The sequence below is a fragment of the Struthio camelus genome, chromosome 15 (genome assembly GCF_040807025.1).
Source record: "Struthio camelus isolate bStrCam1 chromosome 15, bStrCam1.hap1, whole genome shotgun sequence".
In the NCBI taxonomy this organism is placed as follows: domain Eukaryota; kingdom Metazoa; phylum Chordata; class Aves; order Struthioniformes; family Struthionidae; genus Struthio; species Struthio camelus.
In genome coordinates, this window is record NC_090956.1 from 13678394 (window position 1) to 13966751 (window position 288358).

General features: G+C 39.2%; 1 protein-coding gene across 5 annotated transcripts; it reads left to right on the forward strand.

Moving 5' to 3' along the window:
• Window positions 1-28964: 28964 nt before the first annotated feature.
• On the forward strand, window positions 28965-228670 carry GRIN2A (glutamate ionotropic receptor NMDA type subunit 2A). 5 transcript variants are annotated; one of them, XM_068908623.1, is made up of 16 exons: window positions 28965-29296; window positions 30069-30336; window positions 31062-31205; window positions 31843-32265; window positions 137900-138492; window positions 152099-152213; window positions 168916-169121; window positions 171089-171257; window positions 171377-171530; window positions 176425-176550; window positions 179828-180057; window positions 186750-186910; window positions 203050-203237; window positions 214344-214582; window positions 216168-217825; window positions 221795-228670. In XM_068908623.1, the coding sequence occupies exons 3-16, from the start codon at window positions 31116-31118 to the stop codon at window positions 221808-221810; spliced, it is 4368 nt and encodes a 1455-aa protein (XP_068764724.1). In that variant the 5' UTR covers window positions 28965-29296; window positions 30069-30336; window positions 31062-31115; the 3' UTR covers window positions 221811-228670. The 5 variants fall into 5 exon arrangements, with proteins under 5 accessions (XP_068764724.1, XP_068764725.1, XP_068764721.1 ...); XM_068908624.1 differs by having other exon boundaries at window positions 216168-217768; XM_068908620.1 differs by having other exon boundaries at window positions 216168-228670.
• The last annotated feature ends 59688 nt before the right edge of the window (window positions 228671-288358 follow it).

A 288358-nucleotide genomic window follows, 5' to 3' on the forward strand; every position in this document is an offset into this window, starting at 1 on the left:
TTGGAGTAATTTTTCACCTTGTGAGACAGTTTGTTCAGCAGCTATACAGTAAAGAGTTATGCAAAGCTCCTTTGACAGTGATTCAGTTTTATGGGCTGGTCTAGTTGTACAGAAGCATATGATTTTGCAGCAAGACAGATCTCAGCCTTTGCCAAATACTATTATTTTGCAAAAAGCTTATCATATTCGTTTTTGCTTTATCTTGTTAGAACAACTACCCTTGATACTGCATCCAGTTTCCTCCCCTGCATTTAGAGTATATCCATTCACTGAAGAAGTGTGACAATTTAAAGTTAAAAGCTTAATGAAACACTTTTGCAATTGAATAAGATATGTTGAATGTCTTATTTTTATTACTTCTAATTTACACAAGGCAGTAAAGACTTCCATACCTAGAACAGCTTTTTCTGCCTTTTTTATTTTATTTTTTATTTTTTGTGCAAATAATACACCATGCAAACTGTCCTATTAACCAGCCCGCGTAAAGCAAAGGTAAACGGTAGCACAATAGTGAAAGCATCAGCCATGATGCTGGTCTTCTGCTGGGTATGCGAGCTCTGCTTTGCCAGTTCTCTGTTTAGGAGATGAAGACAGCGCATGGGAGGATAAATACAATCACTAATAATACCTGTTCTTAAGCATTTGTTTTATACGCAGCAGTTGGCTAACCTGCCTTCACTAGTTAGTGTTTCTGACGTTGCAAGTACTAGTATGTCAGATATCACTTCTGCATCTCAGCTACTGAGCTACAAAGCAAGCTATTGTGTGCATCCTAATGGTAGTTTTATCCTAAATCTAAATCTGGCGGTTCATTTTGCCCATCTGTCATTTTCGGAGGTACTGTGCATGCTCCAGATATGTTACAAATGCATTGCAGAGAGAAGCAGTTACTTATTTCTTGGCTTTAGCTGTGTGGTTGCTCCTGAAACTGCATATTTCCCTGAAAGGTAAGGGAGGGTGGCTCTCTAGGCATTTCAGTTCTCTGATGGTGAATGTCAGAAAGTGAATTGACGCCATAAAGGACTCCCGGTTGTGTGCTGGATTGGTAGGTACTTTAAAAAAATAAGCCAGTCTACCCAGAATAGGGTGTAGTTCATTGTTTCTTACTTGTGCAAATGCAACAAGCACTACCATTTTCCAAACTCTTCTTTGCTCAGTTTATTGACCAAATAATAAGTCATACACATGCATATTTACCAACCTCTATTGCAGTGGGTGAAAAGGTGGTAGAACATTAACAAAGGCATCAGCTATAACAGAAGAAAATGCCTTATGCAAGTTAGATTTAGCTGGAAGTGACTGTTATATCTGGACAAATGGCATGATGGGTAAAAATTACTTTATCAAAAATCAAAGCCACAGCTTAAAAAAAAAATAAAGTAATTGTTCCACTACCAGAAAACATTGGCCCCTTGCCAAAGGGATGGCTCCATGCTTAGGGTTCCTACGGGAAGTAATATTGAAGATACTGTTGTGACTGGACTTTTGGACTGTCAATCTACAAAAAGAAAATCAGGGCCAGATTGATATACCATATGTTATTCCCAGCTGATCTTAGTATTTCTTCTGGGATTGCCATCCCAGGGTGGGACTCCTGAGTTCAGGCTGGCTTTCCTTATCTGCACTTTAGGGGAGTGAAGTAATCTGTAAAATCATTCTTAGACTTCCGGTGTGTCTTTCCTTTTTTCATTGCCTTTACTCAAGCACAGTTATTTCTTGAACCGTTGGTTTAACAGTGGAGAGTGTGAGTAAATTTGCAGGTTTGCTCTTTTGTGCTACTGAGGAACAGGGAGCCTTCTGAGTTGCCCTTTACCCTTCTGCAACATCGGATGTCTCCGGGTCATGGTATTTCATGGGTACTTACTACATGAATATCTTTTTACAATATAATCCTTTTTTCATATGACAGAAAATGGCAAGCCACATACAGCACTACACTAAATACGAAAATTTCAGTCAAACTCTGGAATAAACAGATTCTGAAGAAGAGCACCATATTATAAAGGCCTGTCTTCTCAAAACCGCGTCCTTTGATCCGTTTGAATGGAAAAATAACTATATTGAGATTATTGTAAAATTGACCACCTCTTTCTCCACAAGATGCAACATAGGAAAGCACTGAAAACCAGATTCTAATTTTACTGAAGTGTCAAAACATTGATAATGGATATCTTAAAAACCTGAAGTGTCAATTCATTACATATCAGCTGCTGATAAATGAATGCTACTTCAGATGTGATTGCATGGATGCAGTGACTTGACACTGAATAGGCGGCTGATTATAGCTTCTCTAAAATACTTGAATTAACTTGTTCATGAATTATTGAAAACATATGATAGCCAAACAGATCTTGCAGTAATGTTTTTAATGTTCTTTCCTCCCCTCATCAATCACGCCACCTTCTTACTGTGACTGGGCTATATGGAGCAAGGGAATAAGTCAATTTTGTTATTTTCTTGTAGATCTCAAAGGATGAAGTATTCTGTTATCACAACAGCTGGTCCTTGCTGTCCCTGATGAAGGGATATTTCTCCTCCACCTACCATGGTTCCCAGGTATGTGTTGCTTCCTCTTCTAGCTCTGTGCTGTCAGACCCCTTGCTGAGCTGCATGCTCAAGAGAAGTGAAGGGTTTTGCTGGGGTAGGGAGTTGTATCACCTTAGTGAAGAGTCTCAGGAGCAGAAATGGGAGGAGCTAGGACCTCATGCTTTTGATAGTGATGAGGATAATGTCACCTTAAATCAACAGTGTCCAGAGACTTCAAATGATTTGCTGTTGTGTGGAATATCTGGCTGGTTTGCTTTTGTTGACTATTACTTTTAGTAGTTTTAATCAGACCTGGTATTGTATAACTTGGAGTCAGAATTGAAAAGTATGGGGGCTGGCACCCTCAAAGGCAGTGAGCCAAATTGTATTTTATGTTCAAAGTAGGGATTTTTTTTTTCTTGCTGAATCCTGAAACCAGCATGAGCCAAGAGCTCTCCACTTATACCGTGGCAAGATGCTGCATTGCTGATCAGCTTGTGGGCAGTATCTTCCCTGTAAGAGACAGTGGCTGCCAGTCCCTGAATACTGTGAAATCTGGAGCAGGAAGCAAGAAGCAGCTGGCCTTGAAACGATGTGGCTTCCAACTTCTGGCTGCATTTCAGGGGAGCTGTCCTCTGTTCTGTCCCTTTCCCCAAGTTTTACCAGCCATGGATTTGGTATTTCTCCCATTCCTGCGCTTGTTAATCGTTCTCCAGTACTGTTCTTTCTGACCTTTTTTTCCTACTAACAGTTGCTTTCTTTTATTGTTCTTCCCTTTTTACTTACTGTTCCTGTACCCAAAGCTTTGATTGCAGAAGAACATTGTATATAAGTTGCTGTCATGTAACTAAAAATACAGTTTGCCTCTCCTGCTTAATGACTATAGCTTTTGGAGAATGTACAGTGTTTTCCAGAGATTCAAGTGACACTCAGTAGTTATTCTGTGAACTGCAAATTATAATGAAGTTTAATAGACCTTTTACTACTGCACCTTACGTGGTTTAGCAGATGGAAAATATATTTGTAGACACCAAGGCAGGTTTTTGGCTCTGCTAGTCAGGTGGGCTTTGTTTATGATAACAGTTAAAATAAAAAGATGTAATAAAATCCCATTAATATGAATTTGTTACAGCCTTCCTTTCCTTGACTATCAAAGGCAGCACAGAGTAATCTAGCTCTTTATGTAAATAATGCAGTTGTCTCCAGCAGACATTTGTGAATGCCTCTGTGATATGCAACATACGTGACTGGCATAGCACTTCTTCTCTCAAAATAGTTCAGCCTGTCTTAAATCTGGATTTAATGGCTGTGGGGGAAGAGGACGGAGCCCTCCTTCCTTTAGCGATACCTCAGGCTGTGTGGCAGCTCCTGCATCATGAGACAGAACTCTGCAGTCCCTCGTTCGTGTTGGGGCTGCATTTGCACTTGTTTGCTGTGTCTTTCATAGAGATAAATTTGAATGTTAATCAGTGCCAGGGTAAATTTGAAGGTAATTGTCTTCTCATCCTACTCTCAGATGCTTAGAGTTATATATATTGATTGTTCTAGGCAAAAAATGTATTTCCAAGTGGAACACTTTCAAAGCTAGGAGGTGTGTCATAACGTTCCTGGGGCTTCAAGGTTTGTGGTATTTTTTTTTTCCTTCCCAATTTCTAGTAAGATAACTAATAACATCACAACAAAGTGAACATTCCAAGTGTTTGTTCAAATATATTAACGGTGCTACCTTTCCTGTGGTTTCCCTCCCCCAGGTGCTTATGGTCTATGCTGCAATAGCATCAAAACAATAAAATCCTTCTGTACTTATAAGATTTACTCTTTCATTTCAGAATCTGTTTCTAGACTTAATGAAGAGTTAAAGGATAAGATCCCTTGAAGTATAGTTGGACTCAATATCTTGCATGGACGCTATCATATCTGCAGGCAATGAAGTTGGGAACAAGGAATGTGGCAGTTGAGTGAAGAATTCAGTAAGGAGAAATAAGTATTAGGATTAATCTCTGGGAGAAAGAAACATTTTGGACACTGGTTAGTAGAATCTCTGCTGTTTAGGGCCTAAGTTAACAGTGATATTTAAGTATCGGTTCAATTCAGAGTTTAAAAAAAAAAAACAGATGGAATATAACTTGAACTTTCTTTATATTTCTTTTCTGCCATCCTCTGTGTTTTCTCCCTCCCCCTTACCTATTGATCAAATCTTGGACAGCAGGGAAAGGTTTCTGGAGGAAAAATCACTGAATTGCAGAACCCTTGAATCTTGATCTGAAAGTAGGTAGGTTAAGGAATCTTTAGCATCTCTGATTAGGAAAGCTTAACTAGAGGCTTCCTACTGTAGACTATCCAAGCATATTCTGTTCTGTGGTTTGCAGTATTGGAGGAGGTTCGGGATGTCTTAAGATTTTGCAGAATTCTGATATACTCTTGAAATCTCTGATCAAAAGGTGAAATAGCCAAGAGTAGATTGGCCAATAGATGTGTAAACTGATCTGAAGTCAGGCTTTAACAGTAGTGTTAGAGGGCAGGTAAAGCAGGAGTTCAGTTGTTACTCCCTCTTCAATTATTTTATGTGGGAAAGAGAATTCAGTAAGGAAATGTATATAAATAACCAAACCTTAACATCAGATATAGGTCTTTTCTCAAAATTTTATTGCCCTTTTTGGTAAGGGAAAATTCAGTGGGAAAAATATTAATATTTTGTACTTAGCTTTATGTAAACTACAGTGCTGAGTATTAGAGATTTGTTACAGCCATCCTGTTCTACTATCCAAATTTTTAAATCTCAGTAATTTTTGGGTAGGTAGTATCTCAACTCTGCCAGCAGTTTCTATGACCTGCATGTTATCCTCTTTGCATATAACAGTGGTTACTGTTTTAGTTAAATAAGTAGAGTGTTATTGCCTGTTTTTATTCTGCTATGATCTTGTTGATCTCTACAGTAACCGATGCTTGTTCCGGAGAAATTTAAAGGCCACATTGCATACAACATGCCCCACTTATGCTTAAGATGTACAGAAGCTTCAGCTTTGTGGACAGCAGGGGTACATGGCAAGGAAAATACCAGATAATTAGTGAGTTCATATTAGTTGCAGTGAAACCACTGGAGTTGAACTTCCAGCCAAATTGATAATAAACTTAATTTTTTGTGTGAAGGTTGTGCTTTTAAAAACACCTGAATTTCAGAAGTGGGTACTGAAATTGAATTAAATTGAATATTTCACAAGATTTCATTTCTGATTAAGTGGTTTCCAACTTTTTAGTAACTAGACCCACATTCTATGGGTAACTAGGTCCTGCTCTGCATGGGGTATGCTCTTAAAGGGGAAAAAGAGCACAACACAAGTGTTCATCACAGATGTGTGTATGTGTAGAGAGGCATGTATCAGCAAATACAGTTTATAGTATTACTGTTTTAAAACCTGCAGACTTAAGTGCCTTTCTTAAGTTTGTCTCCTTGTATGTGTGACTACCATATTTTTGTTTATGCTTCCTTCATTGAAATATATGCAGAAAAACTATGTAGTGCCCAGGTAGTAAATATGCTACTTTCAAGTCTTTTCTAAATTGCCATAGAGCTAATTAAAGCACTGATTTTACAGTGTATGCGTTATCTTGTCCTACTGCATGTGCTCTCTGCACATCTTAGAGCGTCTTGACCTCTGGAGTTACTATCCATGGTGCAGCATTATTTGAGTGGACAGGATGGTTAAGTAGTTGAGTATCCCAAATAAACAGAAACTATGGGCTGCTTGAAAAAATTTTCCTGTAGGAAGAAATGGATGCGTCTGTGAAAACAGAAGCCCAGTAGCTCTATTGGTATGCACCAAAAGACAAACAAACAGATCCCCAAAGCTGATAACTATTTTCAGTAATCTCTGTGTTATTCATGTAGCGTGTGTTACTAATTGAATATCCTAAAGTAAATACAAAATTGTGGCTTATCGTTCTTGTATTACATTTTTGTATTCACTAATGCTCGTGTCAGCACAGACGCATGTGTATACTAACCACTTAACTATTATTTCTCAAATAGTAGGCACACCTACTCAGAGATAGAAGACTTAGAACAATTTTGCTAGGTATTTCCACAAAGATCTAATGTGTTGTTTCAAGGATGGTGTTTGTAGTTACTCAGACTTCAGACATGCTATATAAATCATTGGTTTTCTGAGAATTTTTTGTGAGGATAAGAAAATGAGGAGACTTTTATGTGAGTATCTCCGAAATAAATTATAGAGAAATGGCTAGGGAAGTAAATTAGCATTTTTTTAATAAGTGTTTATACTGCCTAGTTGGTATTAAACTTTCCTATTTCACTTAGAGATAAAGAAATGCTATGATTCAGTTTAATTTTGGCAATAATGAGCAGTTTATACATATATATAGTTATATATATGTATATGTATATTTATAAATACATATAGTTGTGTACACACACAGTGTATTTTACATATCTTGGATGCTTGTTTTTTTTCTTGTTATTCCTGGTTCTACCCAGCTTGTAAAGGTGCTTTAATTTAGTGACCAGTAGTTGACTATTTGTGAGTTGTATGTAGCTTGGGACTTCCGTTACCATCCTGTTCCTGCACTTTTGAGCTCTTTGCTGTCATCCTGTGCCTGAAGTACTCTACACTACATTGTTATTTCAGGGTCATAACTAGCAGTTATTTTGTGTAGAATGAACTATTTATTACTCCCCATTAATTGCAAACATATTTCATAATTACTACAGCAATAGGTCTAATACACCATACAATTGCAGAGTGAAGCTAAAACTAAAACAAGGTAAGTAGTAGTCACCTGTTTGTTCTCCAGATAGACCAAGACAAGACCAAAGCCTTGACAGTTCCTGAGTATTGCATTCCTTGCAATTGCGAGGATGAGTTAAAACAAAGCCTATGACTAGCGATGGCAGCAATGTGCTGCTTTTGCTACAGGGCTCTGCAATCTTGCTGAATATTGATTTGGCTCCAGGCAAGCCTGTAGCTGGGTAGGAGAAGCGCTCCCTTGAGCGGTGGGAGGCGCAGGCTTCCTCCTCCCAGCTCCTATCTGTCAGCTGCCTGTGCTGCCATGGTGGTTTTCATTACCTGTCTGGGGTTGCTTGAAGAAGGAAGCCCTTTAGAATTAAGAAGCACTTTAGAATTAAAAAGATTTTTTTTTGTTGTTTTGTATTTGTCAATTATTGAGTGTCAATAACTGAGACTCAGTTGAGGGTGTGCAGGGGACAGTTGCATCCTCCAGTGTGAGATGCACGTGATAGTCGCAGTACCTTTTCCCTCATATTCTGCAGGGAAGAGACAGTCAGTAAATGATTTTCACATCTCTTTCTCCTGCTTTCAATTTACCTGACCCCTCCAATCTCTTATTTCCGTTTATTTAATTTGGACACGTCTGGAGATTTTTGAAAGGCAAGTTGTGACTCTTCATTTTGAAGAGATGCGTTACAAGGGATCCAAATTTTAGGAAAAAACCCACATATTTTATTTTTGGCATCTCAAGTTAGTCATTCAAAATGCTAATCACTTCTGAAGGTGTTAGTTTTAACAGTAATATTGATTACATTCCTGTTTTAATATACTATGAGAAGTGAGCAGTAGTTTGATGTCAATATAAAAAATGTAGATACTATCTGAAAACCAGGAATGTGTCAGTTTTCTGAAGTTGTTTCCAAAGCTTGCTGTTTGTTGGTAGGTTATTATAATAAAAGTTAAACTTCTTTATAGGATTTAAAGCTGTAATTAGTAAGTGTGCTGTTGAGGATTGGGTCAACTAAATTAGCAAAGTGAGTATTAAAATTTCGGTTGTGCTTGTGTGCCAGGGAGAAACTGAATGCCTGCCAACCTCCTTGACTCATCTTAATGCCTCATAATTAGCATAAAGCAGTTCATTTATAGATTAACTTGCTGCTCAAAGATTTGAGGCTAAGGATGAAGTGACCGATGGGAGATTAGACTGAGGCTTTGTGGCATAAATGGAGAATTGTCATTTCTCAGGAATAACGAATTCCTATTTCTGTATTTCTAGAAGAAAACAGTGACTGCTTGTACTTAAGTGTGCTTCAGATGGGTTTGGCTGCTATAATATACATCAGAGTATGGAAATGATAGAGATGATTTTATTAATAGTTTCCTCAGTAGTTTTCTCCCATCCATTTTCCTCTTTAGACAGAGGTCTTCCAAAGCATGCAGATATAATTCTTTAGGCTCCTTAACGCTTTTTCTACTGCTCTATGCTTTGCTTTAGTTCTGATGTAGTTATAAAGATGTAAAAGTTACTAGCAGTGGTTATGGAATTTCAGTGTATGATTGAAGTGCTCTTGAAGACATGAACATTGATACTTTTTATGTTCCATTGCTAGCAATGGTTTTGTGGAGGGTCCTCTATATCACGTTCCTAATGTTACTGCCACTTGTCACGTGGATGCCGCTGAGGCTTTCTAACTGGCTACATTATGCAGCGTCAGCTGTTGGAAGCTCACTAAGTACCAAGGAAATCTAATCTTCAAAATCTGTGCAGTGCAAATTTTCCCCAGGCAAGAGAGCTAGCTGCTTTTATAGCATTTACACAAGACTCCAAACAGTTCCTTGAAATCTTGGGTTTGTGGGCTCATGGACAAGAGGAAGAGGTTGTTGAAGGATTGCAGTTTTAAGCCTTTAATAGAGGCAACTGTATTTTGGGGCAATTTAATTAAATACTTAGGTTTTCATGTGTCATAAATTATGTCCCTTTTCATACTAATATCAGATATAAAGCATTTAGTTAGCTGTAACAGACAGAAATCCATTACTTTTACATCTTATGTAAATCTCATCTCATGAATGCTTCAGATAGGCACTTGTTTCTGACATGCTCCTTAAAGGTCTCTAGATACAGTCCTTGAAAGAACGTCAATTTATAATTAATACTTAAATGCTGAAAATCTCTAAGCTATTACTTAAGAACAGAGTGAAGCGTGTGAAACAAAAGTTATATACATGAGAATGACGCAAATTACTAAATTTAGATCAGCTCTCAAATTTGAGGACCTAACTGTAAATATTATTTCTTACTTTCTTAACTTTACAAGAGTATATAATCAGGGTCTCTTGAACATCAGACTTTTTAACTGATCATGAATTTAAGTTTTGTTACTGCATTTGAGTATACAGTGGTTAGAATCTGCCCTGTTGCCTTTATTGGAATAGGTGAAGGTCCAAAATCCAAACCAAGGCAATCCCTGCCAGCTCTCAGCGCTCTCCCCCCACCCCCCCCCCGCCACAAGTGTTCACAAATGTATTCACAGGTCAAGTATACAGAAGAATCTCATCTATTTAAAATACATTTTTCCCCATAAAGAATGGTATAGAAATGTTGAGGTGTCACACTTCAGTTGTTATTTCTTCAGGTGAAATTTATCGTAAGTTGGTTAGAAAAGATACTTTGATTTGAAATATTGACTTCTACTATCTCAAATTGTACACAACAAAATATACCTGCTCTTTTAAGTGCAGTTCCTAATATATTATCTGGATAACTATGGTGCTCAGATGTGTAAGTCGGGTGGTTCTTGCTTTATCAGTTACCCCACAGCTGCTACTCTGTGGAAGTGACTTCTGCAAAAGTGACGTAAAATTCATTATGCTCTTTCACTGAGACTTCTACGCTGGTACCTCTCCATATAGGTAACCATATCCAAGAGAGAGGGAGAGTTAGCTAGTGAGCAAAATCCTTCTGCAGTGCAAATTCATTGCTTTTGCTTTATTACTTGTCCTGCAAATAAAATAGAGAAACTGTCCATAGTCAGTGGCAGTTTACTATGCTGGTCCCTGGCATCTCAAGGAAAAAATGTATAAATTAAACTGGAGAATGGTTTGAATCATGCACCACTGCTGTGCTCAGCACCATTGTTCATTGATGGTCATAATCCACCCGTTACTGAAAAAACATTTTGACTATGAATGTGAGGACAGGATGTTTAACACAGGTAGGAAGTTATCTTTTAAATGAATTTAGAAAAGCTAAAGAAACTGTTAAAAAGGAACTCCATAAAGCACTTTCAGATGTTTATTTTTACTGGTAGCAATGAGCATGTGTATGGTTCACTGTATACTTGTTTCACAGCTGCTTTAGTGGTAAGAAAGAGTTTTCTAATGGTGCTGAACGAGTACCTGATCAGGAATGTTTAAAATAATTACAGTTATCTAAACTGACTTCTAACTATGACATTAATACTCTGCAGTTCTGAAGATGTGAGCATTTAATTTTTTGGCATCGTAACTAATCAAAGCAAAGAGACAAGATGATTTCTTCCCCCACCCCCAACAGAGATGATTTCTTCAACAGAGATTTCTTTCTTCTATTTTTTTTTTTTATTTCCAGTATGAAGCTGTTGAGGGTAAAATCTTTTTGCTCAAACAATTAAACAGAAAATCAAGTTAGCGTTTTGCAATATGATGTGTTATTATTGATCTCGGATGAAGATTAAGCCAGAACTTCTTGTTTGTTGAAGGGCGTTAGGCTGTGACTCTTGAATTTATTGATCTAATGCATTGGTGGTGTGAATGAATGTGTGCTGGCTATTTTTAAAACTTAGTCTGTCTTAAAGGGGTTCAGTTGCATGTTATTTAATTTTGCATAGAATTGGGCTGACAGGCCAATGATGACAGAAATGGCTTGGTTCCAAGTTTCAGACAAACACGTCTGAGGGTAGCTACTGGTGCAAAATGCTGGAAAGGGAAAACAAATGTGGAAAATGGGGTCTGCAGTTTGTTTTATTTATAATATACAATCATATTTATTTATATGTTACCTCTACAGATGTATATTAGAAGGTAAGATAATTTTCTAACCAGGAAAACTCAAACAATACATGTAGAACAGATAGATAAAGTACGTAGAACAGTAGGAGAACAAAGTAAGCAAGAGTAGGATTATAGGGAAACTCACACGACTGATTAGTGAAGATTTTATTCTTCCTTGTTATATTGGTCATGAGCAATTGGGATTTTGATTTGTTGTTGTTGTCCTCCTACGTTCTCCTTTTATCTTTTCTTTTTGAATCATAGTTATCTGTTAGTTTAGCTAGAAAGGAAGCTTTTCTCTTTTATGTAATTTTTCAGACTTTGCTCTTTTCCTGTTCTACACGGAAATAAGTCAACTTCTTCCAAAGTTGCTGAGCTGGGAGCCCATCTCATCAGCGCTTTGTAAACTGAGACTTTGAGCCAGGGTATCCTATATGCTGGGTTAGTGTCAGTTTTCTTTTCTGGGCCAATTTCTGTTTCTGACTAGAAATTCCCCAATGTGTGGTTTTAACTTATGTATTTGAGTTGGTACTCTGTGTGGAAATATTTGTTTTCTAGAGAGGGATCTTGCTGGGAAATTTCTGGTATGTGCTTCTGGTTAGGAAGTGGGAGTGGTAGATACTGAGAATACCTGTGAGCAGCAGAGAAACTGGAAGGGAAATGAACTCGTGTTTAGCTCAAAACGAAAACAACAGGAGGAAAGTAGCGTTAGGGAGTTTAAAAGAAATGCATCTGAGAACAACATAGCAAAAAGAAGACCTTTGGGAGGCAGATAATATATTCAAAGAACCTGGTCTGATGGGTTATACAGTTGTAAATATTGAGAGGGAGGAGTTATTTCATCTGGATCTACTGCAGAGGAGTTGAAAGTGGCTGGAATAAAAGAAATGCAGAAACACAGAAAGGGCTCATGGGAAATGATATTATTTCACAATGCAGAAAACAAGGCAGCACACTCTCTGGCATCTTGTTTTTGGGCAGTGTGACTGTGGGACCTGTACAGCTGAAATAGCTTCTTCTTTAATCCCATCTCTGTTCTGTGGCAGAAATCTCTTCCTCTGCTCTGCCTGTGCTCAAAGGATCTCAGGTGCTTTTTTATTTAACATTCATAAATTTCACAAAGGCATGAGTGACTTGGTTGGAACTGAATACATGATGAAGTCCTAATAACTCCTGAGAGAGCAGGCGGTGTTACCAGCTTGCTTGTGTCTGCAACAGAAGGCCCCAGGCTTCTTTGTTGGCAGCGCCACTAGATATTGTCTCTTACCCTACAGGATGGCCCCTATGGATTTTTGTTGAGAAGGAGTAAACAAATTGGTCAAAATCACTCTCAGGTTCACTCTCCAATTTTTTTGCAGCGTAACATTATCTGACTTGAACAGATTTATAAAGCAAAATGAGTAAGTTTTACTAAAAGTTATGCATACTTGAATGGTAAGTAATAGTGTAGTGATTTTTTTTTCTTGCAAATCCCAGAATGAGAATCTGTAAAATAAAAAGAGAAACACAGATTTCGTCAGTATGTTCAACTGGGGAGATGGAGAGTAGTTTTCAGTCAAGTGAATGGATGGTACCTGCTCTTTACTAGTCATGCTGGGGCTGCAGTGGCAGAATATGCATTGTCTTGGCAAGGGAAGAGTTTTTTTGTTTTATTCAGTTTTATCCTCATCCATAATGAACGGGCTGAAAGTAAAAGAAGAGAGGCATTTCTATAGTGTGACCAAGAAGCAGGTGTCCCTACTCAGCTATTTATAGAGCAGAAGAATGTGTATCATGGAAATGGGCTGTGAATGGCCAGTTGCCCATCTGTCTTATCTGCTGGGTATCATAACCGATTGTGTGGAAAGTGACTCTGTGAGATGAGGGAAATTGGGGTTCTGAACAAACTCTTATATGCATGGCTTTTTGTTTTTACAGTCCTGTTAACCCTGGAAATTGGTTGTACTTTGTTTCAGGTTTTGAAAACAAAAATAGACTCTTGTTGTAGTGCTGTTCTCATTCCTGCTGAGCAGAGAGATCTTTTTTCTATCTGGAATAGAGTGCAACATTCTAGATTTTAGCTATTTAATATGACTGATCTACTAGCTAATTTGTCCTGTTTCTGCATTATGGGTCCAGTGGGGTGTGTGTGCATGCACACACGTGTCATTTTCAGTTCCAGATATCTAGCAGAAAAAAATGTTGAGGCCCGCTTTCCGACTTTTCTTCCTCCCCACCCCCTGCATTAATCTGTGCTTATGTCCCAGAATTGTGGCTGTCACTGAGAATATGTAAGCTCTGAACTCTAGCTTGGAAATATCCAGTTCCTTAAGATCTAGGTCAGAAGCTGATACAAACGTAATAATTTATAATAATGAAACTAGGGCAAAACAAAAAACAAACGCAGCTTTTCAAGTATGGAGAGAGGGGAATAATCCACTACAAACAAAATAGCCAGCATGTTGTGAATTGAGATAGCAAATTACTGCTCTTTACCACAGGAGGCTGTGCTGACCCACTCAAGCAGCTTGCTTTAGTGACCGTTGTTCAGTTCCTTATTGTTTTGTCTTTCCTTTTCAGTTTGTGCAGGATGGTGACATCTACAAATATTACAGTAGCTTCCAAAGAGCAGAAATAAATTTAGCAAAGAGAAGCTATCAAACCTTCTTTAATGCACAATGATCTATGGTATAAACAGTGAAAATCTGCTAAACAGTAGTTAGTTTCCTGTGATTGTGCATTTAAAAATGGTTAAACATTTTTTTTCTATGTGTTCCTAATATCCATAATAATGTTACAAGTCAGTCAGTCCTGTGCCCCCTCTGTTCTGTTGAGATTATTGCATCTTGGAGTTGCTAATATTATCATGTCTGTATTTAAACTATAGCTATTATAGAGTACAACAAAATATTGAAGGATTTCTTTTCACTTTGTACACTTGTTTGAAATTCTCACTTGTAACAGTGATGTTACAAGACCTTCTCTTCCATTGAAATTTTGTACATAGGATGCGCTCCCTCCTCCCTGAAGACATGGGATCCGTCAAATTAATTTGAACTAACTTTATTTGAGAATATTTATATTTAAGATATTAGCGTTAGTTTCTTCTAGAACTAGTATGTTTCTATGTGCAAGTGCTTGTTCATCCTCTGCAGGGTGTCTGAGGCAGTGTTCTTAGTGTATTATATGGGTTAATGTTCCCAAAAATGCTCTGGTAAAGAAAGACCTATTAAGTAGTCATTGCATGAAAAAGTTGTCCTCCCAGGGAGTTAGGCCATAAGGTAGATACTATGGCATACTTCTGGTGATCGACAGCAATTAATCCTTTCTGTGATCTGCTGAAAAGCCTTCAAGGAAAAGGCAGGGCAGTGCATAAGCTTCACTGGATGCATTGGGATCCTACAGGACTAGCATTTCTATGGAAGAGTAGGGACAGATAGGAGGAGGTAAACAAAGTGAGAGGCCAGAGCTGTCAGAAGCTGATTTTTCTGATGTGTTCTGTTTGCCTGTAGAACTGGGCCATGTTTTCTTGGCCACTTATTTATTCACTAGAAGGCACAAGAGATTTGGGTCAGCCAAAGGTATGATATTGCTGTATACTCCTATTGAATTTGTCCAGTTGTTATAGAAATAATTTTGACCTGATGTTTTTGAAACAATTCCATCTTGCTTAGAAATCCATTAAAAAGGTTAATATCCCAGCATCTTCCACCAAATAAAAAGTTTTGATTTAAAGCAAACAAAATTGTTTTGCTCTCTTGGATTAACCAGTGAACTGAAAATATCCTTCACACAGCAATATTTGTGATGCCTTTATTGGAGGAAGCTACAGACAATCCAAAGCTTCAAAGTAAATCTGCTTTAATGTGTTTAAGAAACATGCAAGACATTTCTTGATGAGAAACAGAGCATTTTATAATATTATATAAAGAAACCAAGGAATAAAGAGGCTAAATGACTCATCATCAAGAAAGCTGATGGCAAAACATTTGCCCCTTTTCTCCATTCCAGCAGTCTTGTGGATAAGCGTATTAAAAGATAGTGAGATGCTGAAATATAACAACAAAGTGGGGGGTGTATCTGTAGTTAGAAAATTCCTCACACTGCATTTTTCTCTTCTGTCTTGGCTTCTTCAGACTTTACTTAGCTACTTGCAGATGTAATTTTTAAGGGTTTTTTTTGTTTGGTTGTTTGTTTTTCAGAAGCAATACAGATTCAGTTCACAATGATTACAGACAAACTGAATTGCTAGTGTGGTGGGAAGAGAAGGATGTGGCATTCGGATCTACAGGCAAGCTAAATTCCTAGCGATGCTGCAACGTGCCCTTCCCTTCCACTTTGTGCCTTTTCACCTACTTAAAGTGGTGGTAATAGTTGGGACCGAGGTACAAACTCAGACCCGTTAGTATGATGCTATGGTCCCAGTGCTGAAGCAGTGGGGGAAATCCTGGGCGAAATGTGGCAAAACCGTTCTCCCACCTGCCCTGGCATACAACGAGGAGAGTTGGTTCTTCATCAGTGGTGGTACTGACACCTCACAAAAGATTGTGAAATAGTTTAAGCCTTCAGTGAGATTTGGTTTGCATTGGTTACATCCTAGTCTCCCTTTCAAGTCTTCCTTCAAATTCTTGTAAAATCAGAACACCTGAACTTATTTAGTGGAATGAAATTACAAGCTCAGATGTGACTTGGCAATGACAGCTAAGACCTGAATAATCTGATCCAAACTCTGTGTGTGTATGGAGAAGGAGGGGAAAGCAGTACAGAAAGAGTGGCCTCTGCCTTCTGACCTTTGTTTTTTTCCCCTCAGTCACTTCCAGGCAGACTATGGCAGGGATGTAACTGTGAGCTTTAAAGAAAAGAAGTTACGGTTCCGCTTATGAACATAGCATGCCCTTAAGTAGATGACCAAAGTTGGAGTATATGCCCACATCCTTTATAAACTGATGAGATGAGCACCATGAGAAATGAAGCAATCTGACAAAGCGAAGAATATCATATCACCAGGCAATGAACTGAAAAGGTTTTGACTGTCAGCTTTCACCAAGGTCAGGGAGCAAGGAAAGCATCATCTGTAATTTGCCTTGCTTGTGCATATACTCCAGAGTATTTGAAGGCACTTTGCATGCACACATGCTGTGACTGCATGCTTGTTATATTCTATAAATGTTTCCCTGACCCAAGCAGTTTAGTCTGAAGACCTACATAAAGGGATTTCTTCAATGCCAGCTACGCTCTGGCTAATTTACGCATGCTTTTGTTACTTGTTTTGATTGTCTCTGAAGAGTTAAATGTACTATTCTTAGCTCTGTTCCTTTGCTTGCTTGTTCCACCCCTGATGCAGTGCAGTGCTGCAACTGCAACACATTGTCAGTTTATATCACGTTACACCAGTAACCATTTTTAAATCAACACGAGGTTACATGATTTGTTTTCCTTTCCTGTGGTTAGATGCCTATTCAGTAATCAGAGATGCATGCTAACGACTCGAGAGTAGTTACAGATCATACCTTGACAGAGTAATTTGATGTGGACAGTATGTGGATAGCTTCTCAAACAGTTTTGGTGTAAACAATATAAATATAGCTGTGAACTGAAAATCTTCAGCCCAGTTTTGAATGTAGTTTCCGTGCAGAAACACACTAAAATAACTCACTTATGCAGAACATCAAGGTTGGGTTATTCGCTTCATGCGGGATAGGTTTTATTTTGCAAAACAATGCAGTTGATTAAAATCAGCTGTTTACATGCTGATCTGTGCAACTGATACCCTGCAAATGTTAGTTCAGACTTGAGAAATTTTTCCTTTTAGTGGCTAGATTTTTATTGTGGGAGCAAATATGCCCCTGTCATACATTTGGTAACGTTCTGCATGTGACTTTTTGGCCAACTGGACAGAAACACAGAGAATTTTTTCTTTAGCTCACACAAAGGGAACTATAATGAAATGTGCAGCCAGGAAGCTCTATGGACTAGCGATTTCTGTATTCAAATAAGAAAGGTGATGGTACTGTACAGTTGCAGGCCTGGATTTTAAACCTAGCCTCAGACAGTGTTAAGCATTTGGTCTGAGCACAAAGTAAGTTTTCAGTGCATCATTTCACTGTTACCTGAAAAAGTGTAAGAGGCTGGAAGACTGGCATTCACACCACACAAGAACAGACGAGTTCTCCCTAGGTGGAATTAGTACCAGTGACTCCTCTATATGTAGTCCGTACAGTACACAGTCTTAGCAAGCTTAGTCATTCTTCTGCTGCAGTTGGAAGGCATGGTAACTGCTGAAATAGCTGTTTTCATATTCTGAGATTACCTTTTGTATGGAACAACATAAAGCATGCAGTTGCTTTGTGCTTATGCAAGACTGCTGTGCTCTAGTGCCATACAGCATTTGTTAGGTAATTGCCAGCCACAGCAATGTATGCAGTTGCTTTTTATCCCCTTGAGTAGTTCTACCGTCCTTTGACTTTTAGACCATCTTTCCATCCACTTCAGAGAGTAGATTATTTCCTGCTGTTCCCTCTCCTTTTCTCAGAGGGAGGTCAAATACTGGGATGCTGTTCAGCTCGATAAGAGTAGTCATAGTGGAACTTTGTGATTTAGCCAGAGCTTTAACTATTCAGAAGCCTTGTGAATGAAGTAGATTATTCTGAGCATGTGACACTTCAAGAGGAACATTTTATACAGTGACATACTTTATACTAAAAATGTACATGACTTCATGTACTTAGATTAACAGTCTCATACTCCAAAGGCAATAAATATGCAATGTTTCAGTCTGCATGTGCTTCTGTAAGATGAAATGTAGTTGGCTCTTAGCATTCTCTGTAGTTGCTAAATGCGTCTCTGTGTGATGCTTGTTAGTGTGTGTGTTTGGCTACAATAGGGCATGATTTGTTGAGATATGGCTGTACAGATGGAACCTGGAGAGTCGGATAAGTGAGCAACAGTCAGGTTTGACCTTATTTTTAAATGATACTTCAGATAATTTTGGCCATAATTTTGGCCTCTTGCAGCAACACAGAAAAATAATTTGAATATAGGAAATATAAAAGGAAACAATACCATCCTGCAGCAAACTTTCTGGTGCAATTTCTCAGTAAAATACCTACTGGATTCATATAGGATTAATCACTAGCCCTTTGGAGAGGAAATTATTACTTTTTTAGCCTAGTTTTTTTCCAGAGACAGAGTACTTCATACTATAATGTTTCTATGTTTCTAAGTTCAGTTAGAATTTTGACTTAATGTTCTTAATGTGAGTATCTTGTATGGATCCATAAATAAAATCCAAGATCCTGGATCTGTGTAGTTTTGTCAATTCAAGTGTGTATTGCTTATACTTCTAAAACTAACTTATTTGAAAAACAGTCTGAATGTTAAAATGCTATTCACGCATCCCTAGAAGCTGAGCTTTAGTCCTGCCCATGCTTTTCTCTCTCAGCAGTCTAAGTGCCTTAATTGATCATCTTGAGGTGTAACTCAGCAGTTAATTGAACTTCGGGGAGTGAAACACTTTGTTTTGTTTTTGTGTTTACAAAAGTGCTATTATACCGCTGAAGATATTGGGCCTGCCACTGCTCCACAGAAGTGAGTTAACAATTCACAAACAAAATATATACGATTAAGTCAAGACAAGAAACAAATTATCTCAAAGCTCACCAGAAGAAACAATTTTAAAAGGATGTTACTGTGCATAGAAAGTACCAAGTCTTCCTGAATCTGTTACGATCAGTTGGAGATAAGAAAAATTGTCGAAGTCATTCAGCAATCTTCTCTGGCATGGTATGACCTATTTACAATACATACATTGTAATGTGTGCATAAAAAGATTTATTTTAAAATAATAAGATATAGCAGTTTTATATATAGGCAAGGCAAATAATGCACTACCAGGGCAGTATCTGGATTCTTTAGGTGGTCTCTTGAGGAACCAAACATTTCTGTCATTTTAACAAGACAGCTGAGTGGGTTTTTTGTGTGTGTATATTTTGTGGTTTTTTTTTTTCCTTCAGATTATGCTCTGCTAAGACTCTTGGAGGACATCTGTTTTGGATCCAAATTCTACCTCATTCTTGATTTTTTTTTTTTTTTAAATTATTTTTTTTTTTACTACCTTATTTAGTTGTGTGCTAGTTGTTGTTCTGTATTGCCATATATGCCAGTCTGCATTTGGTGATTTTCAAACTGACCCTGGACTATAAAAAATTATCTGAGCTAAATAGGAGTTGTGTGAATTACTAAAGGAACTATTAATGAAAATTAGTGAGTTTGGTGACAAGCTCTATTTCCTAAACAAGCTGCTGCAGTGTATGTAGTGATCATTCTCTTACTGTAAGTCCTTTTCATTTGACTCATACTGTACAAAAGTAACACAGAGCCCCAAGCTATTTTTTAACCTCTAAGTACTTTCTATAGCTTTTAGGTGTGTGCACCACCAGCGCATTGTAAACTTTAAACTGTCTGGTTTCTGAAAAGCACAACTCCTAACATTTGATTTTTCTATGTACTTATCACAAAAGCAAAGTTATCAGTGAGTTTTTACTGCTGAATTTGAAATGGAAGCTTACTGCCTGGGAGGTGTAATAGAGGGCAACTCTATCTCTTACCTTCTTCTGGGAAGGTGGCTTCTTATTGCTTGCAGAGGGATTAGTGTGGTTAGATAGTCTTTAGGTCTTTATTACTTCTCTTAACTAAAACACTAACGAGAGTGCTGTGAGGGAATGAACAGAGGGCTGGCCTTTTAAAAAACTGAGATAACATTTGGTTATGTTTCTACAGATTTGCAAAGACAATGTTAACTTTGTAGAGTAGTTAGGATAATCCTCCAAAGGAGGGGGGGGAAAAAAAAAGAGACAATCCAGGCTTGATGCCCCACATCAGTTAGGAAGTGTGAGTGGTAGGAACTTACAGTGCAGGATGTTAGAATGTTTTTGGCTTTTGTGTATTTGATCGGTATAACCTCATTAAATTGAACTTGAGAGTGAGGCACCTGTTGATCGAGGGAAGGGTGAAAATATCATTTGGAGCAGGGGAAGGTAAAAGGCAAAGGAGCGTTTTGAAACAGTGTCCTCCCTCCTACCTATGTTAAACTTGTATTTATAATGCTAATAGTAAAAATTTTATTATGGAAAGTCCCTCCATCCTGTTCTATTATCTTCAATAGCACTGCTCTTCTAAGTACTAACTTTGAGTGCTTGTCTAATTGACCGTGGTGAAATTGTAATGATCCTAAATCTAAGGGAACTGGCTGGCCCTACATCAAAACTCTCAGGATGGTCAGCGTCAGGGAATGATGTCAATTATAAACATGTTCAGATGCCCTAATGTTAGTGGGGTAAAGCAATTCACGTGAGGGAAACCAATGTTCTTAATGTGAGTGCTGACAGTAGAACTAAGATCAACATCCCAGCATCCTTTCCTGTGCCTGTACACATGCTGATGGCTGGTGGAGCTGATAAAGAAGGTTTGAAGAAGGGAAGAGATACCAAACACACACTTGTAAAGGATGGTAAGACATTCCCCTAATAATGAAGGGTTACTATGGGAATATAGTGTTTAAAAAGAGCCCACTCATTGGCTCCTACTTAAAAACTAAGCCAACTTGTATATCATAGCATTCAGCTATTTCACCCCAGAATGGGGATTTTGAGGAAAAAATTCCACCTTACCAACATTATATTTCACTTCTGGAGTAAACTGCCAATCTAACAACTAGTATTATTTAAAAGTTCATTTTTTTCTACTAGGGAGAATTGAAGGATGCAAAATCTGCAAAGACTAAGCAGAGAGTCTGTCTTTCATTTTGTTTTTGAACCTTGAAGTGTCTGTCTGGGATGAACAGCTCTGTTACACCTGTGTTCGAGAATGAATGTCGATAACCAGAGAAGGTAAAAAGCCAATTGGTAAAAATTTAAAGTTCTTCAGCCTTGCCTCAAGGAGAATTTTGGCTCATACGATAAATGTCTGTGGTGGTCTAGGACAACAATGAGATCAAGTAGTTGTTTTTACTTCAATACCTGCATAGGACTAGATATGAAAACCAATATGTCTTAAAATTGCTTAAAGAATATATTCACTTTACAGTAAATATCCTTATTTGGGATAGTGCATGAGCACCTGCCATTCTTCCCTCAAATGCGTTTCCGTCAATTTTGTTATAGGAGTATAATTAACTATTTAATGATAGAAGCTATCTACACAATGCAAAGTAAATACAGATTCATGGCTCCTAAACCCTTGCACTGTGTTCAGTACCTTGGGAGACCACATTGCTCACTGCCTTGCAAGAAGGTCCGAAAAGAATCTTATCTTGTTGGTTATCAACTTCCAGCATTTTGGCTTTCTGGCTAGACTCAGAAAAACAGGTTATCTGTCTCATTGTTGCAAACAAAAGATAAGACCTGGCAGGCTTAAACTAGAAAAGTATTCTTGTTCATACACATATTAGTTATTTCAAAATCTATAGAGTAGAAAGGATTGGTGGGAACAGAAGTAGTTGTGTGAAAGTAGTTAGCGTACAACCCTCTGCTGCAGGAGACTGCAGTTAACTGGCTTATAAAAATTAAGCAATTTACATATTAATTCTGGAAATTGAATCTGGGGCCAGATTTTTCAAGAGTTTGGTGAAGTACCTTAAGATATTTGTGTGTGTACATGAGTCTTTGTATGTAATAGTCACTAAAAAAATCCCAACACTACATATGTTTTTGTCATTGAATGTGCACATAGTGTATAGGCGGGTAGATAAAACAAAACTGAAGATACTTGCAATTTGAAATACATACTTGAGTCTATCATAGGTTAAAAAAGAGATTTGATACTTGTGTTGATATCAGTTATTGTTTAGCAGATGCTATTTCAAAGAGTAGTTGAGCTCAATTTAAATGATGTCAGTGTTGTAAAAAAAATTCTCTCCATATCCACTAAAGTTGCTGTAATGAGGTCATGATCATGAACCCATTCCCATAAGTTATAGAAGGATGCTTATTTGGAAGAAAATTGCTCATGGTTTGCGGCCAGTTTCTGAATTTCTTAATGGCCTTCATAATAAAATCAATTAGGAAAATGCACCTGTGTGTTTAAATAGAAAGTAATTGACCAAAATATATGTGGGCATCTACATATATCATATGTTCAAATATCTATGAACATATCTTTGAACATATCGGTATTCAAATATTAAAAATCTTTGTGCAAATGATTTACATCATTTAATATGAACATACTGCATCTTGAACCCTGAAGCACCTTGGAACAATCAGGTTGTAGCACTGTTGCTGCGAAGTCTGCATTAGCAGTATTCTCTGTGGTGCAACTGAAGCTCCCAAGTATAGGATTCACATAAATCTGTGTCTGAACTTGATTTTCTTTTCAAAGCACCACAGAACTGTATTGTGTGACACCTGGAGAACTAGGCACTTTCCATCTCCAGTCAAGTGTTTAAAGCAACAGTGTGACCTTTGAGGTTTAGAAGTAATGATGTATAAAAGTTAGAAATGAGCCTGTGTAGTCCTTGAGCTCTCAGTGCGAATTCATACAGGAATGAATTATTTTCTTTTGCACCCTTAGGGCAGGAAAGGAGGAAAGGATAGGACTGTCAATGGTAACTTTTCTGGGAAAAAGTGTGTATGCAAGCCTGTGACTTTAGACAGTATTGCAAAGGACTTACAGAAACTACCACAAGCAAAAGTCATGTCTACTTCTAAGGGTTAATTCAGTATGAGTTAATTAGCAGGTAGGCAAGAAAGCAAAGAATTTCTATATTTCCTGAAGAAATTGCTTCTTCCCTCTATCCAGCCTGTCCTCCCCAGCCCCCGCCATAAGAGGCAGAAGCCAGTCCTTTCAGGCTTAGGAGATACTGTCAGTTGGCCAAAAGCTTGGAGGTAGCTGAAATAGCATGTGCTTTTCTTGGGGAGCGGGGGGAGACTTTAGAACTATAGGAATGATTGATTTGGACATCAATTCCTAGAAATGGGGTCATCCAGATAAGCTATGCCTGCAGCATGTAGAGGAGATGAATGTGTTTTAATATGTTATTTTATTTCAAGCCCCTTTGTCTTATTCTTTGTTCCCACCAGTGAGACTAAGCCATGTAAGGTTTAAAAAGGCAATAGAATGAAACTAATTATATCACCTACTAATGGCAGTTGGCGTGGAGAAGTACTGTAGCCTAAAATTCCCTCCTAGGGCAGGGAGAAGCAAGAGGCTTGTTCCCTATCGGAAATAAGGAGTAGGGGTACTTTAACTGGAGCAAGAGTGGAGTAAACCTAGAAGAACCTATAAGAACTGTGACAATTGCCCTTTAAAAAATAAAAACAAATATGCAAGTGGCTAAGTAGCATTCCTGTATATGAACAAAAGCCATGTAACATGTGTGGCAGAAATAGGTAACAGAAGGCTCTGACTCATCATGTGGAACTGTAATTTAAGTTGAAGGAGGACTTTTCTATCTTGGATCTATTCCTACTGGCTCAGATGTCTAATAAACCTTTAGCACCTAGTTTTAATAGAGCTAGTGCCTGCAATTGAGAAATGGGTTGGATGCAAGAAGCAAAATACTATCTCATCTTAAAAATAGAGCTGAGGTAACTTTGTGCTGATAAGGAGCTTCCATCGACCTTTACTATACTTGATTTTCTGGATTTAGAAAAAAAAAATCTCAACTCCCTAGCAAAAACTTGCTTAGTGAAGCACTCAGAAGCAGATGCAGTGTAGGCATCTTGGTGCTTCCCACTCAGTATAGCTTAGTCTTAGCAAGCAAGTACCACTAATGAACAATGTGTGAAAGGTCCCTTGTGTCTCCGTATCAGTCATAAGTACTTCTCTTACAAGTAATGGTAGTTTTCTTATGCATTGAATCATATTCTGAGTGAAATAACCTCAGAATTTTTCATGAAATTTTTTTACAAGTAAGATTAATAGAACTGTGATAGCTTACCAGACTTTCAGATTCATAATGTTTTTTCTGATTAGTACTTTCAAACCTAATCAGTCTGTCCAGCTCCTTGAATAAATACACATATATTCAAACAATAATAAATACATATGTATTACTACATAATACGTATGTATTTAATGTATTACTACATAATACATATGTATTTATTCAAGGAGCTGGACTTTAGAACTAAGATTGTTTCCTCAAAAGAACAGAATGATAGTAATCTCTGACTTATTAAAACACAAGATTGCTGAGAACATACATCAGATATATGCAGAGGGCCTTTTTTTAGGTAAACGTTATACATTTATACAGACAGATTTTTATCTCAAATGTGGAGACATAAAGGCTGTTCCATGTGAAGCAGGAGGAAAACTATTCCTGTCTTCATGCACAGAGAATCTGAGCATCCTTTAGATAGACTGAAATGAGCTAGTAACTACTGGACTAGGAGACTGTCAACAAATAGATACACGCAGATTGATTTATATGGTTCAGAGGTGAGTGGGGGAAAAAAAAGAAGATTTAAAAATAATACTTAAAAAAAAAAATTCTGATTCATGAAAGTCTGATCATTGTTACAAAAATTAGTGAGGAGGAAGAGATCATGTTTTGGCCCTAAATAAATAATGGCAATTGTTTACTTGTTCCTCTGCTGTTCTGGGCATGAATGAACAAGCCATACTGTTCATGCAATAGTCAGGTGTTTTCCTGAGTGCTTCCTAGAATATGTTATTAGAAATGCATTGATATTTCACAGTTTCAGGGGGAGGGGAGGGAGGGAAGCTGTCTTTAAGTATTGACACCTAACTTAGTTCCCTGAAGTCCAGTCCTTGTGCAAGCAGTTGGATGTGTAATGGGATGGTTACTGACACAGCCTTCACAAGACTGCATTACTGTGACACAGATTTCTTTGTAAATAGAGCAACTTTAATTAAAAAGTACAGCGTTCACAATGAAATTCTGGCTTGACTCTCAGAGTGAGATTTGACTAATTTAGTGATTTCCCAGAGAAACAGAATTCCTATTGAGAGCTGTATAGCACAGTTGGGAAATAAAGCTAGATTGACTGGATATGGGAAAATGGTTACAAAAGGCACAAAGGCACAGTTCTGATGAACCTCACATAGCTCCCTCGATGCATCCCTGGTGAATCTCAAATAACTCCCTGCTAACTGGAGGTGAAGGTGGGAAGTAGTAAGAGGCGAGGGTCCTGGAGGTATCTGCTGGAAGGGGAGGTCCCAATGGGCATTGTTTGCAGAGAAGCTGCAGTGCTGTGACAGCCCCTAGCTCCCTTTAGTGATGTTGCTTCCTTTTTCCGTGGCAGGGAGCTCATGTCCTTTGCAGAACTGAGAGTAGCTTAAGGCTGTCATTTCATGCATGGCTTGGTAAATTGTGCAAGAAAGGACACTGCCAAATGAGGAGCTAAGCCAGTTTTCAATAAGAGGGCCATCTGTGACCAAATGCTTTAATAAGTTTGAAAACAATCGAGTTTTTTTCCTCCATTTTTATTTTTACAGTTTGTTCAGTATGTACATAACTTTGCAGCTCCCAAAGAGTGAATTTATGTTATTGTATGCTTGTTTGCTATGCAGTAAGTTTTTGTTGAGTCAAGTGGTTTCATCTGAGGTTTGATCCTGTGCGGTACTGGAAAATGACTTCACATCAATGTCACTTTCAGTTCGTGCTGCGTAAGTTTTCTTGAGGTAGAGGGAATTCAGGTATTTGTAGCAGAAAAGATGCATGTAAACATATTGTTACAGGTTATAGCAGTATTCCCTAAATGTAAGAGGAGTCTATTGCTGGAACTAAGGGTTTTTTTTAGTGCTGGAATGAATTCTGACTAAGTCTCTCTGCCTTAACCTGGCCGGTTACTTGTAGTATCTCTTCTCTACTTTGTTTCACAAAGCTGAAGAAGTCTTATGATGCTTCTATGATGCTTAGTAAGCAAGGCTTACTAAGTGGATCTGCAGTTTGTTTCTAAGATCTCTCAAATCATAGCTTAAACTTTTGCAGCAGTGGCTACCTCTCTTTTGAAGATAAAATGGCAATATTTGGATATCTGATGTGTTGAAGAAATATTTTTCTCAGATGACTTTGATATCATTATACAAGAACAAATCCTTTTAGAGAAGAATGGTCATAATCACTCTGCTTACATTGCTCTTTCCAAGAGCAAGAGGCAAGATGACAGAATTATTTTCCTGAATCTCTGGGTTAAATTTGGCTTTTAATTGAGCTGCATAATGTCTGAGGTGAGCATTTTACAGATGGTAAAGTAAAGCAAATGGAGAGAAAGTAGCATACACAGTGTCACTAATGAGTCAGCAACAGAGATAGAAGACCTTTTTGTGCTAGCCCATTAGACTCCATGCCTCTCTTGCCTCCTTTGGAAATATTTCTTTTACCTGATAATTTGTCTGCTTGTTTCTGTCAGCAAAGGTACTCTGAAACAGGTAATTTTCAGAAAAGGGAAACCCTTTTGTAATTTAAAGTTGCTTTGGAAAGGATGTAGTTTAAAAAAAAGAAATCTGACCCTTAGATATGGATTTTTGTACTGGGCAGGAGGTAGGGAAATCCCAGCTGGTAAATATTCTCGAAGCGTGGGATTCCAAACTTCTTGAAGTTATGTTGTAGCTTCTTTTAGATAAGTGCACAGCTGTTTGTGGCAATCACTTATGTATCAATCCATCTGCCTTTCAGAATAAATGTTCTCCAAGAAACTAAATTTGTAACTTAAATCTCCCATGTGCAGGGATGTCAGTGTGTGTTAGAGTGCTTTTGAAATAAGAGTTCCCTTTTTACGCATAAATTACAAGACACTTAAATGTAAATTGTGTTTTCTTGTTTCTGCTGAATGAAGCTGATTTCTTACCATGTTTGCAGCTACTCCCTGTAATCTTAAATTAATTTGCGAAAATGCCTAGAAATGGACTATGGATATATATTAAAATATCAGGCAGCATTTACTCAACTTAGTAAACAGTAATGTAGTGGAATTCAATGAGGCTACTCTTGGGAAGACTGTTTATGTACTGTGAAGACTGGGCCCTATATGCTTGAGCAAACTTTCAGTCTTTTTTTTAAATTTTAATTCTAATTTGTAAATTACTTTGGACTGAGTTTTAATGTGATAGTTCAGTTATTGAATTTTAAAGGTTTTTATAAGAATAATTGAGGAAGAAATATTTGAAATAATGCTGAAGTATGTCTTCAGATTCATGAAAAGCACTCTGCCCTGTTAAAGTTAGAAAACTTGGCTATTTATTGCATCAGTTTTCCAAACCACCACAACTGAGCAATCTACTATACACAGCATATTATATACTAAGTGTTTTCCAAATATACCATATCATTTTTAATATTTGGAAAGTATGCTAGTGTTAGAGCCACAATTATTTTCCCTACTGTGATTTTTCACTTGTATTTGAGCATCTTTAAGATCTTGAATCCCTAGTTCTACTGTTACTTTAAAAATTTGCTGAATGATAACACCTTATACAATGGTGGAGATGCAACTGGAGCTGCAGTTACTGTGATAAGCATTGCTGTAATATTTACTGGTGAAAAGTGTGCATCAAAGGTGAAGTGTGCAGATACATGAAAACATCCAACTTTTAAAAATGGCACAGTTATAGCTGCTTAATTGCTTTGCTTAGAAAGACTAATGCAATGTCTAAGGAAGTCATCCCTAAGTAAGTTAGGAGACCTTCTTTCAAAAAAGCAAAGCACAGAGCTACTGGGGAATTTTATGACGAGGCCATTGGGAGCAGTAAAACTGATGCATTGGTAGATGCCCAAGGAACAAAGTTTTGCATTTTTTGTGTCTCAATGTGGTGCGAAGCAAACTTTAAGTGGCAACTTGGCTTTATTCAGCTGGAACCCGAAGGCTCCTCCAAGATAGGAGGGAAGTTGTTGTGTGGCTCTCTCCAGATGCGTTGCTTGGCCTTACTCTGAACTGTTTACCTGATCCATGCACGTGACTGGTAAGGATGGTGAGAGCGAAAGACAGCATCCCCTGTGTGGTAGTTAGCTGATGTACTCATTCGTGCAAAACTGCACGAGCTGGGGCAGCTGGAGCAAGCTGCAGGGAAGGGGCGAGCAGCAGGGCACAGAGGAGGGAGGTGCTGCAGGGAGGGAGGCAGCGCTGGCGAGGTGGCGCCCACGTAGGGCAGGGCAGGGCAGGGGTATGGGAGCTGGGGACGGGCCGTGATGAGCGCGGCCAAAGGGTGAGCTTGAATTGGACTAGAGCAGAGGGACTCCACAGGCGGAGCCGTCTCTTCTGGAGCGTTTTTGCCCTGTTTAGCTGCAGTCTGGAGCTTTTGGGGCTGCTGTTACTGTGGAGGCAGGTGCCCGCCTGCATGGCCCTGAGCCCGTGGGAGAGTTCCTGGTCCGCAGCCCCTGCCTCAAGAGACAGGGGAGCACCCGGGGTTTCCCTGGCTGCAGCCTTACCCCGTGGCTGCTAACACGGGGGGAGCCCTCCGCCCCCAGCCGCTCCCGCCCGACCCGACACCCCCTCGCCCGGCTGCCGGCTCTGACTCATCCGTCGCTGCCGGGGGAGCGGAGCGGAGCGGGGCGGGGAGCCTCCGGAGCGGCCGCGGTCTGCCTCGGGCTGCCAAGGCGGCTGCGAGCTGCCCCCTCCCAGGGGCCGGGCCGGGCGCTGGGGCTGGCGGCCCCCGGCAGCGGGGCCGCCGGCGCCCTCCGCCCCCAGCCGCGGGCAGCGGCGCTGGGGCTCCGAGCCCGCCGGCCCGGGCAGCGGCTGCGGCAGCCTTGCAACTGCCCTTTAAAAGAGGGAGGAGGGGAAAAAAAGAGGAAAAAAAGAAAGATGAAGACGCCTGAATGTCTGCTGCCAAAAGTACAGAGCACATTTCGGTTGCGGCGGCTCTGCTAAACTTGATCAAGGGGTATTTCAAGCGACAGCGAGCTGCCGGGCTTACATTTGCTGCGGTGGGAACAAGTTGCAGGATGAAATCCAGGGATTAAAGGACCTATTCTCCACTTCGTTGTTTGCAGGGGAATCTACTGAAATGACTTTGAGGATCTTAAAGCTGGAACTATGTGGAGGGAGAATGCAGTAAGTATTTCTCTTTCTGGCTAGGACTAATTTGCTCTTGGGAGTTGGGAATGGGCTCTGAGCTGCTGAATGACACGCGTGTAAATGTTGCAGTCTCTCCCTATTAAATTCTTGGGTCTCAGCTTCTAGTCAGCATTCGTGAACCGTTAAGAAACGCTGGTTTTCCTTGCCGAACATACTATCAACCTAAATTTAAATGTGGTTCCTTTAAGAGATATCTTTAAAATATACATATTTGCTGGGAAAAATGAAAAATCAAAGCACTCTTAGCTTTTCAGGGAGTGTTTTGCTAGTGTGTGTCTCCCTGGGTTTTTTATGATAAACTCATACTGAATCTGTTCTGTTACAAGATCAAAAAAAGCTTTATCTCATACTGATTTAGCTGTTTTCTAGATTATGCTTGTTTTGAACTGTCAAGAAAACTCCTGCCCTTGATCATGTGAATTAGTTTGCTCCGAGCTATTCATTCCAGGTTGGATGTCTCTTCCCCTTAGAGCCCAAACCCGTACGTTTCTGTTGGAAGCAGGCAAACAGCAGTGTGAGCGCAGTATTTCCCTGACCGGGATAGGATGGGGGCAGATCTCCAGGAAGGCTGGCTTCTCAGTCACTTCTGTTAGAAAAGAGCTTAAAATTATTTTTTGATACCTCCCCCGCTAACTTTGAGTCTAGTCACTTTATTTTGTTTCACGCGCCACATGAGACTGGATTTTTGTTGCTTCCCCGTTAAATCCTCGACCTGGCTAACGGCTTCTCCCCGTCTCCCCTTGTGCAGACCCCCTCCGCCCGTCTCGCCGTGCCTGTAGCCGCGCTCCCGGGACGCCATGGGGCTCGCAGCCCGCGGCGCGCATCACGCGTGTGGCGAGCGGCGCGGAGGCCGCCCCTGAGCCCGGGCACCGAGGGGCGCGACATGCCCGAGGCCGCGGCATGCCCGGCACCAGCAGCAGCAGCACCGGCCCCGGCACCAGCAGCAGCAGCACCGGCCGCGGCCCCGGCAGCCGCCGCGGCCCCGGCAGCCGCCGCTCCGTCTCCTGAGGCGCTGGGTACGTGCGGGGGCGCGGCCGCCAGGGGGCGCCGTCGCGCCGCGGCCGCCGAGCCGCGCGGGCTCCCCGGCGCGGTGCACTTTGTTAGAGAAATAAAACTGTTCCAAATGCGGGGAAAGGGGTGGTTGGTCCCCCCTCCACCTTTTTTCTTTCTTCCCCCCCCCCCCCCTTCTAGGGTCTAGAGGAAGCTGAAGCAGCTTCATGTCTGCGGGGATTTAGGTTTATCTATTTATACCACTTGCTTTGCTACCTTGGCTGCTGCAGGAGCGAGGATCTGGCACGCAGTGCAGTGACTTAGGAAGCACAGTGCAATTGATTTGCAATTAGATGGTCTCTTAAGTGCTCATCTCCTTGTCTGCTCTGAAAGGAGGTGATGATACTGCAAGCGCTTGTCTTGGTGTGTGTTTCAGCAGCAGATGAGTTACTGATGGAGATGTGCTTGGCAGGATCAGAGGGGAGATCTGAAAAATGCCACCCCTGATTGGACAGCCTTGCTAGTGTTTTCTGCAAGATGCTTCGGAACAAGGTTGGCTTATGTGGCATAGGGACTCCCTTCTTGCAGCTAGCAGAGAGCCGTTTATGGGGGTGGAAATCCTCCGGGGCACAGAAGCCGAGGGAGATCTTGCAGAGTCAGACCTGCTCTCCCCCTTCTCCCTCCTCCAGATAGTTCAGATCACTTCTTCCATGGCTCATCTGTCTCCCCGTCCTACTCTCTCTATATTCAGCCCCCTACAGAGATTCAGTGAAGACATGAAGTAAACCAGTAAACCAGTGCAGTGATGCTCATTTATGGAACACCCTCCCCTTCAACACCAGTGACAACTTTGAGTCTGAGATCAGCACTTCTGAGATGCTCAAGTGAATGCCATGTAAGAGAAGGGAGAAGAATTAAGATAGAATATTGTGCTTCTGAACCTGTTCCAGAAATGCAGTAGATTCTGCACAAGCAGCAGCTCTCTAGGAGAGATCTTCAGAATTAAAACAGCATGTTTCTGGGATGCTGTGAGATGTATGGAATATGCGGACTGGGGTTTCCAGCGGACCTCTGGCTCACTTCTGTCGTTTTAAGGGAAAGCACGTCTTCCTGTTAGTCTAAATTTTGAATAGCTGTTCAAGACAAAGGAATCCAGATTTGTGTGTTACCTTTTTTAGGAGGACAAGGTTAAGGAGAAGGATGCCTTTTTTTAATAGTTTCAGTCATTTTAATTTTGTTAGCCATCCAAGAAGCATTTTAATGGGTTTTTCCTCTGAACTTGTGCTACATTTTTTGCCTTGCTTGTGGGAGACCAGTTATAATATTATCTGTCATTATTGGCAAGGCAACTTTTTGAGGGGAGGTAAGAGGCTTAGATTGAAACTAAGGTGAAGAAGGCATTGTGAGAAGCTGCTAAAGTCTGCATTGTATCCAGATGCTTTGTGTTTAAAACTTAATTGGGAATACATTTTTTTCCTCTCCTTTTTTTTTTTTTTTTTCCCCTCTCTCATGCAATGTGATCGCTTTTACAGGGTTCAAAGCTGGCAAAGATGAGGAAAATTGGCTGTGCTCTCCTCGTACTGCAAGCTCTTCTGGCACCTTTGGATCTTGTTCATGGAGCAGAGAAAAGTTATCCCATCCTTAACATTGCAGTGATTCTGGGAAGGACCAAGTATATCACAGAGAGAGATATCAGAGCTCTCTGGACCAGGGAAATGTCAGCAGACCTGACTGTTGATGTCAATGTAGTGACCCTTCTGGTGAACCAGACTGACCCTAAAAGCATCATAACACATGTTTGTGACTTGATGTCAGGCACCAAGATCCATGGAGTGGTTTTTGGAGATGATACTGATCAGGAGGCAGTAGCTCAGATTTTGGATTTTATTTCATCTCAGACTTTTATTCCAATTCTTGGAATTCACGGCGGGGCTTCCATGATAATGGCAGATAAGGTAGGAAAACTTATTCAGAGCTTTTGCTAGTCTAATGTACATCACTCTGTTAATGTCTATAGTGAATAATCACTGCATGCAGTTCAGAAAAAGCTGTCTCTAATGGTCCCCTTTGTACTTTGAAAAAGGAGGAAAATATATGGAGCAGTGTCCTCCTTGGCTACTCATCAAATATTCTGAAATGCTTTGGGGTACATGTCTGAAACTCGGCTTTCTTCCACTGTAAAACTGATCCTAAAGAAATTTTACTCTCCACCAAACTGAATGCTGGTTAGCTTAGAAATCTTGTTAGCAAATATGACATAGCTTTAAAAACAACCACAAAAAAATCAATAAAATGATTATATGGGGAAGAGATAAAATTATAAACAAATACTCTTCTGCAGTGCTCATAAGAGATAATAAGTACCTGAACATATTTGAGAACCATAGTAGTAATAAGACATTCATGTTACACTGGTGGTTTTATGATCCATTGTAGTCCGTAAATGAAGTAGTCTTGCAAACATGAACCACCCCTTATATTCTCAGTATTCATTAAGTTAGAGTTTCACTAACTGGATACTTTTAACTTCATACTATACCTCATGAAAAAATCTACAGTGTGGTTGCTGAACTCTGGAGATAATGACAAATTTGTTTTGTTGGAAAACACTTCTTTATATAAATCTGTTGAAAGGCTGTGGAATGACAGACACAGGTGACTCATCTATCCAGCTCATCTTCCTTAACACTATAACAATTCTTTTAATTCTCTACTGTCACTGCGCGTCTGCTTCGTGAAGTGATCAGTGCTCTGGTTCTGGAAACGGCAGGTGCTTAGCACCTTGCAGGACTGAGCACTGTGGCAGGGGCTGCTGCGTGGCCCCAGGGTCTGCGAGGAGCCCCAGCAGAGCCTGAGGAGCGCTGGCTGCTGACCCAGGGGTGACATGTGGGAAGCTGTTTGTTGGCTTTCCAGCACACCATGTTTCACGATGTTAACCATAACTCATTTCTTGATACTTGTACCTTTTAGGGTTTCTTATTCATTACAGGTGGCTTTTGAATAAGATTTGAAGAGTTCTCTGAATCCATCTGAAAAAGTAGTCCAGATACATTGTTTGCTAAGTTGAGGGAAAAGGCTGCAGGAGAGTTGCAATGATTAGTTACAGTGGAGAATCAATGTTGCACTTTCAAAACTTTTTTCTCTTTATTAACTGGGCTTAAAGTGATCCTCTCTCTTAATATTTTGAACAACCTACCTTTAAACTTATGTCATACAGAGGTCAAAGTAATAAGTGCTGAATTATTGAGGAGAGTCTATTACAGTAGCCTTGATATGTTGATTAATACTGAGAGATCATTACAGTCAGTGCTGCTAACTTAAATGTGAATGCAGTGACCAAGTTACAGCAACAGTTAATTCATATGCTTTTAAATTACTGTACAGATATACCTTTTTAAAGTTCTGTTGTATGTATATTTAGGCATTTTATTTAATACCTAATTTACTTAACATTCTCTGCTGGTATAAAAACATTTGAAACTGAAGATCCTGGCTACTGTGATTGACGGAACATGGGGAAAAATCCTTACAGATTTGACTTCGTGCTCAGTAGCTAATGCAGGATGTTACTGATGCAGGTCTGTTTTACACTTACGCAGGGGCCTCCAGAAAGTGAAATAGGTTGTATTTTTCCTGTCTCAATATGTTAATAATATTTCTATTATACATTAATATTGTCATTATTATACCACTACCTTTGCTTTTAAGGGTTATTGCAGTTTGCTAATAAAATGTTTTCTTGCTGAAACTTGACTTCTAAGATTTCTCTTGGGAAATCAAAATTGATCTGTTGTGTGTTCAGACAATCTAACGGAGCTGTCTCCAGTAACTTGAATTGGCTAAAGGAAGTGTTTGTTCATGTAACTAATATTGCCTTAATTTTTAACTTGGATTTTGTGATGAGCAGTGTGTTTTGCAACTGGATTTGGAACATAATAGCAATGAGGCTTACATCTCTCAATTAACTCTTCATTTGGGAATGAATCCCTGGTAGCTGAAGGTAAAACTTAGTGTTGTCATAAAGGTAGAAGATATGAAATCTGAGGGAGAAGACTAGGACTGCAAATGTAAAAATCTATCTCCCAAGTCAGTGTTGGGATTTCAGTTGAAACATGGATACTTGCTAAATTATAAAGTTGATCAGTGTTTAGAGTCTGCTCTTCTGTCTCATACACTGAAATCCCTGGCTGTGCTTGAAAAATGCTTGATCTCACTGCTGCTTGTGGATATAGCTGAAGCTAGTTTAATCCCCACCTCTGGCTTTCTAACAAGGCCATTTCCTTTATGTCCTCATTGTGTGGCTTTAATAGATGTTTTCCTCCTGTGTGGAGTTATGCTGGTACTGTTATATATGAGTTTTACTTCAAAATATGTGCATATATGTAGGTAGTACCTGCATGTTTGTGGTTTGCCAAGCACTGTGGATGCAAAGGCAACACAACTCTATGCCAGGCAGTCATTATATCATGTTTCTTAACTGTCCTAAATGTGAACCTCACTGGAGATACAGGAGTGAGAATCATCATCTATAATGTTCTATACTTCTGAAGACTTCACAGGAGTGACCCTAAGGAAGTAAGCTTGCCATTTTCTATATTGTTAACAAAATACTGCATCAATGTGAACATCATATGAAGATCCATCTCTTTAATAAATAAAAAAAGTTCTTCTAGGTTCCTAAATATGATGTATACACACATTCAAAGGGTGCAATGGTTATTGCAAGGCACAGTACTTTGAAAGTGCTTAGTCCCCATACAAACATCTGTTCTGAGCACTGTGGATATGCACGGTGCACAGTTTCGAACGCCTCCGCTCTTGTGCACTTGGCTAGTACTCTGCCTCAGTTTGGTAGAAGTTTGGCTGCAAGGAGATATGTTGCTTGATACAGAGCATGAAAATCATGACAGGCATGTGAAGGCAACAAAACTGATGCCACTTCTGAACCTATCTGACCTGTCTGCCTAACAGCCGCTGTCAGGACCCTACCAATAAACCAATGTGACACTTCCAGGATGTATGGGATCTACCTGACACCAACTGTGCTGTTGACATACCCTCTGGACAGTGCCTCCTGCTCTGCCTTCCACTAATTTTATGACCTGCCGTTGTCAGGAGCTCTTCAGCTCTTCAGGAGCTGCTTCTTCTGTCAGTGGACTGCTCCTTGGCTTTGGTCCTCACTTCTCATGGACTCAAAACATGCTCAGGTGCGGGACAGTCTGTTGGAACAAGGTTGTGTCCAGGGTGTCTGTGCCAACTTGCTGTGCATGAGCAGTGCTTTGGAAGATGTCGAAAAGAGACTGGCTGTTCGCTCATTTTGTGTCTTGAAATTCTAGAGATCTCAATCCAAAAACACTGCTTAGGAACTTTCTTGACTTGAGCATTTGATTTTAAACCTAGTTACATTTATTTTGCCCCATGCAATCGTTATAATGGTAGTACTTAGGATACCTTTCTAAAATAGAACATCATAGTTAGTTCATGAAAGGCTGTATGAATTAGTTCCCGTCACAAGTCGGGGGGGGTGGGGGGGACTCCTATATAGCGTAAGCACATTTGGGAATATTTAGCTTCTTTGAACCATACTGCTTTTACCTGTTGCAAAATTGAGTCTTTCTTAGTTTCTCATTAGCAATCTTCCTGAAAGACACAAAAACTTGAAGAAGCATCTTAGTATAATAGAAGTACTGACAGTCATAATGCATAGCTAAATAGCATTAAAGGTGGGGGTAGTTTTCCAGTAGGGCTCAAAGTGATGCTTCTGGAAACATTCAGCAAAACAGATCTTTGCTTTTCCCAAAAATAAGTATTATGTACGGTTAAATTATCGCTATCAAGTATATTCTTTCTGCTAACAGGTTTTTATTCACAATAACGATTTTTTTTAAAGTCTAGTATGAAATCCATTTTATAACTACCACCAACTTCAGATTTCCCTTTTAATCTCCCCCCTTTCCCTCAATAGTAAACAGAGAATCACAGAAGAGTTTAGGTTGGAAGGGATCTCTGGAGGTTATCTAATCTAACCCTGGCTCACAGAGGAGTTGACTTAAGTTGAATTAGACTGTTTGGGGCTGGTCCAGGCAGGGTTTGAGTATCTGCACCGGCTGGATTCCCTGGCTTGCCTGGGGAGTCTGTTCTGGTGCTTAACCCCTCTCGCTGTGGGGAAAGGTGTTCTTATATGTCGTTTGAATTTCCCTCTGTGCTGTGACCTCTGTCTCTTGTCCTTTCGCTGTGAATCCCTGAGAAGGGTCTGACTGTCTCTTGTATAACCATAGGCTGCACACCTGGGCTCGCTTAAGTTTGGCAGCCTCTTGTACTGGGGAACGCAAACCGGACACAGTACTCCAAATGTGGCCCCACGAGTACCAAAGAGAGGGGAATAAGCACTTGCCTTGACCAGCTGGCAGGGCTCTTGCTTATGCAGCCCAGTATATGGTTGGACTCTACCACCGGAAGGGTGCACTGCTCACTCATGTTCAGCTTGTCCTCCAGGCCCCCCTGTCCAATAATACTGCAGGGATGTTTATTAAAACACCTAATGGTGAATAAGTAGCGAGTGAAATTCTTATACTTTTTAGAATCTTTTTTGTATGTGGATATTTTTCAGGTATTTCACTGAAATACATTCAGATATTTGCATTACCTGTCATTTTCATCTCATGAGAGATTTATCTAGGATTGCTTTATTTTTCCTTGTTCCTGAGATACAAAAATCATACAGCGCTGGTATGCCCAGCCTTGTAAATGCGAGTAGTTCACATCCTGACTCCTGACTGAGAATTTACGTTCCCTTATTAGTGTATAAGTTTGTGCTCTGCTCTGAAGGTTCTTCTACATACATGTCTTGCAACTTTTTTGCAATGTGTCTTCATATTGCCATATCCACATCAAAGCAATATTAAAAAAAAAATTCAAAAGCTGCCACACTACTTTGTTTACATGCTTAAGCATGTTTCAGTTCTTATGCTGTAAAAAATTTTGTGGTGAATGGGGGGGGGGGGGAAGTTGAGTTTCTTTTTTATTGCAGAATCTCTGCTGGAGATCATAGCTTAGTGAATGTGCTTGTCTGTTTGTATATCTTCATTGTGAGTTGCAAAGTGTGCTTATGGAAACTTTGTCCAGCTAATTTGGTTGGTTCAGAAAAGATGTCTTGTATTTTTACAGAAAACCTTAAATTTAAATTTTATAGCTTACCCTTACTGATAACTGCCATTAACATGAATATGGTACTACACTCCTGAGCATTATATTAACTTTGGTTTTGGTTGATTCTATAAAAGATTAAAAGATTAAGGTATAGATTAAAAATAGCTATATTCATAATAGCTATGTATTTAATTCATTATTCATGTTTTATTTACATCTAGAAATAATGTCTTGTACTTTCCCCAGCTTGGTTTCATTGTATGTAAGTAATATTTCCAGCTTCTGTCTCTTGTAAAAGGAGCAGCTAAACATGATCTGCTTCCTCTCCTACCTCTCCTATTCTGAGTTTTATTTTGAACTGCGACAGAAATGTTGCATAGACCTCTTCTTGCAAATCTGTATTCACTTGACCATGTCCATAAAAATAGATAGGACTATCCGTATGTATTTTTAAAAAGTTGTCTTGCACATCAGTGAAGATTTTCGTTATCTGCAGTACTATCTTCTGTGGCCATGTACCATAACCATTGTTGTCATTAAATGGTTACAATTATGCTCGAAATCTATGGCTTACTAAGGTGAATGAAGTGTGTTTATGCAATTTCTTCTGCTGTTCTTTAACTGGAGCCAGAGTTCTGTGAGACTGAGCTGGTTATGGTGCAGCACACTGGTTTACATTACTATGCCTAGTTTCAGCACTATAAGAAAGTGAGTTTGGCCAGTGGGAGCTGCAGTGTTTGCTGTAACAAAGCTATGTATTAGAGAACTTGAAGGAACATCATATTCATGGCATGAGCCAAGCTTTCCTGCCTCTTTCTGAAATAATGACGTTTTTCCTCATTCTTGTTGTCTTCACAAAAGTTTCCCTCTTTATTGGGCATGGGAGAACATGGAGGGTTTTCTGGGATGCTGTGAAAGTAGTCTTCAACTGTCACTCTCATGGAGTTGAAGGGAGGCATAATCAGTTTAATTTATCCAAGTGGAAGGAAGATAGTTTTGAAAAGCTTGGGAATTTCTGTAACTGATAAGTAGGGGAAACGGAAATCTTCTGCATGTTTAATTTAGATGTAATGCCATATTCTAGAGTTTACTTAGTTTTTGAAGGAGCTCAGATAGGGGTAAGCTCACAGTTCCTTTTTTTAGCTTGCGCGAGTTGACGCAGTTGCAGCTGAGCCTAGGGTGCAGGAGGTGATCCTATAAACCACGCTTATTTAGGACAGTGGAGCACTTGGCTTCATTAGGATCCCAATCACTTGCAAGAAGACCAGCATATTTTCATCTCAAAGATACCATTTTCTTTCTCTTCAAACTGTTTGTCCTTACAGTTCTTGAAAATAGAAATCCATAAGTGCCTCTGTTTTGAGCAGTAACACATCTGAACCACTAGTAAGTCACTGCTGTGGACCATCCATGCATTCTATCCAGTTATTGCCTGCCTGTAGGTAAGCATAACGCAGCAGACTCCTGAGCTGTAAAAGTAGGACATCAGAAGTTCAGCGTAACTTTCTGCTTGCAAACCTTCTTTGGAAGGTTTTTTTATCTTTTTTTTTTTTTTTTTTCTTTCTTCCCAAGGATATTCTCAGGTATAAAATTCAAGATGATTTCCTTTAAGCTACAAAATAATAATAGGACTAGCATAAAGCAAAGAAGACGTTTCTGACAATCAGAATATATCTAGAGAACATCATACCTGAAAATATTCTTTCTAATAAAAGTATGCAGTGCACAGAACAGAAGGGCATTGATATTATATGTCAAACACATTTTCATTTTACAGTGTCTCATCAATTAATTATTTTTGAGAGTGTGCTTGGATTATTTGAACGGAAAATTTAATAGTGCATTTTCTATTTGCCACCTCTCTGAACTAACAGTTTAATTTTTAAAAATTCTTTTGGATTTATTTCTTTCATTATACAATTTTGGCTTGCTTGGAATATGTCCTAGATAGATCTGACTACATCGATGAGGTACAAAGAGCTTTGTGTAGGTGAAAAGAATATCCTTGTAGTCCCCAACTGTTTTCTTTCTGTTAAAAATTTGTGATCATCTGGGCCAGCTTTGTGTGCATCTTTTTTTCTTTTCTTTCTTTTTTCCCTCCTCCTTCTCTGCCTCCCCTCTTTCTTGGAGCTATGAAGTTGTGCGGATTTTATTGAGGGAGCCCAGCCTGGATTGTCTCCAAACCATCTGTCACATATTGTTTGTTTAAATATTTGGGATATTTTCTTCAGTACTTCACTGAAATAAATAAATAAATAAAAATGGAGTAGCATCATTGGCCATTCATATTAAACTTGGTCTTAATGTCCTTAGGAGAATAACCCTGTGCTCGCAGTGGAGGCGCACAAGCTAGATGCGCGGTTTGTAAAAATGGACGTGGTTTAATTCTCTCAGGCGAGAGTCCCTCTGCTTCTGCCAGCTGCAGATGTCATCATGGGGCTTATGGCCCGGAGAAGCAGTGGCTCTTGTGGACCGCGTCTGGGCCACCCCTTCGACTCCAGGAAAGGGCTTTGCTCGCTTGTGTCAACATACAGCGGCCAGCAAGCCTTTCTCTGAGTATTTGCACTCAAAGAAGCCCTGCTAGAAGGCTCATAGTGATATATTATCCACAGTCTTGAGACTTGATACGCTGGGTCAGAGAAAAGCCAAGACCCCCAGGCTGTGGACGAAAGCCAGGGCTGGAAATAAAATTGGGTAGATGGTGGGGAATATTTCAGAGAGAAATTAAATGAAGGTGTGCGGAAGAAATGTTATATAAAAGCTGAAGAACCACCAGGAAAACTAGCCTGATTCCTGACATGCAAGCGCAATATCCCAAGTTGCGAATGTCAAGTTCTTGGTGTTGAACAGCTGTGTGACTTGTGTGTGCAGTGCAGCTAGTGCCATACCTCTGTTTTCCTCTGTACTTTACATACATGTGAAACCTAAGTGGTCAAAAAAAACCTGAGTGTCCAGAGGGAGAAGGAGATCCCAGAGGTAAAAGTGATTTCTTATTCAGGGAGCTAAATTCCTCTGAAGAAAAGTCTGTAGCTCCTGTGACTCTGGTATCTGGGTCCATTGTTCCCTAGCGAGGTGGGTTGAGAAGCCTTTACGTGGGGTTACCTGACCAGCCTTTGTAACTTCTTGAAAACTTTTGAAAAAACAAGTTTATTTATCTTCTAAATTTGTGACTAACATTTTGTTTGAGTATTGACTATTTAAATGTCACACACAGATTAAATAAATCATTCATAAATGCATATGTCTAGACAACTTAGGCAATCAAAGCTGTTCCTCCTCCGCTAGTCTGCTTAGTAGCCACAGAGGCTGAACTAAAACTGACCTAGAAAACCCAGCAGCATACCTGAAGTCATAAACTTCTAGGACTTGGGCAACAGTGAAACACTGACATTTGATTATATGTTTACAAAACGGAGAACGTTTAGCAGGACTGAGCTATAGCAAAAGTACTGAGCTGCAGTTGTCCCTCTTAATTTTTTTTTTTCCTTCTCTGATTTCAGTCTCTGACTACAATGTGCTAACAAGCATTTTGGATGACTGTAGATGAGATTTGGTTAAAATATGGTAATATTCTGAAAATAACTCCATAATGACTTCTATGTCTTGTTAAAAGTCATTTTCTGTTTCATATTTAAGCACAGTCTGGTTTCAGAAAGCTAATTCTATGGGTGTTTTTTTTTTTTAATTTGAAGTATATATTTTAGTTCTCTTCTGTTCTTTCTTCCTGGTTCGATTCCCTTACCAAAGTCGGGGAGGGAGAATGTGAGAATAAAGTGCTTGCGTTCAGAGAAAAATTTTAAAAGCATGAGGAAGTAAGCTGATTTACTGAAATGTAGGGAACTCTATTTCCTTTTGAAAGCCACAGACGCTCTTTTGGGGGTCTGCTGTGAATGGAAATAATAAGTTCATCCATCACACCAAATTTCGGGGTTTGCTTCTGTTTTGAAGGACTCTGTTCATGCCTGCAATTGCTAACCTTTCTGCAGACTGGCCTGGCTCCTTCAGGGGCAGTATAGAGAAACAGTGGTTCAGCATGTTGCATGGCTGACAGTAGTTTCCCAGTAGGATCCTATATGCTCATCTTTGAGTAGCCCGATAAAGTAGACTTTTCAGATTGAAATTGAGAAGTGAAAGTTGGCTATGAGTGCATAGACTTTTCAACTTTAAAATTGTGTATGCTTTAATGTGGGATTTTAAGAGTAAGCTCCTATGTAGAGCTGTTTCTCTACAAGATGACTCTTGAAGTCAGTGTTTTAGGCTATCTCCATTGTAATTTCGGGGAAATAATTTTATTTTTTGGCTTTTAATGCAGATAGGCTGGGCTATTTCCTTGTCATCAACAGGTCACCCGCTGCGACGCGACTGAGAAGACTGCTGCTGGTCTTACGCCACGGCTGGTGCCCAGTGTGCATGGTTCCTTATAGCCTGCCCTTTGTGAGGCTCGCAGGGCAGGGTATTTCTATAAACATATCTCGTTCAAGGAATTGCTGGGTGGGAAGCTGCTTATCTTTTCATTTTGTTTCCTTTTCTCAACAGTATTTGTTTCTTTTAGCGTCCTAACTTTTGTTTCAGGATTCTCTGCCAGTAATTTTGTTGATGTAAAGTTTTGACCGTTTGTATTTACCAACTTCCCTTTCCATATGACTAAAATCAACAATACAAATGGTTTGTTTTCACAAAATTGATTTTGTGTCTAGTGGAAGTTCATTGCATATGTAAAACCACTATGAAAGAGGAAGGAGCAGGGATTTTATAACCATCTTCCAGCTCAACACAATTTACAATACAATTAGGAAGACAGTTATAATTGGATAAACAGAAAATAGAATTAAGGTAATCTGTTCTAAGCGCACAACATTCCTATAATGAGTTGCTTTTAGGAATTGCAGAAACATATAATTACCAAACAAATTACATGTTATTTTTTTGTATGTGAGGCTAATTAAGAGTTCTGGGTAAATTGTGTTGGCAGAAGCACCAGGGCTATGTGGAGTACCTAACTGGGAAGAGATAAGGCTTATGAATTCATCATAAGAAAATTGATGCGCAAAAAACTCAGGAACTGCCTGCATTCTAGTCGAGTATCATTTAGGATGGTCTGTTTTATTTTCGATAGTCACCATTATCTTTGTAGTAATTAAGCTAACAGTGTCTTTTTTGTTTTGTTTTGACCCATTTGCCATCTCCTTGTCTATCTGTGTGTTTTAACTATTTGTTATCTGCAAAATGGCTGAAATTTCCCATTGTGGAATCTGGTTAATAACAAAAGATGTTGTGGATGGCTGTAATGCTTAGCATGCAAAACACAAAGCTGTTACACTTAACTATATAACAGCAAATTGAATTGGTACAGAAGATGTAAAAAGAAACATTTGCTTAGTTTGCTTGCTCTTGAACTGTTTTTCTTATCCCGTCTGTTCTATATGCAAATCTCCTTCTACCAAACAGCTGCATCCAAACCACCTCCTCTTGTCTTCCTCTTTGTCCCATCTATTTGCTATTCCTACTTTATACTTGGCCTTAGCCTTTAGAGTTACTTCCCCCACTCCAAATATTTTGCGCTGGTGCACTTCTAGCAGAAGCCAGGTTGCCTGGGACAGAACATACCTCTCAGCTTCAACTTATGTATCCCTTAACGTAGGGGTACTGGGACTCTTTCAGAGAATGTTTAGAACAGAGATGATAGTTGTGCTAAAGTAAGACTAATTGGAGCAAATAAGACTTCTCTTGAATCACAAAGAGAAAGTAGGAACTGTTATGGCTTTAAGCCAGGACTATTTATAGTTAATAAGCAGAAAAATAGAGAAAGGTTGAGAAACGAAACCTGACGAGCTAGGGCAAACTTGGTGGAGAACTGAGGTGGTGGTAAAGTAGTAACAGAAATCGCACATCCGTAATGAAAGCGGTCTATTTGTAAAGAAAAAAGTATGAGAAAACTGTAAGGATACAAAAATCCAAACAAAGTTTCTATCTCAATATTTCCTCTGGATTCCTGGCCTTGGGATTCTAGGGAATGCTGTGCCTTTTCCAAGTGATCCCTTGCATGTTCATAGGACCAGCTTTGCATACCCCTGTAGATGGACTTTTTTTGGGCCATGCATTTACCAGTGCAATGTAGGGGGAGACAAGGCTGTAGTTAAGCATCTGGAAGCTGGTGTACTGGAGTCTGCATGTTACTCTACTAATGCCCTTTTAAATTTCCCTACTTAAATTTCCCTTTCTTAGTTTTTCATAGTATAACCTCTGGGACAGGGTCAGTCTAGAGGCCCCTGGATGTAAACCGCCCTCCTCCTCAATTCTGCTGTGCACCCTGCTGGCTAGTGCGTCCAGCATTGATCTACTTCTAGGCAAACCTCCACTTCTATAGAAAATAAAGCTTTTGGGGCAATACTCTGATTTGTAGTTGTGCTAGTGGTACATACTATATATATATGTATATATATATTTTCCCTTTTTATCTGTGGTAATGCTATATATGCTCACTTTGATCGGGTGCTTTAGAGGAGTGCCAGTTACCTTGGATTTTGGGTGCTGGCATTTGAAAATATATTTAAGATTCCCTTCCTCTATAACTGATTCTCAATTCAATTAACCTGAATTTTAGGTTTCCCGTTAGGGGCTTCAGAATGCTTGGGGAGAGGACAGACTGACATTAAAACAGATGAAAATAAATTGCTGTTCATGGTGTTAGGTGGCTTGTTGATTCTGCACTTTCTCTCCTGTACTGTGTATGTAAGCATGTTTTGCAGTTTCTTCAAAATATTATTTCAAGCTGCATGTTTACTGGTACTTAAACTGTGGTTATGTGCACCAAAGCTATGCATCGTGAATTACAGAAATGGTTTAAATGACTTTGGTTATGTCATGAGGTTGAAAACGAGCTACATATTCAGAGAATGAAATGCAGGAAAGTGTCAAATGAAGAGAATTTCATTTTAGCTCCTCTTGCAGGGTAAGCTTACTTGCAAATGGAAAAATAAAAGTTTGTATAATTTTTTTTTCCCCACTTGGCCAAAGTCAACAAATGTTCTTCATAAGATTTGCCAGATGTTATGGCAATTGGTTTTTTTTTTTTTTTCTAGTTATAACAATTTTAAGGTCATGTCTCTCACACTTTACTTTTTGTTGTTTTTAACCTTTTCTGCCCCAGGATATAGGCTTCTGACTACAATATCTTGTGTTTTGCCATTATTATTCTTTACTATCTACCACCATTTTGAAGTATAAGAATTATTGCAATATTTCCAGTGATCAGTGAATAAGTGGAATTATACTAAATAGATGACACAGGACAGATGTAAAGGATAAAAAAACTTCATGCTTAAAATATACTGAACAGTTGTTCAGTAGCATCTCAATATATACAAATATTTTTGCATTCTCCATTAGTGATTAAAAACGCAGGTGTCTGAATTAAACACATGGTCTCTGAATTAAAATTTAAATGAACATGTGGATCATTTATACAGGAGCCAGCTGTTACCTCAGCATGCATGCCCGTAGTGGTGACCAAAAGCCTCACCAGTCTTTTCTACAGTGTGCTTGCTTAAGTTGATTTCTTTTGGTTTGATGAAATGTGGACTAGTCCTCCTTTTCCTTGTACGAGATGACTGACTTGAGTGGAGCTGTTTTCTGATTTATCCTGGTCACAGTAAGAGGTTGAGATCTTAAAACAGTGAGTTATTTCATCCTATAATGAAATGCAGCTCAGTAATCCTTATTCCTGTGTAAGTCCTATTGATTTGTTGAGCTGCAGTGGACACCTTAGTGGACAGTGTCTGCAAATAGTGGAAAATGTAAACTAAAAAGTAGAAATGAACTTTGCTCATTTCGCACCCAGTACTCCTTTCTTTACTGTGACTGGTAAACAAATTATAGGCATGCAAACCTTCTTTCTAATCAGCCCACGGAAACAAATCTATAGGTCAGCAAAGGCATTTCTAAATGCCCAGGAGGACACTTACAGGAGGTCATGTCTGTCCCGGGAAGCATCCACACTCACCAGGTGCCAGGCCATGTCCCAGTTCCACGTGGGAAGCAGCATCCTGCTTGAGGGCTCCCCGCTGCAGGCTCACTGACTTCGCTGTGGAGTAAAGGAGTAGAAGCAGGTGCAGAGTAAGCAAACACTTCAAGCATTTTGTATTTTAATGCCTATTTGAGTACTTTTCCTGAAGATTTGAATGGTGCAACGTAAGGAGAAGACAAGAGTGGTTTTTTTTGGTTTGTTTTGGGTTTTTTTTTGCCCGTCTAATAAGGAGCTCAGTATGTTCTTTGTATAAAGGATGTTAAGATGCAGGCAACATGTCTTAATGTCTGAGGTGGAAAGTCCAAGCAGTTCAAGCAATATATTAGATTTAGGGCATATCCTGTTAGAAGAACAGTCACTAGTTAAAGGAATGGTTCAGTATGTTAAAGGCTGTAATGCCACTTGGGGTGCTGTCTTTCAAATGACTTAACCAACTGTTGGTTAAATTTCTTGCTGACATGCTAACTTGCTTTATATAAGTAAAACCTGATATTCTACTTAACATTTGTTTTGGGTAACTGGATTTTTGTCTTTCTCAGATCGTTTTTAAGGTTTCATTTGATTGGGTTTCAGTTGACCCAATCAAGAATGCTGTGTTACTAAACAGCTCTTCTGTTTTGTCTCCAATGGTGGTATATTTTCCCTCTTAATATGTGTTCTAGTGTTGGATTAAATAAAAAATTCTCACTCCCTTAGCTTCTTTTTAATTCAATATGTACAGCAAGTCTGAGTCCATGTTGAGCTGGTGTAATGCTTTGTTTTTCCACCTGCAGAGTGCCAGTTCCTAAAGTAACTTCAAAGAGCCTTGCCTGAACAAAGCTTCCAGATTTGGAGTAACAAAGGTTACAGAAATATGCTTATGCAATAGTTTGAAATGTCTGGCTATCTTGGCGTGGAGGTTAAAGCTGAATATCTGGTTCTGTTATTTTGGTAGTATAAACCTTAAAAGCTTGTATCTGAAAATTTTTCTGCTGCTTTTACCTCCTGTGGTGATTGTACACAGTGTGCGGTGCCGCTCAGGGAGCAGATGTGCCATTGGTAAGCTCCAGGGGAGCACGGAGATCCTGGCTCTTCAGGTGATCACAGTGATATTTCCTCAGGAAAAACAAGTATAAACTCCAGCCTTGATACAAGGTGTTCAATAAAAGCTTGTATTGGCAAATTCAGGACACTTGTTTTAATTTAAATGTAATCCAGCATGATCTGTGCAGACTTCAATCAAATGTATGAAGAAAGTTCAAGTGAAATAGATCCTGGGGGAGTGATATCTTCCCTTATTTGCTTTTAACAATTTCTGTGCTGGTATTTGTAAACTCTATTTACTAAAAATAAAAAAACCTACCTAATACAGATACAAAATATCTATCTCAGTATATCTGTTTATCTAATATGTACATCATACTTTTGAGTACAGTGACCAATATAAAGTAGTTAAAATTTCCATCAGTTTGTCTGTGAAAATATACTTCATAAGGTTGCAATATAAGAAACTGTATTTCTGTGATCTTCCTAACTGAAGTTAGTCTTCAGTTAGTCATGGCACTCCCATGCAGCAGTCGTCATTGGCATCTGGGATTTGTCCCAGATTAATTTCCTGTGAAGAGAAGGGCTATGAATTTGTTCTCAGTATAATGACCCTTCTGTAATATTTGTCTGCAGAAATGAACTACTTTGATTTTTAAATTAAACTATTTCTGACTGTGGGCAAAATCTTAATTTTTGGCTTAATCGAATCCTTACCACAAGCAAATCTAATTCTGGCATACTACTTCAATTGCACAGACTTTCATTTCTGACTAAGGACTGGAAGGATTAACCCAGATTTTAGCAGTTCTCTTCATAACTAGGTAGATGGGATTAAAATCTCTGTGATGCTGGTTGTAGCTGTTTATTTCAGTTTTAAAGTATTTAAGTTATGTCTGTTGACCATGACTGAAAATTATGAAACTTTTCTGAGGATAAAAGCACAGCTAAAGAGCAGCATATTGAATTCCCTGTGTATGATGTATTTCAGTAGAAAAGTTTTGCCTGTTTACAGGAACATACGTAGAATTTATCATATTCCTGATTAATTTTGCAGTTTTAGTAAATTTACCAGCTAGAAAGCATTGTAAAAAAAAAAAAAAAAAAAAGTGGATATTTTAGAAAAGTCTAGATGAGTAAAGTAAAAATGGGATTAAATTTAACAGTACCAAATTGGAACATCTTGCTAATAACTGGTTGCATGTAATAAACTGTTCTGTGCCAACGAGGTCCAGAAGTAGGCAGGTGTGTTCCTAAAGTTTTTTAGCTAGTGTCTTCATTAGAAATAGAAATAATTTCACTTCATTGTGCAGGAAATGGAGAAACTTCTGGAATAGCGTCTGCGATCCCCCACATCCTGAAAAGCCCTGGCTAATTTTGTCGTAGGTTCAGAAATTCGTTCCTTCAGTGACTGGGCAGTGGAAGACTCACTCACAGGAGGGGAGACTAGGCCAGTTGATTTTGCTTAATCTAGAGAAATAAGCTTGAGGGGAATATGATACCTGGATATATACAGGATGAAGAAAAACTGGCCAACATATATTGGCAGGAGGACTGAAACCAAGAATAGCATCATTTAGGTGGGAAATTAGAGATACAAGTAGTAGTTAGAAGGGAAATAAAGAAGTTCTGGAATGGTAAAAAGCCAACTAGAAAGGAACTGGTAAATGAATGAAGAAGGAAGAGGACTTGAATCACAGAATCACAGAATGGTGTAGGTTGGAAGGGACCTCTGGAGATCATCTAGTCCAACCTCCCTGCTCAAGCAAGGACCTCTAGAGCATATTTCCCAGGATCACATCCAGACGGGTTTTGAATATCTCCAGGGAAGGAGACTCCACTACCTCTCTGGGCAACCTGCTCCAATGCTCTGTCACCCTCACAGTGAAGAAGTTTCTTCTCAGGTTTAGGTGGAACTTCCTGTGGTTCAGTTTCTGCCCGTTGCCTCTTGTCCTGTTGCTGGGCACCACGGAGAAGAGGCTGGCCTCATCCTCTTGACACTCCCCCTTCAGATACTTGTAGACGTTGATGAGATCACTTCTCAGTCTTCTCTTCTCCAGACTGAACAGGCCCAGCTCTTGCAGTCTTTCTTCCTAGGAGAGGTGCTCCAGTCCCCTAATCATCTTTGTAGCCCTCTGCTGGGCTCTCTCCAGTAGTGCCATGTCTCTCTTAAGCATGAGGTTCTTTCCAGTCCTACATTCTTATTTGCATTTTCAAAAACTTTGAGATAACCATGCAAAATCATAATAGAATTCTCTCTAAATCTAGTCAGATTGATATAGATGCCAGATTTGGTCAAAGTGAGGTGTGTTGAGTAGAATCTCAATATACAGTTGATCATATAGTTAAGGACTGTGCTGATGAGCTTTGGAAAGATGGACTGGCCTTGGGATTCTTGTAGGAATATAGCAAACTCCTCCACAAATTTCTAAAACGTCCCTTTTTAGCAATGAGTGTAGTTTTAATTTCCTGGGAAAGTGCTAATTAATTTTTCTCTCTTTTTTTTAAGTAGGAAAAGTTATGAATATTGTTTGGGTACTTCTGCCTTGTAGTTTCCCGCCCCCCCCCCCCCCCCCTCCTCCTTGTTTCTCAGCCAGGCAGCAGAATTCTCAAGAGATGTGATGAAGACATATATCCACTGCTTTAAACACAGTGCTGTTTGACACATGACATCCTGTTTTATCATGGCAAAAGAGAACGTGTTAACAGTTAAGGAGCTGCATAGCTACAGTATTCATAAAGGTGAAAACCTTGTGAGTTTCTGTGGCCTAATCTCACCATAAAGAGGTGTTTCTGAAGATATTTCTGCATCTGCAAATAATAAAGAGTTCTAGAGCAAGCAACAACTGCCTTTGGCACTGAGAACTGACTTCTTGTTAATGCTGACTCATCCAAACGTTTGCCAGTTTGATTTGCAGAATAAAAATCTGATTAGATCTCGTTTGTGCTCTGGAGAAGGGGTTTCCAGTGAATGCCGTGACAAATGTGACCTGTGTAATGTGCCATGAGCTAATATGTACGTAGTGAGTATACAGAGAGGTAATGATAGTATGATTATTGTAAGTGACCAGGTCAAGGAAGTGAAAATTACCATATAAATACAGTGATTTTTTTTGTTTTTAGGGAGGAAAAACTGATGGAATATTGTTTGTGAAAGAGGTATAGAAGAACTGGGCTTCTTCAGATCTAGGAAAGAGTACACTTAAAAAAAAAAAAAAGTTAGATATGTTTACAGAGATGTAGGTTTTTTTCTTGGGATTTTAGGCATTTTATCCAAAAAGTTCTATATTCACTAATTATATCCTGCTTTGGTAAGAACAGTTATTGTCCAGATGGGAACAGAACCACCATGACAAAGTCAGTAGCTGATCCACAAGGGTGGTGAGAGTTGGTGATGGGAATCAAAGGGTCAAGACTCTGGACCCAGGCTAAAAGGCTTGAAATTGTTTGTCTTGAGAGACTGGTAGTGACCTCCCCTTCCTGGGACTGCCTGGCCCGCAGTACCTCGCTGGTATTTCTCACTTCATTTCAGGGTCCTGGTCGCAGTCCTTTGTGTGGCCACGCTTTGTAGATGTTAGTTCAGTCTCCAGTTTGTTCTCTACCTGGAGCAAAGCCTTTCCCCCCGGGTGGAAATCTGAGCGGAAAGAGGGGCTAGCCTGCTGCAGAGCATGCTCGTTGTGGGGGGAAACACTCCTCGCAGGAGGTGTCTTCTCTGGAGACACCACGCAGAGCCCCACAGTCGCTCTGAGGCACAGCCACAAAAGCAATGCTCTGTCCCTACTTCTGTCCCTGCCTGCCTGCAGCTGCGACAAAGAGTTTCAAAGGCTTAGTGTGAAGGAGAGAAAGACAAAGGTGTTTCTAAATATGTTTTATATTTTGAAAATCTCTCTCCCTTGGCCATTTCTCCTAGGTTACAGTGTTTTTCCACATTGCGCTCCCCAGGAGCTGATGATTTTGGTTGTGTGCTCACAAACCTTGCTCCGTCTGCAGCTGTGAAGGGTTCCTCAGGGACAATATATTTCACCTCAGGTCTTGTTGAGCAATTTTAAGTAAGCGTTCCTATCACTGAGAATTTGATATTATTATTGAATAGAGCTTAAAAAAGGCTACAGAAGGTAACACATTTCAAAATCCATAAATGCTGTGCAGATGCAAGCTGGAGCAGAATATATTGTCAGTACCTGCAAGGCTCTGCTCCAAGTGCAGGACATACAATATACAGTGGAACATCAGCAAGGGAAGAATATAAAAATGTTAGTTATGCTGCGTTATTTGTTGACCTTTCTGTGCAGTGGCTGTTTAAATAACTGAAATGGTGTTCTTAGGAAGAATGTTGCATTCCTCTGAAATAGACCTCAATAAAATGGCCTAAATCTTTACTGATGATTTACTGTGGTTGGAGAGCAGGGTTGAAGTGATGTGCTAATGGATGCTACGTGTGGTCTGCAACACATGAGTAGTACTGTTTATAAATAATTTTTTACTTTAGAAACGACTGAACAGCAAATCAGATGAAATTCTCTTTCAAAATGACCATGCCTGTTTCTTCCCTGAAGCAATTCAGGTTTCTTCCAGACTTCATTAATATTGGAGTTAGCATAATCTGTTTGGCTCTTACAACTGTTTCTTTTTCAGGGACCTGCAGAAGCCAATTATTTTGTGATAAAGTGCTTATTAATGAAAATATGCAGCTATGCATAAAGAAAAGGCCCACGCAGGTGTAAAAGTGCTTTGGAAACCCTTTCAGCTCACTCCTAGGTGTGCTTTTGAGAGAGAGAAGTAGACAATTCAAAGCAACTTCTTTGTTTTTAGCACGACTTTGTCACTTGTGTGATGACTCTTGCTTTCTTGCAGTGGGAGTGGAGTAAAAGGAATGGATTGAAGGTGTAAAATGTAGGATGCGTCTCATCTTGAATAGCAAAATTGATTTGTACTTTGTGTGCTTGTACTCATATTGTTAAATAAGGCAATATGAAGAGTTGGAAAATGTTAGTGTAGTTCTGTGAATTCCCTTTCCAGTCACAAATTCATGTTTTTGTTTGTTTGTTTTTTTTAAGGGATATGGCTTAATCTCTGATTTAGCAAAGCCACTATCATTTAGCGTTTCTGTGTTCACTGATTTAGCTAAGATCATGTATCATTTGTTACTGTATATCAAAGCTGGTAAGAGGAGAGAGTGCGCAGAGTCTTGAAACAAACTGAAGCGTCACCAACACAGCCAAAACTCAATGAACCACCTTCCTATGTACCAATGAAGCTAGCGCTTGGAGCACCCTGTGCTGGGTTCTCTTTGACCCTGGCTCTGCACTGCAGTTTGTATCTCCTCCCCACCAAAGCATCAGTTTTGCAAACTTGAGCCCATCCACGTTTTTTCTCATAAATGTAACTCTGACTGCATGGTAGTAATTCTTTCTCCTCGTGTAATGTTATAGTTGCTCTGATTCTTATAAACATGCTATTGGAAATGCCTGCACCATTTTGAATGTTTTGTTCTGATTCTTCTCTCAATTTAGGCTTAAGTTTTTGATTTTGGGGCAATGCCCATCTACTTTTAGTTTTGCATTCTTCGTATTAGGACTTTCTTTTTCCCTTAATTCCCCTCTTTCTCCCCCATGCTACCACTGTTTTTGTGTTCTAGTCTAACTTCAGGATCAGATACATGGAGAGTTTTGGAAAGATATTTTTAAGCTTCAGTTATCTTTTAAATTCCCTTGCTCATAGAAATGCATCTGATTGATTGAATCTGACTGGCAGACAGAAGCCCTCAAGACATCAGCTGACTTAGCCCATGGTCAGCCTATGCTAAAAACAAGTGTCGGCCTGCTGCCTTGGTTTCATTGTACATGCCTTTGAATGGCAGCTCTGCTTTGTGATATGTTTTGGATAGCACAAATTTATAGAATTCACCATGCACTCTTTCTGTAGTGAAGTTCAACATGCTGCCAAGGGAGCAAAACAGTAGGAAACATTTGGCATGTCACCAGATTACTGTCTAGTCTCTACTGTTCAGTGGCATTTTTGAAAAAACTGAGACATTGATAATTTCTATTTTTAGTCAAAAGTGCTCCCAGAATCTGATCCCGATTTTCATACTTGGCTGTTTCAAGGGTAAGCATCAATCTAAGCTTGTAAATACCAAAGTGTAGGTAGCTGAGTAGATACCTGATACCTGAGTAGATGTTCAGGAAAGTCTTTAGTCCTCAAAGTACTTAAGTACAATGCAAATATAGCTACTCGTGTGTAAATAATTATATGTTAGTTGCTCACATACGAACAACTGCTTCATGAATTGCCCTCTGTGATATCTTCTATTGATATATTTTTTTCTTATCTACGAGAACGGTTTAGCCAGTCTTGGTATGTAATAGATTTTCTCAAAAAGTAGTGTTGCTAATGCTGAGGTGTTTATATAAAGCATGAGGAATTTTAAACATTGCAGCCATGCCCTGCAGGAAAGTGTACAACAGGCCAGTTTCCTGAACTCACCTGTGCACCGAGAGCTCTGTAGTGCAGCCTGGCACCTTGTCTGAGGGATAGGAAATATGCTTTCCCAAACTTGATCCATGGTTTGAGAATACTAGAAATGTTAACTTCCTTGTTATTGCAGATGTGGACTGTTGGGTCACGTTGCAGTGTTACCTTCTCCTGTGTACGCTCTGCTAACAGAGGATTTCTGTGCCTCTGTAATATTTTAGGGCTGAAGCAATAGACGATAGCAGGCACGGAAGTTTGGAAGAAATGACTAGCCAAACCATTCTGTCAGAACGTAGCATAGGATGCTATTGTTCTTGCTGTCAGAAAGGCATTTTCTACCAATTGTACTTACTCTTTAGGAAAAAACATCACTAAACTACCAAATTTTCCCACTCTGGCACATACTGTTCTAACTTTTCCTGTCTTGTGCAAGCTAGTCTAGTAAGTATAGTCTGCTACTGACCCCACTAGATATATGGAAAACTGTGTTGTCCTCTGGCATTTATAATATCTGCCATGCTGATTAAGATCCTGCTGATCTATTTCTCTTTGCCTCGCTGAAGTTGAGTGATGAACCAAAAGCTGCCTGCTATTCCAAACAGAGCATCAGGTAACCAAGCTGGAAATCCCAACTGGGAACAGGTGCCCTAATAAGATACTGGATATGAACGTTAATTTTGCCAAGTATGCACAGTAGATACGTAATGCATTAGCTGTTAATAGTCCTAGGTCTTATCAAATAACCTTTCCTGTCTGAGTAAGACATTATTGCAGCACGTACCTATGAAATAATTTGTGGGTAATGAAATGCTTCCCTTCTGTAACATACACGCTTTTATTGTGAAGAACATAACTTTTGGTTCCTAGAGAAGGAACAGAACAAAAAGCCTAACTAAACTACTGTTTAATTCTTAGCTTAACTTTGTACCATTTTCACAGCTGTGTATATAGTTGTGAAGAAACCTAGAAAACCTATTTTTTCCACGGGGACACACCTTACTGGGACAGATAAATCCAATTAGAGGTGTATGCTGAAGCACGTTGAAACGTTATACCAGTAGTGACACTGTAAGCTATTAAGCCAGTGTTACCATGTTCTTCTGTGGAAATACTCGTATGCTGAGGTGAGGCTGAATTATTCCAGCCAGTTAAATTGCAAATGTGTCGTATATTGAAAGCAGAGTAGTACTGGAAATTGTGAATGTTTTCCATACAAAATATTCCTTCCTCTTGTATTGTAAGAGTATTTATCTCTGTGCCCTTGGCTTGTGAAGGAAAAGAAGTAAATCCTGTTCCTGAGCCTAAAGTATTCCTTTTCTTGCATTATGTCTGATGATTTCCTGAATTGTTTGGGGAAAATTCAAAACATCATGTGTGGTGCTAGTTAACAGATTAATTAGAAAACGTCATCAAAAACTCCAATGCATTTACACTACCAGAATAATCAGATTTTGCATTATATTGTTGTATCTCTTTCTATTCTGTACTTTTTGGAGGAGACTAGAGCGCTGTACGGGAGAACCCTGGGCAAAACATAAACTGAGGAAGATCACGATGCTTTGAACTCTGAACCAAAGGAAAGTGCCTTAAGAGAAGGTGTAACAAATGGAAGTCAGCTGATGCAAGAGTGGAGGTGGGCAGAATTGAAAAGCAAGTGCAGCTACTTGTGTGGTGGCCAGCTCCCTCATGGAGAGAGAGAGTTTGTGAAGGGTCTGTGAATATTACCAAAGTATGTATGTAGAAAATAGACAAAGCTGAGAGTTTTCACAGTGTGGCAGAGTGCAAAATAAGTCATACAGCTGGTATGCTTTAAAAATAAATGTTCTTAGTTTGGAAATAGATATCTTCTTGATTCCTTTTATTAGCTATGTTACACTTTTCCTTTAAATTTGCTAGTCATTAATAGTATCCTCAGTTTAGCCTATCAAGTCCAAGTCAGAATAGTTCCACTGACAGGACTAGGGGAAAATGCTTGATTATGGAAAATATAGGTATGTAAAGTGCCACCGTAGAGGGAGAAAAACAACTGACACTGTCATATGCATAAATGCATTTTCTGCTTACCACACAAATGGTGAGTATTATAATTGCTAAGAGATAAGTGTGTTTTATATGGTTCATGCTATGAAATGCGTTATTTAACTTGGCTGCAAGGACTATGCATTTGCATTATAATATAAGCAGTGCTTACCACTTTAAATATATTTATCTCTATGTCATATTAAAAGAAGGTGAAAATGGATTGTATATACATAAAGGAACAACTGTGTACCAAAAGAGGTTCCAAACATAGGACTTAATTAACCCTTCCCATTTATGTATTGGCAAGTAATTTAGTGCTTTACAAAACATCATTCTTGTCCAGAACGCCACTGAAGTGGTAGCTGCAATTAACTGACGCTCTCTTGGAATATGTAATCATTAAATTCTTAAAACAAAGAGGAATACCATTCTGTTTAAAGATAAATGCTTGCTTTCCTCCTTCCAACTGTGAGTAATGTCAAGATCCTCATCTTGGCATGCACTGCTGTACTTTTTTCAGGAAGGTCGGAATAAGAGCTATAAATCCCCTGGCACACCAGGGGTATAATGGGGGTATCTGTTTGTCAGGATTTCAGGAAACCAGTTTGATTTAGTGAGAGGGATTCCCTCTTGGCTTGGCTGTCAGTCAAAATGTAAATAAGAGGGTGAACACCTACTATCTAGCCCTGTTAGCTTCTGGTTAGCAAGTTTCAAGTCCTTGCTGGCCAGAACAGGTGACTCACCAACCTTATCCTGATGTTCTTGGATTTGTAGATTGCCTATTGACAAGCAAGATCAAACACTCTGAAAACTGGACAAATTGTGATCTTTGAGATGGGCAGAATCTCAGATCTGTTGTTGTTCACCATTTGTAACAAGGTATGTGTCAGAGGGAAGCAGCTGAGGTGTGGCTACATCTTTGGAAAGCCTTCCAGAACGATTTATCAAAGATAAGCTTTAGGGAGAGATCTGAAACAATGAACTCTGTTTGGTTTTGGGTTTGCATGGGCATGATAACATGATGATTCATACACTGTATATAAACTGAAAAAAGTAGAAGCACTTGACATTTGTCAGTTTGCACACCCATAGATCATTGCAGGGAACGTAGCAAGTATTAAAATGACAAATGAATAGATGTTTGAATGCTTCCTTGAATAGACATGACTAGGAACTAAATGCAAACTGTCCAGTGGTTGTTTATTGAAGTGGTTTGTGCCGAAGAGTTTGTAGCTCTGTGTAAACATAGCAAAAGTTGCTTCCTTTAACTTTCATTTTTAGTGATTCAAATCAAAGATATTTCAAAAGTGCATGATACAGCTGTATTAATGGTGACAGTTCCTTAGGAGTGAGTGGCTTATTTCAATAGAGAGCATGGACAGGATTTGCCTATTTGGGTCTTGCCTTGGAGGTTACAGCTGTGTGAAGGTGCTTCTTTATACTTTGAATGGATATCCTGAGGTCCAGTAAATTCCATTGCTTTAATTACTTAAAATATAATCCTTACTTTTGTTAGATTAAATTCTTAATTTAACTTGTAAAATACAGTATGTGAGACGCTCCTCCTTCTATTTTGTGTGTGGGAGATAGCTTTTCAGATAGAATGTATAGAGCAAGGCATGAAAATGTGGGATGATTGCTTTTCTTTTTACTTATTCATGTTAGACTGACTTTCCTTTAAATACTTCTTTTTGCATCTCTGGTTGTAGCCTTAGAAGTTTGTTTCCTCTGCAACATGGAGAGCCTCAGGGCTCTGTACTCCAGATTTCTCTGCTGAGGCTCTTCAAAGCTGATGAAATTTCAGATATTATATCCTTGCAGTTAGATTCTGCCTGTATCTCTGACTCCAGTATTTTTGTTTGCCATCAGTCTTGGTTGTGGCCTACCTCCTAGTTGTGTCTGAGGAAGTTATTTGGGTAAGGGATTCCCGTTCATTATCTCATGTTAGCTTTTTGCAACTGACTCTCACAACGTCAGATTTTTACCCTCTTGCTCCCCTCTCCCCGAAGTGCATAATGGCAGCTCTCTTGGGGGCAGATCTTCTGTAGCAACATCTCCCAGATTCCAGCTAATCTTCATGGCTGTGTAAATAACTGGTTAAAACTTCAGGCTCCCAGATCCAGAATATAACATGCTGTTTTGTTCCAGGCAGTTACCCATGGCTTGTTGAATATTTAGCTGATGGCTTGGAGACATGTTTTGTTAAAAAACTTGTGTGTCCTTTCGATCACTGCTAGAGATTACTGAATGAGATAGCTTTACGCATATTATATTCAGGCATCTTACATAATTATAGGAGGGAGGATACACAAGCACCCCAAAAGTAAAACTTTTGGTTGTAGTTTTTTCTGCTTCATATTTCTTGGAAATTTCAAAAATTTTTTTTCCACAACCCTATTTTTGGACAACTTGTCTGTAATATACAGGACAGAATTTATCTGGAACCTCTGCTTTCTGTTAACATACATAAATGAGTTTTCCTTTTTTGTATTCAGCCACCATGAAGATATAAGCCAAAGTCTTTCGGTAGCAGGTACAGTATTTCACTTTTCCTTTTAATATGAATTATATAAAGGTAGGGTTTTTTTCCCCCTTGTCCACACTATACATTTTCCTAGCTATATCAGACTTGAGGTAACAAGCCTGTTTTCCCTACTGTTTTCTGGCCTGTTTGCAAAGTTAAGTGATAGTATAAAGTAAGCAAGTAATCACATGCAGTCAAGGCTGCGTGCGTGAAAGGAGGCTCATTATAAAGTAAGCCAATTCCTTCAAAAAAGGTTCCATGTTTTTGGGGAGTGTGTCAAGGTGTAATAAGGATCTTATTCAGGAGTGTAGAGCAGATTTCTGAACGAAGGTAACCTTCTACAATTTCCTTTGCATTCATAGTTTACCAAACTTGAGTTCAAATGTTTGTATACTGGAGTTGTGTGAAACTAAGGTTTATGTTATAGACTGCCACTTTGAAATGATAAATAGCTTCTTGGGAAACACTGGTGAAGTCTCTTCAGGTGTCAGGGATTAAAACTGAAGCAAAGCCACGCGCTGATGAGCTCTCTGAAGCGCTGGAAGGGTCTGACCATTGCCACCATCTTTTTTGCTTCACATTTATGAAAAGAGCTCAATTTGACCAATTCAGTGTTCATTTAAAACTATATTAACTCATGTATTTAGCATGGTTGTGGAAAATAAATTTAATTTGACCTAATCAGATTTGTATTTATAAATGCTTCACTTCAGAGGAAATATTTCTGATTTCATAAGCATCTTTCTTTTAACAGATTTAACTTAGATGATGTGTAATTGAAATGGAAATTGAGGCTGTGAAAACTAACGTTAAGAAAGGCTAAACATTATGGAGCAATTTTAGATTATTTTAAAATAGGAGCTTTTAAATTGAAAATGGATATGGAAAATGAATGTAACTTTATACTTAATGCCATAACTCTATACCTTATCTCATGCAAGCTATTTTGGTATGAATAAATCCCTTTTATTTGGTGTATTTGATAACTTTGGTTTTTCATTGTGCCATAATTATTTATGTTAATGCATAACTGCACCACTGAGGAAGTAAAAAGTGAAACTGGAGGTTGCAACAGCCATCTGGGAAATGACAAGATGGGGGATAAGCATAATAGGTATGTTTGTTAAAGTGAACGGTAGTGGTTGGAAAGTTACAGTCTAGTTATGAGAATTGCACTTTTTAATGAACCCTCTGAGGTGAACAATTTTTTTGATTTAACTGATCTTCTGAATATTCAGGAAGATATTACTATATCATTTTATAAATGCTTTACTTTATGTTTGGTATATTTAAGGATGTCTTCCTCAGTATGAAGCTAGCCATAAAACTTCCTTTAAAAAAATCAAAATCTGGGACTTGTCTTCAATATTGTGCAGCAGAAAATGAATTTCTTGGACAAAAGAGTTCCTTTAGCACTCTACCTCATTTTCATCCTTTTGTACACTGAAGAGCTCATGGGCCTCTGAACAACGTTGTAGTTATGCAACATCTATGGTTCTTGTTTCTAAAGATGTGTATGTAGCAGTAATCATTGCTCTGCTGAAGCTTTAGGAGTTGCCTGCATGAGGCTTTCAGCTACAAAAATTTCAGGGCCTGGCAAAATTGCTTATCTCATGGGAAGAGGAAAATATGATCTAGTTGGGGCATCTGAATCAATCTAACGAGCTGTTGCTACTGCCGCGGTTGCTGCTGCGTAGTCTCAGCAGCCACTGGGTGCTCTTGATTCTGGCCTAGCTGGTCTGGCATGTGGGTCTCACGCCGCTGTGAGCATCAGGACAGTCATCTCCAGATGTGGGACCCCTTCTGCTACCGGACATAGACACTAGGCTTTGGTGTGGTGTGGACTGGTCCCACCATCATAGTTTTGATAATATCCTAAAAGGTGCGCGTTGCAGGGAGGAATTCCATCCCTGACAAGCGGAGTTGGGAGGCAAATTGATGTTGGTCAGTGTGTACCAACTCTGAGTGTCTCCTGGTCTTTTTGAAGATCATATGACTCACAGGATCCATACCTGCAGGCCTGGGAACTCTCCTGTGTGAGAGTGCATAGGTTAACCCTGGGAGGAATTTCAGGGGCTTCCTAGTCATGTCTGTTGTGAGGACTAGGGTAGGAGAAAGGAGTAGTAATTGTGGTAAGTTATAATCGCTGGTTTTCTGTGTAAGCTATGACCAGGAAGGTTCCCCAGTATCGCAGAGAACAAGTTATGGGTTGTGAAATAAGATACATTCCCCTTGTAGTGTTGGTTGTTCCCTTGTAGTGTTGGCAACATTGATGTGCACTGGATTTCAGCATCTATGACTGTTAATTTGTCAGATCATTAATGTCTGGTTTTAGTTTTTGTTCTTTTAATTGAGTAAACTTGGAGCTTGTGAAAGCTATAGGTTCTGAAACCCTTGGAGACAGAAGCTCAGCAGATGCAGCCTTGTGCCTCACTACTGAAGAAAACTTTCCTTGGCAGAGTGTCATAATTGTATCAAACATTTCTGCTTAGAATTTGTTTCCATGAATGCCCTTTTATCCTAACTAAGATCATAAACGCAGACTGTTATAACATGGAGTTTGTACGTGTGGACATCCTACTTGCAGAACACACTGTAGTGGAGTTACATTAATGAGTGATGGCTGAGGGTACAGTGAGTAGGGATTGTTGCCTAGAGGGGGTTAGATAGCTGATTATGCATCTGTACTAGTTTAGTTGCTGGGATGCTTGCCAGATTAGGTCATGGGTCTAAACAAAACAAAACAAAAAAGTCAGCTGTGTACATCCCAGGATAAGTTGCCAGTACCATGAATCTAAGCTAGAGTCTCTCTCCTTAAGCCTACCAGAGCTGGGGAGTGTTTTTTTGTACTACTTCAGTAACATCTCCTACCACGTGTGCTTGGCTGCATAGTCCCTTCTTAAAGTTCTCTGGCAGCCATGTGAGAAGCATAACTTGGAGCCCAAGAAGATGGGGAACAAGATAACCTGAAGGGAGATGTGGGGGTTTTGGATTGGATTTCTTCTGTGAGCTGTTTTGGTGTGGCCTGACAGCCTGCAGGGAGCCTGCCCCACGTCCTCGTCCTTTCTCTGCCCTGTGTGCTGCTGAGGCTCAGGCAGGGGATGCCCTGTGCAAGCTGCAGTGAGCCAAGCAGGGATGGGGACAGGGAAGAGAAAGCCTTGTTGCAAGGCTTTTGAGATGGTTGCCTGTGACTGGACAATGAAGAGGGATGAAGGAAACATCTGGAAGTTTGGGATGGGAGAGGCAGGAGACGTGCTTAGGATTGCTGTGCATGAGGAGAGCTCTCTGGGACAGATCAGTTAGTGGGGTTATGTTTACATATGTGACGAAGGGAGCGGAATGGGTGAAGAGAGGAGGAATGAAATTTATATGGAAAGAAAGGTCCAGCTGGAAAAATTTACAAACTTCTACACTACTTCACAAATGCTTTTCTTCTCTCTTCCTCCTTCTCTCTTCATTCAGATCCATTGCGGCTCACACCTGGAGTCTTTTTTTCCCAGCTGCAGCAGTGCCCCTTTTCCTGTCAGAGGAAGGTAAGCAGCTTGCTGCTGCAAGAAGAGAGAGCTGTTGTGAATAACTTTGAGTCACGGTCTGTTCTAAAAATCAATACAGTTGGGAGATTTCAACCTGAGGCAGTACTTCTGTTTTCAACCACAGCTCACAAGAAACCTAAAATTTATATGCATATTTCCCACCCAGCTCCCATCTGTCATCTTAGAGCAAGTTTTCATATATATGAATAAACTTAATTTGTAGTTCACATAACAAACAATTGCCTATAGGCTCTGTAGGGATCCCAAGGGTTACCTCCTGCTTTAATGCAGCATTTAAATGATGAAATAAAGACTGTCAGAGAGTTAGTATTAACCTTAAAGAATAAGTCTTGTGATCAAGGATCAGTTTAGATTCAGCATTTCCCATAGGAAGAATGTTTTCGCTTTTCATAGAAAGACAAAAGCTTAGGTTTGCTTGATTTGAATTAAGCCTGTTAAAATGGCTGAAGAAAAGTTACTGGAAAACAAAACTTTTTCTCATTACTTAGTTGATAGTTTAATCCTACATGCAACGTGAATTTTGCGGAAGAAGAAAAACTGTAGCTTTGTGGACAGCTATATCAGAAATAGGATGCACCTTGTTTTGAGTATAAATTATTTGTACCTATAAATTATTTGTACTTAAGTACCTCACTGAAAGCTTCTTTACCCTCATATTTCTGAAACAGAAGGCAAATAGATCAAGTCTGAAACTATTCAAATGAGCTGTTTATGAAATGGGTCACTGGAGAAGTTTTATTTTGAAGCTTAATTTAAGAATAATTCTTTTAAGAACATCTTAGTAACTGTCTGTCTTGGCTGAGAGAATGGAACTGGTGCAAACTCATCTTTCTAATCTAGGACCCTAGCTCTTAAACCTTTCAGCTGCAAAGCAAATGTGCATACACCAATTCCTTGGGTACAGATGTGCTTTCCATGTGTAATTTAGATTGAGGGTTCACAGCTGTAAAGGACTTACTGACCATGCAGTTTTATCATGAATTTTTCAAGTTTTACAAACTCCAAACCAGTATCACTCGTCATGGAGCCAGTGTTTCACAGAACAAAGCAAAGAACCCTTTGCTTTCGATTCTAAGTGCTCTGCCTGCACTCTAATCATGAAATGTTAAAGATGAAGAAACAGCATGGAGAGGAATCAGAAGTGCCTTTATCATGCATAAGAACTTGCCCTGATTCCCTTCAGGTACCGCTTTCTTAATGAAGCTTTCCTGTAGTCTTTAAAAGCCAAGATTGTCACAGTATTTTGTTAAATGTGACCAATAACCAGGGGACTGTTACACTTGCCTGGGATGCAGGAAAGTGAACTGGGGACTAATCCAGTCATTTGCATCCCAGGAAGGGGCATCACCTCCGGGCTTGGCCTGGGGGTAGGTGGGATTGCCTGGCTCACTGTAGAGCTGTTCTGCTTTGTGTAAGTAAGCTGTTCAGCTTGGTATCATTGACTAGAAAGTTGGCGCCTGCTTGGAGAGCAAAAGCCTGAGAAAAGTGAGAAGGCCCATGTCTAAGATCGAGTAGGAACTGAGTCTTGGTAGGATAGAGAAACCATGTCTAATTCCAGGAATTTCACCTAGGCTGAAGAAGCAACAGAAAAAGGCTTCAGTATATCATCTTTTCTGATAAAATGTTTCACTGGGCTATTTTCAGATATATTTTCCCTATCACTTAGTGGTTATTCAGCTGTATCTCTCTGTCTCTTCTGTTCTACTTGCAAGGCTCAAATGAACAGGGAGTGAGAAAATGCAGGCTTCTCTCTGTTACTTGCAATGACAGTAGGTGGTGTTTTTCAAGGGATGTCACGGTAAAGGAAACACCCTGTTTTATACACTGTTCTGTTTGACTCTTCATCTGTGCTTGACAAACCTGTAAATGTATCAGCTATCCCTGGAAATAGTTTAATCTGTGTTAACCTACTCAGGTAATGCCCTAGTTGCTATACTGCAAACACCTGCACCCATCTGAACTGGAGACTTTGTAGCAGTTTTTGCTAAACTACTTTCCAGAAACTAGTTTGTTCTGAAAATTTACCGAAATTGAGAAATAATGACCCATTGTGCATGAGGGAACAAGTAATGGAAATTAATAGGCTGTGATTTTGTCATAAAGCGTTAATAGGGAGAGAAGGAGCTGAAAAATAAGCCTGCAATTAAGCTGGAGTTGATTTAATAAAGTTCACTGTACTATGAGTGAGTTTACAGGCCAAATCTGTTTATGGAAACGAGTAACACAGTAACAAATTACATTGCAAGGAAACATTTCACGTCATAGCCATGAAATTGAGTGATATTCTAAAAGGATATTTAATGATAAAACTCATTAATTTGTGCAAATTGTGGTAACTGGGCTTTATAAAGATGGTTGTTGGCTTTGCAAAGTTTGTTGAGAGCTAACAGAAAAGCAACACAACTAGGATGATGTCCCCTTCTGATAATATCACTGAGCATGTAGAGTCCTCTTATATAATGAATGATCTAGTTAAAACTGCTGACATTCAAATAAATGCACCCAGTGAGAAAATCCCAACAGTTCTTTTATATTACAGAACTGTGAGAGAACTAGTATCTTATACCTTCTTGAACAGATGAGTTTTGAGCTTTTTCATAGTGTTTGCTTTCTTCCATGCGGAAATGTGAAGCAGCCTTCTGTGAAGAAATAGGCCACAGTCACTATAGGGTCTCTTGACACAGTCTTATCTTGTTCTGAATTTTCATGACTCTGCAAGAAGAACTTGCACCTGATGCCTACTTTAACAAGTAAAATCTATACATTTTAACTTGAAGTAATGGTTGTCTGTAGATGAAATATACTGCCAACCTTTAATTTCCTTTTAATTGCTCACTTCTTGAGACAATTAGCAGGACAGAAAATAGCTGCAGATATATGCCATATGTAATTCTTTGATGGAGTTCCTTTAATAGTATGTTTCCATTTTTTCTGAACTGCTACCTAAAAACATATGGGAAAGTGAGCCTCATAATTTTAATCTGAACCCAAATTTCCTATGTTTTGTTTTTCTATGCAGAATTTCAGTATGGTCCTTTGAAGACAGTGTTGGACTACTATATCCATGTAATGATTGAAGAAAAGAAATGCTTATAAGGAATGGCTTAGATGTTTATAGCAAAGGAACTTGTGAAAATCTGTGTACGAAATTGGCCTAGATCTTGCCTGCAAATAGAAGCTGGGTTTTTCGAATGGAGTTTTGTTTGTTGCTGCCTACTGCTCTTTGCTCTTGAGTCAACAATTAATCCACTTCTGCTTCGGAGTTCTGAAGATACAAGAATGGGGGATAATATATAGGTACATGGAAAAGGATTTATATTCCTACTAAATCTGTTGCTAAAAGTAGTTTATGTTATTAGATCAACTGGAGCACCCACAGATTTAGCTCCTATCAACAAACCTCATCAGTGATCCTCAACTGCATCTCTAGGACACAGTTTAGTTAGTGAAGTAGGGAAACTGTCTTCAAACAGAAAGTCTCTGGTTCCTGTATCAAAATGTATGCAGATACAAATATATTTTGGAATGTGGTGGTTAAATCATGTTCATCCTATGTTCCATGTAATTCCAGGGAACCTGGTGTCCAGAGAAACAGAATTGTCCAGCATTTCATTTTGATGCTTAAAATATCAGCCAAGTTTGTGATGAATCCAGTATGAAGGAATGATCGTCTCAGGCTTCTCAGAAGCCTTTCTTTTGCTTCTATCTTACACTGTAGCTACAAGTAGACAGGCTTATAATTTTTTCTAGTTTTTATTCCCTAGACTGGCTTTGTGCTCCCCATTCAGATTTGTGTGCAGGGAAGGGAAGAGATCTTGAAATCGAGTAAGCCTTCACTACTATGAAATGAGTATCTAATTAATATACACCATTCACAGTTCCTCTCGTCATTTTGCTTGTGCTTTAGTTAGGAATTTATGCTCCCCAGGCAGATATTGAAGGCTAGTAGGTAATTTGTTATGCTTAAGTCAGATTTTCTGTAACATCCATGTGGGAAATGTCGCTGCCTAAAGTAGATGCTTAAAATGGCAATGTTAATACCCTTTTTCTTCTTTCAATAGAAAATATGCATATAATTTGAACTTCATATTTTGAATGTGACTTTTAATTCTGTAGCTGCATTTAAATTCAGACTGTTTCATTTCAAATTTTATTCCTTAAGTGATGTTTTTCCTATTCAAATATCATGATAAAATACATTCCCCAGAGGCTTGGTACAGTATGAAAATGTGCAAGTAATGGATGCATGTGCATCGTGCATCTTCCTTCCAGATGGTACCACTCACATTTATATTGTGTTGCATAATCATTTTAGGAGAGGGTGAACTAATTTGAATAATAAAAATTTTTTTCTTATAGGTGTTAAAGGATTGTAAAGCAACGACTGATGTTAATTTTGTCTCCAGCTTTGTCATGGCACTGATGTAGCCCATAGAAACCTGAGTTAAAAAAAAAGTTAGTGATATCCCCTACCATTTAGAGGGCAGTCAGCTTTTGATTGTTGAAAGTCTAAATTAGCTACTGACTTTAGCATATAGGAAAAATAAGTTTTTTTTTTTTTTAACCCATAAAGCTACAATTCTCAAGAGACAATGCACTGTTACCAGGAATAATTCTGCTTGATTATTGTAGGCAAGTTTGGTAAGCTTTTGATTACAGCTTCTCCCCATTCCCCACCCCATTTGTTTCTGTTAGGACACTTATTGAGCGTCAAAGCCATGGCCTTGTTGTAAAACTGCAGCATTTAAACTGCTTGCACTGCATATATTTCCTAGTCTAAGTGTCAGAAATTACTGTGGAAACTGAGTGATTGTTAGCGTTGGCTTAGCAAGCTATCTTAGTCAAGCATAAACTTGTTCAAATATGTTTAACAATTTTATACAAATTCTTGGGTTTCTTAGCATTATGTTAAATGCAAAGAAAAACAATAAAGCTGTTTCAGAAAGGATGCTTGCAAAAGTATACCAGTTGAGTCATTTTGTACTGCTTTGAAACAAGCAGATGTCTTGACTGCTTCAAATCAAAAGACCATTCGTGAAATTTGAATTTTAGAGATGGCAATCATCAGGCTTCTGCCAGAATTTACCTTGGACAGAATTCTACAGGGTGGTCAGTTTATTTGAAAATATATCTGATTTCAGATAAAGGTCAGTTTACTTTGAAGAAATAGGGAAACAAACATGAAAGGTGTAAGGTGAAGGCATTTTTCTCTGCAACTCTATCTGCAAATTATTGCTCTCAACTATTGCTCTCTTCTCATGGAGTAGAACATAAGAGGGTCTTTTTTCATCACCTGTCTCTGTCCAGCTTATAGCTCAGTTTTGGTTTTGCCGGGAAAATGGTTCCTACTTATTTGCCTTGAAATATTGTCTCTGATTGGTAGTTCTTTGCCTCTTGATTGTGTTTCAGGCTATTGTGCCAAGTTTTTCAGTTTCGATCTTATTTTTAGTTTGTCTTGCCTCCTGAACTTATAATTCACTGCAGTTTTGCTTTTCTGTGAGCTCTAATGTCACTGCCACCACTTGTCTGAGATTGAGTCAGAACTGAGCTATTCTATTTAAAATTCAAGGCGAATATTCTAGTATGTAAATATTAGCGTCCATCTGGTTTGAGATCTAAATATGAAAGCACAGAGTGGTGCAAGACTATCTGTCCTGTAACGCTGCCTGCTGCTGAACGTTCAGAGATGCTGCCGGCGTCTTTTTACTTTTCCTCTTCAAACAAGAAAGGAGTATCTTGATTTGTCTGGAAAGCTTTTGCACTATGACCATTGACTTTGGGCCAGCTATGAGCTTGTTTCCAAGTTGGCTGTGACTTACAGTCAAGGAACCTCTCTACAAAGTCAGGTCTTTACACTTTGGCTTTACTAGTTTTTATTAGGAAATTTCACCTTCTGCTCAACTCCATTTGGCTGCAATCTCAAGAACTACATCACAAAATCTCTCTCATAAACTGCTCAAATGTCATGTTAAAGCTTGCTTGCTGCACACTATTTCTTTTAGAAGGCTGACATTTGATAGCCTCTTTCTTTTCAGTTAGACAGCTCTCTCTATTTTTGAACCTAAGTTTATTCAGGGTTACCTCATATGCACTACCATTGTGTAAGCATCATTGTTAAATTCAGACAGCTCTTACGCTTTTCTAATATTCTAATCTTTCCTCCCATTCATGCAGTAGACAAGTGTGTCTCCTTCAGTCTTCAGTTTGCGAGGCTCAGCTGGCTACGTTCTTTTCTTGATTTTTTCCCTATTATTCCCATAACCTTTCTCTACATTTGTCCAGTCTCAGGTATCTTTCCTAAACATGGGTAACTAGAATTGTACAAAATAAGAGCTCAGATGATTCTCACCAGGGCTTTGTAGAATAGTACAAATATTTCCGGAGCTCTGCTGGAAAGATTGTGGCGGAGGCATCCTGAGAGGAACTTTTCTTTTCTAGGGCCGTGTTACAACATGATCAATGATGATATTATTCATACTGGGCTTTACATTTTGTGGATAAAATAGTACACTCTTTCAGTGATTATAAGATATTATGTATCTTTATATTAATATTATTTAACTTGTCTACAAATGTAAACATACCATGTTTATTTCTGTAACAAATGTTATTTACCAAGAGTAGCTTTTTTTACTTCTTAAAAAGGATTGATTTTAAAAGTTAGATAGTGTTAACTTTACAGATCTCCTCTGAATTTAATATACTATACAGGAAAATATTCATAGTAAGAGGCTGTGGTTTCTTTTATTTGTAATGAACAAAATGGGAACTTTGTTCCTTTTTCAAGTTGTCCTCCTTTATGTTAGAGTGTAGTTCCCATCCTTAATTTACAAAAGCCAACATACCGCTTTTCCATATGTTGAGAACAGTATTCTGATGACTCAGTGACAAACAGAAAGGTAGCCTGTCTTCCCCAGTGTAAGTACTGTAACACATCACAGTACCCATCCTGAGTAGCTAGAAAAATATAGACATTTAAGAACACTAAAATGTTTAATAGTAGTGAAAGTTCCTTTTTCTATTTTTTTTTTGGGGAGATTTGTTTCTCATCAGCATTTTTGAGAAATTTCTGGGCATATTATTTTCCTTAGAAGCATATTGGCTTGCTTGTGTGGGACTGGTCAGGACTGTACAATTAGTAGCATTGTTTCTGTCCTCTCTGTGTCTATCCGGAAGATACAGGTAAGTTTGTGTTATTAATGGTCTGTTTTCTGATGCATCCTATCTATAACTATTTTGTTCATTAGGGAAATATCAAACTATTCTGTAGCTGACTGAAAAATCATTTAAACTCTATACCTATCAGTGAACAGATTGTGCACTGAGGTAGAATGTGAAGGATTGAAAGGGAGTTATGCTGACCAGTTTGTCTCTAAAATGCAATGATAATAAATACAGCTGAAAGTAGCAAAACATGAATTTCTTTGAAAGCACAGTGGTGGCAGCACTGATTACAACGGTAACATTGCTAAATTTCCCCATTACTTCTTCAGAACAACTCATTTTATGACTTTTTCAATGGAGCGATTTCTTCTTTTGCAAGATTTCCTGCAGAGCAAAAACTTCTAGAACAATTTAAAGGCTACATGAAAGAAACAATAAAGCATAGAAATAGCTGCTTTAATAAGCTAGCATTCATATTCCAATATTGACAAGCTCTGTGACATTCAACAGTCTTTAACACCAAATTATGCTTTATGTTAGTATCCCGTTTAGTCAAACCCTTCACCACTGGCAATCAGAAAAATACCGATGTCTTTACCAAAAATGGGGCTATCTTAGAAGTTTTGCAAGTGCCAAGATGAGCTTGGGTCTTTTCTGCACACTGCCAGTTGCTTAACAACTGAAATAATACCTGTCATTCAATTTGTCTGTATTTTAGCAGTTGCACAGCTTGCTGAACTTTGTTCTTAATCTGTAAGTAGCTACTTCTGTCAGAAAAATGAGTTACTCTTCTAGTCTGTTCAGGATTTGTAATAGACTAAATTTGGATCTTTCAGGAGCTGGTATGTCTGTCTGTATTTTATCCTCATTTATCAATTTATGGAAGACTGATACTTGCTTTGTACTTCATGGCCCATTTTGATCCTATAAGATTAAATGTAGCCTGCTCTGTGTATCTATTTTATAGATCTAAAATTATGCATTTGTTTTACTAACGGTTAACTTTTAAAAGTTTCAGATGTATTCGTTTCTGTACTTATGGCATATGGACTTGAGACTAAAAGGTTCAGACTTGATTTTATTGAATGTAATAAACCCAGCAATCACTCCATGCAAAGTATAATTGATGTGTTGGCAATGTAGCCAGACTGTCGAGAATATAAAGTGATTTTAGAAAGAATAACAGGACCTTGGGATAGAGAACTATGCTTTAAGTTTTAAGCTTTCAGATGCAAGATTGATTTGTGTTTTTTCTCTCCTCCAGTGCAGAGATAAAAGAATGGTATTTCATTAGTGGAATAACAGGTAATGGATTTAGTTTAGACTGCAGTACCTCTGTATTGCAAAATCTCCTAGCTGAAAAAGAGGCACTGCAGTCTAATCTAGCACAGGTGAAATCATGTGCTAAAGAATTTGACAGTTGCCTGCAGAAAGAATTCACCAGTTTAGTAAGTTGAAGCTGTGCACTGCTTTGACAAGCTCATGTCCACAGGCTGAAGGATGTCTTGAAGTAGTAGAAGGGGCTTGGCACCATCCTGTCTCTTTCTTCCAGACGTTATTTTTACTTCTGTTTATATGGACATGTGATGGTGAGCAGTGATAGTGTTTGGAAGTCCAGCAAGTGTGTCAAAGAGAAGTGGTCAAAGTGTTGAACAAATCCGAACCATTTGGTGCAAGCTGGAGCAAGTCCTGGAGTACTGTGTTTCTTGGTCTGTGATAGACCTGTCATGCAGGTCTACACCTAAACCAGCAGTATCAAAGTGCCAGAGAGATCCAGGAGTAAAGGACTGAAAAAGTGGTCTCACAAAGGCCATAGGCAAAGATATATTTAAAGAGAAGCCCCTAGAACAGTTGTCAGGAAGGGGGGCAGTGAGGGGCTTGAGTGCAAGTTATGCTCCTATAGCACGGTGAGGCTGACGCTTGCAAGGAGCCTCTTTCCTCTTCTGAGACTCATGGATGCTGTCTGCTGGCTCTGAATTTGCTAGGAATGATAGGTGCGCTGTACCCTGTAGCCTGACGGTGAGCCTGCTTGTAAAGCCACTGGGGTGATGGCAGAGGGAAATGTTGCTGCACTGGGGGTATGCGTGGGTTCTCGGTATATGTGTGCATACACACGTACACACAGAAACATGTATCTATACATATCTATGCACATATACACACACACACGTATACACGCACACACACAGAGACACACACATATGCAAGGATAATACGACCTGATGACATGACAACAGGAAACGTAACTGTTTCCTTTGAAACTTCCTGTTATAACTCTGCCAGCTTTACAGAGGGAATATCTAAGTCAACCTGAGGCAGAAAACTGAAGAACAGTGAGTTTCCAGCTCAGTGGAGCTTATTTCACCTCTTTCCCAAGGGGAAATGTAGAATATTTCCTTATAATTCAGGTGTGTAAATGAGGAGTACTCCAGGCACATTACATCAGTCTTATCTCTTGGCTGCAGCTTACTTACAGAGTCCGTTTTTCCAGGTTTGTATTTATTCTATAGTCACTCTTATTATAAAAATAATCTGACTGTTCTGATTAATTAGGAGCTGACTTAAATGACCAATAAGAAATTTAGGTTATGGCATGCACACTTGCATAGCCTCACGCGTTGCAGGAGCCTGAACTTCAGAATGTGTAAGACACTTTCGGAAAAGGTTATCCTGTCTATGAATGCACTAGCTTTTTTATTTAGACTTCTTCACTCTTAAGTTAAATTAATGCAGATATTAATTTATTAGATAACAAAATATTGTTGCTAGTTACATTTATAAAGAGCCATGTAAGGTATATAAAATGTGAGTGTTGATCCAAGTTGAAATGACAGCACTATCCCACACTTTTATTTATTAGATACTTTGAAGAAATAGCCTCTGACATACACACCTCAGAACAAATGTATTTTACCATATTATTGGCAGGCTAGGGGCCCTGTGTAAATCAGTATGTTCTGCAGTTCAGCTGTTAGCCTAATTTGCCCTAGTAACAAGTTGCCTGTGGGCTGCGACTACTGTGCAGAGGACTGATGATTCCTTGCTCTGTTCTCTTATGTGGCTTTCATCAGTCATAGTTTCATTATTTCAATACTGCTGCAGCATTAACCACAGAGCATTTGTGGACATGCGCATGGGTGTTTGAAGGCTTTGCTGGATCAGTAAAACAGTTTCAAACAAAAGTGGAAGAATGTAGGAAGTTGGGTTGTGCTGTCATACCCCTTAAAGTCAATTCAGAATTGGTGTAGGAAAGCTTCCACTACTTCAAGTGATATAAAACATTGCTTGTTTGAGGTCTTAGTCTGATTTTATCTCAGTATTTGGTATTTGATAAGTACAGATGACAACATTTTCCTTAGATTTTAACAAAAGTAGCGAATGTATTTTTATCTTTTCACTAGATTAAGATTACAATATAGGAGTGATCAAGTGCTGCAGTTGTCCTTGTTTTCTTGTCTGAGTTAGTTACTGAGCATTTTCTAGGATGTTGTGCTTTCAGCGAGAGAAAGCAAAACAAAGTGAGGATATGGCGAGTGCTGTAAATCTTTTGACAAAATAGAAAGCTCACTCAGTAGAATGCAATATTAGCCAAGAAGCAAGTCCTCCATGCCTGGAATAAGCATCTGCCTTCAATTGCTCTAGAGCGTGAAACTGAAAAGATTGAAAAAACAAAAATATCCCAAAGATCTGATGTTTTACCAATAACTTAATCTAGGTGTATTTTAAACAGAAAACATACAAGTGCTAGAAAATTCTGGGTTGATGATAGCTTCTCTGTGAAAAATGAAAGTTTTATAACAACTTTCTAAAGGTAACTTGAATGATCAAATTCCACTCAGGTTACCTCAGCCTTCCAGCCATCTATGAAGGATATATCAAATAAAGATGCTTTGCATATGTGAGTATTTGTTAATAGAAATATTAAATGAAATTTTGGCTCCTCTATTTGACTCCATAAAGACCTTTAAAAACTTTTAGGATGGTAAAGAATTGCTGTAATAGTTTCTGGTCATTCCTCCTTTCTTTGTGTCTTCATGTACAATGTGATGTAGAAATCTTTAAATCTTTTCATAGCACAGAGAAAACATGGTTCAATCCACAGCTGTTGGAATAATAATCAGTATGAACATTTGAGTCCTAGACTTTAAACCAAAGGCACATCCATTTTCTTTGTGGATCTCTTTTACCTCATTCACTGTCCATTCTGTAGATTTGTGTGTCCTCTTGGCTGAAAGTACAATAAAGTCCATAGAAAGCCCTTGTTTTAATGTTCTGTCCCTGAACAATCCTTTGCTTAAAAAGGGCCTCCTAGTTCAAGATGTTGAAGCTTTTGTTACTGGAACCAAACTGGAAGTTTTTCAGGTCTGAGGTGAAGCCTGAAAAAAGCTCTGTTGTTTTCAAATCACCTTTAAGCCCTCAAAAAGCAAATTAAAAAAAAAAATTAAGGTTAATGTGAAGGGCTTTTTCTAGCAAAAAAAAAAAATTAAGGTTAATGTGAAGGGCTTTTTCTAGCACTGGCAAAATGGATTTGAATTATCGTATTAGATATAGTGTAGAATTTGTTTTTGTCTCCAGCTGTGGAATTCTAGTTGTTCGTCAAGAAGTTTACAATTCATTATAGAGAATTTATGGAAGTCCACCTCCCAGTGCTCGTATTTCTGTGATTCTGCAGTGTTTGGACTACTCTAGCTATTCTTATTTATTCTTATTCTTCTCATTTAACTTACAAGTCTGCAACCCGTCAAAGACTAATCTATCTGCACCAAAGGTAACAACATCCGTCAATGATTATATTAAAAATTGGCAAAAAAAATCTAAATGTACAGAGGTATTATTTCTGTTACAAAAAGGGCAGCCTTCACAGGTGCACAAGCACGCAAATGTATATGCATGCAGCAGGTTATGAAAGAGCGTAATCCCTCATTATGAGGATGTCATTACCCAAAGCACTTCACAATGCAATTTTGCTTAATCTTTAAGCCATCACCTGGAATTAAAACACCTAACCTCTAAAGCTGTTTCCACGTGAAGCAGTCGTTCACAAATGCTAGTCATTATATTTAGCAATGTCCTTTAAAATGTGGAAATGTGTATGTGGAAGTATATATAGGAAAGGATATGAAGAAGATGCAGCTTTTTTACCATTCTTTTTGTCTGATAGCTCCTCATTTTTCATTTTATGTTTAGATGTTTGTCCTTCTCAAAGATAATTCTGGTAGGAAATATTTTTCTCTTCAGAGTGTATTCGTTGATATTTAATTTTATAAATGGTATCTGTTTTATAGTACCTGGGCAAACCACACCAATTTATGTTCCTTTTCAAATGTGAGTACACTACCTTCTATGTGCTTGCTGTACCTGCCACAGCCTAAAACATGCTGAATGTCCATAATAAGGGGCTGCAGAAAATACTCATCCTAAATTTTAGAGAAATTTCTGACCCTTCCCTGAAAGTTCTTACTGCAATGTCTCTTGACAGAGAAGAGTTTGGGTTCAAGATGTTTGCAGCTTTAAGGAAAAACAGTAATACTTTAATGATAAATGAGGGAAGACTTAAAAATACGAAATATGAAATAGAATCAGTTATAGTTAGTATTTGGGTTGGAAGATCTCTAGCTGGTTTTCTGTTTACAGCACAGAGGAAATGCAGTGAGATAGGCATAATCCAGCATGGAAGATGTCCAGTGTTTTGTCCTGGTTGGATGGGAAGGTCCTTTCTATTGGAGAATGCATCCTTTCAAGTGGGTTGGTAGTTCTTAACAAGCTTGTGTATAAACCCAAGTGATACAATGTATACTCTGCGGTAATTCATGCAAAAACTTTTAGGGCAGAATAGCATTTGCACAACACTTAACTGCTGATGGAGAAAAAGAAACGTAAGCCGTGGAGGGCTTCTGCCTGCTTCTGGCTAATATGACAACCTTACGACGTGTGCTGGACAGTGGCAGAGGTGGCAGAGGTTGTAGGCTCCCTCAGATCCTGCATGAAACGTACGTGTTGCAGCTGTTGCAGCAATGATCTGCTGCACCATACCTCTGTAAAAAACAAATGATGCCTCTATGGTGAAAAGAAGGGAAAGCAGCATCTTTCTTCTTCTTGAGAGTCAGGCAAGACATCAGGCAGCCATCGCTGCCTATAAAGAAGCCTTCCTTAGAAAGCCTTTACTGCTTTCAGCTCTTTTCTTTTATATGGGCACTGCTGCTCCCACCCTTGTCCATCATGCTCTTGAGTCTCCAGTATAATTTGATTTGTAAGTAATCATCCACTGAAGGATTAGCATTTGACTAGCTGAGAAGTAAGAGATGTTTAAGACTGAAGGGTCATGCAGATCTTCAATGTGATTCAGGAATTCAGTGATACACTTCCATGCTTTAAGACTGAACAGTAGGAACAGACATATTACTCTGAATCTGTTGCCTGGCTGGGCAGTAGAGGTGGGTGGTTAAGCCTTACCAGTCGTGCAAGCTTGCGGCACTGTGCCATTCTTTGTTAATACACAGTGCGCCTTCTCTGGGCTAAAATATGACAACGTTTTGATGGTACTTAGGAAACAGGACGTAGCAATAAAATTAGCTTTCCACTGTGGTTTACAGCTGTGTCTTGAGCAGCATATGCTAGTGCTTTGCTTGTCTGCGTTTGCTTCATCACTGCCTGTGCTGCTGGGCAAACAGGTTGTCACAGGTAAATCTGAAGATAGCTTTCTTAGCTTTAATCCAATTTGTTTAATTTGTAGGTTCCTTATGATTTACTGCTTCTCCCCTACCTGTGAGACATATCAATATTAGAGCCATATGAAAACACTCTGCAGCTCATTTGCAACTAAATTACCCCAAGCATGTAATTATAGCTATTAGTGAAGCTCCCTCTGTCTTCAGCATTCTCCAGAAAAGACCCTGGTTAGACAAGTTAGGTAAACAGCCCACAGAGGGTAGCAGCTAGACAGTCATTTAAGAAATCCCTTGAAGTGACCAGGACACAGTTTATCTCAACTAATAAAACAATATCTTAGCTGGGCAGAAGAGCTCTGCAGTACATATAACAGCTAAGATAAACTTACTGTTTTAAGAATTACAATGGTGGTAAAAGCTTGGATCACAACTTGAGAAAAATGATGTCTTCTTTGTCTTACAACTTTTTTACAGTTAGCTCTTTGCAGTGCACTCATCCATTTCAATAGTGGGGAATTTGTAAATACTGTTAGGCAGCAGATGTCACAGAAAATACCTTTGCAGGAGGTAGCCTCATTCCAGTCATGTAGGTACCTTTGTAACTACTTTCATGGTCTGGAACCTAAAGGTTCTTTTCTTTTCCTTTTTTTTTTCTTTTTATTTATTTTGGATTGTATTTAATTTCATACTGCCAAAAGCACAGTGCTTACAAAAATAACATATACGAACTATCGGTTTAAATTTTATAACCAATCAAAGTATTTAAAGCAAAATTTCTTAATTATGACTGATTCCGTAGTATGCTGGCATCCTTCTCTCTGTTCACTTAGTTGACAATCTGCATGGCTGTACCAGAATTCAGCACTATTGTGAATTGGCTTAAAAAATACTTTCTAAGGGAAAAGACCATTCTGTGCCCCAGGAAAAAACTGTCTAGCGCTTTAGAGAAAACTGAGAGTACACCAAAGATGCAGCCATGTAAATGACTGTAGCTTGAGGCATTTATGTTATTTTCAACATTGCTTCCATGATGGCTTGGCTTAACTGGTATATTGCTCTTACCTCCTTTGAAATAAATCTGTTAAGGTGGATCTTGTGAGGTGAACTTGTGACGTGGGTGCTCTCCAGCATACTCCTGGGAAAACCAGAGATTTGAAAGTGTTGCAGGGGTTACAGGAAGCTGGACATAGATACAGAGGAATAGCAAAAGACATAGTGTATTTCATGGGGCCATGTCACCAGCAAATAAACTAGACGGAGAAGTGTGACTTTGTCATGTTTGTACCTACTCCCAAACGATTCCTCCTCTGGAGGAACTGAAGCAGAACGTTATACTGAAACAGATTTCCTGCTAACTCCTATCTTCCCATGTGTCCTATCTTCCCATCTCCTCATGAGATGATAGGGAGTAGGCAATCGTCTTTTGAAGGATTATTTATATAGATACGAGCTCTGCTGCTGCATTATGTTAGTATATATTAGTTCTCCTTTTTCAGATCACCATTCTATGAAAAGAAAATGGCTATTGAAGAGCATAGGCATATTACTAGAATACAAAATGCTCCACAGTATGTATTCACCTACTTAACCAATAAACCATCCACATACGATTCCTCTCTTAGGTGTCAGAGGAATTGTTAATTATTCAATCTAGTCTTTTCTGGTTTTATTTTTTTAATCATATTTGCCTGTAAGTATTTTCAAGGCAGTCACCTCATAGCATCATTTCTCTAGTATATTTAGTATGTCAAGAGGTGTCGATGCCATCTACCAGGTAGTATATCATCCTGTGCATTTGTCCTGGTGTTTGTTTATGAATGCAACCTTTTGAGCTCAAGCTGTAATAGCAAATATGGAGGGAAGGTTCACTTCCCTCTGTGGTAGTACAGGATGGTCATCATAGCACACCAGCTACTCTGGATATGGTATGGAATATGAGCACATGACTTTTTTACAGGAGTTTCTTTATGTAGCTTAAAGAATCAGGAAAAAATATTAAGCAGAAAAGGGATGCCAATGCCTAAGTTAAAAAACCTTTTCTATTTAACAGTTTAAAAAAAAGGTGGCCATACTTTGTCAATGCAAATACCAGTTTTGTGTAAGTAACTTTTAAACCAGACTTGCTAATTTGCAGAATAGTGAAGTTAAGATTACATAAGTGTGGAACAAGCTTTTGCTACAGTACACTTGCTGTACAGTTCTCCAGACATCTTCAGTCTATTCAAAAGTGCATGCCTGAACCTAGGATTTATGTTCATTTAATGGCTTTCATGCATGCTTAACACTAGTCTTCTGAGCATCTTGTATGTATGTACATATGGTTTCTATTCTTCATCGCCTTTGTGTAATTTGACATCCATGGAATCTTTCTGCTGTACAGCAATGCCTGACAGGGCTGTTTGATTGTGACTGCAACTAGATGTTGCTATAATCTGCTCCTAATCCAAGTCCTAATTCCATAAAGAAGTATACAATGTAATCAGTCTCTTCTCCAAAGACTTTGTGGAATCCAAGAAATAATTTCCTTCTGTCAAGACTTTGGTGACAGATTGTGTGCTGATGGCAGGGAGATTTTCAGCTACAGGGGGATACCACTGTCTAGACACTAACAAGGGCCAAGAGCCTGAGCTTAAACGTGGCTCTGAGGCAAAGGGAGGATGTCCTAAGAAGGCAGCTTTCTGTGCTTTTTCACACTACTCTCTTCCCAGCAGCCTGATGCAAGACTGCACGGGCAGACAGGCCCCCAGGAGAAGGGGGAGAGGTTCCAGAGCCTGTTGGTGCATGCAGGGCCCTGACAAGTGGAGGATAAATCAGTACAAATGGTTGAATTAATAATATATTTTGGGAACGTTCTTGCTCTGTTTCTGCTACTGACTAATGAACCTACCATTCCTACAATAGTAAGTTTCTCCCTCTCTTTCTCATCTGTGCCCCTTTCTTCTCCATGGTTTGCAAAGAGAAAAGTCACAGATTTTTTTACTAGTTCCCTCCTGACCTTTCCAGCTCAGCTGTTGAGATACTCCATATTTTGGTGTGCTTATTCAACCATGTTTCTAAGCAGCCTTAAAAGTACACTATCTAATTACATCTAGGTGCCATAGGCTATTGAGGATATTTATTTGGGTGCATAATTGGCCAAAATACTTTTTACAGGCATCCTTCGTCTCCTGTGCAATTCTTGACCAGAACAAGAAAGAGAAGAAAGCTAAATGTCATCAGTGAGTGAATAACTCCCTAAAAAATTCAATTTCTTATGTTTACAGAATAAATAACATAGTTAAGTATGTGCTTTTATAACAAAGCGTGCCTTGTAGAACTGATCGTATTGCGAATACAACCTGTATACAGTTTGTTTGCCACAAAAATATGAACGAAAACTTTCCAAGCTCTTTGGGTTTTTTTCCTCATATAGTGTCAGTCTTGAAGGTGTCTGAATTCTACACAAAATTGAAGTACGCATCCCCAGGTATTAGACGTATTAGAAAACTAGGGGAAAATCACCTTATGTAAACCTTTTCAAAATGTTAAAATAAGGAGCATGACTGAGCTGTAGATAACTAAATCCATCCCATGAATCCGAGAAATATTTTCCTGATGGATAGCAGAGGAGTGATGAACTACCCTGAACAGACTTTTACAGCATCTAAAATGCCAGGTAACACTGAAGCAAGAGCAAGATTAGTTTTCTATGATGTATATTGTAAATCACTTGTTAGGGCAAGGCCACCTCTGAACCCTGCAGATGGAAAGGTAGAGTTGGTATGGAAACATTGCTTGGTTTTAATTCTAGTAAAACCAGATAGATACAGACTGATCTTCAAGGCTACTTCCATGTAGACTACTTATTTGCTTCTTTTACATAGGAAATAGTGTATTTTCACATTTTTCAAAAGCATTGCCTAAGCGTCCTATGAGTGATCAAAGAGCCACATGCAACAATTTCATTAGTAGATGTTTTTAATTTAATTTTTTAAAACATTTGCTTGTGGTACAAAGGGAAGGAACTTGATGATTCAAGGGAAAGGTGAATGTAGGACCATTAATTTCTAAGTCATTGCTTTGGATCCTGCCAAGAACAGTCTCGCCCTGCACTTTGATCCCCTCTGTGGGGTGACTTGTGGTTTCTATCACAGTTCCTAGTCACAGGGGAAAGAGTATCTTGCTGCAATATGGATGGAAGTGAGGTATAGTTTATTTTGTAGCTCTAACAATGGCTTGCACACTCAGAAGACAAAGAAATGGCACAAATACAAGTCTAGAAATTAGACTTTTATTTGTCTGCTGTGTATCTGTGTAGCACAAACCCTGGAGTGGCTGCACTGGTCAGGCTGTGCCAGTTTTGCTTTAGGTTGTCTAACTTTAGTCAAAGCATATGGTTAATGTTTCTGACTGTTCTGCTGAGAAATGGCTTTTTTCATTTGTCTGGGCATGGCCGTTCACCCTGTATGTTTTGCAGCTTCGTTTGCCTGTGGATTGTTTCCCCTGTGCTTCTTGACCTTGAACAAGAATTGTGCTTCTGCTGTCATCGTGGATAGTGTTGAGAGGGAAAGCGCAACCTTTTCATCTGTGTACTTGACCACAGGCAGATGCTTCTTCAGTGCAAACTGTGGTGACCTCACCAGGTCCTTGTCATTTTGAATTCTGTTTAAGGTCATTTTTTATGTTCTCTGTACCAAATTAATAGTAGGCTCAAATTATTCAATGGCTGCAGTGTGCCTGTCTTATACAAATAGATGAGAACTGCCCAAACAGCACTGTACTGTGTAAAATGTTGCACAAATAATACAAATATGAGTATGAGTGTGGTGGGCTCCTTCAGATACCTGTATTTATTCTTAGGTAAAATACAGAGGATGCGAGAACTTAAGTGGAAAATCTCTCTGATGTTATATGCTTATGCTAATATCAGCTATATTGTTGTGGTTCTATGTGATAAACTTTTTGAGAAAAAGGACGATTTGCCCAGGAGCTAGGGTTTGTAGAAAGCTTTCAGAGGTGAGATCAGTGAGTGGGCGCAGCATGGGAAGCAGACTGCACCAGGGAGGTCCCTGTGGAGCACTTCACGGCTGTCACTGCAGTGAAAGAGTCCAGCGCCTGTGCCTGGCCCAGCTCATTACCGAGGGAAACAGGCAGTGTGGGAGCGGAGCATGTGGGCATGAACAAAATCTGCAGCCTAGTATGTAGGAATAATTTTAAAAAGTTGAACAAGAGACTCTTGTGGGGGAAGTCAGATTGCTGCTGTTTCTATTTGGAAAGACTAGTCCAGGGCAGTTGTAAATCCTGAGCTATTGAGGTGTGTCCTCAGTTTTTAAGGTCCTTCAGCAGAGGTCCCAGAGAGCTTACCTTGAGAAGGGAGAACAAAATTGCAGACATCACAATAAGGACTTTATTATAGAAATGGGATCTTAAATTGGTGTCATCTGTTCCAATGAGAATGGTGACTGTCAATTGGTGACAAATAATACTGACTGCAATAATGTCAGTGACTTGCAAAGAAGTAAGAGACTTAATAAATTACTGACTTCTGTGTGAGATTTGGATTGTAATGGGATAAATAGGCTTTACTAAGGAAGAATGCAAGGTAAAATTCAGTAAATTATTCAAGCATATACACTTACGAACAAGGAGCAATTGAAGAGCAAGGTTTATTTTCTTTTTTAACATATGCTAGCTATTTTGAAAGCTTTGTAGATATTAGGTTAAACGGGTCTTAATTGCAGTCTCCCTTACCAGGGAATGAGCCAATCTTATGCACCAAACATAGTTCTAGCTGGTAGTGCCTGCAGTGGGTGCCAACTGCAGACACACAATACTTCTTTAATGGCATTGCAGGTCATACAGTTGTTCACGGTTTCTTTAACAGCAAATTATTTTTTTTTTAATAAAAATAAAAGTACAGAATACATATGATTTCAGTAATAATTTTTCAGTGATCACCATTTAGTGTTATACTGCTGTTTAGGAGCTTTTTCTGGTGAAGGGGGAAAAATGGAGAAAAACTGTTGAGAGTAGCATTGAATATATTAGCACTCCCAAGCGGTGCTCCAGATAAATCTCTTAAGTACTTCATTAAAATACTAGTTATTAATCTGCTGATCTGACCTACAGAACCTACCGAAAAGGTAATGATCCTAGTCTCTTTGGAGTTCTAGTTCAAAGTCTTCATAGTTATTATTTTCTCTTAATATTGAGAGTTAAATTGTATGTAGCTCAAAAGACTTGGATGGTACTGAGCTGACGATACTTTTTTCATGTCAAAGACCTTACAAAAGCATTTCAAAAATAAGAATTTAATAATAACATGAATTAGTTTTTAATGTCATAATCTGCTTTGCTAATTCCAATTGCTTCAATACATTCGTATCAGTGATGGCAAAAAATCATTTTCTTTAAATACAGCATTATCCTACTTCCATGGGTATTAGTAGCCCTGCTAGAACCAGCTTGTGGCAAAATACAGCTAAAAGATTTGATTCAATCAAGGATTCTTTAAGTAGCTGGTCATTTGTACTGGTGCTTTCCTCTTGAGCATGGTTTCTGTTTTGAAATGTAGGTTTCCTTGTAGGGTTACAGTGAAGCTTTCCTGTTAAGGTTAGTGATATGATATATTCCCGGTGGAACTGCTGTTGTAATTTTTTAAATGTTATTTTCTGTTGTCACCTCTGTTAGGAGAAGACCAAGACGAGTCACGCTGCATTTGGTTCACTGCAAACATAGTGACACCATTATAACTGTACAAGTTCTTACTTAACAAAAATGGGTTGTTGTTATGTGCGTGACTGTTTCGTGTTGTGAATCCAGATTTTTAAAATCCTAATGTCTTCAGAGACATCATATCTTGTCTTCAGAGATGTCATGTCTTCAGAGGAGGCGTCACGGTTCGTGCTGAGTGTTGTCATCTAACAGAGGTGAGAGAGGCATCTCATTGATGTATCAGCTTGTGCATTTTGGGAAAAGCAAAGAGGGTGAGGTCAGGGAAGGTAAGGGGAAGACAGAGCATTCACTGACTCTGGAGCAGAGCTTTGCTGGTGGAGGTTTTCTCTGCACATAAACATCAGCAAGTAGTTTTGCTCTTCTGTATAACTGTGCTTATAAGAGTGTAAGTTCTTCTCAGCTTCTGCAGCGGATCATTACTTGCTGGATCTGTTGCTTAGTAGTCGTTCAGAGCCAAGAAGCTGAAAGAACTCTGCTTCATCTAGTGTCTGCTTCTCCCAGATTAATGTTGGAGACTCTGAGCCTCTGTAATACATACCAGTCAGTTCCAGCTAGTTCAGGAGAGCATCCTCGGCCAGGAAGCACTCTTCTTGCTTTAGAAATGGCTTATAAACACAAATGCTGAACATACATAGATTTGTGGATTAGTAACTTTTTGTAGTTTGCCAGCTTTGCGCAGATCACTGATTACCTCTTAGTGTTACTCAAAATTTGGAAACTGGAAGTATGATTCTGATACGAAGCAAAAATACCATGGCCCAACATCAAAATACATTGAAAAAATATAATGAAAGTAGTGGAACAGTAGTTTTATAGTAGAAAGAAGAGTTTTTAACAGCTTCTCTCCCTAAAATCCAAGACACACTTGTACAATGAACTTTTAAATTAGTAGCAGGAAGAAATTCATGATTAGACATTTAGCATTAGTCAAATCTCTGCTTTAACAGAGGCTCTTTAAAATACCCATAATTAGCGCTACTGTGCATACAGGTTTTCAACAAATATGCCTCTTTCAGTCCAGAAATCTTACCTTGCTAGAACTGGAGTATCTTGGACGTTTGCCCAGGCTACCTGGAAATCCTTGGTATATCCACTGAGTTGCGCAGGTGACTTGTTCATATACAGTAAATTCATCATAGTCTGATGTGTTAGATTTCCTTTACAGGTGGGTAACCTGCATAACACATGTACATATTTGTCTGAGACTTTGTAGAAAATAATAAGGGCTCTATATTGAAAAAACACTGTATAAAGTCTACTGAATGTTATGATCTTTTTTGGCAAACTGGGGGAAGAAGAGGTCCCTAGTTTCAAAGCTAGCGTTGTATAGGAGTCATTTTTGCTGCCTGCTTTCAGTTCATTCTCGTCTTCTGGGATACGTTCAAGATCTGTTCAAACAACTGTGCAGATAAAATGCAGAAGAGGTATTATACAAAGGAAATGTGCTATAACTATGCATATTACCATTATGTAGAAAAGGATGCCATGAAATCTTTTATTTTCAACAAATTCACAGAAAGGTGGAATGCCAGAAATTTCTTAAAAATCCAAGGAAAAAATGAGGGTATTTTTCCTTAAGCAAGCAAATACTGGGGAGAGAACCCACTCTTATTAATTAAAAAGCACTTCTAATAACCTTGAAAGCTTCCCCCCCCCCCCCCCCCCCCCGCTCCCCTTATGACAGAAAGACAGAGAACATGGTTATCTCAGAAAAAAGAAATGATTAGACAGGCATGATCAGAGATGAAGAAGCACCCAAGGGACAACTTCACAAGCCTTTGCTCAGTCAACCCTGCAATGAAGTGCAACCTTGCGGAAGTAAAGACACCCGAGAGGCAAAGGAAAGACATGTTTCAAACTTTAAGTCTTCTATAGGTGCAGCTTCATGCTAAAATACTTAAATGTTGCTTTAGGTGCAAACTGTGATTTATTTCTAAACTTGCCAAAGCCTATAAATACTACATAAAATGAAATGAATTTTATTATAGCATAAAGATGCAAATATATACCATTATTAAGACAATTGAGTTTGATAGCTGGCAAATGAAAGTAAACAAAGACTGGTCACTAGTGACAGTCTGAGCTTATGCTAGTTTTAACATTATACAGGGATCACTTTTCAAGGCAAAAAAAAAATTAAAAGCTGCTTATAGATTATGTCACACATTTGATTTGGCTACTTCCTTTAGCTCTTAAAATGAATTCTCACTAATATTTAAGGAATTGCAAACTAGATCAAATAGTCACATTTGTGTTAATGTTTCACATAAAAACTCTCAAACTTTATCTCCTAACTAGAAATCCTGTTAATACCACTTCTGTTTAAATAAATAAAAGGCTAGTGCATTGATACCGTCTCCCTAAGATAAGAAAAATATTTAGTGAAATGTGACTTGCTACTGGCAAATGTATTTTTCTTATTTTTTGGGAAAGCAGGTAACATGAATGTGACAACGACTTGAAGAAATGATAGCTCAGAGATTGCGAGTGGGATCAAATTTTCTAATGCAGATTTTAGTTGATAGGATCCCTAAGGATCCTCAAGGATGCAATGGCTGTTTGCTCACTTGTGAAACAAACAGGTCTGCTTCTTTCTATGTGGGCAGCGATCCTAAAGTGGTTCTCTGCCTGTGTGCCTTTTTGTGTCGGGACCTTAAAACAATATACAAAGGAGCAAGGAGGATGCAGTCATATTGAACTGGTGGGAAGTGATCCTACAGCCAGACGGAGAACAGAGAGATGACCGACTCCACAAAAAAGTTTCAGTGAATATCAGAAGAGAGAGAAGTAAATCACTGCAATGTAGTGATGTTGTTAAAGATATTTGGTTATGCCTGAACAATTATAGAAGTTCTGCACTGGATGTCACACTGAATCCAGCAGTCAGCCTCAACTAGCAGTAAGTAGCCAGCTTCAAATATCCTGCTCAAATGAACAGTCATAATGTTACGCAGGGAACCGCAGCGGCTGCCCTGCACCTGGCATCCCATGCGTGCTGGATGCTCACCTCATTGCGCACTGATGCATTAGCTGTTTCTGTGTAGGCTTCATCTCTGCGGGCAGATGGTAATTCAGCAGCATCAGAGAATTCACTCCTTACTTGCTGATACTTAGCTTCCTATAAAAATGAGCTTTTTAATTTATTTTCATAAAGAGTTACATCCAGGTTTTTGCGAACTGACTAAGATGTAGTAGGCTGTTTGATGCTATATATGTTTCATATGGCTTAGGGATTGTGAAAACATTTAGTGGTACATTTTAATTACATCTGATAAAATCTGTTGGTGGTGGATCCTGAATTGACTAGTACATCCAAAATTGCATTAGAATTAAAGCTAAGGCTCAATAAGTAGATCAAAAGTCATAGTCAGTCTAGATATTGGTATTACATTTTGATTTTCCTTCTGTTCCAGACCTTCTGCCAAAAGATTTACTTAGGCAGTTTCCTTCAGAATTAGAGCCTGATACAGGAATGGAACAAAATAATTTGACATTGTGTTGTAACACTGTTAGTAACTATTTAAATTATTGCATTCAAAGCCTCTTAGAGGTTAAGAAAGATTGCACGTGTACTTGTGCAGAGGAGTTGGTGTTTGCTCTGAGGGACAAACAGCCAAAGGGTAGCCTTTGTAGTAAAAGTGAACACATGAATATGATGAAGGGTTGGCATACTTTTACTAGGTGTTTGTTTAGCGAGATTTATCATTTGCTTGTTCCATCATAGTTGGAGAATACAGGAAAAGAGAACAGTTGCAGCTTATCAGGCAGGATGTGTAAAACAGTGCCTGAATGACTTTCGTTAGACATTCTACTTTCCCTCCTGCAGGGAGGGAAATATATAGGAACACATGGAAAAGTTGAATGAAGGCCAGTAAATGAAGGTGGAGAGAATTTTTACCTGGAGGTTTATTCTAGAAATGACTGTTCGGTATGTAAAAATGTTTGGTTGCACAATTAGCAGCAAACTTTATTATTTGTCATTACTTTTTAAAGCATTTGCCCCTTTCATCCATGGGATGTCTACATGTCCATTGAAAAGCGCTGACAGCTTTTCCTCTTATATCGTATTTTTAGGCAGGTACTTGCTGTCTACAATAACCTGCTGGTGAAAACCTTCTAATTAAAGTGTATCCTCCGCACCTGGTGATTCCAGATCTGGCCTCGCCAGTTTTGCTTTCAACAGACGTTGTATCTTCATTCTTCGGATATGCTGCCTAAATCGTTGGCTTCTAGATAACCAGCTTCTTAAACATAAAACTAAGTAATTGGAAATCATATGAATTTAAACTAGAAGCAACTTTTCTCCAAAATATGATTTGTGCAAAACATATATATAAAATTAAAGCAAACGAAGGCGTGCTTATTTGAACTTGCTTACGTTTTTTTCTACACAGTGACTGATCCATGTGGTGTTGTGTCAAGGGAGAGCATTTCTTGTACTCCTTTACTCCTTTGTGTTGTTGCTGTTCTGAAGCCTCTTCGTGACATGGCGTATCATGAATGCAGTCAGGAGAGTTAGAAGTGGAGGTCAAAAGGGCCTTCATTATCTTTTCACTATTGATTTCTTTCTTTGAGTTTTCTATAAAAGGGGAAGGTTGGTAATTTCTGTTCCAACCCTATTCAATATCACAATAAACGGGAAATACGTCTGCACACGTGAACCGGGAAGCTGGTTATTTGTACCTGCAAGGTGCTCTGTCCTCCCCACAGCCACAGGTATGCAGCGCTACTGGCTAAACAGCAGCAAAAAACACCTGGTGATGTGGTAAGTTTTGGTTTTGCCAGTGAGAAATGGAAGATATTGATATTCAGGGACTCAGGGTATGTGACAGTAGCACTGCATTTTCATGCCTGTGTCTACTTCAGAACTTTGATCTATGCTAAAATCTCACTGATATACAACATGGGCTGGAACATTACTTTCCAGTGGCTGAATTTTGTGAATTAATGAACATGAGCTTTGAAAGTATACATCTATTAAACCCACCACTTTTATTGACAAAGTCTGCTTTGAAATATCATATACTGGAAATCCTCGCCACTGTGCATAGGACGTGAGTGTGCCTGCAAAATCCACTGTGGATATAATGCATCTGTGTGCTGGGATTATTAACGCTCCATGCACATTTTCATAAAAATACGTTTATTTCTAAGATATGTAGGCTCACTGAAGCACCTTGCTGGCTCCTCTCTCAGGATGGGTTGGTGCTTTGCGTGGAAACTTAGGGGCTTTCCCGCTTAGGCAATGAATCCTACAGGTATGCTTACAAGTAAAGATCATTATTAGCTATAGGATTGTCATCTAGTTAAGGTGTCAGCTGAAGAGTTTGGATCTGCTGGAATCTATAAATACAATAGGAGTGAGGAGCAGGCATGATGCACCTCATGAATCTCATACGTAGAAAATGAATCCTTTCTGCGTTCAGTTCACATGTCAGTAATGGACTGGTGAGAGGTTAGAGCAAGGCCAGATCTCCCAGCCAGAGCAAAGAGCATTTCTGGGTCTGTGGCATTACACTGGCCCTGCATTGGCATGCTTAGTAAAGGTTTCGCCCTGGTGGTGCGTGGACAGTGACGATGTGATCTCCTTGGTGGAGTCCGTCGTCTGTGTAAGCAGGCGAGAACGGTCTGAAGGGGGATTTAGCACATCTCGGGCTGAAACATGGTTTTGCGCGGTGAAACCTGCTGTTTACTGAAGAACTGACTGAACACAAGACAAAGAGAAAACTTTACCATAATAGTACCTCTTAGAGGGAGGTTCATCTGTTAAAGCAAGCCGTCCAGGTTTGTAATATGTGTAATTCAAAACACTCTTTTAAATTATATAGGTGAATTGTCTACATTCTCATTGTAAACCAAGCAAAAATGTTATTGTAGAAATCAGTTTATTTACTCTTTGTATTTATATATTCATTTTTGTCATTCTTTTCACTTACCTCTCATATAGAGTTTTTTTTGTTTGTACCTTTTGAAAGTTGGCAATTGTCACATGAAGTAGCTGCAGAGGTAACTGAAACAGGAAAAAAAGTGATATTTTTAGCTAGAATGCATTTGTCAGAATATATTATATATTATATATTTTACTTGCATCTTTATTTACTTATCTATTTTTGTGGAGAAGTAAAGGAAAAGTGAAAATTTCCCTGCGTGAATTTCCCAGTGAAGGCTTTTTTGGTTTTAGCTTAGATGGTTGTGTGCTAGTCTTTCCTTGCTCTTCCTTGACTGTCCCTGTGAGTTGCTGAGGTGAGTGATGCCTTACTGCTGCAGGTTACACTAGCTACCAGTGCAAGTAGATGTGACTCACTGAAATTATTTGGAAATCATTGTTATCCCTTGGCTTTTTCTCCCATTTTTTGCCCTGGAAAAGCTGTGTAGGATATAGGTCTATTGGGGATTGCTACAAGTGGAAACTGGTCTGGTCTGCGTTTGGTTTTCAAGCAGTTTATTATTGGGCAAGGCAAACTCTGAATGTTTTAATTAAAAAAAAAATTTCTTTTGAAATGGAGAAGTGCTCTGTAGGTGGCAGCATTGATGAAGCCTCACTTGCTGTCACTGCCGTATGAAAAGCAGCAGCAGAGTGGTTAACTGAAGGCATTTTCTTTGTAGCTTTTTATACAAACGTAAAAGAAGCACTTGGCATTTTGCTTATGTAATAAATTGGAGTTGCTTCATAGTCCAGTGACTTAAGGTTCATTTCAAAATTATAGCTAGGGTAGGTAGCGTTTTTTGATAATTTGCAACTTTCACTTTTAGGAGGGGCATCTTTTTTCAAACTGTACATGATCATTTTATTTGTGAGACTGGAAACAAGTCAACAAGAAGAGTTATTGGTCACCTTATTTGGTAAGCTCTGTTGTGGAAGATTTTCTGACTTAAACTCTTCAACTAGGTCTACATGCTGTAGGACCACAGGCAGATTTATTGTTCTGTTCACTCCTGCTGAATTCTTTCATACCTAGAATTTTCAGGTATTTACACATCCTATTTTTTCTGAGAAATAGTGAAAGTCATTCTAAGACAAGACTTTCAGGATGCTGTTCCCCTACCTTGATTAAGACATTGTTCTCGGTAAGGATCAAATAAGCTTTATTAGGAGAACCGAGAACGCTCACGACGTAACGTGTCATACTGACTCAGAAAGAGAAATCATGTAGCTGCAGATAATGTGCATCAGAATTATAGGCCCTTGAAATACTCCTAGTTTCCTCAGACCTTGTACGTCTGTGTTGAACTTTAGCTTCCATCTGCATTGGTCTTTAATGAAGGCACCACAGTGTTTTGTAAGGGCACGAGGAAAGTGAGTTTTTAAAGAAAGTGATAGCAGTTATTTAAAATACACAAAGTATTTAAATTAAATAAAATGGTGCATGACATTGAAAAGTGTTTGTTAAAACTTACACTGCTGCTATTTAATTTAGTTTTATGATGTCTATTTTACTCCCTACTGGACTCTATCTACTTTGGCTCATTGATGAAAATCTTAACTCTCCTTTATTGCATAAACATCTCCAGTTTCTGATTACGTACATGCAAGATGCGTTCTTTATATCACTCATTTTTGCCTCTTCATTGGTCTTGAAATTGATACTTGGAACTCCACTTGGCTGTAACGCCAGGAAGGGACCCTCCATTTAGTGATCATGACTGTGATGAACAGCACAGTGAGGTTAGGCAATTTTCCCGTCATCTGTTTCCCCCTATGGGACAGGGAACATAGTGATTAAACACTTGATATCGTTTGGATCATCCGAACACTACAGTGTTTCTAATATTATTTCTGAGCAAGACTTCTAAATGTAGATAACGAAAACTATAGCTATTTATGTTCTTCTATATGCTTACATCTCCAGCAATTTGCATCCTTAAATGTGCACTGGAAAAAATACAAACACTGAAAAGATGAAGCTAATTTTTTGTCCTGAGTTCAAGCTTCAAAATCTGCAACTGCTCATATTCACACGGTTTTATTTTTGAGGGAGAGTCTTAATTATTGTGGTTTGGCAGTTGTACTTGCTCCAGAGTATCCGAGTTGAGAATGCAAATGAAATGAAATAACACTTAAAGGAGTTAGAGGTAGGAAAGCAATCAGAATTTTATGATTAAAAAGGCTGTAATTTGGCTGTAAAATCTTACATGCTTTTGTAATTCATTTGGCTCTATATTTTCCTCAGTTGTGTCTGATTTTGATTGCCTAAATTGAGAAATATAGGTCTCGATACTCGGAAGGGTACACTGCAAATGCAAATCCTAAAACCTGAGCTGGAACAGCAGCGCAGTAAGCACTCCAAGTATTTTGTCACTTCTCCAGCTACGTAGTCTGGATTTGAGGCCACTTTGGCCTGTGACTGCATGTTACTCAATACATCACTTTTCCCTTCTGGAAAACAAAAATACTTCTTACCTTGCAGGTACTGAGAATTAATTAATTCACTTTGGTGAACTGCTTTGAAATCCTAGACAGAAGAGTCAAGACTGAGAAAACTGAAAGGCATTTGTTGTTGTTGCAATATAAGCTTTAATACTTTAATCACTGATGAAAACGCTTAGAGCATGAGACTCCCTGAGAATGAAGTGGGAATGGTCTTAGCTTGCTAGCATATTAACATGCTAAACAGTCTGTTTATACCTTCATTTACAGGTGAGGCAGCCTAGATGTTAACTTGAAATAAGCATAAACTTGTTTTGACAGCTGTTCAAGCAATGAGACCAAATACAGATAGGAAGGTAGAATCAATATAGTAGCAGCTGCTTCTGTCACAGTGCCGCAGAATGGACTGAGTGATAGTGATGTACAGAGATTAAAAATGGAAAACCTGTTCTTCAATTATGAAGAAATCACTACAACAAAAGGTGTTAATGAAGTTGTATTAATAATAAAACAGGACTTACAAGTTTCATCTTAGTACTGCTTTGATGCCTACATGGACTTTCTGACAGTAATTTTGAGGAAAGATGTAATGTATAGTGACTTTTTTTTTTGCCAAATTAGATTTAACATAATTTGGTAAGTCATAATATCTTCCAGTTCAGAGCAGATAGTGGATGGATACTTCATTTGCTGTTCCATTTCTATCAACTGCAATGAAGTCATATTATAGACTCTGCTTAGTTTCTGCTGTTGCTTTCTGCATTATGCAAACTACTAAAAAGCCATATGAATTAGGGAAGAGCCTTTTAAGCACAGCTGAAGTGACACAAATGCACAATCCAAAAATAAATGAACTTCAGTTGCCTATTGTCATGTTAACGTTTTAATTTTTTCATGCGAAGTTCTGAAATATTTTATTAATTTTCATAAGGCTTTTTTTTTGTTAGTCTGTTGTATTCATTTTAGTTTGCACATGCCTTCCTGGCTTGGGGAGCAAAGATTTTGTTGTTGATTGATTGCATATAAGATGGTGCAGTACATTTGCACTCCTGGCCTTTTCCTCTGAGAGTGCACGTTTTCTTGCGAAAGTTTTAGTGCTTATGCTAGGTGCTGGACTTGTCAGCTTAAAAATGATCTACCATCATATGCTCTGCATCCTGAAGTCCTCTGTTGGTTTATATGGCAGATATGGAATAAGTGAAAACAGGCTGTATTTTCCCACCCAACCTGAAGTCTGACCTGCAGGGGCCTGTTCTAAGATTTCTGAGAAAATAGTACCTCTGGGGTCATTCAATCTTAAACTGCATGTCTCCTCACAAGAGTGTTCAGCAGAGGGGTTTTGGTGCTTGGAAGTGCATTGAGACCTCCAGATCTTTCCAGTGGAAAGTTCAATTTTAACTAGATATCAAAAATGTTTTATTTTTCTTCCAGTGGGCTAGTGATTGTCTCTTTCTAAGAGAGGTTTTATAATGTGGCCCCAGTATTTTAGGTATGGTCATAGGATGCAAACAACAAGATTTATGTGTCTTCTGGAGGAGGAGGAAGAGAATCATAGAATATTTGTAGAGATAGCATTGTCCCTGCTCAAGTGCGTGATGCTATCTCTCCACGCCTTGCAGAATTTCTAAGGCAAAAGAAGAATCCCCTAATATTAGCAGAGCTAATGGATTAAATCAGTTCTGGTGGGATTTCTTAAAAAGGCAAATGAATTTCTATGTAGTTAGTGCTAAATCATTTAGGCACAAACAGATTTCTGCCATTGTTTCCTCAGTGCCGTACCAGTATTATGTGTGAAAACCAAAGGCTTCACACTGAGGTGTTGTTTGCACACTGTTAGGTGGCAGGTTTGAAACACCCTTGTTCCCTGGGGCAGTTTAGTTTTCACAGTTTGATAGCACTAGCACCTCTGAAATAGTTTATGCTTTTGCCTCTCCTGAGATGGACTTACATTACTATTTCTTTTCATATTTTCTTTGTAACCTTTGTCCCTGTGCTTTCTGGTCACTTCAGATATTTTGCAGCACAGTGATTTAATGGACTGCAGTAAAGACCAGGACAAAGAGAAAATTAACAGAGCATTAGAATTTCGAACTAGACTTTTAGCTTAAAGCTCAATCTGTTAAGTTACTGCTTCATCTTGAAATATGGCTTAGAAGAGCTATCAAATAGGAAACAAGACAATTACATAGATATTTAAGGCCCTCTGGAGCAATGGAGATGGGGAAAGTGGAAATTGGGGCTCGTTTATGGCATGTCACACAGCGTGATCCATTCCTGTCGAGTAAGTGTTACAGTGAAGGCGTTCTGAGGCTTCAGCGGAGACTAGGTTGTCCTAGTGCATGTGACCACCGTGACAGAAGCAAAGGTTTTGTCCATCTGTTTGTTGCTATCTCTAAAATATGTTAGAAAGTTATGGACTTTTACACTTGGTAGGAAATAAGCATGAGAGAGAAGCTAAATTTTCAGCTGTGCCTCATGTTGCTCTTCGTCATAGCACAGGTGAAAGGACTTTTATGCCAGAAAGCCAGACCCTGCCGTTTCCCAGACTACATAGCTTCTCTCAGTATAAAATGATGTATGAAAATGTTATATCTTGATAATAAACTATGTTTAAAAGTAAAATGTATCCTTGGAGCTCACTTATTATAGCACTCTAGTCTTTTTGTGTAAGATGTCCTTTTGTAAAAGTAAGTGCTAAAACTAAGGTAGCAGCTTTCAAACATAGCTCAGGCTTCCATTGGTGCTTCTGGACCTTCTCTTCTGGAACAATTTTTATTGCGTATTAAGCACTAATTCTGTGGGATAAAAGGGGTGTGGGGTATCTTCACTTTTAAAGTATGTACTTAACACTTAGCGGACTGACTCTTGAGTTGAGAAGGTATTTTGGGTGTAGGAAGTTGTTTTACATCCTGATGAACAGTTATGCTTTGCACAGCCTATTGGTAACTCTGGAAAACAACTGGGTGCTTGCTCTGCTGTTGGAATGCTTAGTTTAAGAAAGCAGGAACAGCCATGTTTATACCACATCAGAATAAGCTGAAGCATTTTGTATGGTTGAGGTAAAGGTCTTGATCTTTCATACGTCTTTTAGAACAAATCCTCAAAAAATCGTACCTGATAGCGAGGAAGGGATGCTTTAATATGATTTAATAAAATGATAATGTGAACATATTTTAAATTATGTCAGTTTTCGTCATGCCTTTCTATTTAGCTGGATAGCAGTAACCAGTGAGAGGTATGCGGTAAGAGGCTGCTGAAGCTCATTAAGTTGAAGTTGTCTCGTTTGTCTTTGGCTGTTGTGGCTGCATCCTCTATATCAACACTCAAGGCAAAGACTATCTAATCAAAACTTAATCTGCCACACTGATCAGGCTCTCACCACTCATAGCAGTGCAGAGAAGTAGGTTAGGGTTTGCATGACCTGAAGAAGGCAAACATAAATTATATCTTCATTAAAACCATTAAACCATTAATAATTTGATGGGTATTGCTCTATAAGGACTGGACAGTTGCATTGCGTTATAGGTATCTTAGACTGCAGATTGCATGACAGAACCTGGGTAGAACAAGGCACATTTGAGTGTTGAAGGAGTTTGAGGTTCAGGGCTTATTCACCCTTCTGGATCCCCCTAATAAGAAAGTGATGTTTTAGTCAACACATGTAGCTTTATGTGCTTGCAACAGCATGTTTGAATAAAGTAATGTGAAGGAAATAGCAACACAGTGTCTATTTTTTCCCTTGCTGGTGACTCTGGACCACTCTCTAGTACACAATTATTCTACAGCTTTCTTGTGGGATTTGAGAGCTTGATAACTGCACACTTCTTGATGTCAGTATTAGCCTTTCACATCAGTGAGTCCTGAAATGATTCTTACTACAAGGCTAGGACTGCTGAATCACTTCCAATTAGAGCTGATGTGATGTTAATTAGCCTGATACTGCTTGGTAAGCTGTTTAGCGCTTTTGTCTCACCTATAATATGTGCTAGGAAATTGTGACTTTTTCCTCTGAGTGAGCCAGTGAGTTTCTGGAAGTTGTAAGACTGCCTGGAGATTTAGTCTGATTGGGTGAGGACTGATTTCACACAGGCAAAATTTCTCCTAATTGGATGCTTTGCTTGCTAAGCTCTTGGATCCATAGCAAAACAGTCCCTTGGTTGAAATCTGAGTGATCTGAATTAAAGAAACACTACTGAAAACCTCCTTAAGAGTGACATCAAATCTACACCTTAGCTTACAAAGCTCTCTCATACTTTGTCATATGATCATTTTCAGAAAGGAAGGTTACAGCAAACTTTGAGATTTTAGGTAAAAAGAGTAACTCTGAGAAATTTCCCATTCCGTTCTCATGATGTTGTCTGCTTACCCTCCCAGTGCACCCTTGACCCCTAGCAATATGTTAAACTATCTTCAGGCTACTTGTGACTTATATCTTAATGCTTTCCATGCAATTTGTGAATCAATTTTTCATGCACAGATTTTGGAAAAGGTGAATCTGTTGAATCCTTAGTTACATGGCTTCCTGCACTAGAGCTGGTGAGCTCAGAGCTCTGAGCGGACGCTGCTTTCTCAGCAGCTGTAAGGACTGCTCCCCAGTGTTTTGTGGTCAGATCCCTTGGTGTTGGTGAGCACAGACTTTCTTTGAGCTTCTGTGCATTCATCTGGCGTCCTTACTGAATACTTCATTTTCTGTCTATGTGGTTTGGATTTGTAATTTCATTCTGTTTTACACCTTAATGCTTGTTTATTAGATTCCTTTTATGGATACCCCCTACCATAATGATGCCAGTCAGATGCCATGCCAGATGCCTGTCAGCTTGGTTGTGTTGTTAATACCCCACTTTTGATTATATTACCTGGGTCCTTTGTTGCTTCAATGTGCTTGTTGTCAGTGATCTCAGGCCAAAGGTTGCAGAAGAGACTGTCTCTGGAGAAACCACCAACATGGCGTTTAGTTTTATCATTGTCATTCATCTGTGCAAGTGAAGGAAGATGAGGTGAGAGGTTTTAGGAAGTGTCAAAGATTATATATCACTCCATAGGATGATCTACCTGGATTTGTCTTCTGTCCCATAAAGATCATAGCTAATGAGTTGCCTTGTCTGTTCACAGCCACCCTCAAGCCTTTCTGAGAGAGCTTACGCTTTCCATTGTATCTCCAGATAATGCTGATTAGCTGAAAGAGGACAATACAAAATACTTTCTCGGTGTGGTTTTTGTGTTACAGATTGATGTGAACTATTATGCTCATCAGCGCTCCATGTAATGCCACCACTTTTGCTTAGTTTTGGCCATCAGAGAAAAGGCAAGCCCCAGGCAGTCCTTTCATATGGACTGAGCATTCTACCAAATGAAGCTTTTTTGAAAGCTGTTTTAAAGGGTGGTCCTCTGCTACCCTTTTAGATACAGAAGTGTTGCATCATCAAACCTTTTTTGATATGACTAAAATGACCACCCATAACTGCTGGTGGAAACGTCACTAGGGAACGTCAATGAGAGCGGGCAGTTTGTGTTCTTTTTTTCACATTGTCTTCTTTGAAATCTCTTATTTGACAGAAATGGGCTAGACTGGGCCTAACAGGAATTTAACTATAGATCCTATCTCCCACTTCTGTTTAATAACTTATTGTTACTGGATCAGCTCAATAGAAGCCAGACAGACAAGGGAACCGATAACCAGTCTCTCCATATAAATCAAACTTAAGCTACACAAACAGAGAAGCAAAAACAATAAAAAATGAACCAGGGAACTGGACACGAGGGAGCTTCTTCAGAAATAAGCTACATATATGTGTGTGTTTGTACCAGAATGAATACACTAGTGTTTAGATGCATAGCAAAATAATCAGCTGAATTGCTTTATGAAGCAATGTAAAAAATAAGTATCAAAATTCCTATTCATTTCCATTTGGATAGCATCACAAGGAACTTGATGTGTTGGTATACTGGATATAGTGGTATCAATGACAATTGATAAGCACAAGCGCAATGTTTACCAGATCCTATCATATAACCTGGCATAGGAGAGTGGGTCAGAAACTTCCATGTTATGTCTGCCCTGCGTTTGCAGGTAGTCTGTTGTAGTGCTACTTTATGCTGTTCTATTTAAAGTTCAGTTAATTTCCATTTTAATGCTAATTTAACAATTGAAATTTCTTTACAAAATTGTTGCTAAACAATAATGTGTTTAATCTAGAAAAAATATAGAACTCAGCATGCAACATAGCTGAATTAAGAAAATGATTACTGCCTTGCTGTTTTCATTCCACATTTCCTGTGCTTTTAACAATGCAAGCTCAATATGGTGTTAATTGTTCTACATACATTTTTCACATATATTCATTCTGTTATAAAGATGGCGGATATCTTACTGTTGGCACTCACACTTAAGATGTTGTTCCCTACTGAAAAAATATGGGAAGTGCCTTAAATATTTATATTATGAGTGCTTAAGTAGCCTCAGTGAAGCTTAAACACTTAAACTCATTGAAATCTTTACATGGTGCAGGGTTTTAAGGCAAATAAATCACTAAGTGCTTATATGGCTGTTCTGTCAACTTTAAAGTACTATTGTTTGGCCTGATCAAAATAAGATTACTGCCGAGCACCTGTCCGTTCATGTATGACCACCTAGAATAAATCTAGGAAAATAATATGCATATCATATTTTGAAAGTCTGCTCTCTGAAATAAAATGATGCATTGAAACACATCCCCTAGCTAAAGAAAAGAAACCAACTTAAATTCTGGCACAAGTATATTCAAAAGCTGAAATAAGCCCTGAATACCCATCTGCAGTGCTGCCCCTCTCAAAGAATGAATATTATTTTTACATTTTCCAGGCTTAATGGCTAACGACTAGTCCATATCTTTAATATGAACGATGTTTTTAGGTTCTTATGCAGGTATTATTAACGGGGCAAGTTCAAAAGTTCACCTGTTCGACTCAACTACCTGGGAACATTCGACAGTATTATCTTCCAAACCACTCAAAATGATGGTGGGGTTTTGCTCAAAAATTCAGATAAACTTATGCGTAGAACAGAAATCATATGTGAAGTATCAGCATTGGAAAGGAGTTTTTATACCTATTTTTAAAAAGGTGTGCATGTGTGAGGAAATGTGGTTTAAATACTGGAAATTGTTTCCGGTCATAAGCTGAATCAGTACTATAGTATTTTTATAGGCATGTGTAAAGATCAAGGAGTAACTGCTGCTTTGTTAATGCAAATGAGTTTGTGAATTTATGTAATTTGAAAAAGTTTGGTAGCAAGTTAATAGAAAAGACTGTTACTAAGCATGAGAGCAGTATCCTCAGCTGAGTGCTGACTATAGTGAATGTGGTGGCTTATATTTAATTAGCTCTAAAATGTCCTTGCCTTAAGGGAGCTGTGTAAGATCCAATAAAAAAACATATCTGATAGATTAATAGAGCTCATGAATTTTGAATGAAAAAACCCAGGTCCTAGCATGCCTTTTTTTCTTCAAAAGCTTATTAAATACACAGTTAAGAATGGTTTTGTAGAAGTGACAAAGTAATTGGTTCTTTTATCCTCTGTAGGTATTTTTATTTGGAATGATGCATCTCTTATTTTAGACTAGTCTATCACAGAATTTCCTGCTGAAAATGAGAAATGACATTTCATGTGACCATGCTGATAACTGTGATTATAATAAACCAAAGATCTCAGCATTGCCGCCCCCTTTTGAGAAAAGAAAGAATAAACAGAGAAACAGTCTAAAAGCCTTAGAGGACTATGCCTTACTATTCAGCAGCTTAGGCTTATAATTTTCATAAACATATGATGCTAGTGATCAAAAAACTTAAGTTGAAGGAATACTGAGGAAAAAGGGGTGGTAATTGTTGCTTGTTGTGATGCCACAGTTTATTCTGAACATTTTAGCCCATGCTTCTGAAAATGCCTAAACAGGATATTTGAATATTACTGGAAAAATTTTTGTTTTGGAAGAACAAAATTGCATGAAATGCCTTTGGTTTTGAGAAAATGGCATGGTCCAGTTTGCTGTGGAGCTGCCAAAACTTCCCCTGCGAAGGTCCCCTGCTGCCAGTCAGCTGCACCCAAAGGGCTTCTAGGTGGAGTTCTCAGCCAGAAAAATTGAGGCAAGTCTGGCTTTTAGAAGTAACTTCTGTAGAAGCTGTTAATGCACATTTATTAATGTGATTGTGTAAGGAAATGGGAGAAGAGGCAGACCGCTGGGTCCCAGGACAGTGCAGCAGTCATTAAAGTACTTTTCTCTTCTAGGCATAAAGCTCTCTTACTTCCTTAGCATTTTGCTCCATTTGTTTGAGATCCTCTCTCTAACTTACATTTCTCCTGGGGTCTGAGCAGGGATATGAGCCGAAAAGCCATGAGCTTAGGAAAAAGAAATCTTAATTTATTGCAAATAATTTAAATATTGCAAAGTGGATGTTTTCTCAAGCAGACAGATCAGTGCACAGAAAATGAGAAATGCTGGGCTCCTGGTACAGTAGTTACTAAGAAATTTTGTAAGTTCATCTTAGTCATTTGTTTTAACCCTCTGTGCTTTGTATTGATGCTTACTTTTCCTGCCTGACTGTTATGATTCATCTTTATTTCCTTTTGTCTTTTATGTACAATGATGAAAGAAATTCTCTGAAGTTCACTTCTTTGCTTCCTTTATTCCATTTTCTGCTGAAAAATGCTGCAAAGTCATTTCATTAAAACAGTCTAAGGGACATTGCTAACGTTTCCATAAAGTGGTTGAATTTCAGAAGCTTGCAGATAAAATAAGTATTATAAATAAAACTTGCAAATGATTGGTGTGGTGACAGCTAAATGTGCTGCACGCCTGGTATACCTGTGTTTAGGATGGACTTTCAAACTCAAAGCTTTAATAAAAGGGAAGCTGGTATAAGAGGGGGATGCTTGCCTCTGCTGTTCGCAGGTTTAGCAGGGACAGCTGTCAGGAGCCGTCCGGAGTCGGGCACTGAATGGTCAACAAATGGGGCTCTTTGGAGAGCCATAACTTTGCAAGCAATCTTTGCAGTTGGCTAGTTGGCTAGAAAGGCTGTTTTTAATAGCAGAGTAGAAAGTGAGATTTGTATAGTATCAAGTTGCATCAAACTCCTTTGCTGACATGAAGTTGGGGAAGCCTCCAACATGACAGGAGTTGGACAAATTTTATCAGGGTCTCCATAGAAACAAACTGGCATTTGCTGGTAGGGAGAGACAAAAAATAATAAGGATAATAAATGCCTAGAAATATTCTTACCAAATTTCTGTGAAGTGAACAATATCGGCTGACTGAAGATGCTCAGTGGCACGGATGAGAACCTATTTTCACAGCCTGCTTTCACCTGGGCGTACCTTGTGAACTTCCTGCTGTTGTATCGGACATCGGAGCGGAGCCCGAAGACTGAGCTTGGTGGCCTGCCTAGCCTGTGCTCAGGTAGCCCCGTAAATTCACCAGTCTCTGCCTCAGCTAGAAGTACAGGGAAGTTGGTGGCTGACAGCTGGGCATGGCTGAGTGCCAACTGGGCACAGTAGGAAAGACAAAATGTAAGATGAACACAAAAGGCCAATTCTGATAATTTGTCAAAGAAACCACGTCTGTTTTTCACCTGTATTTATAAGCAAAGCTTGTGATGTTTTCGAGTGTTGGGCTGGGTATCTTCGTGAGGCCTTGTTAATAGTTTACAAGTTGACTAAACGTATTTTTTTCACTGTTGACTTGAATGAGTTTGCATTTAATTTCTCTTCTCTTTCAGTCCCATTAGTCTGTTTACCAGTTCTCACTTGTATTTCCTTTTGGACTTTCAATTTTTTGAAATTTCTCTTTAAAAGATTTTGTGGCTAGATTATGTGGTGCACAGTGCTTATTCCTTAGAAATTTTCTTCCTCCTTCATTCATTTCCTGATTTTTTTTTTTTTTAAAGGAGCTTCAAAATCAGTGTCTGGTTGCTTGTCTACTGGATACTTGCCACAACATACCAACTTCAGCATCTCCAAGTTTTTTTTTTTTTTAAACTAATTCAGTAACACTTTCAGATTTCTTCTGTTAGAGCATGCAGCCAACTTTTTTGTGAAGAAATTGCTATCTATCTTTCTGGAGACAATTAAATGTGTAATTAGCAGAGCTTGGCTTGCAGGCTACAATACAAGGACTGCGCATTACTTTACACTGATGTGACTTGTTAGGATTAGGGCTTTTGGCCTATTTTCTTTGTTAGAATGAAAAAAATGCTATTTTATTTTGGGAAATTTTGGCTACAATTGAGTAGCAGTAGCTGAAGGCAGAAAACCCAAAACAACAAGACAGAGGTTTATATTCTTGATGTACCACACGGTGTTGGAACAGCGTGAATCCTCAGTTCATATCTAAATGAACCGCACTTGTAACTCCTGGAATCATAAAAAATTAAACACTTTATGTACTGTATAAAGGTTGTAAGGACAGTAGGAAAAGAAACACAGCATTGAAATTCAAGGCACTTTCTGAAGAAGTGGGAAACTTCCTGCTCTGAATAAAGCACTGCTCAAAAATAAATTAAGATCTATTCAAGTGAAATAAAATAGGTATGTGCTTTTTGCTGTAATCAGTGCTTCAGAGGAAATTGTCCCTCTTAAAGATGAGGAGAAATCAGCAGCAAACAAAGTATGGCAGGTACAGATAGAGACTATGAAAACCCATGTAAAAGAGAGAAGTGATAGCAACTTCTGCCCTCCTTCCATCTGCCAAGAATTGAGACAGAAAAAGGCAAAGTCGTTGCTCTGTAAAGTTGGTGTGGAAATACTAGAAAGCATATTAATGGAAAGTTCTTTTTTTCAACAGCTTTCCTTAGACAGTTATTTTTGAAAGTTTCAGAATTATTCAGATATACCATTCTTACGCTTTCTGCAAAAAGATTTTTCAGTTAAATAACTTGTGTAAATAATAGTTATTTTATAGAAAAATGTAAAAATGAAGCATGTTAAAATGATGAAAATAGAACAATTTTTGTTTAAACACTTTAATTTTTAGATTGTGATGCAGAATTCTGAGATTACTTTTTCATCTCAATTTAAATTAGGATTTTTCTTCCCCTCAAATTTTGTTTGGGTAGGAAAACTGTGTCCTACTAATCGGTCTTCAGCATCTATTTTATTTGTCATAGGACCAGCCACTGTTTTCCTTGAGCCTGGGCATGTCTGCACAGCGCAACGCTGTACCGTGACGAGATGCTCAAACAAATGTGGGTGTCAGATAGGTAAACTGACTTGAAAAACTTTTTGATAAGTTGATAATATCTTTAAGGAAGGGACTCTGACTGTATTCCGCCTGCCTTCAGTAGCTGGTTTTGGTTTACCTTAGAATTACTGCAGTAATTGACGTTAAGTAGGAGGTACTGAATATTTGTAGACTCATTTATCTTTGGCTGTCAAATACACACAGTTTTTGAGAACTGTTTATTCTCTTAGTGGCCGCTTATAATTTACATCTATTTTGCAGAATATAGATGAAAAATTTAAAGCAGATGCTTTCCTGGTGCAACATTGTGGTCAATCAGTCAACAGAGAATAAAAAGCACCACATGTAAATAACGCATTTTATGCTTGAGGGCTCAAAATAGTTAAATAAGGACATGAAACTTCATAACTGAAAAGCTTTTTCACTATCTCAATCTACCAGAGGTTCAGTTATATATAACTAGCAGCTGAAGCAAAGTGGAACACTGAAAACTTCTTGCCATATGATAGTCCGAAAATCCTGTGCCATATTCACCTAAGCACAGCCTTACTGCTCTGCAGTGAAGTTGTTTACATAGGAAGTAGGAACACAGCAATAAGAATGCTGATATTGTATATAAAGTACATCTAAGTTTTATGCATGGTATGTTGTGAAAATGCCCAGTTTTTCTTTTGACCAATACACGTATTGACTGCAATCAATTTCTTCTGGATAAAAGAGAGAACTCGGTGGCCTTTGCTCCCGAGATACTCGTTTGTATTTCATCCCACTTCAGGTCTTTAAACACTTTACAGAAGTCTAAAGAAAAGCACAAAACTTTAGATTAAGGAGCAAGTCATTGGTATTGAACCTTCTATTTGAGCTGATGCCTTTGTAGATTTTGTTGTTTGTATTATTTTAGCTTCTAATTGTGGGCAGCATGGATAAGTAGGATGTATTTCTTTGTTCTTCTGCAGCAGATTTTTTTCTCTCTTCTAGTCAGCAGCCTGGATATCAGTAATAAGCAGTTTTAAGCAGTTGCTGATTACCATTATATTTACCATTATATTTATATATACCTGAGAGGAAACGAACTCTGTCAGCAATATGTTTTGGTGCTGGGAAAATCCACAGCAAAGACTTTACAGCTAAGCTGTTCCCTGAGGTGCTTCTGTACCCTGTCAACTGTGGCATGTTGACAGGAAGATAGATGCTTTTCCACAGCTTTTTTCCATAGAAATTGCATCTGAGAAGATTATATGTTGTGGTTAGCCCTGCATTTTGAGTAGCTGCACAAAAGACTGATAAAAATGCATCTGTTACCTAAATCAATCTCAGGAGAATGGAAATATGCATACAACTGTAGTACTTGTGAGGCATTCTCCTATCTATACCTGGGGACATATAGGCTTAATGAGAAATGGCAGGAGTATTCAGAAAATATTTTTGTTCTAATTCTGAAAAACAGTCAGGTGAACTCATTCATATAAGGACTGTGAAATACTTGTCTTTCCAACAGCTACATAGCCACTGGGAAGATGTTTAAAAATCAGTACCTGCACGTAGCTAACACTCGAGAATGTTATGAGCTGGGCAAGGAGCTCTCTGGCGTGTTAAAGCTGAGTAGTCGTGGGGGTGTTGTGCGGGGCTGTTTTGTTTCGTTTTTTGGTAATAAGTCTTGGAACGCTGAATACGTACCAAAGAGGGCACATGGAGTGCCCTGGGGATTTCTGACCTCCGCCTTGCATCAGTTCCAGGTAAAACAGTGGAATAGCTGATATGAGACTTGATTAATAGAAAATTAGGCAAGTAACATAATTAGTGTCAATTAAAGTGAAAAATAGGCTACTTTTAGTTTGTAATGAGATTCAAAGTAACCATACTGATTAAATATATTTCTGTAAGACCTTTAATTTGGTTATGAATGATATTTTTTGAGAAAAGTTACACAATCTCCGGAAGTCTCGCATTCAGTTGATGAAAACACATTGGTGTCCAGTAGCACTGCAATGCAAAATATAATTCCACATGGAAATCACTGTTCGGTGGATGTACTTCTAGCAGGACAAGGACCAAATATTAAGTTGGACATCTAGAACAAAAATTACAGGCACACTTTCAGAATAGTGACTCTGTTGACTCTAAAGGCAGTTTGAGGTTTGCTGATTATCCACCAGGAGCTCCAGTGTTACAGGTGAAAGAGCAAATACAATGTGTTTGACAGCAGAGGGCTTTTGAGCGGGAACGGGGGAGTTATTCCTGGCCAAGGAACCTGCTCTAACAACTGACTATCCAGCTCTGGTGACTGTAATGAAGATATCTGTTGGGGAAGTGTGTGTATGTGATAGGGATGACCATGAGGAAACTGAACAAAAATTGGAAACGTTGCTTCAGTGGGAGATTCAGAAGTGTTAGTGTATTGATTTAGCAAGATAAAGTGAACTAGTGACTTGACCAGAGCAAGTAATTAAGTGGACAACAGAGCTTTCTCTTCAACTGAATAAGAGAGGTTTGGGAGAAAAGGGATTTGTGCTTAAAGAATGTCACAGAAGACATGGTACAGTTTTTAACTCTGAGAATAATTAATTCTTGGACGATTTTACTGATGTGATAGATGGGCTGAGATGGATACTCCTTTACCAAAAATGTGAAAAGCTAGGTTGTCTTCTCCCAAAACGTATACTGTAGTCCTAGTAGAAATTAATTCAAGGAAGGACTATGACTGCCAGAGAAAGCCTGCTAGGTAACAATGGCCTTTTCTAGTCCTTTCTGTTTATAAAATGAAAATAGCACATTTGTTGGTTCAATCAGAGGTTGCAAGTAACCCTGTTAAGTATCAGTGTTACATAACAGATTTGTAGTTAAATCACTTTTGATGTGCAGTGTTGTCATTTTTTTTAGTACCATGCCTAGGGCAGTGGCTTTCCTCTTGGTTATAATGATAGGAGAGTATTCAGATTCCTGGTTTTTGTTTTGTTTTTGTAGTATAGCTTCTTTCCATTTAAGCTAATATTTGGAGTCTTTTAAATTGTTGTCAGGTTACTACCATTGAACGATAAAGACTTAATTGTAAATGGAAGATGTTAGAGAACTTTAGCTTCCTTATGTCAATAAGGTGTTGTAAATTTCTCTTTTGAAATGACTTCATCTTGGCTTCATTCGTATATTATCTGTATAAGGAGGCTGTGGCTTCATGCTATGTTGTTTTTGGTAGCAATATAACATAAAGCATGCCAGTTTCCTCACCTTCCCCCAGACATCTGTTGTGCCAGCACAATGTTTGTACGGCTATGCCGTGAACTAGATCTCGGAACTGATCTAGCTTTTAAAACAACCTTGTAAAGACTAAATGGTATTTTGGCTTTTTTACAACATGTGAATGAACTTCAAAATGCAATAAATGTGGAAACATGTGCCTGTATTGGTATTTCCTGGACATGACATAAACTTGCTTCATGATGATTATTTTCTTCCTAGAGGTGTTTCAGACATCTGCCTTCACCTACTGGGAATATTGGTTAATGTTGGATGAGGACACAGCTATCACTGAATTCATCTATTGCTTTTACAAGGCAAGGCTAGATGATTTTGAGCAGCAAGGATGATCCCGTCATTTTGAGAAAATCTCTTGGAACATTTCATGCTCACAAAAATAGATAGCTTGTAATGCTACCAAAATCACTGATGTCATGGGGTAGCGCCAGTTACTGAATTATGCCTGTGCAGGAAGTAATTTAATTTTAGACTCCTCTGAATGTCAGTGAGTTTTAATCAAAAAAACCCCAACCACACAAAAAGACGACCCCTCAGCTAATTTCAGATTCTTAGCTGACAACATTACAGACTGAGCAACTGTTGCTGGTTCTTGGTCTGTTTAACTTTGCATGGGATATGGCAAAGTCATAGTTTTTTTTTAACCTTTTTATGTATAGCTAATATGAGAATTGATCATGAACCCAATGTAATACTCTTGTGAATGTAGCCCTTAATTTGTCAGAACATGCTGGAGGCTTTCCTTTACTGTTCTCATCTATTTGATTATGTTTTCACTCTATTTTCCACTGTAATGGATATTTTCTTTATATGAAACATATTAAAGTCCTTAGGTGTCCTCCTACACACCTAAATCTCATTTGGCAGACTGTAAACACCTCGACAGCTGGCTTTTTGGGTCAATTAAAAATAATGCTACTTTGCTAATGGTAATTTTCTCCTTACTGTGCCTGATAGAATCCAAAGATCCTGAGGGAGCTGATGCTTGCGTGCTAGACTTTTGTTTCTACGTAGTGGGTTGATACTGTCACAAGTCGAATTTACTGGGTGTTTCAGCCAGTCTGCATTGTACTTGGTTTAGAAATGCTGTTTTCCTACCACTTCTTTTTCTACCATTGACTCTCCTCAATGCTGATAAACATACTGTTCTCTTGTAGCTTTTTAGCAGAGATTGTCTCCTTCTGTACCCAAAATACTGTTGTTTGGACCCCTAAAATTAGTCAGGCAATGACTGCTTCTTAGTCTAAACTATTCTAGCTCCTTGCTGAAAGGACCATAAAAGCAGCCATTGCAGTCTTGTTTTTAAATGGTTATTTGAGGTTGACCCCAGTCAAAGGAAGAGCCTTTGGCCAGCCTCTTTGCTGCCCAGGTTCATTGCGCTAAAACTGGTGAGTCCTTTTAGTTGGAAGGGGTGAGGCTGGGTTCAGGAATTTATCTCTGAAACATTCACTCATGTGCAAGGTGTGTGGGTAAAATACTGCATGAGAGGATCCTAAGTGCGTCCGGCTTTTCATTTCCTTGATATATGTATGTATGTCTGTGTGTGTATGAATATTGTAAGGAAAAGTAGTTTGTTTTCAACAGAATTGATTTATACTGATACGGTGTATTTGACGGGTATGGAGTCTCCTTGCAGACCAGTGTTTCAGTCCATTTTGCATTCACAACTAAGGAGTTTTTTCTGTTTTCTCTTATGATACCCCTCTCAGGTACAGTAGAATTTTCCTTTGAGTGAATTTTCATTGCATGTTAAGCCATTTATATCATCTGCTGATGAGTGGAATACTGTAGACTCAATACCACTCTCCTATAATTAGAAAGTATATTCTTTATTTCATTGCTGGTACAGTGAAGTTCAGCAACTCTTTTTATTATTATTATTAGACTTTTTAACTCATTCTCCTGATTATACCTCAAAACTGGCTGGGCCAAGGCTAGAAGAATGAAGTGCTTTTGGCTGCTGACCTGGAAGAAGCTTATGACAACAGCAGCATAAAAATTCAAAGCCTTGTCCCCAAGACTCAAACTGTGTTCAGTCTGAATCCAAGTATTTCTGCTTTCTTCTCACTGTTTTTTTTTTTTTTTTGTTGCTACTTAATCAGCACAGTTAACCTGAGAAAAAAGTTTCACTTTGGGGATCTGGGAAGGAAATGAGTTCCTGGAACTGTGCTAGTTGCATAGTAATGGCGTAGAGTCATTCTGCTGTCCCAGTTGTGTGCCTAAGTACTCTCTTGGAGCCTGTTTTTGAACCTCATTTCCCTTTTCCTGAATACCTTAAAAGATAGACTTGTCCTGAGTGGAGGCTTTTGCTCTCTTGCTGACATTATTCCTATTTAAATAAATAATTACATGTTTGCTAAATCATGATGTAGAACCCAGAAGAGGCCTCCAACTTCCCAGAGGTGAGTTCTGACTGCTGAGCATTAAATTGTTCTTACTCTGTGGTGCCTTGACTCAGGGAACACTTAAGTTTTTCAGGAATCTGCAATGACTTCAGCCTCAGGGTATAAGGGACATTCCCCTGAGCATGCCTTTTAGCGTGGTGATCGTTTATGTAGAGGTTGAACGTTACTGTGGAGAGAAGATTTGAACCAGTGTCCTTTCCTAACGTATCCATCCTGTATTTTTCTAATATATAACCTATTACCGAGGAAAAACCTCCCTTTAGCAATGCCTACTCTGTGTTGTTTAGTTGTTGTAGCGTAGGAATCTAGCTATTTTTAAAAAATTCTATTGGTGGAGGTGCAAAAAGTTTCTTTACATTTGTTCATAGATAGAAAAGATATAATTAATATTACCATGCTGTGCTGTACACAGTTTTCATGTTGATTATACAGAATTACTCAAAGAAAAATATTAGGATGAATGAATTTTCACTGTAGCATGGAGATGACAATATTTTTTCAAAAGTCTCACATGGTTTGTGAGCACTGTGTCTTTTGTTCATAAAAACATATTGGAAGATTGAGCAGTAACTGTTTTGGATTTTTAAAAATGTACTGTAGCACTAATGTCTGTAGCAAATAATTTTTGTTGGTTTCTTTTCACTGAACAGCTCTTTTAAGTCTGCCCACTTAGCTCCTCATGGCGTAAGCCCAGCTGCTGTAGGTGTGTGGCCCTGCAAGTGGTGGAGGGACATAGCTATAAAACTTGCAAACTTGCATGAAGAATTCTGATATTTTTGAGCCAAGTAGCTTTAGTCCATAGGGACTAGTCATCTTCGAGACTTCATTCTGTGTTGGCATTCAGATAGTTGTCTGCTTCACAGGGAGATGAGACAGGATCACAGGCCCTGTCATGCGTGACCTCAGTGGTAGGAACTTCCTGTTGTCCTAAGCTTGCATGCTTCTATGCTTATAATTTAAATTTCCGTGTCCTGAAAAGTATTCCACAAATACAAATTGACAAACAGACTCAAGTAATAGGAGTTAGGGATGCTGCATCACTTTTTATAACAAAGGGAGTGTATATCAATAAATAATTTGAAATTCTGCTATGACAGAATGACCACTTAGGAAGTATTTCCCAAGCTGAATATGAACTAACATGTATTTTGCCATCCTCTAAACAGTTCTGTGTGAGCACACTTGGCATTTAGCTAGTCTCTCTTCAAGGAGGTAAATGTAAAACTGCAGAAGGCATCAAACCAGGCAGTATTGTAATGTTTTGAAAGAGAGTCTCAGGATGGCTCAGGATGTTAGGAACTTCTGCAATGGCAAGTAGCGAGGGACACTCATGGTAGCCCTCATATTTCTTGATTTTCTTCTGTTTTCAGAGATTCTGCAAAGGCTTTAAAAGCTACTTACACACTTCTTATTTGCTTTGATTTATGGAACAGGTTTTGGAACTACTGTATCTGAAATAGAGAAATGTGGATGTTGGTCTCTAAGTTTAACAACTTTTGTTGATCATAAAGGTTTCCTTAGTTGTTGAAGAGCTTAATTATATATATTGTAGAATCAAAGAAAAACTGGGATTCAGAAGGACTTCTGGAGGTCATCTGGTCTGGTCAGTTACCCGGAGCAATATTGATTTGGAGATAGGTCAGGTTGCTTGCAGCCTTATGTGGCTTGACTGTTTCATTGGTTCTCTTTCACCTTCTCCATCAAGGTAGCTAGCAGGGCTGTAATTTCCTTTAAAGATTTGATTCCCTGCAATCTGTCTGTAGGTTTGGCTGCAATGAAGTCACAGGTCAGTATTATGACAACACTTTTGCTTCATTCTTTAATAAAAAAAAAAGTCAGGAATGTCAGAGGTTAAACACTGAAAAGTTTATCAGAAAAAGGCAGGATGAACACTTCTGCTCTAAACATCCAGCTATTAGAAAGATGGACATTGAGCAAATGAAATTGCTTTTGTGAAACTTTTATATCAACTTCTTATTCTGCTGCAGAATGGCTTCTTTAAGACCATTTATAATCAGAAATGCTCTGTTTTTGTGCAATTTATCTTACTGAGGATAATTCAGTTGAACGACTTGAAATAGTTGAATAGTTGAAATATATGAAGAATAGAGGGAAAATTTATAACTTGTGTAGTCAGCAAACATTTGGAACCTGCATTAGAGTAAATCAGATGCATCATACTGTTTCTCCTTTTCTGGCAAGCCATGAAGAAACAGGTCAAGAAATGCTGGCAGCAAGCACAGTCTTTTCAGACCTAGGTAGCTGGAAATGTACAGACTTGATTCTTCTGTTATTGCTAGGGAAAAGAAATAAGCTGTATTTGATTTGTACTATTTTGCTTTAAGTTCCTCACTATCTGCTGAGGGTGCAGAATCTCCCTTTGTTCTATATGCTGCAGCCTGGGAACTGCTGCAGCCGCAAAGGTCTAGGAATGTGAGATTTTAACATTTGGTCCTCCTGCAAGTATCGTGAGATGATAACCCCCTTGTGTGCCTACTTGTGAAAATGCAAATTATCTATATAACGTAGCTATACAACCTCAGAACCTGTTTTCAGTACTAATAAAAGTTAGCAAGGAAATGAGGATGTGGTGACTGTGACTGTTAAGTTTGTTCAGGTATTGTTCTTTTGCCATGTGGCTCTTGAGCGTTTTTGCATATAACTATTTTCAGACATATATTATCTCCTGCTTAGGGCAGAAGTCCTTAAGTGGCAGGTTCAAAGTCATTTCCCCCTCAGCCATATGCTATTTTAATGGTGACAAGTGGGAGTTAGGAAATATGCCTCTGTTGCAGTGTGAGAAAATACATTATTTTTGTGTGTTATGGACTCTTGGTCTTTTATTTCACAATGTACTTAAAAAAAGGAATCAGAAAATCCAGGAAATGGTACCTACGGATGATGCACTGTTTGGTATCTCTTTCTTCTTTAAGACTTCAGGGAATTAATTGGACAGAGGTAATAAAAACTTCGAGTTGTTTATATTACTTCCATATAAATTGTTTTGCCTAGCTGGAAAGGGTGACTTTGCTGTCCTAGCTATTTAGACAGAAGTCTATATTTTCTGTATCTTCTAATGAGTCTTTGCACATGCTCAGAAATGCATGTATCCAGTGACCTGATTCACTTTGAATTCGAAGATAACACTGCAATATAGATAACTAATGTCTCAATATCAAATTCTATTTGAGACTATTCCACAACAAACTGAAGTTTTTTCTTGAGAGAGAACTCACTGTTTATTGGAAATAACTTTTGAGTTTAGTAAGAACTCAGCTCAGTTCTTAACATTTTCCTTTGACTTGTCTTATGCAATGGTGTCTTTTATTCCAAAACCTTTTTAGCATAGTGATGAAGAGATTACATACAGTAATATGTTTAGGTTTGTCCCTCTAGTGGCAGTAATGGTGAGGTTCTAGGGCAGCAAGAGCGGCGGATTTTACTGAGGGTAAGAAGTGGAATTTTATGGAGAGTTGAAGCTGCAGCGTGGCAGGTCTGCAGCCTTTCATTTAAATTTCTCATCACTGTTTACTTGCCCACTTCTTGACCAATCTTAATCCAGCTCAAAAACTGCTGGCATCTTGCTGGCTAAGTATGAAGCAATCAGCTGAAAGAACTCAAGAAGAAACAGGATCAGAGCTGTCTTTTCTGTGCTTGCCCTTTTGCACTCACTGTGCCTTTCTGGTTAAGGATCGACATACAGCTCCTGAGCATTGCATTGCACCGGGAGACTTTGACGCGAAGAAAAGCAGAGAAGAATTTTCTATGCATATGTGCGTAATTCAAACCTGAGTAACCCACAGGAATGCTGTAGAAACCTCCATAAGAAGTTGGTGTAGTTACCGATGTAGTTGCATCTGAAGTTACGTAAGAAATTTCTGTTTAAGCGTATTCCAGGTCATCCCTAGGGTTTAGTCAGCACAGAGGGTGGGGGAGGGAGGATGAGGCTATATATATAGGTGTTAAGGACTGGTTGAGACGTGCTGCAAGTGTTAGATCTTGGTACGTGTATAACATTCAGATTTGTGACACCAGTAGCTGAGGAGACCACGCAACTGTTTTCCCAAAGCACGAACTGCTGAGGGTTTAGGAGTCTGTGAATCCTGTTTGTTGGCAAAATTTCAACGTTTTTAAAAGAGTAGGGAGCTGTGGTTTGACTACGGAATTGCATTAAGTGACAGCACATGCTTAAGGTAAACTTAAGATTTAAAGACTTAGTGTTCCTGGTCTCCCTCCTCTCTCTTCCTTTTTTTCCCTCCCCCCCCCCCCCCCACAAACTCCTGTGGGTTTTTTTTTTCATGCATTAATAATTATTTTTCTGTACAGTCTTACAGTGTTCTTTTGAAAGTTGCTTGGTAACTATTAATTCTCATATGTGAGGATTTTGCATACAACAATTCTGGGCTTAAAATTTATGTAGTAATGTCTGAAAAAGAGAAGCTGTGTCCTAGAAAGATACAGAATTCTGACTTCTGGTTCTTAAGACTTATATGCTAGTTATAAAAAATCTTATGTGAGGATTCACCTTAGCACATGATCTAATAACAAAGATAGTTCTTCTAAAGACTAAGACACAATTCCAGCATTAATAGTAATATAAATAAATGAACCTTCTGATTACAATGAACTCAAAGGAGCCGTTGATTGTTCCTTCATTAATGTGGGGCATGTTGGATTTCTGCTTTTTTTTCTCTTCAGTCCTGCAGCACAAGGAAAAGATATGGGTTTGGCCAGTACTACCATGACTCAATCTTTTATTCAGTAGGAGCTTGCTGACTGCTGGGAGGAGGCTATGCCCTGCCTCTGGCTTAATTCCAACCTTCTGCTGAAACATTTCTCCCTGTGAATGGCTCTTATGCTTATTCTGTTCCCATGAGAGCAAGAAATGCTGTTTGCTTTAGTAGTTTTAATATTTTCATTTGTTTTAGTAATGAATTCATTTGAATTTACTCTTTATGTCAGAAGGTCATACCATCAATTTCCTTGATGGAGAGAGGTGGTCTTAGAATACCAATTGTCTCCTATCTTTTACATCCATCCCTCTCTGCATGCAGGTGGTCTGACTTTCAGCCAAGTTGGCAATGATGAACTAAGATGATCTGAGTTTTAATGGTACTTGGAGGTACACTCACATCCCAAGAATGCTGTGTGCTTACCGTACACGTAATAATTACATCATTTTGATTTCTGTAATTCTGAGGCTTGTACTTTCTTATCTTGTAGCCCCATTTTGTCATTATCTACAATTAGCCTGAAAGCTCCTTGCAGTGGTTCCAAAAACACCTGTAATTAATTGCGTCAAGCATCTAGCGTACCTTGGATATAAGTTAAATGGTGATAGAGTGTGTCAGTTGACACTCCTAGGAACTTTATGATCTCTGAAGCTGAACTTATCAGAGGATGAGAGTGAAGAATGAGGGGGACTTTCCAAAGCAAAGTCTAAGGATATTGGCTTTGATCATACTGCCCCATTTCTGGGGGTTTATAAAGAACTTGAGGCTCTGTGGTTGCCATTTAGCATCTTTCACAAATGCTATCTCAACAACAAAGGCAACTATGGGTGGGATTCATCTTCAATCTGTAACCTTTATATGCTTAATTCCCTGCATGCCAGAAGGTACTCCGCGTGCATGCTTTCACCTTTATTGTATTTGTTGGGTCTGTTGAAATGATGCATGTAGGTAAAGTTGGTTGTGTGTTAGTTAGTATTTTTCTCAGAAGAATACTGACACTTAATCATTAAGTGTAGAGTGCTTTGTGAAAATACCATATATGTTAGGAATGTATAAAGACCTGGATCTCAAAGGAATTTGGGCTCCTCTCTCCCTTTGAATTTAACAGAACCGGTCACTGAAATATCTTTGAGAATTTGAGTCTGGTGCCCTTAGGACACTTTATTCCTGCAGTGCGTGTAGCCGTAGGAACACCATTTAGATTTCATAGGAACTACTCTCCTGTAGAATGAATTAAACCAAATAATGTTTTATTCTTGTAAGACACTTTTTTTCCTATAGGAGAAAGAATTTTAAGCCTTCAGCAGTTCAAAGCATAGAGTTAGAAGTATCAAAGGAAAAAGATGAGGATAGATGGTTTTTCTGACAGTTTTGTCTCCCTTCTGTGCCAAGTGACAGCCTATGTCTTTTTTTAGAGGGAAGTTTTCCATACTGGAAGTGGTAGCATGGAAATTCCTTCGTTTGGCCTGATCCAAACCATAGCTGATCCTGGTGATGCTTCATAGTGACGACCATTTAAAATACTGTAGATCCAAAGATAATGGAATTCATTCAATAGCCAAATGACGCTGGGACCAATGTGAGATTTTCTTTAATACTCTTAAATAATGCTTTGAATTATTTACTCGAATGTTAATTAATTTGAATGGTGTTTTGTGAAACAAAAAGTGAACGTGATCTATTTGCTGTTAGCCTGGTTCTGATGGGCAGTTTGGCTCTAACACTGCTCTCTAAAATTTCAAAGCTATTATTCATGGAAAAATTAGATTTAATAATAGGAGAGCACAGCAAAAAACACTCCTAATGAAATTAAATTTCTGGTCTCATCCGGCTGTGTATCTGGAAAAAACTACTACATTCAGCATTTAGTCATGGGAGAGTAAATTATTCTAATTTTATTTATTGATGGGAGCAAAGCTAAGTTAAGCTAGTATCATATTAAATTCTTGCCCTGTTCAGCATGAATGCAGTGTTTTGCAAAAGCACAGATAAATGTGTAGGTGTCTTCTGAAATTCTGGCAGGTCAATTTTTAGACTGTTTTACAGACCTAGCCAAATTAATTTATGCAGTCATTAAAAACAATTGCAGAGGTACTCTTTTTTAAGACTGTCATGGAGGTTACTACCTGTCATGGGCACTTACTACTTGTATTTAAAATTTATCCTTTATCTTTTTTTTTCACTAAGACTGTGTGTAGACAAGATTATGTATGTAATTACAGCATGTCTGCTTTGAGGTTGGCAATTTAGCTGATAGACTATGGTTGAGTACCATGATTGGGATCCTGGGAGCGAAACAGAGAGTATTGCAGGACAGGTGTTTTCCACTTTTCCACATATGAAAATATGGCAAATCAATAGCTCTTCAACTGAGTTTTAAATAGCTTAATTGAATAAAGATTAATCTATAGAAGTTCTCATAATGAAAGTTAAATGAAACCTAATTGTTCTTGTGTGCACATTTCCATGTAATTTTTCAAGCAGAATATAAAGAATCTTGAGTGTTAAATGGAGAGAGCAATTCATTGTTCACCATCTGGAAGAGACGGGTACATTCTTAAAATCATGATTTCCCTGTTCAGCACACATTGCTAAGTGGCAACATTGGCTTATTGATTTGGATAACCTGATGGTGTAGAAATACATGGAAGACTTCAGGGAGGGAAAAAACCCCAAAGCTTTATTTATTTATTTTTTGTACTTACCTATTATCTACTATAATGGAAAATAACAGGGAACTAAGTACTAAAAAGGGCAGTGAACCAAGAATAAAATGCCAGCAAGAGAACAGAACTGCAAAGTTTTCTTAGCAAGGGATAGGATTCCTATTGCTGATCTCGTAGCTTCTTAAATTTAGAGCGTGTGGATTTCTTTTGGCTTGAGGTGTCATCTTGAACTTTGGTTGTGTTGAATTGTTGGGCAGCCAAATCAAAGGTATAATACAGTAACGCTATATTTAAAACTGAGTGCATAGCCAACAAATTGCACTGATTGGTTCTGTTAATTGTAGCTAATCTATAAAAATACAATATTATTAGTTTTTGTTCTATATAATATTACTTATTATTACATTATAGCACTTAAATATATGAGATAATTAGTAATAAATAACTTAAGTAAAATTAATGGTAAGTCAGAAGCAAATCTGACTGATGCTGAAGTTGCTGAGAACTTCTTAAATTTATGTAGCACTTGAGTTGAAACCTGGCTTCTTAATATTTAGATCTTGTAAGGGCTGAGAGTAAATTCTTTCAGTATGTGATTTAGTTTTGCCAACACATTTATTTTTGTGACTTGAAAATGCCAAGAATTGGTGGTGAGCCAAAAGGAGAAGAGAGGCTCTAAATAATCTCTTTGCTTCTCTGGTTTGCATTTTAAAGGAAATAAATCCATCAAACTAGGGCTGCAGTTCTCAGGATTGTCTCTGCTGAAGAAGTACTGAGGCTGGTGCCACACAGAGCAGTGTAGTAGCGAGCAAGATTTGATTATCTGTGAAGGTGGGTGATTATGTGCCATGTCAGTGAGTTGTGCCCTCAAGTCCTGTCAAGAGGGAGAAGCAGGCTGAGAGGCAGCTGCTTGAATCTGGGTGAAGTTCGTACTCTGTCTGGTACCTGCCCTTCAGCCAGGGCGCTTGACTAGATGATCTCTAGACATCTCTTCCTACCTGTACTGCTATATGGTTCTATGTCTTGGCTGCCATGCTTCATGCTATTTAGCTCAGCTGAAAGACTTTCTGAATTGCAGTGAGCTCTGGTCCTTAGAAAGTTTTTTTGCATTTCCTCTATGGCCTGGATGTGTGTACACTCTTGTCTTTGCTTCTCCAAGCTGCTGGCTTTCAGCTCTGTGCTTGACTTTCATTGCTGTGAACCTATGACTTTCTTGTTTTGGCCCTCTGTGGCATCTCAAACTTTTCTCTCCTGTTGTTGCTCAGTTACTTCGCAAAAGAAGATGCGATCTCCTGTCCTTGCTAGATGATTCGTCCTGGCCAACCATTTCTTAGCGGAACATCATAAATAACTGTGGATACACAAAGATGAAACAAACCAAATGGATACTGTCTGTCCTGATAGTCCATGCCCCCGCCAGTCCTCTTAAAGGGCTCAGCAAGCGGAATGAAAAAGTCAGGATGCTTCTATTATAGGGTGTGAAGCATCATCAAATCCCTTACATTGTAAAGCAGTCCCATCATGGTGAACATGACTGTGCTCAGTGTGATCTGTAGCGGCAACTATGGAGTTAGACAGAGAATGAGGGAGATCAAAAAGGAAGAGGTTATAGTTAGTTGATTTTGTGGTTGATCTCATTGCTGAAATACTTGATCCGGTTCTAGTTTGATACAATTATCCACAAATCACTTCTCTAAGACTCCATTACTCTGCTTCGTTTTCCAGAACAGGATAGTTGCAGACAGACACATTTAGGATAAACTCCTCTATGTCTAGGAAGCATTCAAACAATGTAATGCTGTATTTATGGAAAGCCTGTAAATAAGCTTTGAGAACTCCAGAAATCACCACTATGGCTTGGTGCACATGGAATTAAAAAGAAAGTGGTGCCCACAGACACCCAGAACAGGCTGTTCTTGATAGAAAGGAGGTTTTTGTCCCTCTCAGATGAGGACCGGATCCATGCACTATGAGTCATTTGGGAGCTATATCACTCTTCCACTTCTAATTAAAACAACTCATTTAAAAGAGTAGGAATTTAATTTTCTCTTCATTATTTGTAAAAAGCCCAGAAGTGATTTCTATCATAGCCTTTTAATGACAGAAGAAAATGCATCCCGCAAATCAGCAAGATGTGAAAGACACTATTCTTACTAATACAAAGGTAATTTTCCAGGTAACACTGAGTCTGACTAGCTCATTCCTCATCCAAGGAAGCAACACGCCAGGAGATTCTAATGGAGTCCCTCACAGGTCTAGAAATTAAGGAGTCACTTTATTTAAAGTCTTATGAGGAGGTTTGCACCCTTTCTGTCAAAGATAAGAGATGGACACTTGCTTTCCTTCCATTATCAGAAGTGGATGCTTTCTAGTGCTGGTTGTCAACCCGCTAAACACTCAAGTGTTTACTGTGAGGCTGGAAATTTAAATTTAAATTTGGAATCTCAGATTCTTAAAATGTGGATTTGTCATGTTTTGAAAGTGGTGTGTCAAATGAAGATTTTTTTCTTTTTTTATAACTTATTGTTCATATATACCAATCTGCAGGTTTTCATACACATTTATAAAAGCTGACAGAAGTTGGGATGATCTGTAGTTTAATTCAATAAATAAAATAGAATGTAGCAGTATTTGGTCAATAAACTTCAGAATGTATTTGGGTTAGATCTGGAAGTCCCTATGAACATACACTGGCTCTGGGATAGTCCTTCATCTGTTAAACTCTAGTAACATTTCCTCCCCCTGCCCTTTTCTGGTGACAGTGTCTGATCTTTTGGATTGTTTTTCATGAGAAAAGTTTGAATAGGTGAACTTCCTTGAGATGATTAGCAGTGGTGAATGTGACGTATTGGTCATAAGAAAAGGGTGTCTGTATTTTGGAGAAACATGCTCCTAATGTGATAGTAATCCTAATGGGATCTGTCATAGATCTAGAATTTAACAAATCATTTAGATTAAAATCTTCTTATGGAAGGAGGGGGTTTGCTTAACTTATGTAACATTAGAAGATGAGTATTTGCGTTCCTCCTCTTATCAGAAGCGGGTGTTTTATGGTCATGGAAGTTGACCTGTGTTAGAATTGCTTGGGATTTTGGATCAGGCCTTGACTGTTTTAAGAGTTTACTTCTAGAAGGACGCTAGAAATATTATTCTGGAAATTGATGAAATCTTTGATTTCTTAAACAGCACTAAGGGAAAGAGCATCCTTGGAATCTTATGCATGTATTTATATGCTTGCTCTACATGACATGTTATGAAATTTGCTACTTCTTTCTGTAGTATTTCATCAGTTTGCCTATGTGCAAGTGTAGTTAAACTACTCTCAGTACATAGAGCATTACTGACATGAGAGACAGGGATTAAAGCACTGTGGAAGAATTGTAGCCTGAAGAAAATTTCAGCCAGTCCACCTTCATTAATTTTAAATGGCCTTGGCAAGTCTGAGGTGTAATCTGAAAAGAAACTTGGAAGGCAGCAGGACTGTGGAAAGGGAACTGGGATAGGAGGAGGATTTGTGGTCCATGCTGGAGAGGGAATGGATGCTGAACCCAGAACATGAGCTGGGTTCTCAGGAAAAAAAAGCAAAACAAAATGCTTTATCACTGCTACCTTCATCAGAAGTCTTCAAAACATCAGTTTAGATTAGTGTCGTTCTTGTAGTGCTTAATTCAGCTGATAGGTAAATTATACATAATGTTCTTATGGTAGTAAGTGAAATAGAAATCATTATACCTGTCCTCTAGTGGAAAATAACTGAAATAGTTTTGGTATTATAAAACTTTCTTGATTAAAATAAAGTCTGATATTTAAACTTTTAATGACTAGACAAGTAAATGTCTTCGGCTCTGCTGTGGTCTCTTAGCTTCTTCAAATGACTTATCAATTATTAAGGCGTCACTTACTATATTGGAGTCAGTACAGCATGAGGAATATTTTGTTGATGTATGTATATGAGTATATGTATATAAATGTAAGGGCATTTGTGTGTATATATGCACATTTTTTATATTATACATATTACTATTTATATTGTTCATATTCAGTCGTTATTATAAGAAATAAAATCCACAAATCTGTTCTCAAACAGAGCAATTTATTATAGTGTCTCCAGATATTGGATACAACTGTACCTTAATGTGTATAATGATGTCATTTGGAAAAGAGTGAGAGAGTACTACATGAACCTGAACAACTTTATGAACATTTAGAAGGCAGAACTTGGTCAGGGAACTTTAGAGGAGGAGAATTTGGTCAAGGAACAGATTGTTCGAGAGGTTCCTGTACCTATATAGTCTTTACTTTTAGTCCTATAACTCCAGTCAGCTGATGTCACTTATTTATAACTCACATTAATTGGATATTGGTAAACATTTTGTTAGGCAAGAAGGAAATAAGTTAACCATGCCTGATGACCTGTCAGGACTGTATATCACAGCCATAGCCAGTGCTTGTTTGGAAGCTGGTAGGCATTTTGTGATCTGTTTTGGTGGAAGCAGTATTGGTTTATTTTCTTGATATACTAATAAGAGGATGTAGTTCACTGAGCATGTTCGGTTGGTTGCATTGACTCATTAATTGCATCATTAGTCTTTGTTCTTAAAAGTCCAAATTTTCTTTATTTTCTGCACACTTTTTATGTGAGTCTGCATGGCCAAAATTAGAAGTCTCAAAGGGCAATGAAAAAGACCTGTGCTGTCTTCTAGTTCAAAACACTGCTACTCGGACTATCTGCTCAGAATATGAACAGATGATGTCATATCTATACATTGGTCAGGAAAAACAAAATGAAATAATTATTTGTTGATGCCAAGGTGTTACTCAATTAGTGTGTAAAGCAGGATGAGGCTGAACAGATGATATGTAATATATTACCTGCAAAAACTGCATTAAATAAAAATTGAAAGCTTGCATAACTTTTAAGTGTTAACCTACATTCCATATTTCCAAACAGTCCTTTAATTTTACCACTCAGAGATGCAAAATATAAATGCTTAGTATCAATTTATGTAGGAGGACATGTGATTTTGAGATAGTCTGCCTGATTTGATTTTTAGATTGGAATGAGGTAAAATTTGTGCTTTGTATTTAATTTATATTGTTATAAATGCATGCGAGATTCTAAGCACTAGTGTTTTTTAATTTGTGTCATTCCAATCTCTAAGTCTAACCTAAACTTTACGAAAGCTGTAGACTAGTTTAATACATTTTAGTAGTAGGAGACGAGGTCTACAATCAAATAATCATTGCAGAAACAGTTGCTTCACTCCAGCCTGCTTGCCCTGCTCCAATCCCTGCAGTGTTTGATGCTGCCCCTCGTAGGGACTCCTGCCCTGGCAGAGCTGATGATCCTCGAACTCTTCATCTACTCCAGTGCAGGGTTGGCCATTAAAGATGAACAAGGCCCAGAAGCCTGTTTATGCCAGCCTGACTGATTTTGTGCTGAAGCAGCCAAAGAGTGTTCCCATGAATCATTCCGCCAGCTGCACCATGAGGGTGGCAGCTGCCAACACAAGTAACCAACTGGAGGAGAAAGAGAAGAGAGAGAATGGGAAAAATGGGTTAAATAATTTTAAACACAGCTGTTTTTAACACTAACCATCATTCACTGGGCAGAGAAATCAGAGCAAAGTCTACTAAGCTATCTATACTCATGATCTACAGGATTTTCCAGTTTGTAGATTTTGGAGTATAGAACACGTGCAAAGGCAAAATGAGTTAAGCAGGAGGCCTTAGGGAAATGTGCTCTCCCAAACTTTGATTAGCAGCTAACATGTTAGTTCTGAGTTCTAGTGATTGAATCACCCCCCTTGCTGAGAACATAAAGGTAATTCAAATAGTAATGCAAGGACTACCATAATTTGTAGAAAGTTCCATTCAAACGAGGTGTTTCGCAGTTAGCTATAAGTTGGTAATGTTGACTGCTGTGCTTTCCCCCTAGTGGTTATTTGAATGTCATGTGCTGTCCTCCCCCCTCCCCCCCTTCCTTTTTTTTAAAACTAGTGCAGGCTAAATAGAAATTGGTCAACGTGCCCTTGCAAAAATATACCTTAAGATCTTGGCGGATATGAGACCATAATATAAGTCTGTAGAAACAGGGCTCTGAAAAGCAGATGATGAGCATAAAAGAGGTGGAGTTCTCTGATTTGTGTAGTGAAGGGAATAACTGAAACTGGTTTATGAGTATACAGCCAACCGAATCCCATTCTCTAACCAAACTTTTACTTCTTTTCCTCCTTTCTTATGTTGTGTTTACTCTCAAGAATTGCCCATGGAAATTTTTCATACTAGAGTGTGTGAATCTGCATGATCTTTTAGTTTGGATCAGGAGCACTACTTCTGTGGCAGATCTACCTGTTGACTCAACTTACCCGTGCTTTGGGTGGCGTGGCAGAGCAGTCATGGAGTGCTCCAAGTGGATTCATTTTGTAGAAAACTGCCCAGGAGTTTGTGCTCCATGAGCTCGTCTAACAAACTTCAGGCACTGATGAGCACTCAGTCTGCAGCCGTGGACAGGAGTGACCTGTAATGTGGTCCCCTCTGTGGATCCACTCTAGGGCAGCTCAGCTTCTTCATACAGACAACCTGCTTTCTGTTCAGCAGACCTACTTTTTTCTCTTTTGTTTATTTATTTATTTTCCTCCCCTCTCATACATATGCATAGATCAGTATTTCCAGAATGTAGTGTGTTTTGGATCCAGTTCTACTAATTCTTCACATGTGAGGCAGCTGTGACATTTAAAGCATCGTACATATTCACTGCCTGCAGTGCAATCCTAAAGCTGGAAACCGAATATCTGGAGCTTCTCTGGATATTCTGAGGAGTTTTAAGTGCATGGGTCCCATCTTTTTGAACTGGTCGAGAATTAGTCTTAATCGTTCAGCTTTGCAGTAAAGGTACTTGTGTCTTCATAAAAACATCATCTGCAGCTAATGCAGAAGGGTATGTAGGGAGGAAGAGGTGTGTTTTAAAGATATTAGGAAACTGCAAGTGTTTTGGAATAGTTTGGAGACTACCTCACATCCATCAATAGGAATATGCATAAGGGACTCTGTGCGACTAGTTGCAGGCTTCATAATTGCACTGGTGTGTATCTAACTAGCTATCTGAAAGAAAACAAATGGATGACCATGTCTTCTCATGTAGCAATATTAGCAGTCAGGCCCCATTTATCTCTCTTCTGCTTCTTTGCAGAAGAAACTATGATCATTTTTAGCATTCTGTCTCCTCAAATTCTTCTGCTCATTGTATCTTAATTTATATGAATGAGTTAATGAGAATCTTTCTCATGCATCCATTTACTCTCCAAATGCAGCAATATATGTACTAGCATAATTGCTCAGTCGTGCTCTCGTTTTGATTTAGTTGTCTCATTTTTGAGTAATAATTTGAATCCTTTCTGTCAAGTGGACGATACTTTTCCCTTTGTGCTTATTCCTACCATAGCACCAAGCGTCTGTACATTGTTTTAATGATGCTATTTTTATTTATACTTCAGCCTATGCATTATGTTGAATTTTGCTCATGAATGCCCCATAAAATCTGTTCTGTCTTGGAGGTTTAGATGAGGCCACAAGAAAAACAATTCTTAATAGAACAAGCAAATAGAATATTTTAACTAATCACCAGAATTAACTTGATATTTTCATAGCAAGCATGAAAATGCTAGTATAGAGTATTTTGTTTCTAAGGAGTGACTGTATAATAATAAATTTAACTTCTTTATGAGATTGGTTGGGTAAAATCAAAGTAAAATGTGCTTTTAATCTCTTAGAGGGAATATTATTACTTATCTTCATGGGGATGGAAACATTCAGTGTGCAGATTTCTTTCAGTGTGCAGATTTCTTTCAGTGTACAGACTTCTACATGTAATATATTTTACTGATTTGAATTTTTTTTATTAGACTACATTAAAAGTTGCAAATTTTTCAGCTCTGGAAAACCTTTTATAGACAGAGAAAACTTGTTGATCTCATTGCTCTAAATGGACTGGCTTCCAAATCTACCTAATTTTTGTTCCACAATCAGATCATATGTTATTCAGTACACTGAGACAGAATGAGTACAGTCACATGATATATATATGTGAACATGTATAACATATTTTTGTTCATATATAGCAGTAGAACAACTTTTGCACCAGACGCCTGATGCCTTGCAAGAGGGGACTAGAAACTATTTGTGTTCGGATGGTTTGAAGGCATTTCCATTAGGCGTGGTATTCTAGCATGAGCTGTGCTAAATTATTCTACATAATACTGGCGTAAAATAAGTCTTCCAGGAAGGAAGAAGTTCATATTTTACAAGGAAATTAGTTATGCTTGCTTATTCTAAGGCTGTGTTCTTTATCACAAAGGAAACCTATTATATATTTGAAAATTGATAGCTATTGAACAGTAGCTATTGAATGTGTTTTATGAAAACACATTTTTCTAAAACAGTCATTGTGCAAATGCAATCTGAAGCAGTAGAGAGATGATTATTGCTGACTAAGCTACCTTACTAAGAATAATGGTTAATTACTGCTGTAATTTAGTGAGTTAGACTTTTACTGACCCTCGTTGATGCTATTTGAAATCATGTTGCTCTTAGTTTAATAATAAAGATGATTAACTTCCAGAAAATGGGCTTTTGTATAAGGCTTTCCCCTAACTGTTTGTGATTTGTATCTGGTCATCTGTCACGATGTATTACTTCTGCTTACTAGCTGATTCTTTTTTTTTTCGTTCGGTATTTTTTGAAGGTGAATATGAATTCAGTGACACAGGATTTGTTTATGTCTTCAAAGGAAGGGTATTTGGTTTAAAATTGGTAAAAATTTCATATTAATATTTTAAATATGGCTACTGGAACAAGCCCAGTGAAGGGCTACGAATAATGGACTGGAGCATCTCTCCTATGAGGAAAGGTTGAGGGAGCAGGGCCTGTTCAGCCTGCAGAAGGGAAGACTAAAGGGGGAGCTAATCAACGTGCATAAGCATCTGAAGGGGGGGTGTCAAGAGGATGAGGCCAGGCTCTTCTCAGTAGTGTCCAGCGACAGGACAAGAGGCAACGGGCACAGACTGAAAACAGGAAGTTCCATCTGAACCTGAGGAAAAATTTCTTTCCTTTGAGGGTGACAGAGCACTGGCACAGGTTACCCAGAGAGGTTGTGGAGTCTCCATCCTTGAAGATGTTCAAAAGCCCTCTGGACAGGGTCCTGTGCAGTGAGCTCTAGGTGACCCTGTTTGAACAAGGAGGGTTGGATTAGATGATCTCCAGAGGTCCCTTCCAACCTCAGACATTCTGTGATTCGGTGATTTATCAAGAACCACTGAATGTCCACATGTTTATTAATAGTATACAATCCACAAATAGTGAAATAAAATATCTGCTGTCACCCATGAGGGACACTATTTGTTTTTTATTATTCATTTACTTCTAATGATGTCTCCAGCATGCTGAATGTTGTCTCTAGACCCGTGTCAGCTCTGGACAGCAGAACTAATTCAGGATGTGTTAGAAATAGCTGAGCTGTCAGTAGAAATGCCTTTCTGAGGCAGTGTTGTGGAAGACAGTTATACTTGTGGGATGCTTAGCAAGGTGTTTGTAGGTGTTTGTATAGATCAGAAGGTACTTGGACACCCCATTACTCCTCTCATGCAATGCTTTCTGACATCTGTCTTTCTTGACCACCCTCGTGCTGATGAACAGAAATGAACCTGCTCACTTTTCAGTCAATAGCTGTATGCTCCTTTCCCCCATTACTATTTTCTAAGGTCCTTTGCAGTAGCTCAGTGATTTTGAAGTCCTTGCCAGGTTGCCCTGTGCAAGGACGCTGAGAGAATAACCTATGCACGCTATGGGACTCTGTGCCATCCCCTGCAGCGTGTGCTTGGTAATACAAACACGAACACTTGTTCTTTGCATGTCCTGCAGTGAAATTTTTGTTCCCAGTACATGCTCTTGTCCTGATCTTGAGCAACCGAATTTACTCCCATAGAAATCATTGAGGATCAGAATGGAGCTTCCTCTACATGACCTTGTTTCTGTTTATTTCTGAGATTTTTACTGAACTGACATGCTGTTGCAATTGTGGCAACAAATGTCTGTCCACTGAGAAGAATCACAGATCTCACTAACTTTTATCCAGTCAGGTAGCTGTCTCCTAAAGAGCTTTGTGTGGGGAATGATTCTGTTTTGTGGGGAATAGTGTGCATCAAGCTGGTAAGGCATAATTTTTACATGTCACTTTTCTTCTCCTTCCCAGCTTGTCAATACACGGTGCAGAAGGCCACCACATTTAGCAGAGATTTAAAAAATCTGAAACAAGCTGTGTCTGCTCCTGAGTACAGGATGATACTTGTTCCACTGATTCATTTTCTTTGCACAAAAGAGGGAGATCCAGTTCATCTTCATTATTCATCTTCATTTAATTATATGTTAACCTAACATGAAATATCATCATCTGATGAACTTGCAGTCCCATTCTTTTTAAAGAGAGAATTACCATTCATGGAAAGGACTACCAGAACTACCTAGTGGGAGCTAAGAGTGAAACTTTCCTCTGTTCTTCCACATTTCACCTATTTTCCCTGAGTTTTCCTTTGGTGAAGTATCTTGCTAAGATTCATGTTGCTGCTTTACTTTCCCTTCCTTTTTAGTAGTTAAACATGTGACAGTAAGCCATGGCAAGTTTGAGGACGAACCTTGAAGTTTTTGTTTTATTAATATAAGGCATTTAATCATAGTGGGGGAAAGTTATGCAAGTGTGCTATGAATAGCAAGGATTAGACAGAAGGGCCTGGGATGCTGCTTTCAAATCTCAGTGGTTTTTAGACTGTACATGTTGGACTCTAGAAGATCCATGGGCAATTTCTAGAGGATTTGGCAAAGATAAGCGTTCCTGTAGTCTGTAAGCTTAACATTGTTGTACTAGGGTATGGTACCAGGAGACACAAACTGAGACACATCAAGATACATTAGTTTAAGGCAAAGCACACTCCCTTGTGCCTTTTATACTGTCATCTAAGTTGCAATTGCAAGTTTCTTAACAAGCTCTGTTACCTAAGCTACCTGAAATGTAATGAGCCCTCATCTTTTACATATGGAACTGAAGGCACTTAACAATTCATAAGAAGAAGTGTTTTGTTTGTTAGCCACCCTAATATTACGCAAAAAAACAGAATCTGAAGGATTGGTATCTAAATCCCTTTGACATACAGTTCCCTTAATGAAAATGAGCAAGTACCCACACTTTCTATTGATAGGCAATCTATTTCAGTTAACTGAGTATGTAAATACCTTCTTCAGGACTCACACAGTGGTGTAAATAAAACTGGCACTTCCGAACACTGTGACATCTGTGCGGATGCTCTTTTCTGCGTGAGCGTACCCATCTTGTCCTAGGTCTGCAGGCTGCTGAACGCCCTGACTCCCGTTGCCTCTGGATGTGAGGGGATTTACCATTTACTTGCACCACGAGTGTATGAAAAAATCTGTCAACTATTGCAGTCTATACTGAAACTAGTTAAGAAGGTTTCACGTTTCTTACATATTTTAGAACAATTCTAAAGTTTATTATGATTTTTGATATGAATGTATACAAGTCATTGATTTGTATGGTCTTAAAGCTTTTTAGGTAATAGCTGTATGCACAGTGTTGTAAAATGCAAATAAGCACAATTTATGGTATGAAAAAATCAACATGAATAATATATTTTGTTAGTTATTCATAACCAGTACAAGGGTTACTATGCCTTTTACTTCAAAGTATAAAGGTATGGTGCGGGTTCAGAAAGGTGGCTTCCGTCTTCTACTTCCCACTGTATTAAACACCATACAAATTTTTGCTTTTTTACATCTGGAAATGAGATACTCACGTTGCTACAGCAGTGCAGCATTTACTGGGTGTAGTATGACTGCAAAATCTGTAATCACTTCTAGAGAGAATTATGATGCCCTGTAAGGGCCTGAACTTAGCATTTTGAATGTTTCTCTTGAAGTTATGTTTTCCCTCCGATATTTACTATAAATCCAAACCATACTTTAAATTTGCTTTGCTTTTGCTTTGTACTTAACTAAGGAACAGTAACTTGAGCTAGGCTATTTCATAGTTTTACTGCTCATATAAAAAGCTCAGTAACTTGGCTATGTGTAGGTGAAGCTTTTCTGCCCAGAAAATTATTTGCTCGTAGGAATAATGCTTGACAAATCTCTTGATGTGCAATATTCTCATAACTAAGTAAGTTGATTCATCCTTAAGCAAAAAGCCAAACTGAAAATGCAGATTCAGAAACAAATTATGGGGCCATGTGGGGGAGTCAAAAGTAGGTACAACACTTTTTTTTTGTCTGTGTATCTCTATGTTATGTTATGTTGCCTACAAGCCACCACAGAATGCGATATAAAATGCTCATGTCGTTATCTGTTTCACACACTTACATCAGAAAACTGTTGCATCTGCCTACAGCTGAGTTCCACATCCTTCCTCACCGTCCCATGTTCCTCCTGATGTGGCTGTGGTAGCTCTGAGTAGTGGACACTTCCCAGCTACTTTAATGCAAGGTGTGGGGTTTTTTTTGTTTGTTCTTTTAGCAGTTGTGGTTGGGCCATGATTATTCAGATTCCGCAGTGGACGTCAGAGTGAAACATCATCTGTTGCTGGTGTGCTTCTGGTTAGCAGTAAGACTCATTCTAAGAAAAAGAGTTGGTTCCCCTCTTGGCTTGAGCTAGGGTGATGTCTAAGTACTGATACATACGATACATCTCAGGAATTTTGTAACTGAAGTTGCTTCTGACCTGCTCTTACTGCCTGTAAAATGGAAAAGGCTATCCATTGCTAGACTGATAGGCTGATCACTCACTTTCAGAAAATATATGTAGTTTATATTCTATATAACATAACAGAAGAGCGGCTATTCTGTGTCATGCAAAGGAGCTGTCTAATGTGGTATCCTCCAGAAGCCAAAGAAGATGCCTAGGGAGGAGAATATAAAAAGGACAACTATATATGATATTTCCCTTGAGTACCCCCTCTTCTTCAGGTCAGATCATTGCGTGTAAGAGCAGGAGAGCACACTTGACTGTTTTGAAGCACTACCTTCTAGAAGAATTTAAAAGCAGCATACGTGCTTTGGATAAGTTGTGATGCATTTATGACTTTACCTTCCAAAAGCAGGAGAGTCAAGTTCTCACCTCATCTTGTTTAGCACCCAAGCTACTTGGGGAATCAAGATGCTTATCTCTTTTTGAAGGCGCTTATTCTCACACGTCTTACCATCATCTTCCTCTGTTACTTGCAGATCTCCTACAAATCTCTGTTGCCATGGAAAGGTGATCTGAACGCTCCCTGAACTCCATTTATCCTTTCTCTTAAAAGATGTCTTTTCCATGGGAGCAGTCTATCTGTTGGTCCTCCCTTGCTGGCCTCATGCTGCTGGACTCCTCTCTTCAGTGCAGTGCCGCTGGAGTAGAGAAGGTGCACAGAGGTGGCCAATCTATGAGCCAGGGCTCTCAAAGGAAATCACACAGTTACAAGACAATAAAAAGTTAAACTGGCTTTATATTCCTTTTATTTGCTTAATGTTTTATATTCACCATTTGGTGAAAGGGGGTGGTGGGGGAGGTTGTTTGTTGCCTTCCTTTTTACTTGTTAGGTGTAGATGTATGGAAATGTCTTTAATTAATGGTTTTCTGGCATCTCATACCAACACAAGTGAGAAGTATTTTAGCATTCAATTTAGACCAAATGTTTTCAGATAAGGAGATGATGTCTTAAGGCATTGCTATTGATATTTAATGCTGCATATCTTTTTATGTAGTATATGGCATTTGTGCACTCTTCCTGTACACACTGGAAGTAACTGGACTGTTTGGCCTGATTCAGCTGCCACTGACATCAGTGGTAAATTGTTACATATTCTGGATATAATACTGAGTTCTTGGCTGTAGCGTATTTAAATGTGAACGTGGGTCAGTAAAGTTTTGATTCTGTTTATAGGACTAATAAAGTTTGGATGGTGTTGATTTTAAACCTCTAATGGTAGAAAGTGTAAATGTATCAGATTTATGAGCTGAGAGTAAGCAGTATGTTATACAGGATTTTCTTGCACTGTTCTTGTACTAGATGAGATGTAAAATTCAAATAGAGAATTGTACTTGCCTTCAACCATTCTAAACTACTTGTTCAGAATTACTCTTTCTGTAGGCTGGTGGTATCAGATACATATGTAAATCAATCTATTCGATATCACCTTATAGGTCACTGAAATGCGTACTGACTTTGATAGCAAATAGCTAGAAAGAACAATTGTCCCTGGGAATGAATTACTGCAAAACACTGATCGTTAAAGATTTGCATAATCTATTCAAGCAACTTACATTTTTTGATTCCACATCAATAGTCATGTAAATGCATGAAATCTCGCTTAGCTAAGATATTACCATTAAATGGAAAATGGTACCAAATCTACTTATTTGAATTTAGCAGGTACTTAAAATGATGTCAAATGAATTGGATTCTATCCTAGTGAGTTCTGTGCATGGCACATGATATTTTCTGTGCATATGTATAAAGTTATGGATGAGAAGAGCAAGATAGATTTGGGTGACTGATTTTGAAAAAAAAATAATGCTGGTGCTGTGAAAAGCTCTTAATCAGGCAAAATGTGGCCATTGCACTTTTTTAAGACTTACTACATAACCCTTTTGGGCATTAATTTCTATAAGGCTGAGCACTTAGCAAGAATTTGTATGTGTTGAAAATTTAAAAAAATACACATTAGTATGCTTCAATTTTCATTGAAAAGGGAAAATAAAATACTGCTTTTTCATTAGTTTGTGTTTTTGAAGTTCCTTAGAGACTTGGAATCTTTCCTAGTGTCAGAGATGTATCTGTCTATGCTGAAACTTAGCTGTTAGCGTTTCCTTTTGAAACCAGACAGTTAAACCCCATGTACAACATTGCTTCCAGTAAGCGTGCCTTTTAATAGCAGGATTGCTTTAAAGATTTATAATTAGACCTAACAAGCTACTCCAAAAAATAATACAAGTAAACTATTAACTGTAAAATGCTTTTGATTTTATATCTATTACAGTTCCCCAAATTGGCCATGAATCAGTAGCAGCTCACCTCTGATGGCCTTATTGGAGGAGACATGGTTCAAACTAAACGCATGAATTCATTTGATAGATAATTCTTTATTGCTCTTGAGGAATGCTTGAAAATCCACATAGCCCAGCATGTTGTTTTGGTAGTAAAATATGCATTTCTCAATACTAATAAGAAACAATGTAAACAATGGCAAATAATGCCCTAGTATGAATCTGAGAGAGCAGGGTGGTGGAGCTGCATAGGCTATATCCTAAGATTTTTATTTCTCTTCAGAGACCTAGCTGACGCAGTTGCCTGGTATCTTTCATTCATCCTATGTCATTAGGGTGTTCTATTTCTAGGAGGTAAATTATGCGTTCCCAGGAGCCAAGAGTACTAGGAGAGGAAGGTTATCTGGAATGTGCACTTCTTGTGCCTTGCAGTTCTGGAATACCCTTCCCTCAGATGCCTGAATCCGTCCCTGCTGGATTTCCATGTGTCTTGGCCTTCTGCCAGGCTAATTCACAGGCTCACTGAGGTCCTCTCTTAGTGTTTTTAATTTCTGTTCCCAGGTGAAAAGCTTTTTGTGGTTCTGCCAAAATTAGTTTTTGCGTTTCTGGAAAAAAGTTTTGGCTTTTTTTTTTTTTTTTAAGAAAAAAAAGTAGAAGCAGTGTAATTCTGACCTGCCATATTGCCAATTGTAAAAAATCATCAACTGAGCCTGAAAAGTAAAGGGAGTCGAGAGTGAAGTTTTCTGCAGCTGAGTTTGTCACACCCCAGCGCTCTCTGGAGTTATGCTTTGCTTTTTTTCCCTACAACCATGAGAACTAGAAAGTTACTTTTTTTTCTTTTAAAGATTATACTTATGATTCTTATATACTTATGTTTTTTATTTTTCATAATAACGTGACTCCAGAGGGGGCCCTCTAGTCCCCTTCCTGCCCTCCAAAAAATAAACTGGATTGTGATAAATTATAATAGTTGACAACACTTTAAAACTTTCCAGTTTTGGTTTGAGGTTTCTATCTACCTCGTTTTATAGCATCATTTTTTACGAATTATTCTTCTTATCCAGGTGAGTAACCTCTACAGGACAGGTCATCATCAATTTGTTCTAAACTCTCTCCTGTTTCTGTGCTGAGAACAGGGACAGGACCCATTTTCTTCTAATTCTCTCACCACGACTTTGTTGTAATGTACCAAATGTGAATTGTTGGCAGAGTACAGTTTCCATGCAGCAGGAAGCCAGTTACTTTTGCCAGTAGTGCTGGAGTATCTGCATAACTGTTGCCTTCTTGGTCTTTGCAAAGTCAGCAGCTTTCCTGGTTGCTTTCCAGTCATTCATAACAACTGCTTGAAGAGTTTTCAGTGACAGGACAGACCCTCAAGAGCGCTCTGAGTGAAGTCAGGTGTTCCCTGAGGTGTCAGATGTACTGAATGATTAATTTAAAGTCAGTTTCCATGGAAAACTGGCTCTTTCTGGGCTCTTCAGAAGACTATTTACTTGCATCGTTTTACTGCTAACCTAATTACGTAAAAGCAGAAGGACATTGGTTGTACAAACCATGAGAAAATTAGACATTTAAATAGGAATATCGTGGAACGTTTTTTCTGCAGTCGTGACAAAGAACATAAGAACAATAATATTAAGCTATTGTCTATGGCATGAAAATTATCCTTCTTGCTAACTAGTTGATGCACTAGGTCACCTGCATTTTTCAATATTTGCTTTCATGGTGAAATACTTACAGGAAGTGAGAAACTCTTGCAGGAAACTCTCCCTCTCTGTACAGAAAAATATTTTAGGGTAGTGCTAACAGTTTACGCTGATGTTCAGCACCATGTCCTGTGTAGGTTAGGGTGATTGAATTATGTGAACATACAAAGCGAATATTATTTACCTGAAAATCCTTTTTAGTTTTTCCTGTCTTCTCTGCAGGCATCAGTGCTCTGGGGGCTTCTTACATGCCGGGATTCACTTTCAGCCCCCAGGCTGTACAGTAGCCTTTGCTCATCCACATTGTTATGGTGCAGCCAGCTGCAGGCGGCCTTTTCGTAGGCCCGCTTGAGCCAGTTTTGCTCTCCTTCAGTGAGATATTCCCAGTGCTTAGGAGTTGGAGAGGAAATGAGCCAAGCCAGTGTGTAGCACGTTCCAAGCAAAGGCGTTCAACTGATCTGTAACAGCGGAGGCTGAAAATTATCCAGAAAGGACGCATCTTGTGAATAAACCTTTCATTGAATGGCCACGCAAATATCCCTGCTGGGTTTGTGTGAATCTTTGTGTCTTATTTACCAGGTTCAAACACAGGCTTGTTGATGTCATTCCAGTTTTTCAAAGCATTTTTCACTTATATGTCCTGGTTGAACAGGAGCTCAGACTGAGCCTCCAGTTTTCCAGTGTGGAAAACCCAGGTGGTGAGCTCCAGCTCAGGGAATGATTTCATGATCACTATGCAAAACTAGTTTCCTTCCCTAATTGAATTACATTGTTTCAATGTGGTGACACGTTGTGTTACTTTGATTCATTAGGCACGACATTATGTTATTTGAAGAACGTAAAGGATCAAAAACCACTTTTGGTAAGGATAAAACTAATGACAAACTTCAACTGTCATAGCAGGCCAGATGTGCCAAAAGGTGGTATAAAATGAAATATATATATAAAAAAAATCTGTTCACTAGCAAAGTTCTTAGGGCAAAACCATGATCTGAAAGTACAGAAACCGCTACAAAAACAATCCCTATAGGCTCCCTTTAGAAATGGGAGAGAACATGCTTGATTAAGCTACTGCTAACCTTTCAAAATCCTGCTTCTCTGTTGTCTGAAATAATAAAAGGAGACATGTCAGATATTGGAAAGCTGCAATATACTCCCTTCCTGAATACTTCCCTCTTCTAACCTGAGTTTGCCTCAAACTTTGCAAATGTTATTTAAAAAATAAAAAGTTAGTTCTCCCTTCATCCTTTCTGTTTACCTTTAGGCATCTTGTAGGCCCCATGTTTGCACCAGTTAAATTTCAAAGTAAGAAATTTTCCATCTTTCTTTCTAGCTATGTTAGATGGCCTTGATCTTCTCGGTAACAAAGGGTGAAGCACAAAGAGTCTTTAAGGTATATGCGGGCAGATTTGGCGAGCATGACAAAATCTATGCCGTCCCGAAGGACGGTGAGGACTGCCTGCTGCGTTCACAGGCTGCCCGCGCTCGCCTCGGGCCCTGCCCCGCCGCTGGCTCTGCAGCAGCGGCCCCGGCATCGCAGCATGGCTGCGGGGGGCGAGCCGGGGCCCAGCTCCCCCCGGGGAGGCCAGGGAGCCAGTTGGGGTGGCAGGGGACAAGTGGGTGACACCTGCGGGCCGGGGTCTTTTCCCACATGTAGTGCTGGAGAGCTGACAGGTTCTAGAGGAGTAAGTTTCTTCTGGTATTTGGCAATTAGATGAGTAAATTACTCCCGTGCTTGCATGTTGCTCTGCTTTGCCTGAAAGAACATCACTTTGTATAATTTCCCCCCAAATTGCTCCCATGGTGATGACGGGGGAGTGCTCTCCCTGGGCGCCTCTGTGAGATGTTTGCGTTGGGAATAGCATGTTCTATAATGTAAATGAATAGAGGCAGTAATTTAATAACTTAAGAGTTTAGAAATGTGCAGGGTGTCTTGGGAAGAAAGGTTTTCCTTTCAGCTCCTCCACTTCAGTGTTTGCATTTACGGAAGGTTTTCCATGGGTCTGTGTAGTGCCACAACAGAAGAACGATACGCCTGAAGCCTAGATATTGACGACAGCGAAACATGACTTACTCCACTTTTACCTGAGGATCATTACTGTTTACATTTCAAGTAATCCAAGAAAAATGGTACCTAGGGTAACGCTTATACTGTGAGATACATTATTTACTTATATTTGATATTAGTACAAATAATTTTCTTCTGTATTTTTTATGTGATGCTAAATTATTCAGTTTAAACTTATGACTGATCTCTGGTCCTCAGTTTTTCATTCTTCATAAAAATGCCAAATAACTACTGCAATTCACTAGGAACAGGAAATAGTTTGCACTGCAAATACAGACCTACCATCATATGCTTTAAAACTGTTATAAAAATGTAATATCTAAGCTACAGTGGCATAAAATAGGAGAAAAATCACTATTTTTGCAAGATTGCTATGTAAAATAGAGTAAGAAATAATTAAGATAACTTCAAAGTCCTACTTATAGTATCATCATCATAACCTTACTGACTGATTAAAATGATCCTCTGGATTGCTTTTTAAAGCATATTTCATATCGTTTCTTCCCTTCTGCGATAATGTGCTCTTACCATCTAAACAAATGTAGTTGAAAAGTCCACCAAGTGGAAGTCTGATTTCATCTTATATTGATCCCTATCTTTGCATTTTAATTTTTTTAAAAGGTACTGTTTTATATCACGAGTGTTTTTTTCCATAACTAACTATTGTGTTTTTTTCCCCTCTAGTAGGCAACAGCTACTGTCAGGGCTCCCTCAGCTGGTGCCGCAGCTGTGACTATGCCCCGCTGATCTAATGGAAAACTGGAGATAGGAAACTAACATGTCATGAAAATAGCTGAGGATGAGGTTTAAAGATAAATATTTCTACAATTTGTTGGAATTGGGGAAGTGAAACGTGCAGTTCTGACGATAGTGACAGATTTATAGACTGAGTACACTAAATAAAAGGCATTAATCCATGAAATGAAAGCACTAGAGAGAACTGTTTTGTACGTGAGCATGGGAACGCTGAAGTCCTGTTCTCCTGTAATGGCCAAATTTTTCATATACAATATACAAAATTCTTCAAATATATAAAAGTTAAGAATAAGTTTAAACAAGAAGCAAATGAAGGGTTATTCATATATGGCATGAAACGTCTTGGGAAATATTTTGCTATAAACTGTAGGTTCAGGCGCGAGACAAGGAAACAAAAAGTTTTAATTTGTTCTTTCCTCTTTCTTTTCATTGCTTTTTTTGTTATTGTTTAGATGGCTGTGTTAGAATCCATCTAAGAAACTACAACAGAAAAATCAAAACAGTTGGAATATGAGCAGAAAATTATTTCATCATTTCCACATCTACTTCTAACTAGATTTTTTTCTCAGCTCAATGTAATGTCTTGGGATTTGCGTGCTTTGAGACTTTTCTGTGGAATAGAATTTTCTTCGAATAAAAGTTTTTGTATTGGATAAGTGACATAGCTTCCTTACATCCTCAAAAAAAAATGTCAAAAAGTGGGAGCCCTGAGAAAAGAACACATTCTTGACGTGCATTTACACCGCCTCCTGTATGACATCTAGATTCCTAATTCAGCAATGGCTTGGGTAGATAACATGATACCATCTAAATGAAAATAACTGGATAAATCTTTTTTATTACTTCTATTTGCTTTTGAAAGTAGAAAATTAGAACTTAAATTCTGTATGTGTAATAACATTCTAAGCTTTATAAAGTAAAACAATAGTAGTGCTCTTTGGGAAGAGTGTGAAGCTTTAAAAACCCCCAAATGAACAACTTTTTAGAGGTTTAAGGAGCCAGTAGTTGAATTCTTTGAAGTTTTGTTATTTATTTGCTCTTTCTTCACTAAAATTACTTTTGTTGGCTAAATGAAGTGGATACTATGTCCTTGTATCTTTTCCTGATAGACATTTAAATATCTGCTAAAGTTCCTAAGGCTACAATTTGCTTGTAATCTTCCATCTGTTTCAAAATCATTGTAAACACATACAATCAGATCTTGAGCTGTTATAAAAGCATCACATGAAGTCAGTGCAGCTATGGACTTTCTTCAGATGAGAATCTGACTTGTCATATCTGTATCTGAACCCCAAATCATGTTTTCACTATGTAATTGCTATTTTTCATCATTCTGACCACATGTTGATATTAATTGCCTGATTTTGGCTGAAAATCATGTTCACAATTATGTAACAAGGCTGCACGAAATATGGGTGTGAACTTTAAAAAATATTTAATCAAAGCTCTAGTTTTAAGCTACTTCTCTAGCAAAGAGATTACAAAAGGAAAGGCTTTATTTTTAGTGTTTTACTCATCTTGCCAGATTCCTTTAATTTTGACAGAGTCCATTGTATGTGAGACCTTTAGTCATTGCCAAGGAAAAATGTATGACAGGGACTGCTCTAGGTCAAAAATCAGGCCTATAAATAAGTCTTGTGTCGGTACTTACTGATTCGAAAGGTCACGCTTGGTACTGTCTACATGTGTTGTGTTTTGCTTTGAAAGACTGCCTTTTCAGCTGCCTTGTTCATGAAGTTCCCTGTGGTGCCCGCAGGATCGGTGTGTCCAAGGACCATGGTGTGTCCAAGGACCATGGTGTGTCCAAGGACCATGGTGTGTCTTTTCTTTTCTTTTCTTTTTTTTTTTTTTGAAAGAATTGTTCCACTGCATTAGTAGCCATAAATCATACATATAAATGGGGTAGAGTGAAAGGATATGATGGAAATCAATTATTTACTTTATTCTAAAGGATTTTACTTATTTGACTGTTTGTAGCATAATCTGGGTATGTATATCACAGGTATAAGCAAGGATAAGATAAAAGCTGGAGAGGAAAACTGAGGTGTTTAAATTTTACTGTGCTTGGTAGTATTTGTCTGTGGTCAGCTGGGAAGCTAAACCAAAGCTGGACTCATGGTATTGCCTCTTGATATCTACTTTACTTTATGATAGTAAGTTTGTAAATAAACCATTAAACGCTGACTGAGTGGATGTTCTGTGTGCTGGGTTTCTGCAGCTGCAAGTGTCCCTAAAAGAAAGTTGCCTCCCCCCCCCCCCCCCCCCCCCAAGAAGTTGCTCCTAGAAACATTCAGCACTAAAATCTTGCTATTTCAGTTTTCTTCCCAAATATGTTTTATAATATCCATAACTCACCTCTGTAGATTTAACCCAAATACGTTGGAAACCTGGCACTGACATTCAGAGTGCTTTCTTTGATGTGACAAATATGCCAAAGCAGATGATTTCATTAGCACCAGGGCCGTGCACTTTGTTACCTTAGATGTCAGTCTTCATGGTTTGACACCAGTCATAAGACTGGTATCACTGTTAAGCTGTAGAAAATCCTGGGTTCTTAAGGCTCTGAAAGTAATAACACTCCTCACCTTCTTTATGAAAAATATAGAGATGCTCTGAGTTTTCTGTGAGTAGATTTCCGTAGATAAAATACAGAACTTGGAGAGCTGAGTTACTAGTCTCAGTAATAATTGTATGTTTAATACCACCCAGCCATGAACCCCAAGTCAATTAATCTGTTTCTGTTCCCCTCAACTGTAAAATAGGATAGTAGCTCATAACTACATTCATAAAACTCTTTATATTAAGAGCACTTAGGAAAATATTCATTATTCCTGTAAACAATATGTAGGAAATCTTGCGTGATCAGTATCCTGTTTTTAAAATCACAACCTTTTCTTTCAGCAGGAATTTATGCGTTCTGTGCCTGAAGATGATGTGCATAAGTTCTGTTGTCACTACTTGTCAGGAATAAATAGTGAAGTAAAGTGAAAATAAAGAAATATATAGCTGACTGTACATACCTTAATACTTGAAAAATTGTGATGCAAATAAATCTAGACTATAACATTCAAAAATAAATTTAGCTCGTACTGCCACACGGCAAAAATAAACCTATAGAAACCTTCTATTTGTGTCAACAAAATATATTGATGCGTTGCCTATTTTTGATGATTATTAAAATAATAGGCAACCTCATTTATGCTATATGAACTATTAGGAATTTGGTAAAAGCCTAAGACAAATATTAGAAACAAGCCTATGTCCCTCAGGAAGGCAATGTAGCTACCAGTTAAGGAGTTTAAGGCCATTGTTTGAACGTACTTCCACTTACCTCCTTTAATGAGGACACAAGCAGCTTGGTAGTGGTCCCTGGAGTATCATTCTGTTAATTCTAAATTGAGCCTCGATGGACTGTGATCTGAATGTTGCATGAATGGTAGTGAACTCAATGTATGGGTACAATAAATCTGATTTTCCAAAGTCTGACAGCTTCCACTAAAGTCAGATGAACAAGCAGAAGCTAAATACCTCTTTGAAATAAGGTCTGGAATATAGTGCTTCTTATTTATTTATTTATTTATATGCACAGCATGTGCATTTCAATTTATTTTTGTTATGACTTTAAAAATTGCTAGGAATTTACTGGATCACACTAAAGATTTGATGAATATAAAACTACATGCTGGAGATGGGTTGCTTAACAGTGAGCAGCTATCTCTAGGAACTTGTGCTTCATCAATAAGTACTGATTTGACTTATTGCCTTCATCTTTGAGTGACCAAACAGTCAGAAGTTTGCTACATAAATATCTGTCATTTATTTTGCAACTATTTTAATTATCTGCGGTACTTACTGACGGTCAGTGTTGTTTATTCATGATATGAATAAAATGAGGCTAAGAAGGTTCTTTGATGCAATGAAAGTTTGGTAACCATAGTGAACCTAAGAGAGCAGAAGAATTAGAGTATCCTCTTTTCAGACTAGTCCAGAAATAGTAATATTTCACTGTCTTTGATATTCCAGGATGTGATGTCCACGTTCTTCCAGTTTGGGGCTTCCATCCAGCAGGAAGCCATTGTCATGCTGAAGATCATGCAGGATTATGACTGGCACGTGTTTTCTTTGGTGACCACCACCTTCCCTGGGTATCGAGACTTCATCAATTTCATTAAGACCACAGTGGAAAATAGTTTTGTGGGCTGGGACATGCAGAACATCATTGTACTCGATACTGCCTTTGGAGATGCCAAGACCCAAATTCAGCTGAAGAAAATTCATTCATCTGTCATCCTGCTATACTGTTCCAAGGATGAGGCTGTCTACATACTGGACGAGGCTCGTTCGCTGGGCCTTACTGGCTATGATTTCTTTTGGATAGTTCCCAGCCTGGTTAGTGGTAATACCGAAATTATCCCCAAGGAATTTCCTTCAGGACTCATTTCAGCATCTTATGATGAATGGGACTACAGTTTAGAAGCTCGGGTGCGGGATGGCCTTGGAATTATTGCCACAGCTGCATCAGCCATGTTGGAAAAATACTCCTTCATTCCTGAAGCAAAGACTAGCTGCTATGGACAACTGGAGAAAAATGACCGGCCATCTCACACATTGCACAAGTAAGGCTTATGTTGGTGTTTTGTTTTGTTTTTCTCTCCCCTACATAACCTTGGTAGTTTTTCATTTTAGTGCCTCTATATTTTTCCTTGAAGGAGAATAATATTTTTTGTTAATCCCATCATGCTCTTTTAAGCAATGATTTTCAGATGCTCCAAAGGAAGGTGCGATAAGGCTTGTTGCATTGCATGAGTGCATGGAAACGTGTTTATGTTCTGCAGAGAACAAATACGACTTGGTCTGGTGGAGAAGATGGCAGAATTTAGTCCTAGAGGGTATGAAACTGAGTTAATAAAATCATGCCATTGTTTGCCTCAGCTGTGAGGTAAAATTGCCAAAATGCTACAGAGGTCTTGCCTGTGCCTCTGCAGCTCCCACTTGCATCAGGAAGAACCTGGTAATATTTTAGAAGAAAAGAGATGTGCAATGTTTTTTAAAACGTCTCCCTGGAAAGTTTAGAAATATGAGATTAGTTAGGCAGCTTTTATCACCTAATAACTGAAATTTGTCACTTCTGCTTGTGAGGATTTCATTTTTGTCACCTCTACTAGACTAACTATAAAAATTAATCTGCATTAATCCAAGTTGATAGGAATATTTTCTCAAAGTAGTTCATATGAGAGCAACCAAGATTCAAACCAGGATTTTTTGCTCTTTTTTTCTTTTTTTTTGGCTTTTTAAATTATCCCTCTGATGTGGTACTCATTAGTTGTATTTAAAATGTTGCATAATACGTGCTATGCAGTAATATATTTCTTTGTCTGGTTTGTGAGAGGAAGTAAAGGGATGGAATTGGCACAAGAGGAAACTCAGTGCTGATTTCGTATAGGAATACGTGCATACTTACATGAAGAGTTGACTGCTATATGACGTCGTAGAACAGTAATTTTTTCCCATGAAAATGGCATCTTTATGTATCGCATTCTTCATATGCTCTCTTAAATGCCTAGTACTGCTAAGTAAATGGGTTTTAATATTTCACACATGTATTTCATAAACAGTGCGACTAAACTTTTGAGAGGCTTGCAGAGTCCTCCTTGGAGAGAACTTGCCTTAAGTATGCTGTTTCAACTCTATGTTTGTTTGTTTTTGTTTCCCCTTTCTTATTTCTAAGCCTTTGCTTCTGGAGCTGCAGAAAATCACCAGAGAAGCAGCAGAAGACGTGCGCTTCTTGCCTGGCCCGGGCAGCGCGCCGGGCAGCGGCGGGGCTCCGGGCCTCACCTGGCTCCAGGCAAGGTGGTCGCAGGGTCATTTGTGTCAGGGCAGAGCACTCCAGAGGCAGTGCCAGGATCTGCAATGACTATGTGATCCTTAAATAGCTCTTTTTTTCCTCAATGCAAGTGATGAAAATGACAGATAAACAAAAGTGAAAGCAAATGGCCTCCCATTAACTAAAATTCGTGTGGAATCTATGGAAACAGAGAAGTCTAGTATTAATGTTTGAACTCCAGTTTCTGCGAATCCTGAATTGTTTTCTGTTGTCGGTTAGATATGCTTACATTAAAAATACCATGGTTCAGTGGGATGGCCCATAAGCACTCAAAGCTCTTTTGAAAGAGACCCCTACCACTTACTACGGATAATGCACTACTTTCGAGTCAAATTAGGTGTTCAGTAGTCAGCATTAGTTATCTTTCTTCTGTCATTTTTTTTCTCATTACATATGTATGGCTACAAGAATAGGGCTCACGAGCATTAAGGCAGTGAGATTAGACTTCAGCAGGAGATTCTGCGGTGTCCAGTGGATGAGGCGCATGGAAATCATTAATAGGAGAAGCTGTAACATAGTGCATTGCGTTAATAAAACCCCTTCGCCATGCAAGACCCGCGGAGTTGTGAAGTGGGCATACTGTTCCTGTGCTGGAGATTCTTCAAGCTTCTCCAACACCACCAGAACCAGAAACAGGCTGTTTGTAATTTAGAAATGTCAGAATTATAGTAAAATGAATAAACTTTAAATAGTCCTTATATAACTCCCTAGGACTATTCTTGTCACACATTCTGTAAGAAAAGCAAGTATGTGCAAGCATTTAGCACTGCTAAGTAATGTCTGGGAGCTGACCAGCCTCTCCATGCCTAGGTGAATCAGGTAAGTTCATTGTGCTTCCCTTCCCTCACCACTAAAATACGGGTTTCTTTCTTACATGGCAATCCGAATCTCCACTACAAATCAAAGCTAAACTGGGATTTTATACTGAAATGTAATCTTTGCTTTCAGGCCACAGAAACTGTATTAATCAGTGAATTTGAGCAAAGGATTTTGGAGCATGCTTGTAATGAGAAGGGCTAAAACAATGGCAAATAGGTGCTGGGCCTCAGACCTGCTGCAGCGTGCCTTGCTGTCAGGGCTGGGGATCAATGCCAGAGAAGTGGGATTGTATGAAGGACGCTGCATGTGAGCTCAGAAACCGGGAACTTGGTGGAGGGCAATGAACCTCAGAAAGAGACTTTGGATGGTAATGCTTGAGCAAAACCAAGCTCAAGAATGGAGCACAAAAGTAAGAGGATTTTAGGCTCCGTATATTATTATGACAATCTAATTCAGCTTTAACCTGAGAATAGTGTTCTAAGCCTACTGCATAATAGCTAATTTGCTCATAAATGGAGGTAGGTAACATTTTACCTGCTGCTTGCTATACCTAGACAGTGACTCTATTTATGAAAAAATTATTAGTTTTATGAATTCTCAGTTTATGAATTCTGCTATGTAAAGAAAGCTATGAAGTAAAAGCTCTGTGTCCCTCTTTCTAGATCAAATCTTTCAAGTATTGAATTGGCTTGAATATATTATTTTTTGAAGCACACAATTTATCCTTCCCTTGCCACTGCAATTGTAAGATGTGTTTATTGACTTTTTAGACTCAGCAAAAATATGAATTTCTTTTAGTTTATTGGAATGATCTGATCAATCTTCATCTCTGATACACATGGGAAGACTAGTGTGTTTCCTCATGAGTAAAGGATTAAAAGTAAAATCCAGTGTTCGTTTTCAACTTACACACACACACATATATATACATATGTATATGTTCAGATCTAGATTTTTACCTGGCTTAACGTGTAGCTGAGGGGTGCATCGGCAGTCTGCATTTGCTGAGCCCAGTAATTTGCTAGCATCTTCTTTTCCCATCTGTGTAACACCCGGATCCCAAGACAGAAAACTACCGTTGTGCGAAATACTGGCACTAATGCAGCAGAATAGATAGAATTAGCAGTTCATTAATGCAATGTCAGTTGAAGAAGCACATTCTGTCTCTCTCTCAAAAAAGAAAAGCATCTAAGCAAACAAACAGCAAAACAAAATAACCCTGCCAGTCGTCATGGAAAATTCTGTTCCTTCATGAATAAAAATGCTTCTAATTTGTCTAGTTCAGTACTCATGTTATGTATACAAGTCATAACCCTGGGAGAACCATTTCACAAAAACATTTCCAAATTTTCAGCCACATGGATCAGGATGACAAAGCTGTTGTCCTGTTGTCCTTCTCCTGAAAAGCAAAAAGATGCGTCTGTCCGTAGGTTACCTTTAGTTGCATTCGGTTTGCAACTAAAAGGAAATAAGATGCAGGATTTGGATGCTCACGTTACTTTTGGTAGTGAAGCTGTAGGGCAAGGAAGGTCTCCAAAGCATGCTCTTGCTCTGGACAGGCTGTAGTTTCATATTCTTCCCAGCCGTGGGCTCCTTTACTCATCAATAACCTGGGGAGTTGGAAACGTGAAGTCCAAAGCATGAGTGGTTTTTCTTGCACAAAGGAAACTCTCTTGGGTCATGATCCTTTGAGCTCCGGGCCAGATACGACCATATTAGCTGATCCTTCCTGAACCAACCTGCTGTAAGAGTTTCTTTGGGAAGCTGGGCTCAGTGTGAGCTGTGGTTGAAAGGTGCTAACTGCTGTTACTCTCTTTCCGTGGCTGTTTTCTTGTCCTCGCTGTTGTGCTGCTGTTAGCTTGCATCAGGTCTGTGAAACAACCCTTTCCTCTGATGGTGAGGCTATGCTGTCTGTCAAGGCCTGATACTCATTCATCTTCTTCAATATTTTCATTTCAGTTTTTAGCAATGACAGATACATTTTCCTCTTTTTTTTTTGAGTAAGATCAAGTATTACATGGGCACAATGGTTTGATGAATAATCTAGTAAATCTGTTTAATGTTTTCATGCATGCAGATCAACAGCCAATTTAAAGCATCTTTGTTCATTTCATTAAGTCCTGTCAAAGGCTTAGGAAAAACAAGTATCATCTGCTTTATTGTATGATTGAAGAAGATGCATCATTATTTAGCTAATTATATATGAAGCAAAATGCTTTTTCACTAGTAATATGCATGCTGTGCAGAAGAACAAATATTATTTACATTTACCTAACACTCTCCAGTTGTTCTATGTTTATTTCCCATTTTTGGAATTCCACTCTGGTTTTGTGGGATTCATTGAGTATCCATAGGAGTATGTTGCATGTAGGGTGATGGTCTGAGACCGTAACCCTAGTTTTAGAAATCACATACCGTGCTTACATGTTAGGGAGGTAACCAGCTAATTTGATTATATTTTCAATTTAGGACTTTGTTTTTGGTAACTCTAATGCTTGAATGAGTTGCAGTTTTTGAATGCTACTAAATTTCTTTTTCCTTCTTCTTTGCTACTGCATATCCTGCCAAGCTGGACCTTTTGGAAATAGAAATCTAAACAAGGATGACTTACCTAAAAGGTTAAAGGCACGACTAAAGCTGTAGGTCAGCAGTTGAGCACTGAGGATATACGGATGCAGAGAGCAGCAGATTCCCAGGGAGAACAGTATATTGAGGGGAGGGTCTTAAACCGAGGACCAAGCTATTGTTCCTTCCAGGCTGTAATGTTAACAGCTGATTTCAGACATCCTATATGAGAAGGATTTATTATGATCAGCATGAATAAATGAAGAAGATACTCAAGAAAAATCTTTGTCAGTGACAGGAGCCCACTGACTCTAATTTGTTTGTGTGGGGATAACTTCTGATCAGGAGATTCAGTAGAGTATTTTAGTGATTTCATTGGTAGACAATGATATACTAAGGCTAACTTACTGCTGGTGAGCGTATTTTAAACAATAAAAACTAGATATTTGCACTTTTGTTAGTTCATGTGCTGCAATTGCCCTCTTCTGCAGTGTGAGGGTATTTTCTGTATAGTTGCGTTAATCAGCTAGAATTGAATTAATGAAACTGTTGCCACGTTCCTCTGAAAGTAACACTAAACTTCGCCAGTTGCAAAAAAGGAGAATTAGGAAAAAACTCCACCCAAGAGACATGATGCTGATTTAATAATAAAGTAGTTCAAGAAATTATAGAAAATATATATCACAGTTTTCTTCCAGCTTAGGAAGTAGAAGGTACAAAGCAGTTACTGCAGTAAGGTCTCTTAGAACACTTTCCCCTTTTTGTGTTACCAAATAAAAGAAAAGAGCAAACATAGCCTCTTTTCTGGAAGTTGAGCACAGCAGGGCTTTAAGGGTGAAAGCTGGCTTTGAAATTCAAAATATAAAAGCAAACGATCTTGGAGATGGTGTTGCTCCAGATACCTTCAGTCAGGCCTCATAGGGAAGATAGTTCCGAATGTTTCTTAGATGGTGAATCAAAATTTAAAAACATTGGATCTTTTTGTGAAATGTGTTAATAATAGTAATAATAATAACAATAACAACAACAACAACAACAACATCAGCTCACTAAACCTTCTGCTGGTTTGAGTTGTGCTAGTCTGTGGCAGCCTCTCAAGCAGCAGGGCCCTTTCTCATTTTGGCCTCTTTCCCCCTACTTTTTTTTTTTTTTTTTTAAGAATGGCTTCTCAAAGATTTTGTTGCTGAACTGGCAGAATTGGGGCAAAAAGACTTTTCCAGACCCGGTGGCAACTAATGCTCTAAGCAGCAGCTGGCAGGAGGTACAAGTAGTTGGCATGTCATTCCTTTTTCACAGTCACTGAGCATATTGTTCCCAAAATTTTATTCATCCATACTGGCTCAAGGCCTGGGAACGTACAGCTCCAGAAGCAGGGTATCACAGCTGAGTTATAGTCAGGAGGGTGACGGCTGGGGAGAGTGGAGGAGTAGGAGGGGACACGAAGAGGAAGAAGAGGCTCTTTCTTTGCATCACTGGGAAGGATTTGAAGTAAAAAAAAAAAAAATCCTACAAGGTCTAAAATATAAAATTGTGTTTAAACAAAGCTTCACTCTTTGAAAAATGCATCTCTGCCTTGTTTAGTAATGATCTATTTCAAGGTAACGCAAAAAGAATCAGTAAAGAATCAGGTTACAGGATTTTTGTCATATGTGTGCTTACTGCATGTTATATCCTCCACATTCAGAGTTTCTTGAGTTAATCTTAAAGATGTATTTAGGAGGTCTATTTCTTAATGATAAAAGATTTTTTCTAGTATTATGGATAAGTATCTTCCAAATTTCCATGATAGGACCATAGTAAGGAAGTTCAGTAATTCATAGCCTCAACAGGAGAAAGAAAAAACAAATAAAACTTGGATTCGCTCCTGCTTTTTTAGGTACAATGCTGGGTAAATGCCAAGCCCAAACTGGCTGGCTGTCTAGGTTATGAAAATGGTTGGTTCATACTGTTTGGAGAAAAATGAAATATCAGATGATATCTTGGTTGTGAGCTATTATTTCAACTGCTTTAAGTCTTGTTTTGGAAAGCTCTTCTCTGGGAAAAGAGAGGGAGAGTTTCTTTTATGAAACCTCTATTTCCCAAAGTCTTCACTGTTTCTCTGCACTGCCTGCGGCTGTCAGGGGTTCAAACACTGCCTCATGGTGAGGAAGGCACCGAAGAAGAAATGATAGACCCCAGTGATGGCCCCTGAGAAATGCGTCAAGTTCGATGATGTGCTCGGGGCTGCGGGAGAGGCAGCGAGCGGTCTGGGCTTCGGTGAGTGACGAATCGGAAGGGTTTTTCACTCCTTGGAGCGATCAGGTCCTGTGCTTTATTGTACAGGTCTAATAGCTAACCTCTGGTGTTTGGGGGCAGCTTAGGAGTGCTACACTCACATTAATGCCTTCCCTTTCCTGCTCTGTTTTCTCCAGCCAGCGGTCTGTTTGGGAGCTGGGTGCCGGCGAGGCTGCCGCCCAGGCGTGCTTCGGTTTGGTATCTCAGTGGTGGCTCTGCTCCTGAGCCCGGCGAGTCGAAGCCTGAGCTAGCGTTATAAAACGGAAAAGGAACAAACATCAGTTGCAGAGCCGCCAGAAGAGAGGGCCTCTGATTACTGAATGGGACAATTTGCCCTTCCTGTGTCTAAACTTGCTTTTAAAAACACGTGTGTGATGTGTGCATGTATGGACTGGTTTTGTTTTGGAAGGAGCAGCCCCTGTGTCGAGCACAGCCCCTCCATCGCTAGCACCCTGCTGTGGGAGCTGCAGAGGAGCGAAGGCCCGGCGGGGGCCTGGGCTGGCGCGAGCCCGAGCCCCGCGGGCTTCACAGCCCGGAGCCGAGCCGGTGCCTCCTGCAGTCACCACCGGGCCCTACAACAGCGAAGCTGTTAGGTGGCAGCCCTGGGCGTTTGCCCCAGGACGTTTGTCTCCTGTATATTTATTGCCTGTTGCAAGAAGAGATTGGTGAAGAAGGGGCCTTAACACTTAACAGTGGAGAAACAAAAGCATCTTTTTTTGTTGGAAAAGCAGACGCTGTTACTTATCTTGGGCTCAGTTACACTACTTGACTCCAGTACAGATGTTTTTTCATTCGTATGCCAGTTTGGAGGGATGGAAAGAAAATAAGGAAGCATAAAATAGATAAAAATGGAGAAAACATCAGAGCAAACATATGAAAAAGGAAGGGAGAGAAGTATTTTAAATTTTTTTTTTGTGGAACCATTTATCATCATATGAATTATCTTTATGTAAAAAATAACTAAATTGTGTGCATTTATTTTTTTAAGGGATCAAAGAATTAGTTCTTAGTGAGTTCTAATTCCTTGCATTGCTCCAAGGTCTTCTGAAGTTTGTATGTGCGCACGCATGCGCGTGCACACACACACACACACACACACACACACACACACACACACACACACTTGCTAGCTTTTGAAATCCAGGTCTTTTGTGGATGCCCTAAATTATTGTGGCACAACAGCAGTACAAATGTATGTTTACTCATTTGTAAAAGTATTTCCTTACATATGACATCTTTTTAATACTGTGATCCTTGCATCTTTTTAGAGTGGTATTTCAGTTTTATTTCATGCATAAGTAGGCCTGTCTGGCCTCAGCAAGTGCAGAAAACCACTGCCTCAATGCTTAGGCTAGTTTCATCCTGTGTCTACAGCAGCATTTCCTCCTGGCTGTGGAGTACTTTTAAGGGGTGATTCCAGAATGTATTCTGTATTTTTTACTTATTTTCAGTCCTATAGATCCCAGAAATGTCCATCCACCTTGACTTCTGGCCAGGTTTTTCCCTCAGCTTGAATTTCCCTTTGAAAAGCCGGTTGATTCAGCAGCTGGTTGGTATGCTGTTGCCTGGTGAGAAAATTCCTGTGAAAAGGAGAAACGAAAGAATAAGTCTCTTGGTTTGCTTCAGCGCTTAATGAATGACCAGCAGTTAAATTCAGCATGCTCTAAGGGAGAAAGAAATCATGAAAGTGAAATAGTGCTTCAGGATCTTTTGGGACCAAGGTGGATGAACGGGTGCTTGGGGGTGAGCATGTCCATGACGAGAATGGGAGTGTTTGGAGGATGTTGCCTGTCACGGCATCCCAGAAATACAACGTGCGCGGCAGTGCTACTGTGTCATGACTTCCCTGAGCACCATTGCTAGTCAGGGCCCAGAGGACAACACTGAGAAATAATTTGTTTTTTATAGCATTGAACTTCTGTGCAATATTTTGTGCTTCCATTTTGTCACTGCTAGTTTTTTGTTATGATGCTCACATCCCCCAGAGAAGTTTAGGAAGCTGGGCTAGGATTGCTTTCTGCTTTGAAACAAAATGATCTTTATAACTTACAGTTTGTATTTCCTTTTTTTTTTTAAAGGCTTGCCATGGAATCCACTAAACTTTCTTTCTTTTGCTCTCAAATCCTTGCATCTGTTAGGGAAACACCTGTGCAGCGTGCATACAGAAATATATATTAAACATCAAAAGAAATTCTATAGCTTGGAAGCATGTTTTCTATTGTATAACTTAGAAGCAAAAAGTCACAAAGATTCTACTTCAGGAATGTCAGAGCATTTCTGATGTTTTAACTGTTTTCACCCCGTGTAGCAAGTCCTTACCAAACCTCTCTGGGGCCAAGAAGGTCCGTGTCTTCTGTACGGAGGTAAGCCGCAAAGATGCTTGTGTTCCCCATAGTGCCCTACCAGGTGGTCCTCTAAAGACTGAGGTAGTACTCTGATCCCGTGGCTATGTCTTTCCCTCATTTGTTAGTGGAAGATCGTTTCAGTAAAGTTGTAAAATAGCATTTAAAGGATCAGAAAACCCACCTTGTTTAAATATGTTCAGTCTCTCCAGAAGGTTAGAATTTTGACTCAGATAAATATTGCACAGTTTTGGCATTAATCTGGAACTTTATCTGAACTACCTGATCCTTCTGTGTCTATAAAAATTAAGTTGGAAATCTTGAGAGCAGTTTGTAACCTTGGTAGTTCAAAGACATGCTGTAAATACAACAAGGTCAGTGTTCTGCTGTGGCATTTCAATGCTGGGAAAAGTGGCAACCAAAGAAGAATTGTATAAACATTTTAAAATGTTTTTGAAATATATAGCATAGGCTTGGTTCATAGTATGATCAAAACCTGGTTTGACTTCAGTTTTTGAAAATAGCTTAACTTCTGCCAAAACGCCTGTTTTTCATGTTTTTTCAATGCTTATTCAACACAGCAGAGGTTCAACAAAAAGGCCCTGGGGCATGTTACTCTCAAACTCCAGCTTACAAAAGTCAGTTAAGCCTTCAGTGCCATGTTATCACAAGGCCTCCTGCTATCATGCCTGTGCAAAGGTTGCAGCATTAATGAGGTATGAGAGCAGGTTAACTGCTAATCCAAGGTGTGTGCTAAATTCCTCCCTTAAAATAAGGAACTCAAATACTCAAGCACTTCATTAACTTAAGAATAGGAACACGCAGCTCCAAAGCTACCTCAGAAGCATATTTTGACCAATTCGGAAACCAAAGATATATTGCGGAGAATTAGTCTTGGGCAAATTTAAACCTCTCTAAGAGTTACATGTAATATAAATACCTTCTTTTCCTCACTCTTCTTGACCAGGAGTAGGCCATGTGCAAAAGCACACAAGTTTTTCATCGAGGCAGGGATTTTAGGATCTTTACCGGTAAAAATAGGGCAGGACTGAAGTCCTTCTTGGAGGAAAAATGGCAACTGAAAAGTGACTGTGGATTTTAGGCATTGGTTGCTGTGTTCCTGGTCTTAAGAACACAGGCTGTTGATGAATTTCATACAGAAGAGAGTACTTGGAAAAAAAAAGAATCTCTTTGGTGTTCTTTTTTATTGCTGCAATTGAAACCGGGGCAGCTCAGAATGCGTCATTCACTGATACCTTTGTATATGACTCAAACAATACAATTTTAAGAGAATTTTGGCAGATGAAGAGATTTTTTTCTTAACTCATACATCATAAGATGTATGCTTAGTGGCTGGTAGATTCACACAGTTTAAAAATACACACTGAATTCTGTTTTTCATTTTAGTTTTGCAGTTCATCTTTCTTGTTGGAATGCAGTAAGCATTACTGCAACTGCAGCACAGCGTCTTATGATGGTCCCTGAATAGCTTCTGGACTAGAGGATTTGCATATCAATTCCAGAATATGATGAGTGGTATTTGAAATCTGGGGTAGCGATCCTACCAAATTAAATAAAAGAAGGGATCAACTCAAGCATAATCACCGATGGCTATGTAATTAAAAATCTGACTGAACACAAAAGCCTTATGTAGTGCAGCGTGCGTTTGTGGTTGAGCTGTTAGGAAGATTCAAAGTTCTCAGCTGGAGTTTATAGAGTGAGATGATTTGGGTCCGGCCCCATAAGACATTACGTTTGCTGCATGTAGGTTATTTCATTGTGTTAATCTGAAGGTCTGTAGGAGACAGTAGGTCCCGTTAGGGAGAGACCTCTTGAGAGAGAGTGAGAGATAAGAATACAAGTAGTGCATGTTTTAGCAGTATTTCACTATTTTACCCTTTAGTGGCTTTTTAGAGATTTTTATTCCATGGATCCTAGTGCATTTCATTTTCAGCACTGAGCGAGCTGTATGTTGGTTTCTTATATGTATACACAATCAAATTTTATTTAGTGGTTATCACTTGCTCTCAAGGTGAGAAACAAGCGTTTTATTCCTAAATAAGCTCTTTCAGTGCCTGTGAGAGATGTAATATATGGGAAATTAGTTCAATTGAAGAGGAAGGTTGTGTCAATGGGAAGATTTTCACACCAAAAGTCTGTCACAAAATATGAGTTATTATTGTGGCTACATTTACAAATTGCTGTCAGACTGGTACTGAATAGTATTAATATGATTGTTTAGGGCAGTGCACATTTAATTATTAGCTGACATGATACAATGCTATTATTTCTTCTGGATCTAAATACTTCTATTTAAAGTGTTTCTGCTACTGGGATTTTCAGGCAGCTATGTCTGTACAAAGCCTTCTCCTTTGAACAGGGAACTGAAGAATTTCCTGTCAGAGTAAGCAGGAGACCAGACTGCTACATAAAAAAGCATGTGAAACAATATCAATGTCTTGGCATAAATATTCCAGAGCAATTTATACAGAATACTTGTAAGAACTTCTTTAATACCCTCTGAAAGGCATCTGTTTTAAGGATGGGATGATACAGGAAAAAGAGTTCGGTTCAAGGAGAACACACAGCTGAAAACTTGGACTGAATGTCATTTGGTGGAGCATGCTAAGTATTCAGTGGAATTCACTTGGATCATGGATATAGCTATCATGGAGAGCGTGCTATCTTTTGCAAGTGCCATGGGATCTCCAAGGTGGGACTACAGTCTTACCTCTTGTCTGCAAAATAGTAGTGTTGGGTTCACGTAGACCATCTGAGGCTTTGATTTTTTTCAATATGACTGAAGAGCACTAATGCCAGCATTTTGCTCTCTTTCTTTCCATGCCTGATTTTCTTAGGTGAAGGAGTTTGAAATAAAGTGCAAAATGATAGATTTTTGCAGTATCACAGTTTGGGGAGGTTGGCCTGTCTACTGTAGTAGTTCAGACTCTTGGCAGCAAGTTCCGCATATTTGTGCTTTAAATAAAAGCTGCTATTTCTCATCGCTCTTTCTGACCCTGAAGCAGTGAAAACAATCTGTTCTCCCTGTGAAGCACTGAAGCTGTGTGGAACTGGAACAAATATAAATACAGTTATATGTTATAAATCAGTGAAAGATTATGAGAGAAAATTAATTGGAGGAGAGTCTAGACCAAAAGAAGAGATGGCCACAATGCTAGCATTTCTAAATCAACAAAAGGCTGATGTTTTGGAAAACAGGCTACTTGATTCAATGACGAAGGGAAAACAACAGTTAGAAATAAAAAACTAATATATACAAAACAGGAAATGGAGAATCTAGGTAGCATTAGGATATTGTAGGAATAATATAAACTCAATAAAGCATTTTAAGACCTTCTGGGACAAGTCCTTGGGTAGAAAAACTCCAGGACTCCATGGAGTTGAAAGATGTCTCCACATGGAGTACAGAGATCCCTACCCGAAGGCAGGTCAGATCCAATCGACCTTCGTGTCGGAAGGCCGCGCTCCCGACACTTCCAGCCCAGGACTAGCTTTCACGGAGCCACCTGCAGTGTCAGTAGCCAGCGTTCAATGGCATGGTCCAGGTCAGAGCCATGACTTGATACAAACGGTATGATCATTAATAATCACAGTACTGCTTGTAAGTATTTTTCTATCCTTAGAACATTCGGGTTAGCATAGCAATGCAGGAGGAGAAAGAGTTGTTAGGGAAACTAAGCAAGCAGTAAATATGTTGGCACATCTTAGACTTTTTGTATATGGGTTAATTATTAAAAAAACCACACCGCACTGTTAGTTGTTTATTTCTGAAAATGATGAAGTGAAATATCATTGACTCTTTCAAAGTTTTTCTGTCTGTTTTTGGCTGAAGTTGTTAGGGGAATTTATCCAAGTGTTGCAAAGATACTGTGCAAAGCCATATCAAAGGGGCTGGTAGGATTCTTGGAGGTGCAAGCAGGTGAAACCAGAGTAGATGCACTTAGCTCTGAGTACCACAATGGTGAGACAATAGTATACGTTGCATGCAGGTCTGATCTAGACAAGTTTCAAAAGGTGCTGAAAAACTGATGAAGCTGCAGAAAGTGTGAAAAGATAACGCATGGAGTGTACAGGTTGTACACAACATGGAACCTACATTAAAAGTCATACCTAAATAATATTTTGCTTTTTCATCTGTTAAGGAATGCATAAAAATTTGCAGATTCTCCATGCTGCAAACCTAGGCTTTTCACAGCATTAATGAGATTTATTATATGTGTTTCAGTGATGATTCTGATGACTGAATTAGCTTGCTGATTAACTGCTGGACAGCTCATTAATTTTTCACTGCACTTTTTTTTTTCTTTTTCCTTCTAGGTTTATGATGAATGTGACTTGGGAAGGTAAAGATTTGTCCTTCACAGCAGATGGCTATCAGGCACATCCCCGGCTGGTGGTAATAGTACTGAACAATGATCGTGAGTGGGAAAAGGTGAGTATTATCCCTGGGTGAAAGATAAGAGGAGATAGGAGAGAGTTGCTGCAACCCTCTTAATGACAAATAGACAGATTAACATCGCAGATGTCAGTGATGATATTCTACTGTAACAGATTTGTCACAACAGTTCAGAAAAGATAGATAATTTTACCTTATTCTGTTTACCTATTCTAAGTAGATCTAAAGAGTTCTAACAGGGAAAGCAACGTATCAGTGAAGGTATGCCATATAGATACCAGACGATTATTTTGAAACACACTTTGCATATCTTCTCACAATTTAGTAAAATGAAATGGATGACTGAAAAATCTCTTGAAACTTGGGTCTTAGTTACTTAAATCTGGGTGATTTTCCAATATGAACACAGTCCAGGAGCCCTTCGACTATTTCTTTTGTTTTCATATTTTTCAATAGATTTGATAATAGAAGTATATTTTTGCAAACCATGAAATTGTTTTTGAATTGAAGGGTAATCCTTATAAAGTATGCCTACAGATTCAGAATCTTGACTTGTGTTCTCCTGGTAGGCAGGTGATCTCCATAAACCTTTATACAGATTGAAAGGAAAATGTACTGTAGAGAGTAAATATTGTTATTTTCTTAGATATGTGATAAAGAGGCAGAGTGCAGTGACCTATAATCTAAACATAGTGTGGGACTGAGCCTCCACATCTTCCCTATTGAAAATGAATTTACTGAGGCCAGGTTCTGCTACCTATTTTTGTGTATTTGAAAAGAATGGAAGGATCATGCTTTTGTGTGTGTAGTCTGCAAGAGATGTATATTTTAAATCCTCCGGGTTTTAACAGCAGGGTTAGTTGTATATGTAAGTAATAAAAGAGGACAGTCTCCGTTTGTCCTGAGCATTTTTTTTTTTTAATACTGCTGCCTCAGCTTGTGATTCCTTTGGCTCTGAGGTTTTGCAGGTTATCTGAGGTCTTATGTTTTAAGAACAGGGAACCTTGGAAAGTGTTTACAATTTAAGACCCTGGAATGAAAAAACACCTGTATATTCTCCCAAATTCATTTTAAGTTCATAAAATGTGATCCTGCGTTATCAAATTTGCTGCTGAAATCTATAGACTCTTTAGTCGTATAGTTTTAAAATCCAATAAAATGTTAAACTCTGGTTTGTAAGACTGCTGGACTTTTAATGATGTTGAATAGTAATGATAAAATATGAATTACTGTAGGACATCTAAGTAAACATGCTAGCCATGCAAAAACATAAAAAGTAGTCCTAGATTATGATATGTGCTTCTTGAGGTTCATCAGATGCAAATTTAATTCTCTAGATAAATTTAATCTTAACCAAATGCATCAATCTGAATCTTTGGAAGAATCTTTTGCTCAGTAACCATTATGAAAATTTTTTATGCTAGTTTAAAATTCTGCATATCATATATAATATTCTGGAGAAAAATGTTATACTGCATGGGGAATATGACTGTGAGGCACCAAAGGGAGAAAATAGTTAAAGACAGAGTCGCCAATCCTAACGGAATCATAATTTCATACTTTTTATATCTTGAAATTTCTCTTAAGAGACCATTCAAAGGACAAGGGGAAATTGGTTTGATGTTTTTGAAAAATGAGCTAATAACAGCTCAGCTAACAAATCAGAAATCCTGGCTATATGAACAGGCAATATTTCAGAGAAATAGCTGGGGCCTGTTCTAAGCTTGGTGTGATTCGCACGCGAGAGCGGAGGACGCGCCGCGGGCTCTGCTCTGTGCGGCCGCGCGGCGGCAGCGCCCGGCCCGTCCGCTGCGCCGGGCTCCGTGGAGCCTCGTGCTGACGTCCTCTGGGCAGTTTTGGGTCTGGTAAATCCCTACCTGCTCATTGCTATTTTTGAGGCTTTTCTGGGGGGAATAAGGAGTGACTGAAGGGCGGCTGCTGCCCAGAATAATTTATGCACCTACGTCTGGCAGCCCCGTCGCTCTAGAGCCCTGCTGGCAGCAGGCTGGCTGAGGTATTTGCGGGGAGGCAGCCTGCCTCTAGCTGCAGCTTTCGTGTCTGCTTGCCCATTGTAGGACTGTGGGACGGAGGCCAGGTTTACATATGTCACGGGAGAAGAGAAAGGTGGCTGGATTGGGCTGTCATCGCTGGACTTATTCTTGTGACAAGCTGATCCTTGCCTGCATGGAGGAAGACAGATAGACAAATTATCCTGGCACGCTGCTCTTGGCCGTATTTGGGCACCCCAGATGTACAGCAGCAGAGTTTCATTATGTGCTTTAGAAATAATAGAAGAGTTCCTCCGACTCAGAGACCTGAAAAGGTCCTTGCCCACCCCACCAGTTTATTCGAACCTGTTTGTAACGCCGTCTTCATATGCTTTTCAAGTTTCTTTTCTCGCCCCATATCTCTTAGCAAATTTCTTTCTCCTGTTTCTTTCTCCTTGTGGCAGCTGTTCTCAGTTTTAAGACTGTCTAGGTTGGAGATCATCTGATATCCAAGGTTTCCTGCTTTGAGTTTCCGGACAGGTGCATGCTTTTACTTGCAATTACGCTATTTCAGTGAGTTTCACAGATTTGTTCTATTGAAGTGTTATTAAATAACCTCAATCCTATATGGAAAACACCAACTCCAAGCATCTAGTAAAATGATTTACTCCTGTGAAAAAACTGATAATTCAACAGTCTGCTAATCCTTGTAACGCAACTAATGTACATAGAAATTGCAAGTAGTTTTTTTTGATTATTTATTTACTCAGTCTCCTCCTGAAAATACAAGATGTAATATGAAAACTCAATTCAGTTTCCTTTGGCTTTAGTATAATAATCTGCTTTTACTTAAATACAATTTTTCCTTGATCTCGAAATTGATGTACTTGACTCAAGGCTTGAGGTTATAGAAAATCCATTAAAGCATAGCTGAAGAGCGCACATCTTACCGCTAGGAAAATAAGTTCCTTTTACCTTTACAAATGACTCAACATCAAAACTTTGAAATGGAAACTTCCCACATAAATGGGGTTGACTGAGGGATTTGTCCCATATCTGATTCTGAAAAAAGCTGGTTGGCTGATAATAGTTTGGAGACTGAAAATCACTTCTGGGCATGTTCAGCAGGCATCCAGCAAGATATTTTGACAGATCCTAAAGCAGCTGCTCAAACTTCTGACATCAACATTCATATTCTTTCTGCTAATCTTGACAGCCTGCTGTTCTCAGGCAAGAGAGTTTTAATAAGACAAGTTTAATGTACGTGTTTCAATGAAACTCGATAAATTTGCCTGAAGTACCAGCGTTGCCTAAATACCACCAGGGCGCCGCAGGGACGCTGCGAGCTCTGCCAGCTGCAGCGCCCCGCCGGTGCTCCTCTCCGCGTGGTGTGGCTCTCGCCCAGCCTCTTACCTTCACTCGTTTCAAACTCCACAGTCCTTTTTTTTGAACTTGGAAGACTAATCGGGAATAAAACCTATCAATCCAATATTAAAATTGCACACTGGAGTATACTTAGCAGTGGCTAAATTAGGCCAGCACAGGCACTTTAATTAGCTGTGTGTATCATATATGTTAAACAAGGCTGGGAAGACTGTATTGCAGTTGAAGAAGAGTGTTTTACGCATATAAAGATGAGTACCAGAATAAAACAGTTTGCACTAGTGCTCCCAGAGAGGTGTAGATAAAATTACTATTATTGCCTGTATTTCCTTCTCTTTTCTGAGAATTCCAGTTGTTGCACTAATACTGGCTAAAGTTGAAGGTTAAAGTTTGATTTCTTCTTTACCTTTGTGAGCACGAGTGCTTCCCGCAAGTTACAGTCTGTGTGACATTACTGGCCATGTTTGGGTTATGTGAAAAACTGCTGATGTAGGGAAGGAAGTTTGCACCTGGCCTCTCCTGCGCGAAGGAGTGATTCTAAGGGCTGGGAGAATTTGTGAGATGTGAAAATTTAACATTTTTGTAGCCAATAAAATTTTATGACAAGCAAGAGTAACAGATAATTCATAGCACAGTTGCTAGTTAAATGTCATTGCAAGAATCATTACTTCTTATATCCAGGTTTATTATAAGTGTAACCAATCATCTTTAACTTTGTATTAATGTAGCATTTAATGTGGAACTAGATTTTGCTCTGATTAACTTGCATATGCTGGATTTGTGAGCTTTGGGGCAGGTGGTACGCAATGCTTGTACCTAAGCAGGAGTGAGTGGGCAGAAGGTGTGCAACCCCTGCCTGGGGTAAATGAACCGCGTTCTTCACGGAGAGATCCATCTGCCTGCTAACATCGAGTCCCATGTAGCCGAGAGAAGACAGCTCTCGTGTATAACGTTAGAGGTGAAACTTCACTGGACAAACATTACACCAGGTCAGATTTCTTACAGTGCTTTGTATCAGAGAATTGTGATAATAAAAAAATCACTGTTCAAAAAATTACTCATAGTTCAGGGTGATTTCTCAGGAAGACTCAGTTGCATTCAGAGCTGATGTCATGACAGCTGAAAAATCATGGTGCCTCATGACAGACATTCATTACAAGTTATAAAGAAATGTATGTATATGCTTTAACTAGGACAGCTGAAAATGTGCGATCCATTTGCTGATAAATATTTTGCCTGTGACATACTGTAGCTCTGTGGCCTAATATGATGCAGTAAGGTTTTTAAGCAGATCTTTACATCTTGCATAGCAGATACGATGCAGCAGTATGATCTTTAACATTTGTTATGTTGTCATTTTCTTTGTTCCATACTTGTTGCTTAGTATATTTGTTCTTACGGTAAATATGCCTATCCTGACACTTATTGTTGAGTATATCATTTCTGCAGCAGTGAGCTTTGGTTGGCTTAAAGGTGCTTCCTTTGACCTGTGCTGTGCTGAATGCAGTCTGAATTGCAGCAGTTATTCTGCAGCATTTCTTAAATGCTGTAATCCTAAAAACGGATGATGGTTCCCTCGGTTGCTGCAAAGGAATTGTAACTGTCTTGCAGAGGAGCGGTGAAGTGTGCTTTGCTCCTGTGCTTTACAGCTAGTACTGGAGAGGAGAGAAAAGGAGTAGGAGGAGCTGCAGTGCAGCTGTTCCTCTCCCAAAGTGAAGGTGGCCGTCTGGAGACCTCCAGCATAACAGAGCCAGATCTTAACTGAGTGCAGAGGGCAACAGAAAGGCTCCCAGCCCTGGAAGGGAAGGGAGAGGACTGCCAGGGTGTTTAGCTCCTTTCCTTTTTAATGACATAATCAACTTATAAAATGGTTTCTTTGGCAGGAGTCTGCATTCTTGTGCTACATAAAGGTAGTTGGGACATTTCCTAATGCCAGGACTACGCCGACCGCTGAGGGTTTGGTGCATGCTAATTATTAATTCTGTACTAAAGGATGAAGCTACAGGAGCTGGTAGCTTTTTCCTCCCCGTTTTTCTATAAACTCTCTGGGTATTTTGTTTTCCTTTGAGCCCTGATGGTCACAGTATTGGTGCTTTCCTATCAGCACAAGGAGCACTCATGCGGAAGGAGCAGTACATTTGCATACCCCATATGAGAATTGCAGCAAATTTTGAATACTTCAAAGTCTTAAAATGGATATCTTCAAACCACCTAGGATACTAAACAATTCCCTATTAGTAAGACATGAAAGTGCTTATATGGTATTTTTTCTTTTAGACTTAGAATGTCATTGTGAAATATGGACCTTCAAAAACATGAAGCGACACAAAGGTTGCAGCAGAAGGTGTACAAGAGATGCCCTTTCTGGAGGAAAGGATTTTGGTCTTGTACTTTGTTCTGCAGTCACCTTTTACTGCTAACCTGACAAAGTTAATTTATGCTCTCCAGTTACTGACTTAAAAGCAGCCCTTACTTCCTTGGAAGTGGAAAAGTGTGATGGAATACAGATAACAAATAGCTTTCCTACAGAGCAAGACAGGTTAGATTATGCATTTGCGCAGCATTATTTTCTTCCCAAAAGTGAGGCAGTTCTAAAATGTGTTTGCAGTGGATGTATGTGTTTAGCATAGCAAGACTATCTCTACAAATTCCTCTCTTAGCAAAGGTTTAGTGACTTGGCTAGTCCTGAGGGGGCATGTAGTGTCCATTTCATCATGTAATGTTTTTATTTGCACAAGGATGATGACTGTCTTGTGCACTGTTCCCATCTGCTGGGAAGGGGGTGATATGACAGGGTGGATTTGTTTGCTGTCTGTAAGGCGTGCTGGTGTGACAGACTTCCTTTGCATGCCTGTGCTGGCACACGGGGAAGATCCTGTTTGCTGCTGTTTGCTCTCTCTGTTGGGGCTGCAGCCTTGCTCTTTCTCTGACAAGTTGCTCCCTGTGCTCATGGGTCATTAGCATTATGTCGACCATCCCTGTATTATGCAGAGACTGTACCAGCAACTGCAGCTGGAGAGGGGACTCTGTGAGGTACCATAATGAGTAACTTTGCTAGTTTTCTTTTTTCTTGCTTGCTTAGACTAGCCACGTTTGTCTAACTGTTACACAGAAATGCCGCAAATGCTTCATTATCACCCTCCTCAGCTGCAATCTTCAGAAGATGAACATGCACAGATGAGGGGGTCACACCATGTAATACAGTCCGTTTGTAAGGCACTGAGTCCAGTGTGAACAAGAGGAGACTCTCATAGCTTCTAATTCAGGCTGACATCAAACGAGCTCTTCTGTACTCTCGGCTATTTTGCATTTTTGTTGCTGTATCCTGCAGAGATTAAACCAAAAGTTTAAACCAAAAGCAAAGTGCAAATGGAGGTGGAGGAAACAGCCGAGGGAATGTTCAAAAGATACACGATGGCATATGTACATGTATTTGTATAACAAAAGCGTTGGTTGCAAGCAGCCATCATACCTGAAGCTATTTTGCACTTACATTAGTGAATCACTCCCTTTGTGTGTGAAGAAACTATGTATTTTTTTTAGAGTCCCAGTCTTTTGGCCATAAAAAAAAGATTCATATAATTTGGGTCAGGATCTTTTCTAAAGACAATTCTATTGCCCTTTTTCCAAATTTATGCCATCATCCATGTTTCTCTGGGACTAAAGCCACATCATTATCAATCTAATTAGGAATGACTGAAACGCATCAAAAACCTCTAGATATTTTATGGCATTCCCATACAGTAGAATAAAGGTTATTTGGGTGTATTTTTTGACAGTTCCATGCCAGAACATGTCTGTAATTTTTTGAACATTATTCTTAGCTTGAATTTTCTGTTTGAAAGGTGTTTGCTTTAAAAATACATACTAATATGTTTATTACTTTCTACCCTACCTTAATGCAGTTTTGCATCCCCCTCCCCTTTTCTAATCTAGCAACACAGATATGCTGTAGTGTCTGCTGAGAATAAGCTCATTTTCACTTTTAATTTTGCTAGTAATGTTAATTTGATTGTTAGGCAGTTTAAGCAGAAGGAGAAGTCTCTTTGTAGACCCACTTTTATGCTCTTTGCACTCTAAGCATGCTATTCTATTCTCTCTAGCTCTATTTGCTACACGCTGTAACTAAATGTGGTTAATTGGGTTTAAGGTTGGAGCATAAATCTAATTTTCAGACCTGTCTTTGAACTACTCAGTAGTTCCATCTTTCAGTTTACATAATCCAGAAGTCCAGAGGTTCCTTCTCTACTTTGTTTGATGTTCAAGTAAGTGGATGTCATTCTAAAAAAGTCATGCTACTTCAATGAAAAAGAGATGTTAAAAGAGCATCCTGTAGAAAAATAGGTAGAGTTTTCCTGTGTACTACGTGTGCCTAGAGGTGCTAAGGAAATAATTCCTTAGCATGTGAGATTTCTTACCAGCACATGGGTGCAGGTGAGAATAACTCTATGTCACACTTACGTGGGGATTGATCTTAAATAGTCTTAGCTTTTCGGGGAAGAGGAAAGGAGTAGGTTAAATGCTGAAATGCAAGCTAGAGTACTGAGAAAACTACCCTGATTTGTCTATAGCTAAATTTGCTGTCACTGGGGAGAAGCTATGCCAAGGATAAATGTTATATCATATATTGGCTTCATTTTAAGTTCAAGATGTCTGGGCCTGCCACGTGCGCTCAGATACATCCGATTCTCTGTGAAGCAGGGTGGAGTCTGTCTCTGGCTGCGTACTGTCCTGGGGCTGTGCTTTTGGGACCTTGCTGCCGGGCAGCAGTCTACCTTCCAGTGGTGCTAGAGGAATTAATTTTCCTGACACCCCCCACCCCAAAGTTTTGAGATTTTAAAAATGTTTCCATTTTGTTTCAGAGAAAAAAAGTTAAAATTTCAAATTTCTGTCAATCTGTAACTCAAACAGAAAGAAGGAGGATTGGGCTAGTTGAAATTCTTTCTCCTCAAATTTATCTCTAAGTTATTCTAAAAAATCAGGATGTGTTTCCTGATAACAAGTCCAGAAGTATAGGTACAATGTCTTAATCAAAACAACATTTTTCTATTTAGAAGGTATTGAAAATGATGGTTTTAATATCTTTTGGAACATCAAAAGCCCACTTTCTGAACATGCAGTTTGTTGGTGAGGAATTGTTCTCTTTCAAGAAATGAGGTCAGTGGAAATTATCTTCAGGAAAGTTCCCCTTTTTCCCATCTCCCACGCATTTGCTAACAAGATATAATGGCCATCTAGTAGGCCTGTGCGGTATTTTAACTCTACTGTTGACCTCTTGTCCTCTGGCTACCCTTTTCCAAGCAGCGGTGACTTAATAAATGAGGAGAGAAGAGAAAGCTTGTGCATGGCAAAGAGTTCACTTGGGACAGATCAGGTTCAGGTTGGAAGTTTCAGGCTGCGGATGGGAAGCAGAATATCGTGATTCTCCTCTGCAGTCATAACATTTCCAACATAGAGTCAGCATGTTTCCATCCTACGTGTGAGTTTACCACTGTTAATTTTTGTAGACCTTTTGTTAATTTTTTGTAGTCTTTGATGCAATGATTATGAAAATTTTGCCCAGGCTCTGCTAAGGATGTGCAGAGTTGCTGCTTACTGTTTTAGTTTCCCATTTTGTGAAAAGGAAGAGGAAAGAAAGAGAGGACATTTATTTCAGAGCTTTTCATGTAGTTAGTCCAAAGGGGAGTACCTAGCCACAATTTTATCTCATCCATGAACAAGATAATTAGCTGATTTGGTGAAAAGGCTTCTGGGGTAGTATGCTTCCAGTACTGACCAGAGTACCATGAGTTAGGCAGATAATTTAAGTTGTGCTCTTTTTGGATGCAAAGTGTAAGGATATATCACCAACAGCATTTCAAAACATGCAGATTTCCTGTGATAGCACTGTATATTTTATGCCTTATTTATTATATTCCTTTACATATCTGTTACTTGAACAAATGTTTAAGTAGACTTGGGCAAGCGCTCGCTACATTCCAATTGTTTCTCTCTTGATTTAGGATTGAGTATTCTCCTGACATTTGCTTTTAAAATACTAAATCTCTAATAAGACCTTCAGTTTTTCTTCAACTTTAGTATCACTGTGTGGTAGCTAACAAGAAACAGTGTAGGTATTAAGCTTTTATATTGTCACGATCCCTTACTTTGCTCTTTTTAGCTGTGTAGGCTCTTTTGGTATTGCAGTATGATTCAAATCCATCAGATATCTGAATTCTTCAAAATTAAACTGTAATGATTCATAATACTATGCCATTAACATCCTTACAGGAAAGTTAGGAGGACCCAGTTGCAGCTCATCGATGCATAACAGCAGTATCTTTGGTTTCTGTTTGATAGTGTTGTCTTCATATTATTAACAGTTTAGCACAGCCTGCATCAGACCGGTGACTTCAGATTTCATGACTTTTTTATATAGCTTGCTATAAAAAGTCATTAAATCTTAGATGTTTAACTTGTGAGACAATTCTAGGTGCATATTTTTCTTTCAATTTAAACTTCTGTGGTGCATACCATGCAGATCTAACTTTGCAGAAAGCTAACATGTGGTGTTTTAATGAGTTATTTAGGCTTTAAAGAAATTTTTTGCAGTTCTATGTGAAGAACCTAGACGACATGCAAAAGTAGCATATTTTCCATATTTGAGGCTCGTAGTTTAAATTGCAAATTTGAATGTCTTATACTTGGTGAACGATCTGCTTAGTGTTTCAGTTTTGTGTTGTGCTCAAGTATTTGTAGCTAAACAATGTTTAAACAAGCAAAAGCTGTTTCTTTATTTAATGTTTTTCTCTGAGGTCCTCAGTAGGGTTTCATAATATGACTAGCTTTTCGTCTTATGCCCACCCTCCCAGGCAGTACACTGGCACATCTAAATTTCAAAATCTTAAAATTTCATTCATTAATTAGTTGAGAGTTGTTTTTTTCATTTAGAGTTTTTCACCAAAAGCATACCTATCAAATGTGTTCTAGCACTCAGATTGTTTGTTGATAATATTATAAAACATTGCTTGAAGGATATCTTTATCCCTGATACCACTACTAATAAGCATGGCAGTGTGAAGACAAACCCGTTTTATCTCAAATCTAGATGTTTGGACTTGCTTGGAGGATGCCTTTTTTTAGTTCATTGCATCAGTAGCTATCATGATCACTAAGTAGCGCGCTCTGAAAATTTGCTGCGGAAAGTCAAGCATGCACATATACTCACAGTGAGTGCTGCAAAACACCGGAGGCGATTGAATTTTGAAACTGTCCAGGTTGGTAAGCTATTTCACTGTAAAATGGTTTATTCAAATATCACTGCTGTCTTCTACTGAGAGCAGCAACTGAACTTTTCATATTCTCCTTTTCACGTTCCACGTATGAACTTATTCATATTCTATAGTATTTATAGTGGCCTTTATAGGAGAAGTCAGGAATTGCATTTTATTTTTATCTCCTCAGGTATTTTGCTTTGTTATCCTAGGTAAGTCACTTTAACAGCCAGTGTTGAATCAGGACTTAACATTTGAGTTTGCAGGGCAATCACAAGTTCTTACACATTGTAAGCAATCTTCTTTATTAAATTCATAAACAAACTCTGTGATAAAATGATGATGAATATTGTCATAACTCGGGATTTTTTTCCTAAGCAGTGTGCAGTTTTTTTGGCATGCCAGCTTTTACTAGTCTCTACAATAGCCAGCATATGCCCTAATTTATGTACCTGAAAAGTGGGGTTTCAGTTAGTTATCCAGCTTGCAGGGGAGGTTTAGTTACTTTAGTTCTTTCGGTATGAATCATTCTAAGAGCAATGTCGAGTTGATAGTGTTAATAATAATCTGGCAAGATTGTCAGGCCAGTGTGGTTTTTTAATATGCTAAGCTTCAGCAGGTAATAGGAATTTTAAGTGACTCACCTGGAATCATTGACTCTGATACCATCTTGTCTCTAAGTACATTTTTGGCTCTCCAAGACAGTTATCCCCAAACCATTGCAAAATATTTTTTTAATCTAAACAACTGTATTGGTTGCCCATACAAAAACCTTTTCTGAGAAGATTCTTCTTCAAATAACCGGTAATCTTTTCTGTTTTTTTTTTTTTAAATGACATTGGAGCCTGAAAATATCCTTTCAATATCTCACTTAAGAGAACGTAACCAAGCTGTTGAATGACTGCTTCACAGTGAATAAAATTCAGTGTATGCTCAGAGCCTTATGGTAAATATGAAAAACATCATGATTATTTTTGGTTGAGAGTGCATGCTGTTTTTTCAGAGGCAGTGGTTAAAATTGGAAGCTTAGATGAAATTAATTCCTTTAAATGAATTAAGAGCCTGAGTTTTATTAAAAACCCAATGGGACTTAGAAACTTTGGTTTAATTTCAATTTTAATTAATTATATTTAATATTACGGAATCTTTATGCGGAAGGACAAAAAGTTAGCTTCAAGTGATACTTTGTCAGCTCTGCTAATGGAAAGCACTGTTGAGTGTATTATGAGAGAGAGAATTGCCTTTTATGTGACAGAGCAGTGGAAGTGCCTGGAGCTCTGCCTGGGGGTGGGTGATGAGCCAACTGAGAGCTGATGGTGAGGATTAGGAGGAGCCCAATGTGAGTGATGTCACGGGGGTCTGCTACTGACCATCAGATCAGGAAGAAGTAGTTGATGAAGCCTTACGTTCAAAGGCTATGGTCCTCATGGGGGACTTTAACCACCCTGATATCTACTTGGAGCAGGGCACAAGCAATGCTCCAAGGAGCACAAGCAGGAGGATTCTGCAGTGCACTGATGACAGCTTCCTGACACAGCTGATTAAGAAGCTGATGAGAGGAGATGCTCTGCTGGACCTTACACTAAAAAACAAGGAAGAACTGGTTGGGGTTGTGAAGTCTGAGGGCAGCCTTGGCTGCACTGACCTCATGGTGGAGATGGTGGAGTTCAGTGTCCTGAGAGGAGGGAGCAAGGCAAAAAATAGGATCACAACCCTATATTTCAGGAGAGCAGACTTTGGCCTCTTAAGAGACCTGCTTGGAAGATTCCCATGGGAGACAGCCCTGGAGGGCAGAGGGTTCCATGAGAGCTGGTTGATTTTCAAGTATCACCTCCCCTAAGCTCAAGAATGGCCCATCCCCACATGCAAGAAGTCAAGCAAATGTAGTAGGAGGCCTGCAGGAATGAACAAGGAGCTTCTGGCAAACTAAAACAAAAAAAGAAACACACAAGAGGTGAAAGCAGAGTCAGATCACCCAGGAGGAATATAGAGACACTGAGTGTGCAGGGATAGGGTTAGGAAAGCCACAGGCCACCTGGAGTTAAATCTGGCAAGGGATGGGAAGAGCAACAGGAAGAGATTCCACAAGCACATCAGCACCAAAAAAAAGGCAAGGGAAAACATAGTGCCACTGCTGAATGGTACTGCCAAAGTATTCAGTGCCTTCTTTACCTCAGTCTTTATAGGTAAGGTTTGCCTTCAGGAACCCCAGGCCTCTGAGACCAGTGGGAAAGTCTGGAGCAATGAATACTTACCCCCAGTAGAGGGGGATCAGGTTAGGGAATGTTCAAACAATTGGGTATATACAAGTCCATGGGACCTGACTGGATGCCTCCATGAGTGCTGAGGGAGCTGACTGACATCTTTGTGAGACTACTCTTGATTATCTTTGAAAGACTGTGGCGACTGGAAGAGGTCCAATGTCTTCATCAGTGACCTGGATGATGGGGTAGAGTGTAGCCTCAGTAAGTCTGCAGGTGACACAAAAGTGGGTGGAGTGGTTGACACACTAGATGGTTGTGCTGCCACTTGGAGGGACCTCAATAGGCTGGAGAGATGGGCCAAAAGGAACCTCATGAAGTTCCACAAAGGGAAGTAGAAAGTCCTGCCCCGGGGCGAAATAAACCCATGCACCAGTTACAGGCTGGGATCTGTCTGCTAGGTCTCCAGAGGTCCCTTCCAATCTCACCTGTTCTGTGATTCTGCCATTTCCCACAGGTTTGAAGTCATCTTCACGTTTTTATAATATGTGAAAGTGTTCTCAGGAAACTTGATGTTTGATTATCGAGTTTGGTGATTTTTGAATGAGGTTCTGTGGCAATTTTTTTTGAAGGCATTTGGAGGTTTTGGAAAGCATTCAAAACAGATACTGACTGGATCTAATACTAGATCTGACTTTTCTGTAATTGCCATAAGCCCTGATCTTGCAAGACACTTAAAAATGGGTTCCATTTCATGAATTCCCTTGATTTCAACAGGAACGCACTCATGTTTTGCTTAAGCTACAGTTTGATTCCGTATTATTCCAGACCCTCACCCTGTAAAAAAGAGGTATTATCAATTGCACAAGGATATTGAAATAGCTTAATATATATGAAGACATAAAACATTGTATAAATAATTAATACCATTCAGATCCTTATTTACAATGCTACTTTTAGTCCTACTCAAACTAAAAGGTTTCAAATATTAATATAAATATAAAAATCCTTCCATATTTGCATAAAACGAAAGTCTTATCCTCCATTTAAAATAAATGAATATGAAAAAAGTGATGTCACCATCCAAAACTGTTGCTGGTAGAAAGAATTGCAACATCTCTTCTTCAACAGTACAGCTATTTAGAAATTGAAATAGCGAGTAAAGCTGGAAACTCTTCACTTATGAGTCTGGCATTTGCAAGAGAGCAAATACAACATCTGTGCAAAGTATTTCTTAATTAGAACAGGCAAAATCTAGCACAAACATTTCCCAAACCCGAAGAATGACTTGCAGGCATTTTCTAATTAATATCCTTCCTCATTTGTCATTCTTAGCCCACCAGCAAGGTTTTCTCCAAACTGTTGTACTGTTTTCTTTCTACCACCCTTCATGACATTGAAATTTTTCTCTTGTACTTTTTTTATTCATTATGCTTCCCGACACTGTGGATTACTCACAATACTGGTGGTAGAGTGGTAGAGTGGATGATCTTCAATGGGCATGTGCTTTGTGCACTGCATAAAGCCCAGATGAAGTCAGCCTGACACCCTGGGACTGCAGCGGTAGACCTGTTTGGACAGAGAAATAGGAAGGCAAGGTCTTAGTTTTTAATTATTTTTTAGATAAGGTAGCAATGAGTGAATGTTGAGATACATCCATGGAATGCAACGGATACAGATTTTGGATCTAACTTTTGAGACTTGCTCACTGCAAAACATTTATACATAGAGATGCAACTGTTAAAGGAAATTAGCATTTCCCCAAATTGAGCTGTTTAAAAATATCACCGTTTATGTCCTCTTCAGAACAGTAAAATGGCAGTTACTCCAATTAAAATACACAGAGTATCATGTTTCCTCATTTAACAATAACAAAACAGTCATATTTTTGACAGGATCAGATGAACTCATATTCTTGCAAGCGTCTCTTCTTCCTGTTGTTCCATATGACACCGATGCAACTGCAAGGGGATGGTTTGCAGGGAGAAACGCTTCTGAATTATGCAGAGCTGCCTGCCTCCTCCCATTGCCCTGTAGCTAGAGATCTGGAAAGGCAGGTGCTGCCACTGCCATGCTCCCAAACACACAAATGCAATTGAATTCCTGTCACATTTCTATTCTTGTTGCCAGTTGGGAGAGGCAGGTGGTAGGGTGCGTGGTTCCATTCTCCGCTGCTGAAACTGATGTTTCACTTGGCACGTTTGCACTTTATTAGGCTAAAGTACTAATCTGGCTGGAATTCTCCCCGTTCCCGTGGGCCAACTTCAAGGGACGCTTAGCGTGCAGGTATAAGGAGCGCTCCATAAGTGAGTGTTCACAGGTACAGACTTTGCTGTGAATGAGATTATATACTATAACTTAACAACGAATCAATTTTTACAATGCAGCTGTCTCATACAGAGATAAATAGGTTTGTTTCCATGTGCATGAAATTGGTTTTCTCGCAAAGGCTTCATCTGTTGAGTTTGGTTAAATTTTATTCTCGAACTGTCTAAGCAGTATTCAGAAATCCTGTGCCCAGCTCCCACTCATATACATATGAATTCCTAATTCTCTTAAGATATTTTGAATTTCCTAACTTAAATGTATAGAGATTTGACATTTCTGTTTCTTACCTTAAAACTTAGCAAAACGTCTTGCCTTATAAACAGAATGGAAAGGAAACTGCAAAGGGTATGTGCTTTTGTGTTTCCCTGAATAGGAACAGATATAAATCATATTCAGGCATTTTGGTGATTCATTTTTAAGGCTTTAGAAGGGTGTGATAATTTCTTATCCTTTTTTGGACCTGAGTGTCTCATAATGTACTGTTAATCTCAACCTGTTTTCCTTGCAAAACAAATATTTTGTCGGTATCATGATTATAATTTGTTTAGCTTAAGTAACTGAAGGGTTATTAAAATGCCTTGGCTTATAAATTTTGTGGATTGCTAGCTCATTTGTATTGTCTGTCACCCCTAGTCAGATAAAACATGCAATTAGATTTATAGATGTATAGCAGTTAAGCACAATATGAAAAAGAAAATGCTGAAGTTTTCAAAATATTTAAATAATTTATGAATCATTTGCTACTTGCTGGTGTTCTGGCAGCTGAAAAAAATGTGGGCTAATTTAGAAGAAAAAATTATAATAGTAAATACATAGAAAAGTTTAAATTAAAGTGGGGTATACTTTTTTGCATTCCCTCTAAGCAATAAAAGTACATATTTACTTTAAGGGTTGCGATTTGCTTGATTACTTGCTGTACCTTTATGATTTTTTTGGCATTAACTAAGGCAGAGTAAATTACATTATTTCTATTGAGATCTAAATTATGCAGAGTTGCAATTTGTGTTCACTAAAAATGTAATTTGGTCTGGGCCAGGTGTGATGGAACCTCAGTACTAGGTAAAATGCTAGGATCTCTAAAGACAACTTGTAAAGCTGTAATAAATTGAAGATCTTTCTCTTTTGAGAAGGTACAAAAATAATGTTCTGATAGCTTGGTCATCAGTCTGGTGGGTTTTTGAGGGGTTTCTCCCTCTTCGCGCTGAGGCTTGTTTGCTTACTACTGCAAATTCCTCCTGATTGCAGATGGAGCGTCGCTTGCTGTTCTGGTTCAAACGCAAATGATATATGTCAAATTTCAGTGCGTTTATAGCCATGTGTTAGATAGCGATAACTGATGTCCTTGAGTCTTTATAAAGCTGTTATCTCTTAAAATAGCAATGCCTTATTTGTCTTTATCGCAGTGCATTTTCTCACTTAATGCAATTACTAAAGAGTTCTAAAGTAATTTTGATAGCAAAAGTCTAAGACAACTTTCTTTGCAATATAATTTCCCATAACCATATCCCAGCCCATTTAATGTTAGATCTCATGTGTCAAAAACAAGCAAGCCGGTATCAGTAGCGTGTGTGTCTTCACATTTCAGGTGGGAAAATGGGAGAACAACTCACTGAGTCTGAAGTACTCTGTCTGGCCAAGGTATAGCTCTTTTGCAGACAGTGACCCAGACGATAACCACTTGAGTATTGTCACCCTGGAGGAGGCTCCCTTTGTCATTGTTGAGGATGTGGATCCTTTGATGGAAACTTGCCAAAAAAACACTGTACCATGTCGTAAATTTGTCAAAATTAAGTAAGTAGATACACAATATTCCTCCTTTTTTAATTGCAAAAAAACCCTTTTTTCTGAATGAGAATGAGAATGAGAATGAATGAGAATGAATTTCTCATTCATTCTTATTTCTTTCATTCTATGATTTTTTCTGCATCTTACTTTTCCCCCCTCTTCCTGCCTATCTTTTCTTTTCCTTTGGTATGGTATTTTTCTTCCTCTTCCTTTCTCCCTTTCCCACACAGTATGCTTTTCTTTGCATATGTCTTTCATTTTAATAAGTTGGAAGAGAATCATTTCCATTTCTGGTTAAATACGTGCAAATCACATTGAATTAATGAACAGATAGTAAGTTTATAGTAAATTCAAAATCAACTAGAGTTAGCCCTTTCCAGTCACGTGGAAGAAGACTGTGGATTCTAAAATCGAGTTCTGTTTTAATAAGTCCTCTTTGAATTGTTTCCAGGTATGTTGAAATGTGCCATTTAAATTAGTCTTTAACAGTTTGCGAATGCCTCCTATTGAAAAATATATTTATGCCTAAGTTTGGTACAGGATAAACCATACCAGCGCAAAATACCACTGTGACATAGTTGCTAGAAAACAGTTCACTGATGTGATTGCTCTATAGTTGTGGAGTAATCGTTAGAAATCAGTGGAAAATTTCTCACTGTGCATTTATCAGTATTGTTGCACCATTCTGTGCTTCAACCTACATATTTCTGAAATGGTTATAATAATTGCATTTCTTTAATTGAGCAGGTGGTAGGGGTTTAATTCACGTAAGCGAAGATTTCCAGAGACTGCTAAATGGTATTGCGCTTACTTGCTCACGTCCAGAGAAACATTTTGATTGACGTAACTGGACTTCTTGAACAAATTCTAAACCATTTTTTTAATTTCAATTTTGAATTCCTTCAAAGCTTATAAAGTATTACTTTGGCCTCTCAAGACACTTATACGGAAAATTTCTGGAGGTCGTGAAATGGGCATTTAAGAAAAAAGTAAAGGGAAAGTCCTCATCCTGGATCCACATGACTGGTCACAGTTTGGGACTCTGATTTCTCTTATCAGTGCTTTTCTGTGATTGCACAGTGGTCTGCGTACTCAAAGGGAGTGCAATACTCAGGCCAAAAGTCACCTTTTCAAACTGCAAGAAAAGGTGCAACATCCATTTTCAGTACGGCAGCCTGCTGTGCCTTTCATAGCTTATGAAAGTTCTGTAATTACTAAATGATATGTGATCTTATGTCTTAAGAGTGAAAGTAATAAATGTTAAACTTAAGCATCAAATCTGAGTTTGAAACAGATAGTTGGATCAGAAAGCGGAGACTGTATGTTTTTATGGCATGTTAATGAAGTGTTTCAGTAGGCCAGACGCTACAACAGAAAGCACCTCTTACAAGGTCTACCATGTCTTCTGTTCATCTCTGGCCAAGCCACTGCAATGTTTTATCTCTGTCACATTATCTGTAAAAGTGGGCTAAAGACACTTAACATTCTTTTGCCCTGGAAACTGTCTGAAAAGCTTTGTATAAATCTACATTATTATTTTAATAATGGAAAGGAGCCTTATGCTTCATTTCATGTAGCAATTGTTTAGATGAGAAATATTTTAGGACTCAGTTGTCTTCCTGAGTAATTTTAAAAAATCAGAATATGATTAATGACTACAAACTACAAACACCATATAAACTACAAACTACAAACACCATATAAAGCGTCCTGTGGATTACTTCTACATAGATTCAGAAAAACATGGTGCCTCACAAGTATGGCAAAATGTTGCTTTACATTAGAAATCTTTCTTTTTTAAAATAAAAATGCCACCTCTAAAAAAAAATCAATAAATTAAACTAGACTTGGTGTGCAAGTAATTTCATCTTGGAAAGCTGCTTGCAGAAAATTGTGTACAATATGCTGAAAATTGCTGTTGTCATTCTGTTTTTCACAGTTGATATGTTTATGTCTCTCTTGTGTGTTGGCAGCAACTCAACTAATGAAGGAACTAATGTAAAGAAGTGCTGCAAAGGATTCTGCATTGATATCTTGAAGAAGTTGTCTAAAACTGTCAAGTTCACGTATGACCTGTATTTAGTGACTAACGGGAAACATGGCAAAAAGGTCAATAATGTGTGGAATGGAATGATTGGTGAAGTAAGTTCTGTTAGGTAAAAAAGGCTCTTAAGTAAAAACTTAGCAATCTTTGTTCTTCATCTGGAGATGTGGTATTCTCTACTGAGTGATGCTATTGGTGTCGTCTTTTTGTCGATCAGGTGGTGTATCATCGTGCAGTCATGGCTGTGGGGTCTCTCACTATTAATGAAGAGCGCTCCGAAGTGGTTGACTTTTCAGTGCCGTTTGTTGAGACGGGGATTAGTGTCATGGTGTCACGGAGCAATGGCACAGTTTCACCTTCTGCTTTTCTAGGTATGATTCTCCAACCCTTTCAGATCATTTAATTGCATTCTATAGAGTTGGGTAGCTTTCGCCGCTCATCAACCAGTATACTGTATTTACATGTTTCTATCAGGTTTTGAATTAGGTATTAGGAAGTTTGTATGGTGTTGACATCCTGATTAATAGGAGTGAAGAGCCTAATGCAGGTTGAAAATGCTGTTGGCTTCAGGTGTAGTAACTAGAAAACAAATGATAATGTTTTCATTATAAAAAAAATCCCCAAAACCTTGTGTTGGAAAAAGTACTTCCTCAAAAACTTTTTATATGCTCTAATTTATGCTTGTTTGGCTAATAATCACTTAATTTCTTTTGAATACTTAGGTTCACAAAATAATTATAATAATAAAAAAACTTGTAGAGTAGTTAAGAAAAGGAGACTTTGTTATAATTAAAATAGATCTGACAGCTAAATTGACAACAGATGCCTATGGCTTCCATGCTGAGCATCATAATGCTCCACTGGAAAACTTCGGAATGTTTTCTCTATCTTTCCTTCCAGCTGCTGTGGTGATGGGTTTCAACGATGGAGAAGTAGTGATGCCATGAAAGGCTGGATAGAAAGGAGGTGGGATAGGAAGAAGTGAAGACTTCTGTCTTCACTCCTTCACTTGTTTACCACTCCTTTCTATTATCCTTTTCCCCTTTCATTATTTTTCTTCTGCCTTTATTTTAGTACTTATTGTTCACTTCCGTGTTTGGTGGTTAGCCTGTATTTAGCTGACGCTGAAAAGAGAATGAGCCATCTCAGATGGGTCGGAAGTGTCCAGAGGAAATGCTGTTTTGTCTCCCTTTGTTTATTGGGGGCCAGTATTTTTAAAGATATTTTGCGTAGGAAAATATTGCTAGTGGCATTAAAATAATTCAAGTGAAATTGAAAAAAAAAAATCAATATTTCTCAGATGTCTCATGAAACAGTTTAGTAACTTCAAGTCCATTGGGTCAGCAGTGATGCCCTTTTTGTATCACTGACCATATGGTTTCTTTTTAGATTGCCGAGTTCTTCACTTCTGCTGTAATCACATGTAGTCATTGAGGAGCTGATCGTTAGTGTAGTATCAAATACAGATGGGCAAATAATTGGATTTTCTTGTACCAGAATCGTCATTTAACTACGGAGCTTATTTTTCATGCCTATTTCATAAAGGCATATTACAAAGAATGAAACACAATGAGTGATCACATAACTTCTCAAACCTGCTGATACCTAAACAGTTTTTGCTGGTGGTTAATTTTTTTTCTGAGTAAAAGACTGATTGATAAAAATTGTAAGAGGATCCTCTTTCTAGGAAAACATTTGGATAGTTGTTTTTCATTTCTGTGAGTCATTGACTTGTATAGTTAATTCATTCTTAAAATTGTAGTCGCTGCATGTTTTAATTTGAACTATAAGTACTGTGGCATTTTCCAAAAGGTACTGTAAGTGCAGTTGATTTTTGTTTGCTATGGAATCTGCTTATCTCTTAAAAACCTGCTTACAGCTACAATCAAAACAGAGACTGCTTTTGCTTTTTTCACAACAACGTAGTTATTAGATTTCTAAAATACATTTAACATTATTGGTTTAGTTGGACATGCATAGGAATTTAAATGAAAAAATAACCCCTGTCTTATAAAGCTCTACACAATAGCCTTACTTTTGGAGAAATCTGATTTACTGTGCCAATCAAATCTGTGTTCTCAGAACTGCGTTCTGTTTTTTTAGACATAGACAAAAATGTCACTGAACTGGAATTAACTGTGTATTTTAATCAGATGTCAATGGTGGTAAAATGCTTTGCCTAGTAAAATACTATCAGATAGGTAACTCAATTCATTCATAGGTTTTATTTTAAGTGAATGCATAAAAATGGAGCAATCTTGCATAATTGTTTTAAAAGACATAAAAATGTGAAATACAGTATTATTTTTCTAAATAACACTTGATTATAATTCCTATCTGGCTTTTTAGTTTGTTATGATGAGTGTGGACAAGTACAGGGTTTTGTCTGAACCAGATTTTCTATCCTGTGGTTGTGCCCAATAGATCTAAGTCACTGTCAAGGCGACTGCAGGCTCATTATTTGTTGCATTCTAATTCTGACGTGGGTGTCTCCTATAAATGATAATTGTTATTTGTGTTAAAACATTTTCATATCTTACCAAAATTCATATATACCAAATCCACAAATATATTATTAAAGATTCTGTAGAGATTCCATTCAACTTTATTTAGAAACAAACAAACGAACGAAATGAAGCAAACCCAAATCCAAACTTCTGTGCGTTTGGGAGCAAGAGAGTTCATAGGTAAGGTCAGTTTTTGTTTTTGGAAGCATGGGCAGAATAGGAAAACTATACATCTATAATAATTTTGTAAGGGTTTTTTTTTTTGATAAAAGTCAAAAGTTTGTGGAGTAAGACCTCTTGTTCAGTGCTCAGTATTCTCCGTTGCTGGTCTTTTGAAATGTGTACTAGCAACTCACATACTAGTATTTTTCTGCCATATTGTAACTCTGTACTGAAAATTCTTATAAAATCTGATGTTTGTCTGGGGGAAATTTTCTTTGCAAATCAAATGACAATGCTGAACCCATGTATTGATCTATACTATGACAGGAAAATTAACTTAATTATTCAATTGTTTCTGTACTTGTTCAATTTTAATAGTTGCTATTCTAAATAGCTTTTTATTTTACTGTTGCTTCTTTTAATTCTCTACCTCCTTACCAGACTACTTAAATTATTAAAAAATTTTCTGCTTAAACTATTGTTTATCACTCAAGTTTCTGGATTGTCTTGTTTTGCCCTTTGCCTTATTTGGATTTTGACAGATTGCTATTGGCATTTCTACACTGATACTTTTGATAAAAGAATTTTTGAAGTCTTTCTTTTTTCTATGAGAATACTGTAAAAGTTATATGATAATGCTGTGTCTCCACTTCATGGAAATGCATTCAAATTATCACTATATTTTCCCATTCCAACTGGTTCCTCAAATTTTTTTTTTTTTGGTAAAATCTTTTCTCTTATTTCTAGTGTTTTTGTTCTCCTTCATTTAACTACATATTCAAATCCCTTTAATTTTCATTTACTATGATTCCAGGTAATATGTGAGTTAACAGAATGTTTGTAGTGAATACAGTGTACTGAATATTTGCATTGAACTATATTTGACTGGAGAATGTTATTTACCTCTGCTTGCTTCTGAACTGCTCTATCCCTACGTTTTAAGAATTTTCTCTTATTTGATTGCTTACCATACTCCTCGAAACAAATATTTGTATTAATTGAAATATCTCTGTAGCCTCTCTTAAAAAATAGTAAACCTCCCTTAACCTTTTCTTAAAAACAGAAATGAAACAGTTTGGCTTGAAAGTTCCCAACTTTATCTCTTTACACATCCAAAATCACAAGTGGGGCTGTTTGGAACTTGGTTCTTTTTGGTTCCAATTTTCGGGAGAAATTCTAGCAAAGGCAACTGATCTCATGATCAGTTATACACTTGGGCCCAAATTATTACGCTACATTCTAGTTCTGGGTGATGCATTCATGTTAACTCTGGGAAAGTTCAGATCGGCCTACATTTTTCTCATTTTACCTCACCTCTCACTCACAATCATTTCCTATAATGACGGAAGTATTTTCAGTGGTTCCTGGTCTCAATCTCAATCCAAAGTCTGAAGAAGTTAAGATGGAGGAACCTCTTGGCCCTTCAGCAACAGTCAAAGCATAGGAACAAACGCATTTCATGTCACTTCCAGTGCTTCTTGTTTCTGTTCTAATTTGAAATAGTATGGTAAGATTTTTTTTTCTCACACTTTAGAACACTTGCAGCATTTATCAGAATTAGGATATAAAATGCTCCTAAACGAGCTAGCCTAACAAAGGGATATCACTTTGCCATACAACACTTTCTTCAATAGCCTTATGCCATAAAAGCTACAACAGCGTTTCCTAAAAGAAGAATTTGTGATTGAGCAAAGAAGATATTTAAGAACTTGTTCCCTATTTCTGTTATCACATACTATTACCGTATCCAATGCTTTCAATAATTACTGCTGTTCTGGGATTTGAAACTGCTTTTTAGTTTTCTCTTTAAATCTACTTTTACTTAATCATGTTTTTTCTGTCTTTCAAACTGACATTCCATTTTCCATAAAAACTTCTTACTGGGGGGGCCTTGATTACAGAAATTTGCTCACAGCCAAGAGCGAGACTTGCAAAAGGATGTGTTTGTCCTTCGTAGAAACAACTACCTTCAATGAAGGTAGATGGAAAAGAACACACAGAAAAGTTTTCTGAACCGTAAAATATGTTAATGCAAGCCGTTGACTTTCTTCCTACCACTTTAAGCTGGATAGAAAGCTAGAGAGATATGTACTTTGCTGTTTTACCAAAAGTCTTAAACATATGCTCTTAGTTGCTCTTGCTTTGCTGAAACACAGTCATACTGGCTGGACCGTTATGTTGATAAATGTGCATACCATACGATGTATAGAAATGGGATACTTTATGTAATCGTGAACTGAATAAGCAGTGGGTCAAATCAATATTTTCCACTCGGTGTCAGTTAAAGCTTTGTCACATAAAGTAGAAAAGTGTGCAGTCGTTGTTCTGAATTGCAGCTTACATTGAAGATTTTAACTGTATTAAGTTTGTGCATAATAACAGCAGCTGGTTGTAGATTTTCCTGCTTTCTTGTAGTGTTTGAGGACAACTGATCTCTTTATATGTTGATACTTGGCTCTTTTCTAGCGTTTTGGTTGTCAAAAGCTCATTTACAGAAAGCCGCGGGGCTTGCCTAGCTGGAGACATAAGAATTTGGGCTGTGCTGCGCCTGGTTTAATGAACTGTGTTTCTGTTTCTCTTGTCTGTTTTGCTGCAGAGCCCTTTAGTGCTTCTGTATGGGTGATGATGTTTGTGATGCTTCTCATTGTGTCTGCCATGGCTGTCTTTATATTTGAGTACTTTAGTCCTGTAGGATATAACAGGAACTTAGCACAAGGGAGAGGTAAGCTTTGCATTTTACACAACCCTAAAGTTCTACAAAAATCATATTTTCCATGCCTTGCCCTCTGTCTTTGTAGATAAACATGACCTAGGAATAAAACAGTGTGAGCAGCTATGAAACTCTGTTGCACTTAATTTAAAATGTGTTTTCTTGAGAGCTTACATGCTCATGTTTGTATTCTAATTCATTGCAATGAAGAGAGAGAAGGGTGATATTAGAGTCATGTTCAAGCAGTGTTTGGTGCTTGAACTCTATCAGTTGCAGAGCGTCAGCTTAAAAAAGCATTGGAATAAGTTCTGCAGGCTCCCGACTCTTATAACTTCACAGGTAGTTGAAAGATGATGATCTAAACTAGTGTGGTTTGGTGGTAATCTGGGAAAAACAGCTGTTAAGCTGTGTGTAGTTTTATATAGTCTTTATAAAAACATATGGCTCTCTTGTGATGAACTCAGCGTTGAAATGAGGGCAGTGGCAGAAGAACATCACTTTGTACTGTTTAGCATCCGTGACTTGGAAACTTCCCTTCATTTCCAAAATATGCCAGGACAAAAAATTTAATACAGAACTTGCCTTTCTCAGCGAGGACTACAATTATTAGCACTTTGACCTGAGAATGAGGGTTTCATCTATTTTGGCGCCCTTGTTCTTTCCTTATTTTATGTTCAGTTCAGTATGCGGCCTATTTATGACTTCTAAATCATACTTGCCTCATTTCATATCAAGAGATCTTCCATCTTGGTGAAAACAGTCCTGGAGACTATTACAGGCTAATGGTTTATTCTAGTTTGCGTGTTTAGTTTGTTGCCTGAAAAGGGAAATTATCCTAATGATCAGATGATCTTACGATTTCAGTAAACTGGTACATTTGTAACCACTGTCCAAAATAAAATTATTCTGTAGGGTTAGACTGTCTTTCTTCAGAAAAAGTATATTTAATATTACTTCAGAGAATCTGTGTGATAATCACCAGGAAAAAATAGTCATTTAGGGGCAGTATTTACACTCATTTCGCTCAATTTCCTGCCACGTCTTTGATATTTTAGTTTCACTTTGTAAAGCCTAGAAGAACCTCAGTAGACTTTAATGTCCATCAGCTACTTACCTTTAGGTAGGTTAATTATGTTCAGAGGGGGAAAAAAGCCCAATACTGTTATGGAAAAGTTATGAATCTGCTCATGGCCAAAATTCTCCCCTCTTAAAATAATATCAAAATAAGATTAGTTTTACTTCTTTTAATTTTGAGAGCCTATGATTTCCACTGAGTGAGTCCTGACTTGACACCTTTAAAAATTAGGAATGTGCAATTAAAACACACATCAGTAATTGCCTAGAGAACCTTCTGGTCACTGTTTCCAATAATAAATTCTGTTACCTTATTAAAGTATTTAATAAATCATTTTTGGTGCTGGTCTATGAATAATGACAAACACCATACTTAGGAAGGAAAAAGCAGAGGTGTATGTGCATGTTAGGGTTTTAGGGGCTAGGCTATTCTCCTTTCCTGTGCCACTTCATGTGCTAGAATTGATTATGTAGTGTACTTATAGCTACAAAGGCATATTATGGCACTATACCATCCTAACCTGTCTCTAGAAACTTACCTTAAATCCAGTTGCCATTCATTTAAAACACGGGAAATTTAAAATAAATGGGAGTTTTCTATGTAGATTACTACCTTTCCTAGGCATTTTTTGTTAGGATGGAGCTCAGTGGTACTACTACTACTATCTCCAGTGACATAAACAGAACTTTATACTCTATTTCCTTGGCATATACTTTTCTTATCTTGCTGCTCAGAAAATACACATTAGCCATGTATCAGCTCAGTCGTAAATGGCCTCAAAGGGTAGTTTCATAAACCACGAGCCAGCTCCATTATACAGCACTTTTGCAAAAAAGAAGGAAGATAATCTAAGCTGTTGTGCTTGATTGTATCATGAAAATTTTGCACTATGTTAGTGAGTGGTTCTACTGAAATGAGAACATGCACCAAGTATGTGCACTTTGGGTTTATTCTATTAGAAGATTCCCTTTAAGTCTATTTATTTCTTCCATTGTGAATATTTCTGTTTATTGCTTTGTTTAGTAATAGCAAATCCTCTATTACATTGATGTAAGTTCTTGTAAATCAGAGGAATAGAGAATGAGTTAAGGAAGTATAATTAAATCTGATTCTTAGTGCGTGTCCCTAGAGTGTAAGGAGAAAGGAAGGGGACAGTATTGCAGGTGCCTGCATCTGAACTTCTTGTCTAAATTGCCATTTAATTGAAAAATAGATACTTATAAAAAGGTCAGATGATTCAGATTCAGGGGAGACCTATTCCTCTATATTGACTATAAAGGGAATCTAGATAACTAGTCATATGTGATGTCTGCACTGTAGTTGCCTACTGTCGGGTAAGAATAGTCTTGCCTTTTTTCTCAGAAGGCTGTACAAATAAGCCCTTTTTGGTTGGTAATGTTTTGGTAATCCACTTGTGGCACTATATGGGAATGAAGGCATTATGCTGACTGCTTGTTCTTGCTTTTGAATGAATTTAAAGCTGACTGAAAACAGCAATAACAAATATTAAGGAACTGCATGGATTACCTGGGCCAGATTTTTGCCTGTAATAGCAGTGCAGCTAAAGCCAGTGCAACTAACACAGTACATCTGAGGCAGCCTTAGTCCACTTCACTGCAAATTAGTTATCTAGGTGATTAGCTCCTTCATGTTGACTTACTGATTGATTTCTCTGGGTAGGGAGTTACTTAAATGTGGGTGAAATATTATCCCATATTGATCTTAATTATGCTTATCTGAGGGTACACAATGTTAAAAAAGCATAATGTTGGAAGACTAGAGATTACAAAAAATAATTTGGATGAGAAAAATACTAGAACTGAATTCTTAAGTATTAACCCCACAATTTTCCATTTTACATGTCAGCTGGCATGGAAGACTGAAAGGGACAATACTGTGGCACATATCTTGCTGCAAGAGAGATAGCATAGTCTACATCTCTTCCAAACCTAGATCTGGTGCATGCTTTCAGTTTTTGTTTTAAAGCATTTGAAGTTATTTTCCTATAGAAAACTGCTGAAATAATTTTTTAACAAAAATGGAAATGTCATTACAGTAGAGAGTGCCTATGATAGATTCCATCGGGAGTAGAGTGAATAAGTATTGAAATATTTTTTAACTATGTCTTTGTGAGTACTTTGTTGTTATTATGTAGGGTATCTTGCCAAGGTTTAATTTAATTGTAACTGAAATCACTGCTCTTTGCAATTACAGATCCACATGGACCATCCTTTACCATCGGAAAGGCAGTGTGGTTACTCTGGGGCTTGGTGTTCAACAATTCTGTGCCTGTGCAAAACCCCAAAGGGACAACTAGTAAAATCATGGTGTCAGTTTGGGCCTTCTTTGCTGTCATTTTCCTGGCTAGTTATACTGCCAACCTGGCTGCATTTATGATTCAAGAGGAATTTGTTGACCAAGTGACTGGACTGAGTGATAAAAAGGTAGGTCTTTTGGCTACAAAGAGGACAGTCTCCATTTTCCCATTCTTCACAATTGATTCTGTGAATGTGTACTAAAAAAACTCTGAGCAAGGTAATAAAACTGGATAGTTTAATTCTTAGTGTAACCCTTTACTTAAAAGCCTAAGACCCAGAGCATGACAAGATCTGACTAATTTCAAAGACTTTGTGTTACCTTCTCAAAGGTGACTTTATTACTTGAAAAATACATTTATTTTGTCATGGAAATCGATTCATGTTTGGTTAAAAGAAGTAACTCACCAATATACCTAGTTTGAAAAATGAAAAAAAAATCAACGTGAATACGTGAAAGATGTGTTTAAAATTATTTAAATGCATCTACATAGAATATTAGTAATGTATTAATTGACAAAACGTTAATAAAAACAACTATCCAGTAATTATCTGAAACCAGTGAATGGAACTGAAGCAAAGTCTTTTCTCTTTTCATGCAAAGAGAAATGGTATCAGGTGATACCTATGTTCTGTGGACGTTGGAAAGTTTTTCCTATCTCAAACAGAAAGAATAAATAGGAAAGTTAAACAGGTAAGAAAGTTTGGTTTTTGTGATAGCACTCGAAAGTGGATATGTAAATTACCCAGTGTAAGTCGCAGAATTTGGATGCGTTTGTGGAAGTGGCTTTCTTTGGTTCAAGAATCTTTTGGTAAGAATCACATTTTGAGCTGTGATAGCTGTCATAGGTGAGCTGCCACAGCTGATAAGCGGCGATAGCTCACTTAAAGCCTACTAAAGTTTGGCACAAATTGACAAATAATACATAGTCTGGTTTTGCATATTGTTCAAGCTTTCTTCTGCTGGAAGTGTGCTTCCCAGATCTTTGTACTTTCTTGTGACTTTTAATCAATAGGTTTATAAATCAGAGTCCTTACAATTAATTAATTTTTATTTCATTTGTGTGACTGCTTTGTTATGGCGCTATTGCACAGAGTGGAAAAAGTCCATTTGCAAAATTATTGTTCTGATAGATATGCATAAAGCACACGAAGGGCACTCTGTTTTCAAGATTGTGCCCAGTTATTTTAAAATGAAACTAAATATTGACATTCAGAAGTAATATTTAAATAGAGTATAGCACAGGGGAGAACTTCTCAAGGGCTTTATCTTAAAGGACAGAAAATAAAGAAAGTTGTTATTCAAAAGAAGGCGACAACTGAAACAGCCTTGTGTCTGCTTTTTGTTTTAACTGTTTTTTATGACTAGCCTTTGAGCATTCTCTTGAATTATCACAGCATGAATTGCAAGCATGGCTAGCACGAAGACAGAAAAAAAGAAAACAAAGGGATGGTAATTTTGTTTTTATGAAGTTACATTGTTGAGAAAACCTTTGGAAGAGCATGAAGTTTATTAAAAATACCTGTATTTTAAAATAATATACCTAGGGATAGATCAAAGGTATTATTCTCCTGAGGATTAAAACAAATAAAGAGAAGGAACTGAAAAATGCCTTTCTCCTGTTTGTGCAAAGCACAGATGTTTTTCTGGGAGATCCTGGTTTTGGTAGGACTTGGCTTGCACCTGACCCAGCCTTGGCTTTCGGTTCTGCTGGTACACCCCATCCACCTCTCTGTCCCAGCCCACAGGCTTTGCAGAGCCTGTGGGCTGGGAAAAATTTCCACATTTGATCAGTAGCCATTGGCTAGTGACTTCCTTATTTTTGTCGTTTTTCTGTTCTTTCAGCTAGGGAGAATTTGATTTTCAAAATAAGTAAAATAAAAATAGAAAAAAACTTTAGAAAATAGCACCTGCTTTTGTGCAATCTTCTTATCATTCATTTGATCTGTTACCTTTATTTCCAACTATTCTTCTAGTTGTACACAGTTTTTGCCTCTTCTACAATCCTGAGCTTGTTCAGATTTTTAACATTTAAAATAATTAGGGGCAATTGATGGTAATATAATATGATTCATGTTAAATTATTTTTCTTCCCTCTTTGTTGTGTTGCTTTAATGTCCTGTTAGTAGTAGAATAGTTCAGGAATTCTTAGGAGTTTTTCACTGGAGAACTCTGATCCTTGCTGTAGGCAAAACACTCACGGGCAGGGGCCTGCAAGAAGGGACGGAAGTGGGCATGAGTAAACTTAATTTTAAAGAAATAATATCTACAAGTTCAAGAATTTCTTGAGAAGTTGACAATTTTTTAAAATAGGGAAATAGCTAGGGACTTAATAAAGGTATCCTTCTGGTTAATTAAAAAAATTGTAGTAGCTGAGCATAATTTTAATCCATAAACTTGATTGCTTTACTATCTGTATTAGTTAATTTGGCCTTCACAAACTAATGCTTGGTGGGTAAATCATTTCGTTATTCTCCGTCCCCCCACTTTTTCCTACTGTCACAACTGAAAAGCCAAACTCTTTTGTCAATGCAATAAAGTATTGCTAGGTAGAGATATTGGGGTTTCTCAGTCCACGTCCACGCATGATGGATTATGGAGGAAAAGAGAAGCCAGGAAAAAACCCTTCTCTGAGCAGTCATCCCTGATCCTCAGCTTTCAACAACTTCCATTCAAGAAACGTGTAACACTCTAGCATCACCTGTCTGTTTTGCTGAACATAAAACGACATGGTATTTACCCTTGTTCTTGGCTTTGAGACCTCTTGAGAGTTTCCTCATCCTTCATCATGTTGCCAATGAATTTTTGAATGCCATGCCATCTATATGACACCCAGAAATACATGGCACAGCATGTACTGGAGTGACTAGGGGTGGGTGTTCATAAACTCGAATGATTCAGAAGACGAGAAGAAAATTATATTTTGACATCCTTGTATACGTAAAAGATTTTTAAAAGCTTTGTGTTCATAAAAAAGGTACAGAAAATGAGTCCAAAAGCATCCAGCAAAGCAGGTATTCATAGAAGCCGTTACTTTTGAGACCGTATTATGCCTTTTTCATGAAAAGAAATAGAGATAAGATTACTAAAGGAGAGTAGAAAGCGGTGGACTGAGTTGTCTTGCAGAGCTGTTGTCTCCCTGCTTCCTCCACACAGTTGCGTTTGAGAAGTGCCCCACGTGCATGCGGGCTAAGGATTATATCCAAGGTTAATAGGCAGCCTGACATATGCCTTTTACAGATTCCTTAGTTTTGCAAGATTCACAGTATTCTTGTGGCGCTGTTTTTATTTTTATATGCAATAAGATACATGGCACATGCTCTGTAATTGCTTACAGATATGTCTGTGCCATATTAGAACCAGAGTGAGATCAAAAGGCAGCAGGGGATGATGGATTATTTAGGGTGACCCTCTTACCCCAATCCCTCTCTCCATTTCAGTATTAGACCCTCACAGTCTAATACTGTCTTTTTCAGCGTTGCCAGACGTAGATATTGATTGCTTTTCAGTAACAGACAATTATAGTAACAGTCTTGGAATCACTGACTGGAGGAGTCGTGTTTTTCAAAAACCAGCTGAAATCAGGATGCGAGCACTTTCCATCTGGTAAAAGAAGAAGGCATAAAGTTTAAATGTGGGTGTTTTTCTGTCACCCCAAACCAGCCATAATTGCCATTAAAATTTGTGTTAGTTGAGGGAGAATATTTACTATTTTCTACTATTTTAATATTTTTTTGCCATGGTTCCTTAAAATACCCTAGAACAGTAACTAACAGCTGCTCTGAGTAGCAACCTTTTTTGGCAAGCCTGCAAATCATCAGATTAACTCAGTGTTTAATGCTTGTGAAAGATCACATTACTGACTTTAATGAAATTATCAGTTTTATTAAGGCATATAGATAAAACAAGCCAAAAGTAATAGGACTGTTTTCTCAGCTCAGACATCTGTTATTGGAACCCTCGATCTCTAGGATTGGAGTTTTGTTACTGTGAGCGCCACAGATCTAGCAGCAGGCAGAACAGGGGGAAACAAGAATGAATTGTTTAGTCTTCTGAATAACAGCAGATCTCTTTGCAATTATGAGTCAAACAGGGGGCTTCTGCATTAAATTTAAGGATTTTATTAACAATAAAATTTTTTTTCAACATTTCACAAAGTATCTAGAAAGAAAATTGCCTCCTGGCAGACATGATATATTTTAATTCCCATCATGGGGCTTCAGGGAAAATGAGCGCATGTATAGACTTGATGCTTTCATATTTCCTCTCACGCCTGCCACATGGCTCTTTGCTGCAGTCGTAGAGCTTATATGTTTCTCCAAGGCATGTCAGGTCTTAGAAGGTAAATTTAAAAATATTGATGAGAACTTTATACACCTTGAACCTTTATACACACATTAGTGCACTATTGCTAAAAAAAAAAAAAAAAATTACCTCTATCTTTGTTTTCTCATTTACAGTTTGTCTATGAGCAGGCAGTAGTAGCAAATAATGATTTCCTAAAATTATCTCATGACTCCTAAAAGTTGTTGGCTGAATGTGAGGTGCCAAGAAACTCCCATTAATGGATGGTGCTTGGAACTATTTGTCTGTTTGAATTGCCAGTATTTGAAATCCATATAAGAGTTATTTGATTGCTTCAATTGCTTATTATCCCCTATGGTCTTCGAATGAACAAGTCCATTTTATTAATCTCTGCTCTCCTGCAGAAATATTTATGAGTTACATGAATGTTCAGTTTAGAACTGATGCCTTGATTCCTTCAGGCTTCCTATGTGAGGATTCCTCCTCCCTTGACAACAACTTTCACCCATATGAATGTACTTGAAAAGTTGAGAATATTCAGACAAAAAGTCAATTTGTAAATTGCCAAGATATTCCGCCATGATCTTCTCATTCCTCCAATTCTCCTGTCATGCTCCAGTGTTATGAGTTAAGCTTGCAGAAGGCTCACCTCAGCTGAATTTCCAAAAAATGTCAACCACATGAACAGCAGCAGTTTTTACAGGTCTTGAATGTGGTGTTGATTTTTTAAAAGTTTTTTCTACAGTTCAGCCTATAGGAAAATTTGAAGCAGACATTAGGAGTTACTGGAAGCCATCTCACTACTTAAGAAATTAATTATCTGCATATTTAAATGACATTAATAGCATGCTACACCTACATCAGTAGAATCTCTGGGCATATATTTAAGAGCAAGGTTTGCCTCAGTGCTGCATAGGAAGCACAGAAAGGAAAGAGCAAAGACAGACTAAAAACCGTGACTAGTATGCAGTATAATTTTAGTGTTTGGGTCAATTAGAATGTGTAAGGTAGTAGCAAAATAATCATTTAAATAGTAAAGCTGTGAAAAGGGAAAGTGAGAAAAGTAAGAAGTCTGTTATCTAAAGGAGTAGACAAAAATAAAATGCATTCCTTTAAGCTTTGTCAAAATATGTTTAATTAAAATGAAGCATTTAATTGTGGTTCTGTAATATGAAAATATTGTTGCGGCGGTAATATCACAGTCAAGGTTTGATGGAATTGAAAATACTCCCACTTTTTGTATAAGCCTATTTGTATTCTATTTCAAAATTGCACTGGATAATGGGAATTCTTAATGCCCCAAGACCAAACTTTGAAAAGAGGAGTATTACATATGTAGCCCAAAGGCTGTCTCTGGCAGCACAGGGTGTCCGGATTGCTGTTCTAACTTCAGCAGTAATAACAGACTGCGTTTTACCACGGAAGTCATGGGTGCCTGCTTTTGTTAATGCTCAACTGAATTTCCTCATTAGCCAATAGCTCCTCTAATTTGAGTGGCCTTTTAATGTAATTCTTAAAGAAACATTTTAACTTAGTCCTGAAGTGTCGCTTAATAGTTAGAGGGACATTTTGAAAAGGGATACACAAACTTCAGGTCTGTTTATGCGAGATTTTCAGAATGATTTCCAAGTCTGAAACCTGAATGTGCCCTGAGCTGTTGCTAATCCTTTGGAGATAGTCCCTGGCTGGTTTGTGCTGATGTAAGAGAGATATGGAGGGTAAAATTGTAGAATAAATGTATGTGAGCACAAGCAAATAGCTTGTAGTTTTAAACTGTAGAAGTAAACAGGGACCAGGATCGGAGGTGTGAAAGCTGCAGAAGCTCTTTCGTGTCAAGTGGTGTAGCTGCTGCAGCATTTGGGAAGATGCAGGGAGACTGTGGTTCCCCCTGAACCTCTGCAGTGGATGAAGGGCAGCTGCCAAGCTCACCCTTCCTGCCCTGGGCACAAGCTTCCCCCAGGGATCCTGCAGAGCTGGTGTTACGCTCCCTGTCCAGTAGCAGTGAAGAGCTTCCTTTGGCCTTCTTTATCTGTGGAGAGCCTCAGTCTCATGAGTATATACTCAGTGAAATGAGTATTAGCTCGGACTGGCAGAGGTGTGAAATGAGTATTACCAAAATATTGGTTTTCTTTTTTTAATCTTGTTAAATAGCAGCATGTCTTCTTGTATTTTTGGTTTTCTAGGGAGTTGCTGGCAGATGAGGAACATCTTCCAGTATCTTATGCCGTATTACAGTGCCCAGGAGAAAGTCACGTCGGAGTGGCAAAACTGAGCTGATTTTACTTTGGATGTAGATGTTTCTGTATAGTTAAGCTGGTGTGAAGACACAGTTTCTATTACAGTAGAACTGAATTAACCCACAATATTTGCTTGGAAGAAGTTTGAGGCAGCTTATACAACTTGTGGTTTTTTTCAGCCTGAAATTGCCCTGTTAGATTTTCTGTGCTTAAGTGACATCTTCACAGCCACCCATTTTGCGTGCCTGAAAAACTTTGTTTTTCCCTTTTGTCTCTAGTTTCAAAGGCCGCATGATTATTCACCTCCTTTTCGATTTGGAACTGTTCCAAATGGAAGCACAGAGAGGAATATCAGAAACAACTACCCAGATATGCACCTTTACATGACCAAGTATAATCAGAAAGGAGTTGAAGATGCCTTGGTCAGCCTGAAAACTGGGTAAGTTTATTCTGTGGGTTTTAAAGGATGCTAGACTTCGCAGAAACTGGGAAATGCTGATCTATACTTACCATGATACTGAACAGACTGATGTCAGGCATGGTGTGTGGTACTTGGCTCTTCTTTCTTCAACTGAATTGTACAGATATCAGGAAGGAAAATGATTGCCTGTAATTTGTATGCCTTTTTTAAACTGTCATGGAGAATTTGAGGTGCAATGTACTGTAGGTTCAAAGGACAGAACTGGTATTTCTCAAATTAAAAGACTGAAGAGTCAAATGGACCTGGATTTGAGTGTGGGTTCAAAGCAGAACGTGATGATTAGCGTACTCTTTGCTTATCTTTGTAGGACTCTCTTACAGGAAGCTAAGGCACAGGCTGCATTTCTGACAAAGCTTGTTTGATAAACCTGGCCAGTGTGCAACTACTTGTAACTGCTTTTCACTCTCCGATCCTTTTGGTGTTCTTTTGGGTCCATGCTTAGATTTTCTTCCCTCCTATAATCAGCATGGCCTTGTGTATTGGCTGTCGTATCTGAAGTAGTGACTCTGAGCTTCTTAGTACCTGTTGATATGAGATGGTCTCAAATGTCCTACCTAATTCTGCTTCTGACAGTTTGAAAATGTCATTGTTCTTTCTCCTCCAGCTCTGAGGTTTAGACTTAAGTACTATCGATCTTTTTCCCTCTCTCAACCGGCCTGTTCTACATAATTGGACTGAAAGACTCAATTCCAGTCTTATTCCTCAAAAGGTGTGAATACGAATCACTGCTTGTATCAGTATGCATCAGTGCAAGAGGACTGCCTTACTCTAGTAATCTTTTCTGAACGTATAGGCTTGCTAATAGCGTGTATATTTTTGTTAGTAATATTGGATTAAAACAATCCAAATTCATCAAGATATGCCTATCCTTGATGCTTTTTAAGTGAGAAGGCTAAGTTACCCAGAGTGAATTAAGTGCATCTGCTATGCATATGTGCATATGCTATCAAAACCTTTCTCTGGAGTCCAAGTTCCCTTCTTTAAAAAGTTATCCTTTCTATTATTTCCTTCTGCAGTGTCTCCATTTAGCTTTCTGGACTCCCTCTATCATCATTTCTCAAGGCATTCTCAACTGGCATTTCTCAAGCACAGTTTGTCCCAGCCTAAGATAGACACATACCATAAGGTGAGATGAACCTCATCCAAGGTCTTCCGAACCAGAGGCAGAGTTGCAGCTCATGCCAAGCCTGTGCAAGCTACATTTCCTGGGTGACAGCTAAATTGTGCATTACAGATAGTCAGCTGAATGCTGCTATTGAGGCTGTGAATTTTTAAGGAGGTAGCTATCCTTAATTTCAGCCATTGCTAAGGCTGTTTTGTTGGATGGATAGTTTATTTAAGGGATATTTCTTGTCCTTTTCACCAGCCACTTGTGCTATTGAAAACCCTAAGAGGTTGCTATTAGATTTAAAATAAGGCCACCTGTCAGACACTTGAGCATGAAAAGAGGGGGCTGCTTGGCTGCAGGGGAATTCAGGACAGTTACGGAAACTCAGATTGGCTGCTCTTGTGCCAGCTGCTGCTCTTCCTCAAAAGCTTTAGTCCTTTTGACAGCATAAGCTATTCATTTTTATAGATTTTTTCCACTGGAATTTCTTTCTTCTCCTAAGTGATTTCTCAATGTGGACACCCCTAGCTGTCTACCTTGATTCCCTTGATTGACATTTCTGTAGCAGATGGTGCAAATAAGCTGCCATGTGCAGTGCTTTCCAGAGCAATGTAAATAACTGTTACATACTGCTGTGTTCCTTAGTATTTTATCTGATGGCACCTAAATAAGGATTAAATGGCACACCATCAGCCACTGAAGTTTCATGCGATAGAAGTGTCGCTTTGTGTTTGATCGTATCAGAGATTGGGGTGTTCCAGCAGACAAGTAGTGTCAAGTGGCCTTATGTATTTTCTCCCTTCAGTTTCTGCAAAGCCAGAGCTGTGCAGAGACCCAATTAACGTGGTAAATGTGGGCACGTAAACTCAGCTACAGGTCATGCAGCATGACTGCACCTTCTTTTAGCCTCACAGAGTAGTTTCTCTTTAGAAAGATGATTTCCTTTATATGACTAAACTGACTGAGCTCTGTCATCCTCCTCTGTCACTTCCACCTTTAGTGCACCTACCTTTTTCTTGTTAGTAATGCTGTGATCGCCGTTCCCATGGCAGACGCATTAGGGATCAAACCAGGGATCTGTAGAGCTAAAAGTATGTGTTTCTACAGCTTGGACGAAAGAGATGAAACTGTATAATTTAGGACTTTAATAGCTTGCAATCTCTGTAGGGAGGACATCAAAAAGCATGAATAGTTATTTGTTAGTGTATTACATTTACCTGCCTCTCCTCTGTCTATCTAGACTTATATCTTACCAAAAAACATTATGTTTCACTTTTTCTACCAAATTTTTTCTTTTTCTTAAAATATATAAATGTTTCCTCATCTTTTTGACTCACCCTCTATATCCTCTATCTCATGAATTATTTGACCAGATTAATTGTTTCAGTCTTTCACTTAACACTCACTTTTTCATCCTCATCTAGACTTTATCAAGCTATCACCTTCCCTGCTTTCCCTTGATCCCATGATTTTAATGCATCTTGCCCCGTGGAATCTACGTCCTCTTTTGATGATGACCTGTCGTTCTTTCCTCAAACTCCTTCTTGTTTCCTAGCAAATATAATATTCCTATTTTTTCCTTCAGTATGTGTGTGTTCTGATTACCTTATTACTGCTATTTCTTCTGTTTTCATCTTTATCTCTTGTTGGAGCTATTCCTATACTTTTATCTTTTTTTCCTTTTCATCAGCATCGTCAGGTGCATCCAATAAGCAATTTGTCTTGCATATCTTAAAACTTGCTGCTTCTTCACAGTTTTTTGAAGATGAACTACCTGGTAATTATAGAGTCATAGAATATAAACCTGGGAAGGACTTGCAAAGATTATCTAGTTGGTATTGTTGCTGCAAGTCAAAATAAGTAATACCTATGTTATTCCTGAAGGTTGTTTGTCTAACCTATATGTATTTTCAATATCACTTTCAAAATTACTTTTGCTTCATTGGAGATGTAAGACTTAGTCCCCTTTACTTCCATATATATAGTCCTTGATTTAAAGGTGCAGCAATAAATACCATCAATCAGGCAATACTTAATGACTGAATAATAATGCTCATGTGGCACCTAATGTAAATGGAATCAAACTCTGAAGTTGCCTTTTGCTGGATTTCCATCTAGCTCTGTTGTTTCTCAAACTCTTCAGTCTCTAGATCAGCTTTAGCTAGGGTTAGCCTCTTGTGATGTGTTGGGAAGTTTTTGAGCTTTGAGACCATGATGTTTGATATATAACATTATTGAGTTGAAAGGGATGGGGGGAGAGGGAAGGAGTCACAAACATAAAGCTTCGTATACACAGATTTCCAAAAGATGGGTTGTTTTGTGTGTTTTTTGTTTGCTTTTTAACAGCTGCAAGACAGCAGAATAGAAGGAATATGTAACTTGTCAATATAACTTGTTTCAAGGAAACTGCAGTAGGGAGTCCCTTGTATTCCACAGGCAAGCAGTGCCCTGCAGCCACCCTCACTATCATGAACCTTTTCCAGTTTTTATTTGCAGTCACAGCTGTGACTATATATTCAAGGATTTGATGGTGAAGTTTGCTTAGGCCTCCATCTGCCTTCCTGCGAATGATTGTAATGTTTGGTATTTTATCCACATCAAGATTAGTGCCTTGTTCCCTAGTTGTCTGTGGCAGGTTGGCAGAAATAAGCAGCAGCTTGGGAGGAATGCCGGGATGCCAGCTCTGGTGCACTGCAGGGCCTTAGACAGGTATGGTCTCACATACAGAGGTTTATCAGATTTGAACTGTCTCCCAAGAAGGTACTGTTGGCCTGCAGACGCGTCCTGAGCTGCTAGTAGCTTTAATGGCTGCATATGACTGTTCTAGCCTTCAAGATACTTTAATAACAAAGATGCTAGAAAAAACACCTGACAACAGCTAACTGAACAGGATGAGTGACATGAGAAGTGATTTCCTCCCCCCAACACACGCTGTCATGTGGAAACAACCATCCGTGTTAGAATCCCATGGCATTAGGTACAGAAAGTGTGGGAGAAAACCCCCAAAGGCTCTGATGCCCTTTTAGCCCTCAAACACTAAGCTTATTGCCCTGAATTTGATTTTTTTATTGTGTTTATAGTGCTTGTAAATTGTGTCCAATTCACAGCTTTGTGCACTCTGTTGTTTGCTGAACAGATACAGGATGGGTCAGGGCTGTGCTGGCAGCTTCTGCAATATGTTACAGGCATAACTAGGAGGCAAACATCTCCATTTCTTTCAGCTAGAACATAATTCAGATTGTGCCCAGCAGGTCCTTCTGTTAATTAGGTCTGTCAATTAAAGTGATGCTGTGCCTAAAGTAAAAATAAAACAAAAAAACCCCCTAGTCTTTTAGGGAGCCAGCTGACATCTCCGTACTTGGATTGAAAAACAACTTTCATATTTATTCCATTATTTTCAATTTATTCTTAGATTTTTACAGAAAGATTGTCATCAAAATGTTTATCAAAGGAAAAAACTTTAGTATTTAGCCTTTGTGTGGTTCATACCTTTTCACCTGAACAGAGGAGGGAAGATGGGAGAGAAATAAGCTATTTAAGAGGAAAATTTTGTATTTTAATTTTTCATAAAAAGCACAGGTTCTTGATCATTCTTGTGGGCAGGTAATGACAGCTTGCAATGGGAACACAAGGAAACGTGCAACAGACTTAATTTTTTCAACTTTTAATCTTGTGGCTCAGTATTTTCTGACCATTTCTGATTGACAACACCCTACAGTATTTATGATAAAGAAGATTCACTCTTTTCTTAAACTGATAATGTTACAGTAAATATAGAAGTTCTTTTACCCAGCTTTTAAGGATTTGACAAAAATGGTTGACTTCGAAATGTGTTGTGTGAGGGAAAAAGGGAAAGGTCAGTGGGGCGGGATGAGGTTTCTGTAGTCTGTAATAATTTATTACTTGCAACTCTCCTGGATGGTATGTGAAGTGAGAAACTCTGCTGCACATAGTTTTACAACAGACAAAAGTTTATGCAAATGCATTTTGAAATAATATATTAAATCTTTACTGACCAGTTATCTTTCCAAAGATGTGATGTTTTCCTGCTTTCTCATGACCTACTCTTATTATCTCTGTATTCTGAGCCTGCTTGGTTTTTGTGCTTTTCAAAAGCTTCGCAACTGGATTAAAAAATAAAATGCATCAAATGAAATAACCGGTTTTCAGATGGATGATCTTTGCCCATGTTATATTTTTTAAATGTCACTGAAACAGCAGTAATTAATTCCCTCTTAATGAAGAGGGAATGATGTTCTCCGTTTCCAAACTGTCTTCCATAGTCAAGTCTGAAAGCCTTAGGGAATATTCTTTGTTTCACCAGTTTTAAAGTAATGAATCTGAAACTCATTTATTCACATCTGATTTGGAAAAATATTTTCCTGAGTCAGCATCTGCTCTTATGACAGTCAAAGATATGACCTAAGACAGGAGTTAGCCATTCCTTCGAAAGGAACGCGCTGAGCGAGGGAGAGCTTCCAGTATGAATTTGTCTCTCTTGTAATGGTGTTAATTTGGGGGTTAGCTTTCTAGCTCCCTGTCTGCATTACTGCACTGCATCACCATAGTGCGTTTTGTACGTTTCGTAGGTTGGAGGCTTAGTATTAAACTGTTTTCCATAAAAGAAAAGCAAGTCTGTTCAAACAGTAGGCTTTTTTTTTTTCCAGAGAGGTGATCATGTCTAGTAAAATTTTAAGTGATGAAGTAAAAATATTTTAATTTTGCTATTCATTATCTTTAAAATTAGTTGTCCAATTCATGAAGAAAACCATGTCTTGGTTATGGTCTTCTTGATAGAAATTCAGTTACTGGTGTCCATAATCTTGTGCCAACATTACTAAGCAGCTGTTTCTTCTTAGAAAGCACAGAAATCAGTGTACAGCGGAAGCGCAGGCATACAGCGTAGCTTGTTTTCTGACACAGGTAACTTTAAAATACCATGAGAAATACTGAGAACTTTACTAAAAATTGCATTATATGTGCTACATTATTATAGCTTTCTGTGGGTTCTCTAAAATGTTGTTTCACTAAGGAGAAATGTTTAAGAAAATTACTGTCCATGTTTACATCAGGTAGTGGATGTTTAGATTATTTAGATATTTATTAGGTTATTTAGTAGGGAGATTTTTGCCCTGAATTGACCCTGAAAAGTCAGTTTATTGTGCTAGGTGATCTCTCCTTTAAGGGCAGGATAAATCCAAAATGTGAATATATGAAATAAGATAAGAAATTAATATTTCAGATAATGGACTATCAATGGAATTTATAACTAATGGCTGGGAATATGAAATAAGTTAGAGGAATGATTTAACTGGCTCCTGGATGGCTCCACTTCCATACAAATGTGTCTGCTAGCCTATTTTTATGACTCTAAATTTTGGACAATTTTGGAGGCTGACACTTAGAACTATCCATTTCTGGAGCTAGTGTGAAAGACAAAATAAAAAATTCAGTAGAGTTGTGAGACAGGAATATGTGAAATATTTCTAAGAAAATAACTGATTTGAACTTTAGTTTCCTCTGTCATATGAAATCTGTAACTAAGTGCTGAACTAGTTCAGGCAACTTTGACTTTTGTTGTAAATCATATATGAAGCATCATGTTTTAAGCCTATATCCTTTCTGCCTCATATCTGGACTGGAAATAGAAATGTAAAATATTTCAGAAAATGTATTTCTGTAATACTCTTTAGTGCTAGCAAGTTGAAATAATCACAGTTGAGCACTTAATTTTTTTTTTGATTTTGTGCACAAGAAAGCAGTAGTAGGTCTCTCTTTGGTTCTCCTCTTTTCTCCTCTTGGCTTTGTGCTCTCTCCTCTTCTCTTTCTCCTCTCTTTCCTCTTCCCGGATTGGCCCCAGACTTTTAAAGTTCAGTAGTGACTGACGGAATACTGTACTGGTGGAGTTAAATTGCGTGATTACATTCTGGAGCTGAGATGTTGCAAAGATCAAAATTGCAAACAAGTTCAGAATGAAATTAAACGAATCTGTGTAAGGTGAATCATTTACTAGGGTGTATAAAACATCCTGGGGGCTTAATGCAACGTCTAGCTCAGGAAATTTCCATTCATCTAAAGCCAAGAAAATATGTTCAGGGAAAATGCCATGTATACATTCCTTATTTCTTATGTGCTCCTAAAGTATTGATTGTTTGCTGGTATCATATATTATTGGGAGCTAATGTCTAAGCCAGTAGGAGCTACTGGCCATGCATAGTTTTACCTCACTATATATTCCTCTGGGGAAACTTGTAAGTCAAATGGTGCTGAACAAAGATCCCACACTACCCAGGGTAATGAGATGTTTGCCGTGCTCCAGAAAGTCTATATATCCCTATCAATTCTGACAGTAGGTACTAAATTATTGTATGTATACAAATGTTTTTCCTTAAAATGATCTAAAGAAGCTAATATGTGAATAATGATTTTTTCCCTGTCATTCTGTGGAAGAATCTCTGCTAAACAGGTTGGCCCGTTCAGCATTTTCTCTTCTGGCTGGCTGAGTCAACTTCTGTAAGCAAGAGCTTCATTTCGTTTGGCTTCGGATGGTTGTGTTAGCTTAATCTCGATTTATGTCATGGTGCTTTCTCTTACACTTCCTTCTAATATTCACTTCGGTATTACACTGAGTAGAATGATGCTCAATTGATGTTATAGCTGAATTCATCTAAGCTAGGAACTGGAAGGGTGGTTTACATTAAAAGGGAAACTGCTGTTTGCACTGAGATAGTGCGGAGGTGTGAGGACATTACCAAGAAATTTGCTATTCCATTAAGGGGCGTTTTTCAGAGGTCTGTTCACTAAAATACCGACTCTGAAATCTGATAGTTTAAAAGAGAAATGTGCCTGCATCAGCATAGCTTTCCAGCTTTTGCTTTTACTGCTAGTGTTACTGCCAAAATAAGCAGAGTGCAGCCATGGCTTGGGCGTATAAAGTGCCGCTGAACTGTGGCAGTGTTTTCTGGATATCTGATGGCTGATTGCTGTTTCCCATTGTTTGCTGTCCTTTCAGGACATGCAGTAGTTCTCGCACCCTTGTATTTCTTCCATATATGTTGAAAAGTCTAAATAAATAATAGTCTGGGTAAAACTCAGTGTGGTATTTCTGGGGTCTTGCGGGGTTGGTTCTTGCTTTGAAGAACAGGAAAATACTAATGTTGACATTTAGAGGGTTATTGGGATCTACGAAGGCACTCAGTGAAATGTCTGGGGAGGCTCATGCCTCAGTAGTTTCAGGTTATCTATTAACAGAAGCAGACATCATGTCATTTAAAGCTGGATCACATTTTCAGGACTCTCTTCTCAGCCATAAAATAAATGAGTTTTGTTTGTTTTTGTTTTTTTGAAAGAAAGTCGCTCTCTCTCCTGTTCAGCTGATCCAAAACAGTTTGCCTCCTGGAAAAAGCTGGTTTATGTTGATTTATTCTTAACTGCATTAGTCAGTACCTGAATGCTCTTCTGATTAAAAAAAAAAGTTTTTCTGTGTGTCTATATTACTTTTTTTTTTCTTAAGTGATGCCGTTGTCTATCTAATATTTTTAAAAAATAAAAGGAACATGGAAATAAAATGAGCAGGTGAAAGTAGCTGGGTCCCATCTAATCTGTCGTCTTTTGAGAAGTAGCTATTCTAAGTTTCAGTATTCATTTGATTTGAGGATGAGATCAGATGCTTGGTGAAATGGGCTGAATTTATGCTTCGTTATGCGATTGTAAGTGGGACAAAACCTTTAATCTAAAAATATATTCCCCTTACTTGACTTTCTTTTCAAATTTCATGTTTTGATAAACTAATGCTTTGTGAGTACTTCATTACCTGGCTTTGGAGGCTTGAAATGGGACACTATTCCATGGCATAAAATAATTATAAAGCCCTGTTTAATTTTCCATGATTTTGATGCCAAGAGAAAAGTTGGAGGGGACGGGGCGGTGGGAGGCCAGGACTCTGGGGAGGACGTGGCACGAGAGCGCCCCTGCAGGTGACAGCAGCCGCGTGGTGCCGAGAGGCGCGCAGCGGCTTTGCTGGCCGCTGCCGGCTGTCCTGACAGGTGGGGTGAAGCCTCCGCGATCGCGGTGCGCAGGGTGGTGTTGACGTCTGCCAGAGCTGCTCTTTCTCGTTCTGCGTCAGCGCTCTCTGTGCAAAGATTGAAGCGAGGACAGTGAGCTGGGAGAAAAGTTGAAAGGGAGGAGATCCGGTCCCTGCTAAGGAGTTTGTCGTTTAAGTGGGTTAAACTCTGTTAACCTGGGTTTTTGCAAGGAGGTGGTTGTTAAATTTCTCCCTAATGAATGGGTAATGTCAAAATGTCAAGGAATCTATCCAGTGTATGTGAGTTTAAATGTGTGTGGAGCTACTTGAATATGTACTGGAAGACTTAGTCACTGCTGGGGATGAAGTGCAATCAGATAACCTGAAATGTGTTTTTGTGAAAAACTGGATTGAAGAAATCATCAGTCCCTCAGGTTAAAGGTTAAATACCTGCTTCTCTTGCTACAGCAACATCAAAGCATCACTTCAGAGCACTTCCATACTGAAGGCTCATCTAAACAGTATTGTTCCTTTCCTGCTTTGATTGCAGCATTATTCCATATTGACCTTTTAGCAGTAGGCTCCTGCACATAGTTTTAGAGATGCACAAATGAGCTTTGTGTCTCATTGTCTACTCCTGACATACTTTGTTTTATCCCTTCTGTGGATTAAAAAAAAGACTGTAAACCCATTATATTTTACAACCAGCCTTTTTGCACCTGCAAAATGTGCCTGCCTCATTCCCTGCAATGGTATTTATGATCTCTAAAATATATGTTCATGTTTAATCCAGCTTTAAGCAGATTCCAGATTTTGCCTAATGTCAAATTTAAAAAGGCTACTTTAAGGGTCATTTAAGGGATCTGTTCTGCAAACTACAGAATTTATTTTTAAAAGCAAAAGAGCTGAAAATAAGTGCTTTCTGCAGATTTTTTAAAAAGTCTTCTGAGCTGCATATCTCCAAAATTATGTTAAGGGGATAAAGCTTTAATTAATAAAAGCGTTTTTGATGCTGAGGGGGTTGTGGAGAAGAGGATAAAGGGGTTGTTAAAAGTATTTGTTGAGGATTCGCTGACTTGTATTCTGATACTTGTAAAAAGACAGTAATTTCACATATATTCCTTTGAAAGGTACCTTACTGGAGCCCTAATAAATAGCTATCACACTGATCATGTAATAATCATTGTAATTTTTTTGGTGTAGTCTCTTTGGCATTCATTCTCAGCAGATTTTGAGAGATAACATCTGCTAATTTTGAAGTCACCTAGATGGATTTCAAAAATAAAAAGATTTGATTTCATTAACTAACTTGCCTTAGAATAAAATTTATTTCATTCATAATGAAATTCTGAAATTTAAGAACCTCATTCTTAAATATTTAATTGACCTTTAACTATGCAGAACACTCCCAGAAGATGCATGTTTGGGTTAAAAAATACTCTTCGTCAAACATGTAGGAAATTCATTGGGATGCAGCTGTTCACAGAAAAATACAGTGCATGCAAATTGATATGATGGTGCACTTCATATATTGCATGCATTCTATTTTTGCGCAAGTCAGACTTGCATTAGCAGTAATACACAGCTTTTATGTGGCCATGAAATGAACGTATTTGGCGTATTAGAAAACGTAAAGAAATAAGAGGAAGAAATTGACTCTGAAGTTAATGTCCTGGATCTGACAGATGAACACTGCACCTAATGGTACCCATTTAGAAAGAAATTAATTCTACGTAGCTATTGTATGTTTGGATTTACTGCGCTAGTTGAAAACAGGAAAGTGACTTCTGTCATGCTCCAATTTCTTTGATCCTCAAAGAAAACACAATATTATTTGTTCCATAGAGTTTATTGCTTGACAATAAAGGTGAATAATGTGAATAAACAGAACTGCATAAAAGCATCTCCTCCATTTTCTGAAACCTGTGATATACCTCGTATTAAGATACCAAGTAATTGAGAGGAGTTGATTTCTAGTATGCTAGATTACTGCTTTGTTTCTCCAGAATTACTGAGCAGAATGCCGTTTTAGATTATGCCCTTGTCTTCCTTCTGCTAAGAAAACAAAATCCCTCAAGGATTATGTAGTTGGTTAGGGAAGCAAAGTACCATTTTTCAAATGAATTACGCTTCTACTCTTGAGGAAGAAGCTGTCACTAATAAAAGGGCATTTTCCCAACTTCACCTATCAACGCCTTTATTTTCATTTTATGATTTTGGTGAAAAATATGGGCCAATAATGAAGATGAAGAAAATGACTGTTACATTGTGAAGTGTTTTCAGCTTTTCAAAAATGACTTTGCCCTACCTTTTGCTCTAACTTTCAATTTCTTTATGCAGTCATTTTTTGATTGTGTGCAGCAACACTTCGGTGAATGGGTTTATGTGATAGCTATTCTCATTTTTCAGCTCTCATACTTTTTAGTGACTCATAAATGCTTAGGTACAAGACTGTCCACATTTGTTTTTCACAGATCTCCCACTTAAAACCATTGCAATCAATAATGCTCTTTTGGGTTATTTTAGAGCAATTCCAATTCATAATTTTATAACGCCTGAAGTTCTCCTAGGTTGTGTGAGCTAAAATTCTCCCCACTGCCCTTTCCTCTTTGTGTTTGCTAAGTAACGAAGGACACTTGCCTTTGTGGTCTCTTATATAGTTTTTCCAAAATCTTTATTTTATCTTCTACCTGAGATTGTTGCAGTAGTTCAGAGGACATTTACAAACCTGCCAGTTTCTTAGATGAGTCATCATGCTGAAGTCCTGTCCCCATACATTCATCAAAGATGCTTGGCACATTTGGCTAGTCCACGGCAGTTAAAATCTTGTAGCTTGCTGCATTCCAGTCTCTATAGTTCTCTACCATCTTTTCAATAATTCTTTAGAGTTTTTTCTAAACCTACACAATGTGACACAATGTTTTGCTCCTGAAGTGGCTGCCCTGCAATGACAAGTTAATTGATTCCTTTTAATGTGACTAAAGCTTGCAAAAGGCTCTGAACCTTTCTTGATGTGGGGTGCTGTACTCAGTGCATGTAAGCCATTATAAACTTGGAGAGCAGAGAGGTCACTACTTGAGCCAATTCAAAGCCTCTCAGCTGTGCAACACAACTGAATTTTGCTGCTACAAGAACAAGGATCCTGGGGCTTCACCATCCTTCTACTGAGAAAGGAGGAGAGAAGGCACAAAAGGATGAGCTGGAGCAGAGGCGAGGCTGGCTGCTCCTGCTGTGGGAGCAGGCAGAGGAGGGTGGGCTGCTACGCGTAGCAGTCCCTGCCGTGCACGCAGCCTGCCTGGCATCGGCTGGGCGTTCCTGACGTAGACAAAGCAGGGAGCAAGCTGCTGCCAGGGCAGTCTGCTGGCAGTCAAGTGCCCACCTTGTCCTTTCCTAGAAGAGCTGACTCTGCCGGCTGCCTTCGCAAACTGTTGCGGTAGGGTCAACTTCTCAGACTTGCCTACATTTTACTCTTTAGTATTGAGAAACTCTTCCTGAGGAAGGCTTATAGTTCTTCAAACTGTAGAGTGTCAGAAAATTCTCCTCCTTTGCAGGGTTTCCTAGGAAGCTGCCCTGCCGGCTGGAAGCTCTGTGGTTCGTGTCTCCCTGCCCACGCGCCAGGGCATGTTGTGTTCTGAAGCTTTGCTCTGCGGGGAATGGTACTGCTGTAATCAGAGCATGCTAAAGGGATAATTAAGCCCTGAGAGGTTATAAGATTTATGCTAGTAAGGGAGAAATGTATTCTGAGTATGAGTTTGTGTTTGTAAAATGCAGGTCTTTTTCAGGGCAATCAGCATTGTGATTTACAGTAGAGGCACTGGGCAGGAATTGATAGCAGAACCTTTCAGCGCTCAGCATTTGTCAGGAAGGTGCCTCATGTTTTTAAATCTGTATACTGAGATTTATTTTGACCTTTTTGAAGCAGAATAGTAAAAACCCCAGAAAGTAATGCCTTTGGTGTTTTCCGAACTTGTGTTCCTTACTGCACACGCCCTGGAGCTGCTGCCAAAGCTGTTATAGGGGAGTCTGGGAGGGATCCACAGGGAGTGAGTGAAACTGCTGTTGTGCCTTGTCTTTGTGTCCCAAAATTTTAGTAATCTGCTGAATAACTAAGGAGGCAAGTATCATACAAACAGTGCAATTTCAAAGGTAGCACAAAGCTTTTGGCCTGGAATCTTTTAACGGAGATGTCTTTTCCCTCTGTATTTCTGAGTGGCTCTATTTTGACAGAACAAGACCTGACTCTGTTTTTGCTTCTGTGTTTACCAGCATGTGTTTTATATGCTTATATTGCAAAAAAAAAAAAAAAAAAAAAAAAAAAAGTCCCAGAACAAAACAGATGGCAGTTTCCCCAATGTGTTTTAACTTAGGTTGGTTTTTGCAGTGGTGGTCAGTGTCTATAGAGAAGAAGATCAACTGCCACCCTGTTGCTTGAGCCAAAGCTGTCCATCGAGAAGGGGGAGTATCCTTCCTGTCCTCACAGGTGACTGGCTGAAGTCTAAAAGCATGAGACTAGACTATACTGACTATGGTAATTATCTACTTTATATTAGAAATATTATAAGTATCTTGAGGGTAATGCAAACAGTCTTTCTTCATTTTTTGACTTGTGCCCCTACCCAAAGGACACAGATTTTTGTTCCTTCTCTCCGTACACACCAAATAATGTCTCCAAAGTGCTGAATCAAACCATGTCATTTAGAAAGCTGTCAGTCCTTGTGTGAAAGACTACAGGCATGGCCAGGACTCCAATGCCTCCTCCCCAGCAGCCTCCTGCCTGTTCCCCAGTTTAATTATCCTCAGTGCTAGGTAGCCATATCTTATTTCTATGTTCAGGTTGTGGCGTTTCAATTTCAAGATATGAAACACTTGTCTTTTCCGTGCTAAAATACCTACATTTTAGAAGGAGAAGAAGGAGAGGGTCAGATTTCTAGACTTAATGAAGGTAAACTGACTTTTAAATTGAGAATTGCACCAACTGAGTTTGAGGGAAGAGTAGAAAAGAAAGGAACTGATGGCCTAGCTAACCTTTATTATTTTTGCATGAGCCACCCTTAGTTTCTTGTAATTAACTACACTGAGTTCCAGTATGATAACTTGGAGGGTGACTGTGGGGGTATATAGCGTCGAAGAGAAGCAATAATTTACAGTAAGTAATCAGAGAAACTTCACTCTATACTTTTTCATAGCAGCAGACAAAATCCAACAGCTTTGCTCTGTTCTGTTACTTCTGTCAGTCTAGCATGAGAAGGATAGCATTTTTTTCCTTAGCACCTATTTTGCTATCTGATCTGGAGTTCTGCGAAGGTTCAGGGTTGTGTCTGACTCTGTTGGTTAAATATTTAAGAATAAACATTGGATCATGGCGTGCATGGAACTAACTTTTTAAACTCTGTCAGTAGCCAAAGTGTGATATGCCTAGATCTTGCGCTTTTCTGTAGATACAAATGACGTGTTACCAACATACACTGATTTGTGCTAGTGGCAAGTGTGATTCCAAAACTTCAACAGCAACTGAATTCACAACCAGTACATATTGCGTAGTGATACAACATAATTAAAGTTTGTATCGGTTTGTGCTACAGTGAATATATTTTTATAATTCCCTTTCCATGTAGACAGGTCCCAACTGTTCATAAGCAGCCTTTTCCCAGCCCCTGTCGTTTGCATTCCTTCAGCAAATTTCAGTAATGCGCCGTGGCTCTTCCAAGGTGCAGAGTGGCAGTGCTGTGCCGCGAGCCACAGAGCCAGGGTGGGGGCGACGCGGGACTGTATCCTCCCCCTTTCCCAGACTCAAGCAGGGTGGGCAAAGATATTGAAAAGTGTGTTTTTGGGGTAGATAGTAATTTTGATGCAAGGCATCATTTAGATGGTCTTTGAATGGACCAAGATGATAAATTTTTTCCTATTGCCGTTGTATTCTGCTTGTCCTGTTGCCCAAGTGGTAGAAATCTGTATTGCAGTGTTAAAGATTTTGGCTGCAAATGAAGGCACCTATGCAAAATATACTTAATTTTTATCTTTTTCCTTTTAAAGATTGCATATGAATTTCTTTGGGTATAAGAATGTTATTTCTTAGATGCAGGTCTCCTGGTGCCAAGTGATTTGTTCTTCCAAATGGCCTCCTCTTCATGTGTGTGCACATTCACTGGCTTCATTTGTAAAACACCCATGCAACTACCTCTTCTAACTGATGCTGCCCTTTTTTCCTTTCCTTACTGCTTTTTTGTTTTCCTCTGTTTCATTGTGTTCAGTGTCTACCTTAGAGAATGGGATTCTCCCATTCTTACATTTTAGGTAGATGGGGTGAAAGGTTTGAAATTTTCCACAGCAAGTTCCTTTATTCCTGCTGTGCTCCAGGTACACAAATAATGTGTCCAGACAATGAATTGTAAAGCAATATCTTCTATATTTTTTAAACAGAACTTTAGATAGCTGTATCAGATATGTTATTACCTTCCTCTGTCTTAGCAAGGACTTTATTTCCACCTTCATTGTTTAATTTTGGAAAAAGACAAAAAGATGAAAGTATGTAGAGAAAGTGTTAAATCATGTTTTCAGTCTCATTCAGTATTTTAAATAAGCTAAATGGTTCATTTTATTTCAATTCTAAATTCTCTATTGTCATTTCTGTAATCTTTTGATATCATTTTGCTTCTCAAGATACTTACTACCCATTTTGAGAGCAAAGATACAAAGATAACAGGGCAAGACATTCTGTAGCTTGGTTGCAGTATTTTTGTTAGCAACATCTCTTAAAATAGAAGTGCAAAACTAATGTGCCCTACTTTCCCCTCACTAAAAATAGATGCCTTTTGTTAATTTTAGATACAGCTGAGTTGCATATGTGATTAATGATATCAAAGAAACTGTATGATATTTAAAAGGGTCCTAACATCAAGGGCAAAAGAAGTCTGACAACTGCTCTCCCTAATGATTTGATCTGTAAAATGTTTTCTTTTATTTCAGGAAGTTGGATGCTTTCATCTATGATGCAGCGGTGCTGAATTACAAAGCTGGAAGAGATGAAGGCTGCAAACTTGTCACAATAGGAAGTGGATACATCTTTGCCACTACAGGCTATGGAATAGCACTTCAGAAAGGATCACCTTGGAAAAGACAGATTGATCTAGCCCTCCTTCAGTTTGTTGGAGATGGTAGGGGCCAGTCTTTTTTCCTTTTTTTTTTCCTCTGTATATGCACAGGTAATTTAGTTTTAGTAGCTCTGAGCCTTTTACTGCGGGTCTCTTACAGAGTCTTTAAAAACAAACAAACAAAGCAAACGAGTAAAACAATTTCTAGCCGCTAAGACAGGAATTCTCTTCCACTCCATTCTGACTTTCTTCACTCTCCAGGAATGTTTGCATCTATCTTCAGCAATGCTTAATGCTTTCACACACACACACACACACACACACACACACACACACACATATGTATGTGTGTATATATATATAGTGTTCACCTCAGTGTTAGCACTTCAGATTTTTTTTATTGCCTTTGAGCAATTAGTAAGGAGTTTTAACTTGGTAGACATGGTAGTCTTTCAGTGTGGTCAAACAGCTGATCTATGGCTGTCTTGTGGGTAGAGGACTGGAAGAGATTTAATCATCATGACTGATGGTTTTTATCTGGTGTACAAGGAGAGATACTAGTGTCATCGTTACTGGTCTGTTGGATTTAGACAGGCTTATTTATGAAAGAAAGTGTTTGCTTCTAAGTAATGTATATGTGACCTTAAAAACTAAGTTTCAAGCAATTACATAATCTTGTTTTAAACAGTTGCATTAAATTGGCTATGATATTTGCTTTTATTTTTCTATTTTTGCATAATGAGCAGTGATATTAAGAAGGGTTAGATGTGGTAATCCTGACCCAGTTATAGATGGGAACTTGAACTAGGGAGGTTGAGTTATTCACCCCAGACTATAGGAGAAAACACTGGTAGAGCCTAAAAGACGATCTGAGGTGTCTTTACAAGTGTGGGCTCACCCCTCTAGATGTTGCCAGGACATCAACTGAAGTTTTCATTCTTTTCAACTTGCATTTTCTTCATGCTTACTCTTTTGTCGCTTTTGGTACTTTTTCATCCAAGAATCGAATTGAAATTACAGGTAAAGAAAATAAACAAAATAGAAGAGAAAGTATTTGAAGCAGTTCAAGAAAAAAACTCTTCAAAATACCTAGGGTACTAACTGTGTCTATATATATTCCTGTGTCTTCAGATTTCAGGGAGAAAACGAAAAGGGTTGGAGGGAAGAAGAGAACATCTTATCATGTACCTACACTTTGACATGTGGACTTATATAGGCTGTGAATGCTTATGTTTCTAACCTGTTTTTAATAGTTGAAAATAAAACAAATAGCTATCTACAGAAATGAGCATTAAAACTTACACATGAATAATTTACAGAATAACAATAGATACAAATGGCATCTGGTTTGTATGAGGGCTTGTCCTGAAATATCTGCTGGCTCTCATGTTCATCATTGTTCAGACATTCGGTTTTGAATGCATGAACCATGGCAATTATGAATGTGTCTGTGGCATTTTTTCAGTGCCATTGAGAAGGTATTCTGTGTCACCCATGAATGCCAAAACGTACATTTCCTCTTATAAAGAATCCCTAAACTTGTTCAAAAAATGGTATGGGCACAATGTAAGAGGACAGCAGTTGGACATATGCAATGGATAAGAAGGATCGTGGGTATGTTACCTTCAATCCCAGAAATGTATGCTGCCTTGTCTCACTGAGTTGTATCACAGATCTAATAATTATTATCTAATGATAATTTTCTAGGTAAGCAAAATTTACAATACATACTTAGAATAATCTTAAGGTTGAAATTTCTTCTGCAGGTGAACTGAAACTAAGCACCAGGAAATGAAATGTAAAGAATGATCTCCTGGGTCTAGCATGACCTGATCTTTCTAATATAGATCTAATTTCAGTAGTTCTAGGAGTAGTTTTTTTAGCTATGACCTTATATAACTGTTTTGATGACTCAGAAGGGATGAACCCAGAGTTCAGGCCAGCATCACTTTGCTGTATCACTAAACATCTCTTTGAAGTTATCAGGTGAGACTATAAGTAACTATGGTTGGGGGAAAGGATGCAGCTCCTGAGAAAGCTGCACTGAACTCTGAATGAGGTTGTTTAAGTAAATAGGCATACACAAATGAATGTATAAATACTTCTCTCTCATGTGCAGCCTCTGCAGAATTAATTATTCTTTAAAACTAAGCATATAAAACAGCAAAACGTCTAGCAGTACTGAATTATTATTCAGTATATGTAATAGAAAATTCATCTCAATATGGAATAGTTTCAATGAATGATTATAAATCTAATGAGTGTCATAAATGTAAGAAAAAATTCCTAATGAGTTGTACAAACACAATTTCTTGGTACAAATGTTATGTTAATGAGAGAAGGAGAGAACCTTTTGTATGATACTTGCTAGATAATTGGCTAGGACCAATAAATTTATTTAAAAGTTTATCTGATTGGGCCTACAAAAATCATGATTTCATCTCTTTTATGTTTACATTGTGCTGAGATAGATTCTTGAAATGTCTTTAAAAGCTTTAAATTTCTTCTGCGTGTCTCTGTCTCTTTCCGCATCTTCATGCATTGGCCAGGGTCTGGGAGGCAGTATAGCTGCCTTCATATGAAGTTCTGCTGGGGCTGATTTTTCCTTGCTTCTTCTGCATCATTCTGATATCTCAGCCAGTTCAAATGAAATATTTGCCCAGTGCATATGAACCTTCTTCCTCTTCCTCACTGATGCGAAACGTCAAATGCAAGTATTACGACTTGTTCATGCCAGAGCATCTTTTCATACTTTTCAAAACACAGTACTTTTTTTCTGCACTAACATGAATGGCTTTGAACCGTCATTTGTGTCTTGTTGACACTGGAAAAAAATTAAGGTAGATACAGAGGGATGTAGTTTTGAGTTTGGGACAGCTTTAGGCTTAGACTGGGTGAGTTATATGTAGATATATGTAGGTACACGGGTAGCATTCTGATCCCAAGGATAGTTCCTCTGAGTGGACAAATTATACTGCCAATTAACAATCGTATTGGAAATCCAGGTCTAAAAGTCTCAGTGGAAGTAGGCAGGCTACAAGATGACACATTTGCTCCTCTGACAAGGAGACAGAGGGAAGGAAGATGGGGAAGAGCTGTTCAGGAGTTTAAAGAATAGCTACTTAGTTGTCTCACAAGTAGAATTATCCCCAAAATGTTTCATCACTTGGGCTGTGCAGGTTCATATATGTGGCCCACTTCCTAGAAAGCTGAGGAGAATATGCATTTGTTAGTAATCACATTAATTGCTTTGGACCACTGAATCTTTTTTAATACACTGAGGTAGAAGTTTTTCTTTCTTGTATAAAGGATGCATGAGCGAAGTATATTTCTGAGTGAATTTCTGTTTTTGTACATCTCACTGTCTTCATGTCACATCCCGTTATCTGTACAGACTTCCAGCTGACAATTAGCAGCTGCTGTTTTATTTAAAATGGTTGCTCATCAAGGTAATTCTCTATAGCGCTGTGGTTGCTGTGCTTATATGGGACTTGCTGTAGTCACAAGATGAATGTTTTTTAAACTGAGAAATAAAAATATTTCTGTTGAGAAACAGAAGAATATTTCTTAATCCGCTATTGAGAAGTAGAAGCACCCAGTCGTCCCTAAGCAGCTAAAATGATATGGCTGCGAAGAAGCAGCACCATCATTTTGTTTGGCTCTTCCGCCCACAACAACAGGGAGCTGTCAGCACAGAAATGTTGTGCGCTCAAGAATTACATGGTAGGTGCTTTGATTTCTTTTATAAACCTTTGTGAAGAGCAGTGGGGCTGGCTGACATACCCAGAATGCAGCATGTTACCCTGGCAGCTGAGAAGCTGTTTTTTTGTACTAGCTTGCAGTTTGATGAGTTTGGAAAAGGCTCCGGCCCGGAGACTGTGCGACTTTGCCGCTCTGCGCTGCTGGCCTGCACTTTGGGCAGGTGCCTGTCCCCTGCCGCCTGCAGTCTCGCTGGCTGAGGGCCCACATGTTCCTAATACTCCTCTGGCTTGGGCCGCAGGTTGCCATTTATAACAGAGTGGTATTTCTAATTGATTTTTCTTTTTTATTTATTTGTGAGCTAACGAGGTTGTTGAACTGCGAAGGGCAGCGTGGCTTCATGTGTCTTCAGAGTGCACATGGGACAGCGAGAGCAAGGAAAGATAGCCCTTAGCTATGTGGGATGCAGCAGAAATAGAGGGATAAAAGACACATGACAGCAGGAGAGGATGGAGATGAGGAACAGGAAAATGCTGGGTAGAGAAGGCAAGTATGGAAAGGAGTGGGAGAGTATCAGCCAGCTGGCCAGCTAGAGCATCTGCTGCATGTCAAGTATTTGAAAGCCGTGGTGCTACCTGTGGGTTCAGGGCAGGGTTCAGCTGAAGGGCTGGGAAGAGATCTCCGTGAAAAGAGGGGCAGCTGGTGTAGCTGTATTAAGCGCTTAACCCTTAAAGCTGCAATCTTTAAAGCAATTACAGACACAAAGATGTGAAGAAAAAAACTGGTTTTGGTTGGAGTTTCCACAGAGAGTCTGTTATCCTCTTCCTAATACCTTTCAATTCTGGTTAATCTTTATGTGCTTTTAGGATGGTTTAATTCACTGACTAAGAATTATTTTACTGGGTGGATAATTGCTTCTCACTCCTTGGGGGTAATAGGTAACTGTGGAAATAAGATTTACCCCCTTAAATCTGGCAGAGGAAAGCTCTTTGCATTTTTCTCGTGTTTTAGCATAAGCCTTCCAAATCGCTGTCTAGATTATAAGACAGTGTAGCAGTGTGACTCACCCTGGCTGTTAAAGACCAAGAAGGAAATACGTATGTGATTATAAGGACATATTTTTGGTGTGTGCTGCTTAGGCAGAATACACCCACAATCCCAGTGATTTTCTGTTTATATATTTAGTGTCCTCCTTAAGCACTGGGTGGAACAAATGTGACTGGGGTGTTTGTGTGGCTGAACGAGAGTGGGAGGGATTGTAATATTGAAAGTCGTGCTTAACAGTTCTGCTTTAATTCATCCTTCAGTAATGGGGTCATGCTGACCATAGTCATTAGCTCACAATAAGTTTATTCCTATTAGTCATTTATGTTCCTTTTATGATTTTTACAGGGGATTAACTCAGAAAATTCACACTGGTAAGAGATATTTTTTGGGGGATTCCAGGGAAAAACTGAATTCTAAAGGTCACTCTGCTTTTATGTAATATATTACATGCAGCATACTGTACGGTTCATATAACTAGGTCAAATGGGAATTGATGAGCTTATTGAACCAAACACGCTTCAACCCGCTTGGCTTCTGACTCCTCTGCTCTGGACAAAGTCTCTTATGTTAGATTCCCTATAGGTGGGGAAGTACCTTCCTCCTCTGTCACTTAGGGGAAGTTATCACCAAAGCAAGAGTGAAACAGTCTGTCCCTGAAGTTGAAAGCTTTGCAGTTGGTATTGTAGAAATAAGCAGATGAGTCTGCTGGTGCAGCCACAGTTTTTTGAAAATGATGCCCCTGTCACAAGTTTGATTGATGGAGAAGTGTATGCTTAAACCCTTTATTCGAGATCTGTAACTGGTATCTGTTGGTTTTCATGTATGCTGTCTCCTCAAGCTGAAGCTCAGGTTAGTGCTTTGCACAGGAGCTGCTCCTGTGGCAGCATCGCCAACAACCAGTGCGGCTCCGCTGCACGCACCGCGGCCTCCGGCCCGCGCCGCCTCCTCCCGGGCTGGGCCTCCTGCGAGCCGAGGGCGCCTGCTGGGGCCAAAGGCCTGCCCTCCTGCAGCGATAAAACAAAGCCTGAACACAGCCAAATCCCATCTTTCTTTGCACTTTCAGGATACTGTTAGTACCCTGAGGTAAACGTAGACGAGATGGAAATTAGCCGTCGGTCCGTTCCTTGCTTACCCTACGCAGACTCCTGCCTACTCTTTAGACTACCCTTAGGCAGAGATGGTTGCAGTGCGTGAAGGAGCACAGTATAGAAGAGAATTAGTATTTCTGGCCAACTCTCATTCATGCGTGGCAATGTTTTTTGGTGTCAGAGAGGAGTGTGATTTTCCACTGCAGTTACGGTTACCTGGGAGGAGTGCGACACAGCCTGGGCTTGGTGCGGGGATCACCCATTTCCACAGCTCCGGTGGCTGCAAGTGCCTTTGTGTGATGGAGCTCACCCTGTAAATACCGTCTTTCGTCAATGCTCACGAGAGCAGTAGTCCATTTCAGAAATGTCAGTGTCAGAGAACCCTCCACTAGGGGGGTTATTCCTTTCTCAGTTTGCTTTGGGTTTGCTTTTTCTGTTCTGTGCTGTTGGCACCTCGATGCCGTTTTTGTTTTGAGATAGCAGTGAAGGGAAAGACTGGCACTCTGAAGAACCATGAAGCCATCATTTGCAAACAGCACATCAAATGTTAAAAATCTTTTTTCGGATCCAGAAGGGACATAAAACAAATTTTTTCTCTCTTAATATGTGGGAATAATTAAATAGATTGAAATTAAGATAAGAGCTTTTTTGAAAATTCCCCCCCAGCGTACTTAAGGAAAGAGTTGAGGCAGTCTGTGAACCATGAGTAATTATCTCCAAGAACCTGGGGAGGATGGGTAAGATCCTGGATGGCTAAAGTAGAGCGGAAAAACATTTGTCTTTTAAAAGAAGAAAAATACAAACCCAGTGAATTATAGATTTTAAATTTTAAATTCTTGGCTGACACGGCGGCCTCTGGTGCTTGTTAGCAAGTATAGGGAGGTGAAGGATAATAAAAATTTATCTTTTTTTTCTTTTTTTTCTTTTTTATATTTTTTATTTTTAAATGCCCTGTGACTGTGCCATGTGAGGAGAGAGCTGGAGAAGCTACCAGGAGCTCAGGACTTCTGATGTTTGTTACTCACAGATATCTGTGTTCACTCTTGCTTTTGCCACAGGGAGGATACAGGGTCAGATGTCGCATATTCCCTCTCAGTCCCTTTCCGCCATGTTTTGCACCCTCGGGGAGAGGGTGAGAAGCTGCTCGGGTGCCATTCAAACTCTCATCCAGTGGCCTTGCTTTCTTTCCTGTAATGGAACAGCAAGACCAGTATATAATTTGTTTTCTTAAATCAGCAGCAAAGGAGGCCATAGTAGTTGTTTGTTCTCTGTTCAGATATAATTATAAAACTTTGCTTGTTTATTTCTGGCATATTTTTAACTAGGGAGTTATTTGAGTGATAATTTAGTTTTCTTTTTTTTAAACAAATCATGAGGAAGGCATCATACAAGTATTGAAGAGTTTTTCCCTTTCGCTAAAAAAAATAAAAAAAAAATCTTACCCCCGAATCGTTTTTCCATATGTGCATGAGCACAATGATGGATTAAGTGTTCATTTTGTTTTTTATGAATAACATGCACATTTCAGTATCTGTGTATTTTACTGGGTGCATGTGTAGACGTAGAAGCAGAAACACTCAGAAGACAAAAATAATAACAGTGAAAAGACCCCTAAGGCAAACAGCTTTAACCACCGGTATCTTAATAGCGGCTGGCCATCATTTGGGAAGACGCTGCTTCTGCTGGGACACTGACTTAGTGAGAACCAAAGGGGCTTGGACCCAAGATGCTGGGCCGACGGGATGGGGCGCTGGGGGTACCAGGACACCCTAAGGACACCCTTGACGGGCGGCCAGGAGAACGGAGGCTGCAAAAGGGCAGCGTGTTTTTCAGCTCAGAGGGGAAGGCTCTTGTAGAGCCCTGTAGAAAAAGGTTAAGGGCTATGATAAGGAAAAACACACAATTCTGCCCTTTGATCTATATCTTTCCTACGTGTGGATGATGATGTTTTTGTTGTGAAGAACTCTTTCTGAGGGCACGTTGGACAGTTTATTTATCACTTGTTCCCAGAGGATAAAGCATCAAATATGTTAGTGATGTTGCACTGAAATACTTGAGAAATAAAGGTGTTTCTAGGGTATTCAAAGCCAGCACGCTCAAACTGCATGGTTCTGCGCAAGCAGTGGCGAAAGCAGCCAGCACCATATACACAGGAACAAACTCAAGAGAAATTCAGAGAGATCTAAGTACTGTTTGCCCTGTAACCTAAAAACTTTGTAAATGGGCTTGAATTACCACCGAGAGTGCTAGAATTTTGCTATTTAGTAGAGAGAAGACCATATTGTGTTTTCAGTGAATTGTGCAGAGGCTCAGCTCACTGCTGAAATATGATTCTTTAAAATAGTTGCTTATACGGCTTCTGATGTGAATGAGGCAGGTTTTATGATGCAGTGTTGTAGAAATGAACACATATCTTATTGTAGACACCATACAGTTATTCATGAATTTTATAGATTAAACATACTGTGAACTTACTAAACGGAAAATAAAAACTTCCTCCTTTTGTCAAATGTATTCAGAACCATTCATTTTCTAGTCTTGTGCTAGTGTCATGGTATACTTTGTTACGGAAAGCTGGAACTACTTATTTAATCTTTAATCTCATCCACACATGGGTGGATGTAGAAATTGATTGTGGCATGACATTCCTGTTAAGAAGTGTCTGAAATGAACATAAGATACCTTGAAATAAGTCTGATTGATATTTATAAGTATCTTGGGAACCCCTATGAGATGCAGACTTGAACTCCCTTAACACATGGTTCACTGAGGCCTGGCATATGTATGTATTGAGGTTGCTGCCTTACATTTCCAAGGTCTTTCTTATAGAATATTTGAACTTTCACTCGTTAATTAGATTTATGTGTACATGGAGACTACCGAACTCTCCAGTGCCCAATAGTCCACACATCTGGTCTAGTATATTGCTGTAGATGTCATATCCTTACACGTTCATGTCAAAAGTTAGACTACCCAAACAATTTAACAGACATAACATTCCTCTGAAAAGACTTGATTCTTTTAAATATTTTTTCCAAATGAAAATTTAACTATTCCCAGAGTTCAGTGGTTGGAATTCCAATTCCAGGCCTGTTTTGGAAGTGGCTGATTTTTATAAGGAATCAATCCACACCTCCATTCAGAAATTCCTTGTATCTATCTGAGGTATTTGTAATCAAAATCATATCCTAATGTGCTTTATAAACCACATATGTTTTAATTTAAATGCAAATTATAACAGGGTTAAACATGAAATGTTATGCATTTTTAAATATCTTAGCTAAAAAGACACATATATATATGTATGCACACACACACACACACACACACACACACACACAATGCTGTAAACGAGTAACTGATTTATGTATATAAACCAGAGTTACCATTGCTAGATAATGTAATTTCATAAAAGATTAATGATTGGCAATGCTATACAATCTATAAAATTGTGTTGGGTTACTGTGGGGTATTAGTTATCAGCGATTTCTCTCATTGTCAGCTCCAAGGGAAAGGATATTACAGCAGCAGTATTTGCAAGACTCCAAAATGCGTTGTTCTTCACAGCTTGCTAGCGCGCGGTCATTTATCTCAACTCAAACAAGCATGGTTTGTTTCCGTAGTGACGTTTTTGGAAAGGTTAGTGGATTATCAATGCTTTACTGTAGATGTACATGCCAAAGGGAAAGAAGTGCATGGGAAACAGTAATAAAAAAGGGAGTTAAATTCTTCTGTGAATTTTGTTATGAATTGTAAAAGGGCACAGCAGTCAAATCAAATTGATGTTTGACAGTCTTGGGAGATGTGAATTTTCCTGTGGGAAGGAACGCGAGCTGATTGTCAGAACTTCGGATACTGATGCACATACTAGAAATTTTGCTTTCTCTTTGGACTTTAATTTTTTTACTCTTCTATAGTCTTTGTGGGTTTTATTTATAGACCTTAGGGAAGACGGGAAAGAGAGACAAGGGGAACAGTCCATTGAGGCTTGGCATGTTGTTTACATACATACCAAACAAAAGAAATCCAAATATTCCAGGATATGGAAATGCAATAATTAACCCAAAATATCTCTCAGCAGTGACAGTATGCAATAACCATATTTTTACAATTAATGTGTTGTTGTAGCTATGTCCTGGATTACGTGATTTTTAAAGATTCATTAGGGTTGACTTTCTCCTTTGGGGATGCTCTAAGGGATTTTGAAGACTAAGCAATGTAATTTTGGTGAAGATATACATTTTCAGACATAGACGTTCAGTTCATGTTTGAAGCACAAAACTAAACTCAGAATTAACTAAGAACTGAATGATCTCTCTTGCAAATCTATGAAATGCCCTTTGCTGAAGTGCCTTGATATTTGTCCTTTCTGCTTCGTTTCCTTTGCTTTCTCTGAGAACCAATTTCACCATCCCAGTCTTGTACTCCTCTTCCAGCTCACACATCCAGCTTATCTGTGGAGTGCAGCTTTCGTATTGCCCCGGCACTTTATCCTGTAAACTGCTGTTGCACAGCAGCTCAGTGATTTTTCTAGTCTACCTTTCAGGTGGTTGAAAAGTCAATATATCTTCTATCCATATTCTGCTGATCTTTACTCCAATGATATACAGACCATTATTACTGAAAATATATTCCTGGTCACTGGTATGGATTAGGGATCTGTAGCATGGGAATTCTTCCCCCAGACTGAAGCCATATATCCTCATATATTTCACCATGTTTTTCTAGGGAACTTCAAGGAAGACCTGAGATCGGAGCCAGTGACTGTGTAAGGGGCCTAGGGTCCAGGCATAGATGTGAGATTTAAAGCCTATTCCATTTGAGGGATCTGTAAATATTGGCTGTGTGGCTGTCCGCGTGTGCATATCCCTGTGTGTATGCACCTTTAGCGCACGTGCTTGGGCTCACTGCTGGCTGGAGGTGCAGATGGGAGCGGCAGCAGTGGTGTCTATTGGACTGGGATGGGAGGAGCCTCCTGGGTCCAAGTACGCACTAAATTCAGCTCTGGCGGATCTAGAAGGAGGAATCCCCTGGGATAAGCTCACCAGACTCCACTCGTTTTAGCAAGTGGTACTAATGCAAACAGAAGAAAGTTACTCCTAAATCATAAGTCCTAAAATCTGAGGACATCCAAAACTAGGGCGCTATGAGTCGAAATCTGCTGTATTTGCAACTGTTTAGTAGGTAAGACTAAAATGTTTCACAAATGAGGCATTAAATGGTGCTGTATTTTTAACCCAGCGATGACTTTCTAATACCGTGGACTTTTATAGCTTACCTTATACTGTGAGTGCTGATTTCTGGATTCTAACTCTTGATCGCTTGCTCTCCCTAGGGGAAATGGAAGAGTTAGAAACGCTGTGGCTAACCGGTATTTGCCACAATGAGAAGAATGAAGTCATGAGCAGCCAACTGGACATTGACAACATGGCAGGAGTGTTTTACATGCTTGCGGCAGCCATGGCCCTTAGTTTAATAACCTTCGTCTGGGAGCACTTATTTTACTGGAAACTTAGATTCTGCTTTACTGGAGTCTGCTCAGATAGGCCGGGATTATTGTTCTCGATCAGCAGGGTTAGTATTACTTTCATTCACCCCCTTCAGGCAACAGATAATATAATCACTACCTCCCTGAAAACTTCTGTCTTTCCTCTTATCCCCATGGTAGACATTTAAAATGCTCATTTTTAACTTTGACAAAGTGATCGAGGGGTTTAGGATGCGCTTGCGCTCCATGGGAAGCCCTTTCTGGGTCATTCTAGGGTATGAATTAGCATATGATAGGATAATCAGTAGTCAAATACTGGAATCTAATATGTTTAGGGGAAAATTTTGATGAAGGAATGTTAGAGTTGTTCAGATATGGGAAATGGATTAAATACCATTTAAAAAAAAGAAAACAAAATAAGCACTGAATTGATGACAAGCATTAGCTCTTGGTTTTGTATATTTCTTAAACAAGTAGATTTTAAGTGAAAAAAGTACATTGGCGTATTTTTGACATAAGTTTTTCCTGACGACAAACTTCAATAAACCTTTTGAGAAAACACCAGCCACAAGTGTTATTCATATCTTTGGTTAGAGACTAAGCCAGTTTTTAATAACTTTACCAAATCCAAAGTGGCTTTACACACTCAAGTAACTGATACTTGTAGTAAAATCCGGGAAGCAGGTGCTTACTCTTATATTTTTGACAAATGAGATTTTTTTTCTTTTTCTTTTTCTAGTTTATAGCACTTTCATTAGCTAATCGGCTCTGTGGGATTTTTTGTACATGAGGTGAATTGAAAATCATACTAAAATGCCTATTGTTTAAAAATGTACTGAAATTATCCTCTTGAGTAAATTGGACTATATTGGAATTGTGTTAAAAGTACTCTGTCCTGTACTGTTGGAGACTCTCTACAAAAGCATGTATACTCTAACCTCCACATTTTGCATTTGAACTTTATGCTTTTGGCCTTTTACATTTGAAATTCTTGTAACCACTGTGGGGAAAAAAGTATGTATTTCAAAGGCAAATTTCTGAGAAATACAAATTCACGGGTTCTGAGACATCAGCTGAGCTCACAGGAGTGACTAAAGAGGTTGGAGTTACAAGACAGGCCTCAGCCTTTTGCTCAAAATGAACTCAATTTCAGGTTTTAGAAAGAGCTGGGTATTTCTATATATTCTAGGGCAGGAGACAGGAAAGCTGACATGCCGTGATGAGAAGCTTTTTTATTTCAGTGGAAGTGAAGAGTACCACTACTTCCAAGTAAATATCCTGACTGCAGGCTAGTTTAGAAAGATAATTTGAGCACTGGTCTAGAATAATAGTTTCCATTACTGAAGGTTAGTTACTTTTTGTGATGGGTCTAGGGGACCTTTTGAGGTCCCTTCCAATCTTGCTTTCTGGAATAAGCCTGGCAGTCCAACACAGACCACTGTTTTGTGAAAAACTGGCGATTTTTCTTTTTACGGTGCCAAGAGATATGGCAGATCTTTTCATTATACTTGTATGGAAGAATATGTTAAAAGGACAGATACGTACTTTTAATTTTTCCCCTCATCAGATAGCAATGTTTACTTTTTATTTATTGCTAATAATAAAATAGATTGAAAATATTTAAAATTTACAGCTAGTGATTTAATTTGTTTTACATTACTCCTATTACAGGGTATTTATAGCTGCATTCATGGAGTACACATCGAAGAAAAAAAGAAGTCTCCTGACTTTACTTTGACCAATTCCCAAACCAACATGTTAAAACTACTGCGAACAGCAAAAAATATGACTAATATTAATCCTTCAAGAATCAACTCCCCCAAAAGAACAGCTGATTTTATTCAGAGGGGTTCCTTGATTATGGACATGGTCATGGATAAGGGAAACTTGATATTTGCTGATAACAGATCCTTTCAAGCAAAGGACAACTTTTTTGGTGACAACATGAGTGAACTGCAAACGCTTCCTGGCAATCGACACAAGGACAATCTTAACAACTATGTTTTCCAAGGTCAGCATCCTCTCACACTGAATGAGTCAAATCCAAACACAGTAGAAGTTGCAGTAACAGCAGAAGCAAAAGGGAACTCCAGACCCAGGCAGCTTTGGAGGAAATCTGTTGAATCTTTACGTCAAGAATCTGTACGTCAGAGCCAAGGTTCCCAAAGAGAAAATGGGTCAGAGGAAAACAGGCAGCTTTCGTTGAAAAGTCAAAGATACCTTCCTGAAGAGATTGTCCATTCAGATGTGTCAGAGACATCAAGCCGAGCCACTTGCCATATGGAACCTGAAAACAACAACAAGCACCACAAAACTAAGGACAACTTTAAAAAAAGGACAGTGGCATCAAAATACCCAAAAGACTGTAGTGAAGTGGAACTGACATATCTGAAAACCAAGCAAAGCTCTCCACGGGATAAAATCTACACAATTGATGCTGACAAGGAGCCAGGATTCCGCTTGGATGCCCCGCCGTACATTGAAAACATCGTCCTTCCCGAAACTATTGAATTTCCTGATGTTTACCAAGATCACAATGACAACTACAGGAAAGCAGAACATATTAACAGGACTCCCATGCATAACGAAGACAGTCTTCCAAATAATGACCAGTATAAACTTTATTCAAAGCACTACACCTTAAAAGATAAAAATGCTTCCCTAGTTGATATGAATGATAGATACAGGCAGAATTCCACCCATTGTAGGAGCTGCCTTTCCAATTTGCCCACTTATGCGGGACACTATACAAGCAGATCTCCCTATAAATGTGATGCATGCTTGCGGACGGGGAACCTCTATGATATTGATGAAGATCAGATGCTGCAGGAAACAACAAACTTATCACTTCCTGAAGAAATATATGAACACAGTTGGGCACAGAATAATGCTCTGCAATATCATAAAAAAAATAAGCTGAGGATTAGCAGGCAACATTCTTTCGATAATATCCCTGATAAGTCCAGGGAAATTGATATCGGAAGACCTGCTCGTAGTATAAGCTTGAAAGAAAAAGAGAAGTTTCTAGAAAGTAGCCCTTATGCAAACATGTTTAGTGTTCCCTCAAGCAAACTGTTGAGCAACAAGGCCTCACTTTTAACTCATGCTCTAGAGGACAGTAAGCGGAGCAAGTCCCTGTATCCTGATCACGCCACAGATAATCCCTTCCTGCACTCGTATCGTGATGACCAGCACTTATCTCTTAGGCGAAGTCCAGTTGATCTTTATAAACACTCATTACCATCAAGAGGAAGAAACGATAATTATTTAAGGTCCTCTATAAAATCTACAGCATCATACTGTTCCAGAGATGGTCGAATCCATGACATGTACATTTCAGAGCATGGTTTGCCTTATGTTGCAAATAAGAATAGCGTGTACTCAACTCCCAGGGTTTTAAATTCCTGTAGCAATAGACGTGTGTATAAGAAAATGCCTAGCATTGAATCAGATGTTTAAATTTTCCATGAATACTTTATCTATAGGGAAAAATAGTTGCCACCATCTTAGAGGGAGAATTTACCCTTTAACAGTATCCTGCTATGGTAAATGATATGTAAACCTCTCCCTTTCCCAGTGTACTTTTGTACATGAATAGGTAAACTAGTATGCTCATAACCATCCTTTTAAAATATGTCATGTTAAAAAGGAGAAAAAATAGCCATTTATGTATGCTTTATATATAAATGGCAAGCTATACTGAAATAGCCCAATATATGTTGGCAACTATGTTGTTTTGTATCTAATTATTTTACTATTTTGGTTATTCTAATTTATGTTGCTAAGTATCATTCAATGTATTTTTGTCCTTAGAAATGTTTAGTATTTTTCTAATACCGAATAAGCAATATGGCATGCACGTAGTATGACACAGACAAAAAAGAATTAGGAATGCATTTGCACAGTTACAAAAGTCAGACTCTAAAAGAGAACAGAGATCTAGATTTTCAAAAATATATTTTAGCTTCATAACCATTTTCAAACAGTCAGAACAACTACAAAACCCCCAAACCCTAATAAATAAAAACCAATGTGTTAGCACAAAAGTAGAATGTTTATTATAGACTGACAGAAAATAAATGGGAAGACTAAAGGCCCCAAAATGTGAACTTTTGTGTGCCAAAAGGAAGCCCCCTGGGTATTGGTTAATGTTGATGTACAAATGCTTTCATTGTCTTTCACATGCACTTACCATTACAAACTAAGGTAATTACAAAGTCTGTAGTCGTCTTGTCAAAAATTTCACAGCTACCTAACCAGGAGTATACATTTTTAGCTATCAGTATATAGCCCTTAAAGCTATGGAGCTGTGGATTCATTAGTAACCTTGAGGCCTAACATATATGTAAGTTTGCATTTGCCCCTTACAGATGATTACTCAGGGCTGTATAGTATTTCTTTTATTCCTTTGCTTCCAAAACCAAATCCCAACCTCCTATAGTCCTTTGTTGATAAGTGCATAAGTGGTGACAACTAGTTAATTGTATGTTTAATAATATTAAAGTTGTTAACATGGGGTCAAACAGCCACAGCCATATGTTCAATGTAATCAGTAAGGAATGCAACACCATTTCTCTGCATACACAGTGAAGGATTAACACCTTTTGAGGGACTTCTTCCTTCTCAAATATCATGATATGCATCAGGAAAGTTTTAAAAACTCTCTAATTAAATCTGCCATATAAATTGAATATATGCACACACAGTGAGGTATAGAAAACTAAGGAACAGCATCTTTGTCATCATTCATACAGCGCTAGTGCACAAAGATGTTACATAACAGGGATGCATTCTTATCCAGGCTTTATTTCTGATAAAGACCACTCAGATTATTTCACGAATAAAATCTATGCTACAACCTACCCTCCCCGCCCCAAATGCCAAAGTCCACTAGCTTTTAACCGTAAGGTAGGGTGGAAGGGAAAAGAGAAAGTCTTTCATAAATAGACTGTACAATTGTAATTTAATTTAAACTAAAGTACTAATATATTTTAATACTAAAAGCATTCAACAGGTCATGCTCTCCCATTCTCCTGCTATTCTGAGACTTGCTCTAGTATTTTTTGTGAAGGGGAAGTTTAGATTATTCAAGCCTTATTTCCTTAAATTTCACTGAAGAGTTGAGGATTTTAATAGGAAAACCACTACCACTATGGTTTGAAAAATGTGAATATTACCCTAACTTTTCTCAAACTAAAACTCTCTTCCATAAGATCATATTTATGTCTGCTGTAATCATAGCATCTGCATGACAGAGGTACAATATGCACATTTTTAATAGTTTGGAATAACATACTTCCGAGGAGAGTTGTAGATGGAAGATAATATAGATAATAGACAGGGATAGACAAAATATAGCTTCTTGAATTTTTATTTATAATTCTTTTATTAACAGATTTGAGCTGACTTTAACTACTGAACTGTCCATAATGAGTTCTTGCTATTTGCAGATGTATTTGTGCATTCACCATGATGGTGAAGGATGATGTTTTCTAAGGAATGAAATGGAAAGGAATTTGGACCTTCCAATCCCTTAATCAGCTTTTCAGCTCATTATACTTTATTATAATCATGCATGTTCAGAAAGCTTATCTGTGGGCATCTGCAAGCTGTCCAGAGCAAGTATCTTTTGATTATTCTTTATTCAGTATTTGGCATCTCTTTTTGGCCCTGATTCACGTGGTATGATTTCCACACCCTCGCTGGAGCTCATTACGGACAGCAGATATTGCCGGCCCTTGCAGAGATCCCCGTCTCTCAGGAAGAGTTGCATGAGCTAAGCAGGACTAGGACGTTTATGCTCATCTGCTTTTAGCCACTGCCAGCTTTTCTGATCTGTTAGACTGCCTCAGTTACCTGCTGACTTTCTGTTTGCTCTTAAAGAAGGCAACAAGTTTAATTCACTTTTCATAGATGCTGTTAGTGATGGACGTTCTGGTAGGCCATATAGCAGGAAAACCACACTTGAAGCACTTGCAGCATGTCAGACACGTGTACCGATTACTAAGCTTTAATTTCTTGGCACAGTTCAGACGTTTGTCTGCCTGCTCCAGGGTTGGGAAGTTGAGGGTATCTGGTGAAAGGACCATTCTGCTTTTTGAGTGTCCTGTGGTGTCCCTGCACTGTCTAGACTGCTGCTCCTTGTGACCATTCAGGAGGGTCTTTAAAACTCTGCCTAAATTCACTTGTCTCCTGAAGCCTTCCAGGACTTTCACTCCCAGCACCCAGACTCAGGGCAATAGATGGCTGGATGAAGGCTACTTTTCATGAGCAAAACCCTTTCCCAAAGACAGATGTATGTTACTTGTCTTAGGTTTACAGGAAAGCAAATGTACTAAAGGCATAAATACTGTTGTAATGAGTTCCATAAATATATCCGAGGCAAATTTCATTTCCAATCCAAAGCACAATATATAAAGTAAAACCTGAGTATTTTGAACAAGCTGGTGTGCTTCAGCAGATATGGTATCTACTGATACCATACCAAGAACTGACATGCAAGTTGCTGACAATTTTAGTACCAAGTGAATCATAAAACTCAGCTGTGGCTCTTCTCTTTCACATGGTTTTAAAGCTCTCAGAATATTGTCTGGTCACTCCCAAGTCTTTTGTATCATCAGCGCTATCAGCAACTAGGCACACATATATCATAAGTACTGCATACAAAATGTGGGAAACAAAAATTCCCATTTACAACATTTTCTAAGTAAACTGCTGAGATCTAAATATTCTAAAACCAGGTGGATTTATCCGTCTGTGAACTAGACAAACAAATTAGCTTCTAAAGAAATATATTGCAGCGTTTGCTGTTTCTGATCTGAGCAGATTTCTGGTGACTATAGAGATTTATCATTAGATGCAAATGTGCAACACAAAAAAAAAAAAAACCCAAACCAAAGCAAATTAGAGACAGACTCAGTAATGCACAGCAGTTGTTCACATGGGAATGAAAAATACTGCCTTAGAGGGAAAAAAACACAGAGACTAAACGTAGAAGGAGTAAGAATCTGCATGCATTTGTGGTTTTGATCTTGGCATATGCTATGACTGAATAAAGGGGGAAGAAAAGGCTAAAATGTAGGGTTATAGATGATGTGGTTGCTGAAACATGTAAAGAAGAAGAAACTGAGAGGTTGAAGAAAAGTCTTCAACAGTAGAGCCGCAAGCCACAGCTTGTGATGCTCAGCCGTAGAGCGTATGGAGTTCTGAATATTGCCTGAGCACTGTTGATATATTTGCACTGACTTTCAATGAATCCGAGATCAAGACTTTCTGTATTTCCCTCTCTCTCACTCCAGCTGCTGCTATTCTTGAAGAGGAGAAAAGAATCTTCCTGCCTAAGTGGCCATCCTTTCTGTACCTTTCTGGATGGTGCTGGGGACTTGTTACATTTTCCTGATTACAGCTCTAGCAGTTTGTTGGTCATTCCTATCACCAAGATTTCCCGTGACTCCAGCTGGAACTGGATCAGGCTGTAAATGATATGGGCCAGTGTTGCTAGCATGTCCTGCAGTGTTGCACTGCTCCTGGATGACACCTTTTGTGGAGGCAGGATATTGAATGGCTGAGGAATGGAATAGGTACACGGAGGTAAAAACAGCTACATAGACATACCTGCCTCTTGCTTTTTTTCCTCTTTTAAAGACATTGTAGAATTTCTTCGTGTTTTTGTCTTTCTCTTTTTGCCACAGCAAATTTTCCTTTTTCCTTTCAAATGGATTTTGTGTTCTGCTTGTGTTCTTAGAGCAGTGTAGCCACCCATTAACTTAAACGCATGGAAATAAGGTAGTTTAATATATAAGATAAAATTAAGGAAAATAGGTTTTTTTTGTATTTGTGGAAAATTTCATTTAATGTTTTGACAGCTTTTGCTCAGAATTCATTATTCTCCTATTTAAGAAGCTCTGAAAGGAAAAAGAGTGCTTTGGAGATACTGAAACCAAATCACCTTCTGCTCACCATGTTTTGGTATCATCTCATAAATACATGTCTCGTTCTCTGTGATCTTTCAGGAAGACTTATGAGGTGAAATAAGACTCAGAACAAAGCTAAGGGAAGTCAGAAGTGCTTTTTTCCTGGTGAAAATTAATCATTTGAAATAGTTTTAAAGGTAGTAAAAGCTAGACCTGTGTAGCTTTGAGTTTTGATGCTTGGAAGACTAGGCTGTTTCTTTTGCCAATGGAGAGAGAGAGAGAAAGCCACCTCCTGATGGCAGTTCAGAGCACCAAAGGCTTGGAAGTAGTTAAATTTCTAATATGTCCTGAAAACATTTACCTCTCTCTGTTCATGTTTTAGAAAGCGTAGGCTTCTCCTAACTTAAACATCTCAGTTAGGTTTGCTTAGTAAAGAAATGGTTTATTTACCCCCCGCCCCAACACCTGCTAGTCGAGCCTGCAAGGGAGAACCTGCCTAACCTTGCAGGTGCCCGTCGGCCCCTGCGCTTAGGGAAGCAGCTGCTGCGGCAGCGCCTGTCTGCTGTGGCTTTGGCAGTCCCACCGCCTGGGCGGTCTTGTTGTTTCCCATTGTTTCCCACTGTTTTCTTTGTACCATGTGACTGTCCAGCGTGAAGTACAGGTGTCAGAATCTGTTGCATGCAGAATAACTCCCTATTATTGTGTACCGACAGGGCAGCACATGCGTCTTACAGCACGGTGATGGGGAAGATTTTGCTGTTATTCCTGCTCTCGCTCGGTTCGTCAGCGTAGAGCAGGGCTTGTGATGTGAAACCAAGGGTCTAAGAGTCAGCTAAGATTTAGGAAGTACTGAGGAGGTTAATCTTTTTGTTGTTTTACATTTACCGTATTTGATATGTCAAACTTGCAGAAAACAGAACTTTTTATGGAAAAGTCCTCTATTAGTTAACATAGAACCCGGGGCTCGAATAGACTGCGTTAAACGTTGATCGGCGTGTGCTCCTGTCGAGATGAGGAGCGTCATGTATTCCCTGCTAAACCTTCCCTTTCCCAGCTCTAGTTCTGTCGTAGCTCAAAAGTCTTTTTAAAGTAGTTGTCTTTCCTGTATAGGGCAATCTGGTTTGCAATGTGAAAACAGTGTCCTGGTTATATACATAATTTGGTTTACTGATATTAATTTTCTAATGTTAACTTCCTTTCTGTTGAGAGCTGAGCCTCAAAGCATAACAGTGCTGAAGGAACTTCTGAAAGCGCATAAAGGCCCTCTGAAGTACAAATTTTATAACATGAGCCATGGTCAAGTTAGCCTATACCATCTTATTTAAATATATTAGTAAAATATTAGTATTTCTTGTCAATAGGAGGGAGCATAAAGTAATCCCAGCTGTGTTCATTAAGGGAGAGAAATGCACGTCCAGGCAGCGGCGCGGCGGGGCGCGGGCCAGGCTCAGCCCGCGGCCGGCGACGCTGCAGCCAGGGCCAGCGAGAGCCGCCCCGCGCCTGTCATGTCTCTTGCATCGCTTCGGTTCTGCAAACTCGCCAGTCTGATGTGGGCGTTTTGTACATAGTGTAAAGTTACTGTTGGTGTGTAGCCTCCATTGTGGAGTTAATCCCATCTTCACCCGTTCACCTTCACTGCAGTGTTGTGGCGGCAGTGTCTGCGGGCTGAGGCAGCCGTGACTTCTGTTCGCTGCTGTCTGTGGTCCCCCGGTAAGTGGGAGCAGAGATGCTGCCTCACTTCTCTCTGCCCTGCGCTGGCGGGGCATGCTGCACTGTTTGTAAATAAGATCCTCAGATGTTTCACCTCAACCAAGCTTTTACCGTTTTCATCCTGCCCCGGTGCACAGAGCATGCTCTCCACGAGTCCGCGCTGGTCCCGTGCCGTGCGCTTCGAAGGTCCGGATTACAGTGCGCATCGCCCTGCAAGGCAGAGAAAACACGCTTGGTCGTTCTTGCAGGTTCAGGAGCTTTTTTTTGTTATATACTGTAGGATGTATCTGCAGTGGTTTAAGTTGCTTTTAAAATGAATGCCAGTCTCACCAGCTGTAAGCATCCATTGCCGATCATGTGCTGATCTTGTCATATCTATAATTTAAGAGCCAGAAGTAATATAAGTAATATTAAGTTAGTTCACTGCTTACCGGATTTTTGTTGCTGTTTTGCATCTGAACGACACTTTTTACTCCTTTTGCTTAGTTCTTTACCTGTATTGAAAACAAGGCTAAATTAATAGAGAATATAACCATGCTGTAATGTTGTCATGCAATACCTTTATTAGTAGATAACCACACTAAATATAGTATTGTATATTTAAAAAGAGAGATGGTTTTGACTCTCCAACTCTTAAAAAAGTAGTGGTGATAAGCAGTTATACTCCTAGATGTTTTGTCCTTTCCCTTTTGTATTAGTATTTGTTTTCACTAATATATTTCAGAAATTATATTTCTATGTGCACGTTATAAAACTGTGACAATAAATACCAATAAATATTGTGAAACGAATACAGTGCACTGTAAAGTTCCAAGTGAAATTATACTTTCCTTGGGAATTGCTGAAAGTTTCCTCACTTCTCATAAATGGTACTAAGCTTTAATGTGGGCAAACGATATTATTTACAGTGACATGAAATTTTAATGGAGACTGTCTTGCTTTGCACTTCTGGGACTATTAGAAGAAATGATATGTTTTTCTCAGCAAATGCATTATGAGAATACTTTTTTAAATTTAAGTATTATACTTCGCAGTACATGAGAAAAGCCTTTTTTAAAGAGATTTGTGTTACATCATCACTTACAGGATTCTTTAGTCTGATAATTCTTACTGAACCCGTTTAAAAATGGTTTTAATGGCAAAAACAGTTTGGAAGTATATTTTGGTTTGTGTTTCTAAGACAAATTGCAAAACTTGTACATGGAATTGTGTTTATGCCAGTGACAGCCCTCATTAGGTTCCTGTGCCTTCCTGTGTTACCTGGGAAGGAGAGTTTTCTTGCTCACTGGTGGGACAAGGTTAGAGGAGTCTTGAGAAAATTTTTGGAGGATGCATTATGCAACATTTGAAGTGTAAATGATCTTCAAAAGTGAAAAAAAAGAAGCAAAATTGGAGGTTCCCAAGTATACATATTGGCGGATGGTCTGTGACAGTCACTGGGACGTGCGGTTTCCAGAGCAAATGATAATTGTTAACTGAGGTGATCTGATTTCTACCTGAGTTTGTAAATTGCTGAAAAAACGGGAGTTCTGTCTTTTTTGTTTTTTTTAAAGCCAAAGTCTTTATGTTGTCATACAAGGTTTCACAGGAAAATGGGCCAAAGAATATGATTACATATGCAAAAGGTTAATCCTATGGAAAAGGATATCCTGTCATCTTGATATGCACAAGCATATTAATGGTAATAGGAACAATAAGTGTAATTTTCCTGTATATTGCTATGTAGGTTGCACTATTTTGAATGATACAAGCCTGATATTTTAATTACCAAATACCATAAGAAGCTGTTTATTAGCAGTTTAAACTTGTTAACCTAAATATATATACAGTATACACACGCATGCGTGCATACTTCCCAACCTAGTCATGTGTGAGTAATCTCCCACGGCCATGGGACACGTTTCAGCGGTGCTTTATTTCAAATGATTCTGTCCTCTCCATTCCAAACTTCCTAAATCCACCAATACTCCAGCAGCATTTATCTTAGTGTCTGTAGAGCTGGGACATGTAAAAACAAAGAGGAGAGTTCCTGTCTGAAAGAGCTGGAACTGATACTTACTATAAGTAACAAAGCCATAGGAAAAGGATGTCTTCTCATACTGATAAAAAGATTCATAGCCAGAGAGAGTCTATTGGCCTAAATATTCCAACTTTAAAAGTCTGCGACAGCTTACATGACCCCAAACCTGGTCATTAACCACTGATACTTAAGGTAGCTAAGGACAGCTATTTAAAAAACAAAAATTCTCCAGAAAAATTCTCTAAGTTCCAGTTGTGTCTGCAGTTCATTGCATGTGTGTCTTGAAGAAGAACTTATTTCCAAGTTTTTTGCTTCTTGCTTCCAGGAAAATTCTTGTTTCTAGAAAAATTTTTGGTTAGCTTGTTTTTAACCTGGCCTCGCCATAGGTGAGAGGCCTTCCAGCTTCCTGGGGAGGCGAATGCAGGATGGGAGAGCAGGTCCTTAGTGCAGTTTTATGCTTAGAACTAAAAATACCAAATCCAAGCTGTGCATTGTGGAGGTACGGGAGTTGCATCATGGAAAATTGTGTGCAGCAAGAAAGGAAATTTGTGCAATTTTTAATAAATGTTTACAATTTATATGTTATATCAGCCTCTCTTTGTGGGCACCCTTAGATGAAATCAACTATAAGATTTTGAAGTGGTCGTTTTCATTTTAGAACATGGTTTTGCACGCATGGGAAGAACAGCTTGATTTCTCTGTCTTCACACCTCATGCCGACGTGCACATGCACGTTGCATCTTGTGTCTTCGCTGTTCAAATCAGACTGTATAAGCAGAATTCATTTATGTGTTAGGCAGACTCCTACCTGATTTGTAGCTAAGTATCCGTTTTTTATGCAAAATTTGCATGCATACCTCTCAAGTTCTTCCAAAAGCACTTGACCTGTGAGTTAATAATGTTAATTTTAATTCATTAAACCTGAAGGGCATTTCATTCTTCCTTTCATCCTGTTCAAAGATTTTTGCTGACTTAGAGGCACTAATGCACTAATATTTCTCTGTGCTAAAAAAAAATCTCAAATTGCAATTAAAATTTTTTTTTACCTGTTTACTTGAATAATGTAAATGTGTTGTCCTGATTACTCTTTAAATACATACCTACATATATATATATTTAAAAACTTTATATATATGTTTGGTTTATATATATATTTTATATATATATATAAAGTTTTCTATGGGAATGAGGGGGAAGAGAAGACTTCAGTATTGTGACAAGAATTCTAGGAAACAGTTATTAACAGTTTCAAGTAACATATTGTCATTTTGAGTTTGATTTGAAGTTATTTACCATTGTACCCTGAAAAAGGAGATATAAACAAGAATTAGCATTGGGTCTTCTGTTGTTGTTCTAAGAATTCAGTTTATTTTCATTTATATTTTGAGAAAATAGTAATTCACAATATTAGCTGAGCATTTTGCTAAAAAAGAAAATTAGCTGTTAGTACACTTGGAATAGTATTCTTATTTCAATGGGGAAAAACCACCAGGTGTACTAATTCATACTCATTACATGGAGCACTAATCTACCTTGAAGGAGAAAGAACTTGCACTCAGTAAATACCATCGTACCAGAAATTTTGGAACCATTTAATTCTACCCACAGTAAATTATAAAGCCTATCACTTCTGTTATTTACTAGTGCAATTTCCTGTAACATTCTCAAGAGAGTAATATTTTAAACCAAAGAGTAAGTCATAAATTTCCAACTGCTAGTAAGGAATAGCAGAGGTCTGAAGACCCCTTAACACCTGGGGAAATAAATCAGGATATTAGAGTAGAAATAAAAGTATATTGGTGAAATGGAATAAAGCATAAATAATTCATTCATAAGAGATATCAAAATTTCATGATAAAATTAATAGTCTAGTGGATTTTTCAAAAGAAAAGGTTGGGGAAAAAAGAGACTAATCAAAGACTAGTTTTAACCTTCCAATTACTGCCTCTTTTATCAGACAGGTTTAGCAAACTGAAATGAATTTTAACACACAAGCGTGTGTGCACACACACTTACGCATTTTAACTGCCATGCTGCAAAGATGCATATACACCTGACTACCCCGACATACATCTGTCCAGGCTTTTAAAATCCTGGTGACAGCTGGATCTACCCCATAGCACATGTCGTAACTCGGAGGAGTTGGGAGTCATCTACCTTTTATTTCCTGCGTTATGCATACTATCTCACAGCAGTTCACCCCTATATTTTAACCCAGTGCATGACTGAGTGCTAATACTGTATAAATATTTTGAGACATATCTAAATAAAATGTTTGCTTCTAACTTTTTATGATAGAAAAAAATATAATTATTATGGTTGTCTTACAAATTGTATTGTGTTCTTCATTTTTGGTAAATATGTAGAAAAACATTAAGGGAATGGGAGACTTGAATGTTTGTGTGTAACGAAGTGTATATAACTATTTGGAGAAAACACATGTGCCAAGTATAACAATGTAAAAAATGTAAATACATGAAAAATTCATTTTTCTAATAAAGATAATTTCTGCAAATTGATATGAAAATGAATGATGGAATCATTCATGTCTGTGTTCCTTGTTAAATGGTACAAGATGAAGTGTCATCTATGAATAAAGCTTACTTTTGTTTTTTAGTTGGTAGCTGATTTGATCTGAAACGTGTTAACAGCCGCATGTTTGGTGTCATCCTTTGCTGTTAGAAATTACCAAAAGGTGAAGAAGCCTGAAGCTAATGCTGACAGTGTATACTTGATGTTCCCATTTTAATTTAATGCATGAAAAGGACAGAGACAATTAACTTATGAAAAATTCATTCAGTGTGAGAAGTCTAGCTTGAATGATGTTCCTCAGTAGAGGGAGCATCAGGAACTACGTTAAGGATGACCCGTTGCATGTGGCACTGTTTTCACGTGTGCTGAAGTATGTCAGACATACGAAATATAGTGGGTCTGTCCACACAGAAGAGGTGATCTCGGCTGCGGAAATGCAGAAGCTCTTTGGGCAAGATGGAGCCCAAAGGGAGAAAGTGGTGTCTGCCAAGAAAGACACCGATCTTGAGAACTTGGAGGCTGGGAGGTGTGGAGCTCTCCTTCCCTGCCAGCACTTCTGGAGGTCAGTCGGGGAAGGACAGGAGAGAGCAAATCAGGAGACTGAGAAAATGGCCTGCACAGCTGAATGGCAAATACAGGGAGTGTTAAATATTGTATATGATTTTGATATTTGATGCAGCAAACTTTTTTAATGTTCTGGATATTCAAGAGTTAAATCAAAATAGAGGTTTTGGTGGAGCAATCAAGCAATGAAACAATTGCAGAGAAAAGATGCCAAGAATACATTAAAGACTCTTGAGGTTCCCTCAACAGCCACTGTTAAAAGATGGGAGAGAGGCCTAATTCTCAAGGGACAGCAGCAGAGACGAAGACTAAGGAACACCAATTTAATAATTATGGTATGGAAGGAAATCAGAGGAAAGCTGAGGACCAAGGAAAAGGCTCTGGTATGAGACTCTACCCCACAGTTACAGAGGGGAACTGAGCAAGGTGGCTTTGAAACACCTAAGTTTTGAGAAAGGAAACCAGTTCAGGTATGGAGGCTTTGTTTAGCTCAAATCTATTCCTTCCTCTTTTCTGTGGCTCTTTGGCTGGACGGATCGTAAATCTGTTTGGAAGAAAGCATGTGAAGAGTCTTGCAGCCATCAGCTGCACCTCTTGAACTCATATGGAAGTGCCTAAGATGGAGAAGGGGCTCTGGCAGTTTCATGTGCAGCTGAAATGTGCTAGAGCCAGAGAGAGGGCAATGGTTTCATTGGGGGCCATGAGTTACCGGACTTCTTTTTCCAGGGGGCTCAGTCGCAGGGTTTTCTCTGTGACAGGAAAGTCTCAAAGTAGGGGTGTTTGATGGAAATGGTGTAAAGGGTGAATCTGAATGAAGGGCTGCGATGCAGGGCAAACCCAGAATGAACTAGTGGATGAGTGGGCTCAGGGATAATATTCTGTACTTGCCATTCAGCTGTGTAGGCTGTGGAGTGCCTGGAACATGAGCTTGAAGAAACAATGATGAAAAGATGAGCGGTACCTGAGGAAGCTGGAGATTATGAGCTGGGATGATGGTTTGGAAGAGAGCATTTACAGGGATGGAGGTAGTGGGAGATTTGGTGGCAGCCAAATACTGGAGTTAGCTGTTGGGATAGATCACATTAGAGATGTTTTTCACCTGGGAATGAAAAAAATCTGCAGACCGTTTCAAAGATCAGGCCAAAAGATGGTGTCAGAAAGTGGTAGGTTGTTGGAAGTTTGTTGGAATCAGTGATGGAGAACGAGGTGAGCATATGTGGCTGACAGGAAAGAGATCTTCAAATTGGGCTTGAACAGATTGCAAAATATCCTAGAGAAGGTATCAGCTGGAAAGTCTGAGACAATGACTGAGGGTGTAATGTTGGCCGTTAAAGCTGTGACACTGGTGATAGTAATCAAAGACCAATTATAAAGTGGTGGTGACCACAAATGGAGCCCACACAGCTCCTGAATCCACCACAAATGGAGCCTGCACAGCTTCCGATGCCTCCGAGAGAACATGCTGGCTCTGTTGAGAGAAGCAGCAAGGCTCGCATGGTGCTCCTCAACGCTCCTAAATAACAACTCAGTTTTCCAGAATGTCTCATCAGCTAACGAAAATCTTCCTTTATTCCATAAAATGGGCAGAAACCAGGCTTTGGCAATCTGAATAATGATTTTCGTGGCAGTAGGATGAAAACCATTATATAAATTCTAAGCATGATTTTGTTACATGTACTTCATCGTGAACATAAAAGTAGCAGCCAGGAGGCAAACGCTTCCTCACGGATACCTCACAACAGAACAGTCCCATTTGTTTGTTCCCAAGGTAAACACGATTGCACAGATATCATGAAAGATAAAAAACTGGAATTCTGTCCTTAATGAGGTTTTTAATGAGTTAAGACTGCTGAGCTTGCTCTCCTCTGCTATGGAGCAGTTTTAAAGGGACTCCACTTTATTTTTATATTCTAAACATTCCCATTTCATGAAATAAGATGAAGTGTGCCCAGATTACTGAATCTTTATCTGAGCATTTCCTATCCTATGGACAATCTATTCTGTTCTGCAGAATAACATACGGCAATCTGAACAGCTCTGGTTCCCCTGCAGCGTTGTCTACCAAAGGCCCAAGTGAAGTCCCTTCAGTCATTTAGAAACAACAGGCGTTTATACAGGAAATGGCTCCTGTAGGAGACAGCCTATGTGATTCCAATTTGGATGATCAGTTTTGACTCGTCTTAGTTCTGGCTGAAGACCTGGGCTGGGTTTTGTGTTCAGATTACTCCTCCCATCTCTCGCCGTCACTGTGTTTTATTTCTGGCTGTGCCTTTATGAGTCACCTACACTTCAGCTTTGATTCTGTTTGGGATCTGGTTCAAACATATTCGTATTCCCACAGATCGTTCTGTTGAATCTTTTTCTGATGTGTCTATGGCAACTGTCAGTCCTCTAAAACTTTGCATATTTTAAAAAAGTTTTTTTTAAAGTGGCAACTAGGAAACTGAAGCTTTTTAAATCTGACATATTGTACTGCTAGCAGCGTTCAGAGCAAACTGAGTAATTAACCTGGTATGAACACAAGTTTCTTACCATAATTTGGACACAAAACCACCTGTTTTGAGGTCATTTGATGAATGGTCATTTGAATACTTTCCTCTTTACATAGAAATACCAACCACCCTACCCATGGCCCTGATTTTTCCCTTTCAGTCACACTAGCCACTTGTCTCTCTGCTTCTCTCAACAGTTTAGGAGCAGCATTAGCTTCCCCTTGCAGACTTGTCACGGTGCAAAAGCAAATCCTGGAGTCCACAGACAGAAGCAGACGTGCTGCGTTGCCGTGCCCCACCGCGGCTCTTCTCCCCTGGGCGCCCGGCGCAGCAGGCGCCTCCCCGCGTGCCGCACAGCTGGCGAGCGCGTGTTTCTTTTCACGAAAGAGAGAAGGACATGTCCATGCAGTGAAGGTCCCTTAACTGATTTCCGTTTTTCCTTTCTAGGAAGTTCCTCAAAAGGTTTTACGTGAGGGTAATTTCCTGACTATTTATTTTTTTCCGCCCGTTAGCTTACAGAGGAGGATCGTTACCAAAGTTGACTATGTTCTCTCTTCAAATCAGTATGCACAAATCTTACTTATTGAAAGTAGCTGCTGTTTACAGATGGATGATAGATCCTGAACTATGGTAATAACAGTTACAATGCACTGAAGTTTCTCAGCACTGCAGTAGGCAACAGGGGACGGGAATGTGGAAGAAAGTCATGATTAATGTCGTTTATACAAGGTGACTTCACGGTGAAAGACATTTTCCAGTGATCTCCATACAGTTCCAGGTATAATTTAACAGCTGTAATCCAGGAGCCTTAAAATATTTGTGCTGCAGAAGCACAAGGTTTCTTGTTTATATTCTCTTTTCTTAAGAGAGTGGATGTCAGCCTGCTAGTTAGTTTTTTTTTTTTCGTCTAGTCAGACTATTGAGGCTTTTCAAAGACTGCAACGTAGTGGCAGTCACGCCAGTAGCATTTTGCACCTTACATGAGTCCTGTGAAAGACACAAAGAGCAGGAAACCCAAGCACAGACATCGAGAGAGAAAAATACAATATTAACCAGCTTTGCAAGTTTAGGGCTCTCCCGTGATCGAAGTGCGCAGGCCCACTGATCGCTTTGGGGAGGGATGCTGTTTGGCCCCGCAGAGGGCTGGTGGTGAGCAGCTGGCTCCCTCCGCCCCGCGAAGGGAAGAGCCAGCCAGGCGGGAAGGTGACAACGGGCCTTCCCTGCGCTGCCCTTTCTCTGTGCCCATGGGCATAACACAGAGGCCTCAGAGTGATAGGTTTGACTGCCAGTTTCCAAAACTGTACAGTTTTATCCGTTGAGAAGCTTACCAAATGAAGGAAAAGCTTCTGCTTTTTTTTTCCCTTCTTTTCAGTAGCCCAATGCTGAGTTTACCCTCTCTTCCACCCAGAAAGGGAAAGCCTGCAAACGGCAGCGCTCCTGGAAGCTGAGACGCCGCCGGTTCCCTCTGGGCGGTTGTAGCGGGAAAGCAGCTGTGTTTCCGTGGAGAGGGGGCCGGGGGCCCGAAGGAGGATAACTGGCGTAACTTTGGTTTTCTGCTGGCAACAAACCTGCTGCTGCTGCCCTGACTGCAGAACAAACCTGCTGTTACGTTGCTTTGACCACTGCAAAGGTTTCCTGCTGTGGACTTTGAAAACTGCAGCGCCGTTAATTCCACTCACCCCTTTTAGTTTATATGTAAACGTGTGCAAGGAGCTTTTTCTGAAACTGGAGTGGGCATGGTACTGACGGCTTTTGCTAGGGGAAAAACTTTCAAATAGGACTGGAAAGCTCTAAGCATCCTGCAAAAAATGGTGCATTTTTCCCTGTTTGAACATCTCTCATCTGCAAGAATGGCTCACAGATCAAACATGGTAATAAGTCTTAACTAACCTAGAAAATAACTTACTAAATTTGTTAAAGAAAAATCATATTTCAGATTGTTACTCCAGTTAGGTTTATATCCTAAATAGAAATGCTGTAATGATTTCTGGAAGATAAGCATGTCTTTGTTTTGCTCATCTTTAAATCCACTGCCTTTCCTTTCCAGGGATATGCTATAATCTTAGCAAATGGGAGCACCCAGTGCGCCCATAACTGTATTTGTAATTATGTTTGCTTTCGTATATCTCTTCTCTGGACTAAACAGCCCCACTCTCATCATTTTATTTCTTGTTTCCCCTTCTCTCTCTCTCTACTCGTAATAGTTTTCTCTGTTTCTGCTCCTGCTTGAACATCGGGGGCGTAAGCTGCACCTTGAACCAGACCTACAGGATGAGCACATTTCCATGTATTAGTTAAAAGAAAAAAGTAATCTCAATGTTCCTTTCTATTTCTTTCTCAGTCAAAACTAGCATTTTGTTTTTTATGCACTGCCACTCTGCAATGAGCAGATGATTTCAGTATTCAAAGCGTAGTGACATCCATAACCTTTTTTTTTTTCCAAATGTTATTTTTGTGCTCAAAACATTTGGATAGCTCAGATTATTTCTCCTTGTGTATATTTATTTTTGGATGTTTCTAAATACTAACATTTGTATTTCTGGGTATTGAGTTCGATAAATCGTTTTAGATCTCTCTCAAATTAATCTAGCTTGGAATAGCAAAGAAATGTTAGGTCATCCACAGGCAACGTCTGGTTGTTCCCTGTTTTAAAGGATGCTGGATAGATTTATATGCGTCTATGACCTGAATGCTTATGTGTTTTGGTATTACACTGCGTGGCTGAGGACTTTCTGAATTAATGTTCAGCGTCAAAAGAACCTCAATTATGTAACATGCCGTATCAGGTTAGACCACTAAATGCTTTGAAGCAAGAGAATGAGAAATCCACAGTTTAAGTTATCAAGAAAAGTATTAAATATTGGTGTCTTGAGAAAATGGCACAAGTGTCTTTAATTCTTTCCCACTGTGGTTGGAAGAAAGCACAGGTTTAGTTTTTCAGGAAGCTGCGCGCAGCCAGCAGAATCAGTCTTTTAGGGAGAAAATGAGCAAATGGGAAACCAGCCCTACATGATCACAGCATTTTCACGGGGAGTATATAAACCTGAGCTGGCAGCTCACTGCTTGCATCTGTGTAGTCCCTGGCTGGCCCTGCCTACTGCTGGGGCAGCAGGAAATAAGAATTTAACCTGTGGCTGTGAGGGCGTGTGGGAGGGGAGGTTGTCCCCAGGGTGACAGCCCAGCCTCTGTGGGCCACCAGCTCATGTTACAATCCTGGACCATATCTGCTTCAGCACTGTAAAAACAAAATCCCAAGATTTTAGATAACAAGGCAAGATGTAGTTGTTTACACATGGGCAACCCACTATGGATTAAATAGAAATTAACTCAGACTGAGCGGCAGCCTGCTACCCCAGAGGGATGTACCATTGCTCCGGCTTGGCATCTTGGCACCGAGAGCTGCAGGGACATGTGTGAACCTGCGGTCACCGGGGTATGCTTGGCTCCTCTGGCCTGCAGAGCGTTCCCGCAGGCTGCGCAGTGCACATTGCTCCCAATACTGGATTCCTGTTTGCTGACTTCATCGCAGCCACATGAGGTGTTTGTAGGGACCTGATGGCTCAGCGGTCAGTAAGGCCAGAGGCGTGTTGCATCTGGGTGTCCAACAGATCTCAGAGTCAGGTGCCACAGATGGTTAGCCTGTGTGTATGGCGCCGGTATGGCCTCAGAGTTGGAGGAACATGTTATAAAATCTTGTGCCTTCCAGACAGTAGGATTTTTACAGAAGTCTTGCTTTATTCTTGGTGGGAACAAACCAATTCAGAGCATGGAAGTCTTAGAAGACTGGCTTCTAATGCTGGCCTGTGTTGTGGCATATTGTGAAGGTCCCTCCACCTCTCTGCTTTCCCTCCTGCTCCTGGTGAGTTCCAGTGCAAGGTCTTTGCTGGAGAAAATGTCTCTTGCCACTCTCCTATCTGGAGAGAGACTACAGTACTGAGTTCCTAGTCTTTGTAGAGGCCCATTGGCTTTGCAGCAATAAAATAGTAAGAAATACTCAAATAGTCAAACACTCACCTTCTTCTACTCTGAAAGCTATTGGGATAACTTTGCAGTATCTGCTCATCTGCCAGCAGACCCCTAGCGCACAGAGAGGTGCACCTGAACTGAACCCACCTCTGGAGCCACAATCATCTGGCAGGAGATACGACAGTGAAGATATCGGTCTCATTCCACAACAACTGCAGGACCAACCAGAAGGCCTGAACAGGACGGACATCCTGTTACTCTTTGTACTGACAAAATCTGTTTGCAGCTTAAGTACACAGAGGAATTATCATTTTAAAAACTGCAGTCTTGAAACTAATAGCAAAGCATGGAGAACAGCAGACATTTTACCTTTTGTTAGACTGCATGCTTGGCCAGACCTTGCACAGAAACTTAATTTTCTTCAAACCATGCGTAAGTTACGTTGCTAGATCATTTTTATTTAAAGACTTTGCCACATGGTTTTTTTCAATGGCTCATGCTTGCGGTATTTGATATGCATTAGAGGCTTGTGAACTTGCCGAGGCATCCTCAGGGGCCCATGAATATGAAAGAGTTTCCTTTTTTGGCTTCGTTTTTCATTGGTTTTACCGGCTGGTTGATTGTATATAGCGCACAGCAGCTGTACTGAATGTTATCGCGCTGTCCTCCTTACAATAGGCACAAAGGCAAAGCCCTTTGGAGGAAACAGCTTTGTTTCCCCTAAAGAGCTTCAGCATGAGAAAACTGATCATAAAAGAGGACTTAATGAGAGAATTCAAGTTAACTATAACATGAAGGATCCAAATATTTTTTTTAATGAGATGGGTTATAAAAAGAAAAGCCTTGTAATAATGGTTTCAGAGATTTAATTAAAAGAGTAGCTTCATATTCCAAAAATGATCTTTGTGCCCGAGTTACATCTTCATTAGGGGGCCTGCATTTTAATGGTCACCCAAGCAAACTAAAGATCTCTTTACAGGAGCATGATGGCGTCAGTCCTATTTCAACACTGTGATGTCTTTTAATTACCTGCAGTGCACTGCCTATGCTAAAATAAAACAAATGCATGTTTTTCATGGAGCCTTTACTTGAACCGGCAGATGAGATAGAGAAGCAGGAGGAAACAGTGTCACTAAGGAACTTAGTGAGTTGACACGAGCTTTCCATCCATTGGCCAAAAATAAAGTATTTAATGGTTATTTCATAGAAAAAATCCACAAACAGAAGCTCTGATTCAGGAATACTGAAGTAGCGAGGTGAACAGAAAAGTCAGAAGTTATATGTGCCACTAAGCCTTATTTCGTGGTCCAGAAAGAGGGATGTTTGGAGCGTGACAGTGTCGGGGATGAGATGGGAGAGCTATGCAGCAGTGGCTACTAGTATAGCACCTAACCTAGCAGTTCTTCACTCAAATTTCTCAGTTCAATCAGCAAAACAGTCCGTATTCAGCCTGTACAGGTGGCAGAAGGGAGCCCTCCTTACACTGGTAAATTTTTCAAACTGTAGAGTAAAAATAGTGTATGATGAATAAGAGATGTTACACAACATGTTATATAAGAGCCATATTGATTTAGGGTCTAACTACTGCGAGGTATAGTGCAGTGGGACGAGGCGCGTCCTTGTACGCACCATCTCACTCAATAGTGTTGCTCTCTGAGTTAAATCTCCCGAGTGCGAGTGAGCCGGTTTTCTGTTCCCCTGTGTGTCAGTGTAAGTGTTACACTTCCCAAAAGTGATATAATCCCCCCAAATATTTAGAGGAATTATTCGAATTCTTGTATTTATTTACATTTTGATTGCTAGAAATGGAATAAATTTTCTACTTTGAAGTTTTATTACATTAATGCAGCTTGTTTAGTGCAGCCTAACTAATTTTGGAGATTCTTCTCAAGTTTTCCATAAAAAGTAAATACAAGTAAAATACAGTGAGGCCTGTAGTAGTTATTTTGACACATGACACTCTACTCCACTTAGATGTATAGAGGGAAATGAAAAGACACATATGACAGATTTCTTGATCAGTTCTCAGCAAAATTAAGTATTTTTCTTTTGAGGAACCAAGCTTTTAGAAGAAAGAAAAATTAATTTTTCTCTTGGTTCTTCTTTTCTTAATTTTCACGTGTACCCTTTCTCCTGTGATATCTTACCTCTTGGGAATATGCACTGGATGCATCTTGGCAAACAGAGACAGCAGTGTTGTAAGTTAGTAGGGTCCTCACATATGCAACGGATGCTTCCGGTACGCTGTGTTGAGCAGATGTGTTTCACCGGCAGGTGCGAGGCAAGGGTGTTGACTCCCTTGACTTCATGTCAGACAGAAAAGCTTTGAAAAACTGTTTATGCCCATGTGGCTGTCTTGTCTGTTGAGCACATCATGTAGTCAGTGTTTTAAAAGCCTTGTATTCCCCCCCAAGATTACGTTTGAATAAAGTGCAGCTGCAAAAGGATTTACATTCTCTAATTTCCTTCCCGTGCCATGGGGCAACTTGATATTTAGCCAATACAGTTTTTGTAACCGGTGAAGAATGTGCTCATAACCTTGTATTTTAACAGGAGCTGCTTGCTATTCTTGCCTTGGTCTGAAAAACTGGATAATAAACACGCAGACAGGCACCCAGTACTGTGAGAGCATTGACTAGTTGTTGTAATAACTCTGATTCGGTGCCTGGAATGGCTAAAATGAAATTGAACCTGATAACATCAGTTTTGCATAGCCTATATTTTCCACCAGCTTTTAATCATGTTCATAGCAACTTCCCATTAACAGTCTGTCCTGAAAACACATTCCTCCTTTGTTCTGTGGCATTATGGACTTTTTTTTGCTTTTCTAAATAATGTTTTTGCTCTCATTCATCTGTGCTCCCTGTTTTTTCATAAGGTAGATTCGACGGCTATCTCATTACTGAAAATCATCTGCTCAGTTATTTTAGACAACATAAAGCTATCCAACCAATTGCAAGTTAATAGAAATTCCTGCTGCTTAATCGAAATGCTCATTTTGATCATTGTTTCCACCACTTGCCCCACAGACAGGCCTGTTCAGCTGAAATCCCTCCGGGCACAGCTGGGACTTGGGATGCCCCTTTTGCAGCCGATGCAGCGGTAAACCCTGTCGTCATGTCCCAAACAGGAGATAGGGGATCAGCTGGGAGGAGAGCATTCAGGGAAAGTGGGGAAACTAGCACAGATGAGGCAAGGTCAGCCCACGGGGAAATGCAGCACTGGTTCAGCTGACCCCGACGAGCAGCAGCAGCGTGAGAAAAGGCTCCCCCGGGAGCCGGGGAAGTTTGGCTCCCGCTCTGCTGGCACAAACGTTGGTGCAGGTGAGCAGAGAACTGGGTATGCAGCTGATTGGGTTCAGCAAGAAACTGAACTGATTTCTTTCAGGGAGCTTTTCTCCTGCCCTAGTTCATGCCGCGCTTCAGAGATGGAGGCCCATTTATGCAAAGGGCATGACTGGGACTGCGGCCTGTCGGCTGGGCCACCGGATGGGAAAAGCAGCTGTCACTGAGGCTTCAAGTTGTGGGAACAGCAGGAAGCATTTGGGGAATTGCCACCGAGTTTATAAGAACAACGTAACTAAAATCTGCCATGCTCATGACTATTCCTAATAGCACCGGTTGTCTTTCCGCAGCGTGCTGGCCGTGAGGATTTGCAGGTCTTTTCTGCCTAAGCGCTCCACGCGCTCTGCTACGAGCCAGCTCAGGCAGTACTCGGGCTAAAAGAGAGAAAGTATTTCTTCACGTGAACTTTTTGCGGGGCTGTTTCTCAGCCCAGTCGGCTGTGTTGACGCTCGGTGTCAGGGCTCGGCTGCGCAGGCACGTGTGACTGAGCGCCCGAGGCGGCTGCGGCGCAGCCGCTGCCATTTACAGCGTGGCAGAAGAAATATCTATCTCACTATCTATCCCGGTGGAAGCGGTGGGATTTCTCACACAAAGGGATGCGTTTTGCGTTGACTGTATTGTGCGGACACGAGACTCCGAGGGGGATTTCAGAGCTCGGCCCTCCCCCTTGGAGCTCCCAGGCCTGCCGGGTTTCCCTGGGCGGGAGGTGCGCCGTCCGAATGCCGCTCCCGGAGGGAGGGAGACGTATTTGGGATAATCCCCTGGCAACGTTCACGGCCCTGGAAGCGTCCAAGCCGATTTGCCGAGTGCAAGACGGGCAGCGTGACCGCAACCCCTAATGTAACCTAACGCGAACGGATGAAAATTCACATGAAAAGCAGCAGGCCAAATCCCTAACGAGCTACCTGAGCTGCAGTTCCACAAGCTTTAATTAATCTTTCCCCGGTACTAAAACCCTGCGAGCCGGGAAAGAGCGTGTCAGGGACAGCACTGGCTGGCTCTCTAGCGAGGGGTGAGCGTTGGCGGGGCGCCGCAGCCCCCCCCGCGCCTGGGGCCGGGCCTGCAGCCCCGGCACCCCCGCTGCGGAGGCGGCGCGCACCAGCCGCTGGGCGGCGGGCAGCTCAGCTGGCCGCACCGCCGGGTGGACGCACGCAAGGGATGGTTCCCTCTGGTTTTCAGCCAAGAGGAAGAGGAACAAGTGTTTTAGCGCATGCTCAAAGCAGAGCTGAGTGCTGTCGATGGCCTGTCATGGCTTCAGGCTGGGGGCTTAAGTCCCTGCTAAAACTTTGTTATGCGTGCCACCGGCCGCAAGCGTGCAGCCCCTCCGAAGGGCCTTGGCCGGGCGCCGCGGGCCCACTAGGTGCCTGGAGCTCAAGCTTTAGCTTTGCTTCCCAGGCCTTGCCAAAATCGGCCCTTCCAGAGCTGCAGCACGCGCAGTTTCAGGGCGAGGGCGCCTCTGCCGTGCTGCAGGCGCTGGCACCTTCGGCCCCGACCGGCCCCTGCCGCACGGCCATGCCTGTGCGTTGGTTACTGCTGGGGCTGAAGGCCGAGGCGACGAGCTCCCGCGGCCGGGGGGCTGGCACAGCGGCGTCCCTTCCCGGGCTCTGTTGTTGGTGAGGACGCGGCAGGAGCCCGACGACCCGGGGGAGGCACGTTCGGACGGATCCTGTGCCCCCGGGGAAGCGACCCAGCGAGCGGCTGCGGCGGGAGGTGCTGGCGGCGGAGCGACCTGCTGCTGCAGGTGTCTCGGGTGCTTTCCTTGTGCTGGGGGAGCAGCTCGTGCTCTGGCTGACCTACCTAGGAAAAAAAACAAAAATCCTATTCTTGTTGCTGAATGAATGAATTCCCTACCCTGAAAAAAGAAAGTAGATCAAGAAAATAACAGTCCTACCCATACGGCAGGCGTTTTCGTAGGGGATGTGGAGGACCAGACGGAGCCGACAGCCCTGCCGGCATCAGGGCGCTGGCTCGCGCGAGGCAGCAGGGAAGGAGGTCTCCAGCCTGCCGGGATTACCTGGGGTGACCGGAACCATCTCATGCGCACGGGCAGAGCTGGAGGTAAGCAGTTTACTAAACCCAAACTCTCTCCCCTGACTTTCCCTTTAATACTTAGTTAACGTGTCATTTATAGCCGTAACCACTTCTGATTATATCAGTAGTTTCCCTCCCATTGAACACGTTCCCGTTCATACGAATAACAAAATATTCAGGAGGTCGGGGTGGCCGTGTCTCCAGCGGCTGGTGGGCAACCAGGAGGGCTGGGCTTGGCTCCCTGCTCCGGGGGTGGCTGTTTATAGAGCTAGGGTCCCGGCACGAGAACTTAGAAACGATGTGGGACGTTTCATGGCTAAAACGTGCTCTGAATACCCCTGACCAGTTTGCCTCGCCTCCGTCTCAAGCACTTCCCGTTTGACAAAAAGCAGTAGTTGGCTGACGCCTGGGACAGGTAGTTCAGCCCATGGTTGCAACAGGCGCGAGGGTCCGGTCAACTTGGTGGTGCCGTGGGAGCATCACCCGGGGTCACCTCCGGGGAGGACACGCTGACAGGGAGATGAAGCCATGGCTCATCCTGTCCATGTCGTGCATGCAAGATGTTCATCTTGTTGCGCTTGCTGATGGCATGGTGAGGGATAAGCTGCTCAGCACTCCTGAGGGCTCTCCCTTGACTTGCCCTCAGATGTTAACCTGATGTATTGTGTGCAGTCTTGACCACTTCAATGCCAGGAAATCTCTTGCCATAGCATTTTGATTGAATTTCTTTTCTTTTTTTTTGCCTGTTCTGATGTGACTATGATTTCATAATAAATGCAGCATCGGCAAAACTTTGTGACCCGTCAATGGATAAGAAGAAGTTAGAGCACTTACAGAGAAAACTGTAAATGTCAACAGAGGAAAATAAACACAATAAGGGGAGATAAACACAAACCAGGGACAAAGACTTGTTATTTTTAAATTGGAGATTGAGGAGCAGAGGAGCTCTCAACTGTTATTTTGTATTATCTAAGTAGTGATAACAGGGTTGGTCTTTTGTTAACACCCTCTTTCTTCACTTTGACTTGAACTTGACTTGCTGAAGCCAAAGACCTGAGTTATTTCATAAATGTATTGGGTACAAATGTATTGTAAATGCAGTGATGTGGGAGAAGCTCATTAAAATAAGGAGGAAAGCTCCTTCCAGGTGCAGGAGCCATTAGTATTCTTCTGCTCCAGTTCCCTGAACCACTGCATTTATTAACCTTTAGCCAGATCAGAGACGATTTCTCCTGTTTCTTATGTAATGTTGGAATTACAATTGACAGCATTGATGAAAGGGAAAAGTCTCCCTGCAACTCAAAATTTTCTTGCTCTCATGTAGAGGGTTTTAGGACAAGAGTCTTATTGGCTGTGAATAATTGCATCTCGTTAGCTGCATACTGGAGATATATGTATATTAGATGGAGTGGTACAGATATTTGGTTGGGAAATGGTATGGCATGTTTCAAGTAGAATCAGCGATGTGAAATTCAGTGTGCTTTGCATGTTTATGTAATCGGGGTTATATTGCTAGGGAGGTAGCAGGAGATGATAGCTGTACATTTTGGTGCGTTTATGGAGCAGGCTTCAACAAAAAGCTGTCACACTTGTAGTTAATTGGACAGTTTATCAACATTTGGTACTCTGTTAGTGGAAGCTTTATTTTAGGGTCCCACTGAACACCGGCTGCCTCGCGATGCAGATTATACACTCAGAGCAATTTTTCTGCGGGAGTCAGACCTAGGAATTTCCTACCTAGTCAGTGAAAGTGTTTGAAATGTTTTTTTCTGATAGCTCAGTAGGTTTCATTCTTCTAGGGAAAGTTTGCTTTGTGTCTGTCTTGTAAGTCGCTATTGAGAGTGGATGTTGGAGTGTATAGCAGACAGAAAAAGCTGCCAAAAAGTCATCTGTATTAGAGTGGAAAGTTGCCTTAGTCCTGAAATCCTTTTAAACGTTAGGAAAATCAGCTCCTCTGTTTAGAGTCTTCTGATTGCACCCTTTATTTCAGCATTCTTCCATGCGGTGGAAAAGACCATACAACTTTTTGGAAAGATGGCTCTTTTCATTAAAATTGCATGATGTGTTTCCAAGAGAGAGTGTCCCTGCTCCTGAAGGTAATTAAGCAGTTCACCTGGGAGACTAATTTGCTCTGTCCAGAGGCTGACGGTGTCATGCATCTCTGCGAGAGGGGCTCTACCCGCTAAATTAACCTGGCTGCAGTGCAATAATTAATTGCTTTCTGGCAGAAGGAGTATCTTATTATTGCTTCTAGTTCAGAAACGATTCAACTCACACATGCAAATACTGGCATGAAGAAAATGTCAACTGCTCTAATTTCCAGCAAAACATTGATAAAATTGTCAAGCTGATGAAAAACAAAAGCTTCCTTCTAATTTATTTGTTTTTAAACTAAGAAACAAAAAGTCTGCTGTTTAACTAAGGAACACTTTCCACGTTTTGCTGTGAAAAGGGCTAATATTTAACACTGGGACAATTAATGAGATGAGTCCTCACGCTTTCTTTTCCAAATGAAAACTGCCACTTTCTGCTTGCTCATATTGGCTTAGAGCCATTTAACCTAAGTGGGGCTTTTATGTATAGTTCATTTTATTTTATCATTTTGCCAAAGTTACAGTTACTTTTTATATAAAGCATAACAGCTAATTAAGGACTATTTCCTTCTTTTAAGCTACTTTATACTTTCCATTAAAGGAGAAAATAAAATACCATCTCCTTTTTTTTTTTTTTTCCCTTAGGATGACATATATTTGCCAACTTCACCTGTGACCTGACCTGAGGATTTTAGTGCCTGACCAGACAGTGTGGGGAGTCAAACTCCCAGCGAGTGGCATGGCAAGGGCTGCACAGTGTGGTGCCCAGAGAGGAGATGAAGAGAAGCAGCAGCACATTTCCCCTGATTGCAGTGAGATTAACACTCGTAGGGTAGTGCTGCTATTGACTGCAAATAGTGGAGCCTGGGGGACTGTTGCTGCAAACAAATGGGAAAATGTTCTGCTGTATATTCATTATCAGTTACGAGAGAATATTGGTGAGGTTGTTGTAGTGAAGAATTATTTGGCTTATTAAATTATTTTCCTAGCATATGCTTTTTTTCACAGAAATAACTTATTTTAAGTATTACAGATGGGGCTATAGAAGAAAAAAAATGGTATTTTCTAAGCTGATAGAATTATTTTCTCCTATATTTCTATGGAAGGTAATAGTTAGGATTCATCAACTCTTCAAACCTGCTAGGAAGAAAATAGGTAATCATCTGCTTCATTATGCTTTCAAACAGGCATGCAGGGAGTTGAACCAGGCCCTTCAAATCAGCAAAATATGCAACACACAGGGAGAAATTTTCTGGGGAGTACCAATTTACTGGTCAATCAACAAACGGCAGTACAAAAGATAATTATGTTGTCTTTGAGGAAAGATGGAAGAGGATCAGTGAATTAGCTTTCCATCAAACTTAGTATGTTCTTGAAGCACAGATGGAAGTACAAGTACAAAACCTTCCAAAGCATTCAATCAAAGCCAAACTCCGAGCTGGCCGTCATACCAAGAACTCACATAAAAATGAGGCACAAAGATGAAGGAAGAAATGAAAGAAAACTGCATAAAATTGTCGTGAATCCAAAGATGAGATTCTAAAACATGTTAAAAGGCCAAAAAACAAAACCCACCCATCCGTAAGCCTGTTGCTAGCATGGGGCCGCCTATCCAAACTGGTTAGCTAGAGATACACTAGCATTCAAACATCCAAAAGGACATTATTTCCTTCCTTAGACTTTTCTTCTAATGTTGGTTAGATTTTTTATTATATATTAAATGTTGGCCTTACTTATGAAAACCAGCTACAATTTCTCATTAATTAGTACGTAAGAATCTTGTGGTGAAGCATATTATGAACAGTTGGCTCTTCATTAAGGAAATTTCAATATAGTCTTTCCTTTCAATCTTATAATATAATTTGCCATGAGGAAAACATTAAATCCACCATCCTGTCACCTCCAAAATATAATCCCCTTCAAAGTTATAAACAGAGACCTAGCACAGGGAACATACAGCATCTTTGTGAAGCCCAGTTGACTGATGATGGCTCTTTCCCTGTGGCGGGTGCCGTGACTCATGCTATTCCCAGACCGCAGCAGCTTGGGTCCTTGTTCCTGTGGGTGGTGAGGAGAATGGATGCCATTTTTGAGGCTTTGCTCCGAGGAGAGCGGTGAAACACGGTACCGCTCTGGCATGCTGGGCTGGTCAGCACCAGAGCTCCTCCACCACAGCCCAGTTCTCTGGCCAAAGCACCTAGATGTGTTCAGAAAGATGACTCAAGCCCCATAATGGGTGTTAAAGCATTAGGGAAGTGCTGCTTAAGGAACTTCCACTGATCTGGAGGACGCAGGAAATGTAACTGGGCTGAATCAGTGCTAGGTTCAGTACACAACAGCTCTGCGGCAGAAAATGTGTTTTGCTTGTCTGTTATCCTGCTAAGGTGTGGTGTTGGAAATGTATCAGTTAAAGATGTAGGCCAGGCTTGCTCTCTTTTAGCTTTGCTGTATAGAAAGGTAGAATAGTATTTTAGCTTCCCAGTGGGGATTGCAACCCAGACAGACTGTTGTGCTGGACGCCCTGCTCTGCTTACTTGTCTAGTGGTGGAAGCTGTTCAGGAATCTGTTCTAGGTCCAACTACATCACTTACTAATTGGTATGAGCTAGACAGAACAAAAAAAATCTTTACTCTAAAATAAGTATGTTCACACAGACAGCGGTATTGGTATAATTGTATTAGTTAATTTGAAGGGAGATTTGCCCATGTAAATGGCCTTAGAGGAGAGGGCCACATTCAATGATGCATTTGGAGGAACGCTAAAGTGATGAGATTTATGCTTTTTTCCTAGGTGTCTGAAACAGGTATGTTGTACCTGTTTCAATCCTCTTTAGTGCTGCCTATAATCATGCCCCTATTAAAACGACACTTTTAGGGACTTTTTAATTGATAGAGTCTCAAGTATTCATTACCTTAATTACCCAGTATAAGTTACCCAGGATACTGTATCCTTGTTTGGCTCAAAAATAATTACTTGTTATTATTCAGGTGCTAATCACCTAATCTTAATCTTTTGCAAGCTTATTTTGGATTTTAAGAGGAAAAATTAAAGGAGAGTCTTAAACGTGGCTGTTTCTTAACTTGTTTAATAACAACAGTGCATCCATGCTGCCTCCAGAGAACTCCCAGAGATCATGCCAGACTCCAGAGATGGTTAACTGTCTGTGTGTGCTGCTGCTAAGGGATAGGAAGGGTGTCCTCCTTTCCGTGGGACACTACGTGCTCCAGGTCTTTCCATACCCTTTGGGAGTTGTGTGAGAGCATTGCTCTGTCTGTTTCGGTGGGATTTCTTCTTGGCACTTTTGTACAGTAGATTGGGTTGCTCCGTAATGGAGCTGTGTGCTTGCTGGTCCAGGTGAAGGCAGCTCTTGGTGATGTACTAGCTCTGATTTTGAGGTGAAACATCTGCTGGTTGTTTTCTGCTCATTAACACACTGTACCTGGTAAAGCTGCTGGGAGCTACTGATGCTTTCGATATGGACATGTAAAAGCAGCTCTGTGATTTTACATATAAGCATATGCCCATATGCCTGCTATTGAGATTAGACCTGTGAGGAGGAGTTGTACTGCAGAGGTCAGGTTCACCAGGATTTAGCTAAAGGTAGTGGTGTGCCAGACTAATCTGCAGTACCTCTGGCCTTCCTCCTCTCAAAGGACAAAGAAGTGGCCCGCTGAGATGCCCATCTGGCTCTGGTGTTCAGGGAGAGGAATCTTCCCTCTTGGATGGTGAATGAGGGTTAACCTGCCGACAGACAGTCTTTTACAGACGTAGTTATGGACAGTGATGTCCACAACCAGCACTGGCCAAAAGCCTGGTCCGGAGCGTGAGCCTTCCAAATCCATGAATCTGAGATCTGCATCACGGTAAAGTCAACACCCAAAAGCTTTTGTTCAAGCCATTTATTTCCCTGCGCTCCCAGTCTATGAGAACGTGAGTATGCAGAGATGGAGAAAGTCCTGTTCAACTGGAAGCGCACCTTATTCCTGATTAGCTTGTCTGAGGAGGTCCTGTAAGTGCAGTTACAGATCCCGCACACTGTGCTTGGCCATCTGCCCCTTGCATCTCCCCTTACAGGGCAGGGCTTCCCCGAGGAAAGCGTTAAAAGCCACAGCCTCCAGCTTTTCTCCTACACCCTTGGCACAGTGTTGTCAAAGCTTTATGCTATACCCTATGGCACGAGAAGGGACATCGGGAGGCTCTCTGTTTCCAGTTTGTCTCCAGTCAGAAGAAGTTCACAATTGGTTACGCTGTACCTTGGACAGCATGGTATCCCTAAACCTCATGGATCTCAAAGTCATTTACAAAAGAGGCACTATCACTGTCTCCGTGTTGCAAAGTGATTGAAAAGATTTTTAAGGGCACCTACTAAGTGCACAAGAGAGCAGAATGAGATCTGCAGTTCTAAGCCCCAGTCCTCTGCTGTGCACAGCAGGCTACACTGCTCCACCGGCACACAAAACATACACATCAGTGATATGCCAAAGATATGGTGAAGTTCTAGTTTGTAAGAATAGTGCTTTATGAGGTTGCAGTGTCTATAGACCTTTCACTGCAATCTAACAGCTTGGCACATGCCAGGAAAAGTCCACAGCATTTATCTCATTAGTGGAATTATTTATGAATGTACTAGGTTTATCTTGGTCTATCTACTTTCAGTCATATTTTTTAGGAAGAGAGATTTTTTTTAAAAATCAGATTTAAGGTATTTGTGCCAGTGCTATTTCCAGCTGATGTGATTTTTCATGGCAATTAGAGGAGCAAATAATTACACAATGTGATGATGTTGAGGGTGTGAAAAATGTAATATAACCCATCTTGTCTGGACTAATCAAAGTAATCCTGATCAAAAAGTGGTGTGAATTGTGTGTGAATTAGTATGATTGTACAAATGTCTTTAAGCGTTCATAGTCTCTTTGATGTAGCCAAGTAGAAAAGCCTTAGGAATCAGTGAAAATTAGGGGAAAAATGACTGTTTCTGATAACCAAATGCTAACCTGCTCGTAGTCATACAGACAGATTGGCTGCGCTAAGTCACTTATGGGCTTTTCTCTGCCTTTTTCTTTTGGACTTGATTTTTTGATATTTGGCTATCTAGACCTTGGGAGGAAGCAGGGAGAGACAGAATGTTGTCTTCAAGGGGAACATGTATTTTATTATTACTGTATGTAAACAACACCTGATGTTGTAGCCAAAATAGGATTTGCCTCTTTCAGAAATATTGAAGAATTTTTGGATGTTATAGTGTGAAATAAAGGTAACATCCACAGTATTTGTTCATTTGGACTTTACATCTGTAAGTGTCCCAAACTACTGAATTCGACATGGCTTATAACTTCAAGGAGCCCTCTGACTGTATATTTACTAAGATATATGCATGGTTATATGCCACATTTGTATACTTAACAAGAAATAAACTGAAAGAGTTTCTATTTGAACACAAAAATGTCAAGAGTTTGTCACTGAAAAATAGAACTGATTTCAAATTAAAAGTGAAATATGCAATGATAAAATGTTGATCATTCTAAATGCTCAGGCACATGCCTGAGAAACAACATAACCAGGTCTTCACGGCATCCCGGGCAAATGCTAGCGTAAATGACTGTGAAATGTGAAGACAGACCCTTGTTTGAATTTCATTGTTTGCCAAATGTAGCAGGACAAATCTGAAAAATTAGTGAAAAGGCAAATAACTGTTTGCCCTGTTGGATGCACTTGCGAAAGCCTTTTAATGGTATTTGAGAATGTATTCTGACTATTTCACTAATGAACTCTATTGATTCAATGAACTGTATCTGTTCATTGGGTTCCCTTATGCATCTGACACATAATAGTGATCTGCATTTCAAAATGTACCTTTTCTTTTTACTTGAAGCTTCTACTTTTTACGCCATGAAAACCACGATAAACAAAGTGAACCACAGCACCTGTTCTGAATGTTGCGCTATTAATTTCTCTGCAGTAGTCAGTCATTCAATCGTATTTGTCGATATGTGCATTCAAAACTAGTAGAGCTAACGTTTAAATATGAATAACATTTCAATTCAATTTTAACTAGCAAGCTCTTGGAAACTCTGTTACCAATAATTGCCAGGAAAAAAATAATTTCAAACTATAAACTTAATTTTGAATTCACAGCGTGCCAAGAATTACTTATATCTGTCAGGGCTCCCGAAAAAAATTCTCAGTGATATAATAGCTATTGTTTAAAGTTTAAACTTTGAGTAAGTTCCCAGACTGATATCTTGTTTATTCACTGTCTGGCAAGAACTAATTCTTTTTTTATCAATTCCTATATAAAATCCTGCAAAATGGAAATGCTACTGATTACTCCACAGTACCTTGAACCATGATGGAAGATCTGGATAGCAAGGTCTTGTAGGATTTGGCCTCCATTCCTGTAATAAATTAACTTTATTCTAGGAACAGAAACTTCTTATAAATAGCACTTGTTTCTGGCAAATTAAATTAAATGGAGTGGGTTTCCTTGGCACCAGCGCTTGTGACTGCTGAGGCCTGCAATAACAACAGGAGCGTCCTACCCTGCACCTGAACTGCATGCAAGTTGTTTGTGCTGCAACTCTTGTACGCAAGCCAAGGCCTAAGAGAGATTGAATATGTCTGAAGGTGATGGATCCCCTGCCAAGTGCGACACATTCATGTTTTATAAAACATGCCCCACATTGTTGTAAGGTCCAGGAAATAGACTGAGTTCTTAAACTGTCTAGTGTGTTATGGCTTTATTACAGTAAATGCCAGACACTGTGAATGAAGCACTTGAAGCTCTCAGTGCTTCGAGGTCTGCTTGTGGCCATCGCTGGAGACTGGAGCTGGCATGCAGTGGACCCTGGTTTGAACCAGTGCAATATTCTTATATTCCTCTTAAGTTTTGATTACATAGCTTGCTTCAATGACTTGCAGTTCATCAGTTAGTTAGTTAGTATTCTCAGAAGGAACTTTTTGTTATATTTCTGTAAGCCTGAAAAAGGCTTTAGCATGTGTGAAGAGACTGGCATTTGGTTATGGGTGGTGTTACCTTGTGGTTATACTGATGATTACAGGAGATCAGAAGAAAAAGTGGAAAGCTCATTGATAATAGTTATAGCTGTTATGTGAAAACAGAGCATTGGATCACCACTTGTGACTAGGCACAGCAGGAGAGAAGCAGTGAGGTGCTGTTCGCATTTCCAGTCGTGCTTATGGATGTGTGCACGTGTGTGTGCAGATATTGAGTGGGGGTAGTACGTGCAGGGTCTTCTCGCCATCCTTAACTGTAATTGCTAAGACATTTGAATGAGAAAAGAGTTTTTGAGTTCTTACTTTATAGTCTTTTTTTTTTCTTTTGATAGGAAGTAAAAACAGTGATGCTATTTGTTTCTGCTCTCAGAAGAGGGAAAAGAAAATGAACATGAAAAATACACGTGAATGTACATTGGTGTTCCAGTATTATCTCGGACAGATACACAAAGATATTTAGGTACATAACACGCGACTTAGGTAGGATTCTTAGGTAGGATTTAGGTAGAATTGCTAAAGCCCAACAGAAGACTTCTGCTTTCCAGAAGGAGTCTGCTGGCTCCAGATGCAAGGCCAATGAGATGAGGGTACCTTTGAGGTCATACAGCTAAGAGTGCAAGATTAACTGACTAGAGAGAGAGAGTTAGAAAATGAGAAGGTGCTTCCCAAGGATGCTCAGTCCCAGCTTCTGATCCTCATTCCTGGCTTTGTCTCCATATTGTGTGTGAGTACATCACTGGATAATGTGCATAGTCATTAGTCCTTTACTGCTGTCAACATTTATCTTGTTTCAAACATGAAGAAATTTCCTTAGATGACCTATTCGTGTCTTCTAAGTTTCATTCCTTTGGGGCGTATTTCCATGGAATTATTAAGAATTTTTGTTATTCTTCCACGAACGTGCAACATTTGAGCCTCAAAGTTAGGTATTGAATTCAGCTCTGTTGGTGACATTCATTTTTCCTTTATCCTTTAATTTTGTTATTACAGCAATGCAGAAAGTACTGCAGACAGTGCAGTAATTGTAAATAGTTGATGTAAAAATCTTTTCCCAGCTGTGGCAGGATAATATCAAAATATTCTGGATTGTTTATCTCTCTCTTAATGACAAACAAGGAATAATAATAGATATTAAGAGATTCCCCAGGGCTAATGTACTTGATGACCATGTAATGAAAGTTTTTAACGTTTAATAAAATAAAAACTAGCAATGTAGGGTGATTTTAATGGTTTTCACATTTTTTTTCCTTTGCTGTTTTTTTCCTGGATTTGCTTTGGATAATGATTACAAAGGCACTACCGTTCTGCAGTTCAGGTCTGCTCGCTTATGAAGCTCATGTCCATATAGAGAGGCCAGTGCATATTTGGGAAATATATTTGCACACAGGCAACTGGGTTCACTGTCCTCTTGTGTCTGCAGATAGCAATCAGGAAAACATCTGTGCTTAGCTGGAGCTGATACTCATGGATTGGGTTCAGATGTTGGCAGAAGGCACATACTCAGAGAGCAGCCAAAAGATGGTTAATTGACTGTCAGCTTTGGAGTGTGACCATTAGCTGGGAGACACAATACTTATTTACAGAGAGTCACAATACTTACTTACAAGTCAAGCAGAAAGCAGTGGGAGCCCGCGTGGCTGGGAGAAATGGGAATGAAAAGCAATAGGGTAAGGGGCACTGAAATGCTAGCATCTCCTTTACCAAAGGGGGTAAACAGAAAAACCCTATCAGCTACAGTGCTTATTCTTTCTCCATTAAAAAAAATGTATATATTCACATGCATATACACATACAAATATATATATATGTAAATATATATGGTTATCTGGCAAGGGAGCTTTCTCCTGAAGTTTGTGTCGCTTGTTGTTTCACTTCAGGAGTAGGGGACTGTGCCAGGTTTACTGAAATTGAGCTGCTAAGTGACTGAATTATCAATTATTCCTGTTGCAGGTGTGTGGCTGCCTTAAAGGGAGCTTAGTGGCTGTTAAAAAAATTATATATATACTGGCTGCAGCTGGCTTTGCTCTTGGTTTAGAGTCTTGCCTTAGCCTTTCCTAGGAGAGAAAATAATGTTCCTGTCTTCATTTTTTCCATCATCCTTGATGCAAAACTGACTGAGCATAGAACCAAATGCCTGACTGGGTGAGTTATGAGTGCAAGCTCCTCTTCTTATTGGACTAGGACTTGATTGTTCTGCAATTCTTCCTCTCCTTAAGTTCTTTTAAAACTTTTCTAATAACATGAGAGACTAAGAAAGTCAGATTTTTTTCCTCCTCTGTTTAAGGAGAGTAAGTACAATCAAGCTGACTGCAGATGTGCAAGTGATTTTGAAGAGAGAAATAAGTTGTTTTGTAGCTGAGGAGAGCATGTGGTTTTCAGCCTTCTGGAGCAGTGGGCTTCCTCTGCTTTGGGAAGAGCAGGGCTGCTGAATGGTCTTGCTCGGATGGACAGATCTGGAAATTAATCACAATGTGGAAAACACTCTTATGCTAACCCTTTAAACGAAAGTAAGCTCATAGCACCCACCAGTTTGACATCTGAGTCTTGTTGCCTCACACTTAAATAGTCATGCCCTTTCCCCCCTCTCCCCTCCCTTGTTATTTTGTAGTCTGGTTCCTTAGGGAAACAAGGATTACAGGATGGTGTCCTGCCTGACGACAATCCCCTCCTCTCAGTGCAATTTTGGAACCTGCTGGCCAGTTTGAAGCAAAGTCAGGAGGTATTACTAAATTTTGTGAAAAATGGTGGCTGAGTAGAGGAGGAAAACCCTATGAGTGCCTACAGTGTGTGTTTGACTCCTGCAGTCCAATGCTTCTTATCCACTCGTGTTCACCTGTAAGAGCTACTCTTATACCTTAAGTAAACCTTAGAGTCTTTACTATAGTTACCTTTAAAAAAAACCAAAAACAAACAAACAAAAAAAACCTCACTCTCCCCCTGCCCTGCCAAAACCCCTAATTGGATGGAAACTATAACAACTAATAACTTGAAATGCATTGAGATCACTTATTCTGGATAGATATGCAAATGTTTTATTGTGCTGGATTTTGGTCAACTTTTTTAATGTGGAGTCTTAATAGGCTGCATTTCTTATGGTTTTGTTTCTACGCTGTTAGGCAGTGGAAACAGGAGTTGGAAATGCTCTATGATGTATATTTCCTCACAAACAAGAGGCAATAAACTGCTGCAACTTGAAAAAACAGTTCTCCTTTTGCTTCCATGGAACAATATCTGCACTAAACTGATACGTTAATTGGGTCTGGCAGCCTTCATTTCATTGTGACTCATTGCAAATGATAGAGTTTGTCAGCTCCTCCACTGTTGCAGTTTTGTTTTTATAGTGAGAATAAAAAAAAAAAGCAGTCTATACAATTTTACCTTTTTTTTTCTCCTAAAAACCTCCACAATCTTGAATGGTTTTTTAGGTTTGTGAACCTCTGATTTTACTATCCTTTCAAAGAATGTGACCATTTCAGAATTTACCCACGAAATTCAGCCTACCAATTTATTTGTTGTTATTTCTGAAAGCATGCATCTCATGTGCTACAGATTTAAATCTTTATGGGAAACAATAAAGCACAAAGCTTCCTTGGCATAGCTATGCTGCAACAATAATGGCAATAGTAACTTCCATTGCTGGCTAGTAAGAACAATAATGAGTACCAATGTACCAGTGAATAACCCCAGCATCTGCAACCAAATTCATCCGGGTATAACTCACATGATGATACTGTGGAGTTGGAACAAAAGTGAGTACTATCACTGTTTTCAAAAAGAAAGTAAGTTACTGACAGGAATCCACCTCATGAGAACACACCCATCCTTCAAATCCTTTTAGTTTAAAGGACTCTTGGGTAAAAGAAGGAAATACTGCAGGAGATTAAACTCTCCTTACCTGCATGAAGAGGGTAATCAGTCATTATTATCTTTGGATTTGTATTGTACTCATTATCTAGAAAACTTAAGATAGCCTGAGATCTTAGTCAAACACTTAGTTGGACTGTATCTGTATCCAACAAGCTTTTAGTCCAAGCTAACTGTCTAAGCTGAGAAAACAGAGGATGGAAGGGCAAACAGGGAAAAATGATTGATGTGTGCAAGGCCTTGGCAGAACTAGAATGAACTACTGGGACTGGTGCTAAATCTGTTTGGTTGCTCCCAGTTCTCTGCAGACTTAAAAGAATGTTCTCCATCCAATTTACCAATAAAAACCTGGTTTCTAAATGCTAAGATACACAAGAGCTTGATCAAATACTTCAGAAGTATTTAAAATTTAAAAATTTCTTTCTGACTTTTGTAAACCAGAGAGTGCTAACACACCTGTGAAATTCAGACCATCATGCAGCAACTGTTCAGAGAGGTAGTGGAGTCTCCTTCCCTGGAGATATTCAAAACCCGTCTGGATGTGATCTTCGGAAATATGCTCTAGGTGACCCTGCTTGAGCAGGGAGGTTGGACTAGATGATCTCCAGAGGTCCCTTCCAACCTAAACGATTCTGTGATTCTAATACTTGGAACATAATATTTTGTGCTTTTAAGTTGCTTCTCAAGCAGATGATATGGTCCACATTTTATTAAAGTGAAATTTGTAAAAGATGCAAGAAAGAGCTTTACCTTAAGGAAAATAGGAGAGATTGGCAAGCCAAATATCAGTTCAGAAATCTATATTGATGTAATTCTTAGCTTTTGGAAGGACGGACCTGGTAGGGTTCCTGCTACCATAGTCAGCATTTGCCTTACTTTCAGGACTCTCTCCAGTGACCAGTATGTTTTTAAATTGGTGTTTTGTATGTATGTATGTAAGCACACACACACACATTATATATAAGCAAAAAATGATCCAGGATTCAGGAAAAACTCACTAATCCCCAAATAGCTTTAAAACATTCCAATAATAATCAGTATTCATGTAAGTGGAATATTGCTTAAGTATTATAATTAAAGTCCTATTACTACCACATCCGTACTAGCAAGATGTGAATTATCTTCATCGAAGTTACCTTGTCTCAGAAATATAGGTGAGTAGGGCTAGTCCCCAATTCCTTAACTAAGATTTGAGATCGTTCTTAGATTTTGACATCACATGGCAAAGGCTGAAGCCTATTTTCTTTCTAGTGCAATGGCTTGATGTAAACATACCTTAAATACTTCTGATGGTTAATGTTGTAGTTATTGGCACTGTGCTAATATGCAGTGCTTTCCTGGCTTTGCTTTATACGACAAAGCCGCGTCTGCCTGTGAGGCCTTATCTGGCCAGACTCTCCACTGTTTTTATTCCGCCAGTTCAACCATTGCATTACCTAAAAGCATCTAGTTAATCATTATGTTCCCAATCTTGACTCTTATTGGGACCTCAGTTAATTAAGTTTACAAATTGACGTGGAAGTCTGATCTAGACAAATGACCTTAGAGGAGAATTTGTATCGATTTAAAAACCTCTGGACCAAATATAGGCGCTGGCTCGAGTAGCTGGTGATAAAAAATCCAGCCGGGCAGCTGTCGTAGCGCTGGCGCGCGGTGCAAGCCTGCTGCAGGGGCCACCGCAGCAGCTGGGAGAGGGAGAAAGCCACGAGCTCTTGTCAGCGGTTTCATAATGAAAGAGGGGGCTCTCGGCGGGAGCAAGGCAGGCGCCTTCCCCTGCTTTTGGCAGGCGTTGCGCGGCCGGGGGCTCGGTGGCTGCTCGCCGCTCTGCCGGCAGCGGGTGTGAGGACAGGCCCGTTGCGGGGACGGACCCGGCGAGGTGCCGGCGCGTCGTTACGGCCCGGGACGCGGTGGCCTCCGCGGAGGGGCTGCCGGGGCAGCGCTGTGCTGGCGCCCGGCTGGCCCCGGGCAGGGCCGCCGCGTGCCGCCAGGGCCCCGCGGTGCTGCCGACCGCCAACCCGGCCTCTTCCGGGCCCGTTATGAGGAGGGTGGGCCCAACTGTGGAAACACTTGGTCCTTGAAGGCCAGATCTTGACCACTGTGCGCTTGTATTTTACTCAGTTGGAGAAGCGTGTGGTGCCTCGGTGTAGGGTTGCGGGGGGAGTGTTTAGTAAAGCCAGTGGCAGCTGCTCAGGGCTGCAGACAGGCTGGGGAGCGGGGCTGCGCGCCCAAAGGGGTATGGACGCCCCTGAGCTGAGGGGCTGCAGCCCGTGCTGGTTTGGGGACGCCCCCGAGAGGCCGTGACTTGTGGAGGACCTGTGCAGGGATGGGGACACCTACCCCGAGAGACCGCAGGGCTGCAGGTGACCCACGCTGGGACAGAGATGTCCCTGTGGGGTGCGTGTGACCCCCACCAGTGTGGGGAAACCCCTGAGGGACTGTGGGGCTGCAGGTGACCCACGCTGGGACAGGGACGCCCCTGTGGGGTGCGTGTGACCCCCACCAGTGTGGGGAAACCCCTGAGGGACTGTGGGGCTGCAGGTGACCCACGCTGGGACAGGGACGCCCCTGTGGGGCTGTGTGTGACCCCCACCAGTGTGGGGAAACCCCTGAGGGACTGTGGGGCTGCAGGTGACCCACGCTGGGACAGGGATGCCCCTGTGGGGCTGTGTGTGACCCCCACCAGTGTGAGGAAACCCCTGAGGGACTGTGGGGCTGCAGGTGACCCACGCTGGGATAGGGACGCCCCTGTGGGGCCGCGTGTGACCCCCACCAGTGTGGGGAAACCCCTGAGGGACTGTGGGGCTGCAGGTGACCCACGCTGGGACAGGGACGCCCCTGTGGGGCTGTGTGTGACCCCCACCAGTGTGGGGAAACCCCTGAGAGACTGTGGGGCTGCAGGTGACCCACGCTGGGACAAGCACCCTGAGGAGCAGGTGGTGGGAAGCCATTAAGCACAGGATGGTGGAGAGAAACTGCTGCAGCATCGCCTCCAGCTGCTGCGCTGCCCGTCTGCCACCTCGCTGGGGGCCCTTGGCCGGCTGACCGTGCCCCGCGAGGAGGCGGCAGGCTGGGCCTGGGCAGAGGGGAGGACCGGCGGTACCGAGGCCGGCAGAGCTTTGCAGGGGCTGGGAATGAACACACTTGAGGAAAATCCGCCCTGCAGCTCCAGGCGGTTTCACCCGCTCAGAGGGCACGAGGCCGCAAGCTCCTCTGGAGCGGCCCCCGGCACCCTGGGGGGCTGCTGCTGCGGCAGCTGCTGCCTCGGCCCGGGCTGGGGAGCAGGCCGAAGGGTCGTCCGCCTGGAGAAAGGGGGCGAGAGCACCGGTGCTCGCTGTCAGCAACGTAGCCCATTGGTGCAGTCCCCAAGCAACTCGGTGCTCGGGTGTCCGGCGTCACGGGTGGTTGCGGGTCCTCCGCTTCTGTGTGCAGTACCGGCAATGCAGTGCTGGAAGCCCCTGAAGAACCCTGGGCGGTTGCTCCTGAAAATAAACCCGTGCACGAACTTTTTATTGATCGGGTCCCCTGTTTTTCCCAGGTGTGATCAGCTGTGCGTATATTTAGCCCTGCTTTTTGCCCCAATGTCTGCGGGCTGTGTTGGTTAGATGCAGCAACTCACTTAAACACTATTGCTCTTCTGCAGACACTGGAAGGACTGCAGTATTTTTGTACGTTTCCTGTGCTAGTTTTTGTTTCATTCCTTTTTTTCTTTTTGATTTGAAGCACTTATTTATTCTCCACCTTGCTGTCTGCTGTCGCAGTCCAGGCAAATCTCCGCTTTAAGCGTACTGAGAAACTTGAGCTAACTTTAAACTACGCTGATATTTCTGTGACTGCAATACAGATATATCTGCTCTCTGTTTCCGTTTGGCGCAGTGCTAAATAGTCTTGGATGCCGTTGGATCAGAGCTGCAACGGGCAGGGCACTGGGCTCGCATCGAGCAAGAACCGCATCCTTTAGGCACCGTGGGCAATTTTAGCACAGAAAGCTGCAGTGCTTTGCTGAATGGCAGTACGATGCTCCCGAAAGAACTGATGAGGTGGTTTCTCTTATAAGGGAGACCAAGTGGTTGAATCGAAGAGAAATTAATGTAATTGGCAAATGAAACGTCTTCCTGCTTTGCTGATCTTTGGCAGTGTTCTGGAAAGGGCAGGGGAAAAATAAGCAAGCAAAGTATTTTGTTTTTTGGAGAATCTGAAGGGAAAGCTCCATTTGTTGTGTCCCTTGCCATATTAATTTTTTTTCTTTCAGTTGTAAAAAAAAATCTGAATACTTTGATTCTTATAGCTTTGTATGTAGTTTTTTTTCCCCCTTCTTTAATTTCATTTTGAACGAAATTGGGAAGCAATTTACAGTGCTTTGTTGCGAGTCAAATGCTATTCAAATCTGGTTGATCCAAAGCAATTTGTTTTTTGTGTTTTGTTGTTTTCTAGTTGTCCAACAAACTGGAGAATCTCTGATTCACCCAGATCTTCCTAACATCTCTGCTTCAGGAATATTTATATACGTAAATCTTTTAAAGATTGCTCAAAGCTCAGATTTTTTTCCCTTAAGGCAAAAATATTTTGGATTAAAAAAACCCCTGAATTTAGATGTTGTTAGCTTTTGTGGATAAATCTGAACACATTTCCAGGTGAAAATAAGCTTCCTTTTAAAACCTTAGTTATTGCAATACTCAAGAACAGAGAGATGTCCCTACAGCTATATTTTTCAGAGTAATGTGCTATTACTGGAACTAAATTATTCATTTGAAAAGGATGATTGATCAAACACTAGCCACTGTAATGTGAGGGCTAGAACAAGGTCAAACTTATTTTACAGGTATATGGAAACTAATAAAAGCACTAAACTGTGCATGCAGATTCACGTTTCCTTTCATGAATATCATTGTTTTCATTGCTATATTTTATAGCCTGTTTCTCTACTACTTACTCTGTGAGAAGGAGATCATGATGTGCCTTTATTCATCCCGGCCTGTAAGCGTTTTACAAAGCATTTATTAATGATAATGTTGAACCCAGGCCCTCATTTAGGTATGCACTCCTAGGTCATACAAGAAGTGATGTAAACCTCTTGCAATATCTTTACATGTCAAGTAAAAATTATGTCAGTTCAGTGATCTCTCTCCCAACTACAAGCAATCTGTTCTCAAAGGTGTGTAATTTAGAAAAAAAAATGGAGCCAACAGAATAATAATCATGAATAGTTTATCTGACAAATTTTCCAATCAGCTGTGGCATAAATAATTTATATATGAATTTCAACGTTGCATGCACTACCGTTCCTAAACAGTGATTACATCTGAATCCAAATCACACATGCGACAGGAAAAAGTGTTCAGTGCTGCAATAAGTGAACTGAAAGGATGCCATGCAACTTAGCTGTCCAACCACACTATGTGAGGAATTAAGATGAAGAACTTGATATCATTTATACCATTTACAATTAACAGTAGAAAAAGTGCAAAGAGCAGCACATGCTGGAACTGCGTGCCATGGGTTTTGTGTCGGGTTAGATGACAGTGTAGTTTGCTTCCTAGTGCTCCTCTTAGCACAGGCGCTATCCATACTGGCTTCATTACGCTCTCAGATCCTGCTTTGCACGTGGTATAAAAGTTGTAACTGTGCACCAATATACAGAGAGCACGTATACTTGTAGGGGTTGTTTACTAACAGGTCAGGGACCTCCACGTTAGTTTGTTAATTGCAGCAGGACCTGCCTCGTGATCCGACAGGATGGGACGGGTGGTGGCAGCATGGGTGCTTGTGCGCAGCTATGTAGAAGGGCTGCTCTGAGCCGGGGGGTCTGGTTTCGCCACTTCACTGACCTGTCTCTGTGCTGTAGGCTACCTTGCAAGCAGCCAGGCTTGCATATTGCTGTGATGTGGACAGTTTCTGCAGCAACAGTGAGTTCAAGCTGTGTGGGTCAGTTCTACTAATACACTTCAAGAATGTCAGAGCATGGAGTGCTTGTACTGTGAAAGGGCCTGAAGAGCCACGCGGACAGTGACTCTGCTGAGAACCGAGGCGTTTTTGTTGGACTCCGAGTTGCCCTTGTTGTAGCATGCTGTTTAGCTTTAAATGGTGACATACAGACCCATGTATATCTGCACTCTCTCGGTGTTGCTGAGTTCCATAAGACCTCAGCTGCATGTTTTATGTCTATGTTTTAAAGTGGTAATGAAGCAAATGGCAAACAAGTGGCTTGCTTACAGTCTTCCGAGTAACTGACAGTATCAAGTACCAGCTCTTTAGCCCTTGCTTGCAATACAGTTGTCCAATCACTGAACAGCTTTTTTAAAAAAAGATTGTCTTCCAAATCTCCCCACGTGCCTTCAGCAAGTGTTGGATTTATTTCCTGTTTTATGTGATACTGTTTCAGGCAGTCTTTGTTCTGGTCTATTTTTATCAGTGAATTACTCCTTGGGCTGTTTCACTGTTGGAAATACTGTGCTTTCTGTTACTGTGCTGTTAGCCAAAAGTCTGCGTGAGCTGGAGGTCCTGGAAGCGTAACCTTGGCACAGGGAGCCATCTGCCCCAAACTGAGACTCGGGAGACCTGTAGACAACTACCCTGAAAAGGCACTGAAAGGAAGGCGGCTGATGCCAGTTGTGTATCTTGGTTCACGTCACTACTTGATTCTCTGCGAAAATCTCTGGGTCATTATGGATCCCAAACCTAGAACCATAACAACTTGTGAGTTTGGAGAGGGGAAACAATTGTCACATAACCATTCCTATCTTGTTCTCCACAGTCAGTAGCACTCTTATCCTCTTACCTTTGCTATTGTCCCAAGTAGATTACATTATCCAATTTTTCTTAATGTTGGTCATGTCTTTCTATCTGACCCTTTCCATGAGTTCGTCCTCTGAACTGGGGGCCAATGCAGCATATCACTGTTCCTCATCTCAGCTGAAGCACTGCTGTGGCTTTTACAACAAATCATTAATCAATTGCTTCTGTAGCACTTTTCAGATATGTAAAAGTTGTTCTCTGTGTGTCTGGGATTTCTCCTATTATCTAAACTCTGAGAAAATTGGGGAAATATTAATCTGAGAGAGATCAGGGCAGATCAGCTGACCCAAAGGGCAGTCTAGAAGTGACTAACAAGCAAAGTGAGTTTTCCAGTTTTGCTGCAATAAGGTCCTACGATTTTTCCAAACTATTTCTATGCCCATCCATCCTTTCTAGTCTCAGACCTGTTTAGACTGTTGACTCTTCCTACTTTTCTTTCATTTTGGCAAGTCCAAGTGCTAGAAATAGAAGATGGCAGCTCCTGGGTTAGTCTTAGTCATATGCATATCTTGGGTTTGAACATGCATTGATTCGGCACCTGGCACAGAAGTTTAGCAATTTGTATACGGAGAAGGTGAACTGAAGCTTGTTATTTAATATGAATTTGAAAAAGGGTCATATCTTCTGTACTTGGATGTCTATTCCTTGATTTCAGCTCCTTGACTGTTTCCATATTACTGCAGCTGCGATATGTTGCTTGCCTATGTCTTTTGATTATTTTTCCTTTTCAAAAACTTTAAGAAATTTTATTACCTATTTCAAACCGGTGCAAACTGTTGTCAGCTATTGCTACAGTTTAGATTTTACCAGGACCTTTTTTAATATTGATTACTGTAATGACTGTATTGAAGGCTGCCTGTTACCTCTTCTCTGAGATGCAGTCAGTTCAGAATCATAGTTACCTGATACCAATTTGTCTCCAATCTTTCAGTCCGTCTCCTATTGATTTAGCCCCATAATTGGTCCCCTACAGTGCTGAGAATTTAAATTAATGCTATAATTTTACATTTTAATCTTTTCATTTCATGTTGTCTCCTTGATATGCTTTTTTATATCTTTTCGTCAATGTAAAAGTGCCTGTTACAATTTTTGATCGTATCATTTTGTAATAAGCATAAAATTAAATAGATTTGTAAAACAAATGAAATCATTTATAAAACAATTATTAAACTCAATGAAGAGTAGCAAATTAGTGAAGATCTATAAAACTGAATGATGTTCTCTATTATGTGTATTTGGAAAGAATAGGAATGCTCGAAAATTAAAATTCTAGCCTATTAAGGGTTCACTGATTAGTATTGTAAAGTCTCATGGATATGGCTAGCTTTTGGCAGTTTGCAGTACTGAGAAAAGTCTGGCTAGTGTACCTTAAATTTTGGATGTGAATCCTATGCTAATAGCAAATGTTATTTTGTGTAACATATAATGAGATTTAAATTATCTGTAAAAAGTGAATATAATTGCTTATAGTGTCCTCTCTGTGTGCAAGTAACACCATCCTAAATTGGCTGTATTTGGGCTGCTGGGAGCTTCACACTACCAATTTAAAAACATGCTATTTTAACTTGTCTTACTTGACATAGCAATTGGGTATTCTGAGCACCTCTGCAAGAGATGAAATGACATGAAAATGTTTTTTTTTGCAACACGATCCCTTTTTCTGAGTAATCTCTTTTCACCACTCCATAAATCAATTTGGTCTGTACTGTTGTGTTGGAGCAGCTATTGAACATGGGTACAGGAACCTTATTCAATTTGATTTGTGTTCCAGACAAAATATGCTGCATCACGTAGCTTCACTGCTCGCATTTGTTATGTATTTAAATAGAGCTGAACAGGATGTTTTAGATGAACATACTGCATCTAGAAATGCCAATTTGTCAAAATCAGAATTGTGTGGGAAAGGACTGATTGGATCCCTTTTCTGTGTGGAAAAAGTTTTAAGAAACAGATCTCAACTGATGAGAACACCTTCTTTCAACATTTCCAACATGTAAGTGCCAGTTTTTTGGCTCAGAAAAAATATTCAAAAATGTAATTTAATATGAGAAGAATAAAAGGAATGCAGAGTATTTTTATAAGAATGAAATAATTCTAGGAAAAGAAGTTAATTTGATGTACTTTTGACTTTAATTAGACTCTATGTTTCTGCATCCACACTGTTTTCCGAACTTGCATGTGCTCAGAGCTAGCTCATATCTCTCAAGTTTGCATGAGATACTCTTGGCCTAATGCTACTTCTGTTCAAATTGATAGATTTAAAACTTCTTTTACGTTAGGTCAATGATGAACCCTTGAAAAGCCCATCTTTGGTTCCTATGACAATATGCACACTCTTTTAAATGGCTACCAATTAGAGCTGCACTGCAGTGTGCTCTCCTAATTTATAACGAAAGTAAAAAGAAAACTACGCTTAAAAGGCAATTTCACTGGAAAGATTTAAATGTACTGCAATATCATTTTCTATGATCTTTTAGTGATGTTTGAAAAAGTTTTGATTGATATCTAATGAATGCAATTTTTTTGCATCGTTATTTGTGAGAGTTGTGAGAGAGGATAAAACCAACAGGATTCTATAGGAATTACCTTGAAATCAGTAAGTTATTAAGAGTTACTTAGAATTTAATTTAATAGAGAATGTTATTTTGGTTTTAAAAAACTATCCTGCATAGTTATTTGTCTTTGCCATTGTTTATTAAATTATACAGTACTTGGGCATATTCAGTAAAGATTATTGGTATCGTTTGGTTACAAGAGAGCTCAGGGAATACGGTACTGTATTTTTCCAAGCTGTGTTTGAATGAAATGATTTTCTTCTTGGCCAGTTAAGTACTGACAGAATTGCTATCTTTGTGTAAAATGACGATTCCACCAGACTTGAAAGGTTACTATATGGACCTACAGATCAGATGGCTATGGAAGGTTATTTGTCCTTGTATGCCATTTCTGTTTCACTGATCTAGCCTTTCCTTATTTCAGAGTAATTGTGAGAAGGACAAGGCTATTTAATACAATCAATGGCCATTTGTCATTCACTGGAATACATGTTTTTGCATTATAAGGCAAATCTCAAAATATTAAGTAGCTGGGTTATAAAATAAGGGTTAAATGGGGGCTGAATGCTCAGTAGAAAAATAAGAGTGCATTAATACCCACATGAAGATGAGGTATAATTTTATGATTAGGAAATAGTAAGAAAGACCTTGAATTGTTGGTAATTCTCTGAAAACATCAGCCTGAGCTTTCTGGTTGTCAAAAACCAAATACAGTCTTAGAAATTGTCAGGAAAAGATGAATGCCAAATGCATCGTTCTGTTTCGTTATGAATCCATGGGGCATTCACATGCCAAATATAGTACAGTATTGTGGTTCTCACCACCTCATGAGACAGAAGTAAAAAAGAGGAGGAGAAGGGTATGTGGGATCAGAGATATGAAGTAGCTTCCATATGTGGATAAAACAAGTGTGTTCAGGATGGAGTAAATAGGCTTTGAAAAGACTTTGTGTGTGTGTAAATCATAGTGACTTGCAAAACCATGGCTCTGACTAGAACTTGAGAACAAGAAGGCACAAGCTTAAAAGCAGTCTTTTTTCATGTAAAGCAAATCACCAGTTGTGGAACCACTCACTGGAAGGTGCTGAGAAGCCAAATCTATGTGGATTTGCAGTGGATTAGACAAATTCACAGGGGGTTAAGTATATCGATGGCTGTTGAATAAGAGGTTGAGAAGCAAAGTCTGGCTGAAAAGTCCAAAAGCAATAGGAAGCAGGAAGAGAATTGCTCTGTCCTTGTGAGGAGACAGAAATAGAGAAGTTGAGATATGGGGAAACCTAGCTGTAGTATTCGTATATGTATATGCACACACGTATACACAGCATTAGACTGCATGACAGGATTTTCTATTTTTTCTGTGCATGTACACAGAAAGAGAGCTGTCTGTCTCTAGACAGGTATAGCTGGGGGCATACACACATTTAATATCTTTGCTTTGTTAGTCACATATTTCTACCTATTATTTTCCAGAGGCTACAAACTGTTTTATACCTGTCAGTTATTGTCACTGTAAAACTGAGGTCTCTTTCTGCTGTGTATTCAGTGCGAGATGTTTCTTTGCCATATATGGGCTGTATTTTGTTAGAATTTAGCTTTGAAATGTATTTGCTCTGGGGGATAGGATCCTGCTGTTTAACTACGTACTCAGACAGGAGGTGCAATTTAGAAGTAACATCTGTGCAGCTGTTGGGACACGCGCATGCACTGCCAGACTGCCTCTGTGATGGCAAGTGTGTGAGGATTGCATTGCTGCTGCTGGCTTCCTCCACTCCGATTTGAGAATGGAGATCTCGGATCCTCCCTTTAGTAAAGATCCTTTCTTATTTGATTTGAGCTTGACTTGCAGCTTTCAGGGATTAGGAGTATTAAGAGCTGAGCATGCCCTTGGGGGAAAGATTGTCTTCAAGTGCTGTGTGTTGGTAATCCCTGAGCGAAGCAGGGCTGGGAGGCGCAGGGTGCAGAGCTGTGCTTCCCACGCGGGGAGCGAGCGGAGGGGTCGCGGTGATGCCAGGCCTTTCACGGGGGGTTGCCTGGAAAATGTGAGCTGGCACGGGCAGCTGGAGGGGTCCCACCGCCCCGGAGTGGGCTGAGAAACAGCCGTCTAGCTCTAAATACGGGCCGTAACTTCAGAATTTGTGTTCCTAGTGCTTTTCAGGATGTCTCGTGTTCAGTTTTATATGGTCTGCCATAACTTATTAGTCTTAAGTCTTGTAAGCTTAAGAAGGGTGTTGATGTATGTGTAATGTAACAAAATAAGTGAAGACAAGCTTGGAATACTTTATGGATATATTTCTTCATTTTAAAAAATGCTATTTTACACACAGGTGTGATTTCAACATTTGGAATATTCTCTGAGCAGCTCTGGGGAAGGGAAAGCGTGTGTGTGTGTGTGTGCAGGGGAGTGGGAGGGAACAGATACCCAAATGAAGACAAAACAGAATTGACATTTTTGATATTTCAACAAAACTCATCCCAAAACCTCTTAGAAATGAGGAAACTTTGGCATGAGGTGAATTAAAACCATGTTTAAAATCAAAAGCATATCAGTAAGGAAACAGTCTTGCTTTGGCCAGATGTAGAAAATACTTTTATTTCCAAAACTGTTGGTCTAGACTCTGTTTGTGAAGCCATGTGCCCAAAGGCAGATGAAGCACAGGACGCACCTGCACTGCAGCTGCAGATTGTTGGCCCAGACTGGCTCTACCCTTGGTAACTTGGGACTGGATGGGAAGGGGACCATGACACACAGAATCAGGAGAGCTAATTAAGAGCACAGGATGGCACCCACGCAAGTGTTTGACTTCAGACCTGAGCTGGTAGGTTCACACTGCACTCTGCTGCTCAGACTTGCTGCTGGGGTTTCTGCAACATGCTTACGCTACAGACACACCCGTGACCCAAAAAGTTTAGGACTGAATGGAAAAAGTCAGACTTTGTTTGCAGTCCTATCACAAATAGAAAGAACATGAATGTTGGAAAAACAAACCCTTGATCTAGTGTAAAATAGCAATTATGATGCATTTAGCATGAAATAGTAGTTATGGAAAAACAGGTTTTCTTTTTCATTTGCAGCAATCTGCTTCCCTATGAGGTTTAACTAATGGCTCTTGTTTATTCTTATTTCTCCCTATTATTTGAGTACTGAGTATAAAAAATATTTAATTTGGCTTCTGGACAGCCAGCAAGTTCATTTGCTGTAGATATAGAAGCATTTCTTTAGACTTTAGGGGGAAAAAAGAAGGAGGAAATGCTATTAGAAGCATTGATATCATAGGCAATTTCAATGGCTTTAGCAGTCAGAGTGAATTTTTATGAAAACTGAAATTTGTAATTCTGCAAAACAATTCAGAGAATGTAGAATTAACTCCAGTAGCGTATTGGATAAACAGAGCCTGGAAGCTATAGCTCAGTCATACATGACATTTTGTCTTCCACTGGATATAGGAGCCTCTAGAAACACACTTATGTTCTTTTACTTTTTTCAATTACTAAAATATTTCCTTTGAATAATGTGCTGAGGAATAAATTTCAGATTAAGCAAGTCTTCCTTCTGGGTAAGACTGCATTACACCTTGCACTGTGATACTGAGGTGGACAGAGTAACCAATCTGCTGGGTTCCTCCCACAAGCATACAAATTAGAGAGTGAGGTGAGTATTGATGGATGGATTGAGCAAATCGGCGAGAGGCGTGTGTCATTTAAATTAATGGATTTTTTTTGCCACCAACTTTTTATTAATTCAGGATTAAGCTCTCAGACTTATACCACGCTTGGCTGCAGACCCACTGGCATCAAGAACTGAACTCCAGTGCTGCAGTGTAAACTTATGTCTGCCTCTTTTACATGAAAAAGGCTGTTCCTTAAAAGCCGATTAACTTTGAGGAGCATATTGTTCCCATGAGAGACTGGAACTGAAAGCGGTAGCTTATTGTTTCATGTACTAGTTGTTTAATTGTTTCATGTCTGTGTTTGGATAATAGGACCTAGAAAGGAGACCAATATGAAAAGGTTTTGCTTCTATCTTGTGACCCCCAGGCCAACAAAACAGAGAATTAAAAGAATAGAAGGAGACTGAACAAAATGGAGGGGTGAAAATAGCTCAGGATTCATTGTAAAGGGAGTCGGTAGGCAACTGTGAACCCTTAGAGTTGCAGCACCAAAAGAGTGGATACAGAAATAACACTTCAGCTTCCTGATGACTGTACAAAATGAAATGGAGTCCTGCTCAGTCAAATTTAACATCATCCATTCTCATCCTTGTAAATCGGGCAATATGGAAGCGCAGGTACCTCTTTTTTGGATGGCATGACTAATTTATTTGTTAAGCAGGATTACAGTGGGGAATAGAGATTTATCTTTTGGCTGCTGTAATTGCATCATTCATCAACTCCTTCTTTGCCTTTGGCAATAGACATATTCTCCTCTGGCATGGTACTAATTTTAGGTCATTTAGCTCTCAATTTATTTTTTTCATATTATTTGCTGCACCTTGAAGACAGAGGACTGGCAATATATGTATGCCCTAAGCTTGGACTGTTTATTCCCTGTCCCGCCCCCGCCCCCCCCAATTAATTAATTTATATTACTGAGTTCATTTCTTTAGAGAAGTGCATTCTCTTTTTAAACCAAACAGGACTAGCAAGAGTGGCTGTCTAAGCTGAGTGGCTGAAGGCCGTTTGGTTCCTGTGCAGACTTCTCTCTGTAATGCCAAGCAGTTACCACTGCTGATTCTTTTGACCAAGTGTCACCTACTGTCCTACTTTCAGCCCTGGGGAAAGTCACAGTAACAGCATACTCCTCAGTTGTTCCTATCTGAGGCCTTAAGAATTGCTTACAATATATGACTCCTAAATCACCAAGACATGATTTTCCAGTATCTTGGAGGTTTTGTGATATTTAGTTCTGGAGGTGGGGGGGATGATGCTGAGTAAGAAAAATGATTGAAGATTTTTTTTCTCATGCACAATTTTTGAATGACTCTGAGGCATGAAACAGGAGAGAATTTGATCTTCACCCTGGGAAGTAGAAGATGACTGTTAGTTCTGACTCCTGAGTGGTGGTAGCACCGTGCAGCTACAGCTTAATACAGCTTAAAAGAAAAAAAGGAAGTACAGTTACAGAGGGGGAAAAATCCAGAAGTCAACCATTTTGGGCATTTTGTGAACCACAAAGCCTCATAAATAAAATGTTTTTAAAAAGCAACATTCTGAGTTCTGCAGCCTACCAGTGTGCCTATTTCTATTTCATGAAAAAGGCAGGAAAAAAATGTGAAGTGAGAATAAACAGCTCTTCGCACATTTTCTTCTTGGGTTGATGAAATATCTTGCCTTGGAAAGCAGTTTAGATAGAAGACTGCAGATGTGCTTTATCCACTGTGCTTTAAGAACTGCATTTGCAGAGGATTATTCAGGATCAGAGAAGTTATTTTTTCATTCCCTGACATAGTTCTTAATTTTATTCTCAATTGTTTGTGATATCAGACCTGATACAGAGTTTTTCATTTTTTTTCTCCCCAAGAGAAAAAACATGAGATTGATATGATTTGCATTGGCTTTCTCATTCATTTAGTTTTTTACTGGAGATGCCTAGTGTAAAAACAAAGGAACAGATGCTATTTGCATTTTTTTTTCTACTGCTCACACACCTTCAAGCTCTTACTATAACCTTGCTACAGGGGCTGCTGTTGGCATCTTCCTGTTTTTAATGTCACTGTCCTTTGGTACATAGATCTTAATGAAACAAGATGCTGTTTTTATCTGTAAGCTGTATGCATCTTTTTATTTCAGCTTGCTATGTATTTTAGATAGGCTGTGAGCTAATGATAAGCATGCTCGGGTGAATTCCCAAATCACATGTGTTTTCTGCCAGAGATGAAAGGTCACTTAAATATGCTTTTATGGCTCCCTTCTCAGATATAATTTGAGGATTTGCAGTCCTCTGGCAATAGGGAATCCTAGTATCTCTGTGTACCTACATGACTTTCTTCACTGTGTTATCAGAGTGCGTTTGTTAATTAATCATAATACGTACTTTCCCCAAATACTCATTTCTAGTTCAAGCTCTGACCTGATTTGCAGTTATGTTTAAATTTGCAGAATGTTTTATTAAAATCAGTTTCTAAATGTGCAAAGTAATGTCTTTTCCATCAGAATAATAGCTATTTTAGAAGGAGAGAGGAAGATGTTTTGGAATATGTTATATCCTGCACACAGCACGGGAATTCAAACTAACCTTAACAGTAAAAAAGGAAAGTAGAGAGCTCTGTTTTGAGCCGGATGTTCCAGTACCGCTAGGGTTCCTGATCTACAATCAGAAATGTAGAAGCTTCGGGCAGAAACAATGCTGTGCTGAATACCTGCAGTCTCATGCTAGAGCTGCCCTGTGAGATCAAGTATCATAAGGGAAGTTTTGATCATCAGCCCATCCTTTCTGACTATATGTCCCATGAAACTCAGTGGTGTCAGGTTTGTCCTTAGAAATCTTACCAATTTGGAGAATTGGTGTGTAGAGAGTTAAGTGTAACTTAAGATTTTTTGTTGTTGTTGCAAGCAGAGTTGGCTGTACTTGAACAGTGACCTTTGTTGAATGGGGGGGTCCATGTATGCACAAGTAAACACTAATGTTTGTCCATACACTGATTTTTAAGGAACGGTCAAATTTATTTGCAATTGAATATCAAAGAAAGTTTATGCACAGTCAGGAGCACAAGTCCAAAGGCAAAACTGAAATCCTTTTGGAAATTTGAATCTAATTTTGAAGTTATTCTCTAAACTTTTGTTGGGATCAAGTCATGAAAAGAACATTTTAACCCTTCTTGATCTGTACGCAGTCAATCAAATTAATGATGTTCTTGTTATTTTGGTAAGTAGTCAGAATGTGTGTGACATATAGAGCCATCTCTTTCCCTCACAGTAGACGTCATCAGGCACTGAAAGAGATGATGACATTTCATAGAACACTGTTATGTAAAGCATTGCTTGAGGCAAGACTGTGAAGCCAAATCTTTACTATTTCCAAGGCGGAAAAATAATTCTAGTGTATTTAGTCTCAATTGTCATCAAAACTGGCTTAGCCTTATTAGTTACGCTTAACAGGACTCTTCAATTAATCTACTACTAAAGGTATTTCTTAATTAGTGGAACAGAGACTCCAAAATCAGTCTTAGTATTTAAAGTTGGCTATGCTCATTCATAGATTACTGAACTAATTAGAATCCTTAGACAACCTCTTATTTTTATCTAAAAGAGTAATGTTCCATATTCCATCACTGATTTAATATTTCTTTTAAAGTGAACTGCTGTGGAATTTAAATTTAGAAAGGACCTCTGAACAGGGACTGTCTTTGCATAGCTTACGAATGGATTGCTCATGAATCATTCCACAACAGATTTAGTGACTAATGTATTTTTGTAATGAGCAGTATATACATCTTTGTCAAACTTTGGGTTTAATTGGAAATACACCCAACTCTCTCCAGTGACACATTTAATACAGTTTTGGGGTTCTGTGCAATTAAAATGAGAATTATAGATGTCAATAACATTACACTGATGATAACATGAGTAGGAAAAGTGGCATGTGCAAGCAAAGAAGGAAAATACGTCCTTGCAATGATGCTGATCTGTAGGTGTGCTAAACTTCCGCAACTTGAATCATTCCAGTTAATATCTGGGTACAGCATCTAGCTGAGCTTGATCAATAAGGGATAAAAATGGCTTTTCTTTTCATTGGTCTTACAGAAAACAACTTAAAAGTATTTTCTATTTCTAATGCTTCTGTTGGTGGCTCCATTAGCTACATTCAAACTATTCCCTTCGCTAACAAGTGAAGTAAAGTTGTTTTCAACGTTACTCGTTGTATCAAGGCTTAGAATTGGGAGTATGCTATTTGAGGACAGATTATCCGAAGTTGAACGAATAGGTGTGGGTGTTTTTTTGTTTTGTTTTGTTTTTTTAAGACAACCACCTTTCCATTCCACTCCAGAACAAATCAAAAACCCAGCCCTCATTTCAGCTAGTCTTGAGGAAAGCATGCTTTCACAAAAGATAAATTTTACTATTCTTTACTCTTTATTCCCCTTTGAGATTTATTTACAGAGAACAGCATCAAGATGAGTGTTATGGATCACTCTGCGATGGTTGAAGACTTTCATCTTTTTTTTAAGCCTGATCACCTGTGGCCTGACAGGAAAGGACTGCTCCTCCAGAGAACCCTGAAGGGGGCACCCAGGAAGTAAATGCTGCTCTGGCAGGGTTTGGGGAGAGAAAAAGGCTTATTTTAAGGAACCCAGCGGACAGGATTGAAACCTGTTATATTTGATTTTTTGTGGAGGACGTTCCTAGTGACAAAATGGAATCATCATAAAGCCAAGGAAATTAAAAATTTGAACTAATGTCTGAAAGCCGAGGAGGCTGTTCATCTGTGTCTATAATGACAGTGACCCAGCTCTGCTGAGAGTAATCTGCAGGCTTTGGGAGCAGACATTCTGGAAAAGGGAACGTTGAAACAGTTCTGCTTGGATTAGCTAGGGCTGTGTGGGGTCCTGGGTGCTGGAGTAGTCTTACTTGGAAACAAAATACCATGTCAGAGGTATCACACGTGATACACGTTCATGTTCAGACACTGGTGGCTAGGAAGATGGTCAGCCCCCAAGTACAAAGAATATCTAGGCCAGGAGAGTTGTTAGGTGGATCCTTAGGTGAAAGACATGGCTGCTTCAGGCTGTAGGGTCAACTGTACCTTGGATAAGGTTTTGTCACCCAGCCTAAGTTTAAGTACATGATACATCCCCAAGGTGTCACAGGATCTAAGGAGGACATCACCAGAGGGGAATGACAGTTGCTCTGGCAGTTCAATCAGGTTGCCTCAGGAGGTCTGAGAAGATGACTGCATTATTGCTGTTGTACTTTAGAATAGGGGTAGCTGCTACTGTATGCCATTCCGCTTCCCGTCCCTCCTCCTCTTGTTCTCTCCTGTCAGTGATGCGCTGTTCTGGGAAGCTGCTTGATTGATTGTTTATAAATGAGGAATTACAGCCTGTTGAACAGCCAGGCAGTGTGATTTAAGTTTTCCAGATTCTGAGCTAGGTGTGTAGCCAGTAATGACCTCTAGGAATTGAACCCAGCCTTTGGCAGATGGTCAACACCAGGCAAAAGAGATGCTTTTGCTAATGAAAACTTTAGCTCTGTAAGTTCAAGCATGACAAAGCTAACTGAATCTCATGCTTTACAGTATCTACTGGTTGCCTATGTACGGTTTATCCCCTTACCCTTACAGCTATGGGGCTTTTTCTGTCTTTTCTGAAACGTATAGTGCTGGCCATTGCAGGAAGTTGAATCCTGTGCTGGGTGGCTCAGTGGCCTAAGCTGGCACAGCAAATCAGTTGAAGTGTGTCTCATCTCATGCCCAGCATTTTATTCCAAGTGTATGTAAGTCTTGTTCAGGTTTGTATGAGTATGCTGCAGTCCTGAGAGAAGCAAAGACATATTTGATATAAGCCCACAGAATTATACCAACTGAACAATTTCACAGTAAAAAATAATAAAACAAACTTTCACTGTGAATTATTTTAATTGCAAGCTTGCTACAGGTTTGCTTAGACTGAGGAGATGGAAGCAGATGGTAGTATTTGAAAATTCACACAGCTACAGAAGTAATAGGTCATTTATGCAGTACTAAAAAACCCACATATGGCTAGGAAAACATCTTAGCAGAGAGAAACAGTTGCATGCAATGCAGAATCCTCACTTTACGTGTGACTGTAAGCTGCTGTGTGTTTTGGGTAAATGTGTCAAAGAAATGTTTTGATTGTCTTGGCTGGACCTGTGTTTCAGAAGAAAATAGCATTTGGATCATACCACTCTTTTCTCTGGAAGATTTAGAATTAGGTAAGCCTAAATGTGAACCAAAAGTCTGTTCCTATCTGCAGTTAAGTAACTCATCAAAGGCTAAAGGAGGCAGTAAAGCAAAGCATTGTGCAAACCACAGGGGCGTTCTTCTGGTGCAATTCAGGCGGTTATCAATAGGCTCACTTATGCTTTAAAATGTGAGGTAGTTTTTTTTTTTTTTTTAATTAGACCTGTAACAAAAAAGCCTCTGAAAACTACATGTTCATTGAATTTTTTTTATTCCCCAAAAGTTTCTGAGAAGTGCCTGAAATTTGTTCCTAATTCTGCCAAAAAATCACAGCAGTGTTGCATATACCCAAAAACATTAACTAGCAGGAAAAGTGTCATATTGGTCCCAACTGGCAATTGCCAGGGCGGGAAGCCTTATTTCTTTCAACTGGAGCTAAATCAGAATCCATAGATGTGGTTGTCAGTGATTGTCATCCTCTGTGGGGAAGATGGAGGAATAGATACGTGTGTTTGGCTGATGGTTCTGTCTCAGGTTCATGGGCAGGACCAGGAATGGAGTTTACGGCTCTTCAGAGACAGTTTGCTGGATGACTCTATCGTGTTTCTTGCTGTTATTGGAATTAAAACCAACCAACGAACAAACAAAAATCAGATCACTGGCAAGTCGCTTCTAGGAAGGAGATTCCAGTAAATGCTGTCAACATTTGGTAGTGTGAATTGTCATATCTCCTTTTAGCAGCTAGACCACTACGTTTTGTGTAGGCCGAAGCTGAGGATCTGACTTTTGTCTCACAGCTGAACAGGATTTATTGTGCTATGATTTGTTGTTGTTGTTTTTTTTAAGTAAACAAAAAGATTCTCAATAGCAGACTTCAACATGACTAGGATTGGGTTTTGTTCCCTTGCTTTCACATCTGATAAACTGCGTTTGCATTGACTGTACGGTGTGCAGTGCCTATGTACTTCAAGGTCTGAAGGGTACAGTAGATTCATGCTTGGCAATTATTACAGCAGTTAATAGGAGAAGAATACAGAGCAGAGAAATTATGAACCAAACAAATGGATTATGACAGGCTGTCTTTGGGTAAATTACTGTACATAACTGTATAGCATTTCCTGCAAACTGCTTTACAGGTTGAAGATCTAATTAATGAAGTACTGTAACAGATTAGCATTGGAGTCATTTTTTTTATTACTAATCTCCAATGCCTAGTATGATGACTTCATTACTTTGTCTATTTTTGGAGGTTTATTTATAGGAGCTTTGGCCGTAGACTAGCAGAATTATTTCTTAAAGCTTCAGTCCAAAGTTATATATGATTATTGATTAGACTTGCTATGAAGTAATTCTTTTCTTTTCTAGATCACTTTAGTACTTGAGGATTTCTATGCTTGAAGTGACATTTTTCACATGCACGCATGTATATGACCCTTTTCTTTCCAGTAAAAGCACTCTGGAAAAACAAACTGGGAAATGGTCAATGAAATGTTGCATAAGCACAAGTGTGTTTTGTATTAGTACAGGAAGCTTGTATTTATCTGGAAGTAGGAGCCAGAAATATAGGTTAATGATGTGGCATATAGGAAACTTTCTTCATGCGTTTGTTTGCCCGTAGGTATCAGCTGGTTCAAGCAGCAGCAAAGAGTATGATTTTTAAGGGTAGTGAGTGGGTATTTGGTTACATGACTGTAGAGGCAGACAGCCTTTGGCTAAGTATAGCTTTAAGTCTAATCTACTGCAGATCTCATAAACAAGAGAAGCAGAGAGGGTTGTGAGGTCACCTACTCCACTGAAGTACTACATACTTTTCCTACAGTGATCAAGGACCTTAGTTTCAGGAATTCTTCACCCTAAAAATACATATAAATAAAAAGTGAAGCCTTGATCACCTGAATCCATGCCCTTGAATTAAATACCGTTCCAGCACTCCTAACATGGAGCGGTCTGCTGCAGCCTGAGTTTGCTGCTGGATCTCTTAAATACAACACAAACCACTGGGGTACAGTAGCAGTATTGCAGCTGGGTATAAATTGATTCTAACAGGATTTAGTGATTTATTGCATCAGATATAACAGCGTGGTACAAGGTAGCATGCTATGATTAGATTTGAGCAACATAACTCAATGTGATGGCTGAAATGTCAAGGGAGGAAAGCATCTATTTTTCTGGTCAGCCAATATTAGTTCTCCTACCTGATATCCAGCATAATTTTTTCAAAGAATCAGAACAGAGGGGAAAGTTTACTGGGAGGGGTTTATATAGCATTTCTGAACAAGCCACATCATAGAGAGAATGATTTTTAATAGACGGATAACAATCTAAGTTTATATCTACCTGTTTTAGCTGTAACTAGTGGTTAGATGGAATCATTCCAGGCCAAATCAACCTTAGTCACAGTTCAGTGCTTCCATTCTTACAATCCACCTGTTGACAATGACAAACTCGTCAAATTTCAGAAGACTGTTCCTCTGTAATTTTACCGTATCACAAAGTGCTGCTGCATAAATAAATCTTAGTGAGAACTGATGAACCTTGGCTTTGGGATAAAATATTTTGTTCATTATATTTTTCAGAAGAATTTTTTATTCTCAGTTATTTCACGTTGTCTCTGATGTATTGAGTTTTATCTGTGGAAGGGAAGTCTCCTTAATTTACTGATTTCCCCTCCTCCCTGCTTTTTGTTTCAGACCATTTACATGAGATTTCTCCAACCCCCAAAAGTGAGAAACCTGATTTGACTCTCTGAAAAATCAAGCAATTCTTCAGGTAAGAGATTATGCATGCTAAGGTAGTTAAACGCAACAGCACTGTATCTCATTTGTTGGGTTTTACTGAAGTTCTTGACATGCCAGCAGTTCTCGTACTGGGGTGAATGCCTGCAGAAATGCAAGGCTTTTTGGTATAATGGTTACGTGGGTGAGAGGTATTGGGCTTGTTTGGTCTGTGTACCCATACCTCTCTGCACAGGACAGTATCAGCGTGGGTTTTGTGGCACCAGGTCGAAGTGGAAGCAGGGTATGTATGCCTCATGTCTCCTGCATGTTATGGAGCTCTTCTCTACAGTGCTGTTGGTGGGTACATTGAGATAGAGCTGTAGATGCGTCTGCAAAGGTGCTTCTTAGAAGTATCTCAGCTTTTCTACGAGGCATCCTTCTGCAGCCCTGAGTGAAACACCAAACCACCAATAGCAAAACATAACTTCATAGTGAAATCTGGTCATTTCCAGGCTACTGTAGTAATACTTTAAAAAAAAAAAAAAAAAAAAAGAGAGTAAAGGCCAAGAGGAGTAAGAACCCTTTAAGAAATACAGGTAACAAAGAATGTTGATGTTCTTTTGTGGCTGAATAAAGTACTCCATTATCCTACGCTTTAGGAATGCTCACAGTGCGAATTCTTCCAGGGTTCCCCCAGGAAGAGGGGTCGGTGATAAAGACACCAGATTTGGCTAGAGGAGTTAGCCTGATGTGGCTGCAAATCTCTGGAGGGACATTCCGAGATGTCTCATGAAATCTATCTCAGCTGCGTTCTTCATCATTGTGGCTATTCTGCCATCCTGTGAGTGTGTGCAAACAGATCTTTAATGAGGAAGGAATAATAATCACGGAGTCAAATTCTGGTCTGGTTTTTTTTAAGGTCATGAGAATTTAATAAGCATGTAAGATATAAATAACAATGTGGTCAGTCGTGCAGAACAGGAGTTTCTCAGCTAGCTGCTGCAGCATACTTGTTCTTAGTAAAATCTTTATTTTTACTTCTACTCAGAAAATAATGCTTCTCTGTAGAAAGACTGCTTCTGAAAAGAAGTAATGAGCTCACGTGTGGCCATTAATGCATGGGAGTGTATTCATGAGGTGTCCAGCACCCTCAATAACACCTGTATGCATTTTCTGTGATCTCTTTTGATAAATTGAGCTTGTGAAAATTTCCTGCACCATTGCAAAAATGACTGTAGGTGAGTTATTTGTCTGTGTCACTGAAATAGTGTTACCAGTAATGGATTAGTGTGTCAGAGAGCATCATATATAAATCAGTTTGAGTGAGTGCTCTTCACCTGGAGTGTGTGGAATACCAGACTATGAGGGGTACCTAAACTGGCTATTTGGTGGTCACAGAAGATCCAGAGTTTGGGTACAGAATTCGGGGAAAGAAGTTCATCAGATGTGTAACTGGGTATCTGCTACTTTTGAATATAAGAAACGTAAACATGCTGTCTATTTTAAAGGTCTTGTAACTCTCTTACCACATAGCTCTGTATCTATGTTTCAAATCTAGCACCAATCCCTTGAAATCTGCAGTTCTACTGGAGCTTAGTTTGACTTGTTATTTTGTGGTTTGTGTAATCTGATGTGGCTGCTCACTTTGAATGCATAGATGTTTTTAGCATACAAGAGTTGCAGGTGTTGCATGTACTGTTTTCATTGTCCCTAGCTGCTGGCTGGTAGGACGCTGAAAGAGCAGGTAGATCCTGCTATAACCCATATCTGTTGGGTGCATCTGCCTTGTCATGAGGACTGGATCAGCTCTTTAGCATTGCTAACAAGCAGCTGAGCTTTCTTTCCGCAAAGTTTGGTCTTTACCTTGTACTGCACATGGCCTTTTACCTCCTGCACTAGTATTAGACCTGTAGAAAACCTCTAGTGTGTTTCTGTAGCCCTTTCTCCCTTTTCTGTTGATGTTTGCTTCTCAGCAAGCACTGTTTCTACTTCCTGCTCCCTAAAAAAAAAAAAAGTTCCAATTTGTAGCATTAACAAGCAGGAAACGTTCTAGAGCTATACCTCTGGCAGCCAGTGCAAAGCAGAAGCATCTGATGTTAATTGGCTACTGTTTGTTGGACAAAAAGTCCACTTTGCTTCTAGAACTTTGGCTCCAAGGGAAATGTGACTTCTATATTTTAGGACAGCTTCAGCAGCTCTCTTGTGATAAATCTCAGTAGCTGTTTAATTCCCACTACCGCCAGGATGAGGTGCAATTTCTGGAGGGGAGATTGGGGCACAGTATTTGCCACAGAAAATTTTTCTGTTTCTGTGCCTGAGCTGTCTGGTAAATTTTGGCGTATTCATTAATCACACTTATTGGATGGCAAAGCAATTTCACCTGATAGATTTATCAAGTGTTATTTGTTAAGGTGCTCTTATCTGAGTGTTTCCTGTTCAGATCATGTTACCGGCTGCCTGGATTAGCTGAAAATAATTACTGCTTCTTCATTTAATGTTTAAATTAAGCAAAGGTTTGAATAAGGCCATACATATGCAGCAGCTTTCTGGTGGCAAGTGGTATTGTTCAGAGGTGCGATGTTGTGTTATTCTGCCAACTGAAGTCCTTAAGAAGGACACAATTACAAAGGCAAAATGGGCTTTTATAACTAGGTTCTTCTGTTTGTGTGTGGTTCACTTACACCAGTATGAAGCTGAACTTAGATAATATACCTATCAGTATTTCACTGTTATAGAAAATCAATTGTTCTTTTTCTAGAAGCATTGGCTTTTGAATCAATTTATGACTCTTTTTTTTTTTTTTATAAGCTTTCTTGTGGCAGCCATATGGTCTGAGCATAGTATCAGGATGCCCCTATCTAAAAAAGGAAAAAAAAAAAAAAAAAAAAAAACTTGTACAAGCTGACTCATGAGAAAGAAGCAAAGAATAATCCTAACTTTTATGGAGATAAATGAAAAGTTAGGCTTCAAATCAATGTTCAGAGCTTTTTTTCAGGGATAAATCTCCTAAAGAAAGAAAGAATGTGCATCTGAAATACCTATCTTTGTTTTGATCATTTCCTTTCCAATTAAGATAACTGTTTATAAATTTTAGATGGAAAGCAAGTCAACTGATTTGGCCTTTTCATCACATAGGCTAATATAGAGGCTATGTGTAATATCTTAGAGAAGTTTCTGCCAAAAGATAATCATCAGCTTGGCAGTGAGGAATGGCCTTGATGTGTAAACTCAACACATTTTTCAACTCCAGTTTCAGGTATTCCACTGGAATAACGCATCTCAAAAACTATCAAAACTCTTCTTCCAAACATAAATTCTGATATGCGGATCTTCTATCAATCTGCCTATGCCTTGTTGAAATAACACAATTGTAAAATATGGCACTATGTACACATTCTTGCATTGATTTTGATATTTCTGTCATCTGGAATGGACTTGGGCTTTTTATTTGACACAAAAGAGCACAATATTAAAGGAAAAACTCCACTCATGTGACACTTCCAGTTATCTACCAACTCTGGGAAACTGAGCTAGCATGATCACAACAGTGCAGTTGTATCTTTTTCCAGATGCTCTAGAGAAGTTACTGCAAAAATTCCTCATAGGAATGTGTATCATCCCTGTTTCAGAGTTGGAGAAAATAGAACTGCAGCAAAGTCTAACCATGGACCAGAAAACAAATATTAGAAATGAGATTAAAAATTGAGGCTGCTGGAGATTTTTCTTCCCCCAGCAGAATAGTGCTTATGTCTTGATCACATAGTTTGGAAACCCTTTGAATATAATTAAGTAACATATCTTCAGTGAATTCTGAGAATTCTGTAGTAGTACCAGCCTCTGCTCTTATTTCACTTCCTTGAAAGTGAAATTGGTCTCCTACCATAAACAGTTGGGTGACACATGAAAGATCTGTGCTCTCTTTGCCAGTGGTAAATTAGGGCTTGACTGGAAGAAGTGTGCAGTATTTCATAGGGATGAATGCACACTCGCAAGTCCCACAGAGTTTAGTAAAAAATGCACGTTATCTTTAAGTGTCAAGCTGTTAATAGGAGCCCTGCATTCATCTTCTGCCTTAATTATTGCAACAGGGATGTGGAGGTCAGAGTTATCCATGTGAACATCTTGAGATGAGTTCTTCTGATGTACGTTCAGGTCTGGACCACTGCTCATTGCCATGGTGCTATTAATCTTTAAGCAGAAGCCTATCCAGATATTCTGCAAAACAGAAGGAAACCAATCATTATGATGGACTGAATCAACATGGCTCAACATGTGAGGAAGATACTGTGTGGTTTCTCCATCTCTAAAAACAACATTGGAAGTGTTACTTCAGCTGTGCTACCTGCAATTGTTAGGTAGTAAACATTTTAGGGTTTTTCAATATGTTTAAACATAGCATATCTGTTCACGTAGAAGGAAGTCTGGCATTAATCTGTGATGCCGAATGAGAAATATACCTAGCGTAGGCTTATTGTTTGTTTTTATTGTTTGTTATTTTTACTGTTTTACTGTTTTGTTATTTTTACTTCAGCAAAGCACCTCTGGGCTGTCCTCCCAAGAAGAGATTAGATACCTTGTTGTGCTAGGTGCTGTTCTGTACAAAGACAGAATAAAAAGGCTGGCTATGCCTTTGGAAGATTGTGATCTCTGAAGAAGTGGAGAGAAAATAGGCAGGGGAGGGAGCAGAGGGGAGGAGATGAGTTAACGTTGGTCAGCCTGGTAGGGAATGGTCTTGGCACCTGTTGAACTGTTGTCTTCGTTTACATATAATGAACAAACATTTTGGAAATGAGAGAGGGATTGTTAATGCTATCTGGCCTTTGTTTTTCATTATCTTTGTGGAAGTGCTTTCAAAAATGTTTTTAATAAGCAGAGGAACCCATTGGAGCAGATTGCTGCAGATGGTTTTGCTTAAATAGCTGCATCTGTTTAATGATTATGAGTACTATTAAGTTGCCCTTTACTCAGCTGATCCTTTGAGCTAGGTGCCTGCACATTATTATTAACATATCTCAATACTATAATTATTATTAATACTGATAGTGTGAGTTGTATTAATGTGTTAAAAAGAAAGAACTGTTTATTAGGTTAAAATGCAATGATCTGAGCCAAAGTCCACTGAAGTTAGTGCATTAGGTCAAATCTCAGTGCCTTGCCTCCGATTCTGTCTAACCGTACAACATGGCTGCAGACCAAACGTCCATCCAGCGCTGGTGGCAGTCTCCAAGAACGAGCAGTAGCAGATGCCTGTGTGCCTCATGTTCCTTTCCCAGCTTCCAGCAGAGATTTGCTTAGGGAATTCCTGGGCTAGTTTGCACTATGCCTACTACTCACTATGTTTAATAGCACACTGCTCTGTGAAGGTATTCAGTCCCTTTTTTGACTCAGTTATACTTTTCTCTGCGTTGTTCTAGGAGTTTCACAACTTAATTATGCTATGTATTTAATTAGTACAGAACTATTATTTCTATCAATATAAATCAAAGTGGTTTTATAACAGTATTTAGTGACCACAACACTAAAAATCAGAAGGTATAAAGGGAAAGTTCTTTCTTTTCAATAAATTTGTGACTGGAATTAAGTAAAACTCTAAGATAGACCTTGGAATTCAAATGTGAATTGTAGAGCTGTGTTCTTAGGTCAACATGGTTATTTTTAATGTTGCTTGCCCACTCGAGATTGTTTTTCATACATGATTAAACACGGGGTAAGGGTTCAGCGATTGCCAATGAAGGCTGAACACTTTAGAAAATCTTTCCATGTTTAACAGGGAGGGAAAATCACCATTGAAATGATTCATTTAAGGATGGAAGTGAGTTCTTTATCACATGCTGCATTTGGATTAGGAGTATAAGGTGACTAAAAGGAAAATTATAGTTTTTTTGCAAAAATTGCTTGTTGGAGTTTTATAGCCTGTTCCTTGTAAGAGGTCAGACTATAGACCAATATCATCTGTTGATAACACTGTCTCTTCTGGCTTTGAAGTTATTTACTTTAAGTATGTAAAGGAGTGAAGAACTTTTGAAAATTTGGCCCCAAATGTGGATGCTTGCTAAGAACTTTTGAAAAGGTTAGTGGTGAACCACTCACCTGATGTGCCCTCAGCATACCAGCTACTAGTTTTACCAGTTCAGGAAGAAGTATTGTGTTTATGTTATAAACTAGGGTGGAGTAAGCTTTAGAGTTTACTCTGGCTACAGTCCAGCCTTAACTGGATTGGAGAAATCATGTTCCAAGAACTGTTTCTGTTCAGCTGTATATCATTTATTAATAAAGAGCTGGGTGATTTTCTCTGAAAAATAATTGCCTTTGCAGGGTAATAGAGGTCCCAATTTCCTATTACTGCTGATGTAACACTATATCCTTCTGAAATGAAATGTAAGTCGAAATATTTTTGAGTCCAGTCTTGATCTTGTACAAGCCCACACTAAGAACAAGGTATTTCTCAAAGAGTTTGCATGGATGTGACTGAAATATCCTCCTTTGTAAGTGGGTAAATGAGGCAAGGTGCTATCAAATAACTTGCTTATGTCAAGCACAAGAAGTTTATGGCAGAGCTAGGAACTGAACAAAATTCCAAGGCAAAATCTTTCTCTTAAGTGCAAAATCATTTCTTGCTCTTGTTGCTGTAAATAGTGCTCTTCAAAAAGGAAAAGATTACTTGAATTTCTGAGTTATAGATCCATGTCTGACATTTACACTACTGTGACTATTGGAATAAGAAAGGAATCTCAGCTTTAATCGGTTCATTTACTTGGTTGCTGCTTTTTTCTTGTTTTCCTGCCTCATTCTCTGCATCTCTGCTGACATGGTGTCAGTATGTGCTATGCATAGGTGTGGAGCTCTGGATCCAAGTCATGCTCTTGGAGAGTATCTGAAGCAGCAAAGGCTCCTGTGGGATAGAAAATGGGTAACTACTCTTGTCTTCCATTAGCCTAAGAAAATGAAAAAGAGGTTATGCATCCCAGCTGACAGGGCCATGAACTATTTTAACAACTGCTCTGACGTGAAAAGCATTGGAGAAAGAAGAAAGACAAACTAAGACCATAACTGCTTTATTACCATCTTTGATCTCTTTGCAGTTCCTGTCTCTCTGGCTTGACACAATATGCTCATATTTGTGTATATTAAAATCCTGAGTAGTTTTGGTCTTCTGTTTACTTGGCATGGAGTTGATAAAATTAAATACATTAGAGCACATAAAGAGAGCGTGCTTTTTGTTTAATTCCCCCTAGCTGTGGGAGATGTTCCTTTGAGGTCTGAGACAGCTGAAGATATGACGTCAATTTTTGGACTGGCAGGGAGGCAGGCTAGTTTGAGGGTGTTGGCATTAAGCACTCAGAAGTCTCAGGCTGCAGTTTAATTCTGCTACATGCTTCTTTTGAAATACTGGATCGGTAGATTCATCTCTGTGTTTCTGCTTTTCATCTTTGTAGGAACAGTAGTGCTTTACAATTTCCCAGGCATACTCTGTGAAATATTGGTTTTGGGAAGTACTTAGCTAATACATTGAGGGAAAGCATAAATATTAAATGTGGGAGGTGTTTTAATGACTAGATTGTCTGTAATATTATGCTATTCCCCTAGATAAATATAAGGGCAGGCTAGGAAACATGAGACCTATCTTTGGCCTCCTGTACTACCAGTTTCTGGGTTTGTTGGATTTACGTAACTCTGCTTTTGGCAATCTGAAAATTCTTTGCTCTATAGTGGATGAAATGAGCTGTTTAGCAAACCCATTGAATATAGTTTTTCTAAGAAGTGAAGTAATAGTGACAATAAATTCACAATTACATCTGTCAGGATGGTGATGATGAAAAAGTTGAGATTTCAATTAAAAAGGTGCAACTTGGACTGGCTCCAAGATTACTGATTCCTGCCATTTCAGGTTACGGAAATCTATAAGAACTTAAGAGAAAATTTAAAAGACAGGCTAATACCTAACTTACTTCCTTGGGCAGATGTATTTTTTAGAAGTATCTTTAACCTGTTGACTTCTTTGAAAAGCAAAGAGACATTATAAGCTTCAGAAGAAATAGTCCCTTAATGAGGCTGAGCATATTTATGTAATGAAGGGCAAAATGCAAACCCTTTCCAAGCAAGTCAGACCTGATTCTCACAGGTAGCTGGTCTACTGGGAATGTATGGTACTGAGGCGGTTACTGTTACCGTGAGCTGAAACTAAACAATCATGCTTTTGTGGTGCTAGCCTTGGGGCCCAATATTTCCAATGCTGCAATAATTTTTCACTGCAGGAGAAAGATATGGGATGACTCTGAGAATGCAAGTAATTTGAATCTTACATTCCATTTACAGCCTGGGGGGCATTATCACATGTAAAAAGCTGGTATCTTCCTATGAATTAGAGTACTACATTAAAACATGTGAATAGTAAGTGCTGAAATCTGCTTCGTTATGGACACATGCATTAAGTAATATAAGCACAGCTGCTCGTTGATATTGCTGTGTGCAGTAACAGCCTACTAAAAAGATGAAAGACTATTTGGGCGATAAAATTCCTTGAGTCATTCTCCCCTGCAGACATGTTCAGAAGTCTCCTGAACAGAATTGTCTGTAGGTTTTCCAGCAGATATGATGTACATCTGTGTCTGCCTTCCCTACTGCTCTCCAGAAAGACCTGAAGAGTCATTTGAACACCAAAGGACTGTTTAATAGTGTTTCCAAAACCTAAAAGCTGTGTATCAGGTGGTGTGTTCATGATCACTGTTTTTACATATTTTCAAGGGGCTGTAGCTCTGTGGGAACCATGCAATTGGGCATCTCTTACTAGCCTCTCCATTTGTCTATTCCCAGCTTCATTAAGTAGAGAGTTTCTGTGATGGAGGAGCCATTCAAAGGGCCCTTAACGAGTCCATCTTGTCTCTGGGTGTGTTAAATCTCTTCCCGGCATTAGACATGTGTTGTTTTTCCTCTAGTGGATGATTGCTGACCTTTCACAGGAAATGTGTGGAGTCCAGAATGGGGTGGGCAGAGCATGCTAATACAGCAGCAACCACTACACAAGAAGGAAAGGGAATTGCACAGTGGGACTTTCATTTCTGATCTGTTGCCTCTTGTGAGTTTAAGCCTAAAAATACCATATTACAGGGAAGTTTTTTTTAGAAAGCATTTTAGAAGTTCTATCTTTTTTTTTTCCCCCCAGGATGTTCGTATTTTTAATGTATATTTAATACTTGTGTATATATATATATAGAGAGAGAGAGTTTGGCTAGTTTATGCAAATTGGTCCTACAGAATCCAGGAATGAGACAAATGAATATTCTGCTTTTAAAAGGAAAAATCCATAGTGAGAACAAGCAATGGCTGGATTTTGAAAACTTCCCCATGGCTGTCAGAAAAACAGCAGCTAAAATCTGCATTGACTATGTAAAGGCTGCTGTTGAGAAAATGACTGCAAGAGTGGTTGAGTTGTTAGGCTGAGCTGGCTGATTAATTAGCATTTAGAGATTTCTATTGATGAGAGGACTGGAAAAAGAAATGCTCAGGTTTTGTTGAACTACCAACCTGTATGTGAGATGGGACACTGATCTTACTGCTGTGTCAGCAGAGTGCAAACAGTAAGTATTAATGTGCTAAAGTAATCAGTGAGAGAGGACACTCTAGCAAAGGCAGAGTAATTATTGCATCGCAGGGTCAACAGAATACACTTTCGTAGTTTGTTGATGTCCAGAAATATCCAAGATCAAATAATTCAGGAGATCATGTGGAACAAGAAAATGCTTAAGTGGGCAGGGAGCTAGACTGTTGATAAGCAAGAGGGGATTAAGGCGTTATGCTTATCAGCATATGATACTGGACAATGCTACCAGACTTGATCTTTTCTGCTGATGCAGTAGGCAAAACTTGTAGCCACCCTCTAAACTAAAGAGGCATTTACCATGTCTGTTACTACTTGGATGTTGAGCCATATTATGAATTGAGATTGAGACTAAAAAGGGCAGTGGTTTTTTTCACTCCTGGTAAGTGAGCATTTGTAGGGTATTCAGTGCTGTGGAAATGTTAACACATTTTTAGAGTATTGTTTTCTGATTTATCCTAAGTGATTCATTATTTTGTTAAGACTAAGAGAGCAGATGGATCCTGTTGAAAGAAGTGTTTGTGACTGAGGGGAACAGGAATAAATCATGGTCATGTAGTTCTACGCTGACTATTCAGTCTCTACCCAGTGGAGATTTGCATCTCAACTCTTATGAGTTTGAACCATAGAGTGGAACCTTGACAGGTTCTGAGCCTTTCCTTGTTAATCTGATACCAGCAATTATCAAATATATTCCCCCAAATGACCTTTTAATTTGAAAATCTCTGTAATGAAAATGAAAAATATTAATTCATGTATCTTAATAAATAGTGCTGGACAACATTTCTCTAAAGACAGCAGAGAAATAGTTTCTTATCAGTGGAAATAATGTTGATCTGTCCTTTTCTAGATGTCATTAGTTATCCTTTGCTGGCAGATTCTTGTGATTCAGTTGTACTAAATGTATATGCTCAGAATCAAACCCACAGTACTTTGACAAGACATGGAACGCTAGCCCAGTCGGTCAGTACTTTCTTAGTGTTTAGAGAAAAGCTTGCCTCAACGATCTGGGGAATGTCCTAAGTGTGGGATGGTGGGATTTTGAGTTCAATAGTGAAGGTGGTGCAGATGAGACATTTTTCACAGGTGAATCTTAGAGCCTGTGTTGATTGTAGAAGTTGTCTTTAAATGGGGATTGGCTCATCCTCGTCAGATTTTTCTTATTATGGACTCTATAGAGGAAAACCTGGTGTAGCTTAAATTCCTGCATCTAATGTTAGTTATCTTTTCAGAGCTAAAGTTTCTGGAAGACTCCATAAAACTTAGCTTGGCTTCAGGTTTGGAACTTTGGGGGGTTTCATATCCTAAACATTTAGTGTTTTTACTTTAACAGTGATAGACACTCTAAGGGCTTCCTGGATATGGTTGTCTGTGTTTGGTACAAGAATGTTTCAGGTCCTAAAAGAGTATTTTCAGGATTTCTTCCGTATGCACCTTAGAGTAAATGAGAAAGAATTTGGCTTAAGAACCTTAGTCTTACGTGAAGAAAAAGGACTGAAGGTCAGATTTCTAATCAGAAGTCTTGCATTCTATTTAGAAGTATATACAGAACTAACTTATATCTAGTATTTAACATCACAACATTTTAGCTAATCAAAGTTTTAATAAATTTAGCCACACAATGACTCTATAATTAGGGGAGTTATTTTTGCTTAAGCATATGAAGAACTGAGTCATAGAGCAGCCAAGACAGTTCCTTGAAGGCCCTGAAGTCTCTAATTACTGCTGATTTCAGAAGACTTTTGATCAAGACCACACAAAAGTCTGGACAGCGGTAGTTAAGTGACATTTTCACGTTCTGAAATATCCATATCCATGTACATCTAGCTAATGGAATATTTCTGAATACTATTTCAATTGCATAAGCAAATTAAAGTATCAGCTGGTTTCACTTTCAGAATCTGAAAATACTAAATTGAATAGTTCGGAAAGAAAAAATCCATCTAAACACACCCACTCACCTGGATTTTAGAAACTCCTTATAAAATGAAGATTATTGAAAAATCATATATCATCTTGAACCCTCATTGGTAACTGAGGCTATGGCAATTCTTAATCTTCATCTCAGGAGTCCATCTGAATTTGGACTGTCAAGGGTCTTCTCAGCTCATGGCAGCTTTCTATTGAGCCAGCTCATCTAAAAACCTTTCCAAGGTGACTGATGTGAAATTTGTATACAGTATTTTGGTCAGCTGATCTTTTTTGTTTACTTTTTTCCTCCTTTCTTCATATTAATTATTTGTCTTGTGATTTTCTGCCTAGTTTTTATGGTGTCATTTTCAGTACCACAGTGTGTGTTTTTTTTTTGTTTTTAGGGCATTTTGCTTAAATTGCATGTAGTTCTCTCCTCTATCTGTAAATGGACATATAAATAAACCATGCTGTGATGCAAGCACAAATAAGATTTAAGTTGGATATAGAATCAGCTTCACTGCAGGTGATGAGGAAAATCCACCTTTAGTCACATTCTGAATGTGGATTTTTAAAGCGTTGGTTAATATTAATAAATAAATCAAAGACAGCTTCTATTATATATCAATGTTGCTGATATATACACTCATATTCCTAAAATATTTATGACACAAAATGGGAAAATATATTTTCAGCTCATATTTCACCAAGAAGAACCTATAAATAAAAGAAAACGCGTAAAGAAAGGCAGAAAACACAAAAATAAATGAAGTAGTGTGAAGAAATTTTTTTCCCTGCTAGACAATTTATCAGACCGAGTAGACTTTTGTCCGAGGGTATTCTACTAAATAGTTCAAAATATTCCTATTAAGCAGGAAGGAGCTTTTTAGTG

Excerpts from the sequence above, each read along its gene's own strand:
- GRIN2A (XM_068908620.1), top strand. The coding sequence starts at position 31,116 with ATGCTCATTTATGGAACACCCTCCCCTTCAACACCAGTGACAACTTTG. Across the intron at positions 152,214-168,915 it reads ATGATCGTGAGTGGGAAAAG|GTGGGAAAATGGGAGAACAA; the intron begins GTGAGTATTATC and ends TTCACATTTCAG. Across the intron at positions 186,911-203,049 it reads TTGGTCAGCCTGAAAACTGG|GAAGTTGGATGCTTTCATCT; the intron begins GTAAGTTTATTC and ends CTTTTATTTCAG.